Source organism: Podarcis cretensis (assembly GCF_951804945.1).
Source record: "Podarcis cretensis genome assembly, chromosome: 10".
In the NCBI taxonomy this organism is placed as follows: domain Eukaryota; kingdom Metazoa; phylum Chordata; class Lepidosauria; order Squamata; family Lacertidae; genus Podarcis; species Podarcis cretensis.
Genome location: NC_137179.1, coordinates 75,484,049 through 75,709,146, shown reverse-complemented (window position 1 = coordinate 75,709,146; position 225,098 = coordinate 75,484,049). Strand labels below are relative to the sequence as shown.

The window sequence follows — 225,098 nt, the reverse complement described above, 5'->3', positions numbered from 1 at the left end:
TTTCACGGAGTGAACCCACATTGCTATTGTCGGAGAGCGCTGACTTTTTTCCTGTGGACAATTGGACTCTAAACTACAACCCGTGTTGCAGGTTCAAAACAGGAAGTCCGCCTTCCCTTTTTGTAAATAGACTGTAGCAAAGAGGTTGCAAGCTAAGGTTTTGGAAAGCCTCATGTAAAGGATTAAACTTTCATCGATTGAAACCATTAAACCCCCCTTGGAAGCAGGGAAAGAGGGGGGAAATTGTGGACTGTGCATCCTGCAGGAGAGAGTGATAAAAATTAAATTATCACTGCTCTGAACTCCTGGGAACGGGCTGCCAACAGATTGACGTTTGGAAGAGTCCATTGACAGCGAAAAATAGTCAGTTAGTAAGAGAAATATATTGCTTTCACTGTCCGCTTCTGCGTTTTAAAAGGAAGAAAAAGCAATTGAAAAAGTAACTGAAAACTGAAACTATATTACTTTTGGAATTGTGTCGGAAAGGATTGATACAAGTGGAGATTGCTCCCCCCTAGAGGGAGTCTTTGAAACTGTTACAAGAGTTGAGCTGAAACTGTTACAAGAGTTGAGCTGAGGAATCCAGCTGTACGATAAGAATTGTGAGAACTAGAGACTGACCTTGGACCAAAATGTTGGCAGATGAGATAATAGTGTCTGCATTTTGCAGGATAGATTTGCTGAAACAGCTTCACAAGAAGATAGATGCTATGGCTACTAAAATTGACATTTCGGGACTAAAAGTGAATACCAACACAGAAATAACTCAAGATCTGGCACAGGAATCTATCTCAACATGGCAAATCATTGAACAGGAAAAGGAGAAAGTTGCTGCTGTCGAACTTAAAGTAATACAAGGGGGAGCCTTAACCTCACAGAGGCAGGTTGAGGGTTACAGGTCGGGGCCCTCTGTGGCTGAAACTGGAAGAGGTCAGATTTTGAGGATTGGAGCCTGGCCTGGACTGGAGGGGGAAGGTTGGAGAGATCCCCTTATGCAGGGGTCAATTGACATTTGGGACATGGATTTGGGTCGGGAGGGGATTGGAGCTTTGGGGGCCTTTGGAGTTGGAGGAACCTTGAAACAAGATTTGAAATATTTTATGGATTCTAGTTTTAACTATGGAAATTTGGTTGACCTGTCGAGATGGAATAAAAGTGCTGTTGGGTCGGAGCTTCCCTGAGATCTGCTCTCTAGAATTAAAGAATATGAAGAAGATTGGCGGAAGGGATGTGGAGATGAGTTAAGAGCCTCGGACATAAGATCTCCAGATTGATGGACTATATGGAATTGACGGAAAGGACTGGCAGAGGCCGAGATCAGGAAGAGGAGACGGTGAAGAAGATTGGGAAATTTAAAGTCTATATAGGGAAACTTTGTAAAATTTAATGAGGGATAGAAAAATCTTGGAATGGAATTTTTTTGGCCTTAGTGGAAATGTTTTAAGGGGTTAAGTGTAAATAGGTATATTAGATTTAATGGGGAATAAGATTAAAAATATTTTAAGATAAAGGATTTGCTGAGATAACGTATAGAAGTGGAATACAAGGAGGGAGGTGAGAGGAGGTCAACAAAACAAGGGAATGAAAGATAGATTATGGTAAAGGTATGCTGTGTGTTAAATTGTTTTTGTTTTGTTTTGTATAGTTTATGGTGTTTAGATGTTAAGGTTGTGTTTTGTATTGTCTATATTGTATTGTTTGTTTGTTTTTGTTTCTTTTTCTTCTTTTTTTGTAAGCCTTAAAAGTAATAAATATCTTTCAAAAAAGAGAGAGAAATGGGGAAGTCTGCTACAGTCTGCTTTGAATCAGTTTGCCTATGCAAACAAATCAGATTTCCCTAGAGAAAACATTATCATTACACAGATACATAAAACAATGATCCCAGATTCCTGATACTTCACCCTTGTCCCTTAAAAAGTTTATTTTTAACGTGTGAATGAATAAGTATTAGCCACTCTCATGCTAATTCTCTCTCTGTGAGGGTCTTTATAGCAGGGGTTTTCAACTTGTACTACAGCTCCCATCATGCCTGATCATGGACCATGGGGGGGGGGGGATTGAGGGGAGTTGGCAGTCCAACAGCCCTGGAGGAAACCACATTAGTTATCAACCCCACTTTATGGTACTCATAACTGCACACTCAGCACCTGCATGCTCTGACGCACTAGGATGCTCAGACGCAAGGATGCTCAGGAATTGCTAAGTGAAGCCTTTTGAGTCCAGAGCAGAGAGGGGGGGGACTGCTGTTCAGCTGTGCTGAGCCCTCTCTGAAACTGGTAGACCCTGGATCAGCGTTCACTTTGGCAAGAGGGCAGTCTTCAAAGGAGTTGTACCTTTGAGAAGACACGACTCTTGTGCCCTTACTGCTCCATGTTATTTACTGCAATTGGGCCCCAATTCCTGCAAGGAGCCCAAGGTAGTTTACATGGTGCTTCCCGCTCCCTTTTATCCTCACAACAATCCTGCGAGGGAGATCAGGCTGAGAGGTAAGTGGCCAGCTCAAAGTCCTCAGATCAGCTTCACAAATCACAATGGGGGTGTGTGTGAATCTGGACTCCCCAGTCCTATTCTGATGCTCTAACCACTATACTACACAGACTCCCAGTTTAGGAGGCTGGAGCTGGAAAAATTGTGTCAGCTGCAGGGGTCTTTTTCTGCACAATTGCTATAAGGTGAAGAAGCCCTGCTCCTGGATTCCTTCTAAATCAAGATAGTTGGTGCCGGGGAGTAGCTCTGAGGTCTGGGCTGTGTGCATCATGTCTTGCTATTTTTACTAGGTATGTGCAAGTGCTGTAGCGCACGCGCGCGCGCACACACACACACACACACACACTTACACCTATTCAAACTTGGGTGATTTAGGCAAATAAGAGATGGTTATGAATAAACCCTGAGTCTATGAATTAACCTAATTCCTGTAATGCCTCACATCAAAGCAGAAATAATGATGAGAAAATACACCCGCTCTAAATTAACTTTCAAGTTTAATGCAATGTTCAGAATTTAGTATTTGTACTTTGAAGCTTTTTTTCTGCAAAGTCATGGAGAAAAAGGTCGCGTGAAGCAAGGCAAGCAACTTCTGAGAACTAAGGACTTGACTGCAAGGACCAAGAAGCTGATTGTCTCTCTTTGGCATTATCTTCCCCTCCTGCACCCCCCCCCACCACTGCTTTTTGTTCTTGGCTTTTGGGGGAACTTCAAAGTTAATTGCTTAATCTGTCTTTTCAGTGGTATTTGTGCCCATGTCTAAACACTTTATTGAATAAGAATGAACTTATGACTATTACGAAAATTTAGCACATATTCTCATGCTTTGCTTCAAACCAATTACATTAAGGCAATGCTGGGGTAAAAAAAATTCCTAAAAGTGTGCCTCCCAAATCATGAATGTGAGAGATACTACGGGTAATTTTCAAAAGGCTGATGAAGAAACATCTTGGGAGGAGGGTGTTGCCCTGCTTGGCTTGCATGAACTCAGTGGCCATGATGTTGATGATTTATTAAATTTGTAAACCACCCATCATCTGTAGATCTCAGGGTGGTTTACAGCAGGGGTAAGCAAACTTTTTCAGCAGGGGGTCCACTGTCCCTCAGACCTTGTGGGGGGCCGGACTATATTTTGAAAAAAAGAATGAATACAAATAACCCAGAGATGCATTTTAAATAAAAGGACACATTCTACTCATATAAAAACATGCTGATTCCTGGACCATCCACGGGCCGGATTTAGAAGGCAATTGGGCCGGATCCAGCCGCTGGGCCTTAGTTTGCCTACACATGGTTTACAGCAGGGATGTCCAAAGTCTGTTTCGGGGGCCTAATCCGGCCTGCCAGTTGGTTCAATCCAGTCCCTTAGTTCAATCCTAAAAAAGCTCTACAATTTTGGGGTAAAATTATAATTATTAAAAAAAGCTCAACAACTTCAGTCCTAAAACAAGATCAACAACTTTGGTCAGCCCTCGTGGCCCTTCATCAAATCTGGCCCCCTTTGAAAAAAGTTTGGTTTACAGGATACAGATTCAAAAATGATATAATCAGGTTGTGCCATCATCTAAGTTTTAGCAATCATTCAGGCGTACCACCATAGTTGTTTGACCAAATTTTATGGCCAAAGCCCTGCTGAGACAGGCAACTATGACGTATTGCACATGAGAGCATGCGCAGACGGCCTTCCATTCTGTGCATGCCCTCAAGTGCTCTATGTCATGGTTGCAGTAACTCAATCACCCGTCTGACCAGGCCCTTCTGAAAATTTAGGACCAGGGGAGGAACGGAGAGGGGAGCAGGGAGCTGCTGTGAGGACGTGGATCATGATTCTGCCACCGGCCAAATAGCCGCGCCACACATCTCAACTCAGAAAGCAGCATTCCGGAATCACTACCACTTGTACCCAAAGGGTGCCATCTTACCAAAGTCTGCGCTGCTGGAGGTGGAGTTAAGGTGTTCTCTTCCGTCCTCTTCTGCTAGGTTCAGTATCATCTGGGATTATGTGCAGGTTGTAGCTGGGGATCAGGGATCAAAGAGCAGGGAACTGTTGAACAATACTTGCGTACGTACAGTCTGTCTTAATATGTTTAGAAGAAAGTTATATCATGTTAATACAATTGATATTTGAATAAAATAAAGAAGTGACAAGTGCTCCATCACCCCAGTTCCTGTCACTCCTTGTCAGTAACACGAGGAGGCAATGTAGACCATAGTAAGAACAGAGGAAGCTGCCCTGTAGAGTCCGATCCTTCTGCAGACACTGACTGGCAGCAGCTCTCCAGGGTTTCAGGCAGGGCTCTCCCCAGCCCACCTGGAGATGGAGGGGGCTGAAACTGGGAGCTACTGCATGCAGAGGCGTAGTGGGGGGGGGGGCTGTGGCACCGGGCACAATTTTGTGAGGGGGCACAAACAGGCTCCTCCACAGCAGGCTGCTTCATTGGAGCCTGGCTCCATGGGAGGAGCTGCACCCTGGCTGTGGCGCTCGTGCCTGGCTGTGGCTCCGCCCCAGGGCAGGAGAGCAGGAGAGCAGGTGGCAGCACTGCTGCCCACCCTCCTTGGCCACAGCGCACCTTGTGCCTGGCTGCCGCAGCTCTGCCACCGGGTCAGGTCCGGGTCAAGCCCTTCTCGGTCGCAGGAATGAGCTCACCCTAACCATGAACTTTCAAGTATGTCCCTGGTCATCACAGGTCTCTCCTGTTAGAACGACCCAAGATACACCAGGAATTTAATCCATTCCCACATTTCATTCAAGAAGTTTTTAATGTTTGACATTTTATTATGTTTTTATATGTGCTGGAAGCAGCCCAGAGTGGCTAGGGAAATAAATAATAAAAGTATTATTATTATTATTATTATTATTATTATTATTATTATTATTATTTTTTCCAACCACCATGTTATAATTTCACATTTCACCAACCAGAGACACTTCAAGAAGTGAATTTTTGCATGCTCTTTCTAACCAGACCCAGACGTACACAGTTGTGTCTAGTTCTGTCACAGAAATCTGAAATTGGTTGCCAGGTTGCATTTTCCCCTGCTCCCTTCCTGAGTTGCTTCAACAGCCCTGGCTGCCAGACATCCTTCTTTACAGACAACTGTCTTTCTTTCATAGGCTCCCAGTTCAAAAGCTAAGAGAACTGTGCAAAGGGAGAACAGTGGCCAACACTTTTCACCTGTGCAAGGCTTAGCAGGCACACAGGTCCCCAGAGAGCAGTCCTCCCTAGGTAGATTTCTAAATGAGATTAATGCTGTCTAAATTTGTGGAGCACAGGCGAATCTGTTAAGCAATTTTTCTGTGGCAGTGCAACTTTTTTTGAGGGGGGTGATACGCAGGTGCTCATCTTAACTGTAGCTAAGGAAGTTACAGGCTCCTGATTCCCCTCTCTCTTTCTCACCATCTTCCTCACACATCTCAAAAATTAGAGCAAGGCTGCAAGGAACTCAACTGCAAAAATAAAGCTTGTGAATTGGGTCACTCTAGAAATAAATTAATTTCCATGCAATTTTCCAACAACAGAATGGGATATTTTTGTTCAGTCTTACAGATATATTTTATCCCCCTCCCATCAACTGTATCCGATTAATCACACTTTTCTCAGAAGGACTGTGGCCTGAGAGGCACATTTCAACATATATGTTGCCTCCATTCATTCAAATATGTGATCATCCCATTCAGTGTCTCCTATGCTGTTCAGATAAATCAGGTTATGCTACGTAAGATAGCGTGGAAACAGGAAAGGCCACACTCAGAAAATCTGAATTCAATCCTAGCATGGAACAAAATCTGAAAGCTCAGAAGCGTGTTGCTGAAAGACTAAGCATCACCACCTGTGTTTTAATATTAAAAGAATAAACATAACTTTAACAAGGCTATGCCTTGGATAGACCGTGTTTGTCTATGACAAATTATCAATTAGAGCAACCGTGCTTCCATTATTAATTGAAATATGCTCTCAAGCTGTTAAATCTCACAGTCCACGGATCACGCTTGACCTACATCTGGAGATGGATGCAGAGGAATAGAATTCCCCCTGTCCCTGCAGTCCTTCTAATGAGGGGGTGAGTCATGTCTTTCTTCTTCAGCAGATCGGCAGCCCCTGAAAATTCCCACTTGGGTGTTTGTGTCTTTGAGCTCAGTTGGCAGCTCAGCCCAAGTCGCTATTGGAATCCCTGCGTGACGTGAGGGAAAGAGGAGAAGGGGGATGTTTGGGTTTCACGTGGGCTCCTCAGGAAGCGCCTGAGGATGCTGTACGAGGTGCTCCTTCCCTTATTATCTTAGTAAGCGTGACAAAGAAAGAGAACATCCATGAGCAGGAGCACTGTAGCTTCAGGTATTAGGAACTGGGGGTGAGGAATAATACCAGGTGATGGTAATCACATCCTAACCCTCCCTGCACCATTGACCTCAAGGTACAGAAGGGCTGCAATATGAAGTGTGCTCACTCAATATTCTATTTTAAAAGAAACTTTTAAATTGTGATTGTTCCTCAGAAATCTTGGGCATATGCACGTGTACATTTAAAGAATCATGCAAGTCAGATTTTGTTCACCAAGCGACCCTAGTTTAGAGCAACACATGCTGGCCTTAGAGAACGTCACCAGCAAAAAAGGCAGAGTTTTTTGGTGTCTTACCTACCTCTGAAACACAGGACTTCGGTCAAACAAGAAAGTGAAATAATCATATCCTCATCCAATTGCAAGAGGAAAAATGAAAACGCTGTTTTATTGTTTCTGTCCTGTGGCAGCAAGTGCCAATTAAGTGTGCATAACTCTGCTCTGAATTGTGCCCAATATCTGCGTGGGTAGAATGGAAGATTAGAGTGAGAAACCACTGGACTTTTTTACAACCTGCATATTGTGGCCAGGGTGCAGTTACCATAGTGACCAAAAAAATGACAAGATTGCAAAAAAATAAAAATATCAAGCTGTCATACTCTGCCTCAAGGATCAACACACTGGCTCAACAGACCGCGTCACACACAAGACCACGGTTAGTCAGCTAAGCTTTCATTTCCCAAACCAATATAGTAATATGGTACATAATGGAAATCATAGAATTATAGCAACATTGTAGAGCTGGAAGGGACCCAAGGGCCATCTAGTCCAACCCCCTACAATGCAGGAATAATGATTTTCTGCCTTGTTGAAGAAAAAAAACAACCAGGTATCCAAGAAAACACAGTTCTGATCCAAGATATCTCACCACATCATCTAGTTTCGCCCCTTTTCAGTGTGATTATTTGTAATATGGTTTTAACAAAAGTCCTCAATTTTGACTGAAGTGTCATGATAGTATGATTATTTCTGCAGAAGGGCTTGGAGATATTTCGGTTCCCAGGGCAGAAAATCTACACAGCACTCCCACCAATCTGGACTGGCCGGAGACATTTTGCCGCTTGAGGCAAAACAGAAAATGGCGTCTGTCCTCTTGCCTCCTTCTCCACGGCTTCCTGAGGCAACTGGCACCCTGAAGGTTGTGGGGGAGAAGAAAGGAGGTGGAGAGGAGCAGGGGGAGGCAGAGGCAGCAGCATGGCTCTTCCCAGGTGGCAGCTACAGGCAGCAAGCACAGGAGCCAGTGGGCGATGTGCTCCTCGGGGTCTGGATCCGCCTCCCCTCCCTGCTGTCCCCACAACCTGCCACCTGAGGGAACAGCCTTACCGAGGCTAATGGGCCTGCCAGCCTTGTCACTAGGCAACATGCTCACAATCCACACTTGAGTGCAAGCCATATTTAAATGAAGAGGATAGCAGTTGCTGATCATTTCAGCAGAGCTTGTGAAGGAAAAGAAGACCGTGGATGGTGCTCCCCGCAGGTCGCATTTGTCTCTTTCGCTTTGCCTCTCTTACAATGGCAACCCACTCTTGCTGCCTGCAATGGAAATCTTACAAGCCTGCACCTGGACTTCTGCTACTTGCAATAATTTTTTAAAAAAAATAAGCCTGCATTTCAAATATCTGGCCAAAGTTTGCACATACACAGAGGGGGGTTTGTGTGTTTGTGTTTTGAGCATAGAACACATTAAAACGCACCCCACTGAGCACAAAGAAGACATGGCATATCAAGGCAAACCTTTGGAGAATTCTTTCCACCTTGAAACCCGCCTCTAGCAGCAGCTAATCTTGGAAACAGCTGAAGGTCCAAAATGCTAGATAACTCTGAAGCTGATGCACATCTGCCAGCTTCCAGCTCTCCTACGGAGGAAGACCGTTTAGAAATGACAAATGCAGGAAGGGGGTAGGAAGAGAGTGACAGCCGCTCTTTACAGGTAAAGGGAAATCATAGCTCTCATCTCTGCTTCATTTCACATCTCTTCAGGCACACAATCTACTGCAATTTCTTCTTGCTTCTTCCTTTCCTTTCCCTTCTCTTCCCTTCACCACCTCCTTTCCTCCATTCCATCTGTTCTAAAATACGCCACAAACCATAACTTTCAAAAAATCAGCATCAAACATTTTTCATAGCAAAAGTGAACTAGGCAGGTCTAAGATATTCCTCTAATACAATGTTCTGGAGATTTCTTCAAAGAGAGAGAGAGAGGCAGGGACAGAGAAAATAGAGATCCACTCAAAAATAATGCAGCTTGGCAGCTCTGATGATCTAAACCTGCAGAAGTTGTATCCTCAGATTCTTCTTTTATCTTTGTAACTAGGTTTTTTCCTTCCTGTCAGTTAGGACCCTTCCTCTCTTACACTCCCACACACATTTTCAGATTATCACAGCAGGTCGGATCTAAGAGGGGCAGTCAGGTAATTTAAACTGAATGATATAGCTGGTTGCAGAGACTCAGATGCGTCCCTTATTATACATCGCTTGGAGAGGGAGCATTCTCTCTCACTGTGGCGAGACGATCCATGCTGACTTAGGGCTCATTAAAGCTGGAGGAATTGTTTGATCGTCCTTCAAAAGCACACCCAGTTCTCCCAACTCAAATGCTGTATTTTTATGGTCTAAAGAAAGCTGTTTCAGTATGCTTAACGTAGTTTTCCTGTTGGGTTTCCCCAAAGGTGGGTCTTTTGCTGTGTTTAATAAAATGAAGCCATCAGTTACAAAAAGACTCCTGACTTGCCTCTGGAGGTGGGAAGGGAACTTTTAAGGAGGAACGTATTTCCCCCCTGGATTTATTTATTGATTTTTGCCAAGGAAGACACATCCCTGGGCAGTGTAGCTCTGTTACAGACCTAACCCTGCACCCTCCCTTTTAATCGATTTGCAGCAGGAAGGAGGTTTCCAAGCGTGTGAACCTAGAGGACTTAACACTGGCATCCTTTGGGCACATCAACAATTTGGAAAGGGGCCATGGGCTCTGCTGACAATCACCAAAATGGATGAAGGGGAGCCCTCAGCTAACCCACTTTTGGCAACCATTACCAGGCAGACAGGTAATGTCCACAGACCTCAAGTCCACCATTGCCTCTTCCTTGTATGGCAGTTGTGGATGAGAAATAAAAGGGGTGAAGAATCATGGAAGTGGAAGTCTCCTCATAAGCCTATTGACAGACCTCTCTCTCCCTTACACCCTGTGTTTTTAAAATGATATTTTCCCACCCTAGTGCTGCCTCCCAGACAACAAATCCAAGTCCATGCCTATCGATGGGCAATCTTGCAATTTTGCTTTCTCTCAATTTCAAATTTTAGCAATCTTAATTTTTTTGCACTTCCAGAGTTAACATTAAAACAAAAAACCAAAAACCTCCTCATGCTGACTTAAGGCTCATTAAAGCTGAAGGAATTGTTTGATCATCTTTCAAGGCACCATCAAACCATCTTAGGGACTCCACTCCAGATTTGTGTAGGGTTTACTCCTTATCCTTTTCTTCTCCAGAAGATACCCTGCAAGAAAATGGAGCTTTAGGCTCAGAGTTTTCCTTCTCCTAGAGGGGCTCCCTTCCCAGGTTGATGAGCCCCACCTGCCCCTCACTTCCCTCTACAGCACATGCAGAAACTGCCTTCTTGATCTCTGGTCCCACTCTTGGTCTTGTTCACTCAATCCGCTGGAGGCTGTCTTCACCTGCAGGGGAAGTCCCTCACTCACCAAGGGCTTGAGACCAAATACACCCTGCATAGGTTTCTAACTTTCACACTAAGATGCCTGAAGAACTGGAAGCAGCCACCACAAAGCCTAGAGCATATTCAGCCTGCTAGGCTTCTTGGATACAAAACTTAAAAGGGTGCAATTTCACAAACACACCCAACACTCTCCAGCTTACGTACATCCCAGGGGGAAGGGAGTAAGGAATACTACTAGTTTCCCCTTGATGATTCCAGAATAATATTATAAAGAAGCCAGGACCCTCTGGGAAAATATTGGTTTATATACTACAACTTTTATAGGTTTATCCTACTGAAATATTGATTCAGGATGATAGTGTTATTTTAATTCCCAGTTCATTTTGATTCACCCATCATTTTCACAGGCTCCAGTAACGAGGTGGCTTTTGGCTTTTTAGACTTTTCAGAGGCGGCGCTACTTTCCTCCCCTTGTGTTGTCTTTTAGGCTGAATGGAGACAAACGAACAAAAAATGTCAAAATGTAACTCAGGGATTTCCACACATCCTGTTGCCACGGCGACTTCTGGAGAAGTTGGGATGCCTCACAAGAAGCCTATCTTTTAAAAAGAGAGACTTGGTTTCACTCCTTGTTTGCAAGCAGGGATGAGCAAAGCCAACTTGCCGTCCGTGACACTTTTGAAAGTGTTAGTTCATCGATCGTGGTGCTCCCGTTTCTGCAATAATCTGTCATTTTTAAAATAAAAAAATGCATGAAAACATGTGTACAGTGGTACCTTGGTTTAAGAACAGCTTAGTTTATGAACAACTTGGATTAAGAATGCTGCAAACCCAGAAGTAGGTGTTTTGGTTTGTGAACTTTGCCTTGGAAGCAGAACATGTTTCACTTCCTGTTGAATGTGTTCCATTTGTAAATTGAGTCCCCTGCTGCTATGGGAAAGCACACCTTGGTTTAAGAACCCTTTGGTTTAAGAACTTTCCCCAAATATGCATTATTTTTTTTGGAGCTGAGAATTCCATTGCGATATGCAGTGAAGTACAAAATCCAAAACTGTCTGATCTGCCATTCATCCAGGAGTCATGGACCAGGTCAGTTCATCTGGTAACTCAAGGAGGTCACATTCCTCAAGCATCCTTCATTGTGACTGCTTCAAGGCGGCTAGCTGGCCACCAGATGGATCTTGGTCTCATCCAACAAAGCAATCCTTTTGTTCTTGACTTGTGCTTGTTGTTTGTGACTAGAACTGGCTTCCACACAATGAGCTCTCTGTGCGCTCCCATGGCTAAATGTCCACATGGGCTGGCTAAAGTGACTACAGCTGCTAAATGCACTGCACTGGCAGTCAACGTGATGCCCACCAGATGTTCTGGACCACAACTCCCAGGAATCTCTGCCTGCAGTTAATAATAAGGGATGATGTTGAGCTGTAGAACATCTGGGGAGTACCATTTTGGCTATCACTAATGGAGAACTCTTAAAATAAATGATACTCCCTTTACTGAACTGTTTACGAACAGTTCCATTTTTGCCCGAAGTATTTATTAATTTCATTTATCAATCATTTCCCATGAAACATCCCAAATCGATTTAACAATAGAAGCATCAATGTACGTACTCTCATAGAAGTGTGCATGGCCAGCCACATGAAGTCAGATCAATTTTCTATCAGTAACCTAAGTATAATTACAGCAGAGAAGCTGAATTAGAAGCCTAAGGCTATCAAAACATTAGGTACTGCCGTTTATAATATTTCCCACAAGAGATATATAAACACGACCAACTTAACCCTGACAGGTGCCCAACCATCTCAGAATCAGGCCCCACCACGCTGCTTTAAAAGATGCAATGAAAGCCGTATTGTTCTGCAGCTTTTAAAAACATGAACACAAAACCAGAGGATCTTCTTTTAGTGGAAAGGTCAGTGTATAAACAATGGCTAAGAGAGCCCATCCACAACAACATTGCTATCGAAATAATTTACTAGAATGGGAGAAATGCAACTGCTTGAGCCACATCCAAAATATCACTTGCAATCTCCTCCTGGGATTTTGTGCCTCTGGCAGAAGCAAGGCTAAGACCTGATGTGCCATCATCCACCCTTCTGAGATACGGTGGCAGTTTCATCCAAATAGAGTATCTATTTGAAGGTCATGCTTTGCTGGTAGGAATGAAGTTAATTTTTTCTCTCTTTCAAAAAGTCCTGCTACTTGGAAAGAAATGGTCACACTTTCGCATTTTAGCTCCTGCGGCTGTTGCCTTTTCATGTCACGTCTCGACTTCTTTTACGTCTGCATGAAGCAGCAGCAGCAGGCCGGGCGGCAGCATCTCTGCAAGACCTCTTGCTCTGGCTTGACGCTTCATGACCCAGGGGGACTAGACGGCCAGGGCCAGCCCAAGGCATTGGGGCACCTGAGGTGAACCACAAAATGCTCCCCCCCACCCCACCAGGGAAGAAGCGGGGAGTGAAGATCTACATCAGGAACAAGGTGGGAACAAAGAGCTACCTTGGGAACAAGGGGGCCATTGCGGGTGGGAAACAGGCCCCTCTGCATCATGCTGGGTAGGTGCAGAGCCCAGGAGACGCCAGGGGGCAGCCTCTGCCATTTCCTCCCTTGGGGTGGGAGGAGATAGCAGCACCTACGATTCGCTGAGAGGCTGCTGCAGAGGGGGCACTGGAAGGGGGGCTGTGGAGAAGACAGCAGAGCTGGCCTCCAAGGAACAGAATGCAGCCATTGTTGCCATCACTGAAACGGAAGCTGCAGCAGCAGGCGAGACATTCCTTGGACTACACCATCCTTCTTAAAATTGGGTGGTCTGCCCAGAAGGAAAGCCGGATGCACAGGAAGCAGCAGGGGAAAGAGGCTCCACTTTCTTCAGAGGAATAAAGCTGAGGCTGCAACAAGGCCAGGGAAGGTCCCACGTTGGGCTGCGGGGAGGCCAGCAAGGCACTAGAATGGCAGAGGAGTCGCTAAGGGAGTGCTTGCAACAGGGCATACCCATTTAGTCATGTGGAAGGGATCAGGCAAGGAAAGCCATGCCAGTCGTCATTCATCCCCTCCCAACCAGGTCCCAATGAAGTCAGTCCCCCCAACATGGTTCCAGTGTTCTTTTGTGAGGAGTGATGGGAGTTCAGAAAGCACATTTCTCCTGTAACAGAAAAGCCAGAGCCTCTTCGGCAGCAGAAGTTCTCAGATGCACCAATCAAATGGAAGACAGCTAACCAAATTTGGAGTCCTGTTTCCTGCTACAGGAGGGGAAGGAATAGGCAAGAACAGTTCCAGGCCCCCATCTGACCATTGCTGTAAACTGCAAACTGACAACCCTTTTACCCGTTGCTTGGCAACTGAAGATAACCAGTTGCGTGATGAACACACTTAGCACTGTGAAATATTTCATGTCATTTGAAAATACTGGCTATGGACAAAATAAGACTCTCCCCCTCAATGGACAATTCAAGACTTAAAGCCATCAGAATTCAGAGCTAAAACTGGGAGGGCCTCAAACTATACAGAAGCTGCCAGTCTTAAAAGCTGTGCAGGAACTGTTGGAAGCAAAACACTGTTCCTTTGAAAGCTAGCAATCCCTGTACCACTGCATTATTTCTTAAAGGGCAGCACTGAAATGTTGTTAAAGGCAACTTGATAATAGCAAGTACACTTTCCTGGATTCTGGCTTACTTAGTAAATTTTAACCACAAGCAAAGCAGATTTTGGAGGTGGCATGGGTGCCATCTTAAGTTGTAGCTGGGCTTTCCCTGTAAACCTTCATCTAAATTGCCATGCACAACTGGAAATGGCTACCCTTGAGGGTTTTAATTTTCTTGTCAGCACTAGATGTATTATACTAAAAGAAGGAAACCCTTAAGGAAACAAATATACTAGAAGTTTCCCTACTCTGCTTAGGGGGACAGTTTTCTTTACACAAATGCAAGCTGCTGCGGGGTAGTCAAGACTGAGGGTTTCACAACAAAATATCATACTTGGAGCAAAGTTAGCTTTTTGAATATGTCCTAGGAAACCATAATATAGTTTATATAAAGGCAGGGCTGACAACTCAGACCTTTTGTGTCCAATTGTTCAGCATCTTCCTAGCCTTACAATAACTGCACTTCACTTTTAGGAGCAACATGAATGCTTCATTCTTATGGCTGCAGATAAACACATCTCACCTGAACCAAGTGCATTCAGCTGACCACTGGGATACAGACAGAATCCGCAGCTCAACATTGCATCATTTGCTGAGAGATGGCAGAAGAGGAACAAACGTCATTTAAGACTCCACTATCCAGAGTAAAAAAATCTTTGCTCCAGACTTATAAATGCAAGGAAGTTGGGAGACTGGCCTCTGCCAAACTAATTTTATCAGTCAATTACACCTTGCATGTGTACAGCCATGGAAGTATTTGAAAGGTCAGTCAATGTGACCCTGGCATTATTCCCTGCAAGAGGCAAAATTCAATGTGATGTGACTAAAGAGAGTGTTGAATGCAGCGGAGACCAAGGTCACACACCCACACAGTTGCATATTCCAAGCATGTAGAAGATTTTTATTAAGTATTAACTTTGGTTCTAAGAATTCCATCCTCAATTCTGTAACACTTTGTTAAAAACCAATAGGCAAGAGCAAATACAAAAAATATTAAATTACGAAAACAAATCCCATTAAGGCTCCCTTTTTAATATTTATATATGTACACACAGAAACAAATGGAGACATAAAAGAGACTAACTCCACTCCAAGAGAAGGGAGGTAATATTAATTTGCTATCTTAACTTGCTAAAAATAAAGCGGGTTTTAAAAGCATTCATCAGTAGAGGCGATTTGTGAAAAGAGTCCGGCATTTTCAAACCAAGGTAGCACAACTGAAAATATTAAGCAGATTGAAGATTTAGAACAAGGTAGAAAGGTGAACAGAATCTCAGTTGTGAAAACTGTTAATTCAGCTCCACAAATTAAGGAAAAACAAAAGGGGAAAAAGTTCAAGCAATTTGACAGCATTTGTCAGGTCACTGGTCCGTCATACCAACACATAACAAGATTCTGGATTCCTACACAAAAAGTCTGGCAGACTTCTGATATGGGCTAAAGCAGGTTCACATTCTACTAGTAGTTTAGTAGTATTACTCTCCCCCTCCCCGAAGATTACTACATACGTGCTGTATCTACAAAGCAGAGCTGGTCCCCTCAAGCACTATAGGAAACGTCTCTCCTTACCTAAGAAGGCAGCTGAGCCCACCATCCACAAGGACTTGGGACCAGAGAGGTTCCTCTGTGCATTCAGTTAAAGGTCTGACTCAGAGCTCAGTGATGGAGCAGGGCAGCAATAAACCTGCCAGGACATTTGAGAAGCCAAGCAGGGTCTGGTCTGGTTTCAAACTGGATAGGGAACCATGTGTTGAGATTCCTGCATTTCAGGAGGTTGTACTAGACGAGCCTTGGCCTCCTGTCCTACAATGCTATGATCTTAGGGCTTCTCTCTATCACGTTCAGAGGGCTTTGGGCCAAAATGCATCTGTCTCATTTTGGAATCATTACTCCCAAGTTGTTCTGAACACCTTGATTTACCTATTGAGCCAGAAGCTTGCAGTGGAAGTGGACTCTCGAAGTCTTCCTGATTATCTATAAAAAAAACCAGCCTGAGAAACATGCAGCAGCTAACAGGAGCATTACGGAGGCCCCTTGGAGGAGGCTCTCCAGGGAGATGGGGGTATCCATCCCGCGTGCTTCTCAGTTTCTGTGGTGAAAGAGGGAGAAATGCCAAGGACAAAGAGAACTGCAGCTTCTCATGAGGAAGAGGAGGCACCAAAGAACAAAAGGAGGCAGAACAATGAGGAAAACGGAAACGGAAGGATGGAAAACAGCCACTGGAAAAGGCGGAGCAGAAGGGCTACCGTTGCGCACCGCTGTGGCCTTGGCAGCAGGAGGGTGTGTGTGAAGACCCTGCCATGGGGGGCAAAACCCACCCCTACCCCCGACAGAACCCCTGCAGGCCCCCCTGCTGCCAGAATATAAGCAGCACCAGAACTGGTGCTCATTTCTGGTAAGATCTTGCCAAAGCCCCCGCCCCCCCCCGCCACCTAGGGAAGGGAGGAAAAACAGCGAGTGGAGGAGAGGAAGCCGAAGCAAAGGCATTGCCTTTGTAAGCTGCTGGCGACTTTGGGAGCAGACGGAGGTGGGAGTGATGGCAGCTCGAGCACAAGGTGAAGAAAAAGGAGGCGAAATTGCGTAGACATAAGGAGGGAGGAAATGCAGGAGAAAAGGCAAGCGGGAGAAGGGGGAAAGGTCAGGGAGCAGCATCAGCTGGAGCTACACAGGGAGACATTTCACATGCAGTCATCTTTTCTTCAGTTATGGTTATTTTTTAAAGTTCTTAAAAGCCAATAAATATAGATTTTTAAAAAAATAAAATAAAAGCATTAAGGCAGGTTTTTCTGGGTGCTCCTCCCACCCCAACGGCAGTACAGAAAGTCAGGCTAAGGTAGGGGAAATCGGTGGCAAAGCCGACGCAGTGCAACTACATGGGCTGTGACCTCTTTTGAGATTAGAGATGTCCACAACTTCCATCTACATACTAATGAGAAGGAATGAAATCAAGGCAGCTACTGGGCATTTAGGAGCCTGCTTTGCAAAAGCAGCGCAAGATGCCACTGCTTCTAAAATAAAGACCCCAGATTTGGCCAATATTAAGCAACCCAATAGCATTGCTTTATTAATGGGTTTCATATTAGGGACATCCACACTCTCTTCCAAAAATGTTAGTCCAAGCCAATGATAAATAAGCCATGTCAGGATTTAAATTAGAAGTAAATTAAATCTTGGCAAAACTTATTTATCATTGACTTAAATTTATAATGCGATTTTATTCTCTGAAGAGCTGCTTGGGCCCTGACAACTTGAAAAGCTTTATGCCAAAGGCAAGGCTGCTCTTTGTCAACATTTGGTCCCCAGGAACCAGTCCTGAAATTGTTTTTCCAATTTCCAGTGCCTGCAGCAATGACAGAACACATCACTTTCACAAGCTGGTATTGGTATCAAACGCTTTTTGCTTGGATATAATTACAAAAGAAAGACTCATTTTGCTCAGCTTGCCAGAACAAGCCGATGGACATGATCCTCATCTAATGTAGATGTAAGCAGCTGTTGAATTGCAGCTACTGAAACATGTATGATCTGAACCTATCTTGAGAATCTTTCAAGCAACCATTTTGGCCTTTGCTGAAAAGCCAGCTTTGCAGGTTTCAAGCAGTAGGTATTCCTCAGCTGCACACCCCAAACCAAAAATGAAATAATTATTTATATACGTTTCTCTCTGATACACAAGAGTACTGGAATCACTATGGTCAGAGACTGTTTAGAAGAGGACCTGAAAGACAATATTTTAGGTTCTTTTGTTTGTAGTTATGCATAAGTATTGCAGGCTTCCACAGCTAAAGCACCCAGATTCCAGACTGTGTAGAAAACTAAAAACATGTCTAAGGACCATATCCAGATTGGAGCCTCATGGGCTATCCTGTACACTGGGCCTCGTGCCCAGTGATTTTAAATGTAATTGTAAAATCTGCTAAACCTAGCTGGAAAAGATGGATAGAAATCTAGGAAAAATAATAAATTGGCATTTTCCCTTTAAATGGCTTCCCCTCTTACCCCACTGACAATATATAGTTTTGCATCTGGGCTTCAGTGGTTTTCCATCAATTGAACAGGGAAATGAACCACAGAAATCAAGCTTTCCAAAAGATAAAAATAAAAATGGCCAGCTGGGTCATGCGTCCAGAAAAAATATATATGTCTCCTGGTGGTAAGTGGGTCGGAGGTTGTAAGCTATCTGGAAGTAAGTCCCAATGAGCTCAGTGGAACTTACTACAAAGCAGACATGTATAGGACTGCATGGGCAGGCATAATGATTTCAAGCTCCTAGATATTCTACCCTGTAGTCAAGCTCTGAGAAGCAGTTGCAAGTGTTTGTACCTGCAGAGCTGAATTTTACGGCCATTTGAGAACATAGGAATAGCCTGCTGGAGCAGCCCAATGGCCCATCGAGTCCAGCATCCTGGGGCCAACCAGATGCCTGCGGGATTTGTTTTCAAACTGCCCAAAGCACAAAGAACCCAAAAAACAACTAATTCAGCTCCAAAAGGCCTGTGAGAGTTCAAGCATGCCCAGTTTGTTTTAGATTTTGTGTTCTTCTTTGAAGAGCAGCATGCTGTTCCGCAAAGTGGTCCACAAACTGTTTTTCAAAGTCCATGCAGCACAACGGGGACTGCTGCCAAGAGAACATAGGCCACCCCACCCCCTGCAGCGTAGGGCTGGATCTAGTATGCTGTTCTTTAGACCACCGTGAAGGAAAGAACAAACGAACAAAAGGCCAGTGGCAATTTAGACATGGCCAAGTGCACATCGCACAGGAAGAACATGGTAAAAGCAGCATGGCTGCTTAGCAAGGTTGGAGGAGAAAACTAGCCACTCATCCGTGAGCATTCCAGCGCCACGAATGCGCAGTGGGCCAGAAAGGCGCAGGCGACCAACACCCTTAAGCTGCTCAAAGGCAGAAGAAGACATTAAGTTCTTTCCTATAACTCATTTCTTACAGATTCCCTCATGGCAATAAGACACACCTTGGCCCACACACAAGTAGCAGGACAAAAGAACTCCAACTTCAAGTCTAAAGGAACGTCTATTTACATTAGAGACCGTGGAGGGGGGGGGGCGTCATTTCTGAAGGAGGGTTTCCACACAAAATGTGACAAGGAGTGGTTTCAGAACACTTTGCTCTTCTGCATAGCAGAACTTCACAAAGTGGGAAATACAAAAAAATAATAATAACACACACTAGCCTGAGATGCCCACTAAGCTCGGATCAGGAATAAGCAAGCAATGTCAACAACTCAAATCTGTTTCCCTCCCGGGGTCAACTACTTTAAATTGACAACAGGTTGCTTGTTTATCCTCTGATCTCCACATTATTATTGGCGAGTTTTATCTGGTGTGTACATGTTCATCTGCACATGTTCCAGACGGTGACCTCCACGTTCGAGCTCATTTTCCACCCAGATTCAGGGCAACTGAGTGAGAGATCCGGCAGACGCCTCTCCGCAGCAGCCCCTGGGGAAATGGCTTCAAGTCTGAAAGGGCCCTTCTTCTAGGAGTCTTGAGCTTCTGCAGCTTCTTGCGCTGTCCTCCTCAAATTGCCTTTCACTTTTACAAATTCAGGTGCATTCTCTTGCTCCTCCTGGATCTTCTGCTTTTCAAGTTCAAGCTTAAAACAAAAAGAGATCAATTTTAAAAAAGAAGGAAGAACTTATCAGAGTGGCATTTCTCAAAATATTAATTGCAAGCAGTGAGCATAACCAGATTCAGCACTTTGTTAATGTGCAGGGCTCAGCCTCGATGGCAGCATACATGCGCAAGGAGGGTCTGGGTCTATTTCACTACCTGGTCCCTCACTTCCAACTTTCCAGGGTCACCATGAGAGAATGAGAACACATTCCCTGATCATCTTGCCTGATCGATATTTACAACACTTCTCTTCCATGAATCTTCTCCTATAATTTTTAAACCTAGTATTACCAGTTGTTTTCAAAAGTCAGCTGTGGAACTAACAATCACATTTTCTTTTTATATTTTGAAAGAGTTTCCAGCACATTCTGTGGTACTGAATTCATTAATCTGATCTAGATTATTTTATTATTTTATCTTTTTTGTAAACCACTTTGAGGTTTTAGTATATAATTTTTAATGAAATCTATAATAAAGAGAGGACGCGGGTGGCGCTGTGGTCTAAACCACAGAGCCTAGGACCTGCTGATCAGAAGGTCGGCGGTTCGAATCCTTTTGACGGGATGAGCTCCCATTGCTCGGTCCCAGCTCCTGCCAACCTAGCAGTTCGAAAGCACGTCAAAGTGCAGGTAGATAAATAGGTACCGCTCCAGCGGGAGGGTAAACGGCGTTTCTGTGTGCTGCTCTGGTTCGCCAGAAGCGGCTTAGTCCTGCTGGCCACATGACCCGGAAGCTGTACTCGGCCAATAAAGCGAGATGAGCACTGCAACCCCAGAGTCGGTCACGACTGGACCTAATGGTCAGGGGTCCCTTTACCTTTATAATAAAGAGAAGAGAAGCTCCTCGAGTCTATTCTATACCATTTACCTGCCCTCTTACCTGTTCTAATTTCTGTTGTCGTTTCAGCAGCTCTATTTCCAGGTCCGATCTCTTCTTTTGTGCCTCCTCCTCCTTCTGTTGCTTGATAACTTGGTCTCTTTTTCGTCTTTCCATCACCTTTTGCAGCTCCGGCTTATTCTGAGGAGCAAGACCCCTATCAAAAGAAGGGAGAGGGTTCTGTGTTGAGTTACTTATTGACATGACATATTCCCATTATATTAGAGGACAGCCATCTGGTGAGAAATCAGGCGATCATATACATTTATTTTACTAAATCAGCACAAATCTTCATATGAATAGTTTTAAGAAATTGTTTGTTTTCAGATAACATGCACACATTTGTAACATGCAGAGCCTTAGAAAAAGCAATCCCACCCAAGAAAATAACCTGCAACCAGCACCAGTAAGTACCGTATTTTTTGCTCTATAAGACTCACTTTTCCCCTCCTAAAAAGTATGGGGAAATGTGTGTGTGCATCTTATGGAGCGAATGCAGGCTGCACAGCTATCCCAGAAGCCAGAACAGCAATCCCTCTTGTTGTTCTGGCTTCTGAGATTCAGAATATTTTTTTTCTTGTTTTCCTCCTCCAAAAACTAGGTGCGTCTTATGGTCTGGTGCGTCTTATAGAGCGAAAAATATGATACTTGTTTAAAAATTGTCTGCAACAGGATGTTTTTGTAAATAGGTTTATTTGGGAGTACCTTTTGAATGAAAAATGTTTTTAGATCAATCCAACTGATTGACTAAATGTTGCAGCCATGTGGGGTTGCTCTCCATTTGACTGTATCATCTTAGCTAAGCTGTTCAAATTTGAGATCAGTTTCCCAATCTAGGATACAGATAATCACACCGAAGTTGTTTGGAGACATGAAACTTTGATGATGATGATGGTGATGATGATGATGATAATTTTATTTATACCCCAACCTTCCCGGTTCAAAAACCGGGCTCAGGGTGGCTAACAACAAATGTAAAACACTTTAAAACACTTAATTATAAAAGCAGCATAAAATACAATATAAAAACATGAATAACAATAAAATTCAAAAATCAATTAGATAATCTGCAGGGCTAGCTGGCTGAACTGGTCCTACTTGGGCCAGTGAGGAGGTCAGGGGAGAATTAGCTGTGGGATCTTAGAGCGGGTGATCTTCATAAAAGGGGAGGGGGAGGGAAGAGAAGGGAAATAAAAGATCAGGCTGAATTCAAATTAAAGGCCAGGCGGAATAGCTCTGTCTTACAGGCCCGACGGAAGGAGGTTAAATCCTGAAGGGCCCGTCTCCTGGGACAGAGCCGTCCACCAGGTCTTTTCAAACGATAAAATACTGGTTCCATTTCCCTCTTGCTCTCAAATTCCCAAGTTAAGCCATTACATGCTCCCTATGAAAAGAGAAAAGATATTACTGATCTTCAGGCAACATAAACGTGGAGCCCAATTCAGCCCTTGGATACATGTTTAGCTCATTCTCTTGATTTCACACCAAGAAAATTGGTGAGCAAATTGGTGAAGGAAGGTGTCATCCAGCTCCCCCCCCCCCCCCCCCGCTCCCCCAGGCAGCAAAACCCGGGCTTTGTGGGGCTGCTTTGCTCAACCAAGTGAGCTTGGAGGGAGTTGTGGGCAGAATGCCCAATGAGTCTTCCCTCTCCACAACATCGGGACCCATCTTGAGACATGACGCCACTTCGTGCTTTTCCCTGGGGAAGACTGGAAGCACACAACACAATGACCTGATTACAGACGGTGTGGATGGGGAGGCAAGGACTGTGACGCAGGCACCCCATTTCAGCTCCACAGGTATTCCCCCCCGCCCACCACTTCACTTTTAAAGCGAGTTCCACCATTATTTCACCCTGCAGTCTGAAACACGGTCCTATCATCTGAATTATTCAGCCTTCCTGGAAGAGGGATGGGAAATTTTCATGAAAATAAAACATTTAAGCCAAGAAGAAAAAAAATCTTAACTAAAAAAGATGAGTCCTTGTGGCCTTCACTTCACTGCTATTTTTATCATTTACCTTGAAGAATATATGGCCTCTTCAAAATATACTGTAGTTGTTTGGCGTATTAACTTTAGCACCAGATACTGAGCACATTTTCACAAAGCCTCCTCCTTTGCCTGTTTCTAAAGGAGTTTTTTTAATCTGCTTCAAGGTATGGAACCATCTGTAGAAGAACAGCCCACTTTCCCCACATTTTTCCTCAAATCATCTCAAAGCCAAATCACTACTTGAGATATTTTACTATTAAGTCCACGAATGACTTGATATATTATGCATTGTTCAATTTCTCTATATTATGCTTCTGGCAAGATGAAATATTTAGCAAAAGTAAAAATAGCATTTTACTAGATTTTGTAATATATATCTTACAGCTTGTTAACATATTTAAACCTCCATCACTTTACCCATTTCATCATTTTTGTTTATAATGCAAAAGATCCCAGTGACAAGAACTCTGTGCTCCCACCTTCAACTCATGTGATGGGAGGGAGGGAGGGAGGGAGGGAGGAAGGAAGGCTGCATTCAGATGTCGGGTTTAATGCCTTACTTGTGCTGTTGTAGTGCTAGAACTTCTGGTTTCTAACATTTCTTTTGGACTGTGGTACTTTGTTTGCTTTGGAACTGCGGCTTTTTTGAACAAAACATTTTTATTAAGATTTTCTTGGGTTACAAAGGTGCATACATCATCTCTGTTTTCAGATCATAAAGTCCTTTCTAAAGATCAGTCATATTCAATGTGAGACTTTGATGGGGAGAAAAGAGGTGGGGAGAACGAGCGAGGGGGGGGTAGTAAACTTTCATTATTTTACATAATGTATATGTGAGGTTTTTGAGAACTGCGGCTTTTCGATCAATATGCTGCCAAGTTGTGCTAAACTTTAAATGGCAGGAAATATCTGTATGCTACTATACTGCCCCAAATTTCATCAATACAAAACTCTCACCATTTCCCAAGTTAACAGGGCTGCAACAGCATTTTTTCTTGATTCCTAGAAGTGGCTTTTATGTTGTGCGAAAGATCACATAAAATGAGAAAATGAACAAGTAAGGAAATATTGTGAAGATGCAATAAAGCCCAAGATACAAAATCCTCATGGGCTTCCAAACTTAGAGATGGCACACTTAATGCATGCAGTGTGTGAGGAAAGAACACATTTTGAATAATATTTTAAGCAAAGAGAGGAGGGGAAAGAGGCACATCTCATGACAATGAACTCCAGAGGTTACTCTAGCGCAGAGATTCAGACCGTGACTCCCTGGAAGCTTATCATTAATCAGAAGAACTGAAACAACAGGTTAGTTCCCCCACCCCCAGCCCAAATATAAATCACTTCCACTATTACCCTGCATCACAGAGTTTCAGAGAAGTGCTGGATTTCTTCTGGGCAAAAGTGACAGTGATGAGACAAAGCCTCAAATATCTGGCCAGTAGTGCAGTCCAACAGAGCATGCATCGCAGAATGCGCCCTCTTAACACCCATAATAGTTCCATGTCCAATTCTCAGAAGCCAATGTGAAATTTAAAGATTACTGCTCTGGTAGAAATAGTTTTTGAACAACGGCTTATGACTGAATCTTCATAATGTTTATGCATTTTTCCTATTTCAGTGGCTCTGTCAACGAGCAGAACGCATTTGGAGTTTGTCAACGTTTTCTGTAAAGGCAGAAGCATGCACCCTTATGATCTTCAAAATCCTCACTTCCTTGAGTTTTGGGGAGGGAAAGAGTTTATTTAGGAAGCAAAAGACAGCAACATCACTACCTTTCAAAAAAGAAGAGGCAAGTATTTTACAGAAATATAAACAAAGAGTGTCACCATTAGAGACACTCTGAAAACCAAAATTACTATGCAAAAATAATAAGGGGTTATAGTGCGCAATCTATTTTACCTATATGGACTTAGGAAATAGGTCATTAAACCTCTGCTACAAGAAAACCCTTGATGTGGTTTTTTGCTTCACTGATGCCATTTACATACTGATGCATATTTACTCTAATGTATGTAATTATATGTTGCTTTCCAGGCAACCCTAAAAAAACAGCTAAAAACATTGTGACAATAAGAATGAATAAAAGCTGTATAAATAAGATAATGAAGTCAATCAGCTGGCCGGCCGGGGGAGGGGGGGGACCATCCAGCCTGGTCCTTCAGTAAGTAGTTCTATGGGGAAAGGCCTTATGGGTGCTGGCGTTCTCTTATAATCTTACCCACAGTATTATGGCCAGAGGTTTGGAGAAGATCAGTCTACATCCCAATCCCAAAGAAGGGCAGTGCCAAAGAATGCTCCAACTACCTACCACACAATTGCACTCAGTTCACACACTAGCAAGGTTATGCTTAAAATTCTACAAGGCAGGCTTAAGCAGTATGTGGACTGAGAACTCCCAGAAGTGCAAGCTGGATTTTGAAGGGGCAGAGGAACCAGAGACCAAATTGCAAACATGCGCTGGATTATGGAGAAAGCTAGAGAGTTCCAGAAAGACATCTACTTCTGTTTCATTGACTATGCAAAAGCCTTTGATTGTGTCGATCACAGCAAACTATGGCAAGTTCTTAAAGAAATGGGGGTGCCTGATCACCTCATCTGTCTCCTGAGAAATCTCTATGTGGGACAAGAAGCTACAGTTGAATCTCAAGCCGGAATTAAGATTGCCGGAAGAAATATCAACCACCTCAGATATGCAGATGAGATAACCTTGATGGCAGAAAGTGAGGAGGAATTAAAGAACCTTTTAATGAAGGTGAAAGAGGAGAGCGCAAAATATGGTCTGAAGCTCAACATAAAAAAAAACTAAAATCATGGCCACTGGTCCCATCACCTCCTGGCAAATACAGTGGTGCCCCACAAGACGAATGCCTCGCAAGATGGAAAACCCGCTAGACAAAAGGGTTTTCCGTTTTGGAGGTGCTTCGCAAAACGAATTTCCTATGGGCTTGCTTCACAAGACGAAAATGTCTTGCGAGTTCCTGCGGGGTTTTTTCCCTCCTCCCCCCTTTTTCTAAGCCGCTTATCTGCTTATCCGCTAAGCCGCTAAAAGCCGCTAATAGCGCTAATCCGCTAAGCCGTCAATGGGCTTGCTTCGCAAGACGAAAAAACCGCTAGACGAAGAGACTCGCGGAACGGATTAATTTCACCACTGTAGAAGGGGAAGAAACGGAGGCAGTGAGAGATTTTACTTTCTTGGGCTCCATGATCACTGTTGATGCCTGCTTCTTGGGAGAAAAGCGATGACAAACCTATACAGCATCTTAAAAAGCAGAGACATCACCTTGCCAACAAAGGTCTGTATAGCTAAAGCTATGGTTTTCCCTGTAGTGCTGTATGGAAGCGAGAGCTGGACCATAAAGAAGGCTGATTGAGAGTCCCATGGACTGCAAGAAGATCAAACCTATCCATTCTTAAGGAAATCAGCCCTGAATGCTCACTGGAAGGACAGATCCTGAAGCTGAGGCTCTAATACTTTGGCCACCTCATGAGAAGAGAAGACTCCCTGGAAAAGACCCTGATGTTGGGAAAGATGGAGGGCCCAAGGAGAAGGGGACGACAGAGGACGAGATGGTTGGACAGTGTTCTCAAAGCTGCCAGCATGAGTTTGACCAAACTGTGGGAGGCAGTGGAAGACAGGAGTTCCTGGCGTGCTCTGGTCCAGGGTATCACGAAGAGTTGGACACGACAAATCGACTAAACAACAACACAGTATTATATTTTATTTTCCACTATCATAGAAGCTAGGTGATTTGACTAACTTCTGATCTTCCATGATATTTTGGGAAACCAATGCTATGTAATCCTGTTCTGAAAAGCTGCCCTTATGAGTGGTTCTGGTAGCGCAATCCCTAACGTGTGACCTCCCTGAGTCCCGGAAGCCCAAGAGCAGCCTTCCTGAGCCAAGTGGCATCTCTGCAAGAGCAGCCAACTCCCAGAGCTTCAAAGTCGGTTTGTAGAGAGGGAGATGCATGTTCCACCCGGGGTGCTTGTCACTAGGTGGTGCTCAAGGGCAGCTTCAGAGACGCGTGAACTAGTACAGCCATTCTGGGAAGGCATCGTATTCGTGGAAATAAGTAATATTGCAAATCAGAAAGTACTGTGCAATCCAAGTTTGGGTTCATTAACTATTTTTAAGGAAGATCACCTTGCTTTATTACATTAAGGAATTATTTCTGACCATTTGAGCTGTCAGAAGTGTGGAACAGACTCTCTTGGCCCATGGTGGACTCTCCCTCCTTGGAGGTTTTGAAGCAGAGCTTGGAGGGCCATCCGTCATGTTTGATCTATTTGAGATTCCTGCATTGCAGAGGGCTGGACTAGATGACCCCCGGGGTTCCTTCCAACGCTAAAATTCTATGATTCAATGATTCCAGACTTTTCTTCTGACAATTAGTTACAGCACAGAATTGGAAAGGACTTGAACATCTGAATATCACACGATGGTGACAGAATGTTTGGACAACTGCCCTATCCAAAAAACAAACGAAGAGGGTACATGCCTTGAATAATATATCTGATGTGGACAATTTTTTTTAAGCTTGGTACTCCTTCCTAAAATACTCAAATGAGCATCCTGATGACTGTTATCCATCAACCATTTTGTTTATACATTGTTAAAAACTAATAAAAATTTATTATAAAAAACACTCTATAGAGCAGTCCATTTTCCCTTTAAAATAAAAATCAAGAATTAAAAAAGGAAGCCTAGTACCAGAAATCTGTAATGTGCTTCTCCACAAACTGCTATTTCAATGAAAACTAGGGGAAATCTAGAATTATGTACTCTGCTGTTAATAAGAAAAATGGAAGCACTGAAGAGAGATTTACTGTGTAATTGGACGTCTTTGTATGGGAAAACAAACGTCTCTGGATTACTTAAAAGACTTTATGCTATTATGTGGATGCAGTTCAGTTCCACCTGAATCTGCTTTGAAACTGAATGAAAACTGAATTTAAAATCGTTTCCCTAGGTCTTTAATAAAAGATTTCCAAGGTGCTAGTTGGGCTTTGATGCTTAATCCCGTTAATTAAAGTAGGGCATAACTCACCGCCAACTTTCTCTTACTATATTGGCACTGAAAAGAGTGTACTTTTCAGACTCCTTTGAATAATACTTTTGTGTGTTAAAATAAGGCATTTAAGAGAGTTTTAGCCAAAGGAGATAAAAAGATTTGCCCAACTTGACAAATTGTGTGGTACAGACAGACAGATAAAATGTCACACTGGCCATGAAGATTAATAGGCAAAAATCTACTTGTTCTGGCTATCACAGTCATCACTCAACTTTTATCCCCTTCCTTGCTTTATTATAAATTATAAAGGAAGATGCTATTAACATTCACATCACAAACAAAGGGGGGAAATAAGTTGTCTTTTTATGATCAAGAACTTTAGGACAGCGTTTCCGTGCGCTGCTCTGGTTCGCCAGAAGCGGCCTAGTCATGCTGGCCACATGACCCGGAAGCTGTATGCCGGATCCCTCAGCCAGTAAAGCGAGATGAGCGCCGCAACCCCAGAGTCAGTCACGACTGGATCTAATGGTCAGGGGCCCCTTTACCTTTTACTTTAGAACAACAGAAATGTGCCCCACTGAAATCTCAGTGCTGCTAATTTATAATAGGAAATCCTTGATTGCTGTCTTCCACTTCTATGTCAACTTGATCACTCTTTAGGAAGAACTACTAGTGGCTCGGTAGATCTGAATTCAAGGCCGGCAACATACTGGATGCAAAATTAGGGCAGAAAGGGAACACTTTGTATTCCTCCTCCTTGCTGCAGTCTCCCCCTTGCCCTGTGAACCTGCGCTTAAACAACTGTGGAGAGGGGTTCACTAGGGAGACCTTGAACCCTATTTCCCAGGAAAGGTGCCAGGCTTTGATGGGCCATCCCAGAGGCAGAAGGAGCCAGTTCCCTCCTTTGTAACAGAAGTATAAGTCCATGAAAATGTGGAGGCCAGGTGGCATCTGATACAGGCAATGACTGCTTTGTGTATGTTCAAAGCAAGTGCATCACTGCAACTGGGAGACCAGGGTGCTGGTTCCCATTTGACTGTGAAGCTCACTGGGTGACCTTCAGCCGGTCACAGCCTCTCAACCTAACCTACCTCACAGAGTTGTTGTGAAGATAAAATGGAGGGGGGGGGACTATGTACACCACCTTGAGCTCCTTGGAGGAAAGGCGGAATAGAAATGTAACAAGCACAGCAACAACAGCACCACCACTTCAATCCCAGGTGACAAGCTAGATCCACTGTGGAGACAGGCGAGACAGCAGGCCCTGCGGAAGACTGCCCTGGCGCAGAAGAAGCAATAAGGAAGGAATGTGGAAAGAGGAATCAGCCCCAAGAACCAAGAGCTTCTCAGCCGAGATGTGGCTTCCAAAACTACTTTGGCTGTCTTTCCCCAGATTTCCTTTAGGGTTTGTGTGAACAGGTCCACTTTGAAGCACCTAAACTTCCACTGGAGAGTTAGAAAGCCATCCCAGTTTGCAGCCCACTCGACCAGTAACAGCTGCTGACGGCTCAGTCAGTGTGAGGCGTCCAGGTCTCCTTGAATGCTCACCTGTCGTTCTCCCAGGTAAGGAGGTGGGGAGAGTGGGCCGCCTTGCCATTTGGGGGGCCCTCATGGTGGGGGGACGGTTCAGATCAGGGAATGATTTCCTTTAACTTGACATTTTGGAACAGGCAGATGGACACCAGAAGATTGCCATCTTCATTCTGAACTGCAGGATACAAATGTAAGATTACAAGACCAAATCAGATTTGATCCAGAATGTTGAAAAATGCAGTCAGTGTCCTTTCCCAGCAAACAACAGTTTGCCTTTGGCTAACTCTTCAAAACAACATGTTCAAAATTCACATTTGACTGTGTCGACCACAGCAAACTATGGCAAGTTCTTAAAGAAATAGGAGTGCCTGATCACCTCATCTGTCTCCTGAGAAATCTCTATGGGACAAGAAGCTACAGTTAGAACTGGATATGGAATAATTGATTGGTTCAAAATTTGAAAAGGAGTATGACAAGGCTATATATTGTCTCCCTGCTTATTTAACATATATGCAGAATTCATCATGCGAAAGGCTGGACTGGATGAATCCCAAACCGGAATTAAGATTGCCGGAAGAAATATCAACAACCTCAGATATGCAGATGACACAACCTTGATGGCAGAAAGTGAGGAGGAATTAAAGAACCTTTTAATGAAGGTGAAAGAGGAGAGTGCAAAATATGGTCTGAAGCTCAACATCAAAAAAACTAAGATCATGACCACTGGTCCCATCACCTCCTGGCAAATAGAAGGGGAAGAAACGGAGGCAGTGAGAGATTTTACTTTCTTGGGCTCCATGATCACTGCAGATGGTGACAGCAGTCACGAAATTAAAAGATGCCTGCTTCTTGGGAGAAAAGCGATGACAGACCTAGACAGCACCTTAAAAAGCAGAGACATCACCTTGCCAACAAAGGTCCGTATAGTTAAAGCTATGGTTTTCCCAGTAGTGATGTATGGAAGTGAGAGCTAGGCCATAAAGAAGGCTGACTGCCAAAGAATTAATGCTTTTGAATTCTGGTGCTGGAGGAAACTCTGGAGAGTCCCATGGACTGCAAGAAGATCAAACCTCTCCATTCTGAAGGAAATCAGCCCTGAGTGCTCACTGGAAGGACAGATTGTGAAGCTGAGGCTCCAGTACTTTGGCCACCTCATGAGAAGAGAAGACTCCCTGGAAAAGACCCTAATGTTGGGAAAGATGGAGGGCACAAGGAGAAGGGGACGACAGAGGACGAGATGGTTGGACACTGTTCTCGAAGCTACCAACATGCATTTGACCAAACTGTGGGAGGCAGCGGAAGACAGGAGTGACTGACGTGCTCTGGTCCATGGGGTCATGAAGAGTCGGACATGACTAAATGACTAAACAACAACTGTTCAAAAAGAAAAACACTCTTTTCGTTTCCTGTTTTAAATAGTCCTACCAAACCAAGTCCTATCAATTTCCACAAGCAAAATGTTGAGGCTCTCTATAATAAGCATGCACTTTCTGCAGACTGAACAGAATTTCAAAGGTCTTGCTATTGATTTTCTCACCATGCGACAACTGCGATGAAGTTTAGTTTCATGATCGGTCAACAGCCTGACAAGTATGGATGCTACAGAAGTAAAACTTTATTAAAGAAGCTTAACTTAGAGGTAAGGTCACTGTACGCCCCATGAAACTAAATTATAAAGACATAAAAGGAAGGATCAGACAACATAGAACTTCATGGATTTGTCTCATTTCATCTTCTCTGCAATATGCTTCTTTGATTAAGGGGGGTTGAGAGTTATTGCTCCTACTGCACATTGGACCAATCTTCTTCCCTTGAAAATACTCTCATAGCTCTTTTTATATTAATGCTATAAATACAGTTTGATTTATGCCAAAGAAATTTTTCCAAAGAATAACTCCCCGACTACGTGAGATATTCAGAAAGCCCACAACTTGCACACACTTAGCTTGTGCGAATTCAGCTTTATTTGTGTGGCAAAAAGTTTTCAAAAATTTAAAGGGGGTGAGGTTCTGGGGGAAATGACTTTGGTAAACCCACCCACCATGGAACTGTAAGTTGCAGGCCTACTGAACCCGTATTCCAGGGCACGTTCAAAGATGCAGCAAAATGTGCACTGTTCTGAACTTTGCTATCAGTGAAGAGGACAAATGCCATAGGTTTGCCTTAAGGCCATCTCTGGCTTAGACAAGAGGAGTGGTGATTGCCCAGGATCCTCCGCCCATGTCTGTACGAGGGAGCTGAAGTGCCAAGGAGCTGCTCCGTCATACTGGGCCACTTTGAAATGGTCAGATAGGGAACTCCCCCAAGCAAAGGGGACCAAGAGATTGTTGGCACAGTCAAGGCGAGGAAGTGAGAGAGATGGAACTGCCTCACGGGTGGCGACAGGATCTTAATGATGCCGTGGAGTTGGAGCCGTGGTGCTGCATGCAACCTGTGCTTATGTCAAGTGGCTTATGTTTCCTCCTTACGAAGGAACCCAAATTTGGGTATGTCGTGCCACCTGGCACTTCTCACGGCTTAGGGAAGTGGAGTGCACATAACTGTATGTTAAATGTTGAGTTCTGTACAGTTTATTGCATGGTTTTATGTCTTATTGTAAGCCGCTTTGGTATTTTTCTATGAAATAGTAGGGTACACACACATACTCAACTAACATGCCTGCCAAACCAATAGTTCACCCCAAAGATGAGCCGTGGGGAAATTGAGAGCGGGCCTCACTCAGTCTCGTGCTCCCCTCCCCAATACAACTCCTTTGTGCAGCCACAAACATGCATGGGTCTGTATTGAAGGAAGGAGCCTAAATATACTGTGCCCTCAATGGCAGTTGTAGTTCAAATTAAGAATTAGCTGAAAGGGCACAAGGACAGTTGCTAATTCCAGGATTAAGGTGCCTGTTCATTTGTGACTGGAAATTAAAGTTCTGTTAGCTACAGAATTTACCACCTTATTTCTTACCTTTTCTGATTCATGCGGAGCTCTCTATGAAGATCTTGATGATTCCGGGATGATTTCACAGGATTAATTAGTTTCTGGGGTCTAATTAGCTCAGGATTGTCTTCATCTATGTAATCTGGTTCAGCCATTATATTTCTGAGAACGAGAGAAGGCTCTCTGGATTCAGAATCTTCACTTGAGTTATCTGTAAGGCACAGAAAACATCCTTGGCTCAATCCATTTTATTTAGCAACAAGAAAACGTGAATCAAATATCCTCTCATATGGGTAGGGCTGCCACCTGGCCTATTAACTAGTTGAGCTTTTAAAAGGATTCATTTATTCAATAGGGAACAAATGGCAGAGGATTATGCTGAGGACTTTCCCTTGGAAATGCTATGGACTTCGCAGCAATCCTGAGCCCTGGGCACTCGGTGGGTATGCCACCATAGGAACTGTTTATGTTTCCTATAAGCTTCTTCCAAAACCCTGTATTGCTTTCAGAGGCCTGCGGGTATTTACAGTGTGAGGCAAGTAGCAGACCCCAAGCCATTTGGCTCATTTGGGAGCAGAGAGGGGAGATGACAGAGCAGAGGCTGTCTATCACTGAACGAAGTACGTGGCTGCCGTATGTGCACCTCTATCCCTTGCAAAACCTTCTTTGTGTGCCTCCTCCAGGTGAGGTCCAGAAGGTGGCAACATGAGAACGGGCCTTTTCTGTAGTGGCTCCCCGTTTGCGGAAGGATCTCTCTAGGGGGTTCACCTGGTGCCTCCATTATATATATTTTTAGGTGCCAAGCGAAAACGTTGGTCTTCAACCAGGCCTTGGGCTGATTAACATCCTATACCCTTTGAAATGTGTCGGGGGGGTTATTGGTTTGTTTTTGTTCCTGTTTTTATTATGTAGTTTGTGTTTTTATCTTGTACTTTTATGCTGTGAACCACCCTGAGATCTTCAGATGAAGGGTGGCATACAAATTTAATAAGTAATAATTTTATTTTAGCTTGCGTATATACTAATATAATCTCAAAGCAATGTTTTTACATTTCTTACATAGGCTCTCTTGAAATAGAATCAACATCTTTCCTAAAATGCTTCTGACCAAAACACCATGAAAAAAATATTAATAAAATAAGATGGAGGATATTTTACTATTCAGGACTCCATCCTATGCAGGAATTGGAGCAACTTCAGACATTGCAAGCATTCAGAGGAGTTCATGCCATCGCGAGCAGCAAAACACAGCTGTCGCAGGGAGAATCCCTGGCACACCCCGTTAAAACAATCTCAGCCAGCAAGAGCGGGAAAAGGGCCCCCCGAGACTTTGGAGAGCTACTGCGAGAGCCACCAGAGACACTATTTTGCTAGATGGCCCAATAATCTGATTCGCTATAAGGCAGCATCATGGGTTCCTAGGCTCTTTTACTATACTTCAAGTTATAAACATCTCAAAACAAGTTGCATAGTTCCTTTTGTACCTTTTGCTCCCTCAGACTGCAAACCAATGTTATAAAGTGTAAGCAGCCTTGTGTGCTTTGGCACAAAGGGAACTATATGAACAGACTAAGTGAACAGAGAATAAATAAGCTGATTCAGAAGAACATCCCCGTGGGATCAGGCCAGGGGCCCATCTAGTCCGGCATCCTGTTCTCACAGTGGCCGACTAGACGCCTGGGGAGGCTGCAAACAGCATCAGCTCCTGCAGACAGAAACAATTAAAGGCCCCAACAATCAAAAACAGAGACATAGCTTCTTTTATTTTCCACTTTTATTTTACCACACGGTTCCCAAGGATAGTATTTCTATGGGTCTACACCAAAGCAGAACTTAGCCGGATGTCATCTTGTAGCCTTTGAAGAAGCATGAGTCTTCAATTATCTTTTTGAGTCCTCTGGAGTTTAACAAGTCAGCCCTCACCTTCTCTGAGTAAAAGTAGTACCAAATAGTGCGAACACTTTACTCCAAAACATCCCAGAAGTGCAGCTTTGAAATTTGGAAAAAATACAGTGGTACCTCGGGGTTACAGATGCTTCAGATTACGGACTCTGCTAACCCAGAAATAGTACCTCAGGTTAAGAACTTTGCTTCAGGATGAGAACAGAAATTGTGCTCCGGTGGCGCAGCGGCAGCGGGAGGCCCCATTAGCTAAAGTGGTACCTCAGGTTAAGAACAGTTTCAGGTTAAGAACAGACCTCCAGAACGAATTAAGTTCTTAACCCGAGGTGCCACTGTACTTAGTTGCCCCATGATATCCCAACTCCCTTAATTCTATGCTTCTTGAATTCTGTCCATCACTTGAAAATCTTTCTTGTTGGAATAAGCATGTGGGACTCATTTCAAAAGGTAAACGTTTTACAGTACAAGAGTCTCTCAGAGACAAGCTAAATAAGTTTTTAAAAGAACTACCACCACTCCTGACTCTCAGTTATGTGTATTGGGAAGTTTAGAGTTTCAGACATTTCACCATAAAATAACACAATTCATAGTAACTCACCAAAGCAGAAAAACTACAGACAGCAGGGTGTGGTTTCGCTTTTGGTTATTTAAGGAATGTAAATATCAGAGAACCATCAGCCCAGTTTAATTATTAAGCTAGAAATATGCCTCTTTCCATGTTAAAGGGCTTGCAGAACCTCCGCTCACTGAGCCCAAGGCAAAAGTCTGTAACATTTTAGGAGATTCTGGGTGAGATCCAATGTAATCCTAAGAGGGCCTCCACTCATGCAACAAGGATTCCTCTCCTGCTGCAGTTCTTCCATGCACCCCCCCCCCAAAAAAAATATCTGCCCCATTGCACAGGAGGATTTCTATTGAGCCAAAGGCCGTCTCCCTCCGTTCTGCTTAAGGCGGCTTGTCAATAGGACAAATACGGCAAATGAAGAAAATTCTGACATAAATGCTTCTCCCCTATGCGGACCTAGAGCCACTGGCTAAGAGACTGAGCTACAAATTAAGACATCTGATTTGCGGGGGGAGAAGACATCTCGGGGAGGTTGGATCTTACAACATCCGAGAACCTCTCCCTAACCCACTTTACAGGGTCGCAACAAGGTTTAAAAGATAAAGCAGAATTGTGAACACTCCAAAGCAACAAACACCAAAACAGAGAATGCACAGAACCAGAAGTAGAGAACATGCAAATAATTTACATTCTCTTTCCATACTTTTGATAAAAGAATCTGAAGCAACGACTAGTGAGCTCCCACACAGCGCTCTCTCTCTCTATGGTAGAGATACGATGATTTATACTGTGAGCATGCAAAGATGTGTAAGTCACTTTAGCCTCATTGGTGCTTTTCCTTTTCCCAACATCAGAAATTCCTCCTTGCACTTTGTAAACCTCATGCACTCCTATCTCCCAATTGTATAGGGAGTAAGCTAATTGTCAGAGGAACAAGGGGCCATGTGCAGGAGTAGCTGGTCATGCGCCCATTAAAACACCCTTTGTTGCATGTGCTGGACTGTTAGGCTGTGCTGTAGCAATGCCACAAGTCAAGCAACAGAGGTTTCCATTGAGTCTGCAAGGCACTGGGATGCACCAGCCTGTTGTAGTTCTTTTAAATCGCCCAGTCCCTGCACAAACATTTGCTGTTAATTTGTTGTTGTTGTTGTTTAGTCGTTTAGTCGTGTCCGACTCTTCGTGACCCCATGGACCAGAGAACGCCAGGCACTCCTGTCCTCCACTGCCCCCCGCAGCTTGGTCAGACTCATGCTGGTAACCTCGAAAACACTATCCAACCATCTCATCCTCTGTCGCCCCCTTCTCCTTGTGCCCTCCATCTTTCCCAACATCAGGGTCTTCTCCAGGGAGTCTTCTCTTCTCATGAGGTGGCCAAAGTATTGGAGCCTCAGCTTCACAATCTGTCCTTCCAGTGAGCACTCAGGGCTGATTTCCTTCAGAATGGAGAGGTTTGATCTTCTTGCAGTCCATGGGACTCTCAAGAGTCTCCTCCAGCACCATAATTCAAAAGCATCAATTCTTCGGCAATCAGCCTTCTTTATGGTCCAGCTCTCACTTCCATACATCACTACTGGGAAAACCATAGCTTTAACTATACGGACCTTTGTTGGCAAGGTTATGTCTCTACTTCTCAAGATGCTGTCTAGGCCTGTCATTGCCCTTCTCCCAAGAAGCAGGCGTCTTTTAATTTCGTGGCTGCTGTCACCATCTGCAGTGATCATGGAGCCCAAGAAAGTAAAATCTCTCACTGCCTCCATTTCTTCCCCTTCTATTTGCCAGGAGGTGATGGGACCAGTAGCCATGATCTTTGTTTTTTTGATGTTGAGCTTCAGACCATATTTTGCACTCTCCTCTTTCACCCTCAATAAAAGGTTCTTTAATTCCTCCTCACTTTCTGCCATCAAGGTTGTGTCATCTGCATATCTGAGGTTGTTGATATTTCTTCCGGCAATCTTAATTACTGTTAATTTAATTGCTGTTAATTACTGTTTACCTTTTCTTGTCTACAGCAGGAGGCTTTTCTCACAAATCCACTCAACTCCGTGTAGAATTAATGGGGGAAACTAAGGTGAACTTTACGAGCCTGGCAAGAGACATGCAATTAGGCCAGCCATGCCCAAGATATAAAACCAGAGGATTATCCTGGAATGTGACTGGTGGCAAGCCTGGTCAGTTGGGTGCCCTGTCAGATCCCGGAAACGTGGCAGGAGTTACTCTAGCAGTTAATGGAGCCATTAGCTACGGCCGTGCAGGCTGCGAAGCCCCGAGCTTAATTCACACAGGCTGAAAGGCAGAGGGAGCTTATCTAGTTGGCGGGGGAGTCTCTTAGTTGCACCTGTCTTCTTACTTAGAAATATATTTCTTCAGTGGGTCTCAGGTACTAAAGCAACAAATGCACTAATCACCCCATGTAAAAGATTTAAAATCCTGCAAATCCTTTGCTGGGAAAGACCAATGATATGGGTGAAATGTTTTCCCACGCTTTATTTTTCTGTGAAAAAAAATCCATTTCATAACTTTGTTAGTAACAATGAATGGGTGCCCATTGCAAATACAGTATTAGGCAAACACAGCAACTTCCCAGTTTTCAGCTTTGCTAAAAGTCAGGGGAAGGGCTGCAGCTCAGCGGAAGAAGGTCTGCTTCGCAAGGTTCCACGGCTGGCATCTCCAGGGACGGACTCTGTACAATTCAGTTTCCTGCCAAATTAGATCACTCTTCTAGACCATCATAACTTTCCCCAATGATAACTCAATCTTTAATTCAAATTACCTTGATTTGCATAGGAAAATTTCCCACAAAGTGCATATCACTGGGAAATATAAAAGAGAAGCTACCTCAAACAATTCTGCAAAAGCTTCTCAGGACCATATATGTTAGAGAAGCTCACTCACTAGTTTTGAGACAGGGGCTGTGAGAGACCCGGGTGCTGTGTTTTCCACTTAACTGCAGCATTTCAATGGGGAGCCAGTTTTCCTCCTCCAGCATTCGCTGCAGGACCTTTACTTGTGCAGAAGCTAACAGATAAGAATAAATTGCTTGGGATTCCCCAATATTCCCCCTTGCAAGCTGCCCTGCTCAGGATGAGGCCAAAAAGACAGGTGGGTCCATCACAAAGAAAGCTCAACCACAGTTCAAGCTAAGATAGCTCAATTTTCTCAGGGGTAGCTGAGTGAGAAATCCTCAGGGAAAGCAATGAGGTGTCTTTCACAGACCTTCCCTAAAGCCCTTCTAAGCCAGGTTCCCCAATCTGGTGCCCTTGAGATGTTTTCGACTGCAGCTCGCCACTAGGTTGGGGAAGAAGGCTGGCCTAAACAATGAAGCTTATTTAAAATTTATTTCTGTGTCAACTTTTCCAGGCGAAGAGGTGAGCGGAGGCCACAAACCTCTCACCTCCCTATGCTTGCCCACTCAACTCACTTAGCCATCTCATTCACCTGCCTCTTGCTCTGGTCACCTGCCAGTTCACGTGGAGTCAGAGCAAACTGTGCCTCTGAGCACGTACAGACTGCTTTGCTCTTACAAGGCCAGTAAAGTCATGCTTGTTTAAAGAAGAGTCGAAACATAAAAGATTCAAGAGGCAGCGTTAGAGGGAAGCGATTTTAACTGTGTTAAGTTTTGTGAAGAGTGAATTGCTCCCCAGCTGGTTTCTGCAAATGGTCTGTAGCTAAAGGCAAAAGAGTCGGGGGGGGGGTGTCAGCAATCTTAAGTCAAGTGAGGAAGGCCATGGCTGAAAGAGTGCTTTATCAATTGTAATTGTTTTATTGATGATTTGTTAATTATTTCATATGATCTATGCTGCATTTGTGATGTTCTGTTCTGGTTTATGCTGTTATTGTTATTTATTGTATTGCTCTGGGATTCAACTGAATGAAATACAGCCTAGAAAAACAATAAATCAAAGACGAAGAGGTCTTGCTGGGATTGGGGTTGAAACTGAACCTCTTATTCAGGGTCCACATAACTGGGATCAAGCCCTGGACCCAAGATCCTAAATTAACTACAGTATGATAACAGTTCTTTCTAAAAAATGTGAGCGATTATAAAAATGCATCCCTAAGTAAATAGCCATGCGGCAAGCACCGTCAACATCGCTTATGAAACTTGAAACCATGCATAACAGGAGGACTGGAAGGGGAAGGAAACACAAACAGCATTACGCATCTCCAAATGATAGTCTCCTGTTCCCAAAAATTAATCAGAAATTCATTAACATGCAGATGAACAGTACATCTGTAGAGAATGTGCTCTCTCTCTTGTAGCTTGTTTACTTCAGAATTTTACCACTGAAAAGATGTTCCATAATGCATCCATGGAATTATTCTGGGTACTTTTAAGATTAGAACTAGTATGGGTTATCAGGCCATGGCAGGACAGCATCTTTAAAGACAAATACAAAGCTTTTTGGAAGCCAGAAGTATCTAGTCAAACAGTGTCACCCAGTGGTAACTGAAGCAGAAAATGCATTTAAACACGGAAAAAGAAACACACACCCCAACATGGTTACCATTTTACCTGGATCTGACCAAATGCGAACATCAAGAAAATTTTTGCTCCAGTTTATGAAATCCAGTTTCCTTCTATCCCTGCAAGCCCAAAGTCAAAACAAGTAGACAGACTTGCCCTTCCTCCCCTCCACTGACCTCCTGCTCACTTGAGAAAGTTAAGCCCCCCCACAGCGCAGACAGAGGGTGGGGGCTGCCCTCCTCCACCTACATCTCCGGAGAGAAGTGGCCACTCTCATCTCCCCCCCCCCCCCCCGTCCCAGTGCAACATGCAGCAGACTAGAGGGGGGGGCAGGTGTGCCCATTACGAAAACGAAAAGAAGGAAGTAGCACAGCCTCCTCTGGCCCCCCCAGATGCAGGGTGCTTGGTCTGCCTTGGTCTGGAGGGGAGCCAGCGGCAGCCTGAGCAATGGATGGAGCAGAGTGCGGATATCACCGGCATGCACACCTATCTTTTCAACTGCAAATTTGGGCTGGCAGTGCAGCTGCAGGGTGTATGGAATCTCACCATTTTATACCATATTCATAACATTTCTGCTGTTAATATGCATAGAGGACAGCAGTTTGAATTAATATGAAGTCTTTAATGCGTCTGCATTGTGTAAGTGCTTTAAACGTCTATTATCCAGGATTCCCAACTTCCGAGTGGGAAGGCTGTTGATACAGGCTGGTACAGCCTTCCTATCTATTGTCTGATGCTCATTCTTAAAAGCTGGGCAGACTATGTGGACCACTATGCTGCGAGAGAACAAGATTTAGAATTGTGCATGGGGGGTGGGGGGAATTAAAAACCCTTCCCCCCCCCCAAAGCTGGTTACAACTTTTGTTGAATCATGCAATCTGTTCAAACAGCCCTTAAACACTTAACTGTTCGGAAGGACTTTGTATCTCCCAGCACTGATTAGCCAATGCTCATGGCATCACAAGTCACTTCTTATCATTTCCCATTTTTCAGCTCCAAGTCTGGCTCACCCAAACAGGAAAGAAAATGGATGGCTCCATTTCAGGTACATTTGGAGTACCCTAACCATACCAAAAAGATGACCCTGTGAGGTGTAAAGTCTTTAACAACACAGTCTATTTTATATATTGAATGGTTTCCTATTTAATGAAGACATTAAATGCGTAGAAAGATAGGCATTTCTTCTAGCTTCTTGTCTGTCAGACTTGGATATGTATACACTCAAATGGAATCCATTCCAGAAGTCCATTTGACTTTCAAAAACATTCGGAAAACAAGGCACGGCTTCCAATTGGCTGCAGGAGCTTCCTGCACTCAATTAGAAGTCGCGTCAGCTGTGTTGGACGTTCGGGTTCCAAAGAATGTTCGCAAACCAGAACACTCACTTCCAGGTTTGCGGTGTTAGGAAGCAGAAATGTTCCGAGTCGCAAGGTGTTCACAAACCAAGGTACAGCTGTATACCAAATTTACTCAAATCTAATGCTCACCTTTTTTGGCCAAATTATGTTGCGAAAATTAAGGTGCACATTAGACTTGATGGCACATTTACATTTGCCAGCAAATGCTTTTTTTGGTTTCAAGGTTTTGAAAATTGAGGTGCGCATTAGATTTGATGGTGCATGAGACTCGAGTAAATACTCTGACCTCGTACCACCTTAATCCTAGTTTATAACTGTCAATATTCCCAAAGAATATTGGGGGTTGTGATAGGCAAGGTAAATTCTAAGCACTCTCACTAAACCTCACTTGATCTCCACTCACCTCTCTCCAAACCAAAATTCCTGAAAGCCACTCGTGAGCTTCTGGGGTGTCTGCATGTCCCCAGCATTACTGACTAGGTTAAACGCAAACTGTGTTTAGGGAAGCTTAGCCGCATATGCTAGTAGGCAAAAGATCACAAATAATATTTATTAAAATATTTGTTTCCTGCTTTTCCACTCAAACATGACCCGCAGAGCAGTTCGGAGAACACAATTGAAACAATAAGCCACAACAAACATGAGCGCAATAATCTCCAGTGTATGGGAAAGAATCCAGTGACTGTGATGCTCCAATAACTTGTGTCCAATACAACGCCAAGTATAAAAACACATTTGCTTTTAAAAAAGCAGAGCGAAAAACACTCTGCCCTATTTTACGTTTTACTGCAATCTAATTATTATGAATAGCCTTCAATTTTTCAAATGAAACGGCCAATCGCTGGATGTACTACTTCATTATAGTATTTGTGGGCTGCTTGCTAAGCCCTGCATGCATTTTGTAGCAGAGAGCAAGCACTCAGGGAAAATGTATACTTTGCCCAGAGGCTGGTAGCATTAGTTGCTCATAAACCATTTGACCCAAAATTGACAAAATGCTTACAGCTAACTACAAATGCTGTTGCAAGATATTCACAAGGACCTCTGCTTTTTATTAGTATTTTATTTAAATATAATTGTCTAAAAGGAACTTGATATAAGAGGAAACACATTTAGATAGTTCAAGGATAAAACTGTTGGCTACATTCACACAGAATGCTAAAGACAGCTTGTTTTAACTATGGTTTGCTCAACAGACGAGAAAACAAGTCATGCCTTGTTTCTCCAAAGCTGCTCTTGTCTTGTCTCACCTGCTCTTGTCTTGCTCCTTTGCAGCTTGGCAAGCACCTGTGGTGGGGTGGCCAAACAAGTCATGGTTTGCAAGCCAAAAACAAACCATACCTTCACATTTGCAGAGTTTCTAAACCATGGCTTAACAGCAACGTGCCACCTCCCTGAGCCTTTTAACTCAGCGTAGCAGCTGAGCCAAGGTTTAGCTTATCATATTGCTGGAAAATGGAATCTCTTTCTTAACTACGATCTGAAGCCAAGGTTAATTCTTAACTTAGCTGTTATGCCATGCTAAGAAGCCTTGGGTAGAGCAAGGTAGGTGCAATCTGCAGGTGTTAGGCAGTCTTGGTAAGCCATATTTTGCCCGAACTAGGCCAGTATAGTTTGTCAGCATAAAACTACTTCCTATGTCAGCCACACCTGAGCCAGGTGCTCTTGCTATTCTGTGAGCTCCAAAGTGGTATGCGAAGCAGGAAGACAACAACAGCCCCTACTCTCAAAACAGAGGTAGTCAAATCTGAGAATCCTACAAAGCGGACTGGAACACAAGCAAGAAAACCCAGCATATATCTTCCTGTATTCTTGTTGTTGGCATCTGTTTGTCTTAAGGGACAATGGAGTGCGTCTCAAGGGGTGAAGTCAAACCGTTGCTTCAGCAGCACTGAAGTGTCCTCCCTGGGGCACAAACGTGGGCAGTGTGTCTGGAAGTCCTGGGAAGCCCAGACAACAGGACCCCCCTCTCGGCCTCACTGATGTGGTCCAAAAGAAAGCAGAGCAATACATTTGGCACCAGCTTGGCTGCAGGAACTGCTGGAAGGAGGCACACAAGGTGCCATTCAACTGTCTTATGGACTCCACTCAAGATCCCTGCAGGGCTTACTCCTGACCCTTTTCTTCTTCTCCCCAAGATATCCCTCAAGGCAGTGGATCAGAGTTTTCTTTCTCCTAGAAGGAAGAGGCGGACAAGCCCCATCCGCCCCTCACTTCTCTCTACAGCACGTGCAGAAACTGCCTTCTTGACCATTGGTCCTATGATTGGTCTTGTCCCCTCAATCTGCCAGAGGCTGTCTTCCCATACAGTGAGTAACGCACTGAGGGTTTGAGACCTATTGGCTACCCTCACTTGGTTTAGTTGGCCAGTTGAAACTGTTTCCCAGAGTGTGGCCACTGTCACATGCTGACAGCTTCCAGGAGTCACAGGTGGGAACTGAGTGCAGGGTGGGGACCAAAGGTAGACAACCTACCCCAGAATAAGCATGATGTGTTCCCCACCAGAGGCTCCAACCCTCCCCTAAGACCCCACACTCCCCATCTTCCTGTCTACACATGCTAAAACCCTACCAATGTCCTTAGAGTAGTCAAACAAGAACTGCATATGTGAACTGGCCACTTCAGAAACAGGTCCCATCCTGGGTATCCAGAGCTTCAAGAGAAATACATGGCTTCCATACTGTTCATGTGAATTCAGTTTTGCTATTCCAGTGCTACACATCAGGAAGGGCTTGGCCTTCTAGCAGATTCCCGGAAAACAAACAGGTTCCCCTTTCTTAGCCTCCGTAGAACTGACAGTTGGTCTACATTTCTTAAGTTCCAACCACCACAATGGTTTGCAACTCCCCACAATTATTTTACAACTTCCTTGGCTTCTTAGCCAATAGAAGGTCTTTCCAGCACTAAGCATGGTTGCGAAACACACAGACCAAACACATAAATATAATCATTAATAAGCTGCTTTCCATCCCATTGTACACTAAGCCCAAGGCAACATAAAATGAAGCTTAAAATGCACCCATAGTGTTAAAAATGTTGTGATTCAGTTAAACTTCAGTGTAGCAACATGCATTGGCTGCTTAGATAATTTAAGTTTCCACACTAAGCAAAAAAGCCCCAAAGAAATCCAAAAATGATGCTGATTTTTTCATACACAAAACCCCCATTTAGTAATAATATCCTGGCAAGCAGCTTAGTTGAACCACCCCCACTGCGAGGCTGCCTCCACCACCACCTGCGATGCAAGCAAAATAAACAATTCTGGCTCACCTTACAGGATTTGTTAAAATGTGGCATTTGTAAAGTGTGCATTTCCGTGCAAAGAGCATTTCACACCAATGCCACATTTGAGTTTAGGAAGGTTTCAGTAGGAGAAAACCGAGACTTACCAGTTCCCTGACAGCTGACACTCTTTTTAAGGGGTGTTAAAAGGGAGGGAGGGAACACCCTGTGCTAGACATCTGAACGCCTGCCTTTCCCTTGCCGCGCTTTGCATAACTTCCCTGCTGGGTGAGGCGCCCTCTGCATTAGGCTGCCCTATTTGACTTTTTCTCCCAAGGAGAGCAGGTGCTTTAATCAAATATTGTTTTGCCACATGCCTCCTTGCACATCAGGGGAACAGGCAAACATGATTCAGAGCAGGCATAGGCAAACTCGGCCCTCCGGATGTTTTGGGACTACAACTCCCACCATCCCTGACCACTGGTCCTGTTAGCTAGGGATGATGGGAGTTGTAGGCCAAAAACATCTGGGGGGCCGAGTTTGCCTATGCTTGATTCAGAGGATCCCTCCCTGCATTTGTGGTGTTCAGGAGTCCTGATGTTGCCGAAACAGCATCAGCCACCCACATGCTAGGCAGGGTCCCAAGATTTGCAGATCTACCAAAAAACATAAACTTAAAAAAGCTAAGTGAGGGGGCACCCCAAGAACAGCCTAATGAGGACTGAGCATGACTGAGCATGCTCAGTGGCCACAGATTGCTGACTGACAGCTGAGGTTTGGGGGAGCGGAAAGCTGCATAAGAGAGGGAGGATTTTCTTTAGTTGAACATTAGGAGACACCCCAATAGAACATAGAACATAGTAACCAGCCATGATGGACGGCTAAAAAACCTGAGCAAGGAACATGCCACACGGCAAAACTGTGTGACTAGTTGCGAGCAACGTGAAACAGTAATTAGCATTGTCATAAGTGCTTCACAACTGTCCTCATGACACACTATTCGGATGGGTTCAATTTTTCAACTTCCAAAAATGAGAGGTGCTAAAAAGTTGTAACGTGACCTGATAATTCTAAAGATATTTGCACTGTGATTTAGTTTTGCTAGGTAAGTAAAATGTGTGTAAAATTGCACTGAAATCATTAAAAATGATTGCCAAGTGCTTGTGGTTAAATAATAATAATAATAATAATAATAATAATAATAATAATAATAATAATTACTACTATCTAGCATTACCTGACATTTTCAAAAGGTAAAAATAAAAATCTTTGGTGTTTCCCAAAAGAAGTTTATGTGCTTCATCAAATGTAGAACTACCAAGCTAAATGTTGTCCAATCACAAAAATAACAGTCCACTTGAACACCTCACACCCAAAAACATATTTTTAAGACTGAAGAAATTTGCAAAAATTAGTTCCACCTCCTAGTCGTGGGTCCTCCTCCTCCTCCTCCTCTAGATATTGTTGGTGGGATGCAGAATTGGGACTTGAAGAGGAGAGAGGGCAGAAGGGGCTTCTACTTCTCTTCAAGGAGAGGACTTTCTCAGCTTTTTTAGTGAGCCGAGAACCACCATGTCTGCAGTTCAAATGTCTCAGGTAGCTTTCAACAAGGCAGCATTTGTGCGCTTTGTCTCCTTTGCCCACCCTGGAACTTTCCTAAGGCGCTTTGGAGAGAGGTGTTGTTGTAACACACACACACTTTGCATCCTGTTCGGACGCTGACTAAGCCCATGAAGGCAGCCCATCGCAGAAGTGACTAAGAGGGAGCAAACCTGTTTCCCAACCTAAAGTCACAGGGTTGGTCATGCCTTGCTCAAGTAAAAAGGGTTTGAAGGGCAAAGAGGACATGGCAGGGCACGTCCCAGACTGGGGCGGGGAGGGTTGTGATCCTGGCATCCCAAGAGCACTAAAGAAAAAGGGCTCTGTTTGGGCGAAAGACGTTGCTGCATCCAGACCTCAGGCTCATACTGGCTTGGATATGTTGCTGGCTTGTGCCATTCCTCCCTCTCTGCTCCCCTCCACACTTCAATTTAATCTGTAATTTCCTCTTCTTTGTTACTTAGATCTGTACCGGAAAACTATGGTTTGTGCCTGCCCTCCAAACCACTGTGCAAGCCTGAGGCCTGGATGCAAGCATGTCTCTCCCACAATTGGTACAGATGTAAGCAAGTAATAATGAAGAGGAAGTAACCCATTGAACTGAAGTGTGGCGGGGAGCGGGGGGGGGGGGGGGATGGCACAAGCCTGTGACACAGTCCCAGTTCCTTAAACCACAGTTCCACGGTTCCGAGGATTCAGAATGCTGCCTCTGAACCGATCCACTGTCTCATCATTATCCAGAAAGGAGCTGGAAACAGGAAGAAGCACAAGGCAAACTGGAAGTTAAGAGGAGCCGCAGTAGAAGAAGCTTTCCAGAGTTCTAATAGAACTACTGGAAACAAAGGTGTCAGGACACATTTACGGCTATTAAAATATGACATGTTCTGGACACTTTGCAAAATAAGCAACACTTTATTCTTCTCTAAAATTAACTTCATCAGAACACCTTTCATTTCATTCACATCATTCATATGAAATATCTGAAAAAAGGCACACTTAGGGATATTTTGTCACCTTCCTAATGAATTAAATACCATTATTTTTTGTGTTTAACTGTACATATTCTGATCACAGTAAATTTAAAGTTTAATGGCTTTAAAATCTCCAGCATTCTCAATGGAGAAAACTCTGAATTACCTGGGAACACATTTGCTTTCTGATATCCTCTGTAGTCGTAACATCTGTAAGGGAAAGATTACAAAAACACAGCAAGGAGCATTTCTAATTACTTTAGCCCTTTATGAACCACTGACATGTAAAATATCTGCAGAGGCTAATGGGGAAATTCTTTCTGAACCATCTCGGGAGATGCTCAACCGATGACGGGGCAGAGCTTTCACAGGCTGGAACTTTTCCAGCTTTGATGGCGTAAAACTCACTGGCAAAAGAGTTCCCACAGTCAGATGTCCCTGGAGGTTTGTGGGTTCCAATGTCTCAATGGCACAATCCTCCCCTTTCTTACCAGGAAATAAAGACCACCACACCAGCGTTTGCTGCTGACCTTTGTATTGGGCGATGGCTGCTCATATCTCTCTCATACCACGGAAAACAGAAATAGCCCTTTCTCCCTCCCGAGGGCACATGGGACCTTTCAACATGAGTGCGCAGTCTTTTTGTGTGCATCTTTTTGTCCAGACGTGAGCTGATGCATTGCAGTTGCTGTGGAACGCAGGAGGGGAGAGTTGTGAGAACGGGAGGCTGGCCTAGAGGAGCCTTTGGCCGGGTCCAGCAGGGCTCTCCTTCAGGGCCCAAGGCATTATGGCCCCAAAAGGTTTTTGCGCTAGGTCTTCCTCGGGAACCATTTAAGGCAAATAATTTAATTGCTAATCATCCACAACAGCTACTAGATTGCTCCCCCTTCCAAATGTTATATTAAAAGGATTTCAGACCTTCATCAAGTGAACAATTCCAGGATGGGATACATAAAACCCATTTCCCGATTCTGGCCATTTTAAGATGAAAAACAGAACCAAGATGAAAAACAGAACCAATTTCCTTCCAGTTTAGAAAAACCTCCTGGCACTGAGGTCACCTTTGCTCAGGCTGGTGCCCATTTGCAGCTTTGTTTTTACACTAACCCAAAATCTACAGGAAAGACTCTGAACAGAGCAGAGTGTTGAGCTCAACTTTCAGAAGGCAGATTAGTCCATCTGAAGGTGCTGACCTTGCCAGTACTCAAGAGAAGAGAGACAACTCACTCGATGGTTGGCTTATAAACTGAACATATTAACAGACTCCACCGGAAAGTGTGGCGTTTCTTACTGCAACGCCCAAAGCGATGGCTCACACATCCAAGCAACACAAAAACATCAGGTACGAAACAGGCACATGTGATCCGTATGTTTTTGTATTGTCTTAACTTTGGTTAACCAACTTTGGTTAGCCTACAGCTCAGGTCCCAAAACTCTGCTCTGCTCATTCAGGCGGTCTGCAGCATGACTGTAAAAATGCAATTAAAAACCAGACAGCATCTAGAGCAGTGCATTACAAGTGTTACAACAGACAGAAAAATCATGAAATGCTCCACCAAGACCTCAGCAATTTGCAGTTGGTCAAGCAACAGTGGTGTTGGGGAGCTCCTGACCTAAAGGCAATAAAGAAACAAAATTAGTGTGCCTATACATTGGGAATGAAGCCTCTTACAACTCTAAAATGTACTATCTGCTTCCAACCTTAAAAAATCTAATTGTTCTTGGGCTCTGAAAACCAATATGGATTTGAATGAGTCCAGACATTTATTCCTGTCTCCTCACATAGTCCCCATTCCACTTAGAAATTAACTGAACTCCATCTCTTTCCATCACCAACTTTAGGTAGCCTTGTATCAGCTGAAAGGTCTTTAATTCAATACTAGCTGCCTCTCTTTAGTATAATTAGACTATTTTGGAATGAACAAAAAAAGTATGTGGAATAAAGCAGCCCCACTTTATACATGTTGACAACCTACAGGCCATGCAATAAAAATGCGCTCTCTCTTGCACCCCTTCCCCCTCCCTCACATAAACGCAACCATAGCTTCCCAAGCGCAAGTTTTCTGCACATGCAGGTTACTTTTTCAATGTTACACACATACTACAAGACTCCTTGAACTCCACAAGGCTTACTTCTGACCAACTATTTTAGAATTGCGCTGTGAGAAACTCATAAGCATCAAATCTTAACTTGGGATGGCTAGATCGGCAGATTATGGGAAATGACCCTAACCATTCCTTCCTCTGTGCATCTGGGATCCCATTCAGAGTTCATGGATGAAACAACGGAACAGCTCAGCTTGGCCACGCCTGTGCCGTTATCTGCTTTACGACCCTGACTATCTTTTGACATGTAGTTTTTAAAATCCAAAAGATGGAAGCTGCACGCATAACACTTCACATTAACTTAATTAGGTTTCTCATTCACTTATCAAGCAAATGCTTTTCAATAGCGCTACAGGGCAGCAATTATTCAGGAAGTCATTCTCTATCAGGTCTAAACAAAATTTTAAAAAATTCCTTCCAGTAGCACCTTAGAGACCAACTAAGTTTGTCATTGGTATGAGCTTCCGTGTGCTTGCACACTTCTTCAGAATAATATCTGAAGAAGAAGATCAGAAGAAGGTATCTGAAGAATTGTGCATGCACACGAAAGCTCATACCAATGACAAATTTAGTTGGTCTCTAAGGTGCTACTGAAAGGAATTTTTTAAAATTTTGTTTCGCCTACAGCAGACCAACACAGCTATGTACCTGTAACTAGATCTATCAGGTCTGTACAGCAAAGCAAGAAGATTAGCCTAAAATAGAGAGCAAGTTGAAGACAGTGGGTTCTATCTAACAGCCGTTGCCCTGCTGAAAACAAGGCAATTTGTCTTTCCTGCTGTAGCCTTCCTAATCCCAGGTTGAGGGACCCTCCAGAGCAGACGAGGAGTGGAGGAGAACAACCAAAAACTGCTTCCTTCTCCCTTCCACCAATTAAACCCCCATCATCATCTAAGTGACACCCCAAGATAGAAGCCAAATCCTTCCCACCTTCCTCCTCAGCGTCTGTAGTATGTTACTTGCCAGAAAGCAGCCATAAACATCCAATCTGGCTGCTTATCTTCTCATCTTATCAGCTCGCCCAGTAGTTAATTTGTGTGTTTATAGAGTGTTTACAGAATCAGAAAAGTTTCTGAAGAGCTTCAGAAACCACCTTAAGGCAAAAACCTTGGAACAAAATGCAAAGACAGGAAGTATAAATGAAAAAGATAACACACAAGGTCTGATGAGAGCACACCTTCCAATAATTCAGCTTTGCTTTCCTACAGATATGCTGCCCCACTTTTAATTAAAGGGAACCATTAATGTATTGCATTTAATAAACATAGCATTTCGTTGACAAAGTTTTCTGGTTTAAACACAACCGAGAGGCTTTAGCACTTGACGATGCAAGACTCCCGCTGACTGCAAGTGAAGATGTCCTCATGGACAGACAGTCCTACCGGGCAGCTAAACTTAGGAACATGTCGTTCTGACGACCGATATGCGTGGGCAGCAAAACTAGTAACTAGTTTATGGGCTTGTAACAAATGAAATAAAACTATTATAGTCTAGACAGTAAATGACCTTTACTGAAGTCTAGGTTTTTGGATGAAAGGGTGTAGGCAGATAAGGAATCCCACACTAGATCATATTTGAGACGGGGGCATTTGGGTAGGGTAGAATGTTGAGATCTAACCAATGCCAGATTTTTAAATCCATCCTCATTCTGCCACCTCCTCCTTACAACCAGGTTTAAGTTTTCTGTACTCAGAATATTATTCCAATAAAAATTCAATAGGTAAGACCTATGTCTGTCTGTGAGGACGCGGGTGGCGCTGTGGGTAAAACCTCAGTGCCTAGGACTTCCCGATCGCATGGTCGGCGGTTCGAATACCTGCGGTAGGGTGAGCTCCCGTCTTTCAGTCCCAGCTCCTGCCCACCTAGCAGTTCGAAAGCACCCCTAAGTGCAAGTAGATAAATAGGAACCACTTACTAGCGGGAAGGTAAACGGCGTTCCATGTGCTGCGCTGGTGCTGGCTCGCCAGAGCAGCTTCGTCACGCTGGCCACGTGACCCGGAAGTGTCTCCGGACAGCGCTGGCCTCCGGCCTCTTAAGTGAGATGGGCGCACAACCCTAGAGTCAGTCACAACTGGCCCATACGGGCAGGGGTACCTTTACCTTTACCTTTACCTTTACCTATGTCTGTCTGTTGGATCTCAAGATTAACACAGAGTAGCTCAAAGTATTGCTTGCAACGTGTTAGAGTACAAAAGGAAAAGGAAAACAAATGCTCACCAAAATAAGCAATCCTACCCCCTTACCTGGGAGTAAACCCAACTGAATTCAAGGAGGACTTACTTCCGAGTGGATGCTGTTACTCAGTGATTGCAAGCAGCATTTCACCAGGGACTTTGTTGCAATCAGAGACAACAATGCCCAGTCTTATCTTAGCAGGCAATTTGATGCAGAGACCTCTCTTGCTTATAACAACTCCAGAAACCTCTGATCCGGGTCTCCCAGTCAAAGGGAGAGGTTGCCTTGAAAGCCAAGTGTTCCTTTCATCCTGTCTGGAATACGGGTGAATGGAAGTACATGAGGCAGCAAGATTCACCCAGGGGAATTATTTATCTCTGGGAAGAACATGAACAGACGCAGAATGCAAGTCCTTCACGAATACTCAGGAGAAAAACATACATCACACATTCCTTGGAAGAAACACACACAAAATGGGCATTTCCAAATGATTTTCCAAACGATTTCTTATCATGCAAAAGGTACATTCAAGAATGGGCGAAGTACAAGGTTAACACTGTGCACGTGAAGGAAGGTGAATAGAGAGAATGATCAGGGGAGCAGGATTGCAGCTACAAGCCTACACTGCACCAGTGGTGTGTCTGCCTGCACATGCGCACTCACACACACAGAGCACAAGTGCATTCCTGAGAAAAGAGCACTGGCTCATGTAATGTGGCCCAGAAGGCACTTTATTTCACTATGAGCACATTACACAAAAATCAATAGTGATGTGGTTCAACAGCCAAAGACTGCGGAGAACAAAAAGGTCAAGAGAGGCAGGAAAGGAGACTGATGACTTCTCCAGGGAGAGGAGAAGGTTGTCCCCCTCTCGTGGCCTCCCCATAATCCTCCACCAACAGTGAGACACAAAAGGGTTTCTCACCCAGTCAGACTCATATAGATGTTTAAGGCATCTTGGGCCTAGGTGGTCCGACAACTTGCTATGGCCCGGCTCACACATGCTAGACCACAGACCGTGGTTTACGTTGTCCCATGGATGATCAAACAAACTATAGCTTGTTTCCTCAAAGTTTGGTTTGTTTTCCAGCTAGTCTTATAGTTTCTTGAGTGTCCAGAGTAGGCTGGTCAAACTAGCCATCATGAAGTATGGCTGCTGGATTCACATGTAGCGCTAAGCCATAGTTCAGACAAAACCAATGGTGATAAGTCAGCAACAAATGGCAGCATCTGATTTTGTTTTGTTGGCAGCGAAGAAACCCAGTTAAGCTGCCTGGTCAAGTTCACACATAGCACTAAGTCCCTGGGTTCTACTGGCACGAGAGACTAGGTCTTGCTCAGGCATGTTGAGAAGGAAGTGGGAGAACACCCAACCATTTTCACAAGGCACAAAGGCTTGTGAAAATACAGCTACATTCAAGGCTTTCAACTAACAGGCAAGGACTTTTCTGTCCACTTTTTAAAAGGGCATTTCTTTGCACCACTTAACTTTGTCGCGCTTCATGATTTCTGTTGTAATGGTTATCAACTATTTTCTTTCAATTTTCCATTAGTCAAGTGCTGGGCTGTATCCATTCAATTTCAGTGCCAGAAAATCAGGTCAAAGGAATATGAATTATTTACATATGAACACTTAAAATAAGCATAACATAAATATATCTAACAGCATAGGGCACTCAGTCCCTTCTGCAGCCCCATAAGCTGAAGAATAAAGTATTGCCAATGGCCCCAATGCCTTCTCCTATATCCTCCACACAAATATATTCAGTTTATGTCTTGTGGAAAATACAATCCTTCCAATACACATAAAATCCAGAACTGCAAAAAATAAAATAAAAAAATATTCTGTTCTTTGAATGGGATTTACTCTGAAGACCAGTGGAGTAGAGGACAAAGGAGCATGCCCACTCTACAATCCATCCTGGAATTTCTCCAGACAATCCATTATTGCTGGTCTTTCAGTAGTCCTTGATCTGTGTTTACAAACAGGCTGCAACATGCCCAAAGCAGCAGATCATACCAGCGTAGACCAGGATGCTTTGGGTGCTTTCACCTCAGTCTGCCGATCTATGGAACAGGCCACAGCACGGGAGAGGCAGGAAGAAGGTCCACAGAAGGCCTGCAGGTCCTCCTGCTCCTGTATAGGAGTGCAAGCCCCAACCCAACCTGCCTGGGCTAGTTAATGCTGCAAGCTGATCACAAGGGCGGGAGTCTAATGATCCCCAAAGCAAAGTCACTTGAACGGAGAGTTCCGGTGTAGAACCTCCTCTTTCAATTACATCAGGACAAGTTGTGTGTAAACTGTATGAACTACAGCACTTCAGAACTAAGCCTGGAAGACTGGTTCCAACAGATGCTTCTGTTAATCCACCATTCAACAGATGACAGAAGGGAATGTGCAAATTATTTGAATGGACAAGTGTCCCCAATTTTTAGCCAGCCTTTGCAGCCAGCCCAAGACCTCCGCTCACGGACACTCGCCTGACAGCACACTGAGCTTCAAAGCTGCTGAGACTGACCAGCCACTGATCCTGTGGGAAGGAGCTGGTCCTCCTGCCTGGCTTCCATGGGGGCAGAGAGGCTCCTTCCTACGCAACTAAGCTTCATGCCCACCAGAGAGAAAGAGATGCTAAGTCAGGGCAACCTTGGTGAACAGATCTATGGCTCTTGAGGTGATAAGACTGATGGCCTGCAATTGACATTTGAGGTGATTGAGATACATGAAACTTTGACAATGCAGTCCAGGGGTGACAAACAAGTGTGGATCCTTCCAATATAGGGCCAGTGTATAAGAGAGACACATGTCTTTTTCCTTTCACACATTTGGGAAACATTAAATTCTGCAAGCCCACCTCTTGCCAGGACAATGCATTTCCCTTTTGCTGCAAGCACACTGGTTTAAAACATAATAATCAAGAGAATGAAGTCTACATCACAAACACCCCCAATTTTGGTCTGTTACTTCCCAGGAGGGCATACCACAGCTGGGAGTTTGAATTTTAAATGATCCCTACTGTTGTACCTCAAGAGTATTAAGAAATGCCCTGCTCCTCTCCACTACATATGTCTCTTTAGCAATCTCCTTCCACCTTCAACCAACAGGGAACACAAGCACCTTTGGTGTTTTAAGAGGGCTGTGCACATATCTAAACACAAAACTCCCTCCTTTCTGAGCACCCTGCTTTGTATGACACGCACACCCTCCTCCTCCTGTTTTGACAGGAAAACCACCACATTTGTTTCCTGTTTCTCAGAGCCAAGCAGAAGCGGCCCAGAATTTCCTTACCATCTATGCAACTGTTGATCTATGTATAATTCTTGAAGGTGGGTCAATTAATGTTATCTTGCCATTGTGGATTATTTCTTTATTTCCTTTCTAGGCTGGGGAATGCTTCAGCAGCAAGAAAAACAATCTAGTGCAACGGTTTGCACAAAAAGGAAAGCAGAAAAAAGGAACATTTGCCATGCCAGCAGACAGACAGCAGCAGTTACCAGAGGACTCGAGGAGGTGCTGCAAAACAATGCAGTTGACAATGGAACTAGAGGAAGAACGAGTCCCTCCACCCCACCCCGACCTAAGAGGTTTCCCACCTCACTTGTAACACAGTTCACAATCCCACCCACTCCTCAGGCTGCATCTCAGCCACCTTCTCTCACACAGCTGGTCAGGCCAAGGTACAGTGGTACCTCAGGTTAAGTACTTAATTCGTTCCAGAGGTCCATACTTAACCTGAAACTGTTCTTAACCTGAAGCACCAATTTAGCTAATGGGGCCTCCCACTGCCACTGCGCCGCTGGAACACGATTTCTGTTCTCATCCTGAAGCAAAGTTCTTAACCTGAAGCACTAGTTCTGGGTTAGCGGAGTCTTTAACCTGAGGTACCAATGTATCTCCCTCCCTCTTCCCCCGTGAGGACAACACAAGCTTGGGTCAGCATTCCTCCGTCTTTTGCTTGTGGGTGGATGGATGGCACTGCCTGGTCTATTTGAACTGCCAAACTCATTTAGCAGCCCTCCTATGTGTACTGAATTGCTCAAGGTTGCAAAGAGGAGATTGTTCACCACTACTATTTCACACACATTTTGTGTTTTTAACATCTATCAGGTATACTGGGCACGTCAACTGGGAGTTTGGAAGCCAGATTAGTTGGTTCTCAATGTCTATCTCTCCGTACTGTAATGGAAATTCTTACATCACAAGTGAAGAACTCCCCATTCACCTCACAATAGCTTTGCATACCAATATACTGTTGGCTGTATGAAGGTGTTCTGGTTTCTCCAGGCCACACCCAACTCGAAAGTATTCTGCTCTCTGAAGAGCTCTGCTGTACTTGCCAAGGCCCTCGAAGGCAAGTGTCTCCTGAGCACAGGAAAACTGCACCACAGCTTTAGCCTTGCTTTTCCTTTGCCAGCAAACTTCCTCTAAATATCAGCTGAATGTATTTGTTCATTTCAGCCTTGAGGCTTCTTTATTACTATTTATTAGCCCTCCCTTCACGGTAAGATCCCAGGGCAAGTTAAAAACCCACAAACTATCAAACATATAAATTAATATTACTGATCGGTCATTTACTGCAATAGTTTTAAGCAGCAGTATTTCTACCATTTTACAAAAAGGAACAAGAAAGGCTGTGACCAAGGATACTTGTGCTAGCTTTTAAAAAGCAGATCTAAAAACTATTGCATTAAAAACGACACCAATATTTGAACACCAGACAAATGCAGTTGGCGCCGTGGTCTCTCAGGCTTGCTGATCAGAAGGTCAGCAGTTTGAATCCCCGCGATGGGGTGAGTTCCTGTTGCTGTGTCCCCACTCTTGCCAACCTAGCAATTCAAAAGCATGCCAGTGCAAGTAGATAAATAGGTACCGCTGCAACAGGAAGGTAAACGGTGTTTCCATGTGCTCTGGCTTCTGTCATGGTGTTCTGTTGCACCAGAAGCATTTTGTCCTGCTGGCCATATGACCCAGAAAGCTGTCTGTGGACAAACGTCAGCTCCCTCGGCCTGAAAGCGAGATGAGCGCTACAACCCCATAGTCGCCTTTGACTGGACTTAACCATCCAGGGGTCCTTTACCTTTAAGCTTTTCAAGTCCGTTTGCTTTCAAGAGCTCTTGGCTCCACTGGGCTTCTTGTGCAGCCTTTAGAATACCAAACTTCTGGGCACAAATGGGATAGTTATCAAATGTAGGAAGCAAGCAGAACTCAAAACTCTTTAATGTGGGGAAATGTTAACTCGTCTCAACTTCCAAGCTGGTCCCAATGTTGCCTTGGACCTTTAAAGAAATTCACTATTTAATTTTGAAAAGGGAGAACCTTTTCTGGAGTTACGAAATACCTTCCTGGGAGTGGTGGGAGAGTGTCAAGTACATATATTTTCCTGTTCGTTTTCTCCTAAAATTTTGTTGATAGCATGAGTGATAGAGAGATTCTGTCCAAATATTTAGAGGGCAAAGTAAGTCTTGATATCCTGCAACTTTTCTTCCAAGATAAAATTTCTACACACACCACACTCCAAGGGCTGAATAAGGTAATCACACCATTTCTCCCTTGTTTTGTTTTTTTGGTGGGGGGAGGCAGAGAAGGGAAGAGGCGATGACCACCATCATTTAGTAAGCTGCAATGAGGTTTGGGCTCCTGTGCTCCCCTCCCCTTCATCTCTCTGCATAGGATCCCAGCAGCTTTGGTTAACCACAGTGAAGGATTTGGTCAACATGCTAAACTGTGGTTAACATTAACTTTGTTTTTTACAAGCAGGACAGCTTCATAACCCATGAATTGAAGTTGGCTTGTCCAAAACAAACCATAGTTCAGATAAACTACAGTTTACGGTTAGGTTAACACAGCAAGCTTCAATCTAAACTAGAAGGCCAAGCGTATGAACTTCTTGCAACTGTGCTGTGAAAGAGAGAAACATAGGAGTCCGAGGCTCGCCGCAGCCCAGTCACATGCCACGAAACTAGGGTCTAGCAATTATTGGGGGTGGGTCAGCATTCAGTCAATCCCCTTTTGACATCAGCAGCTGCTAAACAGCAACCCCAAGCTTCAACTCGGCCTTATTTGCATGCTTGGCAAACAATACTTTAAGGTGGGGTTTCTCAGATTTCCTTACCCCAGAGTGTTCTTGAAAGGATGAAAAACTACTGAGGCCCACCAATCACAAAATGTTGACACAAGACATCCCATTTTAGGCAGATTTTGTTTCAGAGGGCAAAGACTTTTCCTTATCTCTCTGTATCTCCTTGCTGCTCTCTGCAAACTGCCTGTTTCTTCCATCCCCGTCTTCCTCCTAGTCGGAAGCCTATGCCAAGGAGGCCATTACATGATACACAGCTGATTAATTTCTTCTTTCATACCCGCATTTAGATGCACAAAGAGAAACTCAATCAATAAAAGAAAGCCCTATAGCCAATTTGATTAATCCCTCCCTTACTCCCAAGTTTATTATCAGTAAAACAACGAACCATCTATCTCTTTCTAAATTTCCTTCCTGCATCTTATCTTCCTCACAGACGGGAGGAGACGCTTTCTGGCTTAGCAGAGGGCCTGGCAGGAGAGGAGGAAGACCTCGGCATTTGGGGCGGGCGGGCGGGCAGGAACTTCTCTTTTTCCTCTCCTTCAAGATCTGTCACAACTCTCCAGCCTCCCTCCTTTCCTCACTCAGGTGGCTAAATTTCCTCACTTCCTCTCCCCCACCCTCCACCCCCGCCTCCGTTTTTTGCTTGCTGCAGCCTCACACTCGCGTCTTCCTCTTACCAAATCCCGTGTCCCACAAGTGCCTCTGCAGGGAGCTGCTGGCAGCCTCAGTCCAAGCAAAGCACTGTGGCATGACCTGGGCGGTGTGACTCGTGCCCAGAGGCGTCCCCGTTGGCCCCTTTCCTCCACTGCAGAACTCCCCATTCCCACGTCTCCCATCCACCCGCAGCCTCTAGACTGAATAGCAGGCAGCAGGAATCTTCTCCATGGCAGGTACTCTGTTCTAAGCCCTCCAGCTCCCAGCACTTGACAAAAGGGTATTGGCTCTGCGGGGTTCACTAGAGTAAGACGGATAGAGGCCACATCTTTCAAGGAGTAGACCTACCACAATGCACTGGACTCCCCCCAAGAACAGTATTGATCAAAAAAGGAATGACTAGATTTTCCCACTGAAATTACAGGCACCAACAGGCTGCCATGGCAATGCTATAGCAACCTGACTGTGGTTACCTGGAACAATGATTATGCAGACATGTTTCTAAAGGTATGCCTAAAACCTGCTGGTTTTGCATAACTGGTTCTTGAAATCCTTCAGCAGAGAAGGCAAATTGACCCCAGAGCCTTATCTGATGTGACAGCCAGCAACCCAGTTTCGTCCTGTTGATGATACCCAATGTTAAAGAACAGACAAGCCCAAACCAAGCTCTTTGGGGGGCCTGGATTGAAGATGTGGGACAACAGCAAAATAGGCAAAGAGAAAACAACTAAGAGAATAAGCCTAACCTACAGAAGACTCTCTCCACTACCTTCTAAAACACACTGAGAAGAATGTGTCGTCATGCTGTTTTCCATCTTAACTGTGCCTACCTAGAAGGAAGTCAAGAGAACATGTGGGATACTCAGGTTTTACTTTACTGAGAAGTGAAGTCAACACTGGAATTCAAGTTTCCTCTCTCTGATGGTAATAGGAAGAGAGTCCTCGGCTTATGAATTTTATTTATTACATTTCTAGTCCAACTTTCTTCCAAGGGGCTCAAGGCAGGGCCTGTAGGAGCCACACAATATTATCTTTACGGTCACCTTGCCAGAGAGGGTGAGCCAGGCCTCTCTCTCAGCCCACAGTTCGAACAGAGAACTTCATGGCTGAACGTGTCATCCCAGGCCCGGTCAGAAACTCTGACCACTTCACCAAGCCGCAATCATGTCTTTCCACCATGCTTGTGCCACACACAATATATGGGCCAAGTGGAACATCTTCATCAAAGATCTCAGGGTGATTCACAGAATAAAAAGCTGCCCCTCTGAAGGCTCCATTAGTCTCGTCTGTTTGGTGGCAGAAGCCACCTTGTTGTTTGTAAACATTAGCTGCCCAAAAATGGAGGAAAACAAAAACAAAAAGGTGGCCATGACTTCTTTTCCCCACTTTTATCATGTATTGATTTAGTATTTACCCCTGAACTTTCCTTCTGTCTTCAAAGCCAAGACACAGCTCACAGGCCCGTCGTCACCTGGCTTCCCTAAGAGCCTCCATCCTCCGCCTCCTGCCACCAAATGTTGAAGGAGAGTCTCAGCACTGGCCTACTTTTCAGGGCTGGAATAAGCACTAGCGAGAAGACCTGTGGGTCCAAAATCAGGGAGTAAATGACTCCCAAGCTAAGACTGCTTTCCATGTTTGAAGAAGACACAGAAGAGACAAAAAGAGGTTGTGTTTTTTATGCAGCTAGATTGCTTATTACATAATTTGGAAAAACTCTACAGATGCCATAGACAGTTGGTACAGGAAGCTCTGGAAGAGGGCAGCAGAGAAACCTACCCACCAGATGCACATGATCAAAGGCCAGTGAAACCAGAACCACATTTCCCTGTTTGAAATGACTTTATCACTTACACTGTGAAAAATACTAAAAACAAGTTCCACCACCATCACTTAAAAATTATGTTTCAGTTTGGAAATGTTTAATATTGGGAAATGTCCCAAACAACTTATGAAGACTTGGGTTAATGTGCATCAGTTGATATTTGTGTAACCTGCATTACAACTGGCCAATCTTGGCTACATTGAGAGGGGACTGGAAGAGGCTTGTCTTTCCAAACAAACAAAATGCATTTTGCTGCGGAACTGTTCCTCACTTATAGTTTTTTACTGTAAAGTCCTTAATAAAAAGGAATGCAAAGACAGCACTACCTAAACACAGAACTATTTCATAAAACTAGTCACTGCAAAATACAGTGGTACCTCGCAAGACGAATGCCTCGCAAGACGAAAAACGCGCAAGACGAAAGAGTTTTCCGTTTTTTGAGTCGTTCCGCAAGACGAATTTCCCTATGGGCTTGCTTCGCAAGACGAGTTTGTTTCCTTTTTCTTAAAGCCGCTAAGCCGTTAATAGCCGCTAAGCCGCTAATAGCCGTGCTTCGCAAGACGAAAACCGCAAGACGAAGAGACTCGCGGAACGGATTAATTTCGTCTTGCGAGGCAGCACTGTAATCTCAATTGCAGCAATTGAAAGTTCAGTGTGTTTGTGGTTGCAATCTGCCTGCAGGGCAGCGAGAGCACAGGCTGTCAGGAGGAGATGGACGCATTTGAATGAATGAAGGCAAGGGAAAAAACATTCATTTGCTATTTTTTGAAAGATGGTGATAAGATAAAGATCAATGTAACTTTTTAATGTGCTGAGCTTTTTGTGGTGAACCGTTTCTAACCTAGTTTGTTTGGTGCCTATTCTATCACTCCCAAAACACCTGCATTTTTAAGCATTCTGTGAGCTCAGGACCATGAGCCCCATGTGGTCACTCTGTACCAGCAGATGCCCGTCTTGACACCCCGCCTTCAATAATGTGATTTTTATTAATTTTCAGCAGGACAAAGGACAGTAAGCAAATATGAGGTCACACGGCTATTATACAGAAAGGGCACTCTGTGAATGGATGGCTGTGTCATTCCCATTGTTTAGACCAAAACCAAACCTTCTAACTGAAGGAGTGGACTTCAGTGGTGACACTGAGGGACCCATGCATCATCCCGCATCTGCTGGCACAGAATGACTGCAATACTGAGTATTGAGTAGAGTATTGCAAAGTACTGGAAGACACAAGATCTACCCACCGTGGAAGAATGGCAGATGAAAGTGATCAACTATATGGGTTTGGCAGAGATGACGAGCAGAATCCGAGACCAGGGAAGAGCAACGGCGGAAGAGGACTGGAAAAATTTAAAGACTATCTAAAGAAATATTCAAAAATCAGTGAATGTTAGATCGATGTTGGACGAGAAAAATAGGGGTTAACAGCGGTAATGGTTAAGTTAAAAGAAAATCAGTGTTATTAAAATTAAGTTGAAAGTAAGGGAGGGGTTTGTTAATTAATTAACTAGACATGAGAATGCAGAAAGGGGAGGTATGAGGAAGTCGGGAAAGAAAGGTATATGAAATTAAGAGTTGGAATGATACGTGTTGTATGTCTTTTATGGTTATTTTTTTCTTTATGTTTTGTTTGTTCTGTTAAAAATTTGTCGAAACTTCAATAAAAATTATTTATAAAAAAAAACAGAATGACTGCAATACTTATAAAACCAGTGCCTTTAGCCAGAACCAAGGCCTGGTACTCACTGTGTGCGGGTGTGGGTGTGTTTGCACGCTACAGCTGGGGGGCCCTCCTCACATTCAAAAGGAAAACAGCTGGAACGTTAAATGCTAGCATGTTGGGGACCAGGATGGAGAACCTTCTCCCTGGTTTGCAGCTATGCAGGGTATTATTTGAATAGAGATATTCTTCTGGATCAGGCCAAGGGACCATTCTAGACACACCTGTTCATCTCCCCATGGCCAGCCAGGCGCCCATGGAAAGCCCACAGGCACGACTGGGGGGCAATGGAGCTCTTCCTACCTGTGATTCTCAGCCTGCTGCCTGACAGGGGAGCTACCCCACAGCCTTATCCTCCGTGGGAGGGAGTCTGAAGTGGTGCAGCCCCAGCCGAGGCTTCCTGCCTTAAGGAGAACTGCACCAAGGAGTTTATTCATTGGTGGAAGAGTTGTAGGCAGGAAGGAAGAAGCAACAAGCTGGCAAGGGGGGGGGCAGGGGCACAGCCAGCATTCATGGGGGGGGGGCAGAACCCAACTGTCTGAAACACGATTGGCCAGTTAGTTAAGTATTTTTGTTTGTTTACTTGATGGGGGAGCAGCTCCCCCCCCCCCCGCCAAGGGGGGTGTTTGCCTGAAGGGGGGCTTTGAGGAAACTCTTTATCTGTATCAGCAGGCGTGGATGTGGCAGGGACTCCGGTCCTGAGGGTAAAAGGTAGACTCCTTTTTCACTGCAGGAGTGTCCCCAAGTGCCACTTGTAACTCACACACAGAGAACTTAATTTAAGTGTGTGTGTGTGTATAATTTGTATACTGCCCTTCATCTGAAGATCTCAGGACAGCATAAAAATACAAGATAAAACACAAAATACATAATAAAAACAAGAACAAAAGCAAAACAAAACAATGTCCCATCATGGCAGCCACTTTGTTCTACAAGAAAGGAATAAAGGCATGCAGTGGGGGACACCATAAATTTGCTGCCTACCCATCGTGACTCCAGCCATCAAGAATCAAACATGCTCCTATGGTCACAGTCCCATCCCAAGCCAAGTACGTCTTGTCCAAAACTGCTTTTTCATAACAGCTTCCAAGCAAACCTCATTTTGAGGTCAACCTCTGCAGATTTGTAGTCAATGTCCAAGGAGAGCTGAAGCAGGGCAAGAAGGAGAAATCTTGGATTGAGGAGACCCCGGCACAAATTCCCCACTCAGCCATGAAGCTCAGAGGGATGTGCTTGGCCCCTTCCCTCTTAACTTAAACCTAACTCGCAGAAGTTTTGCAGGCGTAAAATGCAATGGTGCCAGGACTACAAGGAGTCTGCTGGGTCCGGCCAAGGGCTCATCCAGTCCAGCATCCTCTTCTCACAGTGGCTGACCAGGTGCTTACGAGCCGCCTCCGCCTCCGCCTGGTTTCCAGCATCTGGGACTCAGGAGCATCACCACCTGACTGGGGAGGAAGAGCAGAGCCAGCCTGCTCTGCAAGATTTCTTGCATGCCATTCTTGAGTTCATTGGTTAAAGTCAGGGTGCAAAATGCAAGACATAATTTAGCCCGCAAGCCTCCTCTCTTTGCCCAGCTGCTGCTTCACTAAGAAACTTGATTTCCTTTCAAAGGTCCTTTCCTGCCTTTGTTGACCATCCTCTCCTTTGCTGCGGCTGCGCAAGGTACACTGAACCCGGCTCTGTAAGACAATACTGCTCTCTGACTCCTCTGCCAAGCGCTGGACACCTTATATGCATGATACTAAAAATAAAAACAGAAGAAACACACCTTCACCTAAGTCAGCCCAACTATTCCAAGGGCAGATTAGACAGTGTGCATATAGAGCAAAAACTATGTATTGACAAATATTTAATAGTCACTTCAGACAATTTTAGGCTGTCACGCAAACGGCTTGCCACAAAATGCTCACTTCTCAGCATGGCCAAAAGTATTCGGAACAGCAACAAACAGGTTGCTTTTTGCTCTTTTGAACTTACCAGTGCAACAGGTGTTGCTGCAGGCAAAGCCCTCTAGAGTTAGTGGCTCCTGAAGCAGCGAAAATATTCAGGATGAACCCATGTTAACCAGCTCCAGCACTCGGTTAGGAAGGAAGAGGCACAGTTAAAAGTTACAAGAAGTCAGAGGGGGTGGGAGATCAAGAAGATTCAATGGGCCAATCAAGTGACTGCACATCACAATTTTAACCTCCTGCAACACCCCAACTGAAAGAGAAGCACAGGAGTTTCCCCTACGGGTTTCTTCCAACTTGGCTCCATGTCTGCTGCAGTTCCCTTCCTTGTGGCCCAGCAGCTGCTTCTACCAACCTTCCTTTGCATTCTTTAAATGCCCCCAGGCAAAGGCGGCCTGGGGTGTAAGTGCCACCAAAGTACTCAAATACTTTAGATAAACCTACAATAGCAATAGTGGACTTCCCAGGCTCAGCAAGTGAAGCAGCTTCTTGGAGAACAGAGACAGACCCAGACAGAAATGATCCTTATTGCTTTGGTTTTTACAGAGAAGGATTGAGGGGACTTCCAAAGAGAAACAAATGGTACATAAGATACTTGCAAGAATTCACATAATTACTCATGCTTTTAAGACCACGTTTTCTGGTTTTGAGGAGCGAGACAACTAGGTAAGGGGAGGCGTGACAGATTTATAAAGTCACGTATTAGTGGTTTGGAGAAAAAAGCTTTCCCCTCCCTTCTCAGTTGTAGAACTCCTACTCCCCTCAATAAAGTTTACTGGAAGCGGGTTCAGAAATTGCAAAAGAAGAGTTTCCTCTTCACAAAACTAATTTATGGGCAACGCTGCAAAAGAGACGTACGCAGAAAAGTTTTTTAAAGCAGATTTGAGGAACGTGGGGGGGGGGGCAGGTCTAGTAAGGGACAAGCAGCCCCCTTGGCCCAGTGGTGCCTCCAAGTTCAGGGGCATCTGAATACCAGATAGGAGAGATCACTATCATGTCTTGCTTGCAAGTGCCCAGACAACACACCTGGCTGCTGGAGACGGAATGGGGGAGCGGATGAACTGACCCCCAGCCAGGGAATTCCTGATACCCTCTGGCAGCATCAACAAGACTCGGCTCCAAACCTTGTGAAGCAACACTTGAAAGTCACTGATTCCATTTAAAGGCTTAATGCCCTTCTTCTGGCACAGGAGGCCATACAGAATGAGAGAACTGTGGATGGAGCTGGAAGGGACCCTGAGGCTAATCTAGCCCACCCCGCAAGGCAGGAATTTCCAGCTGGTGCTATCAGCCCCCTGCTCTTCCCAAGGGAGCGGAGTTGGCCTCCAATATCGCCGGCCTCCAACTCCCCCCCCCCCGACAATGGGCTATGATGTCTGGGGAAGATGGGAGTTGGAGTTCAGCGTCATCCGGGAAGCAAGGCAACAGAATTCGTTATCTGCCATTACAGTTCAGTTTGGGGGGTGTATAGTTTATGGAAAGTTTCTCTCTCACACATACAGTCGTTCTAAATCCCACGCACAGAGGCAGCATTCCCTGCAACGTTGCCGAAAGCTCAGGCCCCAGAGCGGTGCCCCATATGCGGAACATCTGCAGCCACTTGGGACTGGCGGCACGACACGGAGGCTGGAATTCAACACTTCTTATTCCACGTTCCCACACCAACTGGCAAGCTCCAAAATAAGTGCAAAAAGGAAAAAGCGCACACGCGCACATCGCGATTCGCATCGGGCTTAAGCCCAAACCGCTGCTATGTGCATTAAAACCAAACCCCCGTCAAGTGAATGGAGATTGAGGAAGGCCATGCCTGCCGAGCCAAGTCATCCCGGTCGCCTTCCCGGTCGCACAACTCCTGGGGAAGGGGCCGCACTTCGCCCAGCAGCGTCGCCCACTGAAGGGCCTAAGCGCCTCGCGGCCCCCGCCCCGCTCACCAAGGGACCGGGCGCGCCGAGACCCGCGAAGGAGCCCCGCCGGGAAGCGAAGAGGCGCCACGGGGAGAGAGAGAGAGGGAGAGGGAGAAAGGAGGAAGGAAGGAAGGAAGGAAGGAAAGAAGGAGAAAGCTCCGCGGAGGGAGGCTGGGCAAAGCAGCCGCCACGAGACTCTCCAGCGACCTCCGCTCTCCCGGGGCGGTCTCCGCGCGGCTCCCCGGAGCCTCCCTCCGCGGACAAAGGCGCGGCCGGGCGCCCCGAGGAGGACAAAGGCGAGGCGGGCGCGAGGAGCGGGAAGCGGGAGCCCCTCGAGCCCGGCGGCGCAGCGGGGATGGAGAGCAGCTCCTCGGCGTCCGGCGCGCGCCCGCCGCCAAGCCCTCACCTCGGGGCGCGCTCTCCTCCGGCCGGAGCCCCGTCGGGGCGCCAAGGCGGGTCTGGCTCCGCGCGGCGGCTCCTTCCCGCGCTCGCTCGCCCGTCCGTCGCTCGCTCCTCGCCCGGGCTCGCCTTGGAGGCGCCGCGGGGCGGATCCCGCCGGCGCGCGGGCTGCTGACTCACGGGCCGCGGCTCCGCCCCGCTCCGAGGGGCGCTGCCGCCGCCGCCGCCGCCGCTTTGTGTCTCGGCCCCTCCGCCCGCCGCCGCCGCCTTTGTTGTTTGGGGCGCGCGACAAGCGCGGCGGCGGCGGCGTCTCGGGCGGACCGTCGGGCAGGAAGGCGCACCGAATCCGGCAGCTTTCCGCGCCCGCGCGCGGGTTGTGCGCGAGTCTCCCTGCCAACGAGCTTCCGCGGTGGCCGAAAAGGAGCCCGGCGGCGCCCACTGCCGGAAGAGCGAGGCCCGCTGCCTTCTGTCCGCCGTCGGTGGGAGCTGCGCCGCGCGGAGCCCCGGCCGCCCTCGGCGCGCCTCCCCGGCCAGAGGCAGGCGGATCCGGAGCCCCAGCAGGCTGGCTGAGATTGGAGAAGAAGCCTCCCCTAGCAAAGTGGAAAGTCAAAAGGATTCTTTTCCCTCCCCAATTAAGCTTTTAAAGGAAACCTCCCCCCCCCCCAAATGCAAACGTTATTCATTAATAAAGCCTCTAACCTAGTTTTCCTTCAACAAATGCCTTGGGTGGTTTTGCAGGAATACATAAGCGCAATTACAAATAAAGATTAGAGATGGAGCTCTGAAATCTGCCTGCTATGATAAAGGTCAACCATGGCTTTGAATCCTGTTTTTATCAGAGGTTTCTATAAATTCCCCTTAAGGAAAACATCCACTTTGCTGATGTTTCAGCAGATTCTGCCCCTGCTTTTAGATGGGCTCTGTGGGCATTCCTTCTCATTGCATCTGTGAAGATGGCGTTGTCGAAGGCATTCCCCCAATATATGCATTATTGCCGCATTACAAAATAAGATTGATTGGTACATGGAACAAGACATTTGCCGTACTTGCCCCTTCTTACTTGTTTGCACTTTTTTACAATCAAGAAGTTTAAGGCAAGTGATGGGTTCCATTTATGTACTTCATAAATGTGGCAAATTTTGAGAGTCCTGTTCAGGTAAAACATCTGTAGAACTTAAGCACACGGCAATGCCTAATTAGAAACAACAGCCTGAGATCTTAGCTGTATCAGATCTTCCTTGTATTTTTATGCTCTGAACTGCCATGAGATCTTTGTATGAAGGGCAGTGTGCAAATTTAATAAATAAATTGAAATGGAAATGTGAGCTGAAAAGGAACATTATTTTGTGTGAACCTTCCAACCAGTTAAAAATAAACCAGGTTAACAATTTGGCTTCAATTTGCTGATGTTGTTACACAGTTTAATCTTTTGTAAGTCACTTTGAGGTTTTTACATTCAAATAGTGTATGTATATTTTATAATAAACAAACCACGTTATTTTGCACCAAGTTAACATGAGCTAAGAAAACACCAGTCATTTTACTCTCTGGGGGGGCATCCAGGGGGTGGGGGATATTGTGTGGGTCTTCCTGTTTATAACACTAGTACAGTGGTACCTTGGTTTAAGAACAGCCCTGTTTACGAACTATTTGGTTTACGAATTCTGCAAAACAGGAAGTAGTGTTCAGGTTTGCAAACATTACCAAGGTCTAAGAACGGAATCTGAACGGTGGAAGGGCACCGGTGGTGGAAGGCCTCATTAGGGAAAGTGCACCTCAGGTTAAGAACGGTTTCGGTTTAAGAACAGACTTCAGGAACGGATTAAGTTTGTAAACCGAGGTACCACTGTGTACTTCTGTCTTGTTTTCTAACATTCCTTTCACACCACAGCACCTGCTGGGTTATGGAACGCTGCCTCTTGGGCCAATACACTGGCATGACACTTTAAATGTCATTCACGTGTGGTGTGTGTGTGGTGTGACATAACTGAAGAAAGGCCCTGCTCTGCTCCGCCTGCCCCAGGTCTCCTGCACGACCCTTCACACACACACACACACACACACACACACGGGTGCTTAAGATGCTGTGGGTGGTGCACAGAAATACTTTTATGAAGGATAAATAAAATAAAAACCCTGGGGACACTGCCACACCCTGCAGAAGGGCACAGGAGCAACTAGGCTGGCCGTTCCAGGTGGAAGCCTCTTGGTGCCTGCTGCTGCTCCTGCATCATGGGATGGCCTCTTGCAGGGTCATCTGCTCTGGTCAGACCTCACCTGGAGTACTGTGTCCAGTTCTGGGCACCACAGTTCAAGAAGGACACTGACAAACTGGAACGTGTCCAGAGGAGGGCAACCAAAATGGTCAAAGGCCTGGAAACGAAGCCTTATGAGGAACGGCTAAGGGAGCTGGGCATGTTTAGCCTGGAGAAGAGGAGGTTAAGGGGTGATATGATAGCCATGTTCAAATATATAAAAGGATGTCACATAGAGGAGGGAGAAAGGTTGTTTTCTGCTGCTCTAGAGAAGCGGACACGGAGCAATGGTTCCAAACTACAAGAAAGAAGATTCCACCTAAACATTAGGAAGAACTTCCTTACAGTAAGAGCTGTTTGACAGTGGAATTTGCTGCCAAGGAGTGTGGTGGAGTCTCCTTCTTTGGAGGGCTTTAAGCAGAGGCTTGACAACCATATGTCAGGAGTGCTCTGATGGTGTTTCCTGCTTGGCAGGGGGTTGGACTCGATGGCCCTTGTGGTCTCTTCCAACTCTAGGATTCTATGATTCTAGGGTCTGCACACACCAGGTGCCACTTTTCTCTCCAACAGGTGTAGGAGCTAAGGGAGGTGCAGGAAGAGCAACAAGGGATGGTAACAAGGTACCTTTAAAGCACATTCGAAGCACATTCTTCCCATCAATGGATTCTGGGCACAGTCCTTTGTTAAGGATTGCTCAGAAGTGTAGCTCTGTGAAGGGCAAACTACAGTACCCAGAATTCTTTGAGGGAAGGAATGTGCTTTAGTGTGTACACAGCTCTCGTCTCTGGACTTGTAGGTGTTGAAAGGGAACCCTGGAACATTATTTCACAGGCCGTTCTTTGTCTGCCTCCTCCATGAGAGGTCCAGAAGGCAGCATCATGTGAAAGGGCCTTTTCAGCCATGGCTTCCCGTTTGTCGGATGTTCTCCCTGGGGAGGCATGCCTGGTGCTTTCATTAGACACATTTAGGCACCAGGCAAAAACGTTCCCCTTAAAGCAGGCCTTGGGCTGATTATCATCCAATGTGTTTGTGTGACAGGGGGCGGTTATTGGTTTGCTTTGTTTTTGTTCTTGTTTTTAGTATGTATTTTGTGTTTTTATTTTGTATTTTTATGGTGTCATGTGAAGAACAGTGTACAATTTTTAATGAATATTATTATTATTATTATTATTATTATTATTATTTTTATTATTTTTATTATTATTATTTTACCTGGGATTACCTGGGATTTTTCATCCCTCAGATGATAGATCTGTTAGAAATCCTAAATTCATTCATTCCTCAGATGATAGATCTATTAGAAATCCCAAATTCCTGGTGTCCCTTTCATATTAGCTTCATTCCAAATGCTCTTGCCCAGACGTCTCGCTCTCTCCCCTTGTGTGTCCCCAGTTGGTGCTCCTTACAAAGGCAGACACCTTTCGAGAAGACCTGGTGCTGCCTTTAAATTATCTGTAGCTCAGCTACCGACTGCCCATTTCACAGCTGAGGATTGTGGTGAATTATGTATCTTCAGTCTAAAAGCATCAGCTCCTTTGCTGCTACACCCTCATTATAAAACCTGATCTAATCCTGCATGCCTCGTGCAATTATCTAAGATTACAATTGAAAACATGGCCTCCCCAGTGAGCATGAAGAAGATAAAGTACTCCTAAGTATGGTAAACATGAATGCTCAGGAGTAAGACCAAGATTGCATGTGTTGTCCAGCAGAACAATACATCATTACCATTCCAATTAATGTAATCTTACTGTGTTGTGGCAGGAATCTTTTTTCTGTGCTTACATTAGTGCTGAACATAACTAACTATTCCTGCTGCCAAGAACTGAGCATTCAGAAAATACATCAATAACCGTGATGTCAATGGAAGGAAATGCACTTAGGTAGATTTCTCTGATTCATAACTTCCAAGGGTGAGATAAAAAAAGAGCATACTTTCCAACAGGAAGAAATGAAAGTTGCTTGACATGGTATAAAAATTATAACAAATGTGTTTCATTTATAAGGGCAGGGTGCATCATGGGTGGTAGAAAGTGATATTCTCTTTGGCATCACTGCACTTTCACTGCACTGGAATTTATAGAGAATATTGGATGTCAAGAAGAGATGAAAGTATATGATTTGACAGAGAGAGTGCATTGGACCGGCTGATTACTTGGTCACTGAAAAAGAGGGTGAACAAGTTCGTTTTCTAAAGCCTTCCACTATAGCACCAAGAAAATCAGCAACACTAATGGGATTTCAAGGCGTTCTTACAGCCTCATTTCCATTTGCAGCTCTTTGTAGGAATGCTCAAGGATTTTGTTGGGTTCACATTTTGTAAGCAAACTCACACTTCAGTTTGAGCTGCTGGAGACCACAGGAGGGGACGGCGCTCTTGCCCTCGGGTCCTGCGTATCGGCTTCCCACTGGACTATGGCTGGCCACTGTGAGAACAGCAAGGCAGACAAAGTCGGCCAGTGGTCTCATCCAGCAGACCCTTCTTATGCTCCCATGCTAATATGTGGAATTGAACTCTGTTACTGTTTTGGGTTCTCAGCTCAAAAAGCAAAGGAAAAATGTGTATTTTAGGGTAAAATGCATACAAAAGTGTGTGCTACATTCAAAGACAATGTGCAATAAAAATAAGCTGCAGACTGAAGCAGAAATGGGATGGAATTGACTTATGAACAGATGCAAAACTGACATGGACCAGAAACAGAACAATCCAACCATTTTGTTTATGACTAGATAATATCAACTAGAAACAAATAAAACATTTTACATACTCTAATCATCGTCAGCATCAACAACATCATCATACATGATTTTTTCAACCATGTACACTGAGTACTAGCAGTTTTCTGAAGCATAGTTAAGCTTCTTAAATCCATTTCCATTAGCAAGAAATGCAAAGGGAGTTTGTGTCTTCTGAGAGAGTTAATTGCCTCTGGCAAAAAAACCCAACAAACAAACCACACTGTCATTAGCACAAAGTTTTATGAGAATTTAATTGCATGATGTGCTGAAATGGTGAGATATTGCAGACATCAATGTAAATGTCTAACTGGAAGTATTCATGAAGGTTTGCAGCAATATACATGGCAAACCTTGGCAGACATTTTAGGTGCGTTTCAGTTTGGTGAACCTTTCCTCTGAATTCTGCTATGCGTTTATCCCATTTATATTCTTTCCTCTCAGGGGCACATCCTGTGCTCTCTCTCCCAGCAACCCTGTGAGGCGGGTAGACAGAGAGAGAGTGACTTGCAATGGACTCAGCCATCCAAACCCTGCTCTCCGCATTGGAGCATGCTTGCATCAGGCCCGGGTTCATTCCCCACAAAAGAATTAGAGGAGAGAAATCCTCAAGCAATGGTCTCCTAATCACTGGTGGCCTGTAAGCTCCATCTGTATAGTCCTTGAAAAAGGTGTGGAACAGTCAAGAATATCTTTGCATGGCCCTGTACTTAGTCCCCTCTCCAGTCACCAGACATTTAGGCGATTTTGACCAGGGTCAGATTTTTCAAATAGGTTAACAGGCCATGGCCTAAGAGATTTGTCTGCAATGGCCAATTTGTTCTTTCTAACTTATGGATTTTTTTTACAAATGAAGTAACAGTCAACATTGTCTATGCTTGCCTTCTTTAATGATGAAAGTCAGGCACAGGGCTATGAAAAGCTCTGGAGAGAGCAGCCTTTTGGCCACAGTGGAAAACTTTGCTTTCATGAGAGTAATATATAAACCTCAGTTAATCACAAAGAGAAATGGAAACAAAAAGCTTCCTGCTTGCGTTTCCTGGACGGCCTGTGGTCACTGCAATCATTTGCTCTGTGCAGGCCCCGCAAATGGCCGGGGTGGGGGTGGGACTAGCCATAAATTAATACAGCTTACAAAAGAAGCCCACTTGTGGCGGTATTGTGATGAAACTCAAACTCAAGTTAAAATGCCTCTATGGTAACCTAATACACTGATTTTCAAACCGTGTTTGACAGAGCCCAGGTGTTACTCAGGGGTTTCTCAACAGGGAGATAACTAATTGTCAAACTCCTCTGAAAGGCAGCCTGCTCCCAATATCACGCCTCTTTTCCCTGTGGTGTGCAGCGCAGGAGATTGCTGGGTGTGTTTCTGCTTAAGCAGGGTAACAGCCTTATCCCAGAAGCCAGGCAGCTACATCCCCCACAAACTGAGAAGACCCCCTAAAACATGCCCCAGAATCCCCTGCAACTGCCTGGCGTTCTGTGGCAGCCATGTGGAGGGGAGCTCTTTGGACCACAACTCACTGTGAGCTTCCCTGAAAGGAAAAGATTTGAAAAACACTCAAGTCATACCCTTGTTTACACGTTCTTGGCAAAATGGTCCTTTAAGGCATAGCTGTCAACTTTTGGATTTGAAAATAAGGGATCAGCAGCCTCGCCTTTCCCAGGGACAGTCTACGGGATATCTAACAATCCGGGGTAGCAGCGGGAAGCAGCGGGAAATGGTGCTGGAATAAGGGAATTTCCCACAAAAAAAGGGAGGGGGACACCTGTGTTTTAAGGGGGGGTTATAATACTAAATATATACAGGGCTTTTTTCAGCCAGAACTCACTGAAACTCAGTTCTGGCACTTCTCAAGTGGGTGCCATTGGCATTCTAAGAGAACAAGGGCGGTGTTCCAGTACCTCTTTTTTAAGAAAAATAGCACTAAATATTATATATATATATAATGGGGGAGGACAATGGCTAAACTTGGAGTTGAAAATATTTGTGCACCATGTGCACACGATAAGGCATTTGTTTTTAATGTTTTGCCTCAGAAAATGTTTCTGCTTTCATGTAAAGAGGGCAGGCTGCAAGAAACCTTTAAAGGGCTTCCCAGTGCCTACAGCAAAGGAAGAAGACCTGCAGCCAAGGACCCAGAGGGCCCTCATCCACGCGCGTTTACACCAAGAGCTTGGGGGTGACTGCTGACACCCCATGATGGCTGCTGAGCTACCTGCCTGGGCCCCAATCTGTTTCCGGATTCAGACCCAAGTTGTTCAGACCCTACTTCCACACAGCAGTTTATTGTGAACTCGTGTTTCTCATATCTGCATTTTTTTTCACATCACCATCATCCTCATCAAAATATCACACACCCCCAATTCAAATTCACCATTTCTGCTGTGAATATTTTTTAATCTATAGAAAAATAGATTCTGCTGTTTTATAATCTATAGAATTTTCCAGTAAATTTTCCAGTAAAACTGGATTAAATGGGAAAATAAAATGAGACAGCATTTTATTGATGGTGTTGTGCACAAAATTTGCATGCATGAGCAGCACTGAGTCCCGAATATACTGTTATGTGCAAACACCCTATATGAGTGGGGAGGTCTCAGTGTGCATCAGTGTACACGGACTAGCCATTTTGTTTGAAATTTTGTTGGAGAGATCCTTCTGGACCCCTTCTCCAGTTTCAATTTGGGATCAAGAAGAAATTTGGTTCAGTTTGTTTTCAAAGGTAAACTTAACCAATTCATTCTTTCTGAATCAGTGTGCAAACCAAAACACAACCATTCTTTTTATATTCACATTTATCTTAACTTTGTCAATATAGCTCCCCAACCCAGTAATATGCACAAAAATGCATATACAAAAGTACACCTAAAAATGCATATATTAGGGAAAATCACATTGCAAAAATGTGTTATCTTAGGAAAAAATGCATTAGAAATGTGTGTATTAGGTGAAATTAGCATTTAAATGCTGTTGAATTTTCATGAAGACTTAAAAAAAAATCACAAATGGATGCGGAAATGCGGAGAACTGTCCTTAAGATTAGAAAAATTAGAAACTGAGAAAGAAACTGTCAGATTCGCCCATTGCTAATCCCAGTACAGATCCTTGGGGGAACCTACTGATTTCCCTGTATTGTGAAAACTGTCCCTTTATTCCTGCTCTCTGCTTCCTGTTTAACCAGTGACTGATCCTTAAGAGAACCTGTCCTCTTATCCCAGAACTGCTGAGTTGACTCAGAAGCCCTGGATGAGGAATTTTTTGAAAGTCCAAGAATGTTGATCTGAGAAACAGCCACAAAACACGAGTTTGCTGGCAAACTACAGCACATCTGAAAAGATGTTTTTGCTCTACTGTCTATTTTTGGACATGCAAAAAAAGGGGTTGGAATAAGGCCTGGAATAAAACTGGTGCAGAGTGATCAAGACATTTGGCCCAGTTCACCCTGCAAATATCTGCAGCCACTGCTTATGAAGGCCGGCAACATCAACCCTACCGTGTGAGAATCCCTTTCAGACAACCACAGCGCCTGGAGACAGACAGACAGAAAGGTTGTGCATCCATAGCAGTGACCAGAGGAAGAGTGACTGCCGGAGGAGAGCTGAGAGGAGAAACGCCCTGGTGCATCTGCAGCAACACAATGGGACGCCTTCATCTGCCCCGCCTGCAACAAAACCTGTCTCTCCCCTGTGGGTCTCTCCAGCCACAGCAAGCACTAAAACTCTCCAGCAGTTTGCCTTCACCCCCAAAGGCACACCCCTCCACCGTCTCCCGAGACACATGGATGCCAACAAGCCACTCCTTAGCATATGCATATGCCTGCACACATGTTGGGATACACCACTGTGAAACAGACGGTGCTCTATTGCAATTGGTAGCCATGCCCAGTACTGTGGGGGTGCTTCTTCCAACTGGAGTGAATAGACAACCAGTGTGGTGATGGCTGTTTTGGCTGCAGCTCACTGCACACCAATAATGCCTCATCGTGACCGCAGTATGCATGCACATGGACAAAGGTCTCTATGAACGGGTCGTGATCTGGGATATAGGTGCCTCACGGACCACACGTATCATAAGCAAACACCTAAAAATAGCTACACTGTAAATCTACTGATGTGGTTCCAATTGCAGGAAACAGGATGTAGCACTCAGGTTTGGGAATTTGGGAGGGTCTCGGATCATGGGAATGTGCTGAAATGGAGGGGGAAAGAGGGAGAGGAGAAAGGGTGGAGGCGGAGGCAGTTTGTACATCTGCAGCAGCAGGAGGTGGAGAAGGAGGAGGTGGGTCACCCAGAGGGCTGTAGCAACTCCAGCTTTGCAACAAAGGTGCCAGGGTTTTGGGGACTCGTGGGAAGAGGGCTAAGTATTAGTGAAACGGAGAAGTAAAAACATTGTGGAATAATATCTGAGACAGGCTCCCACAGACTAGTTCCTACTAATTAGAAACAGTTTGAGGAAGGGGCGAGGGGGGAGCCCTGCCTGAATGAAGTCCTGCACATGGCAATATGCCCACAAGTGATGGAGAGAAACAGGATTCATGTGCTTAAGATGGGATGTAGAGTTGCTTATCCTTCTTTCTTTCTTTTTCTTTCTTTTTCTTTAAATCACAGAGCAAAAGGCCAATGTCTGCTGGGCCCAGAAGTGTAACCAGCGTGTTAAGGGCACAGTGACACACAACAGGCCGTGTGGCGTGCGAAAGAGAGAAACGGAGCATTAACGGGTTCTGAACAACTTGGGAGGGGAGAGAATCATTTCCATGAGGAAACCATTCCAAAGCACAGGGGTCTCAAAACAGCAGATTCCGGCCGCTTGATCTCTGCAGAATGATGTGAGCTTGCCAAAGGGAGCAGCTGCTCGCCTGCTGTGGGATTTGGTGTCAGTGAAGCCACAGACTTAAATTGCCACCAACAGCTCTGCAGGGGTCAGAGGCACGAGCAAAGAGCTTTCCACCTGATCCTATAAACTGGCCTGACTCTGCAGCCCAAACCATTGTTTGCTCAGGGACAGCCTGGCCTGGCCTGAGGTGCTACCATCTCCTGGTACTTCAGACTCCCAGCTCACACCTGCCGTCTCACAACTTGATTTATTTCACATACTGGATTCCAGGTCTTGACTGTGATTGGAGTTTCACCGTGATATCTCTCTCTCTCTCTCTCTCTCTCTCTCTCTCTCTCTCTCTCTCTCAGCATCTGTGGCCTTGGTGTTAAATTAGGAACATACTCAAATACGAAGGAGTATTCATTCAACCTCTGCCATTTCCATATTCACTGAGAACGAACAGGGTGGTTGCAGAATATACAGTGGTGCCCCACAAGACGAATGCCTTGCAAGACGAAAAACCCGCTAGACGAAAGGGTTTTCCGTTTTGGAGGTGCTTTGCAAGACAAATTTCCCTATGGGCTTGCTTCGCAAGACGAAAATGTCTTGCGAGTTTTTCCGACTTTCCCCCCCTTTCCCCCCCTTTTTCTAACCCGCTAAGCCCCTTATCCACTTATCCGCTAAGCCGCTTATCCGCTAAGCCGCTAATAGCGCTAATCCCCTAAGCCGCTAATGGGCTTGCTTCGCAAGACGAAAAAACCGCTAGACGAAGAGACTCACGGAACGGATTCTTTTCGTCTTGCGAGGCACCACTGTATATATACAGAGGCTGGTTGCATTAAAGGTTAATTAAAAGTAACAAGAGTTCAGTGCATCATGTCTGCTTGCACTAACCCAGGTTCAAATAGTCTTTGTTTCTGCTATTTAATGCTCCTGGCATTGTACAGACAGAAAAAGTGCTTTCCCCACCTCAAGCACAAACACATACACCGTCTGATGGAGGAGAGACGGCATAAGAAGATGACCTTAACAAATGGGCAGCTTTGTACAGGAGCGCATTGTTGTGGGATAATAATGCGTATGAAGCACTTAGGGAAAAGTGCTGTATAAATACCATTATTTCTATTTGATTGTGGTTTTATTTGACTTGCATTCAGAGCGCTTGAAAACAAATGCAGGGATCCAAAATATTTAACCGCTCCAGATCCTGAGGGTTACAGCGCTCTGGGGATTAAAATGCACCTCTGAAGTTACGGCTGGAAAGTGGGACAGTCGCTCCGTTACAGTTCCCTCTTTGATCAAGAGACTGGACCTTTCCCTCTGGTGGGTAAAGAGCAGGCCGGCATTTGCCCTTCCTGCTTCATTCCGGGGCAGCAATGCACTTGGAGCTTGTTGCTGTTTACCAGAGCCAATGGCCAAACAAGGCCAGGTCCAGGAGGTTTGTGGCCAGTTCTCTCCCTTTTATATTTCTTTTAAAAGCAGCCACAGTGAAGAAGGACCAAATGGTATAAGGAGGACTACGGCATGGCTAGAGGGTTTCCCCTGAGCTATTTCCCCTGCCCCCTGCCCACCCACCAACTTCTATTTACCCCATCAGGGAATGCATTCAGAGCTCAGGTGGCCTGGTTCCCACTGAGAGAACACAAGGAGAACGTTGGCAACCCCCATGCACGTCAAGGCTATTTTTAAAAAGAAATGTACAGTGGAAAGTTAAACTATTAAATTTGCTGCTGTGCAATGTGGGGTTGGCCACCAACTCAGCAGGCCATAAAAGGAATTGAGGCAAATCGGTAGAGGATAAGACTGTCCATGGCTTCTGGATCAGAGGCTTCTGCAGATGAGTTCCTGGTGAACATCCATAGGACAGGGCCCTTTTTGGCACCCAGTGAAAACATTTTTTGTCCCTCGGACTTTTAAATTGTGTTTTAAGTTAGGGCTTTTATGGTATCTCTGTGGAGTTTTTGTTTGTTGTGGTTTTTGAATATTATATATTGTATTTTAATATTGTTTTGTTATAAACCACCCAATAATTATTTATTAATATTTATTAATTTAATAATATGGGTGTATTATTGGTGGGGGACACAACATGTTCCTTCTGGGGTAGTTCGTCCACCTTGAGTCCCCATCCTGCACTCAGTTTTCACCTGTGGCTCCTAGACGCTGTCAGCATGAGACAGCGGCTATGCAAGGGGAACAACTTCGACTGGCTGAGGGGAGCCGATGGGTATCAAACTCTCGGTGCAGAGCTAAATTTAGGGCAGCATGACAGGTCCCCCCTCTCCCCCCAGGTTACTAAACTGTGGTTTCTTCAGATTCTGGTTATCCGTGAATCCTGCCCAGCTGGAGGATATAACACTACGCCATGGTTTAATAAATGTTCAACAGCCACAGGGTGTGAAAAGTCAACCACTGTATCCTATTCTCTAGGATTGCATTAGACATACAAAAATAAAAGTAGCAAATGGTAATGAAGAAATGAGAGGAGGCACACATATGAAAGATATTTCAGTGACTTTGCAGATCAAATAAAAAAATCAATTATTTTCTGGGGGACATGACCTCACTGTACTTATGCCCCAGATTATAAATCATTATCAGAGCTACAAAGCTTTTATTGCCTGCCTTACACTTCATTAATCAGTTACAGGATGTTCTCTCCAGCAAAGAAGGATAAGATTTTGAGTCATACTTGAAATTTCCAAAGACTTGTCAGGCCACTTAAATTAAAAAGGAGTTTCAGAGTCACATTATAATCCAAAAATCTGCAGAAATGACTATTTAATTTAGGAATCTGACTAGCTGTGCATAGTCTTCTCCCACCCACCACCCCAGGTTGGGCTGCAGTGGGTAGAGCAGTGAAATGTCAGGATGAAAGCCATCAATAAAGTAAGTGCAGTGGTTAGCAATTGCTAAACAAAGATAGGTTGGAACCCAAGACTATTTCCTTCTCGGTGCTGCCAGCAGTAGCCACCAGACATTTCTTGTTGGACAAGCGCTGTCTTTCTTTGCCCACAGAGCAAGCAGCACCCAGAGCTCCAGCATTTTAGGGTTTGGGTTAGGTTGTGTAGGGAAAACGAATTTAACAAATTTTAAATTTAATGAAATATGTTGACAAACTTCATCAATGCACTGGATCAGAGAAGAGTTTCTAATGTTAAATCTCCATTTACCAACTGACAGTGTAATCCACTTCTCCACTCCCTAGCCCAGCCTGCTGGCCCCCTTCTTGGGCTCACACATTTATTGGGGTCCCAATTTCACCACCCCAATCCTGCTAGGACCCTCTCTGGGGTCATACAGCTCCAACCCCCAAAACTCCTTCCAGTCCTCTTCAGGATCTGACCATGACGTCTCCATGGGACTCATGACAGAAGCAAACAACACGCCTCACCTAAGGGAAAGGGGCAATGGCTGCCACTTTCAACGGGCCTGGTGGCAAAAGTTCAAAAATGATTGCAGGCCTACAAAGCTGATCAACAACCAACACAGCTACTTCACGACACATTTCCATGATTCCGGAGGCATTTGGCAAGTGCAGTTCCATTTTGCACGGCGTCCAAAATACATTTCTCAGGTAAATGTTAGAAGACAGTGCAAATCTCTTGGCTACACTTACCACAAAAAGCATTCTCCTCCTCTCTGTCTCAAAATGTGCATTACTTAATCAGCTCTTAAGGCATCTACCACTGCCTGGCATTTGCCCTTCTGTGATCTGGCTCAATATAGCTAGGGACACCAGGCATTCTCTAAAAATAGCCTTGGGGCAGATTTCATTGAGCCTGGAGCACAAAGACTTCTAAACACTGAGAACCAAATTGTGGCTGGTTCATATGATCATTTTATTATGGCAAAATGTGCTTTATCGGGGCCATTAGCAAGCCTGGAACTTCAAAACTGATTTACCATGCACCCAGATCCCGAGCCAATCCACGAGGAACCAGCAACCCTCCATAAGGATTCTAAAGCATTTCCTCGGAAGTTGGCCTCTTTGACTTCAAGGAAACATACTCTGAGGGACCTGTTGATACATGCATATGAATCCCTTGTGGACTGCAGCATCTAGTGATGACTTGTCTGTTTGCAGGAGCCATCACAGTTCAGTCACCAGAGGCGGAATTTTCCTATTGCCCAACACCGACTCAAATACAAAACTTTCCAACAAAGGGAAGTCCATACATTCTGCTAAAAGTCACTAAGAGATGTGCTGCCAGAAGTTTTCAATTCCATTTTTGATTAACCACTGTTCAGCATGCATGTCCAGTCACTAAAGGTAAAGGTAAAGGGACCCCTGACCATTAGGTCCAGTCGTGACCGACTCTGGGGTTACGGTGCTCATCTCGCTTTATTGGCCGAGGGAGCCGGCGTACAGCTTCCGGGTCATGTGGCCAGCATGACTAAGCCGCTTCTGGCGAATCAGAGCAGCGCACGGAAACGCCGTTTACCCTCCCACTGGAGCGGTACCTATTTATCTACTTGCACTTTGATGTGTTTTTGAACTGCTAGGTTGGCAGGAGCAGGGACCGAGCAACGGGAGCTCACCCCGTCATTGCGGGGATTCGAACCGCCAACCTTCTGATCAGCAAGTCCTAGGCTCTGTGGTTTAACCCACAGCGCCACCAGCATCCCTAAACTGCAGTTAATCTTAACCATGGTTTGTTGAAACACGCCAACTTCTTAAGCTATGGTTTGAAGGTTTGTTTCAAGCAACCACACTTAAGATTAAGCACAGTTTGTCAGGTTTAAACAAGACAACAAACTACAGATAATATAAACCAGAAGCAAAAGCTTCCTAAATTCTTTTTATAGCCACACTGAGCACATGGGGGAGAGAAGAAGCGTCTCCTTGGCTCATTCTTGTAACACTAAACTGGGATTTAGTTTTACATTTGAACCAGCCCAATATTTGTCTCATGAAACAATCTAGCTTCTATTAGCCGACTGCTCAGGCAGTTGTTCATAACTCTTACAGGAAACAAGTACTATCTTAAGGGACCCTGAGAGTAGCACTTACACAGGGAAGACAGGCTGTTGCTTTGTATGGTTGTCAGGAAAAGAATAGTAAAGGCTACTTAATGCACCTTACCTATTAAGAGCCCATTGTCAGATGCCATCAAATCTGAATCCATTTGTGATTCCACTTGCTTTCCGTCTTGCTTTTCCTGCTACGTTGCATCCGCCCAAGGATAACAAGGAAAGGGGGTTGGGAGAGAAAGAAGAAAACAGTGAATTAACAAAATGGTTGGACAACACTAGAACTTCAGTGGAGTAAACTGTACCTGCCTTCAAAATTTAAAGTACAGTAATTCAGTTTTTTTAAAAATGTGAAGCTTCTAAAGACTGTTACCAATAAGGAAGAGTGGGTTTGAAAAATGAATCAACCATTAATGTTTTAAAAACCTGAAATACACTTTTAACTAATTTCAGAAACAATCAGAAACAGCAGTGGGAAGGAACGAACTATGGAATGTTTTCACGGTAAAATGAGGGGTAGTGTCCTCTTAAATATCTGTCATTTTATTTGTTACAGACTTACTTAAAAGTAATGAAAACTACTTCAATAATCTCATGGAACTAGTCTGAACTTGTAATTCTTATATTTGAATGATTAATTGATCTGCTTTTACCTTTTATTATTTTTACTTTTGTACACTGTATGTTTCACAGAGAACCCCACAGTTATGGAGTGACTCATAAATGCAGCAGAAAGAAAGACAAGCTGAGCCTTTAACTATGAAATTGCTACAGAAGATGCCAGGGGTGAAGAGAGATTTGTGAGACTTCCTAAAGGGCTTCCGCAGAGTAGAATCAGCTAGTAGACCCAATTTGAGTCACATGACTCAGATTGATTATTATTTTTGTATATATTTTGTATATATTTCAACACAAGTATGAAAGTCAGTAGCACAGATGTTGTAAAGGTGTGGTGATTTGTCATGGAACAACCCCTTGAAGAAGATAACCGTGGTTACCCAGACCTTGTCGCTGGTTGCAAAGGGGCCCCCAAGACTGTTCAATTTTGTGCAGATATGTATCGGATAGCACTGCAAGTTACACTACAGTTGATTACAGATGACCTGTTTATTGAGCACCCAGCCTTATTTGTTGGCACAAAGTTTGTGGGCTGGTTTTGCAACATTCACTGTTTATTGATTAGTGAACGCTCCTTTTTATTTGTTTGCAGGATTGTATGATGTCTCATCAAGCAATTGTTATTACACACTTCCTAGTGAATTTCCCCCTCTCTTCACTTACCACAAAAAATGTTATTGGGTTTGAAAGTGAGTTTGGTTCTGAAAGATCTCAGGAAGAACTTTAATTGTGCAACCTGCATTTCCTCTCACAAACTAGCAACAGTCTGGAAGCAACATTTGTTAGTATACATCTGAAAATTAGGAAACTGCCTGTCTTTGTAGCCACATTCTCATCCTGCTCTGAATAAAAATATTTCTAGCTCCACCCCCCCCACACTGATCTCTTCCATACTTAAGCAAAATAAAAACAACAATGTAAATTGCTTCCACATGGCTCCCTTGAAAACTCAAGTGTGCGGTTGCTGCAAATCCCTTCAGTGTTAATCATTATTCAGCTTTGTTGGCTATACAGAGCTTGTGCTCTTAACTCTTCAGTGTTGTGAGAATGGTTTTGCACATCATGCAAAGGTAGGAAGAATGCCTTGTGTTAGTCTTTCTTGCCAGCCTCCTTACCCAGGAATTGTAGAAAGAGGAAGAAGTGCAGCTCCTTTGCACTTTATATTTTGGTTGTTCCAAATAATATAACAAATCTGCCCTCCAGCTTCATATCTAGAGAAAGCAGGATGTGCAACCAGAAAATGTTCTACAGTTTGAGGGACAATTAAGTAGTATCACAGTGTTTATGTCTCTAGTATGCGGTGTTCGGGGATGGGTGGTACCTCTGGTGGGAGACACGTCATGCTCCTTCTGGGGTAGTTTGTCCACCGTTTGTCCCCATCCTGCACTCAGCTCTCACCTGTGGCTCCTAGAAGCTGTCAGCATGTGAAAGCAGCCACACCCCAGGAATGGCTTTGACTGGCTGACTAAACCAGGTGAGGGGAGCTGAGTGAGTTGGGGACTCGCTGCATGAAAAGACCGTCTCCGCCTGATTAAGTAGACAAGACCAAGGGTAGGTCCAAAGGTCCAACATGTTGTAGAGGGAAGTGAGGGACAGGTCAGTTCTGTATCCAGGGCAGATGTCTACCAGCTCCACCTGGTACGCAGGCTGAGACCCTCCCTGCCCGCAGACTGTCTCGCCAGAGTAGTGCATGCTCTAGTTTTCTCCCGCTTGGACTACTGCCATGCACTCTACGTGGGGCTACCTTTGAAGGTGACCTGGAAACTACAACTAATCCAGAATGCGGCAGCTAGACTGGTGACTGGAAGTGGCCACTGAGACCATATAACTGTTATTCTAAAGCAGCAATGCTGCAGCAAGCAAAGGCTACAGCAGCTCAGACAGCTGCTTGTGGCTGCAAAGCCAGACAGGATGTTTGTGACTGTTGCCATGGAAACAAAGGGGCAGTCCATTCTGTACTGAGCACCGGATGTTAGCTCAGTGTGTGTGTCATATGACCTGTACAGGATGTACATGGGTGGAGTTTGGAGTTTCTCTCTGTTTGTTGATGAGAGCAGACATGTTTTCTCTATATGACTGCTGAAGACAGGAATAAAACATGTAGATACATTTCTGTCTGTGTCTGATTCCCCTCCCTGGGGATATGCTGGAGAGCAGGGAGGAGGAGAAGCAGTTTGGTGTGTTTTTCTCACAGCCTGAGGAAAATCGCCGGAACGGACCTCGTGTATTTCGCCTGCCGGGAGTCGCCGGAGGGAGGTCAAAAGAATTCAGCCGGTGCCTGGAGAGATAGGCACATACCTCTGACCGGCCCTGAATTCTGACAATGGTAGCAGAGGATGGTTGCTACGATCCATGGGAGTCTGCATCAAGGAGACTGTATTCATCCCTCTCCATGGAAGCCTGAGATGGAAGCTGATTCTCTGCAGCTAGAAGCTGACCAGAAGAAGCTGAAAGCCAAGCTACGGAGCCCAGGTATGAGATTTTCGGGCTTAAGAGTGTGAATGCAGATGGATTAATTCTCTGCTTCATGGGAGCAACGTTTGGGAAAAACAGCTCCGAGAGAGAAGAGTCTGCATTCCAAACATTCCTGTGGTTTTTCCTGTCCAAGGAAAGGAATGTGGTTGCTTAGCAACGCAGGCCAGTTTCAAGATAAGGGCTGGAAGTCGTGTTTTGACTAGGCCTTTACAAAGGAACTGTGAAAGGGACTTTCCAAGCGGCTAGTGTTATTGCTGCCAGGTGCACAGAGTGTAAACAAGCCAGCTATTGGATTTTAGAGGCTTGTGTTTGAGAGTCAATGCAAGGACTCAAAATGGATGTCAAGAAGGGAGTCCTGCCTTCTCCAACCCTCTTGACCAGTGACAATTATGCATCTTGGTCTATAAAGATGAAGGCCTTGCTGCAGAATCAGAGACTGTTTGGGGTGATTGAGAATCCCATCCCTGCAGCACCAACGCGTGCTTGGGAGTCACAGGATGTGAAGGCCAGAACTGCTATAATTCTGTGCGTGTCAGACTCTCAGCTTGTTCATATACAAGATTTAGAGCACGCGAAAGATGTTTGGGACACGCTGAGAAGGACACATCAGAGAGATGCAGGTTCTTCAGCGTTGCTGTATTTTGAAAAGCTGACTAACCTGAGGCTTGCGCCTGATGGAGATGTTCAAGCGCACCTGACGGAAATGAAATTTCTGCGTCAGCAGATGGTGGAACGCAATTTCCGTCTGGATGAGGAAGTGTTTTGCTTCATGGTGATCAACAGCCTGAATCGGACTTACAAAACCGTTGCCAGTCAGCTGGGGTCTCTCCCAGCGCAAGATCTAACGTCGGACAGGGTCTTTGCCGTGGTTCTGAACGAACATGACAGACTTGCCGCCCTGGAAGTGAAGGACAGGGGGAGACAAGAACGGAGTTCTAACACCCCCACTGCTGTAGCTACTGGAGGAGACGCTGTAGCTTTGAACGTTGTCCAATGTTTCAATTGTGGGCAGACTGGGCATCTTCAGCGGAACTGCAGGAAGCCACGTCAGAACAAAGGAGCCAAGGGAAGCTCCACGAAGTCTGAGGCGTCAGGCAGAAGTCATGCCAAGTCACAGGCGAAGCCTGCAAAGGCTTTGATGTCCCTAAAAGCCACACCACAAGTGGGGAATTCCTTCATTTTAGACACGGGAGCGACGGTTCACATGACCCATCGTAGGGATTTGTTTTCGTCGTTTAAGAAGCAAAGCTTCGTTGTACAACAAGCCAACGGTCAAGAGCTGGAAGCCACCGGAATTGGGACTGTGTATCTTAAAAGTCAGAACTTGACTATAAACGATGTTTATTTGGTTCCAGAGTTGAAGTACAATCTGCTCAGCGTTTCGCAGATTGCCAAGAAGGGACTAAAACTGTCCTATGATGATCAACACTGTGAGATCTACAAAGATGGAGAGTTGTATCTTTCTGCCGAAGAGAAAGATGGACTGTATTTGTTGACTTTTGATCAAAGTGATTACATGGAATGTAATTCTTGTGATTCTAACATGATTTCTTTTGCAGGTGTAGCTGAGAAGAGCGCCAAGCAGGTCACCTCAAGGGTCGACAGGGCATTTCAGCGGGTGTATGCTGATGTGATTGGTCCTTTAGCACCTTCTAGAGGCAATGCAAAGCATTACCTAATCTGTGTTGATTCTTTTACAGGTTTTGTCTGGATTTATCTTTTGGAGAGACCGAAAGAAGCCTTAGAAAGGTTTAAAGAGTTTTGTGACAAGGTTAAAAACATGCATGATGCTGACATAGATTGTCTTTGCACAGATGAGAAGCCAATTTTTCTCTTACAGGATTTCCAGAGGTTCCTGAAGAAGAAAGGGATAAGACACAAAATTGCAGCTTCCGAAGAAGCTTGGAACAGATGTGTCTGTGTTAGAGTGAACAAAGAATTGCAAAAGGGAATGCATGCGCAATTGCTTAGTTCACATCTGCCACATGAGTACTGGGCTGAGTCGCTAATGTCATTTTGTTACACGTGGTTGAGAAAGGTTTCAAAAGAGTTGGGAAGTTCTCCTTTTGAGAAACTGTTCCACAGAAAACCTTCTGTTGCCCATTTCAAGGTTTTTGGGTCTCATGTGAGAACAGAAGCTCCGGGTGGAGTAAAGAATGCCAGAGGCATTTTTGTGGGTTATGAAAAGGGTCTCTACAGAGTAATTTTGTCTGAATCTGGTAAGGTGATTCTCACAAAATTTCTAGAGAGTGCTCCTGAACGGGAGAGAGTGGTTGTTCACACATTTCCCACAGGAGATGATGATGATTCTGATGATGATGATGATGATGAGTTTAATCTTATTGAGTTCAGTAGTACTGATGATGACAGCGATAGCTCAGACAGCTCAGTTGTCACAGTCATTGAGAAGAAATCTCACACAATGACTAGACCCTCAGAAGAGGAGGATGAACCACTGATTAAGCTTAGTACTGGTTCTTCAGAGAGTTCAGAGGCTGAACCAGAAAGCAGAGAAGAGCAGCACCTCTTACGTAGGTCTGAGAGAGCAACGAAGGGTGTACCACCCAAGAGGTATTCAAAAGAGTTTGCCAACCAAGCTATTGCATGTGTTGCTGTTGTAAACGACCAAGGTCAAATTGAAGCTGTGTCTGAGTCAGAGACAAAGGCACAACAGAGAGTTGTTAACCAAGGTAATGCAGAAGCACTCATTCCTTGGAAGTCACACAACCAGAGAGGTACATTGGTAAAACCAGTGGCGGGTAGTTCCAAGGGTGGAACTGAAACAACAGGGGAGTGTTATAAGTATAACAACTGTTTGTTTTCTTCTCTGGATGACGCTTTGCTCGCAGCACGCATTGATACTTTAGGGGGAGTATGTTATTCTAAAGCAGCAATGCTGCAGCAAGCAAAGGCTACAGCAGCTCAGACAGCTGCTTGTGGCTGCAAAGCCAGACAGGATGTTTGTGACTGTTGCCATGGAAACAAAGGGGCAGTCCATTCTGTACTGAGCACCGGATGTTAGCTCAGTGTGTGTGTCATATGACCTGTACAGGATGTACATGGGTGGAGTTTGGAGTTTCTCTCTGTTTGTTGATGAGAGCAGACATGTTTTCTCTATATGACTGCTGAAGACAGGAATAAAACATGTAGATACATTTCTGTCTGTGTCTGATTCCCCTCCCTGGGGATATGCTGGAGAGCAGGGAGGAGGAGAAGCAGTTTGGTGTGTTTTTCTCACAGCCTGAGGAAAATCGCCGGAACGGACCTCGTGTATTTCGCCTGCCGGGAGTCGCCGGAGGGAGGTCAAAAGAATTCAGCCGGTGCCTGGAGAGATAGGCACATACCTCTGACCGGCCCTGAATTCTGACAATAACACCGGTCTTGAAAGACCTGCACTGGCTCCCAGTACATTTCTGAGCACAATTCAAAGTGTTGGTGTTGACCTTTAAAGCAAATCAAAAGATGCCTGCTTCTTGGGGGAAAAGCAATGACAAACCTAGACAGCATCTTAAAAAGCAGAGACATCACCTTGCCAACAAAGGTCTGTATAAGTTAAAGCCATGGTTTTCCCAGTAGTGATGTATGGAAGTGAGAGCTGGACCATAAAGAAGGCTGATCTCCGAAGAATTGATGCTTTAATTTTTTTTAAAAAAATTAGGACTTCCGGGTTAGCGCCTCCGGCAATGGCGGAGCTCCTCCAATCGGGAGGAACTTGCTCCGTGGAAAGCAGGGTCTGAACCGCCACGGCAAAGGCAGAGACCCTTGGAAATCACAGGCGGAAGAGCCTGTGAACTTGGGATTCGGCTGGCACCTTTTGCGCCCCCCCTACTCGCGGGGAGACCCGGTATCGGGAATCCGGAGCGACGTGGGGTGAGCGGCGCGGTGCTTTGAATCGACCGCTTCTTTCACGGAGTGAAGCTGCATTGCTGCTGCCGGAGAGCGCTGACTTTTTCCTGTGGACAATTGGATTTTAAACAACAACCCGTGAGTAGAACGGAAAATTGGATTTCTAAATACTTTAATTTGGCATTGAACGGGGAAGGCTCAAAACAGGAAGTCCGCCTCCCCTTTTTGTAAATAGACAAGCAAAGTATTCGTAAGCTAAAGTTTTGGAAAGCTTCATGTAAAGGATCAAACTTCCATTGATTGAAACTCCCCTTGGAAGCAGGGGAAAAGGGGGAAAATTTTGACCAAGCGTGCCTGCAGGAGAGAGTGGAAAATTAAACTACCACGTCTCTGAACCTGGGAACGGGCTGCAAAAAGAAAAAAAAAGGAAAAAGTCCATTGACAGTGAACAGTACATATTTGACAGCTAGCTACAAGAGAAAGATACTGTTTCCATTGTCCGCTTCTGCGTTTTAAAAGAAGAAAAAGTAACTGAAAATTGATACTATTTTTCACCTTTGGAACTGTGTTGGAAAGGACTGAGTTTTTGAAACTGTTACAAGAGTGGAGTGGAGTCATCCAGCTGTAAGATAAGGACTGTGAGAAACCAGAATTTGACCTTGAATATCCCAAGAATGTCAGTTAGGGAAGATTTAGTGTCTGCACTCTATAAGACAAATTATTTGCTGGAAAAGCTTCATAAACAGATAGATGCTATGGCCACTAATGTTGACATCTTGGATCAAAAGTGGGTATCAACACAGAAGTTGTCAAGGATCTGGCACAGGAATTTATCATGACTGAACAAATCGTTGAGAAGGAGAAGGAGAAAGTTGCTGTGGTCGAGCCTAGAGTAATACAGGGGGGAGCCTTGACCTTGCAGATGCAAATTGAGGATTACAAATTGAGGCCCTTTATGACTGAAACTAGAAAAAGCCAGATTTTGAAGATTGGAGCCTGGCCTGGTCTGGAAAAGGAAAGTTGGAGAGATTCCCTAATGCAGGGATCAATTGACTTTTGGGATATGGAGCTGGGTCAGGAGATTGGAGCTTTTGGGACATTTGGATTTGGAGGATTTTTGAAACAAGATTTGGAACGCTTTATGGATCCTAGCTTTAACTATGGAAATCTGGAAAGGCATTGTTGGGATAGAGCTCCCCCGAGATCTGCTTTTTAGCACTAAAGATTATGAAGAAGACCGGCAGAAGGGACGTGAAGGAGAGTTAAGAGCCTCGGATATAAGATCTCCAAGGTTGATGGACTTTTTGGAGTTGACAGAAGGGACGGCAGAGGCCGAGACCAGGGAGAGGAGACGGTGGAAGAAGATTGGGAATTTAAAGTTTATATTTGGAAATTTTGTAAAATTTAATGAGGGAGAGAAAAATCATGGATTGAAATTCTTATGACCCTAGTGGAAATGTTTTAAGAGTTTAAGTTCAAATAGATATATTAATTTTAAGGAGAAAAAGAGGGAAAGGATTTGCTGAAATATTTAATTGAATTAGAATACAAAAAAGGGAGGTGGGAGGAGGTCAAGGAAACAAGCAAATGAAAGATATACTATGTGAAGGTTTGATGTGTTTTTTGCTTTTGTTTTTCTTTTTTCTTTGACCTTTTTTGTTTCTCTTTTTTTCTTATTTGTATGGTTTTTTTTTTAATGTGATACATTGATTGTTTTTTGTTTAATTTGGTGTTTTTCTGTTTTATTTGTAGCCTTGAAAACCTTAATATAGATGAATTTAAATGGTTGGAACAGGGGTTGCCAACAGAGCACCTGTGGGTGCAATGGCACCTTTGAGGTCTCTCAAGGGACTTCCATGAAGCTCCTGAACTTCCTCCTCCTCCTCACAGACACTCAGCTCAAGTCATGAGGTGGTGAGAGCAGTTACATTTATCCTGCTGCACCAGGCTAAGGAGCAGTGTCTAAAGCAGGAGGGGCATGTGGGAAGGAGGTGGCGGGTTTTAGGTTGCGTGGGCTGTTCCTATGCACACCTTTCCTTTCTCAGGTAAAAGACTGTGCACATACTAATCTGAACAGGTGCACAGGGTAATCCTAGAATCCTAGAGTTGGAAGAGACCACAAGGGCCATCGAGTCCAACCCCCTGCCAAGCAGGAAACACCATCAGAGCACTCCTGACATATGGTTGTCAAGCCTCTGCTTAAAGACCTCCAAAGAAGGAGACTCCACCACACTCCTTGGCAGCAAATTCCACTGTCGAACAGCTCTTACTGTCAGGAAGTTCTTCCTAATGTTTAGGTGGAATCTTCTTTCTTGTAGTTTGGAACCATTGCTCCGTGTCCGCTTCTCTGGAGCAGCAGAAAACAACCTTTCTCCCTCCTCTATGTGACATCCTTTTATATATTTGAACATGGCTATCATATCACCCCTTAACCTCCTCTTCTCCAGGCTAAACATTCTGTGGTCCTCTTCCAAGACGGGTCTAGCACCTCCCCCCCCTCTCACCAGGATGGACGTGGGAAATCTTTCCTGGGTCCCCCAGATGCTCCTTTCCTGAACTCCCCCCTTTTCTTCTCCCTCAGTGGAAGCATGGAGCAATACAGTGCTTGCTGTCCATACAAATTGTGTTCTGGGCTTGTGATTCAGCCTCTGGGGCTGAACTGGAGCTGTGAGTGATTGGCATTTGGAGCCGAACTGTGTTGCTTTTATAGATCAGCAAAGTCTCCACCCTTCCTGGCAGGACTCTGCACTGCAGAGAGCTTCACCCTTGGTGCCCCCTCCCTGTCCCTGGGGAGATGATGGAAGAAATATCCTGTGCATTTCAGCTGCATCCCTGCAGAAATATGCCCCAGTTATGGTCCCCTCCAGACATCCTTTTGATGGTGCATTCATGACTAGTTGCGTTCATTGTGGTATCAGGGCAGTGATACACAACCCTGCTTTCATTGCTGTTTGTGCCTGCAAAGTTTTTGTGGTGAACAATTAAACCGACTGTGGAATGATAGTCTTGCTCCTTAGGAAATACGGACTTATGTTTCAATAAACCACACACGTCCTTGTGACTTTCTGTTGTTCTAGATGAGAAAAATGGAAACACAAAATAGATACGTGGGGGAAGTAGATGCAGCTGCAGCCTGTCTCCCTGTTTGTCAGTAACAGCAAGGAAACTATGATTAACTTGACCTCTGACTTGCTGAGGGATTCATTGCCCACATATGTCTTGCACTTCAACAATGATGAAGCCTACCCCATGATCTCTGCTCCTAGACCAGCCTTTTCTGTACTGAGGCTCCAAGATATGCTGTTCTGCTATGCTTATGGGGTTGGGGGGCCGTGGTCAGACAGATATTGCTGGACCACGACTCCCACAATGGGCATCAGGCCCCTTGGCAGACCAACCCTGCCTTTCAAAGAAGTCTGCAAATATGACATGAAGGTTGGCAGCATCAACCTTGCCATGTGGGAACCCCTTGCAAACGACCCCAGTGCCTGGATTGTGCATCCATAGCAGTGACCAGAAGAGGAATAGCCACTGAGAGGAACGCAGAGAGAAGACATGCCCTGGTGCATCTGCAGCAGCACAACCGGACTTCTTCAACTGCCCTGGCTGCAAGAAAACATGTCTCTCTCATATCAGTCTCCACACCCACAGAAGGCACTATAACCTTCCCACAGTTCGACTTCATCCACAAAGGCACACTCCTCCACTGTCTCCCTGGACAGACAGATGCCAATAACTCCCATCATGCCCGACTATTGGTGATGTTGGAAACTGCTGGTCAGTCCACAATCTACATGCCATTCCTAGGCTTTCCCAATAGCAAAGCTATTCACACAAACTCACATTTTCAGAGGTGCCTAAAGAATCTGATGCTTTTATTATTTCTTATTATTATTTCTTATTTTATTACACTTATTCCAAAACAAGACTTGGATTTGACTCAAGTTAAAAAGTATAGGCCTATTTCATTGTTAAATACGGACTATAAAATCTTTGCAAGTATCTTAGTAAAGAGGTTGAAAAAGGTGTTACAAGAAGCTATACATAAAGATCAAGTGGGTTTCCTTCCTGGCAGACAGATGAAGGACAATATAAGGAATATAGTCAATCTGTTAGAATATCTGACAGCCAGGAATGAGAAACAAGCAGTGTTAATATTTGTGGATGCAAAAAAGGCCTTTGATAATATATCTTGGGACTTTATGTTAAAAAATTTAGAACACATGGAGGTGGGGAATGAATTTTTTAATGGAATAAAAGCGATATACACTGAACAAAGAGCTAAGCTGATTGTAAACAATATGACTACGGAAGAATTAAAAATATCAAAAGGTACGAGACAAGGATGTCCTCTTTCACCATTGTTATTCATAATGGTTCTGGAGATTTTCCTAAATTCAATAAGGAGAAATGAAGCAATAAAAGGTGTGTCAGTAGGCTGTAATGAATATAAAGTAAAAGCCTTTGCTGATGATCTGGTAATAACAGTGGAAGAACCGCCGGAAAGTTCAAAGGTTGTTTTGGAGGAAGTTGAACAATTTGGTCAAGTGGCAGGGTTTATATTGAATAAGAAAAAAACTAAAATGTTAGCAAAAAATATGGATCAAGGTATGATAGAAACAATGCAACAACAAACAGGGATAGAAGTGGTGAAAAAAGTTAAATACCTGGGAATCTGGTTAACCCCCAAGAGTATTGATTTGTTTCAGAATAATTATGTGCCAGTGTGGAAGGGAATAAAGAAAGATCTAGAGGTGTGGGGCCGAATGAAGTTATCCTTTTGGGGGAGAATTTCAATGATTAAGATGAGTGTGCTGCCAAAGATGTTATTCTTATTTCAGACAATTCCAATAATTAAGGGGACAGTGATATTTAAAGAGTGGCAAAGAGCAATTTCAAGATATATCTGGCAGGGTAAGAAGCCAAGAATTATGTATAAGTTACTAACGCGTGCGAAAGAAAGAGGCAGTTTTGCCCTGCCAGACTTGAAATTATATTATGAAGCTTCATGTCTCTGCTGGTTGAAAGAATGGATAAAGTTAAGAAATACTGAGTTATTGGACTTAGAAGGTTTTGATAACAGATTTGGCTGGCACGCATATCTATGGTGTGAGAAAAGAAAGATTCATAAAGGTTTCGAAAACCACATCTTTAGAAGATCTCTCATAGAAATATGAGAGAGATATAGAAGTTTATTAGAATCAAGAACTCCCCACTGGCTATCTCCATTAGAAGTTATGAGTCTTAAGAAAGTCAATATGAGGGGGAACTGGATTACATATAAAGAATTGATTCTAAAGGAAGGAGGAAAATGGAAAATGAAATCCTATGAAGAAGTGAAAGAGTATGTGTATGATTGGTTGCATTATTATCAGGTTAACGAAATGTTTAAAAAGGACTTAAAAGAAAGAGGTTATGAGGAAAAAGAATCGAAATTTCAAATAGAAATAATAAACAATGAAAATAAAATTTTGTCTAAGATGTATAAAATCTTGCTAGAATGGTATACAAAAGATGAGGAAGTTAAATCGGTTATGATACACTGGGTCAGAGATTTGGGTTATAATATACAGTTTAATGATTGGATAAAACTGTGCAATGAAAGTATAAAATTTACGGCATGTACTGCATTAAAGGAAAATGTTATGAAAATGATTTATAGATGGTACATCACACCTGTGAAACTGGCAAAAATGTATAAAACATGTAATAAGTGTTGGAAATGTAAAGAAAAAGAAGGAACATTTTATCATATGTGGTGGGATTGTAAGAAGGTGAAGGGCTTCTGGGAAATGATATATAATGAGATGAAAAAGATGTTGAAATATACGTTTGTTAAGAAACCAGAGGCTTTTCTTTTAGGAATAGTAGGAAATGAAATAAATAGAATGGACTGTAAACTTTTCCAATATGCAGTTAGGAACAACTGCCGACACTCGAAGAAATGGAGAATGAAACTGATGGAGTATGCTGAACTGGACAAACTAACAGGAAAGATCAGATATATACGAGATCAAAAGTTCATTGAAGACTGGGGGAAATTTTCAGACTATCTGAAATGTGTATGTGATGAGCAAATAATGCTAGTGGGATTTCAAGAAGTTCTGTAAATGATAGAGGACTATTGTATTGATGAAAACTAAGTGTGTGAAGGTTTATAAAATGCAATATAAAATTAGGAAATGCGTATTAAAAAAAATTGAATAATGGATGATTGTCAGAGAGGTTGAAGGAAGGTTGAAAGAGAAAATATGTGATAAATTTAGATTGGATACTATAAATGTATGTTGGAAAATTTAATAAAAAATTAAAAAAAGAGAATCTGATGCTTTTGCTGACTCTCTAGGACCTGTTTTCAAACAGGCATCTAACAGACAATGAAAGTAAAGCCAAACAAGGTATCTAAATGCTGCCTTTTCCCTTAAAGATCTAACCCACATAGATGTGGCAGCTGAACCCACTGCCTGTGGCCTCATGAATGTTAAACATTTGAATGGTGGGGAGTAGAGTGTTTAAAGAATTACAGCAAATAATAGGGCTAGGAGAATGCACACATCCTTTAATTTTGGCTCCCTTCCTTTGATTAAAGCTCCTTGGCACAGAGCAGCCGCTGCATTAATCCACTGGGAGTTCATCTCCAGTTATTCATCAAGCGCCCATGATGCCAGACAATGATTTGTTACGGGTTTCTATTACAGCAAAACGGCATCAAGAGAGAACGTACAGCAGACCTACAGAGATGCTCTTGCTTCACAACTTGTTCTCTTTCTTTCTTTTTTCAAATGTCCCTGCCAACAGTTTTATCTCCCAAGATGTAGAAGGCCTTTGACTTGAATGTGTTTCAGTGTGATTTAAGCAGGTGTTGCAAGAAGAAAATCTGGACCAACAATGGAGATTGCTTTCCCAGCCAGGCTTATTTGCAAGAAAGCAATTCATCTGCACCATGTGCTTATGCCCTTTTGGCTGCTACAAAGCTAAGCAAAACACGGCTGGGAAGGGAAGGCGTTTGGGTGACCATGATTTGAAAGCCCATTTATCAAGGGGGGAGGATGGAAGGCTCCATCCGCACTGTAACCTCAAGGCATCCTGGAAACTGTAGCTTATTCTGGGTACTGTGAGTTGTTAGGAGACCCCTAGTCCCCTCACAGAGCGACAGCTCCCTGCAAAAAGAGACTGGTTGTTAAACTGCTCTGCCGTTGCAGCTCTATGGGGTTCCTAACAACTCTCAGCACCCAGAATTCTTGGGGGAGGGGGAGACATGGCTGTTTAAAGTGGTATGGCACTGCTTTAAAATTAATGTTCAGATGGGACCAAAGAAGAGGTTGAAGATGACACCAGGTCTGGACTGCAGATTTTATTTACTTACCTATCATTACTACTTATCATTTATAAAGTTTATACATTTTCACATATGCTGAACTTTTTTAAAAACTGAGAGTCCCTGCCCAGCCATTTTACGATATCATAGGAGAAGGAGAAGAAGGAGAAAAAGAGAGATGGGGGAGAGGACAGGGAAACACACCAACAGCTGCTCTTTCTGTCCCAAAGGCATTCCAGGGGGTGAAACACTTACAGATTTATGGAAAGACAAGAAAGACAAACAGGCATTTTAATAATAATAATAATAATAATATCTGTAATTTTAATATCCAAATACAACTAGCCACATTGAACATATAATTCAGAAACAGCAACCCGGATTTACCCGCCCAGGCCATCCTGGCTGGGACCTTATTGTGTTGTTTCAGGTATCTGTGTGTGGTATCAAGCCTGTTTTCAGACAGAAATTCTCTCCCAATAAACCTATTTCATATAATAACTTCCCATCCATGACCTCCAATTGCTTCTTCTCCAGGCTTCTTTTCAGGAACCATCAGGCTGTGTCTTTGTTCAGTCCATCTCACCACCTGCTTCAACATCTGCCCAAGATCCATTTTACACATTCTGAGGGGGATCTTGTTGTCTGGGCAGCTCAGGATCTTCATGCGCGCTGTCCAGGCTTGCGTCCCGGGGAGGAGGGCACTTCGGACCTGCTCATGTAGTGGTCTGACTTTACCCCCGGAGGTGTCCTCATTGTCTCTTGAGACAGATGCCAACAAGTATGTGTGAAAACTTCATCCTTCAATCTGTCAATTTATTATGCCAGTTTAGTAGTCAGCTGTGCACACACCTTGTTTTTTAATAAACAAAAACAAAAAAGCCTCACCCGGGGGGGGGGGGCAAAACCAGTCAGGCAATTGTAAATTTGATGGTGTGATTTTCTGGTTTCATATCTTTTGATTGCTCAGATTTGCCCAAAATCAGAAAACCACGCAAGCAAATGTTACACACATATAGGCTAAGCTCCGAAGGCACCCTTAGTACATGCTGGGAAAGAAGCAAAAGCAGTTGTTCATTCTTCACACACACTTTTCAGACTGCTGCCCAGTATATCTGGTGCAGAATTTTTTTGCATGGTTGGTTTGTCCAATTTAATGGTTTTGTGCAAATCTGAGAGATCAAAGGTATGGGGGGTATTGCATTCAGGAACAGAGCTGGAAAAGAAATGAAAGCAATGAGGAAGTCATGGGCATGGAAAGGGCAGGAAGTGATGACCCGGAATGCACTCCGTTGTCTCTTGAGACAGATGCCAACAACATTTTTACAGTAGTTTGTAGGGTGTTTACCTCTCCTCTATATTTTGTTTAACTGCCTGAGTTACTCCCAGCCCTTGTAATTTTATGAATTACAGGGAATTTTAGGAATTTAGGAATTTAAAATTACTAATTTTAGGAATTTAGGAATCCCTGTAATACCAGGAATGTAATTTTAGAAATCACAGATGTTTTTCCTCATCCCAGATAAGGGCCCACATCATCACTGGGAGCTGCACACAGACGAGTAAATACCAACTATAATTTGGTAATCCAGATTGTCATTCAACACTAATCTCTTGAGAGGATCCTGGTCTTTTGCCAGAGGCCAGAAATTCTACTTTGAAGGCCAACAGGATTTTCCTCCAATGGAACAGTTGCACTGAGTGTTTTCTAAAACCAAGGCACTTTTAACCCAGCTGAGCCCCAGTATTTATTTCTCTCCCAATAAAACCCTATTTGCCCAGGCATCTATCTTTCTCTCTACATTAAAAAGTTGTGGTATTTAAACTCAGCATTTCACAAAGTATTTCTGTAACTGAAGTTAAAGCTAGATAATTGCCTCGTGATGGACAGCTAGATGGGTGTTTAGGGGGCCATTCTAAATCACAATTTAAATATTTATTATTATTAATAATAATAATAATAATAATAAAAATAAAATTTATTTATATCCCACCCTCCCCGGCCGAAAGGTGCAGAGTTCTTTTTAACATGTTTTTTAAAAAATTCCTTTCCCTTTAGATTTTTTATATATGGGGGTAGGATGGATGTTGGGTGGGCTTGGGATTTGTTAGATTTTGATGAATTTGTAATTTTTGCAGTTTTTATTTGTATTGTTTTATTGTTTTCTGGGTTGTTTTTGTTTTTTGTTTTTCTTGTTTTAAGGTTTTATTGTTTTAGGCTGCGAAAGAATAACATTAATTGCCACCAATGGAGGCTACTATGAGGCTTGGGATTGCTACCGTGGAGGGGCAAGGGAGGTATGGCGGTGGGGGCAGATGTTATAGGCGAAGGGGATCGAGATATGAATATGCTTGTACCCCTTCCTATCTGCGCCTCATCCCGAGGGACGAGGGTAGGGTGAGCAAGGATTACTCACCTCCGTCACTGGTGCTGTGCAATGCCAGGTCTATAGGCAACAAAACCGCCACCCTGCGAGATTTCTTTACCTCGCACGGGGCTGACCTGGCTTGTGTGACGGAGACCTGGGTGCGCGAAGGGGCAACAGTTACCTTACAAGAGATGGCGCCCCCGGGCTTCTCCGTCCTCCACCAGTCGTGGACTGTGGGCCGGGGGGGAGGGGTGGCATGATTAATCCGGGAAGATTGTCCTTTCAGGGCTCTACCATCGCCATCGATCCCCGGCATAGAATGTGTTGGCCTAGTGTGGGGCTCCGAGGAGAGCTTGGCTGTCTGGCTGGTGTACCTGCCACCTAGCGCACCAGTAGCCACCCTGTCAGGCCTACTGGAGGCAGTGGCCGGCTGGGCCATGGAGTTCCCTAACCTACTGGTATTGGGGGACAGGCCACACGCTGGATTTGATCTTTGGCATAGGTATAGATGTGAACATGTCTCCTTCAATGAAGGTGCCATGGTCTGATCACTACGCTCTGAAAGCCAGGATTGACTTTCCACCCCCACCCTGCTTAGGTGGCGAGCCGATTTGGGCTCGCCCGCAGAGGCTGATGGACCCTGATAGATTCCGCCAAGCCTTGCGGGACCTTGCTCCCCCTGGCGACTCATTGACTCAACTTGTTGAGGGCTGGAATATCCAGCTCCTGGCAGCCATCGATGAGATCGCACCGAAGCGCCCTCTGCGACCCCGCAGAAACCGGGCTCCCTGGTTTACCGAGGAGCTCCGGAAAATGAAGTGGGACCTCAGACGGCTAGAGCGAGTATGGCGGGGTGCCCGTGATGGAGCCTCAAGAACATCTTATAGGGCTTTTATGAAAACCTACAAGATGGCAGTGAAGGCTGCTAAGAAGTCCTACTTCTCGGCCTCCATTGCATCTGCTAGCTCTCGCCCGGCGCAATTATTTAGTATAATCAGGTCTTTAACATCCCTTGAGGGACAGCCAAATTTAAGCAACAATTTGACACACAGCTGTGAGGCATTTGCGAGCTTTTTTGCGGAGAAGGTCTTGTTGCTCCGCCATGACCTCCCTGCCAATTTGGATACAATAAAGGAACTGGAGGCCCCTCGACTGTCCTCGGGTCCAGTATTGGACCACTTCGACCGGATATCCCCAGCCGATGTGGACAGACTCCTCCGAGCTGGAAAGCCCACCACCCCACCTGTCCTCTCGACCCGTGCCCGTCTTGGCTGATTAGAGCGTGTCCAGACGAGGTGCGGGGCCTCCTGGGGATATCATCAATCTGTCCCTTGGCACCGGGACATTCCATGGGGAACTGAAGGAGGCAGTGGTGCGCCCGCTCTTAAAGAAAACATCATTAGATCCTTTAAATCTATCCAATTACCGCCCGGTTTCAAATCTTCCGTTCCTGGGTAAGGTGATTGAGAGAGTGGTTGTTGAACAGCTTGGTGGGTTTCTGGATGAAACATCGGTTCTGAATCCATTCCAGTCCGGCTTCCGCGCTGGTCATGGGACCGAGACGGCTCTGGTTGCCCTAACAGATGATCTTCGTAGACAGCTGGATTGAGGTGGGTCGGGACTGCTGATTCTTTTAGATCTGCCAGCAGCTTTCGACATGGTCGATCACAAACTTCTGTCTTATTTATTTATTGAATTTCTATGCCGCCCTATACCCAGAGGTCTCAGGGCGGCCAGGAAGTTCAGATCTAATCGCTGCCATGAACCCACCAGTGGACCCCAGGGAAGCCTCTCTCTCTCAACCTCAGCACACCAGAACAGGGGGATGTGCCTTACAGCTGCTGTAGGGATTAGAAATGTGTAAAACTTCACATGTAAAGCATGTGAAACATCTTGAACACTTGGCCTGCCATATGTCCGAATTTCCTTTGAAAATGACGTCTGGGTGGAATTTCCGGAAACCAGCTAAAACGTCCCAGAAAACCCAGGCATATGGCAACCCATATTGGAAGTGTTGGGCTTTTTGGCAATTTTACTTAAAAAACAGTTTTCAAACTCCATTCCCCCCCCCCCCAATAAAGCTCAACAACTATGGCCAGAAAAAAAGCTAAACAACTAAGCTAAACTGATGAAGCATTTTTAGGCATTACCTAAAGTTTAACTGGAGAAAGCCTGCCTTCCTTGACTGATTGCAAAAATAACATTGAGCTAACCATCAAACAGGTGAAAAGACTAGGGGGAGGCGGGGCACATTAATGCAAGGGGCACATTGATACACCAACAATATTTCAATATTGAGAAACGTTATTCATGTCGCAACATCACTAAAACGTGTCTATACATGTGTGAGTACAACAGCTGCCACCACGGCACCCGCCAGTTACCAGTTGGCCTTTGACGAGAGTAGGTGTGTTTTTAGCGTGACCAACAAAAAGTACAAGAAATGTAAAAGTGTTCCAGCGCTGTTTTGCTTCGTTTAGTTAAGATTTAAAAATACCAAAGGTAAGTTATTCCACTCAGTAATCAGGATTATACGTGATTTTTAAATAAGTTCAGCGATTTTATTAATAATTGTTAGTTTTTTTGAAAATGTCCGTTGCGGCACTTTGATACACTAAGACACAGGGCACATTGATACGTATAAAAGTGCCCCAATAGTGCCCCAATATACAAGTTTTGTGGGTGGCGCTGAGGTGGGTGGCGCAAGCCCTAGGCCCACAGAGCCTAGGGCTTGCTGATCAGTAGGTCGGCGGTTCGAATCCCCGCGACAGGGTGAGCTCCCGTTGCTCGGTCCCTGCTCCCGCCAACCTAGCAGTTCAGAAGCACATCAAAGAGCAAGTAGATAAATAGGTACCTCTCCGGCGGGAAGGTAAATGGCATTTCCGTGGGCTGGCCACATGACCCAGAAGCTGTATGCCGGCTCCCTGGCCAATAAAGCGAGATGAGCGCCACAACCCCAGAGTTGGCCACGACTGGACCTAATGGTCAGGGGTCCCTTTACCATTATACAAGTTTTATTGGGCTTAACAGTAACTAAAAAAACTAAGAAGAAAAGATGTGGTCATTCACAATCTGACTCCAATACCAGACGGAATGAATATGTGGAATTGAGTGATTGATAACAACAAAGATTTTGAAGTTGCATCTGATCCAGAAGTTGAGGATATAAATTTTGATGTTCCCAATCCTGAAAATATAAATGTTGGAGATTTCTTACTCATTAAATTTGAAAAACTTTAGTTTGCTACATGGCCAAAGTCATTTCTAAATATAATATGACCGATTACCAAGTGTCATATCTCAGGAAAAAACTAGGATCTTGTATGTTTGTCTTCCCCATTGTAGAAGATAAGGCAAGCGTTGATTTCAAGGATGTTGTTTCGCAGTTGCCAAAACCATTTTTCAAAGGGCACATCTCAAACATCATCTCTTTATACTTTTTCTATTGACTTCAGTAGATATAATGTGCAATGGAAGCTAAATGTTAAGTGATTATCTTATTTTTTATAAGCATTTTTTTAAATTACTATTTTTGACTACCTGAGTTCTTATGCTTTTTAAGTTTTTCCAAAGTATTTTTTTAATGGATAGGTGGTTGAGGAGAGATTAATGTAAGTTTTGATGTTTTGTTCAGAAAACCTGCCATAAAGTCTATGATATGTGTGAAACACTGTTAGTTTTGATATGTAATTTAGATTTTAAGTAACAAATTGTAAGGCTGATTATGATCTCTTACAATAAAAATTTGTTTTTTTCCATTAATTTTTTGTAAATAATTCACTGGGCAACATTTTTTTACTTTTTGAATGTTGTCTAGATTTCTACAACTGATTTAGGGTATTTTTGCATGCTGAATCAGGAAATGGCATCCGTTTCTCTCCATCAGGTCAGGTTTACTGTAAACTGAATGGTGGGCATTGATAAAGGTAAGTACACGTAAATTGCATGTTGCTTCACCATTTTTCAAACTTCAGGGCTTGAACTTCCGTTTCTTGGAACTCCTGGAATGCTCAGAGGCAGGGAGGTCTCTCTTCAGAGTCCAACAGTAGTCAGCCATCATGACTGCGTCCCAGCGACCCTGATACCTGGTCTCCATCTCTTTCATGTCCTGATGGAATCTCTCCCCCTGCTCGTCACTCATTGAACCCTGGTTCTCAGGAAACCAGTCCATATCTGAAAATAGGTAGTGCATCTTGATGCTCATGTTGCAGCTCAGGTTTCTGAAAGCAGTCAGCATGTTGTTGACAAGTTCTGCGTAGTTTCTGGCCTTATTGTTGCCAAGAAAGTTCTTCACTACCAGAACAAATGCCTTCCACACTTCCTGTTCCACTTTGTTCATTGAGTTTCCAAACTCTGGATCTCTGATGAGCTGACGGATCTGAGGACCATCAAAGATGCCAGCTTTCAACTTCTCCATGGTCAATCCTGGAAAAGCCTGGCACAAGTAAGTGAAGCAGTCACCATCCTTGTCCAGAGCCTTAGTGAACTGTTTTATTAAGCCGAGCAGTGGTGGGAAGAGTATTCTGTCTCTGTCCACCAGAGGGTCATTGATGACGTTCCTTTCTTTGCAAGGCACCAATTCCTCCCGCACAGGCCAGTCCTTCTTCGTGTAATGCTGAGCACGGTCCCTACTATCCACATGCACAGAAAACATGGGTACTTGGTGAAGCCAGACTGTTGTCCCAACAAAAAGTTCACCATCTTCAGGTCAACACAAATAAACCACTTATGCCGATCATAGCCAATTTTCTGCAGCACATACTTCACCGCTTCATAGTTCTCCTTCAGTGTACTCGAGTGAGCCAGGGGTATAGAGGCAAACTGGTTGCCATTGTGTAGCAGAACACATTTCAGTGATTGCTTGCTGCTGTCAATGAACAGTCTCCAATCTTTGGGTTCGTACTGTGGCACTCCAAGCTTGAGCAGAAGCTGCGCAATATCTGCACAGTACACCAAGTCCTTCTCATAGAATCATAGAATCATAGAATCATAGAATCATAGAGTTGGAAGAGATCACAAGGGCCATCGAGTCCAACCCCCTGCCAAGCAGGAAGCACCATCAGAGCACTCCTGACATATGGTTGTCAAGCCTCTGCTTAAAGACCTCCAAAGAAGGAGACTCCAACACACTCCTTGGCAGCAAATTCCACTGTCGAACAGCTCTTACTGTCAAGAAGTTCTTCCTAATGTTTAGGTGGAATCTTCTTTCTTGTAGTTTGGATCCATTGCTCCATGTCCGCTTCTCTGGAGCAGCAGAAAACAACATTTCTCCCTCCTCTATGTGACATCCTTTTATATATTTGAACATGGCTATCATATCACCCCTTAACCTCCTCTTCTCCAGGCTAAACATGCCCAGCTCCCTTAGCCGTTCCTCATAAGGCTTCGTTTCCAGGCCTTTGACCATTTTGGTTGCCCTTCCAGTTTGTCAGTGTCCTTCTTGAACTGTGGTGCCCAGAACTGGACACAGTACTCCAGGTGAGGTCTGACCAGAGCAGAATACAGTGGCACTATTACTTCCCTTGATCTAGATGCTATACTCCTATTGATGCAGCCCAGAATTGCATTGGCTTTTTTAGCTGCCGCGTCACACTTTTAGCTGCCGCGTCACACTTGAGTTCAAAGTTTTGCATTTGAAATGTGGATCCACTTCTTTGCTTTAAATGTCTCATCCAAAGGTTAGGATGGCCAGATGGAATTGTTCACCCAGCGTGGTCCAGGACAAGGCCACGCGGAGGATGGAGAATGGCAATTGTCAGTTCCTTTCTGGTTTATGTCACAGCAAAAGGATAGCAAGTGAATAGGGAACGTACATTTTCCTCAAGTTGACATTGCTCAAGTATTCTGCTATGCTAATCAAGATGGAATAATTTTGGAGGAATGGATGGAACAGGCACTTGGTTGTCAAGCCTCTGCTTAAAGACCTCCAAATAAGGAGACTCCACCACACTCCTTGGCAGCAAATTCCACTGTCGAACAGCACTTACTGTCAGGAAGTTCTTCCTAATGTTTAGGTGAAATCTTCTTTCTTGTAGTTTGGATCCATTGCTCCGTGTCCACTTCTCTGTTTTTTCTCTTCCGAGAAAAAACGGAGGTACTCTTGATGCCTGTTGCGGAAGAAGCTGATGCGAGCACTGTCAGAGAGGAGGTTTTTTCCCTTCAATCTGGATGCCAACAGTTCGGCAGAGTCCTTTGACAAGCTGAGGTCGCGAACTAAATCATTCAACTCCTTTTGGGAAAATGGATGTGGAGCGTCATCTTTAATAATAATAATAATAATAATAATAATAATAATAATAATAACAACAATAATTTATTTATATCCTGCCCTCCCCAGCCGAAGCCGGGCTCAGGGCGGCTAACAACAAGCTACAGGACGACGTGCTGATTGAAGATCAGGATACTTGAGGCTGCTCTGGTTCTTTCTGTTGATGCCAGCCGCACCAATTTATGGAAGATTTCGAGGTTTTATGACTTCAAACTGATGCCTTTTCAACATAATCACCCAAAACTATCAGACCTGAATACTTCTTGTCATTAAAATAATCATTTCCAATCAAAACAATTATTCGACATGGCATTTTACCCCCACCAACTTCTTTTAAAATGCTCCACACAAGTGTACACGTGAACAAAAACGTTAAAAAAGACATGTGGCCATAGCTCAAAAACTTGACCTGATTGAGCAAAACCAATGTGATTTTTGGATTCAGCGTATCAGATTCGTCCTAAATCAACTGAAAAAACGCAGCCAAAAAATTTGTTGTTGACCAGTGTATCATTCTCATACAATTTACGCTTTGTATCAAAGTGCCCCATCCTCTGTATCAAAGTGGCCCGTAGGTGGGGCAGAATGATACAAAACTCATTTTTTACTGAAGTCATTATATTCTCATAATCTTCTAACTTTAATGGTTCTTTTGATTGCTATTATAATAATGACTCATTTTGGTACATAAAATAAGACTGAATTTTTCTGCATCAATCTGCCCCACTTCCCCCTAAACAAAACTATATTCAGAAATTGGACCATGGGTCACACAAGAAGAAATGTAATTGACCTAAGAAACAAAGTGATTCTGGTTTGGAAAGTTCAGAAGATTTATTCCTTTTTAGAAGCTAAGCTATTCTTGTAAACTTCCCTTGCTTGAGAACCTCAGATTCTTTTTTCCATCCCCTCTAGTCCAATTTTCCTTCGGCTTTAGCAAATACTTGGCACCCAATCAAAGCCAAAACCAGCACTGAATACTGAAAAGAATTCACTACTACCAAACAAATCTCAATCCCATTCCCTTGGAAGAACCAGGAGAACCTCTTTAAAAGGGGGTGTGAGAATGAGGAAGCAAGAATCAGATGTCCCCTAGGCACATACGTAAAGTTAAAGGTAAAGGGTCCCCTGACCATTGAGTCCAGTCGCAGACGACTCTGGGGTTGTGGCGCTCATCTCACTTTATTGGCCGAGGGAGCTGGCGTACAGCTTCCAGGTCATGTGGCCAGCATGACTAAGCCGCTTCTGGCGAACCAGAGCAGCGCACAGAAACGCTGTTTACCTTCCCGCTGGAGTGGTACCTATTTATCTACTTGCACTTTGACGTGCTTTTGAACTGCTAGGTTGGCAGGAGCAGGGACCGATCAACGGGAGCTCACCCTGTCGTGGGGATTTGAACCGCCGACCTTCTGATCGGCAAGTCCTAGGCTCTGTGGTTTAACCCACAGCGCCACCCGCGTTCCTCATCTATTACATTAAAGTAAAAAGGTAAAGGTACCCCTGCCCGTACGGGCCAGTCTTGACAGACTCTGGGGTTGTGCGCCCATCTCACTTAAGAGGCCAGGGGCCAGCGCTGTCCGGAGACACTTCCGGGTCACGTGGCCAGCGTGACATCGCTGCTCTGGCGAGCCAGAGCCGCACACGGAAACGCCGTTTACCTTCCCGCTGGTAAGCGGTCCCTATTTATCTACTTGCACCCGGAGGTGCTTTCGAACTGCTAGGTTGGCAGGCGCTGGGACCGAGCAGCGGGAGCGCACCCCGCCGCAGGGATTCGAACCGCCGACCTTTCGATTGGCAAGCCCTAGGCGCTGAGGCTTTAACCCACAGCGCCACCTGCGTCCCATCTATTACATTACCTTTCTATAAAACAGTAGATATAGTAGCTGTTCTCACAAGAGTGGTTGGCATTCCCTACTTCTCTGTCATGGCAGCAGAATAATCCCACTTGCCCCATTTCAGTTACATCACTCTGGGGACTCCCATCCAGCAGACAGGACTAGTCCAAACAGCCTTCGTTCCCCAAACTTTCAGTTTTGTTTATGCATTAAAATAAGACACACACATCCATTTACTCTCAATAAGATATATATGTACTTTGCCAGTCAGCTCCCAGAAGAATGGGCAGGCAATGGTAGAATCCTTCAAGACTGTGTATCTGCACAGCCAGTCAGGGTTCACTGATGGAGTCTTTCTCTTTTAGCAATGGTGACAGCTCAGGTATGCACCCACCCAGCCCAGTCCTCATTGGACCTCTTGTTTTTATTTTATCCATTTTAAATTAGTTCCTTTTCAAATTAGGCAAGATCTACTTGTCTGTGGTCCGTTCAACAGTAAACAATGTAAGTAAAGCTTGCTAGCAAACACAAACTAGTACATTCACCCTTTGAAATAATAATTGTCAAGTATCACCAATCACTGCCATAAAAGAATGTGTCCTATTATTAGGCATGGCATGCTTTTCTTTCCTTTTAAAAAAATTCCCAGACAGGACCTTGTCTTCTAGCATTCCCCAGGCCAGACTGGGAGAGGCGGCATCAACAGGCAGGTACTTAATGGACATCGTTCTCTTCCTCCAGCAGAGCTTGGGGCGTCTCACTTCAGCAGTCAGAGAAAGAGCTGCCTTAGCAGGTCCCTGCCTCTCCCAGCTTTACAAAGAGTTTAAGTGGCATTTTGCTAAACCTCTCTGGCAGCATCCCAGGATGGTTTTACATCCATTGAAAAGAAACGGGAGGAGAAGGGCCACACAAAAGGAAGTGGGTGGCATCCCACCTGGCTTCAAACACTGCTTATACTAGAAAGGAATACTGACCACTTGTAGCAAAAGACTGCAAACTTCCTGTTCAAGGTTCCATCAAGCCTGGACCTGGAGCTTTGCAGCACTGTTCAAGGTTTGCAGAGGGAGGAAGGCAGTTTCAAGAATAGCTCTTTTGTCAGCCCTAAATCTGACAACCGCATTGATATGCAAGGGGTAGATTTCCAGAGAGTGGGCAGGGGAAAGTGATCCTTTTTCTTTACCCCAGTTCCTGAAGTTCCTCCCTCCATATGCTGCAGGTAGAGAGCTTGTTCAGCTTCCGGGATACTACAAAGAACTACCGTACACAGCAGTGTCTCAAGGCGGGAGGCGGGCGCAGGTCAGCATCACTCACAAGGTGCCAGTGAAGTTCATGTTTTTTGCAAAAAACCAGAACAGCCCAGGCCTAGTGAGCGCAGCATCTCTTCCTGGTAGAACTTGCCCCTATGAGACAGCTGTGGGGACTAAAGGTCCACGCTTTCACACAGCTAGCTAAATTTCCTCCTCTCCCAGGTCCTTCCCAAGCAATCTGAGACTTCTTCGCCTGATCTTTACCCTCTTCCACCCTGATCTTCCCCCCTCTTCACACCTCTGCCGGTTCTGGGAAACCGGGGTGGGGGGTGGGGAGCTGGTCACAATGGGAGGGGGAACCCCCATGGCTTCTTCAGCAGCCTGCCTCATGGCTACCTCTTGGCCCCAGTCCTCTCCAGCTTCTGCTTCAGCCTTGGAATCTGAACTGCTCTCTGCCACAGCTTCTTCCTGCTCTCTAAACCTAGTGACCTCTTCTGCTTCCAACTCCTCCTCTTCCCAGTCTTCTCCCTGTAACCACTCATTGTCTTTCCACCACCAGTCCCTGGGGGTTCCCTTGGGGATTCCCCAGTTGGTGCCCCTCCACCACTCCTCTGCATTCAGCCAGTCCATTAATTTAGCATGCTGGACTTAGGCTCTTCCTGCTGATCTGTTTATTAAGCATTCATCCTGATTTGTTTGCAGGGAGATTAGACTGCTATTTAATGAGCAGTCATTCTCATTTGTTTGCTGGCAGGTTAGATGGCGTTGCATCAAAGCAAGTGATATCCCACATTTTAGAGTACAGTTTCCTGTAACAAAAAGTTCAATATTTTGGGGAAGCAGGTTTTAGGGACTAACATTCCCCTAAATTCCATGAATGCCATTTGGGTTTCCCATTCCCAATGGGATTTCTGAAGATGTGGGTTTCACCCACCCACCCTTGATTGAGATCTGGATCCTCAGATCAGATCAACCTGAACTGCCAATGAAGTCCCCTATTCAGATGGAATGTGTTTAGAATCCCAGCACCACCATGTCTATCTGTCTATCATTTAAATTAACACTTCATACCTCTGATGAAGTGGACCATACTCCAAGAAACCTTTTGCCCTAATGAATTCCTTAATCTTTAAGGTGACCCCAAACTCTGATGTTTGGGAATGATTGTGTGCTTTTTGAAGGAAAGAGCTCAGCAAGCAAGGGGGCTCTGTACCTTAGAAGAAATAAGGATAGGCTGAAGTTTACATAGGATTTAAATCAGCTAGTCAAATATTTGGCTGCAGATCAACAAATTTAGATACTCAGAATAAAGTTGAGTACTTCCGTTGACAATTGACTTCCCTAGATACGGGATTACTCAAAGACATAATTACCAAGTTGCTGTTTTATCAAATCATCAAGATGACTGAGTTTAGCATAAGAGGTGCACCGAGAGCATTGAAGAATTCTGTCCAACTTTATTTTGCAATTCATTATTCATTATTCATTCATTACATTGTTATTTAGATTTTATACTTACAGTAATTATAATGTATATTTAATTAAGTGGTAGCGTTCCAGCATGATTATTATATTGTATTTATATATTAGATATATACTGTATAACTGACTTTCAGAGTAATGTTAACCTATATCAGTTATTTTGCCTTTCAGAGTCTGTTCTTGAGATTATTTGTCAGTATAGTCTGAAAACTGAAGCCCAAACCATTTTTTAAAGACTGAAAAAATTCAGGAAACAAATTATTTTTCAATATTTAGCTCTGTTTGGCTCCAAAGCACTTATTACTGCCAGCTATGTCAGATCTCTTCCCACAGCATTTACAGAGGAGATGGGATTCTTTATAAATAGCATTTGCATGTCCTAGTTAGAAAGGCAGCTTTATTGACAAAAAAGAAGAATTTATATTCATGATTTATGGAAGCAAAAAATACTTTAGGGCCGGCCCATGTATGGCAGCTTGCATTCCAACTGTTTACATGTGTGATTTCTTTAAAAAACTGAAATGGGGCAAGTGGGATTATTCTGCTGCCATGACAGAGAAGTAGGGAATGCCAACCACTCTTGTGAGAACAGCTACTATATCTTCTGTTTTATAGAAAGGTAATGTAATAGATGAGGGACGCGGGTGGCGCTGTGGGTTAAATCACAGAGCCTAGGACTTGCCGATCAGAAGGTCGGCAGTTCGAATCCCTGCAATGGGGTGAGCTCCCGTTGCTTGGTCCCTGCTCCTGCCAACCTAGCAGTTCAAAAGCACGTCAAAGTGCAAGTAGATAAATAGGTCCTGCTCCCGCGGGAAGGTAAACAGCGTTTCTGTACACTGCTCTGGTTCGCCAGAAGCGGCTTACGTCATGCTGGCCACATGACCCGGAAGCTTTTACGCCGGCTCCCTCGGCCAATAAAGTGAGATGAGCGCCGCAACCCCAGAGTCAGCCACGACTGGACCTAATGGTCAGGGGTCCCTTTACCTTTAATGTAATAGATAATGGATTAAAATATAGATTGTCTAAGAGACATCTTGCTCAAAGGATAATATACTTAATACCAAAACTTTAAATTCCACACACAACACATAAAGATGCAGGAAAAGCCAGCAGTTGGTTGTTGTTATTGAGATAATATCCCATAACCCACAAGTACTGTACTTTGAAGTACTTATTAAATTCCACATTTCTGAGTCTTCATATTGTAGCTGCAATAAACATACCTATGTGGCATGAATGCATAGTATATAAAGAAGCAAAGACAGCTGCAAGTTTGGTTTTTATCCTACAGACATGTTTTCATTTAATTCAGTGCATATGGAGCAGTAGTCCCCTCCCTGTGAGAATTGAGGTTACAGGGAAGCAGGCAGAGGGCCTTCTCGGTAGTGGCACCCACCCTGTGGAACGCTCTCCCACCAGATGTCAAGGAGATTAATAACTATACGACTTTTAGAAGACAACTGAAGGCAGAACTGTATGGGGAGGTTTATAACGTTTCATGTTTTATGGTGTTTTTATATTTTGCTGGAGGTCATCCAGAGTGGCTGGAGCATATAAATAAAACATTATTCTTATTCATTCTTATTCATTCTTATTCTTATTCTTATTCTTATTCTTATTCTTATTCTTATTCTTATTCTTATTCTTATTCTTATTCGATTGATAACTCTAACAGACAGTTTTTATGTTACAAGAATAAAATCCTTTCAGCTTGTTTATGGTTGATTCCCACAACATCCAAGTAACGTTTTGCCCAAGAGACTCTAGGTGCTTCTGGAATGCTTATTGCACATTTGTCCTGATTTTTTTTTTTTGCAGGGAGACTAGACAACATCAGCTATTTAACTGAGCATTTGATCTGATTTGTTTGAGGGGAAGTTAGATGACATTGCATAAAAGCAAGTGCTACCTCAAAATTTCCATTGCATTTTCCGGTTCCTTTCTTTATCACAAAAATCTGATCTTTTTGAGAAGCAGATTTGTTGCGCAAGACCTTCCAATGCACTATAATTGCACAACTCGAATTTGCCAGTTTGTGATTGAATCCCACCTAGGGTTGCCATATGCCCGGAATTTCCTGGACATGGCTGGGATCCGGCTGTCGGAAACAGTGTCTAGGCGGAAATTGCTGAAACGTCTGGGGAAATCCAAACAAATGGCAACCCATGTTGGAAATGTAGTTTTTGGTGAATTTCCTTTAAAAACTTTGGGAAAAACCAAAAATCTTTGGCCAAAAAACCCCCACTTGGAAATAGCAACAGCCTGGAAGCAGTTTGTGGGGAATCCCTTGCTACGTAACATCTTTCTGAAAAGGCAACTGTGGTTTCAAATGACCTGCAAGCCATGCCTGAGGCGAAGAAGTGGGAGAGACACCTGGGATGAGCTGTCTCATGAGTTAATGGCAAAAGCACTTCATGGTCCGTGGTTTCCTCTCTCTTGCCACGATTCTCAGCTTGTAAATCATTCTGAAGCACATCTGCCTCTCACCATGGAGCCATTAAAAGACAGCAGCATTTCTCCTTCTGCTATACCAGGAGCAAAGGGGGGGGGGAATGACCTAGGAGCAGAAACTGCCCTCTCGCATTGTCTTTATCAAGGACTGAATATAGGTCAGATGAAATGAGAAATTATCTCAAGATCTGTCCAGGAAAATGTCTCTGAAGGCATCGGAACGAGAAAAGAGAAGGCTGGAGCCAGGCTGGGGCAAATCCAACATGGAGATTGCTGGCAGTCAGCAAGAAGATGATGCCATCTGTTCACTGCATTTTCAAGGAACGGGAAAATATTTAAGGGGGGAGATAACTGGAGAGACAGATAAAGCCATATTTTGGTGAGGGGGTGTCATTTAGTTATTAGTCAACATTATGAGGCAAGAGCGTGTTTGGGTGGAAGAGAACAGCCAGTCAAATACGGTCAAGGAAATGTGTATTTGGCTGCCCAAACTGCGAACTGCTGCATTCAGATTCATCTACAGTCCATTCAGCCTAAAGCTTTGCATTGGCCAGACAACTCTGCTCTGCAGTCACCAGGCTCTGGCTTTTCATCATTCCTTGGCCCACAGACCAGGACGACAATGTGAGGTTTCTGCATCCCATCAGGTCAAGCTTGCCAAGTTGGCTCCCCTCTTTTCCAAGATAATTCATGCATCGCCAGCTTAGCATCAGTCTTTGTCTCACCGAAGCCCAAACCTTTGCCTCTTGAATTATAGGGCTATTAATTCCATTCTCAGGAAGTTGTGAGAGTCCACTGTTGTCTGCCCTCCACCCTGGCATCATCTGAAGGAATGTGTCACACTCACAGCTAATCCAGACCTCCCTTCCTAAATAGAAGGAACTGGCTGATAGTCAGCCAGGCACCATTCACCCACTCCGGTCCCAAACTGGCAGGGCTAACAAACATTCCCAGGAGAGCTTTTCCAGCTCTACAGTGACCGGAGAATCTTTAATTCAGGAGTGGGGGCCTCAGGCGCAGGGCTGAAAGGAACCTCGCCATCTTGTCCTTGCCAGACTCCCCTACATCAAATGAAGTCACCTCCCTCTCCTCTCCTCGTGACCCCTCCCAAATCTCTTCTGAGCATTTCCCTGACCTCTGGAGCAGATTGGGGAGGGGCACACAAAGAGAAGATAGGGAGGGGACGCTCCATTGCACCAGCGGAAGACGGCGACGTTGGATCCAACCCATTACAAATACTCCCAGGATGAATTCAGACCTCTAGGACAGTGTTTCCCAACCCTTTTTCTGACCATGGCCCCTTCCAACCTTGTTTCCTTCCTGTGGCCACCCCAATGGGTGTGGCCAAGGTGGGCAGCTGCTCCTCCAATAAGTATAAATCAATACAAATCAATAATAATAATAATAATAATAATAAATTTTATTTATATCCCGCCCTCCCCAGCCGAAGCCGGGCTCAGGGCGGCTAACAACAATAAAACATTACAAAAGTACAGCACAAACAACTCTCTAAAATCATTCATTATAAAATTAATTCAAATCAAGCCACTGGCAACCATTGGGCCAGAGCTCCACGAAGATTGCCGAGGGAGGGAGTCAGGCTGTGCCCTGGCCAAAGGCCTGGTGGAACAGCTCTGTCTAGCAGGCCCTGCGGAAAGATGTCAAGTCCCGCAGGGCCCTAATCTCTTGTGGCAGAGCGTTCCACCAGATCGAAGCCACAGCCGAAAAAGCCCTGGCTCTAGTTGAGGCCAGCCTAACTTCTCTGTGGCCTGGGATCTTCAAGATGTTTTTATTTGAAGACCGTAAGTTTTTCTGTGGGGCATACCAGGAGAGGCGGTCCCGTAGGTACGAGGGTCCTAGGCCATATAGGGCTTTAAAGGTTAAAACCAGCACCTTAAACCTGATCCTGTACTCCACCGGGAGCCAGTGCAGCTGGGTGAATGTGATCTCGCAGCGAGGACCCCACTGGAGTTTCTGGGTCAGTCTCAAGGGCAGCCCCACGTAGAGCGAGTTACAATAATCCAGTCTGGAGGTGACCGTCGCATGGATCACAGTGGCTAGGTGAGAGAGGTAAGGAGCCAACTGCTTAGCTTGGCGGAGATGGAAAAATGCTGCCTTTGTTATAGCTGCAATCTGCGCCTCCATGGAAAGGGCGGTGTCGAAGATTACACCCAAACTCTTAACGGACGGTGCTGGCACTAACTGCGCCCCCACAAGAGATGGGAGTTGCCCCCCCCCAATCCCATATCGTTCCGTCCCAGCCACAGGACCTCTGTCTTCGAAGGATTTAGCTTCAACCGGCTCCCACGTAACCATCCAGCCACAGCTTCCAAACATCTGGTCAGTGTGTCTGGGGCCGAGTCAGGATGGCCATCCATCAACAGATAGAGTTGGGTGTCATCGGCATACTGATGGCAACCCAGCCCAAACTCCGGACAAGCTGGGCGAGGGGGCGCATAAAGATGTTGAAAAGCATCGGGGAGAGTATCGCACCCTGAGGTACTCCACACACCAAGGAGTGGCGCGATGACAATTCCCCCCAAGCGCCACCCTCTGTCCCTGACCAGAGAGAAACGAGCGCAGCCATTGAAGGACTGTGCCCTGGATCCCCACGTCAGCAAGGTCGGTGGTCCAGAAGTTCGTGATCGACCATGTCGAAAGCTGCTGACAGATCTAGAAGAATCAGCAGCCCCGACCCACCTCAATCCAGCTGTCTACGAAGATCATCTGTTAGGGCAACCAGAGCCGTCTCGGTCCCATGACCAGCGCGGAAGCCGGACTGGAATGGATCCAGAACTGATGTTTCATCCAGAAACCCACCAAGCTGTTCAGCAACCGCTCTCTCAATCACCTTACCCAGGAACGGAAGATTCGAAACCGGGCGGTAATTGGATAGATCTAAAGGATCTAATGATGTTTTCTTTAAGAGCGGGCGCACCACTGCCTCCTTCAGTTCCCCTGGGAATGTCCCCGTGCCAAGGGACAATTTGATTATATCCCCCAGGGGGGCCCGCACCTCGTCTGGACACGCTCTAATCAGCCAAGACGGGCACGGGTCAAGAGGACAGGTGGTGGGCTTTCCAGCTCGGAGGAGTCTGTCCACATCGGCTGGGGATATCCGGTCGAAGTGGTCCAATACTGGACCTGAGGACAGTCAAGGGGCCTCCAGTTCCTTTATTGTATCCAAATTGGCAGGGAGGTCATGGCGGAGCAACAAGACCTTCTCCGCAAAAAAGCTCACAAATGCCTCACAGCTGTGTGTCAAATTGTTATTTAAATTTGGCTGTCCCTCAAGGGACGTTAAGGACCTGATTATAATAAATAATTGCGCTGGGCGAGAGCTAGCAGATGCAATGGAGGCCGAGAAGTAAGACTTCTTAGCAGCCTTCACCGCCATCTCGTAGGTTTTCATAAAAGCCCTATAAGATGTTCTTGAGGCTCCGTCGCGGGCACCCCGCCATACTCGCTCTAGCCGTCTGAGGTCCCACTTCATTTTCTGGAGCTCCTCAGTAAACCAGGGAGCCCGGTTTCTGCGGGGTCGCAGAGGGCGCTTCGATGCGATCTCATCAATGGCTGCCAGGAGCTGGATATTCCAGCCCTCAACAAGCTCAGTCAATGAGTCGCCAGGGGGAGCAAGGTCCCGCAAGGCTTGGTGGAATCTATCAGGGTCCATCAGCCTCTGCAGGCGAGCCCAAATCGGCTCGCCACCTAAGCAGGGTGGGAGTGGAAAGTCAATCCTGGCTTTCAGAGCGTAGTGATCAGACCATGGCACCTTCATTGAAGGAGACATGATCACATCTATACCTACGCCAAAGATCAAATCCAGCGTGTGGCCTGCTTGATGTGTGGGGCCCGAAACAAACTGGGAGAGCCCTAGTGTCACCATGGAAGACACCAAGTCCAGAGCCTGTGAGGAGGGAGTGGCATCAGCATGGATGTTGAAGTCCCCCAATAGCAATAGGTTAGGGAACTCCAAGGCCCAGCCGTCCACCGCCTCCAGTAGGCCTGACAGGGTGGCCGCTGGTGCGCTAGGTGGCCGGTATACCAGCCAGACAGCCAAGCTCTCCTCGGAGCCCCACACTAGGCCAACACATTCAATGCCGGGGATCAATGGCGATGGTAGAGCCCTGAAAGAACAATCTTCCCGGATTAATCATGCCACCCCTCCCCCCCGGCCCACAGTCCGCGACTGGTGGAGGACGGAGAAACCCGGGGGTGCCATCTCTCGTAAGGTAACTGTTGCCCCTTCGCGCACCCAGGTCTCCGTCACACAAGCCAGGTCGGCCCCGTGCGAGGTAAAGAAATCTCGCAGGGTGGCAGTTTTGTTGCCTATAGACCTGGCATTGCACAGCACCAGTGACGGAGGTGAGTAATCCTTGCTCACCCTACCCTCGTCCCTCAGGATGAGGTGCAGATTGGAAGGGGTACTAGCATATTCATATCTCGATCCCCTTCGCCTATAACATCTGCCCCCACCGCCATACCTCCCTTGCCCCTCCACGGTAGCAATCCCAAGCCTCATAGTAGCCTCCATTGACAGCAATTAATGTTATCCTTTCGCAACCTAAAACAATAAAACCTTAAAACAATAAAAACAAAAAACAAAAACAACCCAGAAAACGATAAAACAATACAAATAAAAACTACAAAAATTACAAATTCATCAGAATCCAACAAATTCCCAAGCCCACCCAAACATCCATCCCACCCCCATATATAAAAAATCTAAAGGGAAAGGAAATTTTTAAAACATGTTAAAAAGAACTCTGTACCCCTCCGGGTCCTCCTGGGCAGTAGCAGCATCAGTGGCAACAACCGTCCTTGTGAGGTCCCACCTGGGCCAGATAGTAAGTGGCAGGAGCAGTCCTTGTGAGGCTTCAGGCCCCGCCCCAGGCCAGATGGTGAGTGGCAGGAAGGAGCAGGGCCCTCAGGCACTCACACAGGGGAGTCCTCCTGGGCAACACAAATCTGAGGTTCTGTCCTCCCCAACAAAAGCCTGTCCCCTAACCAGACGACCCCACTTGGCTAGGCGCTGGAGTGGATTTCACCCCATGCCTTGCAGAGCCGGGCTGATGCTGCAGACAATATCCAAAGGCCCTGGTCCACTAGGCGCTGGGGTGGATTGCACCCTGCAGAGTCAGGCCCAGGCTGCCCCCAGGCCCAGCACTGGCGGCAGGAACAAGCAGCTCCGGCTCGCGCAGCCCTACCTATTGCCACCCCATCACTGCCCTTACCTGACCTGGGGGTTCTGGATTGCAGGCTCTACTGCTCAAAAGGGGAGTCTTAGCGATCACCGTCTCCTGCTGGAAAGAAATCAGGACTGCTCCAAGAAAATGCATGTGGCAAAAAGGAGCACTAGGCCCTGGTGGGCTGCCCCCTTATCCACTTGGGATTGGCCAAGTGGAGAGCCAGCTATTCAGGATTTATTTAAAAAAGAACCCCCCCCCCTTCTCACTTCCCTCTATGCCCCCCTAGCCTTGTGCTGTGACCCCCTGTTTACACATTTTTCACCTGCTGCCCTCTTGAACTATCCTGGGTCCCCCAGGGGACGATATGCCCCCCCCCTTGGGAAACACTGCTCTAGTAGATCAAAAGAGACTATAATTTCACTTTTTCCTGTGTAGCCATGGCAATAAGGTGTGGCTCATTGTACACCTGAAGCCAAACGCTTGCAGGCATGTTTGGCGGGTGGAAAACATACCGACAGCCTTTAGCCAAGTTGGCCCAATTTTCCCGGCAGAAACCTGAGCAGCCTGCTGCACATTGCAAAGACTCCTTAATCTTTCTTCCATGTGGCTTCATACCCAACCCGAACTGTTCTTGGGAGTTCGCTGCCCAGGGTCACGAGGCTTAGTCCTGGGACATGAGCGGCAGCTGGTCACGAGGGCCAGACCCAGGGCAAGTGGTTTGGAAGACAGCACAGGGCCAGTTCCAAGGTTCCCTTTGTGGCCTGGTCCTCTCCAAGAGCGCTGGACAAGAAGCAGCATGTCAGCAAGGGCAATGAGACCGTTCATCTCCTGCCACTACAAGGCATGCTAGGAACTGACGGGGGCTGGAAAGCACCAAGTGAGCAGTCAAGGAACACCAGCAGTTATCAAACCAACCAACGGACAAACACTCCCCCAAAATGAGTCTGGCCCCAACCCAGGAAAAGCGTTCAGCTCCACTTCAGTCCCACTGAAACCAACAGGAGAAGTATATAATGGCTACTTTGAGGTTGTATTCAGTTCCACACACTTTATTTGGATTGGGTAGAGGGGGGGGGGGACTGGTTACACAACATTTTCTAATCACACCAAGTCATAGGGCATGCTGAATTTTTCAACTTTCCAGTTCAAAAAATGAGGGGTGCTAAAAAGTCGTAACATGACTTGGGAATTCAAAAGATATTTTGGTTAAATTAATATAATTCAGTTTTTCTTGGTAAGTAAAATGTGTGTAAAATTGCACAGAAATGAAAAATTGATTGCCAAGTACTTGTGGTTATATTATATATAAATATCAATATTATTATTTAGTATTTCCTAACATTTTCAGAAGATAAAATTTAAAATTTTTGGTTTTATGAAAGTAGTTCATGTGCTTCTTCATCAGACATAGGCTTACTAAGCTAAATGTTGTCACAAAAATAACAGCATGTTTGAATTCCTCACATCCATAAACATCTTTTTAAGACCCCTCGCTGAAGAAATTTGCAAAAATTAAGTTTTGCCTGCTAAAATGGCACACCCTGCTCACGAAACATGACCATGATGATACTAAAAATGAGTAAGAAATGTAAGAAAATACATTATTAACCCACTGATAATACCCAAGTGATAAATGTTTGGGAGTGGAAAGTGTGATGTGATGTTAAGGAAATGTGTGTCATTTTCACATATCTTTATTTTTTTAGCTGGGGACTTCCACCCACACATCATCCGCTAGCCTGGAGACTGCTTCAGGCATGGAATGAAAGCAAGAAAAGAAATGATTGCTGACACGAAGGGAGTTTTCCACTAACTTACTCATTACGAGTGCCTTCCCCCAATGCTCACATGAGGCAGGTATGCCAATGTGCTGCCAGAGTATGGAAATAAGATGTTGCCAATAAGAATTTTTCTTCTTGATTTCACATGGGGGGGGGGCAGTTGTGCCTGTTCTATCCATTCCTCCAAAATTATTCCATCTGGATTAGCATGGCAGAATACTTGAGCAAAGTCAACTTGAGGAAAATGTACGTTCCCTATTCACTTGCTATCCTTTTGCTGTGACATAAACCAGAAAGGAACTGACAATTGCCATTCTCCATCCTCCGCGTGGCCTTGTCCTGGACCACGCTGGGTGAACAATTCCATCTGGCCATCCTAACCTTTGGATGAGACATTTAAAGCAAAGAAGTGGATCCACATTTCAAATGCAAAACTTTGAACTCAAGTGTGACGCGGCAGCTAAAAGTGTGACGCGGCAGCTAAAAAAGCCAGTGCAATTCTGGGCTGCATCAATAGGAGTATAGCATCTAGATCAAGGGAAGTAATAGTGCCACTGTATTCTGCTCTGGTCAGACCTCACCTGGAGTACTGTGTCCAGTTCTGGGCACCACAGTTCAAGAAGGACACTGAGAAACTGGAAGGTGTCCAGAGGAGGGCAACCAAAATGGTCAAAGGCCTGGAAACGATGCCTTATGAAGAACGGCTAAGGGAGCTGGGCATGTTTAGCCTGGAGAAGAGGAGGTTAAGGGGTGATATGATAGCCATGTTCAAATATATAAAAGGATGTCACATAGAGGAGGGAGAAAGGTTGTTTTCTGCTGCTCCAGAGAAGCGGACACGGAGCAATGGTTCCAAACTACAAGAAAGAAGATTCCACCTAAACATTAGGAAGAACTTCCTGACAGTAAGAGCTGTTTGACAGTGGAATTTGCTGCCAAGGAGTGTGGTGGAGTCTCCTTCTTTGGAGGTCTTTAAGCAGAGGCTTGACAACCATATGTCAGGAGTGCTCTGATGGTGTTTCCTGCTTGGCAGGGGGTTGGACTCGATGGCCCTTGTGGTCTCTTCCAACTCTAGGATTCTAGGATTCTAAGTCTTGCTCCTCTAAAGGACTGAGGGGCCCACGCCAGGACCTCAGGGTGCCCCTCAGCAATGGGGGGGGGGCGGTGCCGAAGAAGGGGAAACCTGGAAGCTTTTGCAGAGTTTGGAATTTGGTGGGGTTCCCTACTGCAAGGGCGGCAGTGACCTTTTCCAACTTCAGTGAAGTAAACTGTCTTGTAGGTGTAACAGAAAGACGGCAAGGCACCCCCCCCCCCCAAATATGGAGGTTCAGTTCCTTCACAAGGTCCCAGGGGATGATATGCTTAAAATATGCCTGGGAGCCAAGGGAACCTGCAAGGGGAGCAATGGCCACACAGCTTCAGCTGCAAAGACTGCGCTTGCCAGGACTCCCGATGTCAGGCTGTGGCAAAATAACAACTCTCAGTGCTATAACGGAGGTGCAGAGCAGGGGCTGAGAGCCACCTGGTGGCCAGCTACAAAAGCTCTGAATTGGTTGGCATTTCGTGACTCCTTTAATTCTGGCAGGCTTCACGTGTGAAATCTCCTAAGGAGCTGACGACTGTCAAGTACTAATGATCATTTCTCCTTACCTGTCAAATATTGTTAGATACTAAGTGGTCTGTCAAACGTTAGGGAAAGTGCCACCCGTATTCGACAGCTGACATGTAACAGCATTTTTCTTATGATATTTGATGTTTAATATTGATTGATTGATTGATTGATTGATTGATTGATTGATCTACAATATTTACAAACCACCCAAAAAATGAAGGTTCTCTGAGCAGCTTCCTGTAAGCCTGAAAACCAAACAAGGCAATGTTTACAGGGCAATCCTATGCATATAGGCACAAAAGTACCGTAACTTACAGGGCACTCATATACTTACCTGCACAAGATTAAGTCCCACAGATTTCAGTAGAGCTTACTCCAAGATCAGTGAGCATAGGATTGGAGCTGTAGGACTGGATCCCAGTTTAGGTTGTAATCCTAATCCCACCTACCTGGGAGAATTCAACGGGATTTATTGAAGTGAGTAGACAGTAGTCTTGGGGCTCATCCACACTTAAACTTTGCTCTGCATTTCTAGGCACAGGTCCAAGTGCTTTGGGGGCTGGTCCTGCTGCTTTCACCATGAAAATCCTCTCTTTACTGCTGAATTGGATCAAACAACAATCTGTGGAAAGCAGAATTGCCATTTGTTCTGATTCAGGGTTAAAGAGCAGGTTTTCCTGAGGAAGGCGGGGGGGACGGGACACAGCACTCAGACACAGACCGGGAAAGTGCAGACCTATCCCTGGAAAGTGTGGGGCAGCAGAACAAGCACCCCTGCCCTGCTGGCCATGCCCACGTCACCACTGGCTGCTGACGCTCGCTGCTCCTGCCTGGGCACACCACGGCCTGACCCCTGGCTCAAAAGGAGGGGGGGCGAGGGCTGGGGCGAGACTGGCCTGCTCCCCCCACCCCAGCCCTGATTCGCTCAGGTTGGCGCCACAACCTCCTGGCACATGAGGGGAATGGATTCCACAACTTCCAAAATACCATTTTTACACGTGGCGTCCGCCCCTTCTTTCATTTTACAGAGCCACAGGAGCCTCTGCGGCCTACCTGTCTTCAGAGCTAGGAGACAGAAAGGAAAATAAAAGCAGAGGAAGAAATGTCCAGAAATCCCAAAGTCTAAACTCAGAGATCCTGGCTTATGTCTCGCAGCAGGACTCAGGATACACCCTGGATCTCCACCTTCCTCTGTTCCCTCCCTGTGTCAAATTAAAGATTGTAAGCCCCTCGGGGCAGGAACCCGTTCTCATGGGGCACATGCAGCGATGGTGCAAAGAAATAATGCAAAATAAATCTCGCTACGCTCCTGCCCTGTGCAAGATGAAGCCCGCCAGACGCCTTTCCCTTAAAACCAAAGGTGTGTACACACAATCCATTTGGGGCTCCTGCAGCTTGAAAAGGGGCTAAGTCCGCAGAGCTGCATTGCGGACAGGCAGGGGCTTGGACCTTAGAAATGCAATTGGCAGAGAGGGCTCTGTGTGAGGTCCGCTCTCCTGGAGCGAAAGGAGTATGCAGTGGTACCTCGGGTTACATACGCTTCAGGTTACATACACTTCAGCTTACATACTCTGCTAACCCAGAAATAGTGCTTCAGGTTGAGAACAGAAATTGTGCTCCAGTGGCGCGGCAGCAGCAGGAGGCCCCATTAGCTAAAGTGGTGCTTCAGGTTAAGAACAGTTTCAGGTTAAGTACGGACCACTGGAACGAATTAAGTACATAACCCGAGGTACCACTGTATTGCACTTTGTGTTCCCCTCTCTCTTGGCCCTGTGTTGGATGCAGACATACCTCTTCCGCATGTGCCTGCCGTTGGTTATGTAAATAATAATAATAATAATAATAATAATAATAATAATATTTTTTATTTATACCCCGCCCTCCCCAGCCAAGGCCGGGCTCAGAGCGGCTTACAAACAATAATAAAAACAAGAAGAATGATTACAACTTAAAAACAAAAATAAAATACATTAAAATAATGGAACATTAAAATATTAAAATGTAGCCTCATCGCAGGAGGAGAAGGAAAAGAAAGAGAGAGAGAGAGAGAGAGAGAGAGAGAGAGGGAGGGAGGGAGGGAATCAAACTGGCTCCAAGCCAAAGGCCAGGCGGAACAACTCTGTCTTACAGGCCCTGCGGAAAGAAATCAGATCCTGCAGGGCCCTGGTCTCATGAGGCAGAGTGTTCCACCAGGCCGGAGCCAGTGTTGAAAAGGCCCTGGCTCTGGTTGAAGCCAATCTAACTTCCTTAGGGCCCAGGACCACTAGGGTGTTGTTATTTATGGACCTTGAGGCTCTCCGTGGGGCAGACCGGGAGAGGCGGTCCCGTAGGTACGAGGGTCCTAGGCCGTGAAGGGCTTTAAAGGTCAAAAGCAGCACCTTAAATCTGACCCTGTACTCCACCGGGAGCCAGTGCAGCTGGAAAAGCACTGGGTGAATATGCTCCCATGGCAGATTTATATGAAATAAATATAAATATAAATATAGAATATGAAATGTCAGTTCATCACCCCCAACTTTTGTACCAAAACTGACATTTACATAACCAACGCCAGGGGGTCCAGGCACTCACCCAGGGTCCATGTTCCTTGGGAGACCGGAGACACAGAGACAGTCGGAGCTCCAGAAATATGCTTTATTCTCCTATTGCCACTTTCTGTCTGCATGGAGGGAATCCGCATCCGACAGCAGGGTCTTGTCAAGAGGGGCTTGTTCTCCACAGCAGGGCAGCCCTGGAGTCCAAGGAATCTCTCTCTGGCTCTCCGATGGGCCAGCAACCCCTTTTAGCATGTTCCTCTCTCTATCCCAGGTGAGGCCCTGGCTTGGAAAGAAATTGGAGCCTGCACTTTCCCACTGGCCTCCATTCTTCCCTTCAATACTTCAAATCCTCAAATCCCTACCATTTATTAATCTCCAGGTTTAGGGGTGTACCCTGCAAATCCAGAAAGTATTTTGCCTGCATAATTTTTACTGCTACTGTTGCTGTGAATCAATGCATGATAATAAAATAAGGCTTATTTTTAAACTTCTTAGCTTGCTGCCTGATTTTTTCTGAAGTGGTCTTTCTGAAGTGGACTTGCTCCAAACAAGGTTTCACAGCCTAACTCCTAAGCTTTTGGGGATTTTAAAACTCTGTTCGGCTCACATTTGTGGGTATCTGGAGAGATAAATTTCAATTAATGTATCCTCTCCTTCCTGTTAAAACCCATTCCACACAGGGGCAAGATCCTGAAACTTTGGGACATTCCCTTTAAAAAGATCTAGAACGTGTTTAGCATCAATGAGTGTGTATGGTGCCATTTTAATGGAATGACCCCATGATTTCAAGGTGTGACGTGAACGCAGCCTTAGAGTAAAGAGAATAGAGGCATGGAAAGACCATCTGGTTCAACCTTGTAAGCAACCCATTATTAACAACGGAAAATATCATATGGGGACCACAGCTGAGGACCTGCCAAGATGTCAACAGCTGTGGACAAGTCAAGCCATGGAGCCAAGACACGTGCACCTGTGGTGGGTGACGCTAATAATAATAATAATAATAATAATAATAATAATAATAATAATTCTATGCCACTCATCTCCTCTGGGCCTCAGAGCTCCTCCTACCTTCAGAGTTCCCTCTCATGATCACTGATGGGCACACTTGATCCTATGACTGGACTATTGATCCTGAAGAGCTGCCCAGCCCAGCTTCAGGTCCCCCACCAAGTGCCCCCCCTTCTAGGACCCACCGCTCTCAACTGACTCTCAACTGCCTCCCCCCAACATTCACTCTTCCTTTCCAAGCCTCCTCCAACCTTCCGTCTCCACCAGAATTCCACTCTCTCTCTTCCCCCTCCCTCCCTGCTGGACATTCACTTGGGAATTCTGATAGAATCACCTTCATTACCCTATTGCAAAAAGAGAGGAAGAGATTACAGATGGGAAATGTCCGGGAATCCCAAAATCTAAACCCACAGACCCTGGCTTATGTCTTGCAGCAGGACTCAGGATACACCCCGGGCCTCAACCTTCCTCTGTTCCCTCCCTGTGTCAAATTAAAGATTGTAAGCCCCTCAGGGCAGGATGGAGCCCTTGGTTATACTTGGAGGAAGCCCAGTGAAATTGCATGGTATTTCTGAGACATAAGAAGGTAGCGCATAAACCATTGGCACAAATGCTTAAAATGTTCCAAAGTAACATTTTAAGTAACATTTAGTAAGTATGAGTCTGCAGTAGGCCACCCACTCTCTCATCGGACAGGCTCATCTGGAGAACATTAAATGGTGTTGCTTATCAACCCTCCTTGTGAGGAAGAGTGGGAGAACTCTTTTGTGGGGATTTTGAGCATGCAGGGTTGAACCAGAGCTTTTCCTGGGTGGCGCAGTGTATGACCATGTGGCCAGCTACTGGGACTGCAGACAGGACCAGCAAGGAGGACATCCTGGGCTGCCTTCCACCTTGGCTTCTCCATGCGCAGCTGCCCTTAGAGCAATAAGCCGGCTTGTGTAATAGCCTCCCCCTCCCCTTGTGTTTGCAGTCACAGTAAGAGTCATACCAGGTGCCTACATGTTACTTCAACCACAGCATAAGTTTCTGAACTCTAGACTTCAATTGTTGAAAGAATAAGGCTCAGATCTTAAGTGGGGAGGAATAATGATGCAAAATCACCCATCAAATTCTTTGCCGTCTGCACTGTTTTACGAGAGCTTTGTGAGTTGGTGTTGAAAATGGTTGGCAGGAGTTTGTATATCTACCATTTCTTGTTAGCAATAAACCAGACCTTGAGAGAAGCTTCTACAGAAAACATTCTTGCAAAACTGTACAAAATATCAATAATGATGGTCATCCAACACCGCTGTTTTGGTGCCAGTCTTTGTTCTACCTTAATAAGAACATACTGGAGGTAATAATGCCATTGCATTTTTGCTTAGCCTCTACGGACACCACCACATTATAAGGCAAAGAAGGCAAGGGATGGTGCACAGACAACATATTCATTCATGAGGATATTCAAAGTCTCAGATCTTCTTAGAGCTCATCCACACTTCTAGGCACAGGTTTAAAGTTCCCTGTCTGAGGGCTTTTGCTTTTTTTTTTTTTTTTTTGCCCCGTTCCTTTTCTGCAAAAAAATCACTCTTTACCGCTGAATCTGCAGGAAACCCAGTTGCCATTTGTTCTGATTTAGCATTAAAGAGCAGGTTTTCCTGAGGAAAGTGCCAGGGCAAAAATAAATAAATCATTTTGACATGGATCAGGAAAGCACACACCTATGGCTAGAAAGTGTGTGGCAAAAAGTAAGTAGGGATGAGCCCTTACTGTGCTCAACACCAAAACATTCAGACTGTTGAACAATAGCGGTCTGCTTTCCCTGCTCTTCCACCTTGTCCACCATGAAAGGAGAGCTAAGGCACACAGAGATAAACTGCAGAGGAAGAAAGATAGCTGACTCCACCCCCCCCTCCTGTAAGGCAGGCTGAAGCAGCTGCATAGGGCAGCAGAAGCACCACTTCTGGCGACGGCAGAATGCCCCCACCAGCATTCTGGCATGTGGCATTGCCGCTCTTCTTCCTCGCCCAGGGCCAGAGAAGACAAGCGTCTCAGCATTGCGGCCTGCTCCTGAGGTCGACGAGAGGGGGGCTATTCTGCAGCAGGGTGGGGAGCAGAGAGGGGCAAATTCCCATTTCTTCTCAGATGGTGAAATGGGACGGGCTGCTCCTTCCTAACCATGTTTACTCAGAAGCCACATTGAATTCAGTGCGGCTTACAGATAAGTGGGTTTCGGATTGCAGCCTTAGTTGGATATAACCCAGAGAGCTCAGGAAAAGTAACATCTGCATTTGGGAGGGGGGGGAATTCTGCTAAAGTTTTTTTGCATTAGTGAACCAAATCAGATCAAATTGTAACATTTAGTGACATGTCCTTCACAAGTTTACGCCATTGGCTCAAACCTCTTTCCCTTGTTCCAAGAGAGGACCTAACACCCTTTTTGTTTTATAACTGCTTGGTTTTTAGGAAATATAAATTCTTCAGTCTATGCAGATATATATGTAACATGTACATTGCTCCTGCCAGAGAAAAACTGGGGTTTGGGGTTTTTTAAGTTACTTATGTAAGTGGCTGCCAAGTGGCGATTACCTCTCAATGAGATGCATGTATTTGATCTACCAGTTCTCCCATGTTGATTGAGCGGAGGGTGACTGACTGCTCCACATGACATTTTGATGACCCTTTCTATACACCTGGTTTGAATTTAAAGTTAGTGATGGAACATACATCTAGGCATCTTTCCAGCAGTTTCCCATTTCATAATGAGGGCTTTAGAAGAACACATTACAATGAGTCCACATACATCTATCATAAAACATATCCAGAATTCTTCTCTATAATTTTTCAAAATGAGCACAATATTGTCCTTTTATGAGACCTTGAGGCCTCTTGCATTTGTATTTTGGGCATAAAGAAACTTTTTATTTTGCCACCAGAAACCACTGGTAATTAAAGGATTGGCAATAGCCTGGTGGATGGTTTTACATTGTATTAAATGGTCTTTGTTATAATGGTTACATGTGGACAACTTGTAGTTTATTATATAGCAGCAAAATGCACATTATAATGGAATCAGAGGAGGGGGAGGGCTTTCCCCTGTAGGCCACCTTGAATGGAGAGTCATTGTGCCCTCACCATGGCCAAACCATGGCTCTAAGGAAGAAAGTAACCCCACTGAGAGAGAGTGAATGCTAAACTGATTTGTTTCGCCCTGGTGACCCCATCCATTGAGAATCAAGCTCACTCCTTCATCTGCCTTGGCCCATCCTTGGAAGAGTTCCTTTGACATACTAGAGTCGGACAGTGAAAAAGAGCTAATGCTACTCTAGGCTGCATCAACAGAAGTCTAGTGTCCAGATTAAGGGAAGTCACAGTCCCACTCTGTTCTGCCTTGGTCAGACCACACCTGGAGTACTGTCTCCAGTTCTGGACACCACAATTTAAGAAAGATGTTGACAAGCCAGAACGTGTACAGAGGAGGGGGACTGAGATGATCCAGGGTCTGGAAAACAAGCCTTATGAGGAATGGTCAAAGGAGCTGGGTCTGTTTAGTCTGGAAAAGAGGCTGAGAGGAGATATGATAGCCATATTCAAATGTCTCAAGGGCTGTTACATGGAAGCGGGAGCAAGCTTGTTTTTCCTGCTCTGAAGGGTAGGATTCAAACCAACAGCTTCAAGTTACAAGAAAAACTTTATGATAGTAAGTGCTGTTCGGCAATGGAATGATCTCCTTCAGGAATTTGTGGACTCTCCTTCCTTGGATGTTTTGAAGGAGAGGTTGGGTGGCCATCTGTCATTGATGCTTTAGCTGAGATTCCTGCACTGCAGGGGGTTGGGCTAGATGACCCTTGGGGTCATCTCTCCAACTCTACCATTCTAATAAGCAATCAGCCAGGTTATCACCTCAACACGGGAAGCTAGCCTGGTTTATATTTTAACATTTGCTGGATCCAGGGATTAGAAGGATCTCACAAACAGCCTACTTCCTCCCTCGCCCCCAGCTCATAACAATACTATCTGAAGCTCATCAGACCAAGGAAATCAGTGCACAAAGCTGAAGAGGGGTAGGAAGTGGTATTCCAGTAATCTTCCAGAGAGAGCTGTAGCTGGTGTTTCAGTTCCGCCCTTAGATTAAATCCCTAAGCGCCTTTGCCCAATTTGTGCAACTCAAAGGACTCCAGTCCCACCCAGGAGCCAAGTGCATCGCACTCTTCCTTGTACACACTGGGAGAGGAGTGTTTGCACTCCACATTGCTGCCAATTTGCTGGGTGCTTCGCTAACGTTAAAGACCTGGCTCCATGTGTGTCAAATTTACACCTTTGGCTTCTGACTGGGACATCCTCCTCTGCTTGAACTTCAGTTCACAATATGCAGTGCCTTGGATGAGGGAAGTAAATGACTTAAGGACTCGTGTTTGTGGAAGACTATGGAGACATGTGGCAGGACTGTGAATGAAAGAGGAAGTCCTAAGGAGAAAAATCTGGCATCAGTGATACCCCATATTATATTCAACGTTTAGGAATATCTGGCTGGTCCACAACTTTCCCTGTCAGCCATGAATTAAAGACCAAAAGGTTGAGACAGACAGACATAACATTTTAACGGTGATTGCAGTGGCTGCTTCAACTGCCTCTCCAACTCATGCCCTGGCGGACCTTTCTTTCTTTACTTTTTAAAGTCATATGCATTTTATTTGTTCATTCTTCATTTGAGAAGACCATGCACAATCATTTAAAAATCAGTTGCAAATTGTTCCAGGCACTCAGAATGGAGGAGACGACAGTTATTACCAGTGCTTTTTTTCTGGGGTGCTCAAGGGTACGCAGTACAGGCACCTCTTTCCCCAAATGTCAAAAGTGTGGCACTTACTGTAACAACTTTATGGTGAGTACTGGCACCTTTTTTTCTACCTATATAAAAAAGGCCCTGGTTTTTACTGATATCACAGATGCTAACCAATAGGCATGCTCCAGAGCTGGCTTTTCTCTGGTCCACGATGTGAGCAGTGCATACATTTTGCAGAACTTTATTTTTAAAAAATATATTCAGGATAGAAAAAAGGAATGTTGTGAGGATACAGCTACACCAGTTGCTGTTCAAATGTTAGGAAGAGGTGCAAAGACAGCAGACATTTCCCAATTGCTCATGAGGAAGGAAGTCCTGTGATGAAACCACAACAATTAGGATCAGGAAGGAACAATTCTATTCCTAGGTTAACCCAGGTTTTCTCTCTGACCATGGGGAAATTCCTTCAGTTTATTTTCAAAATGTTAGATATTTCAGGACTTCATTATGGCCATCCCGTAAATGTGACACCTTGTCACCGTCATCAATTTTTACCCTGCTCTTCTGTTTAAAACAATCAAGCAAAACCCCCAAAAGTATGCAGCCTAATATGAAACCAATACAAAGTTAAACCGATACAAAACGTGAGGCAATACTAAAGATAACAGCAGCAAGAAACCAATCCAATATGTTTAAACGCTGCCCTTTAAAACAGCATCTCACATGTTTAGACTGTCAGTGATTGTAAAAGAAAAAGGTTCTGACCTCCTTTGCCTGGTCCTCAGACCCTAGTTAGAGTCCTTAAGAAAGAGTACTTTGCAGAATGCTGCTTTTATTCTTAAATGTCATCTTCTCCAACCACGACCGACAGCTTTTACACACACCAAACGCAACCAGCTTTCTACCATCCATCCAACCAACCCACACCAAACACTAACATTGACCACTCTATATATACAGGTACAATTTGGTGAAAGATTGCATGAGTCATTGTAGGCAGCTGACTCATGCTGACTTAGTTCTTTTAGCATTAAAGAAACAGTGGCCAATTTTTAGCCGTGACATAGACATAGTGGGGGGTGGGGGTGGCATAAGTTTCCACCAACCTAGAAGTGGACAGAGAGAGGCAGAGGGAGAGAGCGCATCAGACCTCCACCAGACCTGAGAAGGCCCCATCTCTTTTTCCAGCTGGCTTGGACAAATATAATAACAGCATCGCTGGTGGGGCTTGTAGCGCTGAGCTCAGCGACTTACATGAGAGCAGGGGATTTGCAAAGTAAACTTGTACAGGGTGAGTCTTGTAAAAGAGGCTCCGTGGAACATGTCTACTCTGTATCCAAGGGACCTCTTTTAAAGGACTCACCTTGTATAAGGCCAATTAGGGCTTTGAAAGTCCGCACCAGCAATTAATTTATGAATATACAAAGTTATAGACTGCCTGCTCGTAAAAATATCAAAGTGATGATCAAAATAAAAGCAGCATTTCCGCTTTCCCCTTCATTTTAAAGAGCATGTCTAGTCAGAGAAGCAAACGGTGGCTGCTGCTCTCCTAGCCATATCACCCAGAAACTGAAGGAGGACCCCTTTAGTCCACCCCAGCGCGAGAGACGGAGGGGATGGCAGAGAAGCTTACGGGGGGGGGGGAGCCAAGAGCAGCTCCCACGACAGGGTCAGAGGGGACTGGACAGATTATGGTGCAAGCAGGCAGGCAGGGGCTGCTGGCAAAAGACCTTTCCGCCTCTCTCACTGTTGTTGCACCCCCTGTAGACCCTCTCAGCTTGGTGAACCAAACTGTGCCTCAAGCCCATTGCATTGCCTGACCCATTGACTTCACAAGGGATTGCAAAGAGGCTTGTTTAAAGCAGCACCGCTGCCCGCCCCCCCGAGCACAGGGGCCATGTGGGCACCTTCCTGCCTGCCAGAACCCCCAGGTCTCCTTCTTGCTAAGCTTTGGGAAGGGGAGGGGTTCTGGCAGGGTCCTGAGTCCTCCGCCTTTCCCCCAATCTGACTTCGGGAAGGTGGCACAAGGGTGGGCGTGCGTGTCAAATTTTGGCCTTGCATAGGGTGCCATTTATTTTATTTATTTATTGAAATTATATACCGCCCTATACTTGCAGGCCATAATCCCCTAGGATTGCATATACACCACAGTGAGTTACTGTCTTGTAAAGAATCATCTCTATTCACTGCAAAAGTGAATATTATTAATACAGTATTAATTATAACTATCTTCTATCATAGTACTGGATCATGACTTACAGTGGCGTAGCTACACCCCTCTCAAGTATAATTATTTACCACATTTAAAAGATTTGAAAATTAACATATGTCCCTAATTGCTTTTTATCCAAATGAATGTGGTGGAAACAATAGAATTAAACTTAGTGCTTCAAATCACAAAGTTAATTTGTACCTAAAATAGTTGTGAATTGAAGGGGTTTTAAAATTACAATTTGCATCAGATTTAGAGTGGATGATATCCACGACAGATGGACTCTGTCTGATACTAATTTAGCTAGAAAAAATAATTGGGCAAATCCTAAATTCATTCATCTTCATTATGCTCCTAAATATTTCAGAACATGTCCCTCTGGGGTGGGTCAGCTGGAAGACGTGGTTAATTAGTTCATTATCCTTTCACATTTGAATTTTATTCCCCTTTTAGATGAAATGTAGGATGAGGTCCTATTGGGAGAGCATTGTAATTGACAGGCACATGCTGTGAGGAGTGGGGAAAGATCAGGATGGATTGTCTTTGGATAACGGTGGTCCCTTGAGGACCCAGCACAATGTTAGTGCTAAGCTATGGTTGCCTCCTAGCAGCACGGTTATGAGGCCGCAATCATTGGTTGCAAGGCTGCACATCTGGCTGTGGAAGAGAATGCAAAATCTGGTCGTAGCTGGACATGTTATCCTAAATTAACAAGAACTTCACTGGGCTGACCTCCCTGCCAGGATGGAGCACAGCAGCTTCCAAAGAGAGAGAATCCCAGTCTGAAAGTGGCCCCCAAAGCAGTCAAAGCCGCTCTTCCCCACGCCACCTCCAGATATTGCTCTTTGCCAGGCTACTCCAGATGGTTAAACTGCTCTCTTTGGCAGGAACTAGATGACTAATGGCTGCTGGAAACTCCCTGTCCAACCTGCTTCTGTATGTGAAACAGGGCAGTGGAGATGGGGAAGAAATCTTGACCTTCACTTCAGGCACCCAGATGTTTGGGGGGGTCATCTTCAGGTACCCACTACAAGGTTTCTCTGTAAAGGTGAGGGGAGCTATTGATACTGTTGATAGCAGCCTCTTCATCTGGCCCCTCACAGTATCAGGAGAAGCTCCTGAGGCTGCTCTTTGCACATCAGACGTCATGTGATTGTGTTACATTCCATTTCAATTGGTAAATTTCTGTGGGCATTAGGGAAGCATTATGATGGATTTATAGAGTCCGGGAAATAGAACCACAGGGAAGATGAAGTGACCTTGTTTGCTTTGCCCAGACAGGAATTGGGACCTCTGGCTTCTGCCCTAACTTTAAAAAATATATATATATATTTATTACTTTTAAACACTACAAAAAAGGACAATACAATACAATACACTACAAAAACACAACATAACACTAACACATTAAACTAACAAAACAAAACAAAAACAGTTTAAAACACATCAAATAATTTCAATATCTTCTCTTTCATTCACTTATTTCCGCGACCTCCTCACACCTCCCTTTTTGTATTCCACTTCTATTAATTGTTTCAGCAATTCCTTTCCATCTTCCTCTGTTTTCTATCCTATAATTATCTTAGCACATTCTAACCTTATTTTTTCCTTTAATACTCTATTAATCTATTTATACCTAATTCCTTATAACATTTCTACTAAAGCCATATAACTTCATTCCAACATTTTTCTAGCATTCATTAATTTTACAATATTTCCGTAAATAATCTTTAAACTTTTTCCAGTCTTCTTCCACTGACTCTTCTCCCTGGTCTCGAATTCTGCCAGTCATTTCCGCCAGTTCCATGTAGTCCATCAACTTCATCTGCCATTCTTCCCGGGTGGGTAAATCTTGTATCTCCCAATACTTCGCGATGAGTATTCTTGCTGCTGTTGTTGCATACATAAAGAAAGTTCTGTCCTTCTTTGGCACCAATTGGCTGACCATGCCCAGGAGAAAGGCCTCTGGTTTCTTCAGGAAGGTATATTTGAATACCTTTTTCATTTCATTATAAATCATCTCTCAGAATGTCTTAATCCTTGGGCATGTCCACCAAAGGTGAAAAAATGTACCTTCAATCTCATTACATTTCCAACATTTATTATCGGGCAAATGGTAAATTTTTGCAAGTTTGACTGGAGTCATGTACCACCTATAAATCATTTTCATTAAGTTTTCTCTCAGGGCATTACATGCCATAAATTTCATACCTGTGGTCCATAACTGTTCCCAGTCAGCCATCATAATGTTATGTCCAACATCTTATGCCCATTTAATCATATCAGATTTCACCATTTCATCCTGAGTGTTCCATTTCAACAGCAAGTTATACATTCGTGACAAATTTTTAATTTTTGAATCTAACAATTCTGTTTCCAATTTTGATTTTTCCACCTGGAAGCCAACTTTTTTGTCCAAATTGCATGCCTCCATTATTTGGTAATAATGGAGCCAATCTCGCACTTTGTTGTTTAATTTTTCAAAGCTCTGCAGTTTTACTCTGTCTCCATCTTGTTCCAAAATTTCCCAATATTTCGGCCATTTGGCCTCCATATTGAGTTTTTTCTGTGCCTTCGCTTCCATTGGTGACAACCATCTTGGGGTTTTCTTTTCTAACAAATCCTTATATCTTATCCAAACATTAAACAATGCTTTTCTAACAATATGTTTTTTAAAAGCTTTGTGTGCTTTTACCTTATCATACCACAAATAAGCAAGCCAGCCAAAAGCATTATTGAAACCTTCTAGATCCAACACGTCAGTGTTTTCAAGAAGCAGCCATTCTTTCAGCCAGCAAAAAGCAGCTGATTCATAATACAGTTTAAGGTCTGGCAGGGCAAATCCACCTCTTTCTTTAGCATCACTTAATATCTTAAATTTTATTTGAGGCTTCTTGCCCTGCCAAACAAATCTGGAAATATCTTTCTGCCACTTCTTGAAGCAATCCATCTTATCCAAAATTTGCAATGTTTGAAACAAAAACAACATCCTTGGCAGCACATTCATTTTTATCACAGCAATTCGACCTAACAATGATAACTTCAAATTTGTCCATATTTCTAAATCCTTTTTCACTTCAGTCCAACATTTTTCATAATTATCCTTAAATAAATTCACATTTTTGGCAGTCATATTAACCCCTAAATATTTCACTTTCTTAACCAATGTTAGTCCTGTCTCCTCCTGAAACTTCTCTCTCTCATTCACAGTTAAATTTTTCTCTAAAACCTTAGTTTTCATCTTGTTCAATTTAAAACCTGCTACCTGTCCAAATTCTTGAATCAGTTCCAATACCCTTTTAGTACTAGATTCTGGCTCCTGTAAAGTCAATACTAAGTCATCAGCAAATGCTTTCAGTTTGTACTGTTTAGCTCCCACATGTATACCTTTAACCTCTTGGTCCTTTCTAATCATATTTAACAAAACCTCAAGGACCGATATAAACTTTTAAACACATTTCTTCACCATTAATCCTCACTTCTTCCTATTGCAGGGCCTGGATTTATCACCCCATATAACACACCTGCTAAAATAATTATAATGTGCTTCTTATAAAGATAAAACTGACAAGGTTCTGTAGGCCTTGAGAGTTGGATCACTCATGTTTTTTGGCAATGTTTCTTCGAGATGAAATGGTGGGTGTCAAGAGTTTGTGTAGGTCATCTTAAAATTCACACCTGGTAGCACTTCATCTCTCCCAAAGGCCCAGGATACATGCACCAATACACGCAGGCAACAAAAGTTACATAGTGCAGCACTGACATGGAACCTCATGGGGAACATGCGCTGAACTGGGAAAAATCACAGGAGCTGAATAGTCTAAGAGTGGTCCCTCATTTGTGTTCATCTCTTGATGAGTGCATGATCAAGGGAGGATCTGGACATACAGTATGTAAATGAACCAGCACAGATCAGCTACTCAGACAGAATTTTCATTGCACCCATTCACAAAACCACAACTATTGTTTGGTAAGTAGCTGTAGTTCACACAGTCAAGTGTGAGTTATCTGGAGATACATAATGAAATGAGGAGAAATCTCATGATTTCTATTTGTGTCAACCAAATGTGCACTGTAATAAGGGATGTTCTACTGTATTTGTCTAGGGATATGGATTCACAGATTTGAAATGTCAAACAGAAAACAGTTTTCATTTCCATTCTGTTTTTAAATGCCTGATTGACCCTTAAAATGCCACTTGATTATTTTTGTTTCTTGTGTTGTCAGGCTACCCTACGATAGGGGTGGTGGGGTAATTCCTGTTCTAGGTTCTCAAAAAGCTAGTTCATGGTTCATTTAAATGTAAATATTCCATGGCTTTACCATAACTGATTTAGCTGGAAAACCTGTAACCGAAAGAAGAGGGACATCTTAATAAAGGAGGTTGTGGTTCCTGGGGCAGATATAGTGGCCCTATTTCCTGAGATGAAAACAATTGACTGCATTTTTATTGTTGTTTTTCTGTGCTTCCCAGGGCTTCTTTTTGGGTGGAATGGTGAGATATCTGTTTTAAAAATAAGTCACTCAAGAGGCTTGGACTTATTTACATCCATCCTTTAAGGGTTCCTTTCACAGCTCAGGGAAGCAAGGGCTGTCATATTCTGCTATTTACAAAAATCTATCCTTATTCTTGCCTCACCTGCCTTCTGATCAATATGAGCGATGGACTTATTTTGTGGTACGATGCACTTTGCCCTACTAAAGAGGCCAAGGAGACCATCCGCTCACACTCACCTTTGGCACTCCGATGATGGATGGTCGGGGTATCTGTGTGCGGACAGTGACTTCACCGCAGCCCATCCCTTCTGCAGGCAGTGCTAATGCATCAGGAGCCCCAGGCACGGACTGGGCAGCCACATGGTTGCTTGAATTGCTCTTTGCTCTTAGGCTGCTGTTTTTTTCTGTGCCATGTCTGTGGGGGGAGATTCCTTCTCCAGCCTCGTGGCCCTGAGGATCCTCAGGGTGGACGGCTTCTGCAGCTGGTTGCCCACTTACAGCAGAGTCGGTTGCAACTTTTTGTACTTCTGCGACGGCCAGGCAGTTGGGCTCAGGCTGGTCGAAAGGAGTGTTTTCCCTCACGCTTCCAAAGCAGGTGAGCAAAGCGGAGCAAGGAAACGGATGCATCGTGAATACCAGGATGCTGCTGCTTATCCCACGTTTGGGGCTGGCATTCATACTGTGGAATTATCACATCCTGAAGAGGGGGGGACCAAAAGGTGACAGTAGGTAGTCTTCTTACCGTGGTTCTCCCAATATCTGAAGTCCAGAATATTCCATGGCCTTGGAGATGGTGGGCTGGAGAACAATTCCTCAGGGATCTAATGGAGGCAGACGATGAATGCCCTGTGCCCTCGGACTGGGCAGAAGAGGCGAAGATGCAAGGAAAATGTTTTGCGGCAGATTCTCGTTGTCAGCAGCTAAACAAAAAGCTCTTACAAAAGAAGCATCTCCACAGCAAGCTACAGTTACAGTCCAAGGCCGAACAGATGCTTCCTGGTGAGGTAGTGCTAAGTCAATAGTGCTGTGGCCTCAAGTTACTTGGCCGAAGCGGCAAAAAAAGATAATGTAGCCTGATCTGCCCAGCTATAATAGTATCAACCTGTGTATCGGTGACATCATAACAATAGCATAAGCGGTTCTGGTTACGCAACTCAGATGATTATTAGCAAAGGCCCAACATTAAAATCTTTGTCTGTCACTAATGAAGATAAAAATGTGTCTTCTAAACCCCTGCTAGCCCATCCATTATTAAAGTGCAAAGTTTGATTTTAATCTTATGTCAAGAGGGAGACAACTGGGTTCGCTCTTCTACCTCAGTTATATCAAGAGATTCCTCCCCTCCCATAACTGCCAGTGCACAGAAGAGCCTTTGGGACATCTCTCTCTACGCCCCATGTAGACTGGTGATTCTTTCTTTGTTATCAACTCACCCTCCAGACCTTATTACAGACCTTGCTATTGTGAAGTGGGGGCAAAGGCCACTGTTCCTGGGGTGAACCAAAAGCCAATAAATCACTACCAGGGGCGGAAAGGGAGTGAAAGGTTTATTTCAAACAGCAGCAAGAAAGGCACAGCTTAACACCCAAAGTCTGCGGACCATCCTAAGGGATGAGGCTCACATTTCTATGGTTTCTCTACAATGCTTCACATAAACACAGTGCCATCAGCCCATGTGTGCATTTTCATTGGTTCCTACAAACCTGCTCCAATCTGCAGAAGCAATATCATGGCAACAGGTAACTTTCAATAAAGCTGCACCTCGACACGTCCGCTAGCTGTGGCCTTCTACTACTTCTGATGTACTTTTCTCTTTCTCCGAAGTCTCGGGCTTCCAGCTCGCAAGGCTGACTGCCCTGGCCTGTTGCTTTGCCCAAAGATAAGAAAGCTCACAGCATACACAAAATTTAGTAGTTCCATTAACAAATTTATACTTTAAAGTTTAAAGGAACAACATGAAATAGTTGTGCCAAAGCAGGAGTAGTGATCCGATGGGTCTCCTTCTCCTCCTCCTCCTCCTTCTTGATGGCAGAAGAATGAGCCTCCCACAATGTCTAACAGCACAAAATGTGTGCCATGACAGCACTGCCTTGCAAGATTTCCCATCCCTGCCCCATTTATGTCTCTGTGTGTAGGGAATTATTTAACCAAGAGGGCACAATTACTCATCCATAAGAGGAATCATGCAGCTAATATGAAGCATTAAAAGAAGATAAAAAACAGCATTCAAATCATACTTGACTGCCAAGGCAACAGTGAACATTCTGACTTACTGTCAAAGAAAATGCATCAGGAATGTTGCCTGCTCTTTCAGAGAATATAACAACCTTTCATTGGCTCTTGTATCACTGCCTTCTTGTAAAATAAACAAAGAAAAATGTCCTGTTGGGCAAACCAAAATCTGGATCCTCGTTTCCAAGCTATATGTGGGTTCAGCTTTTGAGTATGATTAAATGGAGAATAAGTCTTAACAGATAGTGTGGTGACTATCATTGATCTTCATTACCTGACCATGTGTTGCATGTTATGAAATCATTTTGTATGAAGTGATGAAAAAATCTGTTCATTGACTGGATAAACAAGGCTACGTTGCAATCTTAGTGCTGTCATGGGAATAATATATGAAATAAATGCTGCAATTATGACTTGAGTATATTGCTATTAAAATTATTTTTTTGTGTTTTGGCTGCAGTGGAAAGAAAATTCACAGCCCATGTTTCCTAAATGTCATTAAATAAAACATCATCAAGGAAGTTGGGTGTATCGACATACTCCGTGACTCCTTGATCAGCACTCTAGACATAGACGTATAGATGCAGACACATAAATAGGGTCCAACAGTGTTATATCACTGTAAATGAGACTAGAATCTGACTCTGGGTGGGAATCAGAGCTCGCATAACAGCTGAGGTTTCAAGTGACCTCCTGTGTTCAGGTCACCTTCAAGGTGTCACATCCTGGCATTTCCCCCTCCCTCTCCCTTGTAAGTCCTTCGGAATTGCAGAGGGGCAGCAATGATTTTAGGCTGCAATCCATGCGCCTGTGTGTGAGCTTCACCATCAGTTGGACTACTCTTGGAGTAAGCATGCGCAGGATTGTGCTGTAAGTCTGCTGCAGTTTTGATTGGGGATTGGATTTCAGAGATCTCAACCAAGAAGAAAGGACTGGAGTTTGCCATGGATTTCTCTTAAGAACTTGGGATGGGGGGTTTGATTTAAACAGTCTGTCCAAATAGATACAGTGGTACCTCTGGATGCGAACGGGATCCGTTCCGGAGGCCCGTTTGCATCATGAGCAGAACGCAACCCACACCTGCATGGGTCATGATTCGCCGTTTCTGCGCATGTGCGTGACATCATTTTGCGCATCTGCGCATGTGCGAGCAGCGAAACCCAGAAGTAACCCTTTCCGGTACTTCCGGGTCGCCGCAGGACACAACCTGAAAATGCTCAACCTGAAGCAAACGTAACATGAGGTATGACTGTACATGGCTTGTGCCTAGGAAGCTGCTTCCATTTGTGAAAGCGCAAGGTCACATGTGGTGCCAGGACTTCCTGCAACACAGACTGCTATTTAGTCCAAGCTTCTGTCAGTCACCTGTGGCTCATGTTTTGACGGATGCTTATTTCATTATACCCTCTTTGAGCTGTGAGGAAGTAAAGGCCAGGTTACAAAAATGTCAGTTTGTCAGTATCAGAAGCAGGGGGAGGGTTAGCCAGGACCTTTGCCCTGGGTGATGCCTCCAGGGTGGGGGTGCTTTGAGGCTCCTAGCCTACCTGCCATTGCACTGTCTGGGCTTCAGGCAGAGTGGCTCTCTGCTCTGTGGGTGAGTGACTGAGTGGGCGTGAAGAGGAGAAAGAGAAAGAAGAGAATGGAGTTGGCTTGCATGCCCAGCCCTGCCCGTTCCTAAAAGTGAGCGACCCTCCTCCAAAGATGGGATCCCGTCTGGTTTTGCAACGGTGAGAGTCTTCTGAAGCAAGGTTCTCCATCTTATTTGCAAGAGGGAGAGAGCAGTTGGAAATCCTGGAGAGGGGAAGTGGGAGGAAAGGCTAGCCTCCAAGCAAACTCGAAAGTGTGCATGTTTGTTGCTGTCAGCTGCTAGTTTTGCTGTTAAGTCTAAGGAAGGGAGAGTTGCAAGGGACCCAGCCCCCTGAATGGCAGGGATCTCAACTGAAGCATCCCCCTCCTCCTCCTCCTCTGCTGCCCCCCTGCCACCCCACTGCCTGGCAGTCCAGAAAACGGCAAAGGAGCTGCAGTCTTGTTTACACCAGATAAACACTGGTATTGACTGGTATTGTGAATGAACAAGACCTCTCCCTTCCATGTGCTGGGGTGGGTGGATGCATGGGTATGGGGAATATCCTTTATCTTCTTCTTCTGCGTCATCCTTTTTCCTCCCCTCCACAACTCAGAGATGAATTATGTTAAGTTGTGGGCGAACATATCAGACGACACATGGATTCTTCCAAAGCAGCTCTTTATTTGTAAGCTGGAACAGAACTGAACTGAGGAGCTCAGTCAGCCTGCTTATATAGAGCTCCAGAACAATGTAACTGTTGCCATTTTCTAAAACTATCCAGTCACTGAACGTCACTTTCGATCCTTCATTTGCATACAAACTATCCAATCACTGAACGTCACTTTCGATCCTTCATTTGCATAACTATCTACAGTATCCCCCTGCTGGCCCAGGGTGAGAACTTCAGTACATAACAAATTAAAAGTGGTGGAGAGATCAAACCTCCATCAAACCTCACTTTAAATTCTGTAATTGCAATTGTTCAGCAGCCAGCAATCTTTTAGGAAACTTGTGGAGTGTTTATTCTGCAAGTTGTCTACTCGGAAGTTAGTCGCATGCTATTTAATGGAGCTTACTCCCAGGTAACTGGGCAAAGACTGTGCAGTCTTATACTGCAATTGCAGGCATTTTTACTCAGAAGTAAGTCCCACTGAGTTCCATAGGACTTACTCTCTGGTATGTGCCTGATCATTGTCACAGTTTCCATTATTATTATATTTATATCTTGGCGCCGAGGAGAACCTTTCCTGTGCGAAGTGCTTGACATGCAGATCTTGGAGCTGTGAGGAGCTGTGGGGTCTGCCTTTCCTTAGCAATATGAGAAAGGGGAAACTAAGCACCCACTCATGAAACTGCCTGATCCTGTGTCAGGCCACTTGGTATCTCCAGCTCAGCAGTGCTAGTGCTACAAAAGAGTCACACCAGAGGCTCAGAGGAACTTGGTGAGTTAGGGTGTGGGTGTGGGTGTGGGTGTGGATGGTTGGCTCCATGGCTAATACCATGCCTGCTTGCTAACATAAGAGGAAGGGGACTGAAATAAAACACAAGGGATCAATAAAAATATAAAAAAATTAAGCTTTGTATTCAAATGATAGATTGCCTACTTTTTATGCCCTTTAAAAACAAATGTGTTAAGGGCTGTGTGCATGTGTGTGCCAAACTCAGTCTTTGACCCAGGTGAAAGTAAGCCTTGTTTTGCCTGATGGTTGGTTATAGTTCAGCAAGGAAACATCAACTTCTGAACTTGTCTGGCACCCCCAGGACTACGGCACAATCCAGGTAGAATCCCCCCCCACACACACACACACATTTTCCCATCACAGTGGTGCATTGGTGGGAGACGTTGCTGCTGGGGGCAGTTTTCCCTCCTGTCTAACTCTTCAAGATACAGAAGCCCTCTCAGGGTCTTCAGCTGACCAGCCTCCCTCAGGAACATCAGTGGCTCAGATCCACCACAAGCCATGCATTCGGGTTTGTGGGGCAGATTCTGTGGCACTCCCTCCCCACTGAGACCAGGCAGGTCCCTTTCCTGCTGAATGGCAGGTGCCTGACAAAGACCTTTCTATTACAAAAGGCATTTTAAATAAGTTTAGCAGGCCCAATGTCCCTGTGCCTGTTGCATTTCCCAAAGGCCAAAAAATCTTAGACCTGTAGAGTTGGAAGGGACCCCCGAGGGAAATCTAGTCCAACCCCTTGCAATGTAGGAATCTCAGCATGCGGTTCCCGCATCCAATTTGAAACTATACCAGACCCTGTTTAGCTTTGAAAATGCACCAACAATTTTATTGCTGCACCACTAGTAGCTTGTGCTATCAATTGCAGTAAGATCCACAATATTCAATTTAAACAACAACAACAACACTATTCCAGCCTCTCTGGGTTAACTCTGTAGACAACAAGTTGCATTTGCTTCTGCTGGTCTCCTTTTTCTGCTCAGGATGGTATCATAGCTCTGTAGCACAGCAACTCCCAGTAGATGATGCCAGGCAAGATGGGAAAATGAGCAGATTCAATATAAGAAATATTCCTATTTGCATATGATGGTTGCTTACTATTTTAATGGACGATGGTAGTTTGTATGCATCCATGTTTATGAACTTGCCTAATGAGGAGTGGGAGACACCCCTTGTCTTTTACACTGCACAGATGGGGCTCATGTTAAACCAATTTTCAGCCACGCTTTTTTGTGATATGTGAAAGTAACTCTAATGAGCCATGGGAATTAATTTACCATTCAGAACTGCGGAAAGACATCCCAAACCAAGTGCACACCGTTCTATGAGAATAGATAATAAATAGGCTGTATCCATCATTAAATCCTACAAGCGTGTTACGGTGAGCTTTAAATCATAATTTTGGTTGCTATCAAGATTACAGTTACAACATAGGTTTGAGATGCTGCGGTTTGCCATCATATCAGATTAGCTCAAGGGAGGACAGAGTATTAAAATGTAATCTTACCCTGTGATATCATATTTGGATATGCACAATAGACAAAACTATTCTCTTTCTAGCAAATGGTCCTGTTCTAGAGTTACAGTCTCGAAACTGAAACTAATGGCTTACAGACCTCCTCACGCTCCTTGCCCCTCCTTGGGGGCAACATGGCCAGGGTGAGCTACTGCAGACACAACAAAGCATCTCTCAGCCACTGTTGGCTCTTATGGATAACTACTGACACTGGAAATTAGCCTTTGGTAACATAATTTTCACAAAAATTCTTCAACTTGTTGCCTCTCTAAATCTTTTAAGTAAAAACATTGCTCTGCCCTTGTTATCAGCCCACAATGAATGCAAGTCCAGCTCTGCCCAGGACTGGGAATGGGTTGGGCTGGATAAAGTCCACAACACTAGAGGGCGGTTGAAGGGCGGCAGTGGAGAAGTTAGCAAGAAGAGGAGGTGGATTTGGCTCATTTGCTTGCTTCCCTTTTCTCTCATGCATACCCTCCAACATGCTGAGTCCCGCATCTTCCCATCCGTGCTCCCATGTGAATCACATGACCCATGAGAGATTACGGAACCCCAAAATATGCCTTTCTCTGGGTTGTGCTCTCACAGCACCCACACACGTGAAATTGCACGAGATCACGGCAACCTCAATGGCTGCCATGTTCTTGCAGGAAAAAAGTGGATGTCCTGTTTTTCCTGGGACACTCAAAGGGTATGCTCATGCTTTCACACTCTGTACACCCCTGGCAGAATGTTGGCTCTATGCCATCCTGCCCACTCCCAAATTGCAGAAGAAGAGGACCTTTGCTGCGTCTCAACAAGGGGGGAGGCACAGTTGATGGCAACTCTAAAGAGGCAGGGCCTTTGCAGTGGCTGCACCAATATTGTGAAACACCTTGCTCCATGAAACCTGGGTGGCCACCTCTCTGGCTCTTTCCCTGGTTGGCACCACCAACCTTGTTCAAGCAGATGTTTGCCAGCTGTGTATATAACTGTTGTATTTTCATAGTTTTCCATGATATGGTGATCTTAAACTGTAAGCCACCCTAAGTAGTGCAGTGACACTAGAAGGGCAAGATAGATATTCCTACATAAATGACCAGATGGGTGGGAGGCTGCCTGCTCTTGATGGGGTCATACTTCCCCTGAAGGAGCAGGTTCATAGCTTGGAGGTCCTCCTGGATCCTTTGTTGTCACTCGAGGCTCAGGTGGCCTCAGTGGCCCGGAGTGCCTTCCATCAACTTCGGCTGGTGGCCCAACTACGCCCCTATCTGGACAGGGAGATCCTAACTACTGTTGTCCATGCTCTGGTAACTTCAGGGTTAGATTACTGCAATGCATTCTATGTAGGGCTGCTTCTGAAGATGGTTCAAAACTTCTGCTGGTGCAGAATTCAATGGCCAAGACGGTTTGAGCATATTACACCTATCCTGGTCTGACTGCATTGGCTACCAATTCATTTCTGGGCCCAATTCAAAGTGCTGGTTTTGACCTATAAAGCCTTAAATGGCTCAGGACAGCAATAGCTCTTTCCACATGAACCTACCCAGACTCTGAGATCATCTTCTGAGGCCCTTCTTCATGTGCCTCCTCCTCAAGAGGTCCGGAGGGTGGCAACACGAGAATGGGCCTTCTCTGCAGTGGCTCCCCGTCTGTGGAATGCTCTCCCCAGGGAAGTTCGCCTGGCACCTTCATTATGCACCTTTGGGCAACAGGCAAAAACACTCCTTTTCAACCAGGCTTTTGGTTGAGCTGATTGGCATCCTATGCCCTTTTAAAATGTGATCTTTTCTGTGAACTGCCTGAGACCTCTGGATATAGGGCAGTATCTAAATTAAATGAATGAATGAATACAAACAAACACATATTCTATACTAAGCCTGCCTCAAAGCACATCTTCACCTATTTTGCAATACACATTAAGATAATGCCCACCACATCAAAATACAAGAGATTGCCAAGAGGCCACGTATGTTTTCAGAATGTCACTTTTCTCATGTGAAGACAACCTCACTCCCGTTGTCATTTTTACACCAAAACATCTGATGAGCAGCCTTCCCCAAGTTGGTGCTCTCCCAATCTTTAGGACTACAGCTTCCATCAGCCCTTGCCAATATGGTCTTGCTGGCTGCAGCTGATGCAAGTTGCAGTCAAACAGCAGGAGGAGTCCAGCTTGGGGAAGGCTAAGAACAGGGGGCTTAGAATGGACTCATCACCCTTTCATTTGGACTAGACTGCAACTCATGGTGACATTCAACAAGAAAGGTGCAACTAGCTCATAGCTGCCCCTTTTGTGCCGGCTGAATTGTCGGTCAAGTCCGATCTTCCTCTCCCTCCGTCTCCTATCAGCCGAGCACAGCAGGCAAACCCCACGTCCAGTCTCACTGCACCCCAGATGGCTAATTAGGACAATGAGAGGAAGAAGCTGGCTCCGGGGCCTTCTGCACCTGGACTGAGCTCTCTTGGGTTGAGAAGAAATGCAGGTCTATCCTGTCAGTTGATTCAGCCCTTTCCTGGCTTCTGCTTTGCACCAGCAGTTCAGTTTTATATCCTTTAGGGTCGCTTCCCCTTTTGAGTTCCTGCCTCTTTTGTCCAAGCAGGATACTTGGCTCTACTGGAAATGTCAGCCCGTGCCTTCAGTGGTTTGTTCTGGCTGGCATCCCAATCCATTCTAAAATCAGCCATGCAATCCTATATGTGGCTACCCGGAGGTTGGTTCTTAAAGGTAAAGGTAAAGGTACCCCTGCCCGTACGGGCCAGTCTTGACAGACTCTGGGGTTGTGCGCCCATCTCACTTAAGAGGCCAGGGGCCAGCGCTGTCCGGAGACACTTCCAGGTCACGTGGCCAGCGTGACATCGCTGCTCTGGCGAGCCAGAGCCGCACACGGAAACGCCGTTTACCTTCCCGCTGGTAAGCGGTCCCTATTTATCTACTTGCACCCGGAGGTGCTTTCGAACTGCTAGGTTGGCAGGCGCTGGGACCGAGCAGCGGGAGCGCACCCCGCCGCGGGGATTCGAACCGCCGACCTTTCAATCGGCAAGCCCTAGGCGCTGAGGCTTTAACCCACAGCGCCACCTGGTTCTTACTCCCAGGTAAATAGATATAGGGCTGCAGCCTAGCAGAACATTCCTTCAGTGGGGGGAGTCATGGTGGAGAAACCATAAGTCCTACCTGGCTTAAACCAGCTCAAGTTGGAGTTTGCAGGATGGGGAGGCTGGAGGGGATGTTCCACACTCCATCATTAATTTATTTTTAACATTTCCCTGAGGGAAACAAAATACACCAGCTCCAGGCGCCATGTCATCCGTGAATGCTAGTAGCTGTTTCCATTGCATGAAAATGACCAGTGAGTGTCATCCAGAGTGCATAGGGGCCCTTGAACTCCTTGGGGCTAAAAGGAACCTGGGAGCACCTGGTCCCACAGCACTGCTGTTAGAACATGGGAGCCCATCCAGTGCCTGGGCAGAAGCTCAGTGTTAACATCATATAAAAATGGGGCACAAAGTACCCTTAATTTCCTGGTGGGTCTTTGGACTGCAATAAAGAATTGCTGTCATACCATTAATTTCAGGGATTTCTGGGCAACCCATAGAGAGCTTAGATATCTCCAGGTTGCCCCATATTCTTTAGAATTTCAACTTCAGAGCAAAAGTGAAGTTGTGAAGAGCTGAAGAGCTGAGTTGGTGAAATCCCTGCCTTAGATATCAGCTCTGCCACGAGTTCCCAGCTTTCTCTCAGCCACAGGGTGATATAAGGAATGTAATATTAGCACAGCTGCTGACATAACAGCAATGTGTGTGATGTGCTTTGAGTACTCGTACTTCCTCACTTCCTATCATCTATCCATATAAGTCAGGTCCCAACGCTCTGTCCCACTTGGGGGGTTCTCAGTGCTTCCAGAGACAGGCATTTATTGTGGGTTTGGTGCGTCTCATTCCCACAAGTTTTTGCAGCATCCACATGACATTGCTGGCATCAAAACGTCGGCCTGTTCCCCCTCTCCACCATTTAATCTGGATTTACCTTTCATGCAAAAACCAGATGAGTTCTAAAACCTTGTTCAGCTGATGGTGCCCGTTTGTCATATCTAAATCACCTGCTTGTGTCTCCTTGTACAGGAGGTCATGCAGTTGACAAGCTCTCCTTCCAGATGTGTCATAACTATTAGGAGGACAAAGTTGTGCTGCTTTTAAAAAAATAACACCTCACGAGCCCTACGTGCATAATGTATTCTGGAAGTTTATAACACCATTAATCACCCCTCTTTTGCCGTTTGGCATCCTCACAGCTTCCTGTATTGACTTTGCTCTCATTTGATTGAGTTCCATTCTGCAGATTTTATTATCTTCTCAGAACCGGCTGGCAGCCAGCCTGAAGGGGCACCTGCAGCTCCTCATCTGGTTCCTCTGCCTGCCTGATCACAAGCTGGAATTGCTGTCCCCTTGCCCAAAAACGATTCTAACAGCTGTCTCATTTCCACATGCCTTCCTGATCTCAAACAAATTATTTTTAAATCCTCTCTCTTTTGACTCCCTGTAACCTTTTCACGAAGCACGGCTTAATTGTGGTCTATTTTAAGCTATGGCAAGTGAACTTGCATTGTTTCTCTTCCTGAGAGAGGTGGACATTCCAGGAATAAACCTGTGCAGGATAATTTTTCCCCTGGGTGCTCTGGGGCTTCTCCAAACTTGCTGCTCTCTCCCACTATCAACAGCCCCTTTGCCACCCAGTGTACCCAGGCAAGGCGCTGGGGAAGAGAGCTGGGATCAGCCACAGGCTTTGGGATTGACGTCGGGCAGAATGGCACATTCTTGCAGCAGCGTCCGGGACTCCCTCCCTCTCTCAGTTTCCCCTTCGCCTCATCAAGGTAAGCTTGGGAAAGGAAGTGGTGGGCTGCTTCTTTTACGCAAACTGAAATATACTCAGTCACGTAGTGATTTCATGCTCTTTATTGCAGCTCATAAAACAGTGAACCCCCCCCCCCCGAACCTCAGGCTTTATATACATTATGTACACAATGGGTCCCGTGTGATTGGCTGAGTCTGCTTGCATTCTATGATCCTCCCGACCTAATAGGCTGATTATGGTAATTTCCACTTGGGCCTGAATGGGCTGCTCCTGCAGGCCAATCAGTTGTTGCATTCAAGGATCCTACCTGCCTATTGTTCTCGGATCCTAGCTCAGTACATAACACAAGCATTGAGGGTGAGAGGCTTGTAGGCCCTGCTATGCTCCCAGTGATGCATCGGAAGTGTGATAGAGGACCAAATCAACAGAATCATAGAACTGGAGAGCCGAAAGGGACCCCGAGGCCCGTGAGATGAGCTCCAGCCAGGCGCACAAAAGCTGCCTCAGCATCTCCCTTGCACACTGGAGCCAGGCTCCAAGGGGAGCCTGTTGTGGGGGCGCCTGGTCACGCCTCCTCCCAAAAATGTGTCTTGGGCCATGGACCCCCCAGGCCCCCAGGCTACGCCAGTGCCCCGAGGGTCATCTACTCCAACCCCTGCAGTGCAAGACTATGCAGGGGGCCAATATGGGGACTGAACCTGCAACCTTGGTGTTCTCAGGACCACATTCTCACCAACAGACCTAAGCATGAATTGTTTCAGAATTAATTTCATTTTAGATCGGCCCATTCCCAGTGTTGCCAGGTGTGACTTTGCCCATTATTGGTAACAACCTAAACTATCCAACTTGAAACTATCAGCGTGTGATTGCATTATTATATGTTCTTCCATGATTATTTTTTTTTAAAGCCTGTACAAAGTCTGAAACCCTTGTCCTCCAACATCTAGTTTTATACATTAGAAGCCAGTGGCAAGAAAGAATTAGCCTGCCAGGAGTTGAATTAGCCAGTCAAAGCAACCATTTTGCACCCAGATAAGCAGCAGCCTTGGAAATCGCCACAGCCTTCTTCTTTGGGAAACTGAGGCTGCTTCAAAGATGAGCATTTTATCTCTGGGGGCTTGTCTCCTTCCTCCTGTTCAGGGTTGTGCAGTCATGAGTGAGTGAGCCATTGTGGTGCAGTTCAGCCATGAAGTGCACAGGGTGAGCTCGGGCTAGTCGCCATCTTCCCTTGGCCCGGCCTACCTCACAGGCTTGTTCTGAAGATAACATGGTGGCAGTGGCAGTGGAGAACCATGTAAGCTGCTTGGGCAGGATATAAGCGTAGCAAATAATAAAGAAGTTGCACATGTGTATATTTATTTTATTATTTTATTTATTTCAGGACTTTTATCCTGCTTTTCTATCCGAACAAGCACACTCAAAGAAAATACAAAAACAAAAAACATCCAACCCCTCATAACATTCCAAAAAAATGAACTGAGCAAAATCACCAAGAATCAAAGCAGAAATCTGGTTTTATTTCTATAAATCAAACAGGAGGCAGACCAAATACAGAAGCCCTCACCTGGTGGCAGAAGACAGTAAATGGAAAAGTAAACCTCTCAGGGCATGGAGTGCTGCAATTTAGCTGCTGCTGCTGCTGAAAAAACCCCTTTCCTTGGTTTTTGCCACTGCTGAAAAGCCCCTTTGCCTGGTGCAGGGAACTGTAGAGGTGAACTTTCAAACACTTGAGCACCAGCTACGACGACACCAGCAATCCCTAGGAAGCTTCTGGGGATCAACAACAAAGTGTTATTCTGTGAGAGGGCCTCTTGCTGTGAAGGCACAGAATCTCCCCTCTCTGCTGGAGTCACAAAGCCCGTCCACATCCCTCCATAGGAGCCATAAATTCAGCCAGTCTACAGGCTGACAATGGCCCAGGATGCTAGCCTCGTACCAGAGGCTGAACCGAGCCTTGTCCTCTCAACACAATCTCTCTTTATGGCTGAATTGCTCCCCACAGTAGCCAGTGTTTCGAGGCTTCCCCCTGGTTGGTGGACAAGGCACTTTCTCTTCTCCTCACGTGAGACAGAGGGGCATAAAGCACCTCTGGGCCGCTGCCAGACACTGTTGCGGCACGGCAGGCAGACCGGGAGCCACACAGCCCTTAGAATGGGCGCTGGTCACCAGCAAACCAAAGCGCAGTTCCAGCTCCCAGCTCCCAGCTCCTCTGCCTTTCAGGGGCAATTAATAGGCTGTTGTGCCAAGTAGAGCACCCAGTAAAATGGCTTGCTAAAGCAACATTGCCTAAGGATAGCTTTCTTCTGTCCCCGTTTTAAAGGAGAGGTTCTATTGGGGTTTGAGGCCAGACAGTTCTATCATTTTAAGATGGGATTCTCCGCCTCCCCAAATCATGCTCATTTGCTGCACAATTCCATACGGTGGATGAGGAGAATGCTGAGGACATAGTGTATCTTGATTTCAGTAAGACTTTTGACAAAGTCCCCTATGATATTTTTGCAGAGAAGCTGGTAAAATGTGGGTTGAACGAGGTAACTGTCAGGAGGATTTGTAGCTAGTTGGGTGATGGAACCCAAAGAGTATTAATGGTTCCTCGTCATCCTGGAAAAATAGTGACAAGTGCTGCAGGGTTCTGTCCTGGGCCCGTTGTTCTTCAATGTCTTTATAAACGACTTGGATGAAGGAATTGAGGGGATGCTCATCAACTTTGCAGAGGACACTGAACTGGGAGGGGTAGCTAATGCTGCAGAAGAAATAATCAGGATTCAAGAGGACCTTAACAGATAGGAGAACGGGGCCCAAGCAGGGGCGGAGGAAGGATGGTGCGGTGGGGGCGGGTCACCCGGGTGTCACTACTGAGGGGGGTGACAAAATGCCGGGTGGCACTCACTCTCCTGGGAGAGACGTGGTGGCTTAGCTGTGTGCAGGCTCCGCGGTGCCCAAACGGTCCGCCCGCTGCCTCCCCCTCAGCTGTAGGGTGGCTAAGTGGGAAGAGGCAGACAGATTCCTCAGAAGCCCCACAGAGCGTGTTGCCCTGGCTTGGGGAGGGACCCCTAGGCACAGGGCACGCGGATTGCTCCACTGCTGCCCAGGCATCCCCCTTGAAGGCAAGGCACAATCCTGGGACACTCGACACCCAACGGTTTTCCATTTCCAAGGCGTGGGGTCCCTCCCCAACTCCAGAACCAGGCATCTGAGCTCCTCCTACCTTGCTAGTTCCTGCTCATGACTGAGTTCCTAGGACTCCACGGATCTCTGCTAATGGGAGCTATTCCCAGAGCCCCTAAAAAACTACAGTTCCCAGGATCATTGGGGGGAAGACATTTGTTTTTTTAGAATAGGGATGAAGAACCTGCAGCTTGCTCACGCCCATTTCCCAGGAACGGGAAGCTGAGGTGCTACTTCTAACAGGATGATTACAGGGAGCAGCAGTGCTTTGCTTCAGCCGGAATTCGCTGGACCTCCACTCCAGCACCCTGGATTGCAGGGGGTTGGACTAGATGATCCTTGTGGTCCCTTCCAGCTCTACAGAATATCCTCAAAAGTCAAAACCAATGCTGTCATAGTTGCCTTTCCAGATACCCAGTGACAAATTAGAACTATTAAGGATAGGAAGACGCTGGACCTGCTTCACTGCTTGGAATTCCATTTGCAGCTTCAGCGGTGGATGCAGCCCTTGAATATTTCTTAGAGTAGGAAAGTTCATCTTATCTCGATTTAACCAACATTTTCCTCCTACCTCAACTTAGCAGCTTTCCCCACTTGACCTCCGTATGGGCGTCTCGGCTCTGTTCCAGCCAGCCTAGCTCAGAAGCAGCAGCCAAAGTCCCCTCTCGCTCAGAAAAAAGCTGAGATGTACTCTTAATTGGAGGAAACTTTGGTTGGTGCTTCTGCACCAAACAGGGCCGAGTCGGAGCCATGCCCACATAGAAAAGGGGCAGTGGGTTGAGGAGTTTGTTCCAGATTGGGGGTCCTCCAGCATGAAGCCTCAGAGCCCCAGTATTAAGGTTACCAGATGTTTTTCAATGAATCCAGGGACACTTTAATTAAATACATACATACATACATACATACATACATACATACGTTCAGGATGTTGATTGTGCAGTGATGGTGGTGGCAGAGGGGCAGCCGCTGCCTTAACATCAACCGCCATGTTTCCCCTTCCTCCGTGGCTTCTGTCTCCTTTCTCCATGAGCCTGGGCAGCCCCTGAGTTGTTGGTTCTTCGGTGGTGGTTGTGGTGGGGAAGCGGTGTGCGGTGGGTCAGGCATGGAAGGCAGAGGAAGAGGGCTGAGAGCAACAGCAGCGGTGAGGCTCGGGCAGCACGATGCCTCCCTTCCCATCAGAGCAGCCCTAATCCCATTACTACTTATGTGCAAGCAGGAGGGGGCGGGGAGCCCTCAGCTGGGAAGGGAGGCTTCACACTGCCTTTCAGAGCAACCCCATCCCAACTCCTACTTGCATGTAAGCAAGAGGGGGCAGGGATCTCTCAGGCAGTGTGCTGCCTCCCTTCCCATCGGAGCAGCCCCATCCCAGTTCCTACTTGCATGCAAGCAGAAGGGGGCGGGGATCCCTCAGCTGGGAAGGGAGGCTTCTGCATGATGTATTCTGCATACAGTGGTAACTCAGGTTAAGAACTTAATTTGTTCTGGAGGTCTGTTCTTAACCTGAAACTGTTCTTAACCTGAGGTACCACTTTAGCTAATGGGGCCTTCCGCTGCTGCCGCACGATTTCTGTTCTCATCCTGGAGCAAATTTCTTAACCTGAGGTACTATTTCTGGGTTAGTGGAGTTTGTAACCTGAAGCGTCTGTAACCTGAAGCGTCTGTAACCCGAGGTACCACTGTATAAGTTAAATAAGTAGGGAGACAATATACAGCCTTGTCGTACTCCTTTCCCAATTTTGACCCAATCAGTTGTTCCATATCCAGTTCTAACTGTAGCTTCTTGTCCCACATAGAGTTTTCTCAGGAGACAGATGAGGTGATCAGGCACTCCCATTTCTTTAAGAACTTGCCATAGTTTTCTGTGGTTGACACAGTCAAATGCTTTTGCTTAGTCAATGAAGCAGAAGTAGATGTTTTTCTGGAACTCTCTAGCTTTCTCCATAATCCAGTGCATGTTTGCCATTTGGTCTCTGGTTCCTCTGCCCCTTTGAAATCCAGCTTGCACTTCTGGGAGTTCTCGGTCCACATACTGCTTAAGCCTGCCTTGTAGAATTTTAAGCATAACCTTGCTAGTGTGTGAACTGAGTGCAATTGTGTGGTAGGTAGTTGGAGCATTCTTTGGCACTGCCCTCCTTTGGGATTGGGATGTAGACTGATCTTCTCCAATCCTCTGGCCACTGCTGAGTTTTCCAAACTTGCTGGCATATTGAGTGTAGCACCTTAACAGCATCATCTTTTAAAATTTTAAATAGTTTAGCTGGAATGTCATCACTTCCACTGGCCTTGTTATTAGCAGTGCTTTCTAAGGCCCATTTGACTTCACTTTCCAAGATGTCTGGCTCAAGGTCAGCAACCACACTACCTGGGGTGTACGAGACATCCATATATTTCTGCTATAATTCCTCTGTGTATTCTTGCCACCTCTTTTTGATCTCTTCTGCTTCTGTTAGGTCCTTACCACTTTGTCCTTTATTATGGTAATCTTTGCACGAAATGTTCTTTTCATATCTCCAATTTTCTTGAACAGATCTCTGGTTTTTCCCATTCTGTTGTTTTCCTCTATTTTTTTTTTTGCATTGTTCGTTTAAGAAGGCCCTTTTGTCTCTCCTTGCTATTCTTTGGAGGTCTGCATTCAATTTCATGTATCTTTCACTATCTCCCTCACATTTTGCTTGTCTTCTCTCCCCTGTTGTTTGTAAGGCCTCGTTGGACAGCCACTTTGCTCTCTTGCATTTCCTTTTCATTGGGATGGTTTTCGTCGCTGACTCCTGTATAATGTTTCGAGCCTCCATCCATAGCAAATCTAAAGCCTTAAAACTGTTCCTCACTTCCACTGTGTATACATAAGGAATTTGATTTAGATTGTATCTTACCGGCCCAGTGGTTTTCTCTACTTTCTTCAGTTTAAGCTTGAATTTTGCTATAAGAAGCTGATGATCTGAGCCACAGTCAGCTCCAGGTCTTGTTTTGATACCTGTATAGAGCTTCTCCATCTTTGGCTGCAGAGCATATAATCAAACTGATTTTGATGCTGTCCATCTGGTGGTGTCCATGTGTAGAGTCGTCTCTTGTGTTGTTGGAAAAGAGTGTTTGTGATGACCAGCTTGTTCTCTTGACAGAACTCTATTAGCCTTTGCCCTGCTTCGTTTTGATCTCCAAGGCCAAACTTGCCAGTTGTTCCTTTTATCTCTTGACTCCCTACTTTAGCATTCCAATCCCCTATAATGAGAAGAACATCCTTCTTTGGTGTCATTTCTAGAAGGTGTTGTAAGTCTTCATAGAATTGGTCAATTTCAGTTTCTTCAGCACCAGTAGTTGGTGCATAAACTTGGATTACTATGATATTAAAAGGTCTCCTTGGATTCGTATCGAGATCATTCTATCATTTTTGAGATTGCATCCCAGTACAGCTCTTGGCACTCTTTTGTTGACTATGAGGGCCACTTCATTTCTTCTATGGGAGTCTTGCCCACAGTAGTAGATATGATGATCATCCAAACTGAATTCACCCATTTCCATCCATTTTAGTTCACTGATGTCAATATTTATTCTTGCCATCTCATTTTTGACCACATCCAGCTTACCATTGTACATGGTTCTTACATTCCAGGCTCCTATGCAATATTTTTCTTTACAGCATTGGACTTTCCTTTCGCTTCCAGGCATATCCGCAACTGAGTGACCTTTTGGCTTTGGCCCAGCCGCTTCATCAGCTCTGAATCTACTTGTCCTTGTCCTCCGCTCATCCTCAGTAGCATGTTGGATGCCTTCCGACCTGAGGGGCTCATCTTCCAGCGTCATAACGACGGCAACAACAACAACAACAACAACAACAACAACAACAACAGTATTTCTATGCCACTTATCTCCTCTAGACCTCAGAGCTCCTCCTACCTTCAGAGTTCCCTCTCATGGTCACTGATGGGCACACTTGATCCTATGACTGGACTACTGATCCTGAAGAGCTGCCCAGCCCAGCTTCAGGTCCCCCACCAAGTGCCCCCCCTTCTAGGACCCACCGCTCTCAACTGACTCTCAACTGCCTCCCCCCAACATTCACTCTTCCTTTCCAAGCCTCCTCCAACCTTCCGTCTCCACCAGAATTCCACTCTCTCTCTTCCCCCTCCCTCCCTGCTGGACATTCACTTGGGAATTCTGATAGAATCACCTTCATTACCCTATTGCAAAAAGAGAGGAAGAGGTTACAGATGGGAAATGTCCGGGAATCCCAAAATCTAAACCCACAGACCCTGGCTTATGTCTTGCAGCAGGACTCAGGATACACCCCAGGCCTCAACCTTCCTCTGTTCCCTCCCTGTGTCAAATTAAAGATTGTAAGCCCCTTGGGGCAAGAACCTCTTAAGGGTCACATGCAGCGATGGTGCAAGCAAATAATACAAAATAAATCTCGCTACGCTCCTGCCCTTTGCAAGATGAAGCCCACCAGACGCCTTTCCCTTAAAACCAAAGCTGTGTACACACAATCCATATGGGGCCCCTGCAGCATGAAAAGGGGCTAAGTCCGCAGAGCTGCATTGCTGGGAGGCAGGGACCGAGCAAGCTATCTACAGCTGTCAACAAGTCAAGTCAGGGAGCCAAGCCTCATGCACCAGTGATGGGTAATGCTAATAGTAAAACTAATAGTAGTAGTAATAATAGTGGTAATAGTAGTAGTAGTAATAATAATAATAATAATAATAATAATAATAATAATTTCTACTCAGGGCTTCGCACTCCTCCTATCTTCACAGTTCCTATTCATGATCAGTGATGGGCAAGTATCTTGGCAAGCATCTCACCATCATCTGACAGGCAACCCTCTTGCAGGGTAATATAAGGCTTGCTTGCAAAGTGGCTCTTTGTAACATCAGATGGCAAACAGGGGTCAGGCAGCTGAATGAAGAAAAATAAAATCAGGGAGGTCAAAGTATGCTGGGATGAGGACACCGTGGGTCAGGCCAGAGGGGGCTGTTGGGGTGTGTGGTTGCGCCTCCCCTTGTTCTGCATCTTGCTCCCCCGCCCGTTCCTTTAGCTGCTTGATAGAATCATAGCATGGTAGAGTTGGAAGGGATGCCAAGGGTCATCTAGTCAACCCCCCAGGAATGCCAGGATCCTGCCCACAGTCAGCCCTGGCTGGGTTCCAAACTCCGACCTTCTTCTTACCAACCAAATGCACTGAGCCCTTGCAATTCTGCATGGAGTGGAGAAAGGAGAGAGAGAACGTTTTGCTTTCTCTCTCTCAGGACATGGATATGAGAGCCACACCATGCAGCCCTGTCAATAGCTCAAGGGCCGTCACAGGGAGGAGGGAGGAAGCTTGTTTCCTCCTTCTCCAGAGGCCCTCAGGACCTGAAGCCATGGCTTCAAGCTACAAGAAAGGAGATTGACTCAACTTCAGGAAAAACATTCTGACAGGAAGAGCTGCTTGACAGTGGTAAGGAATCCTCAGGAGGCAGTAGACTCTCCTTCCTTGGAGGTTTTTCCGCAGAGGTTGGATGGCCATCAGCCATGGATGCTTTATCTGAGATTCCTGCATTGCAGGGGGCTGGACTAGATGATCCTCAGGGTCCCTCCCAACACTACAATTCTATCATCCTATGATTTAAAGTGCTTCCCTCTCACAAATCTACAATTCCAAGAACCTCTAACAAACTACAATTCCCCGGATTGTTTAGGGGAGGACACCTGCTTTTTAGAACAGGGATGAGGAACCTGCAGCTTGCTTTCCCTGATTTCCTAGGAACCAGGAATGGGAAGCTCAAGTGCTTCTAACAGGATGCTTTTAGGGACCAGGGTGTATAAAATATTGTTCCAAAAGTTGGGTGCTTCCCCTCTCTCTGCTGAGCGGTGGCAAGCCCCCATGGTGTTCCAGGCTCTCACCTCTGGAGGGCTGAGACTTGGCAGAGGCTGTCGTACCTTTAAGAAATACAGTTTATTCACCTGTTTACACCTTCAGTCTGCATGGGAGGGGAGTCCAGATCTTACAGCAGAGTCTTTCAAGAGGGACTTGTCCCCCACAGCAGGGCAGCCAGCCTTCCCGTTGGGTTCCAGACTCTCTTCCTCCTCCTCCTCCTCCTCCTCCTCCTTCTTCTTCTTCTTCTTCCCAACACCCCTTGCTCAAAACCTCTCTTTTCCTGCCACCTCACCCCCAGTTATCCTGGCCCTTTCAAATCCCATCTCTGTCCACACCGCAGGGCAAGGGAGACGCAGTTCTCTGGCATTTCCAGTTCAACTCTCCTTGTCCTTGAATTGTTTCCTAATGGCCCTCGCTTGGCCAGGTCCTTCTGCATAGGGTAGCCCAGGAATTCCTCTGCAGCCTGTATTTCTCCCTTCAAAACCCAAATAATCCCAAATCCTACCATCTATTAATTTCTAGGGTTTGGTGGGATCCTCCCTCAATTTATAACAATATTGTGTTTAATATTGTAACTAAGGTAATTCTATTCAAATTCCAAAGGGAATGTTAAGTGGGGGCGGGGGGGAGAGGAATTCTGGTGGAGAAGATTGGAGGAGGCTTGGAAAGGGAGTTTGAAGGTTGGGGGGGGAGGCAGTTGAGAGTCGGTTGAGAGAGGTGGGTCTGGGGGGGGCACTTGGTGGGGGATGTCAAGCTGGGCTGGGCAGCTAATTAGCTTAGGATCAATAGTCCAGTCACCATCGCCCTCGTTTGACAGTGGCCAAAAAGGAACAGAGACTGGGCAGAGAGGGACAGCCAAGCTCAAGGGAAGTCATAGTACCACTCTATTCTGCCTTGGTCAGACCCCACCTGGAATACTGTGTCCAATTCTGGGCACCCCAGTTTAAGAAGGATGTTGACATGCTGGAACATGTGCAGAGGAGGGCAACCAGGATGATGCAGGGTCGCTTGAAGGAGCTGAGTATGTTTAGCCTGGAAAGGAGGAGACTGAGAGGAGCTATGATAGCAACCTTCAAATATCTGAATGGCTGTCACATGGAGGAGGGAGTATACTTGTTTTCTCCTGCTCTGGAGGGTAGGACTCGAGGCAATGGCTTCAAGTTACAAGAAAGGAGATTCTGGCTAAACATTTGGAAAAACTTTCTCACGGTAAGAGCTGTTCAACAGTGGAATGGTCTCCCTTGGGTGGTGGTGGTGGTGGACTCTCCTTCCTTGGAGATTTTTAAACAGAGATTGGGTGGCCATCTGTCATGGATGTTTTAGCCACGATTTCTGCATTGTGGGGGGTTGGATTAGATGACCCTTGGTGTCCCTTCCACTTCTACAATTCTAATATTCTATTATTCTATGAATCCTCACGTGTAAGTCCTACTGAAGTCCACGGAGGACATTTTTAGGGGAAGAAAATGCTGCGGAGTAAGCCCTATACAGACAGACAGATGCCAAGAACAACTCCCAGGTAAGTGTGTGTAGGAGCACAGCTCTTTTGTGCCTTATTTTTCTCATCTACTCAAGTTCTCTTTATACTTTACCACAAAAGTATTTCAAGGCCCAGGAACTTCTATTAACATTTATTTATAACAAATTCATTGTAACTATTAATATTTCAGGGTTTACGCTTAGAGATGTAACTGCCTGAAGTAAGATCAGGCATTCCATCAGAGGTCAGCTCTGGAAGATGCAGCCGTATGTTTTGGTGCAAGTGCTCTAATCAGATCCACAAAGTCCGTTTTTTCAATGCATGCTCTGCACACTTCTCCCCAGCTGTCCAGGATCTTCCTCAGCTCAGCCACTTTCATCTTAGAGAGATCTACCGCTGTTAAATCCAGTTCCATTTCTGTAAAAACAAACAACCTGAATCACAAGCTCTATTAATTTTATTTGTGGTATTATAGACAAGGAGCTCATGATCCCATGTATGTTCAAGGAGAATACTGCTTTTCCAGCTAGCCTGCTCATGCTACAGGACGCCTCCAGCAGGCAGACAGATGCCCATGGAACCTCACAAGGAAGGAAGGTGGGCTGGAATCCCTCGTATTTGGTATACCCCCCCCCCCATGAATATTTGGTTATCAAACCTAATATCTTTCGACAGCTCTGTTATTTCCCCCACTCCTTTCTAAACGCCATCCAAGATACAGATCACCACTGCATCTTGCAGCAGTGAATTCCATGTATTCCATTCTGGGCCCAATCCACGCGGGGCAGTTTGGCCCAGAAAATGAGGCGAGTCCCGTCCACATCTTCTTTCCGCAGGGGTCAACGGGACAGATTCTCCCTTGGATCTTTGGACCCACATGGGAGGCTGAGGGGAGTCAGGCTTATGCAAGGCTTCCCCCTTCAGAGTTTAGGGCCATTTTGCTCCACAAGCTTAACCCTCAGGTTCAGAGGCACCAGCTTGTGAGGGCAATTGTGGGGGCCAACGTCATATGCGTGACTTCAGGATGTCTGGAGGAGTGAAGCCAAAGTTGTTGGCCGTGTGGCTTCCATGGCCGGCGGTCCTCCTCTCCTGGTGCTGCCGCCCGTGGGAGGCGGCTTCGACGCTCCTTCCCCTCTGCGGCAGGAGGAGGAGGAGTTGGCCATTGGAGCTGCTTTTGGACATTAGGGGGGACACTGCTACCCAAAAAATCTTAGGGGGGAGGGCTCGGCCCCCAGGAGCTGGTGCCCCTGCTCAGCTTAGAGCCTTTACTGAGCTATCTGGGTTGCTGGTTGACAGGGCTGGAAAGGAATTTTTTCTCTCAACCCGATAGGCTCTTGGATGGGAGTTTTTCCACCATTCCCTCAGTAAAACACATGACCCTTTTTTGTTGTTTTTTGTTAGGGGGAATAACGTTGTATGTATAGGGGTGGGAACGGCATTGGGCAAGATCAACAGTGAAGCCGGGTATCCGTAAGGGGCCTGAGGGGCGAATTTGCCTGGGCATGCCACAAGCTCAGGTTGGGTCTCTGCCTGGTGGGAATCCTCACCCGGCTGCCCAGGCTGACCTTGTCAGCTTGGCTTGCACCACAACAGGGTTCAGCACTGTGGCATGGTTGGTCCAAACCCAGCAGATCCCATTCCACCAGCAGCGGGTGAGTTGATGGCAAACCGATCCTGGCGCTACTGCCACGCTGTCCTGCACCCTCCCTTCTGCAGCCCATAAAGAACTGGCCTGATTTCATCCCAACACCTGGAGTCTTGTCATTTCATTGGCTGCTCTTCTGCGAATGTGCCGGCCAGGACAATGATGGATGTTGTGTAAAGAAGCACTTTCTTTTATTAGTCCTCATTCTAACTGATAGAAATTATATTTTCAAAAATGCGAAGGATAAGCTATAACTTGCTTCTTTGCTCCAGCAGCCCTGGGTACAACCTGAAATCTGCATAGTGACTAGGAGAGCCTGAACCAAAAGCCCAAGCAATTTTGTGCATGTTTAAACAAAAGTAAGTTCCACTGTATTTCATGGCATATGCTGCCAGGCAGTGCTTTTCGTCTAGATGAAAAGGTGCTGGAACGCACCTCCCTCAAAGACCACCCCAGAGCCCAAAGAGGATCTCTTTGGGCTGGAAAGGGGGTCTCCTCGCAAGCCTGCAGCTTGTTGAGGCTGCTCAGCTGAGGCCTAGGGAGCTTCCACACCTCAGCTGAGCACCTTAATGAGCTCCCCCCTCTGGCTCAGCTGAGGTGGGGCTTTCCTGTGCATCAGCTGTTAGCTGGGAGGTTGAAGAACCTCAGCAAAGCTCCGCTGGACATCCAAGTCACAAGGAGGTGCAACGGGGCTTTGCTGAGGCTGGTCAGGTCTCTCCCCCCACTTCCAGGGCCCAGCTGAGAGGTGCTGAAATGCCATTCCAGCACATTCTGGTTAAAAAAAGGCCCTGCTACCAGGTAAGTGTGCCTTGGATTGCAACCTGGCTGCCCTCTCTTCAGCCTACCACATTCTTGAAAAAACGTAATTTCCCATGTTGAAAATAACAATAGAAAAAGCCTCTCATTGCTGCCAATGACAAAGTTTAGGTTCTAATTTCCACGCCTCGTTTGCAGAGCATGGCCAAGTGCGAATGAGTGAGTCCGTGCAGCACAAATCCCAGCTGCTTCTCTTCTTCCCCGATCCTGCAGATGCCCAGAGCTAAGCCATGGTTTGGTTTAGTGCCATGTCTGAACCTGGGCTCCTTTGTCTCCAATATGCCTATTTTGTTATGCCCTCCTCTGTTTTGCACAGGGATTTCATCATACCGTATTTGAGCTCACAGATTTGAATGTCAATTTTCTTCAGCTTCTCACAGATCTTTGGCACAGGTATGTGAGCACTCATTGGGCGGCTGACTTCACCAATTATCTTGGTTGCTGCATCACTTGTGGCTCCGATGTAGCAGCACTACAAGAATAGAAATCTTGTCAGTACCAGTGCAGAGTTAGGGCTCACTCATATTTCCGCTTGCCTCGTGCCTAGAAAGCACGGGTCCAAGTGGTTCTGCCTTTGCTCTGCTGCTTTCCTCTGGAAAACCTGCTCTTTAGCACTAACTGGAACAACTGGAGCAAATCTTTGGGAAGCCTGATTGCGGTTTGCTCCGATTCATCACTAAAGGTCCTGCTTCCCTGGGGAAAAGCGGCTGACTAATCTGTTAGTCAGAGATATCCCTCTTCCTCCTCTCCCATGCATGCCCTCTACCTTTGAAGCACATTTTTGCTCCTCAAAGGATTCTGTGCACTGTAGCTTGTTGCTGGGAACTAGAGCTCTCTGAGGGGAGAACTACAGTTTCCAGAATTCTTTGAGGAAAAGAATGTGCTTTGTGTGGGGGGAAATAGAATCCCTGTGACCCACTTGTGTGGGGTGAATCACAAAGGAATCGGCCAGGTGCCTGGATTCAAAGCGTGGGACTAAACTAACTCTCTAGCAAGAGAGAGCCCCTAGCTGCAGAGTTTAAGCTCACAAAGTCAAGCAGGACAGTGAAGTATAGGAATGTAGGCTGCCAAAACCTTTTATATATCCCTTTTAGTCCTCTTGCAAAGCACTTCCCTCTCTCTGCACTCTTAAGCTTGAAATGCTTTACTTACAAAACATTCCAAAGGTCAGATTCACACATTTATCCAAATAGCAGCAAGAAGAGCACAGGCAGAATACTCATGAGTAGAAAATACAGAAAGATAGCTTGGAGCTTGCCCTGACATGTCTTCCTTGGTTGGTTACATGGCATGGAGAGAGAGGGAACAGGGAGAGAAAGCTCCACTTCCTCCCTCATTGGAAAAGGGGGGGGGGGGTGACCTGGCGGAGCCTAGGAATCTAACTCTGTGCAGTCTTGCCCTTCATGCATTAACTGGCACTCATGCATAGTTATGTTTGACTGCAGAGTCCCAGGCTATGAATGTGCTTTTACAGTAAAGTGTGTACACAGCCTAAGCACTGGAAACATTCCTAAGGGGCAAAAGAGTACGAAGTCATACCAAGCGGTTTTCTTTTCCTTTTGTGTTCATGCAGCTCCTGACTAATTCATTCTCAATAGAAGCCACGGAGAAATCAGAGTGCTTTTCTTTTAAAGAACTATAAAATCTTTTCAAAAAATCTTGACAAACTGTATAAGAAAAAGGTAAAATATAAAATAACAGACACACACAGAGTGCTTAGGTCAAAGAGATCGACAGAAAACGAAGTTGAAAATAAATTTCAAAATGACTAACTTCACACAGAATGGCTTGCTATTCTTGCAGTGCATGCACATCTGATCTGGAAATGGCCCCATGCGGAGATGCTTATTATTGCCTTCCAGTGACTCCACTTCGGCACCCTACTCATCACTGTGTCCCAGGGAAAGACCCTTGCCTTTCCCTTGAGGACAGCAGCAGGAGGCATTCCAGGGGTCAGACAGAAGTGCCCCGGCACATTTCCCCATATTTTTTGGAAATAATTGGGGGGAAATGGAAAAATTGGGGTAGGGGTGGGAATGGGGCTTCTTCCCATTCCCCTCACCCCGGCCAGGCCTTTGCCTCCGTTGTGAAGCCACAGACAAAAGGAGGTGGAACGAAAGATCACAGAATCATAGTTGGAAGGGACCTTGAGGGTCATCTAGTCCTACCCCCTGCAATACCATGGACCTCAAACCCACCTCTGAGAGTCTCAGGCTGTGCTGAACTATCCCAGGCCTTTTTTTAACATAAATTTAAATAATAATCTTTCTTCAGTAGACGATGTTGCAACCACACAAAAGTCTGAGGTTTCAACCCCCACCCCTCACAGATCTCTTCATTAAGGCAAGCAAGAGGGCACACACTAAGGAATCCAGGCACACACAATTTGCATGGGAGTGTGTGTGCATTCCTGGCCCCCATGCAAGCTGGCAGAGTGTGTGTAAGCCCATGCCGCCCCCTTTTCCAGCCACTTCCAGGTTGTAGCGATGTGCACAACCCTGTGTGCATTGAATAAGCATAAAACGGTTGTTGCCATACCCTCCAAGTATTTTCCATCCCAGCTTCTGATTTGATCCTGGAATGTCCCCATTTCTCCCACCAGTGCTGCCACTGCCAGTGGATGAGCGGGTGCTAGTCCTGAGCGACTGGGTGGCAGCAGTGGCAACTGCAAGCCAGCATCCCGTGGCCTCTCCATGGCCATTGCTGCCAGTTTCCCCCCTTGGGCAAGTCATAGAGGCTGCTGGAGGCAGGAGAGGAGCCCAGCCTTACATGATGCTCTGAGAGGGCAGGGTTGCCCTGGGAGGGAAGAAAGGGGCAGAAGAGCAGAGGCTTGCTTTAAACAAAAAATGCTTTGTGCGTCCATGGCTAATCTTGCCCCTTTCTAAATTTACTTTTTGGGTGTTTTTCTGTTTGTAAATCTTCTGAAGAATAAAATAAAATCGGGACTAAGGGGTTTTCTCAGGACAGTGGAGGGTATATGTACTGTGCTCCATAGCGGTGTTGGCACTCACAGAGGCATAGGAAGCGGGCGCGGGGCACCCCGGGTGTCATCCTGAAGGGGGTGACATTCGGCATGCACCCCCCGCCCACGACTCCCCCAAGCCCAGCGAGCAGCAAAGTGGCTGCTGCGGCTCTCCCCCTTCCCCTCGCTTGCTGTAGGCTTGGAAGTCGCGGGGGGGGGGCAGCCCCCAGGGAGGATCGCTGCGCCGAGATAGGTCCCGTGGGCAGATCGCCCCACCCCCGTGGGCGGATCACCTGCCCCGGGTGCACAGTATGTGTGCCCCTCCGGGTGCCAGAGCACCCAGCTCCACCACTAGGCACTCACCCTTCTTCTGACAGGACATGCTTTGCAGAGGGCAAGAGAGAAATTGGGGGTGGGGGAGAGGGAGAAATGTCCCTATTTTCACCTGAGGAATGTTGGAGGGTTTGTGTTGCCAGTTTGACAATCCTCCCTTTGGCGCCTGGAGTTCCCTGCCCCTGTTGTAGGACAGCCCTGCTGTTACTGTGCAGGGCTGGCATTAAGGAGGGGGGGAAGTTGGTGACTCTTGGGCGGGATCTGGCCCCTACACTGACCCATCATGGCTACCAGAAAAAGCCAGAAAGTTGTCGGGAGGCATAGGACTTAAAGGAGTCAGCAAACAGTGAAGAAATCCCACAAGCAATCTTTATTGACTTACGTTCATAGGCTGCTTTTCTGCCCCCAAAAGCCTTTCAAGTCACCTCCTCTATACAGGCAAATAAAAACAATGTGTGTTTCTATTGTCCGCTTCTGCACTTAAAAAGAAGAAAAGGTAACTGGAAACTGTTACTAATTTACTTTTGGAATGGTGCTGGAAAGGATTGATACAAATGGAGACTGTCTTCCTCTAGAGGGAGTTTTGGGACATTGTTACAAGAGTGCAGCTGGGAAATTGGTCTTAAGATAAAGACTGTGAGAAACTAGTTCTGACCTTGAACATCTTAAGAATGTCAGCAAAGGAAGAAGTAGCATCTGTACTGAATAGGACAATCTATCTGTTGGGAAAGCTGCATAAACAGATAGATGTCATGACTACTAATATTGATACTTTGGGAACAAAAGTGGGCATCAGCATAGAAGTTGACAAGAACCCGGTACAAGAATCTTTCTTATCTGAACAAATTGATGAATTAGAGGAGAAGGTTGCTGTTGTTGAGTATAAAGCAAAACAAGGGGGAGCCTTAACCCTAAAGAGGCAAATGGAGGATTACAACTTGAGGCCTTATATGACTGTAATTAGGAGAAGCCAGTTTTTGAAGATAGATGCCTGGCCTGATCTGGAAAAGGAAAGGTGGAGAGATCCCCTTATGCAGGGATCAAATGACTTTTGGAATATGAATTTGAGCCAGGAGGAGATTGGAGCTTTTGGGGCCTTTGGACTTGGAAGAATTGTGAAACAAGATTCGGAATACTTTATGGGCCCTAGCTTTAACTATGGAAATCTGGCAGACCTGTCAAGAAGGAATATAAGCATCGTTGGGTTGGAGCTCCCCCGAGATCTGCTTTTTAGACCAAAGATTATCAAGAAGATCGGCAGAAGGGAAGTGAAGAAGAGTTAAGAGCCTCGGATATAAGATCTCCAGGTTGATGGACGCTGGGAGGTTGATGGAACTGACGGCAGGGGCCGAGACCGGGGAGGGGAGACGGTGGAAGAAAATTGGGAATTTAAAGTGTATATATGGAGATTTTAAAAAAAATTAATGAGAGATGGAAAAATCGTGGAATGAAATCTTTATGACCCATGGGGAAATGTCTTAAGAGATTAAGTTCAAATATATTAGTTTTAATGAGAAATAAGATTAAACAAAGTAAAAATGGATGATTAATTGGTGAAAGAAGAGAATGTTAAATTACAGTATATTAAGGTAATTAGGATAAAAACAAAGATGAAGGATAAAAACAAAGATGAAGGATTTTCTGAAATATCTAACTGAACCAGAATACAAAGAGGGGAGGTGTGAGGAGGTCAAGGAAATAAGCTAAAGAAAGAAAGTTATGTAAAGGTTTGATTTGTTCTTTTTTTATTGTATGCATTTTTTTCCTTTCTTTTTTGTCTGTTTTCCTTTTTTATCTTTTTTCTTTGATGTGACTTGTTTTTATGTATTGTTTTGCTTTCTTTTTTGGTTTAATTGGGTGTTTTTCTGTTGTTATTTTTTATTACTCATGTTACCTTTAAAATTTTAATAAAAATCTATTAAAATAATAATAAAAACAATGTGATTCTCTTGCTTATAGATGGACATCATTTTCGGAAGAGGGCTTGGATATGTACACTGATCCTTATACACACAAGTGATCTTCTCTCTTATATGAAAAATAAAAAAAAATCTTTCTCGCTACTGCCAAAGAGGACATTTAATTCATTTTGTTTGTTTATTTATTTGACACAATTCATCTATCACTTGACTGGAATGAAACCTCAAAGCAGTTTACAATAAATATTAAGGTTATCAATAAAGACAGTAAAAAAACCAATTAGAAACATTTTAAAATTAGTAAAATCAGCAGTAAATGAAGTTCACTTTCCCCATATTGTAGAAGAAACTACAAAAATGCAGTTAGAAATATCCAGTACTTAATTCTTCTGTCCAGTTCCTCTAGAGGTAGGTTCTTTTATTTGTTTCATAATTTCATAAAAGGTCAATCAGATGATTTGAAAACTAAGTGGTTGCTGGCCTGTGTAGACAAGTTTGCTACCTATAGGGTAGCTTTATCACTAGCAGTGAGAAAATTGTGATCTATGTTTTATCATACCAAATAGTGTGGACGGCCACAGGCAACAGCTCTCGATCATGTAGTTGGCTTTCTCTGGTTCTTTAATGGGAAAGAATCGGTCCTTCTGTGTGAACCAGTGAGCCCCTTCCTGGGTCTGATTCCAGGACAGCAGAAACAGCTATCCCCACCCCACCCCACAGTTGAGAAGGACCCTGATTAATGAAGCACCGTGCACCATTCCAGCAGATTTGGACATTGTTAAAGGCCCAGGGAAAGTGTGCTCACTTACGTTATGCTGTGGTGCTTTTACTTCACTGCAGATCATGAGTTCAAATCTTGAGGACCATCACACTGGGCTCTAGAGCATGTCATGAATTTCTCTGATACTGTACTCCAATCCCTCCTGAGTGGACGTACGCTGATTCTGAAAACACACTTGCTAAAGGGGTGCTTTTAATCCCCTGCCCTTAGGTTGCCAATACGAATAACGAGCTGGTGTTTCATCACCTGTTTCACAAAACCCTTATTTTGAACCATGATCCTATTCTGAAAGCTCAAACCATTCAAAACATAGTTGCTTACATATAACTGAGTTCTCAGTGAGGGTGTGCTGTTACTTATTAGATTTGTATTCTGCCTTCCATGCAAAGATCTCAGGGCTATTCACAGCATAAAAATACAAAATAAAAACTCTAAATACATAATGAAAACATGAATGAAAACAAATCCATCTATCCCCTCCCATATACAGTGGTACCTTGGGTTAAGTACTTAATTCATTCTGGAGGTCCGTTCTTAACCTGAAACTGTTGTTAACCTGAAGCACCACTTTAGCTAATGGGGCCTCCTGCTGCTGCCGCGCCGCCGGAGAACGATTCCTGTTCTCATCCTGAAGCAAAGTTCTTAACCTGAAGCACTTTCTGGGTTAGCGGAGTCTGTAACCTGAGGCGTATGTAACCTGAAGTGTATGTAACCCGAGGTAACACTGTACATACACATATACTATTTGTAAACCTCTGAGGTTTACAATCAAGTGGTGTATACATTTATGAAATAAAATGGGGCTTCTGCAGAGCATCAACTTATAACCCAGTGATGGCCAAACTCGGCCCTCCAGCTGTTTTGGGACTACAATGCCCATGAGGCGTCAGCTTACAGGACCAGTGGTCAGGGATGATGGGAGTTGTAGTCCCAAAACAGCTGGAGGGCTGAGTTTGTCCAAATCTTGTATTTTGACATGCAGATCTACTTAAAAGCTATCATTTAAAAAGCAGCAAAAAAGGGGGGAAATGGCCCAGCCCGAATGTAAATCGCACTGTTTGAGGGGGTCCCATCCACAGCAACATTGACAGCAGAGTTAGTATTGTGCCACAGCTGCAAGCTTAGCAAAACAAACGTTCCAATTTTGCACCATTTAGAAGAACTGCAACAAACACAAACAGACATTTTATTTTATTTTATTATTTTATTTGATAAACTGCCCTTCACTCGAGGATCACAGGGTGGCTTTACAACACAAAAGCACATACCATAACACAGCACACTGGCGGCTGACTGGGAGCCCTTTAAACCTCAGACCAAACGGATGTGTGGTTGTGTGTTGCGTGTTTTCCTCTATGTGTGGCGTATAAAGTGGGGCTGCCCCATATTCCAATGCGAAATGCCACGTCCTGTGTTTCGTCCCGTATTCCGGGTCTCTTCTCCCTCTCTCTTTTCACGTGCCTGTGTGTGCGGAAGGTCTTGCCTTTAAGCTCCGGAGAGCCAAGCACAGGCGGATGTACAGATTCACGTGTCTGTGCGTGCACACGTGCGCGACTGCCATGCGCTCCTCTCAGGTCCCTCCCCGCCCCCTATTTCGTGGGTCGTGACCCCGCAGCCTCCCCCCCCCCAGCCCCTCACCTTCGCACGGAGCTTCTGCGCCCCTCGCGGGACTAGAGGCGGAGGCGGAGGCGAGGCCGAGGCAGAGCGCCACGGCGACGCAGCAAGGGAGGCCCCCCGGCCCAGGCGGCCGCAACATGGCTGCGTCTGCGGCACCTGATCTCGCGAGAGTTCCGCCAGCCCACCGCGGAACGTCACGCCGAGACGCCTTTTTAAAATGTTTTTTTCATTTCGTTGCCTCCGTCTGTGCGCTTCTTCCGGTTACGGAAGCAGGCCCGGGCTTACGCGGCTGCTGATTGGCTGTTGCAGCTGAGTTGGGGCGGGGAAACAAAGCTGCCGGGAGGCGGAGGGAGAGGAAGCGGCACGCGCATGCGCTGACGCAGCCTGCCCCGAGGTGCACTGTGGGTAAGACGTCTCCCGGCGACGGCGGATCCATGGCGGCCATCGGGGTCCACCTGGGCAGCAGCTGCGCGTGCGCGGCCGCCTATAAGGTGCGCGGCCGGTGGGGGGGGGTCTCCCCTCTTCCGTGTAGGCCGGGGGGGGCAGGGGGAAATAAATAAATGTAATTTTAATAATAATAATAATAATAATTTTCGTTTCCTGGGCGAGGTAGTGCTGTTGAGTGGCTAGAGCGGGGTTTGAGGAGGACGTTGGAGTAGCCAGAAGCCTTTAAATCACAGTTCTTGCTGCCGTTGTTATTATTTATTAACTTCCTCCCGAATTGGTTTGTGGGAGGGGGACGTTATTGGTTTGTTCTGGTTGAAGGGCAGCATACAAATTGGATTAATCCTAATCACCCTAATCAGGCGAGAGTCCGTGGTCCCCTGTGCTTAAGACCCCTCCCTGCAAGAGGAGACCACAGCCCTCTGGCCCAAAGCGTTGGGCTTCGTGGAAGCACTTGCCCCCCAGGAGGCAGCCGTGGAGTTAAAAAGGGTTTGACTACAAAAGGGAGGCAGCAAATGCCTCTGAAGAGGTAAAGGTGAAGGACCCCTGGACGGTTAAGTCCAGTCAAAGGCAACTACAGTGGTACCTCTGGTTGCAGACACTTCAGGTTACACGTTTTCGGGTTGCGCACAGCGCCAAACCCAGAAGTACCAGAACGGGTTACTTCTGGGTTTCAGCACATGTGCAGAAGCGCCAAATTGTGACTTGCGCAGACACAGCACAACGGGTTGCGAACGTGCCTCCCGCACGGATCACACTCACAAACCGAGGTTCCACTGTATAGGGTTGTGGCGCTCATCTCGCTTTCAGGCAGAGGGAGCCAGTGTTTGTCTGCAGACAGCTTTCCAGGTCGTGTGGCCAGCAGGACTAAACCACTTCAGGCGCAACGGAACACCGTGACTGAAACTAGAGAGCACAGAAGTGCCGTTTACCTTCCTGCAGCAGTGGCACCTATTTATCTACTTGCACTGGTGTGCTTCCGAACTGCTAGGTTGCCAGAAGTTGGACAGAGCAATGGGAGCTCACCCCGTTGCAGGGATTTGAACCACCGACCTTCCAAATGGCAAGCCCAAGAAGCTCAGTGGTTTAGACCAGTGTTTCCCAACCTTTTTTGGGCAAAGGCACACTTGTTTCATGAAAAAAATCTCGAGGCACACCACCATTAGAAAATGTTTAAAAAATTAACTCTGTGCCTATATTGACTATATATAAAGTAACTCTCTTTAATAGGAATCAAATAAACACAAAGAAAGTATTTTATAATTACTTTATTATGAAATAGTAAGTAAACAGAAATATGAAAAATTATAAAATACTTTATTCAGTGCGCCTTTTGTTCCTCTCCTCGAAATGCTCCAACTCAATGTTCCTCCGCGGGCTGGCCATTGGAGAACCGTGTCGCCCACACCGCAGCCCAATACAATATGAACCCTCCCCTCGCAAGCGGCAACCCCTCCACACTCCCCACCTTAAGCCTCCACACGCGCCCTGCCCAAAGAGATGCCCGCCCGCGCATGAGGGGATCCTTTACCTCAGCATCCCGCCAAAAAAAAAAAAAAAAAAAAGAGGGCGGGAGACTGCGGTCCCTCAGAGGCTGGGCATTAGGAAGAAGCAGCCGCCTTCATCCAAGCAGGAGCAGCTGTAGCTGTAGTAGCGCCAAGCTGTGCCGGGGACTCCGTGCCCATGAGGGGAGGGAGGGGAGAGAGAGGAGAGGCAGCAGGTCGCCCTCTTAAGTCACACGCGCGCAGGCACCACCACGCATCCCTCGCGCCCTCTCGCAGAGCCCCTGCTCAGCACCTCCCGCCTCGGGGACGCCCATCATGAGCCGCTGAGAGGCCGCCAAGCCTCCAGGCTGCTCCCATTCAGCCTTAGGCGCGCGCCCGCCTCGGGAAAAGCGGTGCTGGGAGGCGGAGAGAGAGAGAGAGAGGACGCCGCTGGCCGCGTCCCACCCTCAGTCAGTCGGCTCGGAGCTACTGAGGAGAGGGAGGTGGGGACGACGGCGCGTCTGTTCCGCTCGGGGCCAGGGCGCCCCTGCCCCCCTCTCCAGAATCCCCAACTAAATACGATGCGCTAAGGGAGGGGGGAGAACCCACCCACAAAGAGGACGCCTTTCTGCAGGGCGCCTAAGGCCTCTCGCCGCCTGACTCGCCCGCCTCCCTCCCACGGCACACCAGGCAACGTCTCGCGGCACACTAGTGTGCCGCGGAACACCGGTTGGGAAACACTGGTTTAGACCACAGGGCCACCCGCACCCCTGCTTCTGAATACCAGTTGCTGGAAAAGGAGAGAGGGGAGAAAGTGATCATAGAATTGTCAAGTTGGAGGAGACTCAGAGGATCATCTAGTCCAGCCCCCTGCAATGGGGGAATCCTTCCCACAGCTGTCCCTGGGTGGGCCCGGTCACTAACGTACTGGTTAGCAGCCAGATGTACTGATCTTAAGCTCATTCATGTCCTGCCCTCTGGTTTCCCACAATCGACATGTGGTGGGCCGCTGTGGGAACAGGATGCTGGACTAGATGGGACATTGCCCCCAACCTCACCCCTCCCCTTGGCAGGCAGGTTGGGGTTGACCATCTTGTTAACAACCAGGCAAGGGTTGCCTCCATCCACTGTTTGTCTCACTGCCTTCCGCCATACCATCCCGATGGGCTCCAGCTGTGTGTTATTCCTTTTACAACTGTGGTGGTTATTCCTTTGAGTCTGCAAGCTGCAGGCCATCTTTCCTGCAGTGTGACATCCTTGCCTACATCTGAGGTGGTCCAATCTGTTCTGCTGCTTCTGGACTCTGCCATCTCATTCTGTTGCTGAGTGGGTGGACTCATCATAGACCATATTTTTTGGAGAAAAAAATGACTCACGTGGTCATCTGCTTTGTTTTGGCGGAGGCACACTCCATTGTGTTTCAAGACAGACAGATGCTAGCAGCAGTGGTTCACAGCCTGTGTCACTTCAGTTGTCTCTTCTGTTAATTTGCATAGAGTTTGTGTGCATCAGGATTGTGATGGGTGTTGTTGAGGACCATGTGTAGAGCACCTCAAATAAATAAAAGAAAGCTTATGTGCTTATTGTAAAATGCATTTCCATCAGTTTACTTGAATGACACTTTGCTGGATAAAGTAATATATGCATTGGCCTGGTTTGCACATATTGCTAAGCTGTAGTTTCTTATATTATGGTTTGTGAAATCACAGTTTAGTAGTATTTGTGAACCCTGCTAGCTTAACTATGGCCAATTTACTGCCAGGAATCTATAAATTGAAGTAATGATTTGTTGTTGGCTTATGAAACTTAGTTTGTTTTAGTTATGGCTTACATGTGAGCCTGGCCAGCACCCTTTGTTAACTATGGTTTTGGGTGGGCAGCTGGAAAACAAATCAACAAAAAAAGTATCCTGTTATATTATTCCCAGTACGCATTGGAATAGAAGCTTCCATTTACAAGAGTTTCCTTTGTACATTATTTGTCTTTATACAGAATTTACCCTGTGCATTCCCTGGTAAAGTAATAGTCAAGAACAGAATCTAGCCTCTGCCAGACAAACAAAATTAAGGGATCCTGTATTAAAAAATGATATTATTTTCCGGGGTTTCCAAGTGGTAATGAGTTACTGTGTTTAGTTTCTGTGTCAATTAGCTATTATACTTAATCATTCTACTCCATGTGTGTGTTGTTTCTTCAGGATGGTCGTGCAGATGTTGTCGCCAATGATGCAGGTGATAGGGTTACTCCTGCTGTTGTTGCATTTTCAGAAAATGAAGAGGTAACTTTCCCTCAGTATAAATTTGAAGAAAAAGTGGAGGTACCTTTGTTGTTTTTTAACAAATCTTTTAAAATTATTTCCAGGTTGTTGGTCTGGCAGCAAAACAAAACAGAGTGAGAAATCTTTCAAATACAGTGGTGAAAGTGAAGCAGATTCTTGGGAGAAGGTGCGGAAAGTAATAGTGAACTTCATTTTGGGATTTAGTGTGGGTTTATCTGACAGAATGGGATTGTTCAACAAAAATGTATAAAAACTGGCATGTAAGTACAAACCTTGTTACCAGGCTTAAATATGCAAGCAGGCTGCTTAGAAGTCTCTTGTAAGCAGTATGTATTTTATTTAACAAAATTTAAAGTGAGTTATTCTGGAATTTAACTTTGTTTTGTTTTGATTTTTTTATTTTATTCAGAAATAAAAAGTCCAAACTCTGATATCATGCTTAAATACAGAAACAAAGCTTTGAACAATTAAAGATTAAGGAGGACTTCATTAAACACAATTCTTATGTGGTGAAAATATAAATGTAAATTTTGGGATGTGTTTTTTGTTTAAGTACACGTCAATTTCCCTTGTTTTGACAGCTCTGGTGACCCACAAGCTGAGAAGTACATTGCAGAAAGTAAATGTTCAGTAAGTAAGAAGCTACTTCATGTTTTCCTCCCATTACTAATAGTAGTATTTGTAAACTGCTAAACATTGCACAAATACCATAGTGATATACAACAAGCAGAACCAGATAAAATAGTTCTAAAAAAAAAACCCCTGTATAAAAGGACATTATACAGTAAAAATGAAACCTTAAATTTGTTCCAGTAGCAGATTGACATCCAGTGCAGCTCTCTTAGTACTGGTGTTATATGTTGGTGGAAGGCAAACCCAGCCACAGACTGTGTGACCCCCTTCTGACTTGCTGCAGCTTCCAGACCAGAGATGAGGGCAACCCCACAGTGGCTACATGGCAGCAGTTCAGCCTTGAAGTTATGAGTGCAGTCTCAGTTCATTGATTCACTCTAATCTAGCCCAGCAATATGTCCAGACACTGGCCTAGGCAGACCTGATTCTAATGTCACAAAGAAATAGAGGTAGGTGTCAAGCAACAAACTGATGACAATTTGTTTCAGATGTCCAAATGACAGCACCCAGTGGTGTTATATAATGTTAAACAGCAGGAGAGGTCTGTTGTGACTGACGCGTAAAGCTTGTAATTAGAGGGAGTGATTTCACTCAGTTCTCCAGTCCCATTGCTTTTGGGGGAGGCAAGCAACTCCCATTGAGTTCTCTTCTACCCCATCCCCAATTAGCTTAGCACAGGAACCTAGCACAAAAACTACTGAACCAATATATCTTCAGTTCAGCAGATTATTTACCGAAGATTACTCTTGTGCCTACTGGAGGGGTACAGTGCAATGCTAGTGGGCTCCTCCTCCTCCTCCTTACCCTCCCCATTTGTTCTAGAGTGTCACCAACCCTTCGGAGCAGACCTTGGATGTGTGTGTAATATTTGCTTTCTAAATCATTTATCAGACGAAAGGAATCTTGCAGAATCTTTTATAGCAGATAAGCTGAGAATCATATTTGTATGTTCATTTGTAGGTCATTGAAAAGAATGGAAAACTAAACTATGAAATAGATGGCAAACTTGTTTCCCCAGAAGATGTTGCAAAGCTTATCTTCAGTAAAATGAAAGGTATGATATTAAAATGTACATTTTAAAACTATTTCCCCAGAAGAAAAAGTGCTACGTATAAATTGAATTTGCTTGTACTCACAATACAATATATTTTTGTATTAGAAACTGCTCAGTCTGCTTTGGGCTCAGATGTTAATAACACTGTGATTACGGTACCTTTTGACTTCGGAGACAAACAGAAGAATGCCCTTGGGTGAGAATACAGTTTTCAGCTTATTTTTATTAAATGTATTTGTGGGAATTTGAGATGTCTGGACAGGAGGCATTTGAACATATTTGGACTTTGAAGATCTGGGTTCAACATCTCAGCTCAACCATAAGCACATGGTGTTAACCTGGAGTAGCTCAATTCTCATCTAATTGGACTCTTTCAGTGAAATAACATCACTTGTTGTAGTTGTTTAAGAACTTCCTGCTTAGAGGTTCTGGCACGATGGAGAGAAAACAATATTCAGGTTCCTACCACACAGTAAATGGACTGTTAAAACTACTCAGAAATTGAGTGGCGGGTCCGTGATAACTTTTGGCTCACTTTGTAGCCACATGATAGACAACCACATGAGCTTATAGCTGCCATATGGGTAGTTCTTAAATAGCCAGCTTATGGGACAATGTTGTAGGTCAGTCTTCCATGGAAGCTGGTAACTTGAGCAGAGGCCAGATAGTCACAGATTTATGACTACCAAGCACCCTGGTTTTTCACTAGGAGGAACTGAAAACCTTTACCAGCAGTGGCCTCATCTTTCCTGGCCAATTTTCACTCACCAGGACTAGCATACATCTTGACTTCCAGTTGGATACCCCTATTCCTTTCTTCTTGCCATGGTACACATTCTGCATTAGGAGTGGACCATTCAGTGCTTTGTTGTTGTTTAGTCGTTTAGTCGTGTCTGACTCTTCATGACCCCATGGACCAGAGCACGCCAGGCACTCCTGTCTTCCACTGCCTCCCGCAGTTTAGTCAGACTCATGTTTGTAGCTTCGAGAACACTGTCCAACCATCTCGTCCTCTGTCGTCCCCTTCTCCTTGGGTCCTCAATCTTTCCCAACATCAGGATCTTTTCCAGGGAGTCTTCTCTTCTCATGAGGTGGCCAAAGTACTGGAGCCTCAGCTTCACGATCTGTCCTTCCAGTGAGCACTCAGGGCTAATTTCCTTAAGAATTGATGCGTTTGATCTTCTTGCAGTCCATGGGACTCTCAAGAGTCTCCTCCAGCACCATAATTCAAAAGCATCCATTCTTCGACGATCAGCCTTCTTTATGGTCCAGCTCTCACTTCCATACATCACTACTGGGAAAACCATAGCTTTAACTATACGGACCTTTGTTGGCAAGGTGATGTCTCTGCTTTTTAAGATGCTGTCTAGGTTTGCCATCCCCTTTCTTCCAAGGAGCAGGCGTCTTTTAATTTCGTGACTGCTATGCCATGGTTAGCCATGTGGTTAGCCATGTGGTGTTAAAGAAGGATAGAACTTAGTTTCTGTATGCCACAACAGCAGCAAGAATCCTTATTGCCAAGTATTGGAAGACACCAGATCTACCCACTCTGGAAGAATGGCAGATGAAAATGACAGACTATATGGGACTGGCAGAGAAGACGGGCAGAATCCGGGACCAGGAGAAGGAGACAGTGGAAGAAGATTGGAAGAAATTTAAAGACTACCTTAATAAATACTATAAGATTAGTGAATGTTAGATTGACAGGGGTTTAAAAATAATGTGGTTTTCAGAGACCTTGATTAAAAAAAGGAATGGAATTAGTAAAAAACTTTTGGGAAACAAGGGAATGGATTTGCTGATTGGATAATGAAATTAGAATACAAAACGGGGAGGTATGAGGAAGTCGGGGAAAATAGGTTGAGAAAATTTAAGGTTTGAAATTATACTTGTTTTTTTTTTTTATTGTTGCTGTTTGTATGTTTTTATTGGAAATGTTAATAAATATTATTTAAAAAATAATAATAATTTCGTGACTGCTGTCACCATCTGCAGTGATCATGGAGCCCAAGAAAGTAAAATCTCTCACTGCCTTCATTTCTTCCCCTTCTATTTGCCAGGAGGTGATGGGCCCAGTGGCCATGATCTTCATTTTGTTGTTTTTGAGCTTCAGACCATTCAGTGCAGAGCACTGTATAAAATAGGAAAGGGCTCAGACATGCCAGCTGAAGGCATTTTGCTATTTGTAGCAGATTTAGGGCTAACAGTTAAAAAGTCTTGCTGTGTCATAGAAGCACTCATTTGTGCCTCCACCTGTTTATTGATGCCACCTGATCACTTTACCCTACTGCATGTCAGGCCTGGCCCTGACTCTCATGCATCCTCCCGTTCCTTGTGTTCAGACATTGCTAACTGCATAGTCACCAAGGTCTCCAAAGAGAAACAGGTGCACATTTCCTGTACTGGTTTGAGCTTTTTGAGCTTTACGTTCAATTTGCATGAACAAACATAGGTAGGCAGCTTATTCTCCTACCACAATGTGCCTATCTGTGCTTAAGTAAAATGTCTCTTGGCATGCTTACTGTATGTCTTGTAGTAGTTTGGCAATGCTTTGTAAGGTGTTTGTGGTGGTGATGCAGGGATGGGGTCCAGCTATACCAAAATAAGGTACCTTGCTGTTTTATGTTGAAAGAAGGCATCAATCTAAAGTGACATACTAATATAAATTGTGTCTTTATTGCAGAGAAGCTGCTACTGCAGCTGGGCTTAATGTTCTTCGGTTAATTCATGAACCATCTGCAGCTCTGCTGGCTTATGGAATTGGGCAAGATTCACCTAGTGGAAAAAGGTGACAATTGGTCTTTAAGCAACCATTTCCCCTGTGCAATCCCAAGTATGCTTACACAGATATAAAACTCAACAGGACTTAATCCTAGTTTCAGGATTACAGTGGTACCTCAGGATAAGTACTTAATTCATTCCGGAGGTCTGTTCTTAACCTGAAACTGTTCTTAACCTGAAGCACCACTTTAGCTTATGGGGCCTCCTGCTGCTGCTGTGCCACCGGAGCACGATTTCTGTTCTCCTTCTGAAGCAAAGTTCTTAACCTGAAGCACTATTTCTGGGTTAGCGGAGTCTGTAACCTGAAGCGTTTGTAACCCGAGGTACCACTGTACAGCCTTGGTTTTAAACAGTATGGTGCAAAGTGAGTTGGCTCTAGGGTATGGACCTTTGTGAACTTAATGCTTCCCTGGGCAGAAGGGAATTTTTGATGGTCTCTTTCCCTCTGTAGGTCCTTGTGCAGCTGAAAATCTGCTTTAGAAGGTTGGGGAACCCTCTGGAACAGCATGGGAGGGAGTTTTAGGAGCTGCTTTCCTCAGGAATATTCAGTTCTTGGAGCAGAATTCTCTGCTGAATCTGAGCCAGAGGGATCCTAGACTGCTATAAATAAGAAAATCCAAGTCCTTTGCAACATTATTGTTTTTTAATTCAGGAGATTCTAAACAAGTGGCAAAGGCAGAAAACCAAAGCATTATACTTTAACCAGTCTTTAATACAGTGGTGCCCCGCAAGACGAATGCCTCGCAAGACGGAAAACCCGCTAGACGAAAGGGTTTTCCGTTTTGGAGGTGCTTCGCAAAACGAATTTCCTATGGGCTTGCTTCGCAAGACGAAAATGTCTTGCGAGTTCCTGCGGGGTTTTTTCCTCCCCCCCCCCTTTTTCTTAACCGCTTATCTGCTTATCCGCTAAACCGCTAAAAGCCGCTAATAGCGCTAATCCGCTAAGCCATCAATGGGCTTGCTTCCCAAGACGAAAAAACCGCTAGACGAAGAGACTCGCGGAATGGATTAATTTCGTCTTGCGAGGCACCACTGTACTGTAATTTAAATGGACTTCATGTCTGGGTGGGCCAGGGCAGTGTGAAGTGAGAGAGCACTAGGAGAACCTCCCTGACCTCGCTTCTGCCCCATGGAGTGCAGCAGTGGCACTGATACCAGGAGGTCATTTTGTGACACAGTTGTCATTGTCCTAAGCATCTGCTATTAAGGCTGTTAGTATTGATGCATACTGATTTCCTTTTCTTTATGTTGTGTGCATGGAAGCAATGTGCTGGTGTACAAGCTTGGAGGAACATCCCTTTCTATCACGGTTATTGAAGTCAACAGTGGACTTTATCGTGTTATTTCCACGAACACAGATGATAGTATAGGTGGCATTTGTTTCACAGAAGCCTTAGCACAACATTTAGCATCTGAGTTTCAAAGGTAAGTTCTCTATATCCTAAATAGTATGTGGTGTTTTATAAATGTGTAGTAAGGAATCATTGCTGTTAATTTCGCAGTATGGAAAATTACCAGCACATTTTGTATCAGATTTTTTTGACTGATATACAATACATTTATTTATGAAAAACGTTTCTATCCACCCTCTGAGTGCAAAAATGTCACTTGGGGGCCCACAACATATATAATAGGATTTTTAAAACAATTACAGTTTAAAAATAATAAAATATTGTCTCAAAATAAAAACTTCTGGAAATAAAAATAGTGAGGGTTTTTTTTAAAAAAAAATACAACTTCTAAAGGTCTACGCTGTTGGAATAAAACAAACAGTACATTCACATAATGTTTTGGAGAAAGGTTGTTACTGTAAATTTGACGTTGGTTCTTAGTTCAATTTGGAAATAATCCCAATCTTGTAAAAAGCTATTTACCAGGTTGTCTGAGGTGAGTTAGAATTGTCTCCAGGCAACTAGATGGAAGCTTTACGAACAATGGTTTCCTCCCCTTTTTTTCTTTTCAGGCCACAAATGACTAATGTAACTATGAGAGGGCAAGCAGCCTAGTATTTTTTTATTATTGTTAGGGCTAGTGACTTTTGTGGACTTGCAAGGCTGTTAGATCCTTTGTTTCATGCTTACATTCTTGAAGGATCCTGATAGATATCACTTACAAGCAGCATGGGAAAGTTGGGGTAGATTTAGCCAAAGTTAAGCATTTCCTAATTCTGTTGATTTCAACATGAGAGTAAAGCACAACACTAAGATGTCAGAGCCTTAATGTTTGCATTTGTACTTCATGAATACTTACTCAAAAGAACCTCCCCTCTTTTAGTTACCATACATCCCCAGCTGTCAAGAGTAGATGCATATAATGTTTATACTTTGAATTTGAAAAACATGATAAATTTCAGGATCCACCTTTCCCCCCTAACTTCTAGGGTAAATGATGGCCAGTATTACTGAGTAGGTTCTCTGTAATGGTTAATAATACTTTTTTTGTAAAACAACAACAACCCCATAGATCTTATAAATATGATGTGAGGGAAAACTCCAGGGCCATGATGAAGCTCATGAACAGTGCTGAAGTGGCAAAGCATTCACTATCGACACTCGGAAGTGCCAACTGCTTCGTTGACTCCCTGTATGATGGGCTGGATTTTGACTGTAATGTGTCTAGGTAAGATATACTCTTGAAGCTCTGCATGTGTAGCATTGTTTTCCATGACTTCCTTTAAATTTAACTTGTGTGAATTTAGCTTTAGATGCTTGGCAGAAAAATAAAATTAAAAATAGGAGCAGCTTCCGAAGGGGGGCGGATGTTGGCAGTCCTAACTACCGATACACTCAGCTTGGGAGAGCGCAGGGAAAGGGGATGTTGACAATAGGAGATTTTGGCTTTATGCATGATCACCAGGATGTAACCCCCACATAAGGTAATGATCGTGATAGTTGGCTACTCTCCACATGGAATGTATTTATAAAAAGGCAACTGTTTTCCTTTTCATGGGCAAGAAAATTATTATTTATTAGATTTCTTACTCCCTCTTCCCCATGAGGTCCCAGGGAGGTGGGTTACAACCGTTTAAAATGAAAATATTAAAATTGGTTAAAACATATGACAGTATATGAAGTTGGGGTAAAGAGGTACATTGAAGGTGCCAGAAGGAATCTCGCAGTTTAAGGGCTGCCACAAATATTCCCCTCTTCTAGCCTCCCACCCCCACCCCACCCAGGATTTCTTAGGGTAGTGGAACACCTAAAAGGGCCCCGTCCACTGATCTGAACACCCAAGAGGATCTGTAGGGAAGGGGCTGATTTTTCTGGTATTGGGCCTAAGTTATTCAGGGCTTTAAACACCAATGTGAGCATTGGGCTCAGAAGCAAACTGGCAAGCGCATTCAGCTCTTTTGAAGCTGGCGTTGTGTGAGTTCTAAATGGAAACCCAGCCACTCACTCTTCTGGCTGGTTCATTTTGGAGCAGCTGAAGTTTCTGAGCCATCAGAAACTGAGGGCAGCTCCATGTTTAATATTATACTACTGTATTGGGTTTCTTTGCAAACTTTTCCCTGTGGAAAATATGGATATGAATGTGCTTGTTTTTTTAACAACACAGGGCCAGATTTGAACTTATTTGCTCTGCGCTTTTTAACAAATGCCTAGAAGCCATCAAAAAGCTCCTGAAGCAAGTTGGACTTACAGCAGATGATATCAATAAGGTAACAATACAAATAACTTGGTCTATTTTGAAGTCATTCTTGAAATTCTTGTTTTGACAAATATGTAGGAAATACATAAGAGTATATTCACAAAGAAGCAGATGCATTCGGATGGTTTGGACTATTGTTCAAGGCTTCACAAACCATGCTTTATTAAACTGGAAATGAGATCAGGGACAAGTATTCCTCCCTAGTAGGGCTGGGCAATATATCAATATCTCATCCAAAACTGGTTTCAAGTCTGTATTCTGATATCGGTTTCATAGTTTTTGCCCTGGCAATATATCTTGAATCATGAAGTGTGTTAGGGCTGGATGATATACCATCTAAAACCAGTTTCAAGTCCATATCATGGTAATGGTTTCAGAATTTTTGACCTGGAAATATATCTCAAATCATGATGTGTGTGTGTGTGCTGTGCAAAAATCACCATGCAGGAAAAAATTGTGAAGCCATCCAGTGCCTCTATAGTTCCATCCTTATTTCAGACATCGTGATATATCAGTATATTGCGGTGTTTAGCTGGTGATATATCTGGTTGAAACCCAGGTATCACCCAGCGCTACTCCCTAGCTGCTCCCTTCCTCTCAAGTGCTGCTTCACAGCTTAATTCCTGAAGCCACTGCTCTCCATTACATCTGAGTGGTTGTGCAGCGGGGGACTATAACTTAATGCCAATTAACAAGCCAGGATAATAAGTCTGGACATCTGTTTCCCCCCCACTTTCTTTGTGTGTGTGTGTTTGCAAAGTTTGCATACACAAGTACCCTTTGAAAAGCCTAACCTTTGCTGTTGTCCTATTAATGCTTTAATGTCCTCTAGGTAGTTCTCTGTGGCGGATCTTCTCGCATCCCAAAACTGCAGCAGTTGATCAAAGAACTTTTCCCTAGTGTTGAATTGCTGAACTCTATTCCTCCAGATGAGGTCATTCCCATTGGGGCTGCCATGGAAGCTGGGATCTTGCTAGGAAGAGAAAATACATTTTTAGATGATGAAATACTGCCTATTGAATGTTCTGCCAAAGATATCTTAGTCAAGGTAAGCAAGCAAATTAAATGAATGAATGTCTTTATATCTCTAGCTTAGAATTAGAAAGAGAGCTCCCTCCCTAATCTGTATTAACTATCTTCCACCACTGCTACTGTCAGAGCTGCCTCTAGGTCCCAGCTCACAGAGGACCAACGCCAGACTGTCGTTATGTACAAAAGTCTTTATTGAGGTTTAGTTTCCATTTCAAAGCCGCAGTGCGCAGCTCTACGTCTTAAAGCCTAGACCGGCGAAGTCCCGTCTGAGTCTCCGCCCCTTCCACACCAGTTTAAGACTCTCGCCTTGCTCCACCTCTTCCTAAGTTCCTTTCTCCTCTGGGCCCTCCTGCCCGCTGGGGTTTCATCCTTTCTGGACTCTTCTGACGCTGACACCCCTGATTCTTCCCCCTCCTTCCGGCGGGCTTTAGGACCTGGTTCCCCATCCGGACTACCTGCTGTGCCGCTCGCCTGTACATTTGAACTTGGCGCGCGCGCCCAGCCGGCAACCTTCCTCTTGACCGTTCCCTCGCTCTCCGATGGAGGCGTGGGCAACCCTGACTCATCTTCTCTCGCTGGTGGTGAATACGTTGGCCCTGATACCTGGGACTCCTCCCCCCCACTACGCTCTGGTGGGGAAGCTGGTCCTGATTTCCAACTGCTGCTCTGGGAGTCCCCGCTGGCCCCTTGCTTCTGGGGTGTCCCCCTTGGGTCCCCCCTTGCCCTGGCCATGGGCGCCCCCTTCTGTGAATCTTCCGATTCGCTGGAGAGGCTCATGGAATCTCTCGGGCTGCTGTCATCTTCTCCTACGCTGCCCTCGGATTGCTCCCCCTCGCTCTCCATCTCCTCCCCTCCCTGCGCTCCCGCTGAGTCCCTGACAGCTACCTTTGTGGGTTTAGGTTTTAATGTGAAAACTTTCCTGAAAGAGATTTGGGGTCACTTAAGTAGCAATTAAAGTAAATAAGTGAGAGACTGAAACTCATTATTTCATACTGATGCACAGTTAATATACAGTGGTGCCTCGCAAGACGAAAATAATCCGTTCCGCGAGTCTCTTCGTCTAGCGGTTTTTTTGTCTTGCGAAGCATCCCTATTAGCGGATTAGCGCTATTAGCGGCTATTAGCGGCTTAGCAGCTTAGAAAAAGGGGGGGGGAGGGAAAAGACTCGCAAGACGAGGGAAATTCGTCTTGCGAAGCGCCTCGAAAAACCCTTTCGTCTAGCGGGTTTTTCGTCTTGCGAGGCATTCGTCTTGCGGGGCACCACTGTATTTGCCATTCAGAACTCTTTGTGAAGGACTAAGTATTTGAATAGGATTCCCTAAGATTCCAGAATTGACAGGTCATCTTAACAAGCCAACATAAGCAGTAAACTTTCATATTTTTAAATTTAATTAGAAGTCTATCAAATAAATCCAATTCATTAAAAAAAATTAATTTGGCCACATATTTCACCTTCACATCTGATCCATAAATTATTTCAACACTCATAGTATTTGGCTAGTAGCATGAATCAATAAAGAATCATATTTAAAATCTCCCCTCCTTTTTACTCAAGGGTCACTGTTTGTGCTGTAATGTTTTCCTGTCTGTCGTCGCAGTGCACATGCTCTAACACATTGTGGTGCCTTAAGATTTGGGGTCCTTTCTGCAGAGTGCTTATGTTGCATCTCTCTTATTTCTTTACTTTATATTCTTTATTGAAAAACAAAAAGTACATAATTACACGTGCAGAGAGTAAGATGTGACAAAAAAGAAAAAAGAAATAGTAGCTATGTAGAAAACAACAGAACAACAAAATATTATATACGTTACAAAAAAAGGATTTTTTTATTGTAGTTAACCAGACTTTAACTTAATACGGTATTTAGAAAAATTAATTCCAAATATTATTAAATTTGGTCATGTTTGCACGCAGTTTGTTCAAGTGTAATGGGTTTGTCCGTATCTTCAGGCGTGAAAATACGCCACTTATTTATTTTTCCAGTTCATTAATACCTGTCTTTTTTCATTAATACCTGAGGACACAGATAGTCCATTCATATTCTCCCTTTGTTAGATTCCATGTGTTTTGGGTATATAATTCCAAAGGATATTTTCCTCTGCAAATTTATGATTATTCCATACAGTCATGTTGATCGTCTCTATTACCTTCTGCCAAAAAATTATCAATATAGGACATTGTACAAACCTGTGTTTTAGAGAAGCATTATCTCCAGCAGCTCAGTGTCTTAGTCCTTTTATAAACAAGTGCAATGGAGTCCTAAATATTTATTTTGCTGTATGAGACTGAATTTGAGGTCCAGAGGCATGCTTGTTATAGAACTTAACATAGTCTCCCATTGTTTGGTCGAGAATCTCCAGTTCTTTATACCATTCTTCCTATATAAGGAAATGGGTGTGTGTGTTGTTACATAAGAGTTAATCAGCTGTTTTAATATCTCTGGGGTCTCTGCAGCTGTAAAAGCGGCTGGTCCGTTAATGGCAGTTAGCATGTGCTTTATCTGAAGATATTACACTTGAGCATTTAAAGGTAATCCATATTTGTCTCTTAACATGGAATAGGCATAAAATTCATCCTTCTTGTCTATTGATTGCTCTAAGTTTAATATACCCAACTTCATCTCTCTTATTTCTTAGGCAATGGATCAGTCAGGGGCTGATAAATTTGTGGTGGTGTTCCCATCAGGAACCCCTTTGCCAGCCCGAAGGCAGCATACTCTACAAGCCCCAGGAAGCAACTCCTCTGTCTGTCTAGAATTATACGAGTCTCTGGAAAAGATCCCCATAAAAGAGGACAACAGATTTGCACAGGTGAAGAAATATCAATAGAAAATAACGCTTGTTTTTCCCCCGTGTTTACTCAAAAGCAGACTTCAGTGTCACAAATCTTATTTGTATGTTCATTAGGCATTTGAAGCTTTTGCCTCTTAAATTCCTTACCTTATAAAATGTTGTAAACACATCCACGGTATTTTTAGAGCAGGGTGGGTGCACAAAAACCATTTTAAAAAAACATTTAAAGCAGATAAAAACTATCGTAACTTGGTTAATCTGAATTAAAATTGTAAACAATTGGGGCTGCAAGTTGCTCACCTGTGTTGAAATACATGCTAATTCATTACTCCCTTTAGCCTTACAAATTGATTCACTAGTTTTTTCAGAGCATGCTTTGTCTGCCTTAGAAAACCATTTTCCTGAAATTACCTTGAAACTTTGTAGCTCAATATTTTATATTTTAGCTTTTATATATGGCAATGTAGGGCAAATGGTTTAAATCAAAGTGCTTTTGATATAATCTCACTTGCATTTCTTTGGTTTTGACAGTTAAGATTGCTAAAATAGATAAGATGCAGATGACAAAGGATCTTAATGTTTTGTTTTGTTTTAAGCAGATTGTCCTCCAGGATTTAGATATAAAGGAAGGTGGTCTGCATGATATTCTAACTGTTCTCACAATGAAAAGGTATTGAAAACCAAAATACTACAACTTTGGTTTAGCATATCAAGTACATGTGAAATGTCCATTTTTCAGAACTTGGGTTTTTCTGTTGCAGCTTTTTGGTAGTATCTACTTTTCAAGGTAGAAATTCCAGCTATCAGGTGTTGATGTATTAGGGGAGAACTGTGGATCAAATCAACTTCTGGAATATCAGGGATGCTTTTTCGTTCCCAGATTAGTGGGCAAGCGTTCTTTGAACTGTGGGGTGCTCTGGTTAACATTCCCTTCTGCTGCCCCTTTCCTTTTCAGTTAAGAGAGGGATGGGGAGCCTGTGGCCCTTCAGAAGTTGCTGGATCACACCTCTCTTCTTTCCTGAGTGCTGGCCACGCTCCCCGTGGCTAGTGAATGCTGGGAATCCAACAGCTGGAAAGCCACAGGTTCCCCACAAATGAGAGCATGTTTTCTGGGTAATGGGACTCCCCACACCTGTCAGCTGAATCAAAGAATTCCATGGAGGAATGATGGGGACATCCAACGTGGGAGCTTAGTTTTTGAGACCTGTTCAGGCCCTCTCAGGGTGCAAGTAGTCTCCATATGTTCACGCTATAAAAATCTCTTTTCTTAGGGATGGATCACTGCACGTTTCCTGTACTGATCAAGATACCGGAAAATGTGAAGCCATTACTGTAGAAGTGGCATCGTAGTCTTAATTTAGAAGGTTCTGTTTTTTTAATTGTTACCTCAAACCAGGTTTTAAGTGAGTGACGCCATGTGTACAATACAATAAATATAATACAATGAAAATATGGAGTCTGCATACATCTTTGGAAAATGGAAAAGTTGGGTCATTACAGTCTTAAGAGGAAGCTGGTAACAGCTGTGCGTTCAGCAATGAGCTGCAGAAAATATTTCATGGGGAGCTAGAGTTTTATACATAACAACTGACAGATAAGGGGTGAGAGTAAACAAGAGTTCCTAAAACCCAACATATACCTTAAACGATGGAAATAATCAAGACGGGCTCCACTTCTTGTGTCCAAGAGGCACCCTTCACGCCTTGATGGTTACTCCACTCACAACCCTCTAGGACTCCTCTGAATGCCAGAGGTTGTTTCAAGCCCAGCTAGTTTTGGCTAGTAAACTTCTGAGCAATTATTTGGGAAGATAAGTGAGAAAGGAGGAAAGTTGCTGACTGTGTCAAACCCATGACCTGAACACTGGACTCACTGTTACAGCAACCAGTCTTTGCCTATTTTTGTTAAATATTTTCTTGCCTCCCAATTGGGCTATAGTTTTTATTTTCAAAATGGTACGGTAGTGTCCTTTGTGAACACAGGTTGGCCCCAAAGCAGTAAAATGTATATGAAGGTGCAACTGGTTTTGGACTAATAGTTGAAGCAAAGAACAGATTAACAGACCTTAAGGAAAAGGGAGAATTTTAAATAATGGCAGCTTTGTTCTGCTGGTAAAAAAGACTAGGAAGAGAAGAAAACATTGTGTGGGTTATCGAAAGTTTTAGTGGTATCTGTATTAAAGTGTTAGAATGATCACAGAAAAGAGAAACTAAAATCCAAGCAGACTTTAAAGCCATGGTTTCCAAAAGGATTGCCAAGGTCATATTATCAAATCTTACTTCTATTGTAGAACCCTAAAATTCAGAGTGCAAATGGTTCAGTTAGATTTCCAGGTTCTCTCAGTGTGAATGAAGCAACTTCCTATAAAAACAGAATCATAGTTTGCATTTTCAGTATAAAAATTAGAAGTTACAAAAGCAAAAATTCAAGTGGCACATGGTCAACTGTCAAAATACATGATTTGAGGAATCACGTCATTCATTCATGACAGAAAAAAGTTGGTAGCTCTTTTTGCTCCCTGATCAGAGCAGACTTTCCCCTGCTGCCAGCTTCTTGTACAGGCTGCACAGCTGGTCTGGTTTAGGAACCTCTGTCTCGGGGGTAGAGGGGATTTCAAAGTCAGAAGAGCTCTGAGACTCTAGTTGGTCCTCAGGCCTGAGCAGCCCTGAACTCCCTTGTTTGCTCCTCTCCGGAGTTGATTCAGCCTGCACACTTGGCATCAGAGTAGGTGCTGCTGCTGCACTTGCCTCCTGAGCTCTGCCTTGGTGATCCGACTTAATACTGTTTGTAGAAGGTGCACTGTGAGCCAAAGCCTTGCAACTCTGCATGTCTGTTCGGTTTTCCCCAGCAGGGAAACAAGATGCGTAAAGCATTGCTCGCTCTGCTCCTCTCTTTAAAGGGCTGGACTCAAAAGTCTTTCGCTCTTGTGGAGAAATGAGCACAGTATCCGCCTGACTGTCCCACCCTTGGCTACCTTGTTCAGATATGTGCGTTGACTGAGAAGAGTTTTGGGAGGAGATGTGGGTAGAATCACTAAAATCCTCATTATCGCTGAACAGGTTGGGAGACTGAGGCTCACTAGAATCTGTGGGAGCTGGAGCATAGTCCTCGTGTTCAGAGGTATCTGTGTCTTCCACATGTCGCTTAAAGTAGGCATCCCACTTGGGCACTTCCAGGTCCTCGTTTTGTTTGCAAGTGGGCTCTGAACAGACCAATCCTGGATTTGGCAACACAGTGGCAGACTCTGCACTGGGCGGCAGAAGTTCATCTAGAACCATGTCTTTCTCCAGTTCTTCCTCCTCATCGTCATCCTCACCGTTGGATTCCTCACACTCTATGAAATCTACCTTCAAAGGGGCTGGCATGGAAGTTGCCCTATGACTTGTTTTGTCGCTGTCATCTTGATGGTTATCAGGAAGGGGCCTATTTTCAGATGCTGTCATTTCTGGGAGAAGTTTTGGAATCTTGTATCTTATAGGAATCAATTCTGTATCAAAGAGATCATCACTCCCACCATCTGTCAAGACAAAAAAACCAGGAACATGAGAAGGTAGTAAGATGACTTGAAGCCAATCTCCAAATGCCTTACCATCATAAGACACCTTTTCCTGGATTATAAAACTTCCAAGCATTGGGGGGGGGGGCTTCTAAACCACAGCATGAAGGAACAGGTTGCCTAACTTCTCCCAGCTATTTTCTACATGCAGAGAGATTTACCATTGGTGTGCTTTTGTCTACAATTCCCTCATCAGAACGGGCACAGTCCAGGATTCTGTTGCATGCTTGAATCAGCAGAGCAGCCTATGAGGCTGTAAACCGATGTCTGGACAGTTGGACTCCAAGCTAACCAGGGTGACAACTCGCTGGGAGCCACTGTGATACTTGGGAGATAGGATACAGGTGGAGAACGTCAGACTAGGACTTGGGAACCCTGAGCAAAATCCCTGCTTAAAGCTACAAAGTTTACTGGGTGACCTGAGGTTAGTCATGTTCACTTAGTGTAAGCTAAGTCCCACAGGTGTGTTGGAAATTAAGCTGGAGGGTGGACAGCAACTATGCATGCCGTGTTGAGTTGGTTAGAAGGGTGAGATGCAAGTGAAATTAAAAAATGTAGTAAGTTCATTAGAGAGATGACATAATCATGCAATAAACATGATTTACTGCTTCCAAACCACAGGAGTCCTTTCCTTTGCCATCTCCATCTGACATGGAAGAGAAAAACTTGCCTTTCTCTTACCTGTGTCTGTTATTTCTAAGGGTTTGGCTCTCTTCAGTGCTCCAAGTGGTTTATATTTCAGCTCGTTATTTTTGTTGTATGATGTACATAATGGCTTTAAACTGAGAAGAAGCAATACAGAATTTTGTAGCTCTTTAGACTTCTGAAAGATTCATTAGTTCCTCTTTAATTTTCAGCAAATTCAGATCACTTGCATACTACACTGAACTTTACAAAAATTCAGGTGTTCAATGAAAAAACAACAACCAACAACCCTGCTAAGATAACCAGAAGTACTTTGCCAGACTTATTATAATTATGGAAGGGGGGGGGATGCCCAACCCAGGCCCAAGATAAATGAATTACTACTGTACAATACTTCCCTAAAAGTATGGTTGTGTCATAAAAATAGATCTATATAAAACCGATTTAAACATACTTCTTTATCTAGAGCCTAAGCTCCTCTCCCTGATGTTACTAGACAGCAGAAACAGGACGCTGCTTTCATAATGAAGATGGCTTTCACTTGTGAATAGGGACAATGACAGCATGTTGTTTTACTATGCAGAGCAGAGATGGAAAATTACTACAAGGAATAAAGCTTTCTCAACTGAGCAGTTTCAGTGGGCATAACAGATAAATAAGTCATACAAGGCAGTGTCATTCTTAACACTAGTTAGAAAACACCATTGCGGCAAAGAGCCAGAGAAAAAGACAGAAACTTACATTTCCATAAGTTTGTCTTCTGTCACACCTACTGGAATTACATTGGGATACACATTCACCGGGCGAATGTAGCTCAAGAAATCCTGAATCTACAATATAGGATTGGAGGGGGAATTAATTTCTGCATTTAAACATGGCTTGCAGTCCTTTTTGTGCTGTGATTTGCCACTGCTTTGAGAGGCTTTTTTTCTTTTTACAAAGAAATGAGGCTGAGAGCGAAAACCTCTCATAGCCGACATGGTAAATGACTCCAGTTCCAATTCTGCCCCCTGCACCATGCTGGCACTGTGTCTCACCACGTCACCATCTCCAGTCAAAGCTCCATCAGCATTCTGATTTGCGCACAAGACTGCTGTGCTTGTAGAATGGCCCCAGCAGGCATGAGGACCCCTTTGCTCAGACATCTGTAGATTTTCTCTCTGACATATGCATCCATTTAAGGTTGCCACTTTTTATCTCTCATGTTCCACTTCAGTGGGGTAAAGCCAGTAGGTCATTAAGGGGCTTAAATGAAGCAGGAATCCTTGGATGATGGACAGACTCCAAATGTGATGGACAACACACTCTGAATCAGCACCTGCTATTGTGGACAGTCCTACCAGGAGGCAGATGCTGCTGCCTTCTCATGCGGCAAGCGTCAGAAAACCATCAGCCATTCAGGGGGGATGTGAAATCTATGGACGTTTATTAATTGCTTGGTTCCCTTTGCCTATTTCAGGTTGTGGAGCTTCAGGGCCGAGTCGAAGACAGCAAGCTACAAAGTTTCTGGTTCAAGTCTCCTGTCAGCTATGAGAGAAAAGAGGGGCTTTCCTAGGCATGCTACATCCTCCTCAACCTGAGTCCTTGCCTATAAAATAGAGAAAATACCAGCTGACCTCAAAGGGATGTTATCAGGATTACCAAGATAACATATAGCGGCTTCAACGTGCTTCATAAAGATGAAGAATAATCATTATTGTGCTTTTACTAACCCCCAAAGTGCATCCTATAAAGGCTACAAAATCTAAATATAAAATCTTGTAAAGGCTGCTCTGTATATTGTAAAAGGGGTTCATTTTACAAAACAAATACTATACATACCTCGCTGTAAGAAGAGTGGAAGGAAAAGCAAGCTCTGTATGAACTCTCCCCAGTCCTAAGCAGAAACCAGAAATATCAATATGTGAACAGCATCAGCACCTTAATAAAAAAGCAGATCACATATAAAAATCGATATCCTGCCTTCCTGGAAGAATATCAGGGAAAGCGGGAGGCCAGCCAGACCCCACCCACAGGCCAGAGAAGGAGCACCTTGTTCCTGCAAGCCTTTAAGGGCAGCGAAAACGCTCGAGAAGAACTTTAAAACTAGTAGCTCGTGCCCGAGGCTGTTTCTCCCCCCCCCCCTTTTGTTTCGTGTCGTGTGTTTTAGATGATGTCGGAGGGCAGAGACCACCTTATTACTCATCACTGCAAGACCCTATAGGGACCTTTTTCAGTTGCAGAGTCATGCTGACACCTACATAAAGATACCTGTATTTTATCTATATTCTGCCATGTGTGCCAGGGCAGCTATCAACATAAAATCCAAGGAAACTATATAGAATAATCAAAGTGACAAAAACTGCAGCACCTAAATGTACCTATCCTCTCCCAAATAAAATTGCCCTCGAGTTTCACTTGAGCGTGGGCTGGGACAGGCCTGATCTCCTCTGGAAGGGAGAAAGCCGTCTCTTGCATTCGCAATTAGGTCATTTAGTGCTTTATTTACTGGCAGCAACACCTTGAATGGGGTCTGGCAGAGTAGCTGCTCCATGCTCTGGACTGTTTGAGAATTTAAAAAATAATAATAACTGAAAAGAGTACTTGCCTCACTATTACATTCGTTTTCCTTGTCCTCTCTCCAAACCACATTGTGGATGGCTTGACGCTAATTATGTGCAACCGCTTTCCATTCTGAGAAATCACACCACAAGGCAACCTGTTCCCTCGGAACATTTCATCATCCTATCACAGAGACAGCATTAACTGTAGCACCCGGGCAGATCAGGCACATCCTTTTTTCAATACCTAATGTAACTTTGCAAATTCTTTTACCTACTACCTTCCTCTGCTTCCCTGTGAGAAATGGAAACACACCCACACCCACACACAAACACAATACTGGCTGCCTCCTGTGCACAGACTGTCCACCTAGTGGAGACAGAGCACCAGAGTTCTTACATCATTCTAATATTATAACATCTTCATTTATACCGCATTTTTCCCTGAGGAGACTCAAGGCAGCTTACAGATAAAAACAAATACTGCTAAAAACAGAAAATTCAAGCATTAAAATACAATTAAACCCTGAGAGAATTAAAAGTACATACATAAAACCTGTTTCAAACAGATGCAAAATCACCTAGATGCCTTTGTGCCCTGAGGATCAGAAGCTTCATACAGGATAGGGACCATGAAGAGAGAAGCCCATCCAATGTGTCACCATATTGCCCAGCTCTATTGGGCAGCCATGTTTGTTCTTTCATGCATCTAAAACTGGGGTGGAAGGAGGTCTTTGCAATATTTCGAGGAGCATCGCACAATGAGGGGAGCTCAGCACTCCCCCCCCCAGCACTTAGTATCGCATCTATGAATAAATGTAGCTTCTCTCTATGCTCTTAGCACCGGACGTGCTTTGAATACACTTCATGTGCTTTTGGGCTCAATTGGAGGTGCTGAGTAGGATCTCTAAGCCCTTAAGCAGCCTGGATCCTGCACATTGCAAGGTACTTTTCCACCAACACATGCCTCCCTGAAGTTTCCTCTGGGATCAGCTGGGGCTCAGGAGCAGCTGTCAGAGGTGGCAACCATTCCTGGAATACCCTCCCCTTGAAGGTACACAGCAAGCTGCCTTACACCAAGTCAGACTACTGCTCCACCTCGCTCAGTGTTGCTGACTCTGACTGGAAGCTGCTCTCTGGTATTTTAGGCAGCAGACGGCTCTACCCAGATGTGCCAGGGGTTGAGCTGCAGAGCTTGTGTGCTGTCCCTGAGCTACAGCCCTTCCACTCAGCCAACCCAGGACTGACCTGCAGAGTGGTGGTTTCAGGGGCGGAAGAGGGGGGGGAACCAGTCTAATAACTTCCTTGATGGGTTTTTAAAAGTGATACTTTACTGTCATCTCATCTGTGCTTTAGTTTTATTTTGGTTTAGTGCATTTTATGGCGCTGTGAATAGTCGTTTTAGAAAAGCCATAGGAAAGTAAACCTTCCCCCCAAATAAGAATATTAAAGCTGCTTTGGCCAAACATCTCCTGGTTTCTTCAAAGCCAGACTCTTCTTTAACAGGGAGCCCCCAGGGGCTCTAGCACTTCACCCAAGGGGGGTGTCAATTGCTGACAGATACGCACCCTTGGATGGCGACAGGCATGAATCTGAGTGTGCCGATTGGAGGTGATGTGGTAGAGGATTTCTGGCATGTTTTTAAACATTTCCAATTTGTTCACGTGCACCTAGGAAATTAAGTTTGCCATTATTAGTGCTGTTGTAGACTAACTGAGAAAAGAGACAGCAAGCTTCTCCTTCTCAAGGAATTTGCCTTGTGGTGGGGAGGAGGGATCATGGTTATGCTCCATTCAGAAAGAGGTTGTATTCAGAACGACAATCTTACCTTAACTCCAAGCTCCTCGCTGAGATTTGTGAACAAATACTCATATCCATAAGCTGCTTTGCAGTTCAGCCACACCACATGATAAGGACTGAGGGTGATCCAGCTTTGCACTAACTCTAATATGCCTTTCATACATTCTTCCTGTTGAAGGGAAAAGACTGCAGGGCATTCGCATATAGCAGATCTAAAAGGATTTGTGTTCTGTTGAGCCCACAACTGATCCTTGGCCACTAAAACCAAGCACTGTGTGCAGGCAGAGTAGGGAGCCTCTTTTGGCCAAGGGCTGCCCTTCCACATGGGGGGGGGGGCCCTTCAGGGTCCACATACCAGCAGTGGGAAGGACCAGAGGCACACACAAGTCAAGTGTTTCTCCCTCCCTCCTGCCCCTTCTCTCTGTCCTCCATCCAGCTGAGAAATAGGAATCGACACAGTTCAAGGCAACATTTCAGTCAGGTCAAAGCACTCCAGGAGGACATGGGCAGGTCTGGTGGGTCTCTCTGAAAGCCAGTGTGGCGTAGTGGTTAAGAGCGGTGGACTCGTAATTTGGTGAACTGGGTTCACTTCTCCGCGCCTCCACATGCAGCTGCTGGGTGACCTTGGGCCAGTCACACTTCTTTGAAGTCTCTGACCCCACTCACCTCACAGAGTGTTTGTTGTGGGGAGGAAGGGAAAGGAGAATGTTAGCCGCTTTGAGACTCATCAGGGTAGTGATAAAGCGGGATATCAAATCCAAACTCTTCTTCTCCTCCTCCTCTCTGGGTCCAGACAGGAAGCCCTGGAGAAGTTCCCACTCCTAGGGCAGGCATTGCTGGAAGTCGTTTCCACACTTCAAGATCCACTACTCAAAAGAGTTCCTTGGGAAGAGGGATTCTTAAACCACTCTGGAAACTGTAGCTCTAGGAGAACTGAGTTCTCCTACCAACACTCAGCACCCCTAATAAACTACAGTTCCCATTGAAAAGTTGAGTGCTAAAAGTCCCAAGCGGAATTCTGGCCAAGCAAGCAAACTGCATGTTGGGTTTTTTGTTTGTTTAAAAAATCTCTTCCTTCAAATTGTACTTACCCTGCTGGGGATCTGATAATACTTGGGATCACAGAAAGTAGTATCCAAATACACACTCTGGATGTCTTTCACTCTGCAAGAGAGAAATTCAATATTCAAGATTGTGCTTGGCACAGCACTATCAGTCGCGTGTTACTCAGCAACATACTCATATTTCTGTTGGCACCCAAAAGGTGACATTTGCATTCACAAATGAATGCACCTTGAAGAAACCAAGCAGCCTTCCTACCAAGCAAGCCCAAATCTCCACGGCACACTGTGGCCATGGAAGGCAATATGCAAGCGCTAAGGCTCCGGGGTTTCCTTTCTGTCAGTTCCGGGGCCAAAGCTGTGACTGCTCTCTAAAGGTTTAAGAGGTTTGCATTCAGGGTCCGTGCGTTTTAGTGGTTTTCATGCGCAAAGCATACCATTTACAAGTTATTGTACCTGCAAAGGGTTAATAGAACAGGGTTCTGCCTGTCACGCACCGGACCCTCTAAACAAAGGGCAACGAAGCCAAACCAGAAAGGTCCACAATCCATTACCTGCTCCCTGAATGCAAAAGTTCCATTCTGGCCACTTCTCCCTTGGCAAGTCTGAAATCCCCAGTGTACAACACGGTGCCACTTTCACCTTGGAAGAGAAACCTGCACGAGAAAAGGCACTGCTGTCAGTTTCAGCATTGGGGGTTTTGCTGGGTTTCGGAACAATGGAATGGTGAAAGCCAGGAGACTGGGCTATGGCACTGGTTTTCGGCTAAGAAACTTGGGCAGCAGACGATTGCACATACCGGGACGAAGAGGCATATAAACAGGAGCATATGTAATGCCCCAAGTATCTTATCACGCTTGTAACTGTGTGCATTCGCTCTTTTTTTCCCCGAATACTTTTTAATAAAGTTATACACAAAACAGACATATAAAAAAGAAATATATATATATATATATATATACAGAAAAGATTACAAAAAAGGGGTCACTACAACAGAGATATACAAGCCAACTTTTTCCTTTTTCCAACTATACAAAGAAAATAATTTAGCTACATCGTGCAAAAAAAAAAGAAAAGAAAAGAAAAGAAAAGAAAAGAAAAGAAAAGAAAAGAAAAGAAAAACACCATAGACTCCCTTCCACCCTTTTGGTAAGTATCGAATATCTACTTCCATTACGTATTTGATTTTTAATCTATAATCCTGAATTCACTCGCTGGTAGTATTGTTCTAACCCCGCCAGTTCACATTAGACATTTATTCCAATATAGTTCCAGTATTTACTCCAATTTTTCAGATATTTCTGTTCATCTTGATCTCTTATTTTACCTGTTAATTTATCAAGCTCAGCATAATTTACCATTTTAATCTGCCAGTCATTTATGCTGGGGATGGCTTCCACTTTCCAGTATTGTGCCAACATAATTCTCGCTGCTGTGGTGGCATAGAGGAATATCGTCTTGTCTTCCTTTTTGATTTCTTTGCCCGTCATTCCCAGCAAAAAGGCTTCAGGTCTTTTGGGAAAAGTGTACTTAAGTATTTTTTTAAGCTCATTATAAAGTGATTCCCAAAAGCCTTTCACCTTTTTACATGTCCACCATAAATGATATAGATCACCCTCCACCTCACCACACTTCCAGCATTTCTTATCCTTTAATCTATACATTTTGGCCAATTTCACAGGGGTGTGGTACCACCTATATAACATCTTCCAAACATTTTCTCTCAGTGCCATACATGCTGTAAACTTTATGTTACAATTCCACACTTCCGACCACCTTTCAAAATCGATGTTATAACCAAAGTCAATTGCCCATTTAATCATTGCCTCCTTCACCTCCTCGTCCTTTGTATAGCACTCTAATAGTATATCATAAATTCTGGATAGGGTTTTGTTTTTGCCTTCTACTACTTCTATGTTAAATTTTGATTTTTTATCATCAAAACCAAACTTCTTCCTATCCTCTTTTAACAAATCATTCACCTGGTGGTATTGCAACCAACCAGTGAATAAGCTTTTTATCTCTTCATAAGGTCTGAGTTTGGGCCCTTGGTCTGTTTTTCTTAACATTTCTTCATAGGTGGCGTTTTTCTCCTCCATGTTTGTTTTCTTGACCGTTAGAACCGCTATTGGTGAAATCCACCAGGGAGTCTTTCTTTCAAGGAGGTTTTTATTCCTTTCCCATGCTTGGTATATCGGTCCCCTAAAAATATGGTTTAAAAAGCTCTTGTGGACCTTCACTTTCCCATACCAAAGGTATGAATGCCATCCGTACCAATTATTGAAACCTTCCAGGTCCAATAGGTCTCTATTCTCCAGTTTTATCCAATCTTTTAACCAGAGTATGCAAGCCGCTTCATAGTATAGACTTAGGTCCGGGAGAGAAAAGCCCCCTCTTTCTTTTTTATCTATCAAAATTTTCATTTTTATCCGTGGCCTTTTCCCCTGCCAAATATATTTCGCCAAGGCTCTCTGCCACTCTTTACATTGTTTTAAGCCTTTAAGTATGGGGATAGTTTGAAATAGAAATAGCATTCTAGGCAGAATATTCATTTTAACAACAGCTATCCTCCCCAAAAAGGAGAGTTTCATCCTCCCCCAAATTTCCATGTCTTTCTTTATACTCCTCCAGGTGACATCATAATTATCCTTATATAAATTTATGTTCTTAGCTGTGACCTATATTCCAAGATATTTCACTTTCTTAGCTACCGCAATTTCCGTCCATTGTTCTAAATCTATCATTTCTTCCTTTGTTAAATTTTTGACCAACATTTTGGTTTTATTTTTATTTACCTTAAGTCCTGCCATGGCTCCAAATTCGTCAATTTTTTGTAAAGCTTCTTTTACGCTATTTTTTGGGTCTTCTAAGGTTAATACGATGTCATCTGCAAAGGCCTTGATTTTATATTCCCTCTTTCCTACCTTGACTCCTTTAACTTCTGTTGCCCCCCTTAGTCTCTCGTTCAGTATTTCTAATACTGTTATAAACAATAGAGGAGATAGGGGGCAGCCCTGTCTAGTTCCTTTATATATACTAAAGTATTCTGTTGTGTTATTTATTACCAACTTTGCCTTCTGTTCCTTATATATTGCTTCTATGCCTTTTCTAAATTTCTCTCCCATTCCCATCGTTTCCAGACTTTTCTTCAAGAAATCCCACGCGATATTATCAAACGCCTTTTCAGTGTCTATAAACACCAAGGCCGCTTGTCTATCTATACTCATATCCAAATATTCAATAATATCTATCAAGTTCCTTACATTTTCCCTTAATTGTCTCCCTGGGAGGAAGCCCATTTGATCTTTATGTATTTTATTGTTCAGGACCTTTTTTAATCTTTCTGCCATTATATCTGCAAATAGCTTGTAATCATTATTTAATAATGAAATTGGCCTATAATTTTTCACTTCCAAGGTATCTGCATCTTTTTTAGGAATCAAGGTGATATATGCTTCCTTCCAGGTATTCGGGATCCTTCCTTCTTTTAATATATTATTCATCACTTCTCCTAACACTGGGGATATTTGGTTACTTAGCGTTTTGTAATATTTGGCCGAAAGGCCATCTGGCCCTGGCACTTTCCCACTTTTCATCTTTTTAATGGCCTTCTTTATCTCTCCTTGAGTAATTGTCTGGTCTAATATCTCTTTTTCTTCTTTTGAAATTTGTTTTAGGTGATGTTCTTGCAAAAAGCAGTCTATTTCTTGTTTTGTTTCCTTTCCTCTTTTATATAAATCCTTATAATATTTTTGGAATATCTTTCTTATTTCTTTTGGTTCTTCCACAATCCTTTCTCCTTCCCTTATCTTACTAATCGTGTTTTGTTTTCTTCTTTCTCTTATTTGCCACGCCAAATATTTGCCTATCTTATTTGCAGATTCAAACGTCCTCTGATTCATCATTTTAATTTTCCATTCTACCTCTTGGTCAATTATTGTAGAAAATTTAGCTTGTAGTATCTTTATATTCTGCTTCGCGGTCTCCTCACTGGGGTTGATAGTTAACTTTCTTTCATTTTCCATAATCTGTGTTAGGATCTGTTCCTTCTTCGTCTCTTTTTCTTTTCTTACTTGACTATTTTTCTGTATTAGAAAGCCCCTCATAACTGCCTTTCCTGCGTCCCACACCGTCTCTATAGCAGTTTCCCCGTTTAAATTCCATTTAAAATAATCTTCTATTGTCTCTATTGCCTTATTCACAATCTTCTGGTCATTAAATAAAAATTCATTCATTCTCCATCTGGCTGTTTTGATATCCTTACCTTTTAACTCAATGGAAACCGCATTGTGATCAGATATAGTTCGTGAAAGAATTTCTGATTTAGTTAAATTCTGAGTCAGTTCCTTCGAAATCCAAATGCTATCTATTCTCCCCCAACTTTGATTTGGATTTGAGAAGAAAGTATATTGTTTCATAGTGGGTTTTTGAGTCTCCAAGCATCGATTAATCCCAGGTTATTTACCATATCAAAAAAAGATCGCGGTAATTTACCTTCCTTCTTCTCTTGTTTTTTTATTGACTTATCTAGGCTTGGAGACACCACCCCATTAAAGTCTCCCATTAATATCATTTTTTGGTCCATCCATTCCATCAATTTGTCTCCTAATTCAGAATAGAAGGCGGATTTTTTATCATTTGGAGCATATATTCCCACAACAATTATTTTTTCTCCCTGAAACACAATCTGAACTATGACTACTCTCCCTTGATCATCTTTATACAATAGTTGTGGGTCATATTTTTCCTTTATATAAATTACCACCCCTCTTTTCTTCACCCTATCTGATGTCACAAAATCTAGTCCCAGTCTCTTATTGCTTAATAATCTCTTATGCTTATTTATTATATGCGTCTCTTGGAGACATATTAAATCACAGTTCTTTTTCAATAGTACATGTGTAATCTGGTTCCTTTTATTTTTATTGTTCAGCCCATTCACATTCCAGTTTAGTATTTTTAACGCCATCTGTTATGTAATATTAATTAACTTATCAGGCCTATACACAATCTACTGTTCTTTGTCTCCTTTCTCTAGTTCTTCTCTTTCTCCTATTGAACTCTCCTCTCTTTCTTCTTCTTCACTCCCCCCCCTTTCTTCCCCCTGCTGGTTCTCCACCTCCTCCTCCCCCATCATTTTCCCCAGGTCCTTCTCGTATCTCCTTGCAAATTTTTGAAGTTCTGAAATGGTAGACAGTTTAAACTTTTTTTCCTTGAAATAAAATGAGATACCTTCCGGAAACTCCCATCTGTACAAGATCCCATTTTTCTTCAATTGATTTGTTAATTTTTTATATGGGTCCCTCCTTCGAAGAAATCTCGAAGGAATCTCTTTATAAATAATAATTGGGTTTTCTTCAATATATAACCTTTTAACGTAGTTCTGTTTCAAAATTTCATTTCTTATCTCCAATGAATTAAACATGGCTATTACATCTCCTGGCAGTTTTTTCCCTCTGGCTTTGGCCGATTTTATTCTTATTCGGAATATGTTTACCAAGGAATGGTTTATCTCTTCTTCTTTTCTATCTAACCATCCTGCCAGCTCTTTCACCACTTTAACTCGAATATTCTCATTTGAATCCTCTGATATTCCTCTAAATTTTAGATTAGATTGATTTTGTCGCATCTGCGTCATAGCCATGTTATCCAACAACTCTTCCTGTGTCGCTCCTATCTCTTTAACTTCTAGTCTAATCCTGTCCATCTCTTTCTTGCTGTCTTTCGTATCCTTTTGCACCCTTTTCACTGAGTCCTCCAAAGCCTTAGTTCTTACCGAGAGATCTTTAACTTTTCCTATCAATTCCCCCACCACTCCCTCCAGTTTCTTATCTAAAGTATCTTGTACCTCTATCAATTTTCTCTCGATATACTGTTCATTATTTTTAAATTCCTTTCTTATTTCAGCCATCAAACTATCATAATCTCTAATTTCTCTTGCCTCCTTCCCCTCTTCTTGTCTTGAAGGCCTCCTTTCCCCTGGTGTTACCACACCCTTCTTAGAACCGTTCGGCATTTGTATATTTAAGATTAATTCCTCCTAATATACTGTAGGGATAAGGTATAGAGGTAACAAAGCTAACGTCTCTCAGATATTACAACAAGGGTCCAAAATTAACTAAATTGGTACACTGCAAGAGTTAACCCTTATTTGAGATCAAATAATGATAATACAATTTTAACTGTACCTAAATCAAGACACGTATTTAAATCCTCAAAGTCTTATGGTTAAATATAATAGACACCTGAACCACCAAAGGCACTTCCAAATTCAGGGGATTCCCAAATTCGTGGGCAGGGTCCTGCGAAGACATATTCTTTAACTTTAAGTCCCGGGGTGTATGTCTCTTTAAATCCCGAAGAGAGTCGCAGCCATCTCTGAAGATCAAAAAAACGTATCAGATTGGGATGACGAAGGCGGTTCCCCTTTAACTTGCTCAATATGGCGATCTTTCACAGTCTCACAGTCCCTGTCTTTGAACACAGTCTCACAGTCTTTAAACACAGTCTCACAGAGTGCTGAGAGGGTGCCTATATTCCACACTCCGTTTAAGTCCCAACTCTCCCCAAACCTGAGATTTAAACCTGAGATTTAAAAGCAGAAATCCTCCGCCGAAACCCGCGCTGGCTATAGCGCACTCCGTCCCGATGAAACAGAAAAGTCTTTTTCCCCTCTCTCTAGTCCATTTAATAGTTTCACTGTTACACTACTGTTACCTTGCCTCCGACTCTTTATACTTTGTGTCTGAGGTCTTTCCACCACACTCACTTGGCGGCTTGTTTCTTCTTCTTGTTTCCTCTCTCCCAGCGTCTCGCTATACTCTTTTTTCACCTTACCGCCAGGGGTGGACTCCTCCTCCTTTTCACCAATTATTTCTTCTCCGCTGGGTTCTTATCAGAACATTCCTTTAATCTTATCTAAGTATTTTCCAATATTTCTTTTGTCCCCACTGCTTTTCCACAGTGTTTTATAGCTACTTCCCAGCTTCTCCACTGCTGTTGGAGGTCCGCCGCTTTCCCTCGGAGCTTGAGGCTTCACAGCATGGAGTCTGTTGCCTCCCCTTTATGCTGCAGCTCCAGCCTTGTTAAACGCCGGCAACACAGGCGAGCACAGGCAGCGTCGCAGGGTGCTTTGTCCCGCAGGATTCCCTCCTGTGGTTTCAGGGTTCACGTAGCCTTCGCGACCCCTCTAAATCTCCATGCTGTTCGAGACTCCCCCGGAGGAGTTATCTCGCACTCCTTTTCTGCGGCCGCGGCGTCCCGGAAGTGTGCATTCGCTCTTGTGGCTCTCCCCAGTTCTCACAAAAAAACCAAACAAGGCCCTGTTCCCCCAAGCTGTAAGTGCAATTTCATTTCCCATCAGCATTGGCATTAACTGCAGCTAACACCAATTAGATTCTCTTAATTACAGAAACAGCCTCAAATCCTGGCTTCACTTTTTGGTTCAGAATAACCACTAGAAAAGGATGGCAAAAGAGAAATTTAAGTCCCTCTACCACTCCCACTCTCCCATTCTGCAACCTGCTGCTGGTTCAACTAACATTGCTATTCGTTTATTTTGTTTTTATTGTATTTTAAATCTTATTTTGTACTGTGTTTGATTCTATGTTCTGTCGAAAGACCAACTCATTAATAAATAGTAATAAATATGAATACAAACTGCAATTTTGCCTGGGCATGATGTGCGAGACCAAGGCATCCCATTAAAAGGCCACAATGCCCATAACCAGGGACGGAAAGTGGAGGAAGTAAGTCTTTGGTAAACAAATCCAAAATAAACTAACTGCAGTTTAATTCTTATAGAACCACAACCCACTGTGACAAATATTTTTCATATTGATTTCCATTAATTATTTGAAGGCAAGAAAAATGCATACATAACTGATCCTGGGCAATGGCCGGCTGGCAGAAGCGTTACAACTAAATCTTCTTTCTGGAAAGAGACAAAAAGGAAGGAAGGAAGACACACAGACATTGACTCGTTTCATGTTAACTTTGTAATGAATAGTTTTTGCCTGGCTGCCGTGCAGAGTGAAGACAAGGAGGTGGGAAAGAGAACCCTGTGAACGCAAGGCATCTGGGGATAGGACCCCGTGGCCTGGGGGTGTGGGGAGAGACCAGTCTCACAGGCTCTTGCCCTGCCCCTGACTTTCATTTATATCAAGGATGGGAATCTGGCCAGTGGATCCACTCCTTATCTCCGTCCATCTCCCTCTCACCAGGTATGACAGGCGGGTGGGGAGACAGACAGGTTGCTGACCTGTCAGTCGCCTGATGTCACAACAACTCACTTTTGCCCTTGCTCTGTGAATTCAAATGGTGCCAGCAAGACATGTCCAGTGCTTCCCTAGCACTGACAATCTGCTAATCATCAGCCCGGGGGAAGTCCTGAGAAGTGGCGGCTGGGAAGTGCTATGCAAGGAGCTGTGCAGGCACAGACCACCAGCTGGTCAGTGGTGCCTGAAAAACACCTGCCAATAAGGTGCATGGGCTAGAAGTTGCCTGCTCTTAATCTACGTGACATGGGTTCTTGTGCCATATGCTATTAGCATATACTTTTATTATAAAGATGCAGAAAAGAGGAAAAACCTGAAGACTTCAAAGCACAGTATAAAAGAGAGAGGAAATTAGGACAAACAAGGCAGGGGAAGAAAGTAAAAATAGACAGCAGGCTTCCATTTTGTTGGCCAAAATTGGAATTTCAGAGCAAAGAGTAACTAGCACTCCTACCTACTTAGGTGAAATATTAAAATGTTAAACAGTCAACATAACTAACTACCTCACCAGATGCTTCATCAACCAGAGAAATCTGCGTTGGGGTTTCAACTTCAATGGAAACCTATATCAGACAGACAAACAAATTTACAGAGGCACATTATAGGTGATGAGAACTGTTTTTACAGCATATACAAAACAGATGTTTTTAATGGCATGGTAATAGCTAGGATCAGGAGACAAACACATGCCTGTGGAATGTAAGCCATTAACCTATGACAAGGCTCCCCAACTTTCTGAAGCCTGGGGCATGTCAAAATCTAAGAAACCTGTATGGAAGTTTAAGAAACTGTTGTGGGCCCCACAGAATGCCTGAGGACATGCACCTGAGGGACCTCAGATCTACGAAAAGCAACTGTTAATGGGTACTTCTTGCAAAACATGACCCAGAAAAGGAAGAAATATGACTCATTCAAAAAAACAATTTTTTTCACCAAGTTTCTTCCTTTTTGAGTCATGTTCCACAATTTCTTTGCAGCCTAATAATCCTCTGTTCTGCACCAACAGAAGCTCCACAAAAAGTCTGGAACATACCATATATCAGACAGGAGCTTGAGATGAAATGCTAATGCCCGACTTCGGCTGGGGAGGGCGGGATATAAATAAATTATTATTATTATTATTATTATTATTATTATTATTATTATCATGGAGTTCTCTCTGCATGAAGAGACCTGAGCCACCATCTCCTTCTGTGGCTCTGCCAGGGCAGAGAGAACCTGAGACTGAACGGTCTAAAGAAAGGAAGGAAGTCCCAGGATACACCTTTGTATTTCATTTTAAGACACAACAGGTGAACGAAGTAAAGCTTAGGGTGGTACCGAGTTTTACTCAGAGTAGACATACTAAAATTAAAGATGACGACTACAACACAGTTTAAATGGACTTCACCACCTAGGACAGGCATCCCCAAACTCGGCCCTCCAGATGTTTTGGGACTACAATTCCCATCATCCCTGACAACTGGTCCTGTTAGCTAGGGATGATGGGAGTTGTAGTCCCAAAACAGCAAATCCTGTCCTTAGGATTATGGCAGCTTCACCTTTTGCTGACATTGCTAGTTATAACAGCTTTAAGATGCATTAATAGTGTCTGTTTACATCAACTACACATGAAAAGATGTAACTTACAATGTGATTCTCCCAAAATTTATACCGTGGATTAGTTAGCAGCAACTCCTTTGTTACTGGTGAACAATACAAGTGAACTTTTAAGCTTTGAAGAAAAAAGAGATACATGTCTCACAAAAAAGGAAATGGTGGTTGTCCAATATCCAAAAAAATCAAACAAAAAGTAGTTCCCATGCCTCCTTGCAAATTCCTTCAACAAGCAAGTCTGTGACATGGCAAAGGTGTCTGTGACTTAAAGAGGGAGAAGTAAGCAATCCCAGACATCATTTGCTGTATTATATGCCCTTTAGTCTCTTCCCCTGCCTACAGACAGAAGACACCCATCTGACATCACACACTCTCTAGCTAGACAACTTTGCCTCTACCCCAGGGGTAGGCAACCTAAGGCCATAGCTGTCAACTTTTCCCTTTTCTTGTGAGGAATCTTGTGAGGGAAACGTTGACAGCTATGCCTAAGGCCCAATCGCCTTCTCAATCTGGCCCATAGATAGTCCGGGAATCAACCTGTTTTTCCATGAGTAGAATGTGTGCTTTTATTTAAAATGCATCTCTGGGTTATTTGTGAGGCATAGGAATTCGTTCATTATTTTTTTCCAAAATATAGTCCGGCCCACCACATGGTCTGAGGGACGGGGGACAGGCCCATGGCTGAAAAAGGTTGCTGACCACTGCTCTACCCAAACTACTCATCTTCCAAGATTTGAGTCCCACATTCCAGCACCTTTCCTGCATTAGCTGAGTATGTTTAGAGGGTAAATAGAAAAGGTTGGCTGCAATTCTCAGGGCATGTAAAAATATGCACTGCAGAAAGTGCAGTGTAAAACACACATAGATAAATGAATCCTAAAACTACACTTAAGAACTGGGCAGGAAAGGGGAGGGAGAAATCCTTAGAATCTGAGCTACACTTACCCACATGGGAGAAATGGAAGTGAAATTGTAGTTTTTACTAAGGACCCAGACAGGATGCTAGGAACTCAGGTAACAAACAAAGCAAAGGGGTGTATATGCAGTAAATCAGATAATCTACTATGGTCTTTTTATAAATTACAAATTACTGTATTTAGTTGCAGAATATGAGACGCTAAACTTCCATGTTTAAAATAAAAACAAGTTTCTTCTCATGCTTAAGGAGATCAGCCTGAGAAGGTGCTGATGCTTTCTTATCCTTTCACTCACCACAGGTCCCAGCCTATTCTCACACACGTCTCTCTCCCTTTTCATTACCTGCATGCCAGTCTTCTTTTTAGGGAAGGAGCTCTCAGGCCTTTCATGTGATCTAAATATTAACATATTAAAAGAGGAAGATTATTTTATAACTCCGCCATGCTAAGAGAGCCAGTGTGGTGTAGTGGTTAAAAGCGGTAGTCTCGTAATCTGGGGAACCGGGTTCGAGTCTCTGCTCCTCCACCTGCAGCTGCTGGGTGACCTTGGGCCAGTCACACTTCTGTGAAGTCTCTCAGCCCCACTCACCTCACAGGGTGTTTGTTGTGGGGAGGAAGGGAAAGGAGAATGTTAGCCACTTTGAGACTCCTGAAGGGGAGTGAAAGGCGGGATATCAAATCCAAACTCTTCTTCTTCCAAAACTCTTCTAAGAACAGTCTAGGGCCTCAGTACAGGCCAGAAGGACAGACACAAGCGTCAGCATGATCAGAGAAGCAGGATTAAATCATGCTCCTGTCCCAGAATCTTCTAAAACAGTTGCTAAGGAAATAGCACAAATTGCTCAGGGGGCAGGATCTTTTTCTGTCTGAGGAACTGCAGCCCAATTCAGAACCCCTCCTCCTCCTGAAGTGTGCAATGAATGCCATTACAGGGAACTCTCCAATTATGAGCATTTAACTTGTGCGGGTTCCGCTTTATGCACTTGGCAATTAAAAAAAACAAAAATTAAAATGGGGGAGTAGAGTTTATCAATCCCACCTGTCATTAAACCCAAAACGTTTTGACTTTATGCCATATCCCTGGAATGTAACCCCAGCACTGGCAGGTATCAGGAGCTGGACAGACTTCTCCTGTTACTGCTCAGCGACCAAGGGCTCTGGGGTGTCAGCAGAGGCAGAGCATGTCCAGGATCAGAGATTTGCCAGGAAAGTTTTGCCAGCAGCTGGTTTCAACCAGGCGGGCAGCACCTTTTGAAACACAATGAAGGGGGCAGTTCTGAGAAGAAAGGATGGCACTCGGTGCATGCTCAAAGACACTCGTCTCTGTGAGTCTTTTCTTCCCGAGGCAAAGCCCCGGCAGTGGCTAGTAGTAATAATGTAAAATTGTAAAATAAAAGCAAAGCGCTCCCTACTTCGGTGTTGACCAACACTGGCTGGGGGGGGGGGGGCGGAACAAGCCAAGGGGCTGGAGTGCTGGGCGAGGCCCTGGGGAGAGCTGTGACTCGGGCCTCCCTCGCAGGGCTGTTGTGAGGGCGGGGGGGGGGAGGAGGAGGGGGAGGAAAGGGAACGGCGAGGCGGCAGCAGAGGAGCAGCAGGAGCGGACCTTTGTGGCAGTGAGACAGGAAATAGGCCCTGGCGCGGAGGTTCTCGCGGTCGAAGCGGTCGATGGAGAGCCGGGGATACTCGCGCATCCTCCCGCCGAAGCTGCTCATGGCGCCGCCGGACCCAAGGCGGCGGGGCTGCGCGGCGCCCGGAAAGGTCCGCCGGACTCCCTTCCGGCTCTTCCGCCGAGGCCACTTCCGCCAGGCTCCTTTCCGCGCCGCCGCCCCCATTGGCCAGAAAAGGACCAGGCCCCGCCCACGCCTCGGCAGGCGCCGGAGCTGAGGTAAACCTCCAAAGCGTGTGAAGGGTAAACTTTGCACTGATTGGCTGCTTACGGACAGCGCCCTCCCAGGAGCGTCTCCTGATTGGCCGCTTTCGCCCAGCGGCTCGAGACGCAGTCCCATTGGCCGAACTCCCGCCGAAGGTTGCTAAGCAACCTCACAACCGCTGCGTGGGGGAGGGGAAAGCGGCGCGCGCGGAGAGGCTCCCGTCCGGGGTGAGTCGGGGCTCCGCGGGGCGGACGGGAGGGGGCGGGGCTTCGGCTGGAAGTGCGGGAGAGCCGGGGGGGGCCTGGAGGGGCGGGAAAAGGGGACCTTCCCTGCCCAGGAAACAAGCGTTGCTGATTAGGTGCCCAGTCAGCCCCGCCCACCTCTAGGCCTTGGTCCCGCCCCCTAGGCGGAGCCCCGCCCCTTTCAGGGCTCAAATATCGCGATATCTCGACCGACAGCCCCGCCTCCCGATTCCCTCAGGGGGAATCCCATGTGTAAGACGACCCGTATTTTTTGAGCCCAAAAGTAAGAAATATATATTTTAAACATTCCGTGTATCAGACGACCCCCAATTTTAAACTTAAAAAATTTTGGGGGAAACATAGTCTTATACAAGGGAAAATATGGGGGGGGGGGAGAGAGAGAGAGCAATTCACAAGTAAATAAATGATGTCTATTCCAAAGTGATTCTGGGACGCAGGTGGCGCTGTGGGTTAAAGCCTCAGCGCCTAGGGCTTGCCGATCGAAAGGTCGGCAGTTCGAATCCCTGCGGCGGGGTGCGCTCCCACTGCTCGGTCCCAGCGCCTGCCAACCTAGCAGTTCGAAAGCACCTCCGGGTGCAAGTAGATAAATAGGGACCGCTTACCAGCGGGAAGGTAAACGGCGTTTCCGTGTGCGGCTCTGGCTCGCCAGAGCAGCGATGTCACGCTGGCCACGTGACCCGGAAGTGTCTCCGGACAGCGCTGGCCCCTGGCCTCTTAAGTGAGATGGGCGCACAACCCCAGAGTCTGTCAAGACTGGCCCGTACGGGCAGGGGTACCTTTACCTTTACCTTTTATTCCAAAGTGATTCCAAAAGCACATATTAGACCCTTCCTGGTTTTTAGTTCAGTTAAACACTGGATTTCTTTGTATTCAAAGTTTCATTAAGTCAAGAGGTACTTGCAGGCAGCAGTAGGTGAAAGTGCTCTACACACTTGGCTACGTTTTTTTGGTCTTGCAGGAGCTGTTATGGAAAACCCAGTAGCCTTCATGGATGGTAAGGATGTGCCATGTTCAGCTTTCTCCTCTGAAGAAGCACCTGTGTCAGATGTGCCTGGGACATCGTTCAGGAGAGAATCAGATAGCCTTGAAGACTCGTAAGTGGCGATAATAGAGTCTTCATGTTAACATGCTAGTAAAGTTTGGTTTCATTTTTCACTGACAGATAATAAGGCCCACATATGAACAGAACTAAGAGAAAGTTAATCCTTCACAACTTGCAGAGCTGGGACAAATAGTGGCACTAAAACTTTGTGCTGTTTGGAATGCAGTATTTCTGTGGCCAAAGTCCATTTTATTGTATATAGCCAAAGGCCTTTATAATGTATAACAGAGAATAAAAGAAAAACATTCATCTAAAATCATACAACATAACCTGTAGCAGTTTACAACATAAAAGAAATGTACAACATTAGATTTAAAATTGGAGTGCATTCACATAGCTGGAACGGAGCTTCTTGGCTGCCAGCGCAAATATGGCTACCTGGTGTGTAATATATAGATATTTATCTGCTTGGGGTTCAATTGTCGCTTCCTGTGCAGATCGACCTGGAAGCCAATTAAGAATATAAATTTCCCTCTGGGCGTTGTATACAGGGGGAAAATCAGCAGATAGTGTGTGATGTCCTCTACCTGATGCCATCTATATATACATTTGCAATCCATATGGAGAATTCCCTGATATCTCCCCTCTAAATATGCTGAGGGCATCTGTTGGAATCTTAGTTCTGCAAAGGCCCCGCAAAGTTGTGGAAAGGTCAGAGTCTCAAGGTGCCTTGAGCGATTGGTCTTAATTTGGGGGTACCAAGTAGAGTAATGGGCGGCAATGATGGATACTCTGTCTTGGTTGGCATTCTGATCAATAATCCAATTTCTAAGGTCACGTGGGCTAAGGGCTAAGTAGTTCTCCATTTGAAGATTATAAACCCTAAGCTTATATTGGCACTTTTCTGCCCAGCCCCCTGTCCTTAGTTGTTCTCACCAGCAGAGCTTAGTAAGAGTACGATACTCGAAGGCATTTAGCATGCACCAGTATCTCAGATAGGCTAGATCCATTCTGGCTGCTAGCAAGGGGAGGCACAACTCAGCTCTAAGGTGGGCTGCTGGTGTCCTGCAGGGAACCCTAAAATCTGCCTCATAAATTCATTTTGTAGGCCCTCTATTTCAGATTTAATACCAATTCCCCATATCTCAGCCCCGTAGCGCATTTGGGCTATGATTTGAGAGACAAAGATTTTAATAGCTGGGTTGATTAGCTGCCTGCCCTTTGAATGGAATAACCTATATAGCTGCCCAGTAGAACGACCAGATATTAGCTTAATTGGTTCTGTTTGATGACTTCTTTTGCCAGTCAGCGTCTGTATGATGCTGCGAAATAAGGCAAGTGGAGGTCCGAAGAAGGGACTCTGTGTGCTAGGATGACTCTCTGCCAGCAGAAGGAGATGCACCAACGTTGGCCCTTGCCTGCTTGGGTACAGAAGAAAACACAAGGGGAAGGGGAATTGTACCCTATGGACACATGTCCTGAGAGCCCAGTTCTCCTTTCCAAAGATCCTTTTTTAAAGCAAAGAGAAATTCCCACTTCACTGCTTAAGAGATCTCAATGGAAGAGAGAAATTGCACCCTGTGAAATTATACTACAAAGATGTCAGCTATTGTTTGCTGCCAGAAAGATCCTAGAGGAGAGGAAATTGGGATCCAAAGCCACAGTCCATGACATCATATTTCAGCAACAAAGACTTGGCTCCCTTTTGCCAGATGCAGGATTTTGGAGAGGCAGAATATACTCTGTAAATGTCATGTGTCCCCACTCATTTGTCCTGCATTTTACATATAGCTTCATGTAGTTGATAGAGTCTTGTACTTAACACAGTTTAGAATGGGATATTGTTTACTTGTGTTTTAACAAACTATAATTAGTTGACAGTGCTCATGTCTTTTTATATTCACATTAAGTTGAAATTCACTTCTAACTCTCAAGCATTCTCCATACAATTGAAACTCTTTAAAAAATACTTTCAGCAAATTAACTGGTGATGTCTCTGGAGCCACAGCCGGTATTGACACCAAACCTAAATCCATACATCGTGCCAAGATATGGTCAGGTGAAGTTGAGAATCTCTACAGATTTCAGCAAGCTGGATATAGGGATGAAATTGAATATAAGCAAGTGAAGCACGTAGACATGGTAAGACTTCATAATTATGCAAGCATTTTGTAGTTTAGTGGCAAACATTCTGTCCTTTTAAAATATTGCATGTAAATGTTTTCTATGACCATAATTCATTTTTTTACATTTGTGTTCTCTGCCTGAACTGATTTGCCCCTGTGTACACCCTCAGAAAATGAAGAACAAGAAGAACAAGAAAGCTTTTAGGCTGTGTTAGGGGACCAGTAACCTTTCACTTGCAGTCTACCTCAAATGTCTTGTCCCATAGGAACCAATTTGGGAAGCTTCACTGGCTTATAAAAGCTATTGGTGTCTTTGTGAATCAGTAGCGGTTACTCAAATCACACCTCCATCTTAAGACGTACCGTATTTTTCGCCCTATAGGACGCACTTTTTCCCCTCCAAAAATGAAGGGGAAATGTGTGTGCGTCCTATGGGGCGAATGCAGGCTTTCGCTGAAGCCTGGAAAGCGAGAGGCGTCGGTGCGCACCGATGTCTCTCGCTCTCCAGGCTCCAGGAAGCTATCTGCAAGCCTTGCAGGCCCTGGGGGAGATCCCCCGGGTGCGCAAGGCTTGCGGGCGGCAGCCTGCAGCGCGGAGCACGGGGCGTCCTCCGGAGGACGCCCTGTGCTCCGCCCATGTGTCCGCAAGCCTTGCGCACCCAGGGGATCTCCCCCCGGGCGCGCATGGCTTGCGGGCGGCAGACGGTAGCGCGGAGCACGGGGCGCCCTTCGGAGGCCGCCCCGTGCTCCGCGCTGGTGTCGGCAAGCCTTGCACACCCGGGGGATCTCCCCCCGAGAGCGCAAGGCTTGCGGGCGGCAGCCGGCAGCACGGAGCACAGGGTGCCCTTCGGAGGCCGCCCCGTGCTCCGCGCTGGTGTCGGCAAGCCTTGCGCACCCGGGGGGCGCGTGGGGCGCCCTGAAACAGGGCTCCCCATGCTGCTGACAGTAGCCTGCCGCCCGACGCGCGGGGCGCCCTGAAGCAGAGCGCCTTTCGCGCCAGGCAGACATCGGCCAGCCCCACAAGCTCGGGGGACAGCGGGGAGGCGCAGCACCGCCATCCCACTGTTCCCCGACCTGGTTTGGGGGGGGGGAATAAAGGAAAAAAATTTTTCCTTTATTTCCCCCCAAAAAAAGTAGGTGTGTCCTATGGGACGGAGTGTCCTATGGGATGAAAAATACGGTATTTGCAGATCTAGCAATCAGTGTACATTACCCTGATCCAACGGGATCAAGAGTTCATTGTCCAGGTATACCAACCATGATTTCTTCCCATTCACAAAATTCACATCAGAAATGAGGTGGAGTAACAGCAATCCTAGGCTTACTCAGAAATAAGTGTGATTGAGTTCAATATTCAATACTCAGTTCTCAATTCAATATTCAATACTCCTATTCAGAGCAGACCCACTTTCATCAGTGGACATGACTTGTCCACTGATTTCAGCAGGTCTGCTCTAAGTATGGTGTATGGGGTGTTGGGGAGGGGTAGTACCTCTGATGGGGGACATGTCATGCTCCTTCTGGGGTAGTTTGTCCACCTTTGGTCCCCACTCTGCACTCAACTCTTACCTGTGGCTCCTAGAAGCTGTCAGGATGTGACAGTGGCCACACCCTGGGAAACAGCTTCAACTGACTGGCTAAACCAGGAGGAAGCTGGTGGGTCTCTGTCATCATTCTTTTTATTAATTAATTCCACAAAAAAAAAAAGTAAGAAGCTAACACACATATATAAAAAAAAAGTCAGTGTACAAAAAGTAAAAAAAAAAGATTTACAAAAAGAGAAGAAATATATAAATAAAAATACATAAACTTTGATTTGCCCATTAACATTCTTTACGTATACATCCCTTTCGAGACTTCCTTCAGCTTGTCCATAAATCTTTCGAAGCAGTAATCAAATTCACACGTTTCTCTGCTTATTATTGTCGTTAAACTTATCTCTATCTCCTATTTGCTTTAAACAATAACTCTTTGTCTTTCACAGTGTGTCTCTGAATCCCTTTAGCGTTGTTTGTCCCTCACTAATACATTCCAGGTAATCCACATACTTTCCCCAATCCTTGATAAACACTTGGTCTCTTACATACCTAATTTTCCCTGTTAATTTATCCAGCTCTGCGTAGTCCAGCAGTTTAAATCTCCACTCCTCCACCGTTGGTATTACCTGCTGTTTCCACTTTTGGGCTAACACTACCCTTGCTGCTGCCACTGCATAATATACTATTCTACGATCTTCTTTTTTAATCTCTTGCCTTAGCATCCCTAACAGGAAGATTTCTGGTTTCTTTCTAAACGTATATTTTAGAATTTTCTTTATTTCAATATATATTTTCTCCCAAAATTGTTTCACTCTTCCACACTCCCACCACATATGGTAGAAGGAGCCCTCCTCTTTTTTACACTTCCAGCACTTCTTGTCCGTCTTATACATTTTTGATAATTTTATCGGTGTTAAATACCACCTATAAAACATCTTCATGACATTTTCCTTTATCATTGTACACGCTGTAAAATTTAGTCCCTCTCTCCAAAGCTCTTCCCAATCTTCAAATTGTATGCAGTGGCCTACATCCCTTGCCCAACGGATCATCACTGATTTAACTTCTTCATCACCTAGATTCCAATCCAACAGCATCCTATACATCTTAGATATGATTTTTACTTCATTATTTATTATCTCCGTTTGAAATTTAGAGTCTTTTTCTGCATATCCTCTTTCTTTAAAGTCCTTACTAAACATCTGATTTACCTGGATATGATGTAGCCAATCATAGACATACTCCTTTACTTGATCGTACGGCTTTATCTTCCATTTCCCATCAACCTTAGTTAGCAATTGGCTATATGTAGCCCAGTTGCTTCTCATATTAATAGCCTTTATACTCATTACTTCGAGAGGTGATAGCCAATGTGGTGTTTTCGGCTCTAACAAATTCTTGTGTTTTTCCCATACCTCAATTAACGGGCCTCTAAAAATATGATTTTCAAATCCCTTATGTACTTTCCTCTTGTTCTTCCATAAATAGGCATGCCAGCCGAATCTATTATCGAAGCCCTCTAAATCGAGTAGCTCCGTATTCACCAACTTTACCCAGTCCTTTATCCAACAAAGGCATGAGGCCTCGTAGTATAACTTCAAATCTGGCAGGGCAAAACCCCCCCTTTCCTTTATGTCTGTCAGTAATTTAAACTGAATTCTAGGTTTTTTGCCCTGCCATATGTATCTTGAGAGTATTCGTTGCCAGTCTCTAAAGATTCGGCTCCCCTTAATTATAGGGATAGTTTGAAATAGAAACATAAGTCTTGGTAAAACATTCATCTTAATTGTATTAATCCTTCCCCAGAATGACAGTTTCAGCCCTCCCCATTTTTCCAAATCTTTCCTTATGTCCTTCCACATCGGCTCGTAATTATTTTTGAATAAGTCTATGTTTTTTGATGTTAACCAGATACCAAGATATTTGACTTTTTTAACTATCTCTATCTGTGTGTGCTGTTGGATGATTTCTATTATTTTTGAGTCCACATTTTTAGCTATCATTTTCGTTTTTGTCTTATTTAGTTTAAAGCCTGCTATTTCTCCAAATTCTTCTATTTCCTTTAATATTTCTTCTATTGCTGTTATTGGTTCTTCTGTCATTATTACTACATCGTCCGCAAAGGCTTTGGTCTTATACACATTCTGTCCTAATGTTACTCCATTTATTTTCCCATTTTGCCTTATTGAATTCAAGAGTACTTCTAAAACTATTATAAACAGTAGCGGGGAGAGTGGACAACCCTGTCTTGTACCCTTCTGTATCTTTATCTCTTCCGTCGCCATACTATTTATAATCAATTTAGCCTTCTGTTCGGTATATATCGCTTTTACTCCGTTAAAGAAGTCATTGCCGACCTCCATGTATTCTAGAATTTTCAGCATAAAATCCCAAATCACCTTATCGAATGCCTTCTCGGCATCCACAAACATCATAATAACTTGTTTGTCAATTCTAACAGATAGATATTCTAGCATATTGATTATGCTTCTTGTGTTATTTCTCATCTGCCGCCCTGGCAGGAATCCCATCTGATCCTTATGAATAATTTCTGATAACAACTTTTTCAGCCTTCTTGCTAGGATTCCTGCGAATATTTTATAGTCTGTGTTTAGCAGTGAAATTGGTCTATAATTTTTAACCTGGGTTAGGTCTGCATCTTGTTTGGGGATTAACGCAATATATGCTTCTTTCCATGTCCCAGGAATTTCTCCTTTCTTTAAGATGTTATTCATAGTCTCCTTCAAAGGTCCCACTAGAATAGATTTCATCTCTTTGTAATAACCGGCCGTAAACCCATCAGGACCTGGTGCTTTACCCCTCTTTAAATCATTGATTGTTTCTTCTATCTCCTCATTACCTATTGGTATATTCAATCTTTGTTTATCCTCTACCGAAATTTTCTGCACCTTTTTCTCCTTCAAAAATCTTTCTATCCTCCTTATACCGATTCTCTCTTTATCCTTATACAGACTTCTATAATAATTGACAAACTCACTCCTAATTTCTTTGGGATCAGTTCTTTCTTCCCCCTCCACTATTATTTTGTTTATTGTACCTTGTTCCTTTCTTTTTTTAATCTGCCAGGCAAGCCATTTGCCTGGTTTGTTTGAGAATTCAAAATTTTTTTGTCTCAGTTTTTTGATATTCCACTCCACTTCTCTATTTATTATAGTAGCAAACTGAGCTTGTAACATTTTTATTCTTTCTTTTGCCTTCTGGCAGTTAGGTTTTTGGGATAGTTTTTGCTCATTTACCATTATCTGTTTTAGAATTTCCTCTTTATTTTTTTCTCTATTCCTATTTTTGATTACGTTCTGTTGGATAAAGTATCCTCTTATTACCACCTTACTTGTGTCCCAGACTACATTAATCTTTGTTCCTTTGTCACAATTGTCTGCAAAGTAATCTGACAGTTTTTTCTTTGCATTTTCGACAATTTTCTGGTCATCTAAAAGATAGTCTTTAAGTCTCCATCTGAAAGATCTTGTCTCTAGACTTTCTAGTTCTAGCTCTATCGGACTGTGATCTGATATAACTTTCGGTCTTATTTCTATTAGTTTAGTTCTTGGACATAATTCACTGGAGAGCCATATCTGATCTATGCGTGACATCGATTGGTTAGGTACGGAATGATAAGTGAATTGTTTATCCAATGGATGTCTGAGGCGCCAGATATCCATCAGGTTACAGTTTTCCACCATTGAGAAAAATGGTTTTGGTAGTTTTCCTTCTTTGTTTATGCCATCTCTAAGTCTATCCATTTCTAGCGAGACGACACCATTCATGTCGCCCATTAGAATTATTTTTTGATCCATATAATCCCATAGCTTCTCTTCTAATTTTTTAAAGAATTCGGTTTTACTACCATTTGGGGCGTACGCCCCCACGACCACCAGTTTTTCTCCTTGCCAGTTAATGCTAACCCCTATCACCCTCCCCTCTTCATCCTTAAATAGTGTTTTAGCTTCTATCTTGTTCTTAATATAAAGTACAACACCTCTTTTCTTTTCTTTATCTGAGGATTCAAATTCATTTCCCAATCTTTTATTAATTAGCACTTTTTTATGTCTTCTGGCTACATGCGTCTCCTGAAGACAAATAATATCCAGGTTTTTCTTCTTCAGATATTGCTCAATTTTATTTCTCCGCTTTTTATCGTTCATCCCGTTGACATTCCAATTCCAAATTTTTAGTCCCATAATGCTAGATTTTACGTTAACCTTTCTTTTATAAGTGACCTGAGTCCTCCTTTTCCTCCTCTACCTCTTCTTCTGATCCGCTTCCCCCCCCTCCCCCCCTCCCCCACTCCTGGTTCTTCTGTTAATCCTCCCTCTACACCTCCTGTACCATTTGGTTCCGTTCTCAACTCTTTATATTTCCTAAGGAACTTCCCGGTTTCTTCCTGGCTTAGTAGCCTGTGTCTCTTACCTCTATACATAAATGAGACCCCTTCCGGGAATTCCCATCTAAACTCTATCTTATTTTTCTTCAATGTCTGCACCAAAGATTTATAAGAGTCTCTTCGTTTAAGTAACCTGATTGGGACATCTTTAAAGATAATTATATAGCTCCCATCTATATTCAACCTCTTTTCCCTATTCCTCTGAAGAATCCTATTTCTCATTTCTTTATCCTTAAATACAATCAGACAATCGCCTATAGGTTTTCTTACTCTTGTTGTGTTAACGCGCATTCTAAATGCATTCTGTATGTTTTTGGCCATTTCCTCCGGTGGTACCCCCAACCAATCCGCTAGCTCCTTTATCAATTTCTCTTTTATATTTTCATTTTGCGTCTCAGGCACAGCTCTAAACCTCAGATTAATCTCCCTCTGTTTTAGTTCATTCATGGCTATAATATCCTTCATCTCCTCCTGTGCCTTATTCAAATCCATCACTTCTGCTTTGATCCTTTCTTTCTCCCTTTTAATATCTTTTAATTCCAACTTTGTCTTCTTTAGTCCTTCTTCCGTGAGCTGCGTTCTCCTGAGTACCTCTTTCATTTGGCCCTTAAGTTCGTTAACAGTTTCATCTATTTTTTTATCCATTTTCCCAATCCTATTGTCCACATGTTCTAGTTTATGCTCTAAATTAACTTGACTCTGTTTGATCTCCGCAAACATCTTCAAAATATCTGACTTAAAATCTCCCTCTTGTTTAGAGCCCCTCCTGTCTCCAGAGGGCCCACCATTTGTCGCTTTCTTCCTGGCAAGTGACATTTTACACAGTTATAACCCCCCCTCACAGTCCTGAGTAGTATCTTTCCCACCGTAATTTGTATCCGCTACCTTCCTTTGTATCCTTTATATCCCCCGCTTTATCCTTTTTCCTTAAATCCACTTACTTCCTTAGTATTGCTATTCAAAATTCCCAATCTTTTATATACATATGTTTCCAAAAAATCAGAATATAAAGTCAGTATAGGGTTCTTGCTACAAAATTGTCCTCTCAATGCGGAGTTCTTCAATACCGGGGGTTCTTCCTGCCTTCAATCAGGCTAATCCTTATGCTGGGTAAACCTGTGGGGGGGACTTAATAAAAAGGGAAGTAGAACAAAACAACGAGCAGAGAAGGGAAAGGTAAGGAAGGGAAAAAAGGGGGGGGGAGTCAGTCGAAGATCACACAGGCTCCATCTTGTCGCTAGAGGTCGCCAGGTCTCTACAAACTGATGTTCTGGAAATGTGTCGAAGTCTGCCTTCCCCAATTACTCGGCGTTTCTTAATGGATAAATAGCAGTCCTCGGCGTTTCTTAATAAATAAATAGCAGTCCTCAAATCCCAGTCTCAAACCAAGTAAGAAAAAGTAGAAAAAGTAGAGATTAGTCCGTTTTTCCACCCTCCGTACGCGCAATAAATTCTTAATAATGGCGGAGCTCTCTCTTCCGCATTTATCTCTTATATTCTAACGCCAAAATGGAGAGAACGCCCCTTCTCCTCTTCTCACCCTCCTGTTCACCAAGAACTCTGAGTCCTGCTACTTGTTTCTGGCTCCTTCTTCTTCCCCTCTTTCCTTCCACGTACTTTATGTTTGAATGTCTGGTAGGGGAAGACGCTTAAGGAGAAACAACGTATCCGCTAAGGCAACACACTTTCACTTTCTCTCACACTGGTGCCACACCGCGTTTAAGTAGATTTTGGCTATCGGCTGAACTCCGTTTACCTCTATTTGTTGCTCCGATACTTCCTTAGTCTTCTTTTATTCTTTTTATCGCATAAATTCAAGTATTTTACGTTCGGAGTCCTTTAAACTGAGAGCGCTCCGCTTTCCCTGCAAGCTCAGGGCTTCGCTATCTGAAGGTAGGTAATGGCGTCCCTCGACCCGCTAAACCTCACCGCCGCACTCTTCACCCCTTCCGAGGCTACCTGGCAGCCGGTTTGGTCGCTTTCTGGTCTCGCTGGGAACCAGACCTTCTGAACACCCTTCAGAAGGGTTTGAGGGGGTCTCCGCGCCCTGGAGTTGCCCCCTATCCTTCAAAATAGCTTGAGTTCTCCCTCCCGGTGAGAACCCTGCTTGCGCTGGGATCGCGGTGCACCGGAAGTCCGGAAGCTGGTGGGTCTCCAACCCCCCTGATAAGTTAGGGTCTTCCCGTGTAGGCCAAGACAGGCTCTGGTGGATTGAGTGGCTGAGACTGATAGTGGGTCAAGAAGGCGGTTTTTGCACGTGCTATGGATGGAAGTGAGGAGTAGACAGGGCTCATGAATCTGGGAAGGGAGCTCATCTAGAAGAAGGAAAACTCTGATCCTAAACCTCTGCTCCGTTGCGGGATACCTTTGGCAGAAGAAAAGGCTAAGAAGTACACCCTGCAGAATTCTGGAGTCCATCAGACTGTTGGATGGTGCCTTGTATGCCTCCTTCCATCAGCACCTGCAGCCAAACTGGTGCCAAACGTCTTGCTTTTCTTTCCTCTGGACCCCGTCAAAGAGACTGAGAGGAGGGTCTTGCTGTCTGGGCAGCCCAGGACCTGCAGACACATTGCCCAGGCTTGTGCTTCAGGGAAGTCATTTCAGTGCTGCTGGCACAACAGTTTGACTTCACCCTCAGACATGCACTCCATTGTCTCTTGAGACAGATGGATACCAATAACTCTGAGTAGGACTCAGTTGGATCCTACCCCAGGTCCAGAAATTCTGACTGTCATGATTTTGTGTGCATGTGGTGGTGGAACACGCAAACCTGTTTCCCTGACTTTTGATTACTATTTGGTAGGGCCACTGGGTGTTGTATGCAGGTCTCCACTTCGCCACCCAGATTGCTTTTTGAGTCTCTCAGGGTGCAGAAGAAATGTATGATACATGAAATCATTGGCTGGGATTCAAGGAATTGCATAAATAATTTCACATGCTCAAGAACACTTTGTACCAGCATTTTGTGAACGTCAGCTCCTCTCCTTACACATAGCATGCCATTATTGAATCTGAAGGGACGTTCTGAAGCATTTGGAGGGTTTGATATATAAACTGGAAAGCCAAATATCCCACCAAGCATGCCCAGCTCTTTGGGAGTGGTTAAAGTAGCTCTTTGGATCCTGGCCATGAGTACAGCTCAGAAGTGGCTCTTCATATCATTCAGCCATGAGAAATGGATTGTCTCTGCCTTTTAAACAACTGAATGGCTGATACTTAGTTTCACAGTGTGCGGAGGTTCTGCTATCCTTGACTAATCAACAGGGGGAGGAGGAGAATTCTGGTATTACAGCTGCATTTCATGTACACTCCGGCTACATACCACACATCTGGCATTTGCCTGCTAAAGGATTGCCTGCACACCTTCCTGCCTGAGGAGCTGTTATGGTCATGCCCACTCCAGCAACAATGGAACTAGCTTGGACTGTAAAGAGGCAGTGATTAGGGTGCTCTGGTGCTGTTCACCCTACTCAGTAAGGTTGAGCAGTGAAAATGTTTCCTCCCCAGGGGGACATGATGCCCCAAAGAGGCTTTCGCACCCTCCAGCATTTCATTTTGAAGAATTAATCCCTGTTAAGATTGTTTTTTCCAGGTGAGCATTACAGAGTCCTTTGTAGTCACCCAATGCTGACAATAATGAGAATGAATGGAGCTGGACCTTTTAGCCTTCCAGCTTCTGACCCTTCAAAACCCCTAGGTTTTTTGAGAACCATAATGGAACATATGGCTTTCTGTGTTTTGGATTTCATAAAAGCTGTTACCCTGGGAAATTCATATGTGTCTCTTTTTTTATATAACAATCAAAGACATAGGTAATAACATAGTATTTTCAAATATCCATATTTCATGCACCTCCTTGGACTTCCTCTCAGCTCTTGCTCCTGCATTCTAGACTTATAAATTTTGCTAGCAAATTATTAAATTAGTTCCATTCATATGATAAAATTTCCCCAAATTAATTCTCAAATTTCGGAATTTAAAATCACACTTATAAAATACTTAATTATAAAATACTGTTTAACCAAAATTTATCTTTTCTTCCAATTACGCTTAAATTTATGTTTTTTATATTTGATTTGTTGAAGCCATACTGTTACTAATCTTACATCTTTCTTAACATTCATACAATTTACAATATTTTTGTAAATAGTCCTTAAATTTGTTCCAATCCTCCTCCACCAGTTCTTCTCCCAGGTTTCGGATTCTGCCCGTCATTTCCGCCAATTCCATATAGTCCATCAGTTGCATCTGCCATTCTTCCAGTGTGGGCAAGTCTTGAGTTTTCCAGCATTTAGCGATGAGTATCCTTGCTGCTGTTGTAGCATACATAAAAAAGGTTCGATCCTTCTTTTGCACACTCTGGCCGACAATGCCTAAAAGAAAGGCCTCTGGTTTCTTAGGGAAGGTATACTTAAATACCTTTTTCAGCTCATTATATATCATTTCCCAGAAAGCCTTCACTCTAGGGCAAGTCCACCAGAGGTGAAAGAATATTCCTTCAGCTTCTTTACACTTCCAACATTTATTATCAGACACATGGTATATCTTTGCAAGCTTGACTGGAGTCATGTACCACCTGTATATCATTTTCATAATGTTTTCTTTCAAGGCATTACATGCTGTAAATTTCAAACCTGTGGTCCATAACTTTTCCCAGCCAGCAAACATGATGTTATGCCCTATGTCCTGTGCCCATTTTATCATAGCTGATTTGACCGTTTCATCCTGTGTATTCCATTTTAACAGCAAGTTATACATTCTTGAAAGTGTCTTAGAGCTGGGTTCTAACAGTTCTGTTTCTAACTTTGATTTTTCCACCTGGAATCTTATCTTTTTGTCCAACTTGAAAACTTCTTTAATCTGAGCATAATGTAACCAATCTCGCACTTTATCTTTTATTTTCTCCAAACTCTGCAACCTCCAATTATCTCCATCTTTTTCTATTATTTCCCAATATTTCGGCCATTTGGCCTCCATATTGAGTCTTTTCGGGGCCTTAGCCTCCATTGGTGATAACCACCTTGGGGTCTTGTTTTCCAATAAATCTTTATATTTCAACCAGACATTAAACACTGCTTTTCTGACAACATGATTCTTGAAGTTCTTATGTATTTTAACCTTGTCGTACCACAGATATGCATGCCAACCAAAAGCATTGTTGAATCCTTCCAAATCCAAAACATCAGTGTTTTCAAGAAGTAGCCAATCCTTCAACCAGCAAAAAGCTGCTGATTCATAGTACAATTTTAAGTCTGGCAGGGCAAAGCCCCCTCTTTCTTTAGCATCAGTTAGTATTTTAAACTTAATTCTGGGCTTTTTGCCCTGCCAGACAAATTTAGAGATATCTCTTTGCCACTTCCGGAAACTTTCCATTTTATCCACAATCTGCAAAGTTTGAAACAAAAACATTTTTGGCAATACATTCATCTTAATAGCAGCAATACATCCTGACAAGGAAAGTTTCAATCTTGACCAAACATCTAGATCCCTTTTAATTTCAGACCAACATTTTTCATAGTTATCCTTAAACAAGTTTCTGTTCTTCGCTGTTATATTTACCCCTAGATATCTTACTTTTTTGACCACATTTAATTCTGTCTCTTTCTGAAACCTTTCTGATTCTGAAAAAGTCAAGTTTTTTTCTAAAACCTTGGTTTTTTGCTTATTAAGTTTAAATCCCGTCACTCGACCAAACTCATGAATCAATTGCAAAACCCTTTTAGTACTAGGCTCTGGCTCCTGTAAGGTCAATACTAGGTCATCTGCAAATGCTTTCAGTTTATACTGTTTCTCTCCGACCTGAATACCCTCTACCAACCGGTCTCCTCTAATCATATTTAAGAGCACTTCCAGGACCGATATAAATAACAAAGGGGATATAGGGCAACCTTGTCGTGTACCTTTTTCAATTCTAAACTCTTCTGTCACCACATTGTTCACTATCAGTTTAGCCTTTTGCTCTGAATAAATTGCCTCTATCCCATTCTGGAACCCCGCCCCACTCCCATTCCTTCCAAATTCTTCTTCATAAACTTCCAGGAGATATTATCAAAGGCCTTCTCCGCATCTATAAATATCAAAACTGCTTTCGTGTTGATATTTGTTTGCAAGAGTTCCAAAATGTCAATAATGTTCCTTGTATTAGCAAACAAATGTCTACCTGGGAGAAAGCCTGCCTGGTCCCTATGAATTACTTCATTCAAAACTTTTTTAAATCTACTTGCTAAAATGTCTGCAAATATTTTGTAATCCACATTTAGAAGGGAGATGGGGCGGTAATTCTTAAGTTGTGTCTTTTCAGTTTCTAATTTAGGTATCAATGTGATGAAAGCTTCTTTCCACGACTCCGGTGCCTTCTTCCCCTCCATGATTTCATTACAAACCTCCATTAGTGGGTGTATCAAATAATCTTTCAATGTCCTATAATATTTGGAGGTAAGCCCGTCTGGCCCTGGAGATTTGCCCAGCTGCATATTCTGAATGGCCTCTTCAATCTCTAATTGTGTTATTTTATGATTCAGGATTGTTCTGTTCCGCAGAGACAACCTTGGTAAACCATTCTTCAAAAATTGTTATATCTCTGATTCATTTTGCAGCCCTTGTGTATATAATTGCTTGAAATATCTATGGAAGCACTTTCTGATGTCCACTGGGTTCTGTATGTTTCTTCCCTCAATTTCTAAGTTTGTTACTGTATTCAGTTTTTGTCTCTTTTTCAGCTGCCATGCTAGCAGCTTTCCACATTTATTTGCCGATTCAAACGATCTTTGTTTCATTAACTTAACTTTCCATTCCACTTCTTGATTTATTAATTTTGAATATTGTGCTTGGTAGTATTTGATTTCTCTTAGAATCTCCTTTGATTTCGGTTTCGATCTTAATTTCTTCTCGCCTTCTTTAATTTTCTCCAAGATCTTATCCTTTTTATCATTCTGTGCTTTTTTCTTAATGGTATTCTGCTGTATCAGAAACCCCCTCATAACCGCCTTGCTTGCGTCCCATACAATTCTTTTTTCCACCGTAGTGTTCAAATTTATTTCGAAATAGTCCTTCAAAGCTTTTTGGGCCTTTTTACTAATCTCCTGATCTCTAAGCAGATTGTCATTCATCCTCCATCTAAAGGAGCCGGTTGGCATTAATTTCATATCCATCTTTACAGCGTTGTGGTCGGAGCAGGTCTTTGGGCAGATTTCCACTTTTTTTATCTTGGGTGCCAGGCCTCTAGTTGTCCAAATTTGGTCGATTCTTGTCCAAGTCAGTTGGGCTTCAGAAAAGAATGTTCCTTCTCTTCCTAGAGGGTTCTTTGTTCTCCAGATGTCAATCAAGTCCATATTGTCAGTCAGTTCAAAAAAGGTTTTAGGTAGTCTGCCTTCTTTTGTTACATTTTGACTATGTGATTTATCCATGTTCGTTGAAACCACCCCATTCATATCTCCCATCATTATGATGTTGTCATAGTTCAGATAGTCCAGCATAATCTCATGCAGCTTCTTATAAAATTCTGATTTTCCTTCATTTGGCGCGTAAATTCCTAAAAACTTTTCTCCTTGAGTTTGAATCTCAATTGCCAGAATACGTCCTTGTTCATCCTTGAATAGAAATTTTGGTGACAGGCTCTCTTTTGCATAAATCACCACGTCTCTTTTCTTTACTCGATCCGAAGAGATAAATTCTTGGCCTAATCTTTTATTTATTAATACTTTTCTATGTAGCCTGGTCACATGCGTTTCTTGTAAGCAAATAATGTCCAATTGTTCTTTTTTCAAAATATGAAATATCCTTCTTCTTTTCTCCGGGTTGTTGGCGCCATTTATATTCCAACTAAGAAGTTGCAGAGACATCCTGGTCAAATCTGTTATTGTTCTGGTGGTGGTGTCTTTTTGTCCTGGCCTTCAGGCCCCAAAGGTGTAGGTGTAAGTAAAGACTGTGGTCCAGCCCCTGGAGGTGTTTCAATCCCTTTCTGAAGGTCTTCTCCGTAGATATTCAGGAATTTATCTCTGTCTTCAGCTGTTTTGATTTTTACCTTCTTCCCTCTGAACGTAAAAGATAATCCTTGTGGATATTCCCACCTAAAGACAATTGAATTACTTCTCAACAGCCTGGCTAATTCAAGATAGGTGGATCTAAGGTCCAGAAGTTGTTTAGGAATATCCTTGTAAATCTCTGCTCTTTTATCCGAAATTTGAAGTGACTTTCCGTACTGCAGTCCTAATATTTTGTCCCTTTCCTCCTTAGATCTCAAAGTAATCAAACAGTCTCTGGGCTTGTCCTTTTTGTGAATTTCCCAAGCCTAAAGGCAGTCACAATTTTAAAATCTTTTTCCTCCTCCAAAGGCCACCACTTGGAAAATTCTTTTGTTAAAAACTCAATTAGGTTCCCTTGTTCAGATTCAAGTTCTGGTATAAACCTCAATTTTAAGTTGTTTTCCCGAGCTCGAAGTTCAATCATAGACAGATAGGCCTGTTGTTCCCCAACCTGCTTGTGCAGTGGTCTTACCTCCTGCTCCAGTGCCTCAGTTTTCTGAATGGCTTCCTCTGCCAGTTTCCGATTTTCTACAGTGGATTCAGATAAATTGCCAATTGCTTGAGCGTTCGAAGCAACTTGTTCAGTTAACTTGTTAACACAATCTCTGGTGTGGTCAATCTTTGCCGTTTGTTCATCCACTTTTTTATCCAGTCCTTCCAATTTTTCAAGTATTTTGTCTAAGACTGAAGCAGATCCACCTGATGCCATATCTTCTCCCAGCAGGTGTTCACTTTCCTCTAGTTCCAAAACATCAGGAACAGATGATCTGCGCGGCTGTGAAAGTAAATTCAAAGTTGTTTGTCTTTTCCCTTTAGCCGCTCTTGTTTGTCTCCCAGTGCCGCTCATTCCACTTCTATCTGCTTAGTCAAGGTCAAATCGAATATGTTCTCATGGGAATCCACAAGCCCACCAAATAAACAGGAGGAAAGGAAACCAAAGGGAAAGTCACATATAATTATAATTCCAAAGTCCTCTAGAGGGAGCCACTTATGTTGCAGGGAATAAGTCAAGTTGATTAATATCAATTATTTAAAATATTCCAAACTTCAATACTTCAGAAGCTTTAAAAACAATATCCAAACAGCCTTTGATTCCCTAGAGACCTTCAACTAAATTGTATCTGGCAGAGTTGGTCTCAAAGTATAATAATGTCTCAATAAGTGCAGGATGTAGCAGCACAATGCAACAGTTCCAATAAAGCTCAGCAAATAATAACTCCAACAACAAAGTATCAGAGTCTTGCAATCTGACAGTTCTGTTATTTAGGCAGTCTGACTACCTGGGGTTCTTTGTTGATTTGTAAATCCAGCAGGGGAGGTACAGACACAGTTCGTATTTGAAATAACACTTTTAAAAAGTTGAGTCTTAAATAGCAACTTAAATCGATGTGAGAGTCAATTGCCTTTTAACACCTCTTCAAAGACTTCAAACGTCAAAGTCTTTGCTTTAGATCTTAAGCAGTGACAAGAGACGGACTTCCTGTTTTCGTCTCTCGCTTTTAGCCGAATTAGCAAAAGATTTATCCACCAAATCCTTCTTTCATTTCTTACTCACGAGTTGTTGGTTTCAAGCCGAATGTTTCCAGGAAAAGAGGACAGCGCTCACCGACAGCAGCTACGCGGCTTCACTCCACAGAAAGAGCGATTGACTCACAGCACCGCACTCCCTTCTACGTTCCGGAGCCTCTTACGAGGTCCCTTCTGCGTTTCGGGGAGCGCTCCTGGTGCCCGCCGAGTCCCACGGCCACAGGCTTACGCTGCCTGTGGTTTTCCGGTGTGGGTCTCCGCTGCGCCGTAGCGGACGACCCGTTCCTGCGGAGCTCCCTCTTCGCAGTTAGAAGAGGGCAGCCATTGCCGGACGCGCCGCCTCCGGAAGTCTCGAGAACACAGAGTTTCTCCCGTTTTGTTTAGAGCAGATTTTGTTAGAGCAGATTTTAGCTCATTTATTCATAGAGGAACTGAGCACCCTAAATTTACCATTGAAAACATTTGAAAGTATCCTTTACTAATTGAGATGAATGACCTGCAAGTGGATGGTGGTCACAAGACTGGATAAAACAGTAAAATATTGTGGAATTGAAGATTTGTTTTTGTTCACTTTGGTTCTCTGTATCACTTTATTCTTTCTGAGAATCCATGACATATTTAAGGTCTCACAGAGGGAGGGAAACAGCTTCATTTTGTGGAGGAAGCACAAGTACAGAGATGGTTATAGAGGTACCGAATTGGGGAGCATCAACTTAAACTATTAATCACAGATTACAATCTAGATATCTTATCAAACATACAAAATGTATTAATGAAACACAACCAGGACCTGCACCCAGCCAATCTGCCCATCATGCTGCACCATGGTTTGGTGTTCTGTCCGTAAGCCAAGCTTCTGACTCTTACGCTCCCCAACTCCTCTCTTCCGCCTGCACAAATAAGGATTTCAGTATTTACTGTTAGTTTTCACAGGCTGTTACTTGTCATTACATACGAACTGGGGATCACAGCTTAATTAATCAATTAATTATACTGACCCCCAGGGCCCCAGCCCTTCATTGACTGGTCCCATATTACCTAAAGTATCACCATTTACATGGATGTATAGGGTGTTGGGGGAGGGGTTGTGCTCCTTCTGGTGCCGTTTGTCCCCCTTCGGTCCCCACCCTGCACTCAGCTCTCAACTGTGGCTCCTAGAAGCTGCCAACCTGCGACATTGGCCACACCCCAGGAAGCGGCTTTGAGTGGCCCCAGGTGGAACACCTGAGCAACTGCATGCACTGCACTTATATGTCGTTGCTGATGGGTACCTTTTTGCATTGTGCCGGCTCTTTGAAACACATGTGCGTCCCACCCTCTTGTCCTTCTGCACACAGGTGGAAAGGTGGCCTGAAACTGGATTCGTGAAGAAGCTTCAGAGAAGGGACAATACTTTCTACTATTACAACAAAGAAAGAGAATGTGAAGACAAAGAAGTTCATAAAGTCAAAGTTTATGCTTACTGATTTTTGTTACGCCCCAGTGTTGTTGTTTTTCTAAAAGTAAAGCGCATTGAAATCCTAATTTTTTTGTTGTGAATAATCTGGAAAACATTAAACAAGTTGTTTTAAAAGTAGCTTGATCACTTTTTAATTATCTCGCCAGTCTTTCTGCAAAAAAAGAAAAAGACCATCATTATTTTATTGAAACAATATAAAAAGACAGGTGAGAAATTGTAAAAGTGGGGTGAGATTCCAGTTGGCTTTTGGGACTCTGCAATCCTATGAGCCCCATTGATGGACTGTTGACTTGTTCAGGGTTCACACTGAGGCCTCGCAGATGTGTCTGTTTGCGGCTTTGCTCCCTGACTTTATTTAGTTAAACTCTGAAAGCTGGATCACATCATCCCCCCCCCCCCGACTAGGCTGCAGACACTGGTGTGGCAGGAGGAAAGAGGCCTGCAGCTCTGCAACCAGTGCAATACCCTGGTTGCTAACTAAATTTTCACAGGGGCTGCCCTTTTCAACTGAGCAAGGACTGGAGGGCCAGCACTATGGACTTAGTCCCACACATGCCAATACCACAGTCACTCACTCACTCCCCTTTCTCTCTGCCTTGGGCTGGTTTGCTGCGTGGTCTAAGCAGCTGACACAGAGGGCTTTGCCAAGTCCACTCTTGCTATTTTTACATTGTGGCAGAGAGGGTCAAAGAGCAAAGTACAAAATAGTGTGAGAGTGCGGATAGGGGTCCTTTACATCAGGGTCTAAGATGGGCACCTTCTGAGCGGAGTTCCTTTCCCTAATATATGGAACTTTGCTTTTGTTCTCCTCACTCCACTCACTGCAGT

At 44.6% G+C, this 225,098-nt stretch overlaps 5 protein-coding genes and 1 long non-coding RNA gene across 11 annotated transcripts; 3 read left to right on the top strand and 3 right to left on the bottom strand.

Annotated features, from left to right (window-relative positions):
- Positions 1-15,023: 15,023 nt before the first annotated feature.
- FAM107B (family with sequence similarity 107 member B) lies at positions 15,024-152,035 on the bottom strand. Of its 3 annotated transcripts, XM_079993744.1 has the most exons (5): positions 151,966-152,035; positions 79,903-79,981; positions 32,146-32,329; positions 20,654-20,807; positions 15,024-19,754 (listed from the first exon to the last, which is right to left on the bottom strand). In XM_079993744.1, exons 2-5 carry the CDS (start codon positions 79,943-79,945, stop codon positions 19,638-19,640), a joined length of 498 nt encoding a protein of 165 aa, XP_079849870.1. In that variant the 5' UTR covers positions 79,946-79,981; positions 151,966-152,035; the 3' UTR covers positions 15,024-19,637. The 3 variants fall into 3 exon arrangements, with proteins under 3 accessions (XP_079849870.1, XP_079849872.1, XP_079849871.1); XM_079993746.1 differs by lacking the exons at positions 79,903-79,981; positions 151,966-152,035 and adding an exon at positions 65,014-65,144; XM_079993745.1 differs by lacking the exons at positions 79,903-79,981; positions 151,966-152,035 and adding an exon at positions 62,732-62,821.
- A 3,505-nt stretch (positions 152,036-155,540) lies between these two features.
- CDNF (cerebral dopamine neurotrophic factor) lies at positions 155,541-165,654 on the bottom strand. Its single transcript, XM_079993749.1, has 4 exons — positions 165,500-165,654; positions 159,406-159,533; positions 158,197-158,338; positions 155,541-155,822 (listed from the first exon to the last, which is right to left on the bottom strand). Exons 1-4 carry the CDS (start codon positions 165,615-165,617, stop codon positions 155,644-155,646), a joined length of 567 nt encoding a protein of 188 aa, XP_079849875.1. The 5' UTR covers positions 165,618-165,654; the 3' UTR covers positions 155,541-155,643.
- Positions 156,009-158,338, top strand: LOC307225688. The gene is made up of 2 exons (XR_013843129.1): positions 156,009-157,409; positions 158,183-158,338. It is a non-coding gene; the product is annotated as an uncharacterized lncRNA (long non-coding RNA).
- Positions 165,655-165,816: 162 nt separating the features above from the next.
- HSPA14 (heat shock protein family A (Hsp70) member 14) lies at positions 165,817-183,075 on the top strand. Its single transcript, XM_079993679.1, has 14 exons — positions 165,817-165,969; positions 169,604-169,684; positions 169,768-169,850; positions 170,266-170,314; positions 171,278-171,371; positions 171,477-171,567; positions 174,055-174,159; positions 175,416-175,577; positions 176,616-176,771; positions 177,708-177,810; positions 178,633-178,848; positions 181,470-181,643; positions 182,225-182,295; positions 182,897-183,075. Exons 1-14 carry the CDS (start codon positions 165,913-165,915, stop codon positions 182,973-182,975), a joined length of 1,521 nt encoding a protein of 506 aa, XP_079849805.1. The 5' UTR covers positions 165,817-165,912; the 3' UTR covers positions 182,976-183,075.
- Positions 182,982-203,796, bottom strand: DCLRE1C (DNA cross-link repair 1C). Of its 4 annotated transcripts, XM_079993625.1 has the most exons (14): positions 203,620-203,792; positions 202,360-202,411; positions 201,133-201,217; positions 200,007-200,066; positions 199,105-199,160; positions 191,782-191,883; positions 191,258-191,330; positions 190,195-190,335; positions 189,935-190,036; positions 188,414-188,550; positions 187,648-187,702; positions 186,568-186,656; positions 185,863-185,963; positions 182,982-185,142 (listed from the first exon to the last, which is right to left on the bottom strand). In XM_079993625.1, the coding sequence occupies exons 1-14, from the start codon at positions 203,726-203,728 to the stop codon at positions 184,148-184,150; spliced, it is 2,157 nt and encodes a 718-aa protein (XP_079849751.1). In that variant the 5' UTR covers positions 203,729-203,792; the 3' UTR covers positions 182,982-184,147. The 4 variants fall into 4 exon arrangements, with proteins under 4 accessions (XP_079849751.1, XP_079849752.1, XP_079849753.1 ...); XM_079993626.1 differs by lacking the exon at positions 189,935-190,036 and having other exon boundaries at positions 203,620-203,796; XM_079993627.1 differs by lacking the exons at positions 202,360-202,411; positions 203,620-203,792 and having other exon boundaries at positions 200,012-200,066; positions 201,133-201,223.
- Positions 203,797-203,999: 203 nt separating this feature from the next.
- Positions 204,000-224,387, top strand: MEIG1 (meiosis/spermiogenesis associated 1). Its single transcript, XM_079993750.1, has 4 exons — positions 204,000-204,114; positions 205,109-205,244; positions 207,169-207,334; positions 224,149-224,387. The coding sequence occupies exons 2-4, from the start codon at positions 205,117-205,119 to the stop codon at positions 224,275-224,277; spliced, it is 423 nt and encodes a 140-aa protein (XP_079849876.1). The 5' UTR covers positions 204,000-204,114; positions 205,109-205,116; the 3' UTR covers positions 224,278-224,387.
- Positions 224,388-225,098: the final 711 nt, after the last annotated feature.

Coding starts and splice junctions, on each gene's coding strand:
- MEIG1 (XM_079993750.1), top strand. CDS start 205,117: ATGGAAAACCCAGTAGCCTTCATGGATGGTAAGGATGTGCCATGTTCA. Junction 205,245..207,168: donor TCAGATAGCCTTGAAGACTC/GTAAGTGGCGAT, acceptor AAATACTTTCAG/CAAATTAACTGGTGATGTCT. Junction 207,335..224,148: donor AAGTGAAGCACGTAGACATG/GTAAGACTTCAT, acceptor TTCTGCACACAG/GTGGAAAGGTGGCCTGAAAC.
- HSPA14 (XM_079993679.1), top strand. CDS start 165,913: ATGGCGGCCATCGGGGTCCACCTGGGCAGCAGCTGCGCGTGCGCGGCC. Junction 169,685..169,767: donor CATTTTCAGAAAATGAAGAG/GTAACTTTCCCT, acceptor AATTATTTCCAG/GTTGTTGGTCTGGCAGCAAA. Junction 171,568..174,054: donor AAACAGAAGAATGCCCTTGG/GTGAGAATACAG, acceptor TCTTTATTGCAG/AGAAGCTGCTACTGCAGCTG.
- CDNF (XM_079993749.1), bottom strand. CDS start 165,617: ATGTTGCGGCCGCCTGGGCCGGGGGGCCTCCCTTGCTGCGTCGCCGTG. Junction 158,339..159,405: donor AAGGAAAAGAAAACCGCTTG/GTATGACTTCGT, acceptor CTATTCTTGTAG/TGCTGCTACATCGGAGCCAC. Junction 155,823..158,196: donor AATCTGTGAGCTCAAATACG/GTATGATGAAAT, acceptor TTGTTTTTACAG/AAATGGAACTGGATTTAACA.
- DCLRE1C (XM_079993625.1), bottom strand. CDS start 203,728: ATGAGCAGCTTCGGCGGGAGGATGCGCGAGTATCCCCGGCTCTCCATC. Junction 200,067..201,132: donor AATTTTGGGAGAATCACATT/GTAAGTTACATC, acceptor TGTCTGATATAG/GTTTCCATTGAAGTTGAAAC. Junction 190,037..190,194: donor GCGAGGAGCTTGGAGTTAAG/GTAAGATTGTCG, acceptor TTAATTTCCTAG/GTGCACGTGAACAAATTGGA.
- FAM107B (XM_079993744.1), bottom strand. CDS start 79,945: ATGGATTCAGATTTGATGGCATCTGACAATGGGCTCTTAATAG. Junction 32,330..79,902: donor TGACAATGGGCTCTTAATAG/GTAAGGTGCATT, acceptor TGTGCCTTACAG/ATAACTCAAGTGAAGATTCT. Junction 20,808..32,145: donor CTCCGCATGAATCAGAAAAG/GTAAGAAATAAG, acceptor TTCTTTTGATAG/GGGTCTTGCTCCTCAGAATA.